The sequence below is a fragment of the Nerophis lumbriciformis genome, linkage group LG20 (genome assembly GCF_033978685.3).
Source record: "Nerophis lumbriciformis linkage group LG20, RoL_Nlum_v2.1, whole genome shotgun sequence".
Classification (NCBI taxonomy): Eukaryota; Metazoa; Chordata; class Actinopteri; order Syngnathiformes; family Syngnathidae; genus Nerophis; species Nerophis lumbriciformis.
Window position 1 is genome coordinate 27825406 of NC_084567.2, and position 288358 is coordinate 28113763.

The window sequence follows — 288358 nt, forward strand, 5'->3', positions numbered from 1 at the left end:
AGCAGTATGATGATTCTATGTGTCTACATTAAAACATTCTTGTTCATACTGCATTAATATATGCTCATTTTAAAGGCCTACTGAAATGTGATTTTCTTATTTAAACGGGGCTAGCAGGTCCATTCTATGTGTCATACTTGATCATTTCACGATATTGCCATATTTTTGCTGAAAGAATTTAGTAGAGAACATCGACGATAAAGTTTGCAACTTTTGGTCGCTGATAAAAAAGCTTTGCCCCTACCGGAAGTAGCAGACGATATGCGCGTGACGTCACAGGTTGTGGAGCTCCTCACATCCGCACATTGTTTACAATCATGGCCACCAGCAGCGAGAGCGATTCGGACCGAGAAAGCGACGATTTCCCCATTAATTTGAGCCAGGATGAAAGATTTGTGGATGAGGAAAGTGAGAGTGAAGGACTAGAGGGCAGTGGGAGCGATTCAGATAGGGAAGATGCTGTGAGAGGCGGGTGGGACCTGATATTCAGCTGGGAATGACTAAAACAGTAAATAAACACAAGACATATATATATATACTCTATTAACCACAACACAACCAGGCTTATATTTAATATGCCACAAATTAATCCCGCATAACAAACACACCCCCCCCTCCCGTCCATATAACCCGCCAATACAACTCAAACACCTGCACAACACACTCAATCCCACAGCCCAAAGTACCGTTCACCTCCCCAAAGTTCATATAGCACATCCATCCATCCATTTTCTACCGCTTATTCCCTTTGGGGTCGCGGGGGGCGCTGGAGCCTATCTCAGCTACAATCGGGCGGAAGGCGGGGTACACCCTGGACAAGTCTCCACCTCATCGCAGGGCCAACACAGATAGACAGACAACATTCACACTCACATCCACACACTAGGGCCAATTTAGTGTATATTTCCCCAAAGTCTCCAAAGTTATGTACGTGACATGCACATAGTGGCACGCACGTACGGGCAAGCGATCAAATGTTTGGAAGCCGCAGCTGCATGCGTACTCACGGTACCGCGTCTGCGCATCCAACTCAAAGTCCTCTTGGTAAGAGTCTCTATTGTCCCAGTTCTCCACAGGCCAATGGTAAAGCTTGACTGTCATCTTTCAGGAATATAAATAATGAAACACCGGCTGTGTTATCCGGCACAACAGTCAGGGGGTGCATTCTACGGCGGGGGTGCGTTATCCGGCACAACACCTGCCGCAATACACCGCTTCCCACCTACAGCTTTCTTCTTTGCTGTCTCCATTGTTCATTGAACAAATTGCAAAAGATTCACCAACACAGATGTCCAGAATACTGTGGAATTTTGCGATGAAAACAGACGACTTAATAGCTGGCCACCATGCTGTCCCAAAATGTCCTCTACAATCCGTGACGTCACGCGCAGGCGTCATCATACCGAGACGTTTTCAGCAGGATATTTCGCGCGAAATTTAAAATTGCACTTTAGTAAGCCGTATTGGCATGTGTTGCAATGTTAAGATTTCATCATTGATATATAAACTATCAGACTGCGTGGTCGGTAGTAGTGGGTTTCAGTAGGCCTTTAAACTTTCATGCAGAGAGGGAAATCACAATTAAGTAAATTTACCAAAACTGTATTTATTAAACAGTTATTAAGCAGTGGCACAAACATTTATGTCATTTCCAAAACAGAAAGTGCAAGATTGTCAGATACATTTTAAAACAAGCTATTAGTGCACTTTTGTGCATGGTGTCACAAAGAGGACTTATCAAAACAACACTAAATTAAAGTGCACTTTTTGTACAGAACGCCACTACAATAGTTTAAAACATGATGTCACACAAGATATTTCAATACTTGTCACATAAAAATGAGCTGCATATCAAATAGTATATGTCCTACGGTGTTGATGTGGAAATAGTTGCTTCGGCATTTAGTTGGTGTGGCACCGAACGGAGATGTTGACATGTAAAGACATATTCCCGCTTGAAGCCAAACCACCGTCAGACAATGGACCCCGTGCTGTTTTTCTTGGGAATTAATTATTCCTTCATTTGTTACCAGATTCGCACCTTCTTTCTCTCGTATTACCACTCAAATCACACCGTTAGCTGTTAGCATCACAGCTAACGTTACCATGTCGCTACCTGTCTGCTCCGCCGGAGCATGCGGCGTTGCTCATGTGACAGTATGTGACGTATGTAAGAAGGTGCGCTTGTTTTAAATCTCTGTGAGAAGGAGAGACAGAAAAGAGTGAGATACGCATGCAGTTTAATGCCCCGCAACTAAAAGCAACTGTGTGAGAACATATACTCGAATATCACGATATAGTCATTTTCTATATCGCACAGAGACAAACCCGCGATATATCGAGTATATCGATATATCGCCTAGCCCTACTTAGGGGTCCGCAGAAGTGCTACAGTTCTTGGTTGGTTAGACTTTTTTTAACATGCATTTTATTTCCATCCATCTTCCGCTTATCCGAGGCCGGGTCGCGGGGGCAGCAGCCTAAGCAGGGAAGCCCAGACTTCCCTCTCCCCAGCCACTTCGTCCAGCTCCTCCCTGGGGAGCCCGAGGCGTTCCCAGGGGAGCCCGAGGCGTTCCCAGGCCAGCCGGAAGACATAGTTTTCCCAGCGTGTCCTGGGTCTTCCCCGTGGCCTCCTACCGGTCGGACATGCCCTAAACACCTCCCTCGGGAGGCGTTCGGGTGGCATCCTGATCAGATGCCCGAACCACCTCATCTGGCGCCTCTCGGTGTGGAGGAGCAGCGGCTTTACTTTGAGCTCCTCCCGGATGACAGAGCTTCTCACCCTATCTCTAAGGGAGAACCGGCGGAGGAAACTCATTTCGGCCGCTTGTACCCGTGATCTTGTCCTTTTGGTCGTAACCCAAAGCTCGTGACCATAGGTGAAGATGGGAGCATAGATAGACCAGTAAATTGAGAGCTTTGCCTTCCGGCTCAGCTCCTTCTTCACCACAACGGATCGATACAGCGTCCGCATAACTGAAGATGCCGCACCGATCCGCCTGTCGATCTCACAATCCACTCTTACCCCACTCGTGAACAAGACTCTGAGGTACTTGAACTCCTCCACTTTCCCGCAACAATTTTTTCATAAAAATTAAATGTCTTTGAATACACACCGTAGTGTAATTAATGAATCAATGTACTTTGCAGGTTCTAAATAGAACATGAACACATCATTTTGATAATTATATTCATGTTGGCATGTAAGAGAGCTGGTGATTGGCACTCTAGTTGCCTACCTAGTGCCTAAGTGTCAAAGTCAAGGCCCGATGCCAGATCCGGCCCGCGAATGAATTATCTATGGTCCCCCGGGATGATATTTGATTAGTATTAAAAAAAGGCCCGCAGGCCACAGCCGCCTGCTGCTGTTTTGCACGCACCAATACTCCGTCAGTGTTGGTGCTAGGAATTTTTAAAATGGGGTCCCAGGGACCCCATCAAGTCATAAAAATGGGGTTCCCCAGTATATTTTTGGGGTCCCACTTTTTTGTAACCGTTTTGAAAACAATGATAAATGTATGCATTATCCTGTTATATCTCACGTTCTATATTGTGTTTTGAAAAAAGGTTTACATAAACGTTACTTAATTCATAAAAAACATAATACAAAAGTAAACAACATTTTTATGCATATGTAAATTTATTCAGTTATAAACATTCATTTACTTTAGAGATGTCCGATAATGTTTTTTTTGCCGATATCCGTTATTCTGATATTGTCCAACTCTTAATTACCGATACCAATACCGATATATACAGTCGTGGAATTAACACATTATTATGACAAATTTTGTTGTGATTCCCCGCTGGATGCATTTAACAATGTAACAAGGTTTTCCAAAATATATCAACTCAAGTTATGAAAAAAAATGCCAACAGGGTACTGCCATATTTATTATTGAAGTCACAAAGTGCATTGTTTTTTTTAACATGCCTCAAAACAGCAGCTTGGAATTTGGGACATGCTGAGAGAGAGAGCATAAGGAGGTTGAGGTGGGCGGGGTTGGGAGGGGGGGAGTTAGTGCTTCAAGGGGTTCTGGGTATTTTTTCTGTTGTGTTTATGTTGTGTTACGGTGCGGATGTTCTCCTGAAATGTGTTTGTCATTCTTATTTGGTGTGGGTTCACAGTGTGGCGCATATTTGTATCAGTGTTAAAGTTGTTTATACGGCCACCCTCAGTGTGACCTGTATGGCTGTTGACCAAGTATGGGTTGTATTCACTTGTGTGTGTGTGAAAAGCCGTAGATATTATGTAATTGGGCCGGCACTCAAAGGAAGTGCCTTTAAGGTTTAGTGGCGCTCTATACTTATCTCTACGTCCGTGTACACAGCGGTGTTTTAAAAAGTCCAAAATTTTACTTTTTGAAACCGGTACCGATAATGTTGAAACCGATACCTATAATTTCCGATATTACATTTTAAAGCATTTATCGGCCGATAATATCAGCAGTCCGATATTATTGGACTGACCATTGTTCCGTTGGAGTAATTTCACTTGATCAAAACTTTTATAACATTCCACAATACAAAATAATAAAAGCATGTTTGATTTAGACCCATATTTATATCGAAAGTGAAAAAGTTGTATCAAGGCGATTTATCTATGTTAAGATCCAAGTATGTTTAGATTGTTAGTTTTCTTTTTACATTTTAATCCCCAAAATACTACTTTACACTTAAAATGCCCCAAAATGTGTCCTTTGCAGATTTGTGCTTGACTTAAACTCATTATGTCACTCAAGTGATTTACAAAATAGTGATGGGGATTAAAGTCAATAGTGCACTCTAGCTTCCTAGAGGGAGAGAGTGCGTAAAAACATTTTTTTTTTTTTGCTAGCATTCTGTCCTCACGGCCACATATTTGATCCCAGTGTCATGTGTTTTGGTGAAAACATAGACACACATGTCCTCGCTCAGAAAATGACAGTTTTATAGACGTTTTGTCCCATTTCGCTTCTGTTAGCCCATTGACTCCGCTGTTAAATGTCAGACCTCAAAACCCCAAAAACACAAAAATTCACGTTGTCTAACTGTCTTCAACTCGGCCATTTGTCCACTTATTGGAAATCTAAGAACATTGGAATGTCCCCAAAGCCTTGAGGCGCTCACGGTGTGTTCGAAAAGTCGATATCTCGAAGCGTTTGGACACAATCTGACTTCATTCGACATTAAGTTTTTCAACAAATCATACAAAAAATTCTGTGTCATTGTGTAATGGTCGCAACTGCATTTAATTACATGAAGTATTTTGCAGTCACGTGACAACCCCTCCCCTCAGGTGTCTGAGTCTGGTATTTGTACTGTGGCGTACTTTAAATTCTTCAACAGCTTCAGAACTATCCATAGATACAGTCGTGGTTAAAAGTTTACATACACTTGGAAAGAACATAATGTCATAGCTGTCTTGAGTTTCCAATAATTTCTACAACTCTTATTTTTTTGTGATAGAGTGATTGGAGCACATACTTGTTGGTCACAAAAAACGTTCATGAAGTTTGGTTCTTTTATGAATTTATTATGGGTTTACTGAAAATGTGACTAAATCTGCTGGGTCAAAAGTATACATACAGCAATGTTAATATTTGGTTGCATGTCTCTTGGCAACTTTCACTGCAATAGGGCGCTCTTGGTAGTCATTTACAAGCTTCTGGCAAGCTTCTGGTTGAATTTTTGACCACTCCTCTTGACAAAATTGGTGCAGTTCAACTAAATTTGTTGGTTTTCTGACATGGACTTGTTTCTTCAGCTTTGTCCACACGTTTAAGTCAGGATTTTGGGAAGGCCATTCTAAAACCTTAATTCTAGCCTGATTTAGCCATTCCTTTACCACTTTTGAGGTGTTTGGGGTCATTGTCCTGTTGGAACACCCAACTGCGCCCAAGACCAAACCTCCGGGCTGATGATTTTAGGTTGTCCTGAAGAATTTGGAGGTAATCTTCCTTTTTCATTGTCCCATTTACTCTCAGTAAAACACCAGTTCCATTGGCAGCAAAACAGGCCCAGAGCATAATACTACCACCACCATGCTGGACGGTAGGTTTGGTGTTCCTGGGACTAAAGGCCTCACCTTTTCTCCTCCAAACAGATTGCTGGGTATTGTGGCCAAACAGCTAAACATTTTTTCATCTGATCACAGAACGTTCCTCCAGAAGGTCCTATCTTTGTCCATGTGATGTCAGATGAAACAAAAATTGAGCTGTTTGGCCACAATACCCAGCAATATGTTTCCATGTCAGAAAACCAACAAATTTAGCTGACCTGCACCAATGTTGTCAAGAGGAGTGGTCAAAAATTCAACCAGAAGCTTGTGGATGGCTACCAAAAGCGCCTTATTGCAGTGAAACTTGCCAAGGTCTGTATGTATACTTTTGACCCAGCAGATTTGGTCACATTTTCAGTAGACCCATAATCAATTCATAAAAGAACCAAACTTAATGAATGTTTTTTGTGACCAACACGTATGTGCTCCAATCACTCTATCACAAAAAAAAATAAGAGTTGTAGAAATTATTGGAAGCTCAAGACCGCCATGACATTATGTTCTTTACAAGTGTATGTAAACTTTTGACCACGACTGTATAAAGGTTTTTTTTATATATGTGTAATGTTTTTTTGTTTTGTGCTCTTTTTGTTAAAAAATATATATTTTATTATGGTAAAAAACGAAATATGTATATTTTCCAAAAACGATTTGCCAAGTAGAATACTATAAATGAGGTCATTACAGTCTTTAATAAGTCAATAATTCATAACACTGATTTTGATGCCTTATTGTTTTTGGAACCCTTTTTTCCAAAAAATCATACTATCCCTCCTTAGTCAAAAAACAGAGATGCTCAAAAAAGTGTTACATTATTTTTGGACTATAAGGCGCACCTAAAACCTTTCATTTTCTCAGAAATCGACAGCGCGCCTAATGTGCGGACTCATTTTGGTTGTGCTTACTGACCACGCACAGGACACATTATTTTCCAAACAAATATTCCTTCTCCTCACAATGACAATAGTTCACTTACATTTAACAATTTCCCTGATATTTTGCGTTTAACAGCAGATTCTGTTTTATTGGCCAATTATGTGCCTCAGTCGGAGGTTGCGTGAACGTGTAAATCCATCCATCCATCCATCCATCTTCTTCCGCTTATCCGAGGTCGGGTCGCGGGGGCAGCAGCTTAAGCAGGGAAGCCCAGACTTCCCTCTCCCCAGCCACTTCGTCCAGCTCCTCCCGGGGGATCCCGAGGCGTTCCCAGGCCAGCCGGGAGAGATAGTCTTCCCAGCGTGTCCTGGGTCTTCCCCGTGGCCTCCTACCGGTCGGACGTGCCCGAAACACCTTCCTAGGGAGTGTAAATCATATCCTTACTTTTTTTCATTGAGTTTATCGATCATTGATTAGGCCTACTAGTGTTGTGACAAATAAAAATGGCAACTATTGTGACATTCCAAACTTTTAGATGACGTGCTCTGTTTTTCACTCATTCGCCCTCATCTGTTTTACCGTCTCAAGCTCCGGAAGACACCATAATCGAACTTAAAAGAAAAATAATTTGTCCAGCTCTAGTTTTAACTTATATTTTTGTCAGTAAACTCGCTATGGAAGCGTTAAAAATTACCGGTAAAACAAAGATGAAGGGGAGAAGACGCTGTTGAGAAAGCGGCTTGAAGATGGGCTGTAAAACAGTTAATGCAACATTTTTCCCCAAAAAATATTAAATGCCCTGAGATGACAACCTGGATGAATGAGAACCGTCATATATTAATTGCGCTTTACATTTTTCAACAGCTTCAGATATATATATTTAAAGTTTTTATATATTTGAAATGGTTTTTTTTATGTTTTAAAGACATGCCTCCTGGGGATAGGCTGATCGGTGACACTAAATTGGCCCTACAGAGTGTGTGAATGTGAGTGTGAATATTGTCTTGTCTCTCCGTGTTGGCCCTGCGATGAGGTGGCGACTAGTCCAGGGTGTACTCTGCCGTTCGCCCGACTAGTCCAGGGTGTACTCTGCCGTTCGCCCAACTAGTCCAGGGTGTACTCTGCCGTTCGCCCGAGTGCAGCTGGGATAGGCTCACAAAAATGAGCGCTTGTTTTTTTTTAAGTTAAACAATGTTGAAGACTCTATGCATTTGAAGTTACATAATCCAGGGGTCCCCAAACTTTTTGACCCGCGAGCCACATTGGGTTAAAAAAATTTGGCCAGGGGCCGGGCTATACATATACATATACATATACATATACATATATGATCCGTCTCATTGCAGCTTAGACAAACTGTCTTTTCCTTACACTGAACAAAAAAAAAGTCATATGTCCACTGATGTTTAAAAGCTCTATACTCTGAGTCTATTTTACATTTCCCAAACGATTTCGCCATTTTTTTTTTCCCCTCGTGCATTAATTAACTGAAAGAGCGCGCGCTCGCCCGGCGTGAGATTGATGATGTCACGTTATCGATGGGGAAAAGGCATTTTTAGGCAATATGATTTGACTGAGCGGCTGGGAGACCCCGAGAGTAACAAGCAGTAGAAAATGGATTGATGGATGGGCTGGAAAGGACAGATTAAAAAAATTATAATAAAAAAATTTTTTTTGTTGTTGTTGTTGTTGTTTTACTCTGGATTTTGGACGCTAGCCCGCGGGCCGTAGTTTGGAGACCCCTGACATAATCTGTCATCTAGTGGTTTAGAGTTGCCAATGCACATATACATGCTGACAATCGACACAAAATATCTTCAAAACCACATTACCTGTGTATTAACAACCCACTGCCATCTTTGTTTTTTGCATTTAAATCGTTTGTTGGCAGATTTTTCAATTTGATTGCACGACTATGCAAAAACACTGTTTATGAATAAATATGTCAACCAGTGGTTGAAAAATGTAATTACACCCAAAACTTTTTCTTGTGTTTAGAAGGGAGATGTTGGAATCCATTCAGTATTTATGGTGAAAATATTCTAACATGTCAGGATTTCATCCAGCCATCCATTTTCTACCGCTTATTCCCTTCGGGGTCGCGGGGAGCGCTGTAGCCTATCTCAGCTACAATCGGTCGGAAGGCGGGGTACACCCTGGACAAGTCGCCACCTGTCAGGATTTCAGTATACGGAAAAATGTGTTAAATTGGGAGTCAATGGTGACCAAAATGGGCAAAGGGGCTACGTTTGTTGTAAATGTTTATCTCCTATTTGGAATAACTTTGCAAAAAGTGGCATGATGCCATTATAAAGAAAAACTAGTCAAAAACTGTGGCTAAATTTCAGCCCTCTAACTTTTGATTTTTAACGGATCATTTAACGGTCCGTTTTTGCTCAAGACAGACTCAGGGGTTAAGCGTGGACTCAATCGAACAAGACATCAGTAATATAAAATATTTTGAATAAAATAATAAATTATATACAAATAATTTAAGCAAGAGTGATTAAAATGTCGTTAGTAATAAGTAGTAGTAAGTAAACTATAGTATTCTACCGATCTTGATACTTGCCCTTATGTGGGCTCTGTGCCGCGGATGTCGTTGTGGCTTGTGCAGCCCTTTGAGACACTTGTGATTTAAGGCTATATAAATAAACGATTGATTGATTGATCGATTGATTGATTGATACTTTTTCCTTGAGAATGTTCAAATTCTCCAAAGGGACACATTCATATTTTAAGGTTGCAGGCAACAAGCCAATCTAAACAATCAAAGTTTATTCATATTGCTCAGGTTTCTCGAAGTCCACTTTTAAAATAAAATCACCAAACTGCGAGATGTCTATCTCTAGTAAAGTCTTGTGTCTGATCTCTTTTGCATGATCAGGTGACCCGGTGAGAACCATCAAAAGAGAAGTCCCCCAGCGAGCCAATGAAACAACAAAACTTGGATCAATTGTGCATCATGCTGACAGCTGGCACCGCTCTACAGGTAAGGATGGCTATTGTTTACATATTACTCAATACTTGGGCCAAATCGCTACTTTTGAAAAGGTACCGGTGCTTAAATGGTGCCTGAACCGCTACTTAAATGGGTCATATTATGATTTTTTTTTTTTTGCTACATTTAAAACTTATTTTGACCTACATGTAATGGTGGTGCATTGGTCAAAATGTTGCATAAATTATGTTTTACAGACTATCGTCTACTTATTTACGTTCCAAAGTTGTAGTTTTTAGCGCTTACACATCAGTCTACTGACGAATAAGATATTCACCAATACGAAACGAAATTTAATAAAATGAAATGAACATTTACAATATCTACTAAGGTTTTTAGTTTAATTACTAGTGTACTATTGTCATTGTCATAATACCAAGTTTCTGTACACATACCATTCTCTAGCTGCGCTTTTGGTGGGTTTGGGTGAGCAAATCAAGTGCTCCTTTTCACTGCCTTGCTGTGAATCGCTTGTCGTAAACTTCCCCTGAGCTAATTGTAAATAAACATGGTGTCGATCGTGTGGGACTTCTTCACTGTTTCATAGGAGAAAAGGGGAGCCATTTTTTTGAGCGTTTTATATCAGGCATTGTTGCTTTGTTTGTATGGAACATTGCAACTTTACCTCGAGGCAAGCACTGAGTGTTTGACGTCACGTGCAACAAAGGTATGGAAATATGTTAGATTTTACATTAATTGATTGTCTCACTCTCCCACCCCCCACGAAAGTGACAAGCGGTAGAAAATGGATGGATGATAGCTGATAGTACATACGGAATTCCTGTTGTTGTTAATGATAATGATATTTGTATTATTGTTATTTTACTTAACCTTTTATTTAACCAGTAAAAATCCAATTTACAATAAAAACCTTTTCTTCCAGGGTGTCCTGTCTATCCTATAAAAGTACTGAATTCCATACCCATCCCTGGTTAAAGTAAAAATAAAATAAAAAGTCACAAAGTTTCAAATTCTTTGCGTTTGTGGCATGTAAGAATAGGGCTTGGCGATTATTGTAAACGAGATAATCACAATTATTTTGATTGATATTAATATCACGATTTATAACATCTATCCATCCATTTTCTACCGGGGTTGCAGTGGGCATGGAGCCTATCCCAGCTTCACTCGGGTTGCACCTTATCGCAGGGTCAACACAGAAATTATTTTTTGTATCACCAAAACTCAATTTTAAATATAATTTAAAAGAACAATCAAATATACATTTAGTAACAAATAAACATGTACAATTATAATCTTAATAACAATAGCAATATGAATAAACAATAGTTTTATTTTTCTGTAAAAAAAAAAAAAAAAAAAAGGTTTTGAATGCCGCTTTTTACCTCTTAAACGTATTTAAAAGTGTGTGCTCTTTGTGTCATACATAACATTTTATAAAATGTTTGTTGATTAATTGCAAAACTCATCTTTGGACAATTTTGACCAGTATTTTAATTCAACGCATAATCCTTTTGTAAATGTACTGTATCAGTAAGTGCTTTAAGTACTATATGCTTGTTTAAGGTACTTACGTATTTAAAACCTTTATATTGTTGGTATCATCAGACTGGATGTTGCTCACAGCATTATATTGAAGGCTGAGTGAAGTGTGCTGCTGTTCTGACATATACGAGATGACTTGTGCTTGTTTTAAAAAAAACAAAGAGAGAGAGCTTCTTAAGTTGCATCTGCTATCCTGTTTGTACTTACATCGACGATGTCATTCACAACACCAACAGATGAGATGTGTTGTGGGTGTATGGATTGTTCTTGCTAGCTTTAACTTGATTGTTTAGTCGCTCTTTCAAGTGGCGTTGTTTTAGTTCATTTAAGCGGTCCCGGACACATTATTCACAATAAAAGCATTTCAGTCACATTTATGTCAATTTTGATATTCTGCGTTTAACAGCAGTTTTATTTTTTATTGGCCAATTCTATGAATGAGTCTGTTAATGCGGAAATCGAATCGCCTTACTTTTTTTGTTGTTTGATGATTATTGTTAGGTATAGGAGTACTGTGTCAAAAAAGTACCAATCATTGTGATGCCAAACTTCTAGTAGACGTGCTCTTTTTTTTTCACTCATTCATTTAATCATCCATTTCACATGCATTTTAGTTATATATTTATGATCGTGAGGAGCCAAAATTGAAATCGAGATCAAAATTTGATCAATTATCCTGACCTCGGCAGGACGATAAAATAGTAATGTCGTAATGTTTAAAATATGAATTATAACCTGTTCTTCGAAAACACAACCTTTACTCTGGTATTTGGTTTTCACTGGTGGTACTTAACATCCTACTTTTCTTTGGATTAGGCTTTCTACGAACATTTTTCCCAAAAGTTGTTCCTGGTTTAGGTATTCAGTCTGTTATTGTATGTCCAAACGTTCCACATCATTGCACTAGTCAACAGCAAGACAACAATAGTGTTCAATAAAGATAATAATGGTAATTTATTCATATCATTTCATTCATCGTTCATTCTTTTCAGCATGTCAAACTTAATATTCACTAAAAAATGTGGTTGTGTCCATGATTTTGGGTCTCTGGAACAGATTCATTTGATATACTACTTACTTTATCATTTTTAATGGGAACAATTTCTTTGGTTTTCAGTCAGACAGCGCAAGACCAAGGGACCACTGTTTGAATTGAAAAAAAATACCATTGTAACAATATGAACAACAAAACAGATATTTGTGAAAATAAAACTTGGAAAGAACTAAAGATTTACATCTTATGATGTTAGTATCGATCCAATACTAATCACGCTGGTATTTGTCATTTTTGTATTTACCGTATTTTTCGGAGAATAAGTCGCAGCGGCCGAAAATGCATAATAAAGAAGGAAAAAAACATATATAAGTCGCACTGGAGTATAAGTCACATTTTTTGGGGAAATGTATTTGATAAAACCCAACACCAAGAATAGACATTTGAAAGGCAATTTAAAATAAATAAAGAATAGTGAACAACAGGCTGAATAAGTGTACGTTATATGAGGCATAAATAACCAACTGAAAACGTGCCTGGTATGTTAACGTAACATATTATGGTAAGAGTCATTCAAATAACTATAACATATAGAACATGCTATACGTTTACCAAACAATCTGTCACTCCTAATCGCTAAATCCCATGAAATCTTATACGTCTAGTCTCTTACGTGAATGAGCTAAATAATATTATTTGATATTTTACGGTAATGTGTTAATCATTTCACACATAAGTCGCTCCTGAGTATAAGTCGCACTATGAAAAAAACTTCAACTTATAGTCCGAAAAATACGGTACTTACTTATGGTATATTTACTTATTTATTATTTATTTATTCACTGTTCTGGTACAGAGAACAAGGAAATGGGACAAAATTGCTTTGATATGAAAAGGGGTAGGATTAAATAAACTCTGCTTCTTCCTACTCCTTTTCGGACTTGTTGTAATGGGACAACTGGAAATATGTGATGCATTACATTGTATTGTATGCATGTTCAAAATAAACCTTTGACCTATAGGTGGTGTTTGTTGTGATCATCATCAATCTGCTTCAGCTTTCAATGAGGCTTGAGAGATTAACCATAGAATTAAAGGAACTATACAGCTAGAAACTACTGAAATAACCCAAGTAGGGCTGCAACAACTAATCGATTAAAATCGATTATAAAAATAGTTGGTGATTAATTTAGTCATCGATTCGTTGGATCTATGCTATGCGCATGCGCGGAGGCAATTGTTTTTATTTTTTAATATTGTTTTATTTTTTTTACAAACCTTTATTTATAAACTGCAACATGTACAAACAGCTGAGAAACAATAATAAAAATAAGTATGGTGCCAGTATTTTTCCAATAAAATACTGGAAATGATAGAAATGTAGTTTCTCTTTTATCCGATTATTAATCGATTAATCGAAGTAATAATCAACAGATTAATCGATTATCAAATTAATCGTTAGTTGCAGCCCTAAACCCAAGAAATTATTACTTATTGCTCTTTTATCCTACCATGAGCTAATCCAAAAAAATGTTGTTCTTATCTGTACTGTAAAGTTAAAATTTGAATGACAATAAAAGGAATTCTAAGTCTAATGTGTGTAGAATTAGAATAGATAGAATAGAAAGTACTTTATTGATCCCTGGGGGAAATTCAGCACCACAGTTCGCTCACAATAGACAATAAACATGTAGGTATTTTTACATGTGAATAATATAAATACAGTCTATTATACAGCATTATTCACATGTGAATAATATAAATACAGTCTATTATACATTTAAGTACAGTCAAAAAGGAACGTTTGCATTATACAGTCTGATGGCTGTCGGTATGAAGGACTTCCTGTGTCGTTCCGTGTTGCATTTTGGGAGTCTGAGCCTTCCACTGAACGTGCTCATTCTCTCCGCCAGGTCCGAGTGTAGTGGGTGGGAGGTGTTGTCCATAATGGCTAGGAGCTTTGCTAGACTTCTCCTCTCTGACACCACCGCCAGAGAGTCTAGCTCCACTCCCCCCACGTTACTGGCCTTCTTTACCAGTTTGTCCAGCCTGTTTGCGTCCCCCGTTCTCAGTCCACTGCCCCAGCAGGCCACGGCGTACAAGAAGGCGCCCGCCACCACCGACTCGTAGAACATCTATCATCGTAAAACAATGATATATCGTATTGTCTTTTTCACAGGGGATCTTTATGATGACGCCGAGTCAAGTGATGGTTCAGTCTCTTCACCAACATCCCGTCAACGGCCGACACTCTCCAAGCGTGTTCGTAAGCACCTGCAAGGCAGGATGTGCCGCAGCATGGGCGCCGACTTGGACCATCTGATCCAGGAAGAGGCCGCTCGAGGCAGAGCGGGAGGAAATGAAGCGGCGCGACTCAACCGCCTCCATCGCATCTCGTCCTCGTTGAGCCTTCACTACAACCTGTCAACCTCGTCGCTGTCATCCTGCTCGATGCATTCTCGCTGCAACAGTCTCTCTGACTTGGCGGAGGGTGCAGAAGCGGTAATAACCAGTCCTTCGACAGCATCCAGCACTCATCGTTACAGCCCCAGCAAAAAGGTGAGTCCTCATCTGCAATTTGAACTCTTTGGTGTGTGTTGTTGCAAAGATTGTTGTTGGACAAAAAGAAAAAAAGTACTTTTCGAGCATATGTTTCATGTTCCACAAGCATTTAAGGGGTCAGGTTATGATTTTTTTTTTCTTAATTGAATTTTCAATTTAACCGCCATTTAATCAAATGTGGGGGTTTTTAACCGCAAAGACTGCAGTATGATTGGTAATGCAAAGAGTGAGCTGGGCAGTCAGAAAGAGCCAGGTGTCACAGGGGGTCAGTCAACGAAGCAATGTTTTGTGGTTAAATATGGGAGTTTGTCAGTCAACCCTGGGAAAGCAGGAGTCAATGTGTTAAGGTTGCGATCGACACGGCGTTAAAGATAAACAATAAAAAGTTTCAGCGGCTAGCTCTCTCTGCCACTGAGGCGCGCACAGCAGCTAGCACAGTGGTTCTTAACCTGGGTTCGATCGAACCCTAGGGGTTCGGTGAGTCGGCCTCAGGGGTTCGGCAGAGGTCAAAACACACAGACTCATCGTGTAAATAAAAACTTCTCCCTATCGGCGTATTACGGATACGGCAACAGCAGAAGTAAGACTGATTTGCTGGAGTGTAATTGGTTGTGAGTTTATGCACTGTGTTGGTTTTGTTGTTTGAACAAGGTGATGTTCATGCACGGTTCATTTTGTGCACCAGTAAAAATAACATGGTAATTTTTAAGTATGGGGAACATATTCACCATTAATTAGTTGCTTATTAACATGCAAATTAGTAACATATTGGCTCTTAACTAGTCATTATTAAGTACTTATTAATGCCTTATTCGGCATGGCCTTATTATAACCCTAACCCTCTAACCCTGGCCCTAACCCTCTATCCCTAACTCTAACCCAAACCCTAACCCTAACCAAATAACTCTAAATTAAGTCTTTGTTACTTAGAATATGTTCCCCTAGTGTCCAAAAAACTCTAAATTAAATATTTGTTACTTAGAATATGTTCCCCATACTAAAGTGTTACCAAAAACATATAATAACTTTGTCTTGAATTTGAAAAAAAAAAAAGGAGGGTTCGATTAATGCGCATATGAAACTGGTGGGGTTCGGTACCTCCAACAAGGTTAAGAACCACTGAGCTAGCAGGTGTGTTAATGTCTTATAAAGATGATTGCTGATGTTTGGAAAGCTTAAAATGAAGGAAGGAAGACAGCCATGATTTCACTTGAAAGATGAACTGCACTATTTTTGCAATTTTGCCTATCGTTCACAATCATTATGAAAGACATGACGACAGTTTGATTTGTTTTTAAATGCATTCTAAATATTGAATAAACGTAAATAAAAGTCCGCTTACAGCGGAGCCAATGGGAGCTCCTCTATAGCGCCCAAAAAATCTGATAAATAACCATTCAAAAAGCACCAACAGTACTCAATTTACATTTTGTGACTTAAATATTAAACAAATTAACCATTTTGTTAATTTTTAAAGGTATGTTGTAGGTCAATCGGGGAAAAATATTAATATGGCAATACTTTATCAACATAATATCGATTTTTTTAATGGCCAAAATAATTTTTTCCAAATACATTTTTAATGTAAAAAAAAATGTTGTCACGTTTTTGGTTGATTGCAACTGAAGGACGACTTCCGCGCCTCTGCTCCACAGCAGAGGCTGTGTGGGTTAACAAGGCAAAACATGAAATGGATGGTTAAGAAGTACATTTTTTTTTACATTTAAGCGTCAAGGTTGTTCCACTTTCTGTATAATTACAATACATGGAAATGCCTTCCATCCATTTTCTACCACTTGTCCCTTTCTGGGTGCTGGAGCCTATCTCAGCTGCATTTGGGCAGAAGGCGAGGTACACCCTGGACAAGTCGCCACCTCATTGCAGATGGATCATTTGAATTGCATTATTTCAAATATGTTAGAAAAATACAATACACAGAACAAGAAAAACATTTTCTAAACAAAATACAGGAAAAACACACATTCTCCAAAAAACGTAATAAAATAAAGAGGGGCACGGCAAAAAGTGTATCGTGGAGTCCTTGCCAATACCCAGCGCTACTACCCACAATTTGATATTATTGATGTTTAGATGTATCCATCCAACCCAAGTATTAGGTATTTGGTGATATATCAGGGTTTTACCTAGATTGCCAAGATACCTGTGGCGGTGGGGCCGTGGTTAGGGATGTGGTCCCCTTAACTTCGTGTTATGTGCATAATTTGCTATATGATTGTCGTGTAATGTGCATAATTTGCTATATGATTTTCTTTGGGGGGAAAAAAAAGCTACAAAAAATGTATACATACATTTAAAAACAAATGTTATTATTAATAATTATTAATTATCAACATACATTTTTATATTATATTGTTTTGTCATAATTTAACATGTTGCTGCCTAATGTATAATGTACTTTGAGAAATGTTCAATTGTCCTGACAATTATATTGACTTTTTTTTTTTTATTAAAAAAACGACTAGCAACAAATCTAGCATCTTTTTCTGGTGTTATTACAGAACGAACTCTTGAACGCATCATAATTAAATTAAATTATCCCCTCAACTCCCCCCAAAATGGATTAACTCGCTGGAATAAACAAGACAATATAACATACATCCATAAACGTGGACGCATGTGAAAAAGTGCAATATATTTATCTGTACAGTAATCTATTTATTTATATACACAGTATTTATATATATTTATTTATTTTATATATATATATATATATATATATTTATATATTATTTATATATATTTATTATTTATATATGCACCTTATTTCTTTTTTATCCTGCACTACCATGAGCTTATGTAACGAAATTTTGTTCTTATCTGTGCTGTAAAGTTCAAATTTGAATGACAATAAAAAGGAAGTCTATGTCTAATTGAGAGACTATACTTCTCTCCTTTGATGTCTGCGACAAAGAGCCGAGGACTTTCTCTCTTTAAAATCCGCCATTGTCCTCTAAATATTTGAACATTTTGTAGATGGCTGTCCGCGAGTATATCTCGGATATATTAAAGTTATTTCCACATCACAGACACGTCTGTTTATGTCACTACAACATCTGGTTTCGGCAGCATTGTTTACGGTGATCAAAGTCTTATTTGGGCAGCTGAATTTTCGGTGCATCACTTGTCAATAGTGTGCAAATAGGCTATATATCAATTGATACTGTAACAACCTGCAGGTGGTAATGTTTTATGTTCGTGTGGCTTTAATTTGATAATTTTTCCCATGATCTCGAACACACCGTTTGTGCCGGATAGCAGATTGGTGGAGAATGAGTAAGGTTTATGTGTCTGGGGAAGAATTAGGACTGTTTTTGGTATAAGCTTGGCAATAAAAGTCAAAATAGCGTTGGACTTTGGACTTCTTCTACATTATTCATCCATCCATTTTCTACCGTTTGTCCTAACCTTATTTTCAAGATGTGGCGGCTATGATTTTTGTCATGGCGGTGCGCCACCATCAGGTACATAACGAGGAAACCCTGTAGAGATAAATGCCCTATCAATCCATTTTCTACCGCTTGTCCCTCCTCTGGGTCGCGGGGGGTACTGGAGTCTATTTCAGTTGATTTGATTTAATTAGATTTTACAGGTTGTAAACAATAATGGTTATCGTGGAGATGACAGTTTCATAAATACCCTATATACATATATTTTCTAAAAGAGAGCAGAACATTGCACTACCCTCACATTTTTTAATCGAGTTGACCTCGAATGAAAGAATGAATGTCATGTCAGCTCTTCCTCTGCTTGGATTTTTTAAGTGAATTGAATTTGGACTTGTTGGTTTTTGTTTCTGTCAACAGTCGCAGGTTCCACTTGAGCCCAGAGAGCATGACTGGCTGGTAAAAGGGGCATCAGGATCTTGGCCAGACATCTACTCCCTGTTCAGAGAGGACAACAACCTTCTCAACAAACGTGACTTCATTTCTGGCTTGACTGTGCTGCACTGGATCGCCAAACACGGCGACCACCGAGTCCTCAACACTCTCTGGTACCGCTTTGATTAAACTTCTTCACAGCATGCCAACCCTCCCTTAAATTCACCTTTGACAAATGCCAAACACTTCTACAGACTTTACAGCTCAATTCTCTGATTATCATTGCCAGATTAACCAAATTGGACTGAGCAGCCAGGACAGAGACATGTACACCACTTTTCTCATATTCCATTAGGGTCCATTTATGGTCATCGGCACATTTTTTAAAAACGTTTAAATATCAGAAAAAAAGTACTTTTAAAGTCCATTGTGGCCAATTGTCAGGCCCCCCGAGCCTAAATTAGGTCCATAAGTAGAAATATATTTATCTTCTCTTCCATCTCCTCCTCCATAGACACCATAGCCTGTGCTTCCTCATGCTCTTTCTTCAAGCATCTTAAAGAAAACATTGTGGAAGAGGACACAAAATATAATACCAGTGGCAAGGGCTGGGCGATGTACCGAGTTTGTAAGATGTATCGATATATTTTTAAACAAGATATGAATTAAGAAAATATCGTAATATCGATATAAAATATATTTCACGTTAAAATAACCAAACATCGCTTATTTTTTGTTCGTTGATTCTCCCCCGCTCCTCACTCCCTCTCATGGGCTACTAAACCCCTCCCCTTCCTCCTACCAAGACGTGCTTCTCACCAATAAGAACAACCATGATTGGTTGGTTGTTTACTATGATGAGTTACGATTGGTTGAGATTAGGCCAATCAGAGGCAAGATAGGGCGGGTCATGGAATCAGGAAGGGAAATCACAACAGACATCCCAAATGACGACGAGAAAGGGAAGAGGGAATTTTCAAGCGGGCGATTTATATATTAAAAAACTAGTGCAAGATGGCAGAGGGATTCTCTTCTTTAGATTTTTCTTTTAGCGATGTAGATGACGTGCAGAAAACCCACAATGTGTCTACTAGGCCACATTTAGACAAATGTATGCATCTGGATAAAACATTAATTTGCGTTGTTTACCATGTAAGCCCAAATCAAAACTGTTCTCGAGATCAATCAATCAATGTTTATTTATATAGCCCTAAATCACAAGCCTCAACGACATCCTCGATACAGAGCCCACATAAGGGCAAGGAAAAACTCACCCCAGTGGGACGTCCATGTGAATGCCTATGAGAAACCTTGGAGAGGACCGCATATGTGGGTAACCCCCCCCCCCGGGGTAGACCGAAAGCAATGGATGTCGAGTGGGTCTGACATAATATTGTGAAAGTCCAGTCCATAGTGGATCCAACATATCAGCAAAAGTCCAGTCCATAGTGGATCTGACATAATAGTGAGAGTCCAGTCCATAGTGGGGCCAGCAGGAGACCATCCCGAGCGGAGACAGGTCAGCAGCGCAGAGATGTCCCCAACCAATGCTAAGGCTAGCGGTCCACCCCGGGTCCCGACTCTGGACAGCCAGCACTTCATCCATGGTCACCAGACCTGTGTAACTCCCCCTCCACAAGGGAGAGGGGGGCAGAGGAGAAAAGAAACGGCAGATCAACTGGTCTAAAAAAGGGGGTCTATTTAAAGGCTAGAGTATACAAATGAGTTTTAAGATGATACTTAAATGCTTCTACTGAGATAGCATTTCTAACCGTTACGGGGAGGGCATTCCAGAGTACTGGAGCCCGAATAGAAAACGCTCTATAGCCCGCAGACTTTTTTTGGGCTCTGGGAATCACTAATAAGCCGGAGTTCTTTGAACGCAGATTTCTTGCTGGGACATATGGTACAATACAATCGGCAAGATAAGCTGGAGCTAGACCGTGTAGTATTTTATACGTAAGTAGTAAAACCTTAAAGTCACATCTTAAGTGCACAGGAAGCCAGTGCAGGTGAGCCAGTATAGGCGTAATATGATCAAACTTTCTTGTTCTTGTCAAAAGTGTAGCAGCCGCATTTTGTACCAACTGTAATCTTTTAATGCTAGACATAGGGAGACCCGAAAATAATACGTTACAGTAGTCGAGACGAGACGTAACGAACTTATGAATAATGATCTCAGCGTTGCTAGTGGACAAAATGGAACGAATTTTAGCGATATTACGGAGATGAAAGAAGGCCGTTTTAGTAACACTCTTAATGTGTGACTCAAACGAGAGAGTTGGGTCGAAGATAATACCCAGATTCTTTACCGACGCCTTGTGTAATTGTTTGGTTGTCAAATGTTAAGGTGGTATTATTAAATAAATGTCGGTGTCTAGCAGAACCGATAATCAGCATTTCCGTTTTCTTGGCGTTGAGTTGCAAAAAATTAGCGGACATCCATTGTTTAATTTCATTCATTCATCAGAGTTGGCATATTTCGCACAAGAAATGCTGCCAAAAATGTATGCCGAAGTGAGGAAGATCATAGATGGATAATTTTATTTATGTCCTGTAATTCTGTGCTACTTAAACAGTTTATTTTCTGTGCTGTTAATACCCATCTTGACTAACTGGGTTAATAAAATTTTTTACAGTACAGTTGTCATTCACTTCAATTTTAGTTAATCTCGCACAAAAATGAATATCATTATATGTATACTTTCACCGATAAATACATCGAGATATATATCGAATTTCGAGTTTAAGTAAAAATATATCGAGATATACTTTTTCGTCCATATCGCCCAGCCCTACGAGTGGCTTACCTTCTTTTTCTCTTGTTTGTGAGTGCTGGGTTTGCTCTTCTTTTGCCATTTTTCCACAAGTTCTGACTCAGTCTTTCTCACCTCGAGGAAGCTCCTGATTTTTCGTGATCACATTTGGCTTGATTCGTAATTTATTTCCATCTAAACTCCCACCCAAAACCCTTCTTCCTCGAAGTCAGAATCATTAAAATGATCGCTGTAAATGATACTCTTCTTGCTTGGTCTGTCCCATCTTGCTTAGTCAATTTGACTGGAGAGGTCCATACTTTCCTCTTATTCCCATCATTTGGAAATGTATGCAGGCTGACCCCTTCTTTAGTTGTATTGCTACAACCTGCAACATATTGAATCATTCCTTCAACATCTGCGCCAAAATATTGTCACTTGGTATGAAGATGCTACCAAAACACATACTACGCAATATGAAATTGCCTCTAGTCTTCCGTAGGTGACGTCCGCAGGCCTGTCCACATTTTGGAGCTGAAGTGTGTGTTCCAAAATGTGCTGAAACACATTACAAAACAAGCCTAGAATCACAACTGTGTATTTTGGGGGGAATTTTATATATACAAACCCCGTTTCCATATTAGTTGGGAAATTGTGTTAGATGTAAATATAAATGGAATACAATGATTTGCAAATAATTTTCAACCCATATTCAGTTGAATATGCTACAAAGACAATATATTTGATGTTCAAACTGATAAACTTTTTTTTTTTTTTTTTTTGCAAATAATCATTAACTTTTTAGAATTTGATGCCAGCAACACGTGACAAAGAAGTTGGGAAAGGTGGCAATAAATACTGATAAAGTTGAGGAATGCTCATCAAACACTTATTTGGAACATCCCACAGGTGTGCAGGCTAATTGGGAACAGGTGGGTGCCATGATTGGGTATAAAAACAGCTTCCCAAAAAATGCTCAGTCTTTCACAAGAAAGGATGGGGCGAGGTACACCCCTTTGTCCACAACTGCGTGAGCAAATAGTCAAACAGTTTAAGAACAACGTTTCTCAAAGTGCAATTGCAAGACATTTAGGGATTTCAACATCTACGGTCCATAATATCATCAAAAGGTTCAGAGAATCTGGAGAAATCACTGCACGTAAGCAGCATGGCCGGAAACCAACATTGAATGACTGTGACCTTCGATCCCTTAGACGGCACTGTATCAAAAACCGACATCAATCTCTAAAGGATATCACCACATGGGTTCAGGAACACTTCAGAAAACCACTGTCACTAAATACAGTTTGTCGCTACATCTGTAAGTACAAGGTAAAGCTCTACAATGCAAAGCGAAAGCCATTTATCAATAACATCCAGAAACGGCGCCGGCTTCTCTGGGCCCGAGATCATCTAAGATGGACTCATGCAAAGTGGAAAAGTGTTCTGTGGTCTGACGAGTCCACATTTCAAATTGTTTTTGGAAATATTCGACATCGTGTCATCCGGACCAAAGGTGAAGCGAACCATCCAGACTGTTATCGACGCAAAGTTCAAAAGCCAGCATCTGTGATGGTATGGGGGTGCATTAGTGCCCAAGGCATGGGTAACTTACACATCTGTGAAGGCAACATTAATGCTGAAAGGTACATACTGGTTTTGGAACAACATATGCTGCCAAAAAGCGCCGTTTATTATTGCTTATTTCAGCAAGACAATGCCAAGCCACATTCAGCACGTGTTACAACAGTGTGGCTTCGTAAAAAAAGAGTGCGGGTACTTTCCTGGCCCGCCTGCAGTCCAGACCTGTCTCCCATCGAAAATGTGTGGCGCATTATGAAGCGTAAAATACGACAGTGGAGACCCCGGACTGTTGAACGACTGAAGCTCTACATAAAACAAGAATGGGAAAGAATTCCACTTTCAAAGCTTCAACAATTAGTTTCCTCAGTTCCCAATCGTTTATTGAGTGTTGTTAAAAGAAAAGGTGATGTAACACAGTGGTGAACATGCCCTTTCCCAACTACTTTGGGACGTGTTACAGCCATGAAATTCTAAGTTAATTATTTGCAAAAAAAAAAAAAAAAAGTTTATGAGTTTGATCATCAAATATCTTGTCTTTGTAGTGCATTGAATTGAATATGGGTTGAAAAGGATTTGCAAATCATTGTATTCCGTTTATATTTACATCTAACACAATTTCCCGACTCATATGGAAACGGGGTTGGTACACATCATTTTAGGTCCAGAACTAAGAAATAAGTGCCTATGTTGTCAGCAATTAAAGGGGCCCTTTAAATATCATTATCATGTATTTTATCACTAGGGGACGAGGCGAAACTTGTTACACACCAAGAGCAAGCCAGGAGCAGGCTTGCTAATAGCTAAGCTAACAGCTTAGATTGCCTGAACTGAAGAAATAAGTGCTTAGTAAAGTGTAGATGAAAAGATATTACAGCAGAAAGTAAGCAGTTAGTAACAAGTAGATTAATAAGTATTACAGTGAGGATAATATAACAACAAATGTTAATGTGTCAGCATTGTCGCAGTCAGTAAACAACACATAAGAGGAGGGAGGATCGATAAATGAATTGGTGGTGTCGACACCATAATCAGTATCCTTATATGATCAAACCAGAATGATTACGGTAGGTTGATATTTTTTTTCTCAATTTTTTTTTTTAGAGTGTTAATGTTTACAAACTCCAGGAGTAAATCCCTGGACACAGGAGAACTTTGAGGGCAAAATAACTAAGTATTTAATCTAGTAGTAGTAGTAGTTATTGTGTACTATTGACTTTGTTTTGATCAAACAATTGTATGTAATAAATGAATAGTTTCAATATTGTGTTGATATTGTTAAACTGTCAATAGCACTCACCAAGAATACATTAAAAATGTTGGAGTTGAAACGTGATTGGTATCTGTTTTGGTATCAGCTGATAAACTATGAATCGGCAGCATAAAACCCTGATTAGAAAACCCTTCGTTGTCATATTTAGACGACAGAAGGCTGAGTTACTTTTACAGTTAAACTGCACTGTGTTATAAGCTGTACACTGACTACTCTCAGCAAGTTTCTACTCTGAAGTCCTTTAATTCAGTGTTTTTCAACCTTTTTTAAACCAAGGCACATTTTTTTTCATTGAAAAAATCCTGAGGCACACCAAAAGCAGTAATCATTAAAAAATGAAACTCAGTGGCCGATAATGACGATAAAAAGTCGTTCTCGCAATTGTTGGATATGAATTCAACCCATAACCAACCATGCATCACTATAGCTCTTGTCTCAAAGTAGGTCTACTGTCACGACCTGTCACATCACGCCGAGACTTATTTTGAGTTTTTTTGGTGTTTTCCTGTGTAGTGTTTTAGTTCTTGTCTTGCGCTCCTATTTTGGTGTTTTTTCCTGTTTTGTTGGTATTTTCCTGTTGCGGTTTCATGTCTTTCTTAGCGCTATTCTCCGCACCGGACTCTATCCTTCTTTCTGGGGACATTGTTAATTGTCATGTTTGTTTGTGGACGCCGTCTCTGCTCCACACGCTGTAAGTCTTTGCTGTCGTCCAGCATTTTGTGTTTTGTTTACTTTGCAACCAGTTCCGTTTTAGTTTCGTTTTGCATAGGCTTTCATAAGCGTCAATGCCTTTTCTTAGCGTCACTTGTCTTTTGTTTATTTTTGGTTTAAGAATTAGATACCTTTTTACTTGCACGCTGCTTCCCACTGTCGTTTGGATATTGTGATCATGACACGATGTGTTCCCGACATCTACAAAACAATTAGCTACCTGTTGCCACCTACTGACATGGATGAGTATAACATGGTTAGTCTGCCGAGCTGTAGACAGTGCAGACACTCAACAACGGCACATTATTTGCTTAGTATAATTACTTGTGTGCAAAAAATATTTTTAACCCAATTAGGTGAAATGACATAATCTCCCACGATACACCAGACTGTATCTCACGGCACACAAGTTGAAAAACACTGCTTTAAGGACATCAAATGAAATGTGACCTTGGTGACGAGATGAAAAACTCCTCTCTCCCTGCGCTTTCAGGTACGGCGTTGAAAAGGAAGGTTTGACCTTTGACATCAACGCCCGGTCATCGTGCGGCCAAACGCCGCTTCACATCGCCGCCATCCACAGCCACAAGAACATCATTCGCTTGCTGGTGAGCAAGTTCCAGGCCGACGTGCAGCTGAGGGACACCGCGGGGAAGAAGCCCTGGCAGTACCTGGGCCAAAATGCGCCGACAGACATCATGCACATGCTGGGGGCGCCCGCCACCATGCGAGGAGAAGGCGAAGCCGCCAGCGCGGACCACAGCGGTGAGCGCAGGCCTCATCCCCGCCGCCATCGACCGCATCTCCTGTCCTCTGCGTCTCCAGGTGAAAGAACCAGGACCGTTAAGGTGAAAAGGTCGTCGTCAATCGCAGCGTTCCTCAAACATAAATCACTGAGTCGCTTTCACGGTTATAAGTCAGATGGCTGACAATAGTGCTTCTTGGCAGGAAGTACTCCACCAACACAGTACTTACAGCTAATATAAATACACAAACTTGGGGGTGATATTTGGATGCTTTAAAAGAAATGCAATATAACTACTTGACTATTTAGATTCAATTCGATTCTGATTATTCGGTTCGGAATCAAGTGTCTATTCAACACGATTCTCGCGATATATTTTTTGTTATAATAAAAAAATGTTTTTAAAACCTGTTACAAAATCTCCTCTTGGCTGCTGAAGTGAGACGTGTACGTCAAAAGTCTTTAGAAATCAATCGAGTCAGAATCGAAATTATGTGAATCGATTTTTGTCTTCTTTGTTATAGGTGACAAATTATTCCAATTAAAGTATTCTCGCTAATAGACGTTCTTTTCTTATCATTTTTCCTTTTCTTCAAACTAACCTAAATAACAAGCTGCGCACCCGAGCCTCATTGTAAACAAGTTTTTGTATTGATTCTACTGGACAGTATTTTTATTTGTTGTTTATACTTTGACTGTTTATATTAAATCACAACCATATGTTGCTTTTCCTACATTGCAGTGTTTCCATATATTCATTTATTAGCGGCCGACCACAAGAATTTATTCTGGACCGCCACAGAGATTTGGCGTCCATTTTTTAAAAGTAGGACAACCTTGTACAAGACGATGGCATCGTAACTCTGCCTCTCAACACACCTCACATCATTTTTCTATTAATATTTTATGTTTACTGCTTTTTACTTATAAAAAGTGAAGACCTGTCCGAACCTCAGTCTAACACGGGCAACTGAAAATTACAGATTTTGTGCTTCAGTACAACCTGACATGTTATGTTTTTCATTTTGATATAGGGCATTAACACTTTCAGTCTAAAATCACAGAAAATCTTTTGGTGTATAGAATAGAATGCCTTTTATTGTCAATATACACAGGTACAATGAGATTAAAAGCAACTCCAGTATCAGTGTGACAGTCTACAAATATGCAAAATATAGAAAGGAAAGAAAAATAGTGCAAAAGGAGGTATGAATGTCCTGAATGTGTTTAAATATTATACTATGTGCATATATACAGAAGCATTCAGACGTGGGTGGAAAGTAAAAATTGCACACAGAGAGGTGCTAAACTATAAAATCAGTGCCTCTGAGAGTTCACCGTGGTTATGGCTTTAGAGAAAAAAACTGTTCTTGAGTCTGTTTGTCTTAGACTTGATGACCCTGTCAGGTTCAAACACTGATGACATATATTAAACAGACAAAGAAGCAAGGAATTAAACAGAGACAGAATTCAATTTAGCTCAATTGAGGAGAAGCGTCTGGGCTGTCTCCCACCACGCTCTGACGAAAGATTGTACGCCTCCTCTTTTATTTGGACTTTCCCTGATTACATGGCAACAGCTGTTTCTAAAGGAAGGGGGTTGTAAACAGCCGCTGCCTTTGGTCACAAAACAGTTCAAAGAAAAGGTGCCTGGAGGGGGGTCTGGTCCTGCTTCCTCTCCGCTTTGTAGATCTCGGGTCAAGACAAAATCTTCCTGTGGATTACAATACATCAAAGAAACCGACACCTTCATGTCGCTTCCCATCCTGCACAGTGGAGTTTTCCAAGCCTTTTGATTGGTAAGATCAAAGACAGCTTTTGTCCTCTTGCCGGGAACTCTTGGCAACACAAAGTTTTGTGATAACTTAGATACTATTATTCTGACAACCCTGTAGCGCCTTCCTGAGGGCAGCAGGTCAAACAGGTCAAAGCCAGGGTGGGAGCTGTCCTTGATAATGATGGTAGCTCTGCTGAGGCAGCGAGAGCTGTAAATGTCTATCAGGGAGGGGAGAGGGCAGCCGATGATCCGCTGTGCTGGCTTTACCACTCTCTGGAGCCTCTCCCTGTCTGCAGCGGTGCAGCTGCCGTACCATGCTGTGATGCAGTATGTCAGCAGGCTCTCAATGGATGAGCGGTAGAAGGTCAGCAGCAGGTTAGTCCAGGCTGTACTTCTTGAGGATTCTCAGGAAGTGCAGCCGCTGCTGGGCCTTCTTAGTGATAGCAGTAGTGTTATCTGACCAGGAGATGTTGTCAGAGATAAGGACGCCAAGAGACCGGAAGGTGTGGACCCTCTCCACACACTCACCCTTGATGTAGAGGGGGGCTAGAAGTCGACGACGATCTCCTTGGTTTTCTTGGTGTTCAGAGCAAGGTTGTTGTCTGAGCACCAGTCTGCCAACTTCCGGACTATGGCGTCACATTAGTGCCAAAAATCCAAGCGCATAAAAACTGTTATCGCGCGCTGATTCTCCACTTTGTGCGCGCACACGACACCCTTTTGCACGCGCGCGGTGCCTTTTGCACGCGCGCGGTGCCTTTCTGCGCGCGCGCCGTCTCGGTCTGTGCGCTCTCTGTGTACTCCTGTCATCTCTCCTCGCGCTGTCTGTTTCTTTTTGGCACTTTGGGGGCGGGTATGCTTAGACGGCCCCTCCTTTCTGATTGGCTCTGAGCATTTTTCATATGACCAATCATTCTCCAGCGTAGCAACGTTGTAGCCATCTTACCTCGGACATCTAGCCTCAATCATTACATTGATGTAAATATGGTACATGTACTAATTAAATTACCATAACTTGCTCGATTTTCGACCAATTAACAAACGGTTTGCCTTGTTACAAATCTTATTACATGTAGATATGACATAGGATGCTGTACCTGTTGAAATTACCTCTTTCACTTTAAAAAAAAAAAAAAAGACTTAATTGTGCAACATAGTTGTGTAGGGTCAGTGTTAGTCAGTTCTCTGATTATTTTAAACTGTTTCAGAATACATTATTAAAAGCTATTTTTAACATTTTAAAAACAAAATTCAAAGATTATTTCATTAATTTTATGGCTGAATCAAAAGAAATTCCATAAATTAGAAAACAAATGTTCAAGAAGAAGTGAAAATCTAAAATAATGTTATGGTTGGATGTTATTGCTGGTGGACCAGTTCTGGCTGAAAGATGTGATTATGGTGTTTGTTGGCTTATTATTTATTTGGGTCACATTTTGTATTACCCTGTATTGTGTTTATGTGGTATGAAATAACCATCAGCGCACAACATTTTTTTATCCACTTCTTCCTCCGTAAATCTTGATACATATTGACGATGACCCGTCCTGCTACACTTCTGATTGGCTCTGAGCATTTTTCGCCTGACCAATCAGAAAGAAGGGGCCGTCTAAGCATACCCGCCCCCAAAGTGCCAAAACGAAACATGACAGCGCACAGACCGAGACGGCGCGCGCACAGAAAGGCACCGCGCGCGCGCAGAAAGGCACCACGCGCGCGCAAAAGGGTGTCGCGCTCGCGCACGAAGTGGAGAATCAGCGCGCGATAACAGTTTTTATGCGCTTGGATTTTTGGCACTAATGTGACGCCATACGGACCTCCTCTCTGTAGGCTGCCTCGCCCCCCTTCCAGATGAGTCCTACCACCAATTCCGCGAACTTCACCATGAGGTTGTTGTTGTTAAGTTAAGTTAAAGTACCAATGATTGTCACACACACACACACACACACACACTAGGTGGGGCGAAATTATTCTCTGCATTTGACCCATCACCCTTGATCACCCCCTGGGAGGTGAGGGGAGCAGCGGGCAGCAGCGGTGGCCGTGCCCGGGAACCATTTTTGGTGATTCAACCCCCAATTCCAACCGTTGATGCTGAGTGCCAAGCAGGGAGGTAATGGGTCCCATTTTTATAGTCTTTGGTATGACTCGGCCGGGGTTTAAACTCACAACCTACCGATCTCAGGGCGGACACTCTAACCACTATTGGGTCGGACTGCAGTCGTAGGTGTAGAGGCAGTACATTAGAGGCAGTATATTGAACCCTTTAGATTGGATTCAAATGTATTGTCATTGCGCAGCACAAGTACAGTACAGCGAAAAGAAGTTTGGCATCCAACCAGAGTGCAAATAAACGGTAAAGTGCAGCAGTGATATACAATGTACAGGTGATTAAATAGGGTATGTCTACATGAATAGGAGTGAACTGAGTGGTATGCTAAACAAAACTTAAACAGGTATAATTAGTGAGAATAGTAAGAATATGTACACCCAGGATATGCTTAATTCAGGGTGCAGATTGTGCCAACTTTACTTTTAAAACATGAATTAAAATATTGTTTTGCCAGGTGATCGGCACGTTCCACAGCCATTATTATTGACCACATGCGTTACAGACGTTCAGGTTGCACATAGAGTTGCAACATAGTTACTAATTTGGACAACTGTTCCAACTCATGGTCCAATTAATCAAAAAACAAAACAAAACATTAAAATATGTGATACAAAAACACACAATTTGCCCACTGAACTATGTGGACACTAAAAAATGTCTACTAGTACCGTACACAATGTTTTTAAAAACATTATGCAAATCACTTCCCACACTCGAACATGTTTGACGCATTGTAGTTGCTTGAGGGACATCGTTAAAAAGTTAATATTTCTAATTGATTACAAAACTCAAAGGAGGTTGTCAGGGAAATAAACAAGGTAGGAATGGTTGACATACTCTTAATATTCAATGTTTTATCATTTATACTTCATATTGTAGCGGCAGGCAATCGTATCCGGCCAAACTTTTTGACAGGCAATCTTAATCAGCGGATTTGGTCATTTATTTGTTGTGCAAATCCTCTTAAGGGCACACTGTGTAATATTTAAAATTATTCTGTTGCCAGCAATGTAAAGAGTGGATTTGAATGAGGATCTAATCTGAATCTAATCTAAATTTTAGGAAAATGTTACAATTTGACTTTATTAAAGAGGAAATTTGACATGCTGTATTTGTATTTTGTGCCAACTGTTGCAAGTTGTCAGAAGTACTGCATGTCAGGTTCAAACACTGACGACTTCTATTAAACAAGACAAGAAGCAAGGAATTAAACAGAGACAGAATTAAATTTGGCTCAATTGAGGAGAGACGTCTGGACTGTACTCTTGCACAGTGTCACCACGCTCTTACGAAAGATTGTACGCCTCCTCTTTTATTTGGACTTACCCTGACTACATGGCAACAGCTGTAGTCAGGGTAAATTACAAAAAAGGAGGGGGGTCGTAAACAGCCATCGCCTTTGGTTACAAAACAGTTCACAGAAGAGGTCGCCTTGAGGGGAGTCTGGTCCTGCTTCCTCTCCGCTTTGTAGTTCTCAGGTCAAGACAATATCTTTCTGTTGATTACAATACATGAAAGAAACAGAACACCTTCATGTTGCTTCCCATCCTACATAGTGGAGTTTTATTAGCCTTCTGCTTGGTAGGTTCAAAGACAGCTTTTGTCTGCTCGTCGGGAACTCATTGAAACACAAAGTTTTGTGATAACTTAGATACAATTATTCTGACACTGCAACAGCTCAACACTATACAATATTGTCTAATGTTACCTTAGTTGAAGCTAATTACTATTCCAATCTCATCCGCCTCAATAAAAACGATCCTAATTATTTGTTGAGTACAGTAGCATCGCTAACCCAACAAGGGACTCCTCCCAGTAGCTCCACCCACTCGGCAGATGACTTTATGAATTTATTTAATAAGAAAATTGAACTCATTAGAAAGGAGATAAAAGACAACGCGTCCCAGCTCCAACTGGGTTCTATTAACACAGACACGACAGATATTGCCCCCCAAAAGAATCTCTCTCCTTTTTGAAGAAATAACATTAGAGGAATTGCTACGGCGTTTAAGTGGGATAAAACAAACTTGTTTACTTGACCCACTTCCTAGGAAACCTATCAAGGAGCTATTTGTAATATTAGGTCCATCAGTGCTAAATATTATTAACTAATCACTTTCCTCTGGTACTGTTCCCCTAGCATTCAAAAAAGCGATTATTCATCCTCTGCTCAAAAGACCTAACCTCGATCCTGACCTTATGGTAAACTACCGGCCGGTGTCCCACCTTCCCTTTATCTCGAAAATATTGTTGCACGGCAGCTAAATGAACACTTAGCGTCTAACAATCTCTGGGAACCCTTTCAGTCTGGTTACAAAGCAAATCACTCTATGGAGACAGCCCTGTGCTAACTATGGATGCTGATGTGTCATCAGTGTTGTTGCTACTTGATCTTAGCGCTGCTTTTGATACCGTCGATCATAACATTTTATTAGCACTTATCAAAACACGTATTGGTATGTCAGACTCCTTGTCTTGGTTTAACTCTTATCTTACTGACTGGATGCAGTGTGTCTCCCATAACAATGTGACCTCAATGTTTGTTTACATGCTTGTTTTGTTTCTCTTTGCTATTTATTTGGGCTTATTGGACCCTAATTAGAATAAAAACTAAGAATCATCTTTTGATATGATGTACTTAGTCCATAAGTACACAAACGTGCACTTCACGTTTAGGGACATGCTATTTTTTATTTCTACACTTTTTCCCCCCAAATTTCATCGTATGTTCTACTCTTCTGACACCACCAGATGGCAGTATACGTGTCCACATAAGAGGCCATAAGACCCCAATTCAGCAGTGTACACAATTTTGGAAATAAGAGCTAAAAGGTGCTGTCCATGCATGTGGCCACTAAGCCTTTAGAGGATTTATGGTAATGTGCAGAGTTCCACAGGGTTCGGTTCTTGGCCCTGCACTCTTCAGCATCTACATGCTGCCGCTAGGTTATGTCGTCCCCACATCTGCGGTCCCTTCCAAGGTTTCTGATCACGCCCAATGGGTTCAGTTTTTTTCTTGCCCAGATGTGGGATCTGAGCCGAGGATGTCGTTGTGGCTTGTGCAGCCCTTTGAGACACTCGTGATTAAGGGCTACATAAGTCAACTTTGATTGATTGATTGATGTGGTGAATTGTTGTAATTCCTACTTCTACACTGCAAAAAGTCAGTGTTCAAAAACAAGAAGAGAAATACAGAAATTAGGGGTATTTTATTTGAACTAAGCAAAATTATCTGCCAATAGAACAAGATAATTTGGCTTGTCAAGACTTTCCAAAACAAGTAAAATTAGCTAACCTCAACATACACAAAATACCTTAAAATAAGCATATTCTCACTAATAACTGCACTACTATATGAGTACGTATTTTCTATTGTTTCATTGAAAATAAAACCGCAAAGTCCATTTTGCTGTCATCTGTTTTAATATGAGACACAATTGTGTCAAAGTCATGATTTATTTTTTTTACATGCTTGAAATAAGAAATTACTTTTAAAAAGTAGTTTTATACTTGAGTGTTGATGACACAGCTTTGCAACAGTTGATATTCTAGTTTCAAGCATGTTTTACTCAATATAGGTCATCAAATCTCAGCCGTTGAACAATGGTACAGTTCTTGCTTATTCTACGTCCTACTTTCCTTAGGATTCAGTTTTCGACTTCGTATTGTACGGCCAAACACCGTGCATAACAAACTAGTCTGTTTGCCTGCTTGTGTAGGGGGAAAAAAAGAAAGTATCAGTGGTAAATCAGTCTGTGCTTTTCTTTTATTTAGTACAACTGCATAATAATCCACAATGGGGTCAAAAAAAGTTGTGAGTGCCGGCACTTTGGTAAAGGTGAGAAACCTTTTCAATGTACTGGTACTTCCATCAGAAATCCCCCAAACATGATTGTTCTAATCAGAAAGGTCAGACAAAACCACTCCAACACATTTTTTGTTTTTCATGTCTTTATTTGTTTGTGCCACATGGTGGATTCAGGGACCAGGAGCTGCATCCAGCAGGCCCCTCCAGGAAGTAAAACAAGAGCTTTTTGCAGGAATGAAAACATCTAGATCAGGAATATTGTAAGAAGTGACTATTTATCACTCGTTGCTTCATATTGTGTGTTTAAAGCAAGACAGGAGCGCACACATTTCTGTTGTGTGGTGTTAAAATGCCCTTAAGGTTCATTACACAAAGTCCCTCTAGTTCACCACATCCCAAAGAAATCTGATTCGCTTGCTCCAACATACGTTAGAAAACATATGTTAGTAAATATAATTGGCGGGATACATATTTGATACCCTACAGTTTTACTGGCTTACAAAGACATATTCTAACGACAGAATACCGACAACAAAATCCCATCTAAACAGTTATAGATTAATTTGTACATGAGTGAGGTAAATACGTGCATGCAAATTCGGAAGGGTTTTGGGGCTGTTGCTTGGCAATTTACTTTGTACCCCTATTGTCATCAAAAAACCCTAACTAACCAACCCTATGTGGGAAGATTAATCCACAACCAATCTGAGGCCAGGAGGTTTCATTTGCTCAAATACAAATGTATTCTTTAACATTTTCTCTTTTGTTCTCTTCTTTGATATTTTTAAACTTACCATAAAGGTGTTATTTTCCTTCACTAGGTGGCGCTCCAGTGCAGAACTGCTTGATGAACTCAAGTAGTTTGTGCTTAAAGGTGCACTTGGAGGGTTTTTGCAGTGGTTCGGATTAGGACTAAACTATATTATTTGTCCACTTTAAACCTAACAAAAAACCCCTAAAAAAAGTTCGATGAACTTGCTGATGAAGGAAATGTAAGAAGGACCACATCTGAAAGGGAAAAAAAGCAAAAATGCATTTAAATATCCAGCTTGCTATTAAGGAAGAGGAAACAAACGACAATAAATTAACAAATAAAAGTTGACAATATAAAAAAAAGTTCTACTTTTTTTTTTTTTTTGGAGATATTTTTTATGTTTATTTAATTTTTTTGTATTTGTGTCAACTGTAACGCAGAAAGAATAGAAGGTTTTAATTATTTTTGTTGCTCTTGTTTTCTGGCTGAAGGGTCTGATGGACGCTCAGGTCTAAACACAAAACAGATGTGTGCCGACCAAAACCATCCACGTCACATTTTCTATGTCAGAGGTTACATTTGTTGACCATGTCAACGCCCAATGTCTGACAATGTCGACTAACGTGAGCGAGCAGATGGTTAAGACGAGCACGGCCGCTTTAGGAGGCACAGACTGGCTGCAGCGGCGGGCAGGGGGAGGAGCGACCTCCCACTCTTTCACCTGCTGCTGGTGTCGTTGTTGTTGTTGTTGTTGCCCCCCTCACAAATGGCGCCCCCTCCTGGGCAAGGGTGGTGGTGTTGTCTTCGTTGTACAAGCGCTTGATGCCATCATAGAAATCATCCACCTCCATCTCCTCCACCTCAACACACAACAGTAGAAAATATCACTCAATTATGCTTTTGCCTACATACCATATTTTTCGGACTATAAGTCGCAGTTTTTTTCATAGTTTGGCCGGGGGTGCGACTTATACTCAGGAGCGACTTATGTGTGAAATGATTAACACATTACCGTAAAATATCAAATAATATTATTTAGCTCATTCACGTAAGAGACTAGACATATAAGATTTCATGGGATTTAGCGATTAGGAGTGACAGATTGTTTGGTAAACGTATAGCATGTTCTATATGTTATAGTTATTTGAATGACTCTTACCATAATATGTTACGTTAACATACCAGGCACGTTCTCAGTTGGTTATTTATGCCTCATATAACGCACACTTATTCAGCCTGTTGTTCACTATTCTTTATTTATTTTAAATTGCCTTTCAAATGTCTATTCTTGGTGTTGGGTTTTATCAAATTTCCCCCAAAAATGCGACATATGTGTTTTTTTCCTTCTTTATTATGCATTTTCGGCCGGTGTGACTTATACTCAGAAAAATATGGTAGTTGGTTACAATCTGGAAGAATTACCATTAAAAATGTACAAGGGGAAAAGATACTGATTTATGCATTTTTGACATTATTTAAAGAAATTTTTACCATAATTTCCGCACTATAAGGTGCACCTAAAAACCTCCAATTTTCTCGAAAGCTGACAGTGCGCCTTATATATGAACCAATATTGAGCCACAACAGGTCTCGCAACTACGGGATGCATAACGTAACCCCAGCCTCTACTGTAGCGTTTATTCTATGCGCCTTATAATGCTGTGCACCTTATAATGCGGTGCGCCTTATATATGAACAAAGTTTTAAAATAGGCCATTCATTGAAGATGCGCCGTATAATCCAATGTGTCTTATAGTGCGGAAAATACAGTATTATTATTTCAGCCTAAAGTAATGCCCTTTGCTCAATTTTGTTTTATTTTTGCATCTACAATATGCTGCTGCACTGCAGACAACTTTCATAGCAACCACAACTCCTCCACTATTCGGCTTGTAAGCTTCCTGTTGCAACATGACAACCATCAAAAATAGCAAAAAAGTGTTGTCTATGTACAGTTTTTATTGCAAAGTTGATCCGAAATCAGAGGAAAAGGTGTATGGGCACAAAAGGGTGCGGAAATCAACGTACAATTGACTATTTTATGTCTGAGTTTCGGCACCATTTTGTTTCCATACACATTCTCTGACTTTAGATCAACAATTGCAATAAAAACTATTGATACAACTTTTTCACCTCTGATACAATGCTGATATTAGTGCCTGGAGTATTGGCTGATACCGATGTTCATCAAAAAACGTAAATTGCACAAACCATACAGCTATTTTCTAGTTTGGGATGGTAGGAAATGTTTGGTAAAGTGAAATGAGTTAGAGAACAATGACAAGAATGAAGAACACTAACCTATTTATTATTCATTGTCTAGAATGGACTGCTGTCTTTGAGATGAAAAAATTGTAACTTGTTTTTTTGACACCTAGTGTCCACAATCATTTATGAAGTTCAGATTTTGACGCAGTAAGTTGAATTATGTGGACATGTTTGTTACTGGATAAGTAATATGTAACTTCCATTATTTGATACTTGTTTATATTGACAAATGTGCCATTTTAGACTAGAATATCGTCTAGTATGGATGGGAATCTTTCAACAACTCGAGATTCAATTTGATTCCGATTCTTGGGGTGACTATTGGATTTAGAATTCTTGATTCTCGCAATGTATTTAGTATATGGATTTATATCTAGTTATCTATGTTCTTATGTTTTATTATGAATTTGCACTAAACTAGTTTTGCATACAATTTACAATTGTACAATGTACAATGACAATAAAGATATTTTCTATTCTAGTATGAAAAAGATAAAACCTTTTCCAAACATGTTACAAAAGCTCCTCCTGTTTGCAGATGCACAGCAAATAAGCCTGAAAATGGCCTAAAAATATATTTTTAAAACGCGTATTCTTAAAGATTTTTCTTCTCGCAATTCAGATGTGAATGGATTTTTTTAAAGTAACCTCAATGTCTACCTTTTGTGCCATTGTGTGCTCAGCTGTTGTGTAACTGCAAGCTCTTATAACCTATGTTTACCTTTTGTAAATGACTTGACTAAAATAGAAGAAAAGAACAACTTTGTGTGCTTATTGGAGGACATTAAACATGTAAACAGGACTGCTTGTATCAAAGATGATATCATTTACATTTTACATGCAAACCAGTATCATCTGATTGTTTTTTTTCAAACCGGATACCTGATATCAATATCGACAGGGGACACCCCTAATAAAAACTACATACAAAATAATGGTGACACAGAATTAAAATACCACTCTGTTTACAAGCTCACGGTCTCTTTTCTTTTTCTAGACGTGCAGATTTGGAGACTTTTGGTACTCTAGAACACAGGTGTCAAACCCAAGGCCTGGGGGCCAGATATGGCCCGCCACTTCATTTTATTTGGCCCTCGAAATCCTGGAAATATGTATCAATAAAGTACTGTAACTTTTCTTACTAGAGGTAAATATATTATTTATTTCTATTTTGGCAGAAAAAAAGACATTTACTCACTGCAATCACACATTTTGTTAACTTAAATATTGTCTGCAAAATTACATTATCAAACATTCAAACCATTTTTTAAATATAAATAAAAACTAATGATTTCAAAACAAGTTATTCATTTTATATTATTACATTGTGCAATGTAAAAGTAGCAATAGATTTCATGGTAAAATTGTGAAATTTACAGCATTTTTCTCTAAATTAAAAAAACAGTACTTTTTTTTACTGTAATAAACTATGGTGCTGTTTTGGCATTTACAGTAATACACCGAAAAATCTACAGTTGTTGATTTGCGGTAAAAAAAAAAAACTGGCAGAAGTGCCAAAATGTTATTGTAAAAATGCAGTTTTTTTTTAAATTTACAGTTAAAAAAACTAATGCAAATTTTACAGTAAAATTCTGGCAACTGAGCTGCATTTTTTTTAACCATAAAAACAGCAGAACTGTTTTTCCATTTACAGTAATATACACTACATTTTCAGGTGAAATGATTGCAATTTACATTTTAGTTACAAAAAAAAAAATCTACAAATAAAATGCATCAAAAAATTGTGTAATAATAGTGTTCACTGTTAAAAGTAGAGATGTCCGATCGATAAATGCTTTCAAATCTAATATCGGAAATTATCGGTATCATTTTTTTTTATTATCTGTATCGTTTTTTTTATTAAATCAACATAAAAAACACAAGATACACTTACAATTAGTGCACCAACCCAAAAATTCTCCCTCCCCCATTTACACTCATTCACACAAAAGGGTTGTTTCTTTCTGTTATTAATATTGTGGTTCCTACATTATATATCAATATATATCAATACAGTCTGCAAGGGATACAGTCCGTAAGCACACATGATTGTGCGTGCTGCTGGTCCACTAATAGTACTAACCTTTAACAGTTAATTTTACTCATTTTCATCAATTACTAGTTTCTATGTAACTGTTTTTAATATTGTTTTACTTTCTTTTTTATTCAAGAAAATGTTTTTAATTTATTTATCTTATTTTATTTGATAATTTTTTTTAAAAAGGACATTATCTTCACCAGACCTGGTTGTCCATGAAATTAGATTGTTTAAAGGGTTCTTAAAAACAAGGTCCAGTCCAGATTATATTCGGGTCGGGCTCAGCAACACACACCTTCATTTATGTACACTCAATATTTGGGAACTTCAACAACAGATTGCATATAATCTGTAAACAAAATTACATTTTCAAAATAAGCATTTGTATGCAGTCCAGACTATGTCCAGGTCTGTATATATCGGTATCGGTTGATATCGGTATCGGTAATTAAGAGTTGGATAATATCGGAATATCGGCTAAATCCATTATCGGACATTCTTAGTTAAAAGCGTAACAAAACTGCAATGTGGCCCTCAGTGAAAAGGACTTTGACACCTCTGTTCTAGAGGCACATTTAAAAGACAGTCCGCCATCTCCCCTCCTTTCTGACGGGTCACTAAACGTCTATAAAATGCCTGCCCTAAGTGCAAAAAGGGAACTAGGAGTGCAGCATACGTAGAAACAAACAATGCGAGCACACTCACTGGGTGCAGTGACACCATACATATGTCATATGTCAGGTTGTGGAGTACCAGAAATTAGGATAATCCTCATTTCTTCCCTAGTCAATGAGACCCGGCGTTACCTTTCGCTTTGTGGAGCTCTTGCAGCGCAGCGTGAGCCTTTGCAGGTGGTGAAGGTGATAGAAAGGTTTGGGAGGAGCTGGGAGGCTGCTGTGGTTGGAGGAGAGGAGAGAGCCACAGGGCTGCTGGCATCCTCCCTCCTCTCCAGCTGGGGAGGAAGACTGTGTGGAGGTGGCCACGCGCCCTGAAGAGAAGAGAATGTTCCGTTACAGACTTGGCTGATCAGATTTCACATGGAAAACAAGGAAGTCATCTAAGCTGAGCACTTATTTGTGCTGTCAAAGCTCCCACATGTACAAACAGTGACTTGGTATCATTAAAAAGGTGCATTTTCATGGAAATCAAGGAGGGTACCGGTATTCAATTCCCTCTTGGAGTAGTTCATTGAAGTAAAAACACAACTTTCTCCTCTCCAAAAACATGTGAAACTACATCCTCATGTAACTGGGAGTAAGTTTAAATACCCAGAGGGTCCTGGCTGCGATAGGCTTGGTAGATGTAGACGGTGTTTGGAAGCAAGGGCGCTCTCAGTGCAGAAAGACTACAAGCAACAAGCTCTCGACTCCGGATCAACTCAGAAGTGTCGATCTAGGAGGAGGGAAGAAGGGAGAATAGGTGACATCTTGGCATTTATACTTATTTACTGTATGGCTACATTTATAGATCGGCCAATACTGTTCACATGTACCGGTATTAATAAAAAAAGAATGTTTTCATGTATTTATGCGGAATGTAATTTGCAATGTACCGGTAACAATATCAAGACAATATTTAAAAGGAGCCAAATGTAATAATTTAAGTTAAAAAGTTAAAGTACCAACGATTGTCACACACACACTAGGTGTGGTGAAATTATCCTCTGCATTTGACCCATCACCCTTGATCACCCCCTGGGAGGTGAGAGGAGCAGTGAGCAGCAGCGGTGGCCACGCCCGGGAATCATTTTTGGTGATTTAACCCCCAATTCCAACCTTTGATGCTGAGTGCCAAGCAGGGAGGTAATGGGTCCCATTTTTATAGTCTTTGGTATGACTCGGCCGGGGTTTGATCTCACGACCTACTGATCTCAGGGCGGACACTCTAACCACTAGGCCACTGAGCAGGTGTGTGTGTAATAATTTCATGTCAAGTCATCAATAAATGGCCCTGGTATATCAAAAGGCATTAATAAATCATGTTCTTTTCGAATACCTTTATAACTGATAACAGTATATCACATCAGATAGACATTTATATAAATCGTGTACACAGTAATAAATAGTATAAACATTTAAAATATGTTATAATCTACATCGATTAACTACTCTATATTCTAACCAGTTGCCATATTTTAGTGCATTTTGACCAATTTAAGTGTTAATGCAATATTTGTATTATTATCCAAATCCGCCAGAACTCAGATACTTTCCTTCTTTTTTTTTTGATTGACATTTATGAGTCTTATGGGTTTCTAGTTAAAGGTGCCATATGTAGAAATTTCTGGTCAAGTCATCATTAAATGGCCCTGATATGTCAAAAGGCATTAATAAATCATGTTCTTTTCGAATACCTTTATAAATGATAACAGTAGTTTAGCCGGGATATGCTTATTTCAAAATTATATTTACAGCCCCGAAATCTTATTGTTTTCATTTCGATGCCCCGCTCTCTACTGTTTGACCAGTTAGAAAGTCAGTGAGTGTGTCACATCCAGGTTGCCAGTTACACACCGCCCTCTTCGTCAAGCTATTGCCACTGGTAAAGTTACTAAACATGTCAGACCTTAATAAATCTAAAAGGTGTCGTTACGATTCTCAACTTATTCATGACAAAGCCAGGAACAAAACGAGGATTTGTATCGGGGATGCCTTTGAAAGATGGAGAGGATTGAAGGCGGAGAAGATTTTTTCATCCGACACCAAACTTGCTAATTTCCTCCTTGATAGGTAAGTAAGGCATTTACATTTTACTTGTAATAAATGGAAATGGACATTTTGTATGTAAACTATATTGTCCAACATTAAAAACATTCCTCAGCAGGAGGTCGATACACAGTCCCGGCGTCATGCCCGCCCACAGAGTCAGCCGTGCCTGCCCTGGGATAAATTTTGCACTCACATTTTTTCATCAAGTAATTATTTTAAAGACTACTTTATACTTTTACTTGAGTCATATTATTCTGAAATAAAGGTACTCCTACTTGAGTACAATTTTTATCTATTCTACCACCTCTGAAATTAGGTAACCACAATATAGAAACTGCCACTCGGACAGTCATTTAAAATTTAGCAATACAAGTTTGTAAATGGATAACATTCGATGCTGTTATAATTATAATAATATTAAATGATTAGATTTATATACTGTTTTTTTCTAGTGATACATAGCCTAATTTTCCATTCACTCCAAATCCACACCTTGGTGGTGATAATCTAAATGTGTAGTTACAGCTTCCCTGGGGTAGTTATGTGTGTATATTTGCAAATGAGGTAAAGACATCAGAGAGCACTTGAGAAGAGTACCTGTGCCTTCTTTAGCAGCTCGATGGTGAGAGCCAGCCAGTCACGACAGCACGTCTCCAGCTCCAAAGTGAGGATGGCCAAGGCCAGCATGGATCCTCTCAGCTATACAACAAGAGAGGACAAACTTATACAGTACATGCACAAGAAGAAACATATAAAATAAGAGAGAAATACATAAGAAAAATCAATCAGGCAGAATGCTGAAGCAAGTTGAGGGTCAGAGGGATACAATAATGGTGGTATCAGTATTGGATCTATATTTTTCAGTTGTCTTCCATGTTTATTTTTACAAAGATACATTTCAGTTCAAACTATTACAGTTGTGATAGTTGTATTAATATATTGCTTACAAACATATTGAACAAATACAACTGCAAGACAATGTAATAATATCAACAAAATAATACAATTTATTCCCTTTTATTACCACAACCGCAGACCTGCCAACATTGACAAAATCTATGTGTGCTACAAACTCCCATCTTTCTTCCTAGCTATTGAGAACGGTTTGTTTTCCAAACCTTTTTTGAGGCGATTGTTCAGCCATAGCACGTTATACAAGCTTACCTTTGTTTCTGGAATGGATTCAGGGAACGGTTAGCCTACTCCATACTTAACATCCCACACATCAAAAAGATGAATGGGAACTTTAACAAGAGGCAAACAACATCGCAGGTAAACTCAACGTCTAATTTGACCCTTTAAATACCGTTTGCAGGCGGATAGAAGACAAGGGAGCGCTCTGATTGGTCGACAGCTTGTCACTCCACCTCCACGCAAATTGTCATAGCTCAGACTAGCGATGCAACGCTTAACCAGTTTTATTGTTGAAAGTGATTAAACAAAATCAATCCTGAGTGGCACACCATGTTTTGTTGACAAAAATGTTGGTAATGGTGTGTGTTTTCTTCTCTTTTTTTGGTGTAAAGCACTTTCTGTTGCCACTTGCCTGTGCATGAAAAGTGCTATATAAATAAAGTTCGATTGACCAAAAAAAGTCAGTAATTTAATCGCAAAGGCTCCACTACACAATGTGTTTTAGTCCTCCTAACTCAGGCATAAAGCTAGTACATTACTTTTAAAACAACCTGCACAAAATGAAAACAAAGTTACACCAGTGGTGCGTGCGCTTATATGCACCTATATATGCTCGTATGCTACATTACATAACCTAAAAAATGGCAGCATGAGAAAGCAGAGAACTGATCCCACCCAAAACAAGCTGAGGTCGGCAGCATGGGAACATTTTGGGTACTTATAAAATGACCACGGAGTCATTAAAAACAATGGCTCAACTATTTGCAAAACCTGCCAAAAGACAGTTGGGCAAAAGGGTCTAATGCGTCCAATACGGTTAAGCTCTGGCTTTAAACATCAAAGTAAAGGTAAGACATAATACCTAAGTTCAATTGTGTTAGTGACAAGTAACAGTTACTTAATAAAGAATTGAGTTGGTAAAGAGATAAATATAAATGTGCTAGTGTCAGTTTGTGTCATGTGTGTTAGGGTTGAGTCAGTTCAGTGTAAACAGCCACAGGTACTCCTTTCAAGGGCTTTATTCAGTGACTTTTTACTTTCTTCCTGTTGATGTTGAATAAATTATAGGCATGCGTGCAGAATAACAGCACTCATGGGATCTAATTATGTGCAATCCAGTTATTATTAACACCACATGAAATAAATGATAAAAAAATGAATAACTAGACAGGGATAAAAATTGATGACAATACTACTTGAGTTTATACCCACACGAGTAACGTTTTCTCCTAGGGGATAAATAAAATTCATCTTTGTTAATAAAGTTAACAGTAGACAGTGTGCAGCTTCAGTGATTATGGATCTAAGAAAAGCGTTTGACACAATTGGTCATATCTTAATCAATAAATTAGAACGTTACGGCAACAGAGGGTTGGTTTGGAACTGGATAAGAAGCTACTTAACAAATATCTACAATGCTAAATATATTTTGCGACATACCCCAGGGATCAATACTGAGACTAAAATTGTTCAATCTCTATATAAGTGACATTTGTAAAGTTACCTAGGACTTAAAGTTAGTATTGTTTACAGACGATACAACTGTTCTGTTCAGGAGAAAATACACACAAGCTAATACAAAAAACAGAAAAAAATTAACAAATTAAAGAGATGGTCTGACAAAAACAGACTCTGAATCTCAAAAAAACTAAAATAATGCAATTCGGCAGCAGTAGAAGAAAAAGTTAAACACAAATACGAATACACTGAGAAGACAGAAGAGTAAAATAAATCAAATTTTTGGATGTGATGGGCGATGAACTGAAAATGTCATATAAAAATATACAACATAAGGTGGCAAGAAAAACCTCAATAATGCCATCCATCCATCCGTCCATTTTCTACAGCTTGTCTCTTAGGGGGTGAATAAAGCAAAATATGCTCTGGATGAAAAATCACTCAAAATTCTATACTGCTTGCTCGTGTTACCATAATCTGAGTTATTGTGAAGAAATATGGGGAAACAACTACAAAAGTAAACACATTCGCTAAGCATATTGCAAAAGACATCAGTTAGAATAATACATAATATTGGCTATAGAGAACATACAAACCCTTTATTTATTGAATCAAAAATATTGAAACGCAATGATTTGGTTTATTTGCAAACAGCTAAAGTTATGTACAAAGCAAACTATATGTAATCTGCTACCCAAGAATTCTTCTCAGCAAAAAAGGAGAAATATAACCTTAGAGAAAAAAGTAACTTAATACATTTGCATGCACGCACAACATTTACAACCTTTAGCATATCAGTATGTGGAATTAAATTATGGAGTGGATTAAGAAAATAAATCAAACCATGTACTAAAATGATCCAATTTAAGAAACTGTTCAAAAACCAAAGGAGAATCCTAAAAAACCTTTTTTTAAACTTTATTTAAAAAAAAATTATAATATTACTATGTGAATTACAACTTCTTTAAATACTAATTGATGACATTACTTTTATGGATTCAAATTGTCTACAAATTGAGAACAGACCGGGAACATATGTGTTAGTAATTGCTATGACATGGAAAAGGGATATGAATAAATAAGATCTGCTTCTTCCTACTTGTTTTCGGACATGTTGTAATTGAGAAACTGGAAAAATGTGCTGCATCACAACATGCATGTTCGAAATTAACTTAAACCATAATCTTAGTATCATATCAATAATACAATTAAACTAATGTATTTTTTTTAATTAATAATATGTTGTATTTATTATATTGTACTGTTATCATAATATTATTTGATTACTATCATAAAAAATAAGCTTGCATGTTGGCAGGTCTGCAATTTTTTTAACATAATAAAGTCAATAGTGCAAAAGAAGTATATAAAAAAAAAAAATAATAAAATTTAAAAAAAAAAGCTAAATCTAATATTGGCTCTTTTGCCCCAAAAACCCTCCTGCATACAATAACTTATTCCTTGAGTTTGTCACAAAAACAAATATTTGTACAAGCAAACATAGAAGAGGACTAAAAAATATCAGTTTTGTTATGAAGTCATTGATCCAATACTAGTACCACCCTTGGTATCAATAATATTGATATGGATCCGCCCAACCTTAGATAATACCTTTCAATAATTGTTTTAAAATCAAACAAGTGCAACATATTACAACACCTACCTTGATGAGTTTGTGATCCGCCAAGCAGTGGTAGAGTCGGCGCGTGAGGAGGGCGAGGTGCTGAGATCGCTTCAGTCCCATCAAGGTGTCCAAAAGCCCAGAAGAACATGACAACACCATTGCATGGAACTATGGAAGATAAAGGAGAGTGAATAGGAAAAATAAATTTAAAAAAATAATCCTAAAGTAAACTGACAACTAAAAATTAAAGTAAACATGGAACCATGGCTATTTTAATAGCAAACACCGCTGATCTCGTCTTTGCAAAACCAGATCTTTTTCCTACAAGGCGTCAATATTTGTTTTTCTCAATTCTCGCTGCATAAGTATAATCAAGTCAAATCTACCAAGTTTAGGTTGCTACAGTCCTGTGAGCCTTATAATGACGCATGTGCATCTGTACAATTACGTACTATGTGCAGAAAGTGCAGCGACGTGGCATTGTGCAGATCCCAGTTCAGTTTGTCAAGAATAATTCTTTCCATCCTCAGGATCTCTGATGGGGAACAGCCACAGTTGCAGGAAGAAACCAACTTGCTCAGAGAGGGCACACACTGGGAGGCAGACAGTACCTGATCAGCATTGGTTCTGGACAGTAACTGATCATGTTCCATACGTTTTGGTTGTGTGGTGTGTTTACCTCATCCTCCTCACAGGTCTTCATAGCCAGAAAAAAGGAGGCAATGGCAATGCAGCGCAGATACTTTGGACGGGCCTGAAGACAAACAAGACATCCTTAGCTTTCACAGTAGAACCAGTCCTTGGAGTGGCTAACTCACGTCAACATAAACGGTTGTCTACATCAGTGTTTTTCAACCTTTTTTGAGCCAAGGCACATTTTTAGAGTTGAAAAAATCTGGAGGCACACCACCAGCAGAAATCATTAAAAAACGAATCTCAGTTGACGGTAAAAAGTCGTTGTCGCAATTGTTGGATATGAATTTAAACCATAACCAACCATGCATCACTATAGCTCTTGTCTCAAAGTAGGTGTACTGTCACCACCTGTCACATCACACCCTGACTTATTTAGAGTTGTTTGCTGTTTTCCCTTGTGTAGTCTTTTAGTTCTTGTCTTGCGCTCTATTTTGGTGGCTTTTTCTTTTTTTTTTGGTATTTCCCTGTAGCAGTTTCATGTCTTCCTTTGAGCGATATTTCCCGCATCTACTTTGTTTTAGCAATCAAGAATATTTCAGTTGTTTGTATCCGTCTTTGTGGAGACATTGTCGATTGTCATGTCATGTTCGGATGTACATTGTCTTTGCTCCACAGTAAGTCTTTGCTGTCGTCCAGCATTCTGTTTTTGCTTACTTTGTAGCCGGTTCAGTTTTAATTTCGATCTGTATAGCCTTCCCTAAGCTTCAATGCCTTTTCTTAGGGGCGCTCACCTTTTGTTCATTTTTGGTTTAAGCATTAGACACCTTTTTACCTGCACGCTGCCTCCCGCTGTTTCCGACATCTACAAAGCAATTAGCTACCGGCTGCCACCTACTGATATGGAAGAGTATTACACGGTTACTCCGCCGAGCTCTAGACAGCACTGACACTCTGGTTTGCAAAGAATATTTTTAACCCAAATAGGTGAAATTAGATCATCTCCCACGGCACACCAGAATGTATCCCACGGCACACTAGTGGTTGAAAAACACTGGTCTACATAACCAAACATAGCTTTGACCAAGCATGCACAAATATTTCTTCTAGTGGCAAACAGTCTAAACAAAAAAAAAATGTGTTAATTTACTTAGTTGCGGTGATAGATTCTAAGATAACACTTCCATGCTTTTTTTTTTAAAACTTACTTTCGATTAAAAACCACTAGCCATTGAGCTAAAAGCCCAAGGCTGTCAATTCATTGTCCATCACAGGTCTTATAACGACAGTTTCAATTCACTGACAGTAAGTCAGTCACCTAATACAATATTTCATTACCGGTACCTTGATGGAAGAAAGGAAACGGTCCAGTATGCTAACAGCTAACACCAATGTTTCTGGGTACAGCTGCAGTCTACTGTGGAGCTCCGTAAGCCAGTACACAGCCTCGTCCCGCTGAGTAGGAGAGATATCTGTATCCTGAAATAACACATTAACAACTGTCAGAACCTGCACAGGGTATGATTTATTTTTAGACAAAGAGATAATTTGAGGATGAAACACCTCGTCCTGTATTCTGGGGAATAAGAATATGTTCACAAAGATAAAAATTAGTTTTTTAATTTTGGCTAATCATTATCACCAATGATACTATTCCTAATTCTTACATGTTGTCAGTGTGTCTGAAAACCATCAACTATTGGTATACAATAAGAAAATATTGAGACCAAAAACACGAATGCACGGGAAAACCGTGTAAACTACCCAAACACACATTCCAACCCTCTGTCTTCTGAATGTGAGAACAACATGGTAACAACTAAGACAAAGTGAGCCCTCAAATGTGATATTATCATAGACAAACTCAATGAATTTGTAGACTACACCCATTCAAAAATGCTAGCAAAGCAATGTTCACGCAAGTCCTCTAATACATTTTTGCCAGGCATATGTCAGGCCTGCTACTGACAGTTTGGTCATGTTTGTTTTATTATTATTATAGTTTCAAGACACTAGATGGCAGTAGTGTATAAGCTATTGAACACAACACAGAGTAGTTTGGGAAGCTGCTCATTAAACCCACACATCGGAAGTGTCCGAATGTAGCCGCACCAACAAAATTAAAGACAAGTTTCTGTTATTGAGTTGATGTGTCAAGATGTCGGTTTCTCTCCTCACTACATGCAGAGAATACACAGTGAGACAGAAAGACGGCGCAACCAAACTTTGTAGTTGATAATGTTACCTGATTGGCGTGTCACTCCCATCGCTCAGTGACACTTCCTGTTTCCTGTTTAGCTGGGTTCCCAGAGCGCGAGTGACTTCATGCAACAAATCGCGCTTCATAATTTCTTGTTTCTTCCAACCAAAAAATATAAATATATATTGAATGTTTTATCGAACGCATTTTATGTTGATATCAATTATGTGTCTATCGCGTACATATGGATATTGTTTTATTGGCCCAGGCCCAATATATACACTATATCAGTGGTTCTTAACCTGGGTTCGATCGAACCCTAGGGGTTCAGGTGTCGGCCTCAGGGGTTCGGCGGAGCCTCCGCCACGGAGGTGAAAACACATCCGACTTATCGTGTAAATAATAACTTCTCCCTATCAGCGTATTATGGATACCCCCAAACAATGTTCCCTCTAATTTTCCATCTGATTTGCAGGTTGTTTGATTGATCGATTGAAACTTTTACTAGCAGATTGCAAAGGAAGAGACTACATTATATATGCATATATATATAATATATTCACATATACATACACACATATATATATATACATAAATATATATATATATATATATATACATATATATATACATACATACATATATACATATACACATATGCACACATATACATATATATATATATATATATATATATACACACACACATACATATATATACATATGCACACATGTGTATACATATATATATACACATATATATATATATACATATATATATATATATATATATATATACACACACATATATATATATATATATATACACATACGTATATATATATAATACAATGTAAACAATACACATATATACATATGTGTATGTATATATATACATATAAACATATACGCAGATATACATACATATATATATACACATATACAAATGTACATATACACATTTATTACACATATATAAGCACACACGCAGAGACAAAGACAAACACAGGCACACAAAAAAACTCTTGATACACTTCATCTTCATACACTTCATCTTCAACTCCTGCCATCAACCTTGTATTGCACAAGTTTCTTTTTAAACTGTAAATTCTATAATCCCTGCCTTGCCTGCCCTAAACTGCTAAGATGTAGCCCCTTATGATTGCCATAATAACCCCGTATGTCAGTCAAAAGCGCAGATTCCAACCATTGGAATATTTTCTCGAGTTCAAAACTTACGGTAATTTAAAAACAGCACTGCACATCATATTGGCGGCTACAGTTTGGAAAGGTTTAAAAAGATAAATTGGAAATGTCCGGTGTGGCGGCTTGAGAAGCTTAACACAGCAGACCTGGGCCGTGTTACACTTACCGGTACTTGAAATGAGTGAAAAGAGATATTGTCACAATATTGTGATTTTCGGAATGTACCAGCCTGTACATCTGATTGGACAGGGTTCCTGTCTTTCCAGTCTGATGTAAACAAACTCTAACTATGTCAGAAATGCTGCAGTTGTTTACACGGCACTGAGGTGACTCACCTGTGTCCTTGACCTCCTACATCAGTTTATGAGACCACTGGCAGAGAAGTGTTAGATGTGCGTCATTTACAGCCTTACAGCCTTTTATTGACCTGTTTTTGTCGGCATTAAATACCAGTAGCAACTTGAACTTTCTGAATTGTATAATATAAATTGAACTACAGTATAAGCAGCATGAGAGCTTACAATCTTTTTTTTTTACTGTTAAATGTATTGAACCTAGATTTTTAAAAATGTCATATTTTAAACTCTGACCATATGGGTGGCTAATAACAACACAAACAATAACATCACATACACTTGATTTAAGAAGAATGTTAGTACCACTAGAAAAAGTTGATCAGGATAACGTAGCAGAAACATTGACTGCAGTGACTCAGCAGCAGCTGTGCTCAAAAACAGATTAGTCACATGACATGTGACAAAAGGAATAGACCAGGGAGGTCAAACTCATTTTATCGAAGGGGACGCATGGAGGGAAATATTTTCCCACGCGGGCCGAACTGGTAAAATCATGGCATAATATTTGAAAAATAAAGACAACTTCAAAATTGTTTTCTTTGTCTTATTTTGGCCAAAAATAGAACATGCACATTCTGAAAATGCACACATTACAAATAATCCTCTTGGCAAAACACTTCAAGTTAGTTGAAAATTCTGAGTAAACAATTGGTGCAGTTTCAAACTACCATGACGAACACAAGGAACTTAGACTTTGTTCCAGTGTATTCACAAAGCCATTAAGCTTTAAGCACTTTCTGTTTAGCATTTCCATGTTGGCAGTTCACCATTAAAGGCGTGTTTGGAAAAACAGCCGAGTACTTCCTCAAACCGCTGCATTGGTGAAATCCACATGCTGCCACAACACATTTATTCATCATCAAATATTCAAATATTACAATTATAATATAACCAAAACAATTGTCGAAATGACACCATAATAGCCAAATTAAAGGTAACATAACTACAAACTTAACCAATGTGAACATGGTAGATTTACGCATTAAAATAAAATAGAACAAACAACAAATACTGAAAAATAAATTTTTACAATGGAGTTCAGAGTGCACACCGTGCCGTCAACAAATTTGCCAACGCTGCACGGAATTCTAACTACGCAGATGATGGTCGTGTTGACTTAAGTCTTTGCACCTTCCCGTTTCATTATTTTATTCATTGAGTGGATGATTTACAATAAAAATAGGTATTGGGCGTCGCTACAGCACTAGTCTGCCGCCAGCCACGACAGGAGCGGCTGATTGCTTGCACCTGCGCTGATTGGAGTAGCGGTTAAAGGGGAACATTATCACCAGACCTATGTAAGCGTCAATATATACCTTGATGTTGCAGAAAAAAGACCATATATTTTTTTAACCGATTTCCGAACTCTAAATGGGTGAATTTTGGCGAATTAAACGCCTTTCTATTATTCGCTCTCGGAGTGATGATGTCACAAAGTGACGTCACATCGGGAGTCAAATCCGAGTCAAATCAGCTCTGTTATTTTCCGTTTTTCGACTGTTTTCCGTATCTTGGAGACATCATACCTCGTCGGTGTGTTGTCGGAGGGTGTAACAACACGAACAGGGACGGATTCAAGTTGCACCAGTGGCCCAAAGATGCAAAAGTGGCAAGAAATTGGACGTTTGTACCGCACACTTTACCGACGAAAGCTATGCTACGACAGAGATGGCAAGAATGTGTGGATATCCTGCGACACTCAAAGCAGATGCATTTCCAACGATAAAGTCAAAGAAATCTGCCGCCAGACCCCCAGGAAAAGAGTGCGGATGAGGGTATGTCTACAGAATATATTAATTGATGAAAACTGGGCTGTCTGCACTCTCAAAGTGCATGTTGTTGCCAAATGTATTTCATATGCTGTAAACCTAGTTCATAGTTGTTAGTTTCCTTTAATGCCAAACAAACACATACCAATCGTTGGTTAGAAGGCGATCGCCGAATTCGTCCTCGCTTTCTCCCGTGTCGCTGGCTGTCGTGTCGTTTTCGTCGGTTTCGCTTGCATACGGTTCAAACCGATATGGCTCAATAGCTTCAGTTTCTTCTTCAATTTCGTTTTCGCTACCTGCCTCCACACTACAACCATCCGTTTCAATACATGCGTAATCTGTTGAATTGCTTAAGCCGCTGAAATCTGAGTCTGAATCCGAGCTAATGTCGCTATAAACTTGCTGTTCTATCCGCCATGTTTGCTTGTATCGGCATCACTATGTGACATCACAGGAAAATGGACGGGTGTATATAACGATGGTTAAAATCAGGCACTTTGAAGCTTTTTTTTTTAGGGATATTGCGTGATGGGTATAATTTTGAAAAAAACTTCGAAAAATAAAATAAGCCACTGGGAACTGATTTTTAATGGTTTTAACCCTTCTGAAATTGTGATAATATTCCCCTTTAAAGTCAGCTGAGATGTCATGTTTAAACAGTGTGAAGTGGGTTAAACTGGAATTGTTATTGCGGCATGCAGTGGACACATTTAGAACAGAAGTTTCTTTCATTAAAAAATTACAGCTCATTTTTCTACTTAGCAAACTCATTTTGTGGGCCACGGTCCGGATTAAGCCAGATATGGCCCGCGGGCCATACGTTTGACACCCCCGGAATACACAATCAACAGTATGGATGGTAGTTTGTCACTATTTTCGATCACAATCATGTAATCACCCAGCCCTAGTACAAACCCCGTTCAAGAGCCAATTAAGTTCGTAAATCAAGGTTTTACTGTACCGCCTTTCTCACTACTTGGTTTTGAATTGATACTTGAATTTGTAACATCACCCATAACTAATAATGTAAAGCAGGGGTGTCAAACGTACGGCCCGCGGGCGAACAGGTTTTATCCGCCCCGCGGGATGAGTTTACTAAGTATAAAAATGAGCCGAAATTTTTGAATGAAAGAAACTGCTGTTCTAAATGTGTCCACTAGATGTCACAATAGCAATTATTTTCATATTTGTAGATTATGCTACATACTTAAAAAAAATAAACCACATGTTAGTGCACCAGTCGAGGAAAATGAGAAAACTACATAAATAACATCCTGTAATTTGATTTTGATATTTTTTTATCTTGATGGATTGAAAATTAACACCAATGAGTTCTCTGATTAACTTTGTCGCATAATTTATTCAGAAAGTATAAATAACGACAAATAAAGATAGAATACTATTAACCGCAACATGTAATTGTAAAAAAAAAACAGCAACATTATGATCTGTACATTTTCAGAATGTGCTTGTTCCATTTTTAAACAAAGAAAACAATCTGAAGTTGTCTTTAATTTTAAAATTATCGTGCCGTGATTTTACCATTTTACCTGGGAGTAGATTTTTCTCTATGTGGCCCCCGATCTAAAATGAGTTTGACACCCCTGGTGTAAAGTATCAAACAACAGAAGAAAATGTGTTACATTTGAACAGAAATGTAGATAAAAGCATGTTACAGAAAGCAACCAATACTAACCGGAAATTATCAAATCGAATAATAGTTTTGATAAAAATAATACAACTGGAAATGACACAATACGTTACCGCATACGTCAGCAGCCAAATTAGGCGCCTTTTAAACCAATTTTGAAATGTTTCTATCATCATTTATATACCAAATAAAATATTGTGATATATATCGTTACGAGGTACCACTGTATGGTTCCTTTGTTTTGATAGTTTTGCAATGCACCCTCACCTGTGAGGAGGGCTTCTTTGGCAAGTCGCCCTTCCACATCTTGGCTTCCCTCGACATGGCCTTTTCTAGAAGAAAAGCCAGCCTGTGGACTCCCCAGGGTTCGGTGAACTTCATTCTTTCTCCCCCAGGTTAAGCCTTCCTCCCCACTGGATACAGATACCTGTCCACAGCCACACAGGCAAGGCATTACATTCAACTGGATTGGGGGGAAAATAACAATGAACACTGCCATTGTGGGGTGAACCATACAATATTCAGTATATAAATATTATTTAAAGCATTTACTTTGAACAAAGAGTCTGGAGTTGACTGGGAATTTAGCAAATGCTCCTGTCAATTATTACAGATTGTATACATTTGTCTTGTGAAGAAATCTCTTATGGAAATATCCAGCAAGCGAAACTAAATTACATTTGTATGCTCGTACAACACTTAAAACCTTGAGTATATCAGTAAGTGGAATTAAATTATAGAACGGATTAATCAAAGAAATCAAACAAAGCACCAATATGATTCAGTTTAAGAGACGGTTCTAACTACAAGTGTTCACAAAGTACACAGAACAAGAATTATGATGAACATCTTGAAGCCTTTTTTTATTTTTTTAATTGAGACAAAGATTATTTATTAGGGCTGTGAATCTTTGGGTGTCCCACGATTTGATTCAATATCGATTCTTGGGGTCACGATTCGATTATAAATCGATTTTTTCGATTCAACACGATTCTCGATTCAAAAACGATATCTTTCCTATTCAAAAGGATTCTCTATTCATTCAATACATAAGATTTCAGTAAGATCTACCCCAGTCTGCTGACATGCAAGCAGAGTAGTAGATTTTTGTAAAAAGCTTTTATAATTGTAAAGGACAATGTTTTATCAACCGATTGCAATAATGTCAATTTGTTTTAACTATTAAATGAACCAAAAATATGACTTATTTTATCTTTGTGAAAATATTGCACAGAATGTGCAATGATGCAAGTGTAAGCCACTGTGACACTGTTTTTTTTTTATAAATGTCTAATGATAATGTCAATGAGGGATTTTTAATCTCTGCTATGTTGAAATTGTTACTAATATTGATACTGTTGTTGATCATATTCATTTTTGTTTCACTACTTTTGGTTTGTTCTGTGTCGTGTTTGTGTCTCGTCTCAATTGCTCTGTTTATTGTTGTTCTGAGTGTTGCTGTGTCGGGTTTGGTTTTGGAATTGGATTGCATTGTTATGGTTTTGCTGTTTTTGATTGATTGATTGAAACTTTTATTAGTAGATTGCACAGTGAAGTACATATTCCGCACAATTGACCACTAAATGGTAACACCCGAATAAGTTTTTCAACTTGTTTAAGTCGGGGTCCACTTAAATTGATTCATGATACAGATATATACTATTTTCACAATACAGTCATCACTGTGTATTGTTTTGTTGGATTGATTAATAAAAAATGTTTTACAAAATAAATAAATAAAATAAAAAATCGATTTAAAAAAAATTAGAATGATACTGAATCGTACAACGTGAGAATGGCGATTTGAATTCGAATCGATTTTTTCCCACACCCCTATTATTTATGTATTAAACATTTGTATGCTTACTATGGTATATTGTGTATTTATTTGTTCACTGTTCTGTTACAGAGAACAAGGACATTGGATAAAATTGCTATGGTACGAAAAGGGGTAGGATTAAATAATTTCTGCTTCTTCCTACTCCTTTTCGGCCGTGATGTAATGAAACAACTGGAATTGTGTGATGCATTACACTGTATCGTATACATGTTCGAAATAAACTGAACTGAACTAAATTAGTTTCTGTGAAATGTACTTTAGTACCTTGGAATAGACGACACCAGCTCTAACGTTCATACAGCTAGCTTGTTGACCTGACGTCGCGGTTTAACTACAACATCCCTTTGAAATAAATTCATGTTTCAGGGGTGAATTCAATAGACGAAACCACATACACGGGTTGTATTGTATAAAAAGAAAACATAGTTGGCTACTACAACTGTGGTAAGCGAGTCAGTCTGAATGTAGCTGAATCCAGCACATAGACGGAGCCCCGAGCCTTACCTCCCCTGCAAAGCGGAGAAAACCCCAGTTGGATTTCATCCGGTCCTCTCAGTTCATCGACAAATGAAGGGTGAAATCAGGGGGACCACGTTCGGCTTAATCGTCCATCTTGCCTTCCATTGGGGGATTTCGCTGCGAAATATGAAAAATTAAATAAGGGGAATGTAGACAGCGAGTGTCCACTTCCGAGGAGGGGGCGAGGGCAGGACGCAGACTCCGCCCACCTCCAGGCTGACTGGGAGCAGCAGCGTTGCCAGACGTACACATTTTACGATCATTTCACCCTCTAATACTAATCTTGGAAAATTAAGGCCCGGGGGCCACATGCGGCCCGTTAAACGTTTCAATCTGGCCCTCCGGACATTCCCTAATCATTTTTTTAGATCTTCAAGATGGAAACTGTAGCCGCCATTATAAATGATAAATGATAAATGGGTTGTACTTGTATAGCGCTTTTCTACCTTCATGAAGAAAATCTTATATTTCCTGCCCCCTTCAACATAATAAGTAGTTAATGGATAGCCCAGATTCACAAGCATACAAACCAAACAAATGCATTCAAATATAATGAAAACAAACAAAAAACACACAAAAAAAGTGCAAAAACTTCATGAAGTACAAACCGAACAAAAAATAATGTACACTTCACGGGATGATACAAAACAAATACAAAACCAGACAAAAAATAAGTAAAATAATAAATATAAAGCAAAATGTAAACACTTACGGCTGTCCATATGATCTTATTGTTCTGTCTTTATATATATTTTTTCAATTGGAATATATTTCTACAATCTTTTATCTCATTGTAAAGAGAATTCCATAGTTTAACCCCCACCACTGATATACACATTTGTTTTAAAGTTGTCCTTGAATACTGATGTTGGAAATTACCTTTTCTTCTATGCTCTTCATTCTCAGACATGATGACAACCATTTTTTGTAAATTTGCTGGTAATGTTTTACTTTTAGCCTTAAACATAACACATAATGTCTGTAACCTTACTAGCTCCTGTAGTTTCAATAAACCAGAATTAATAAATAGTATATTAGTGTGTTCAATTAACTCTGCTTTATGAATAATCTTTTCTGTAGTTGACACAATGCCTTTATATGTGTTCCCCCACACTTCCACACAGTAGCTGATATATGGCAATATAAGTGCACAATACAATATACGCATTGCCCTATAATCTAACACATATTTTACCTTAATTAATATAAAAACACTCTTAGACATCTTTTTCTATACATGTGCAATATGAGATTTCCATGTCAGACCGTCATCCAGTATCACTCCTAAAAATCTAAGTTCAGAAACCCTTTCAATATCAATTCCATATATTGACAGTTTGATCGTTTCCTCCCTTTTCCTCTTACAAAAAAGAATCATAAACTTTGTTTTTTTCATTTATGTACACTCAAATTAGGGAACACAACAAAAGATTGCATACAATCTATAAACAAAATTACATTTTCAAAATAAGAATTTGAGGACTTCCCATCTATTTTTATTAGGGATGTCCGATAATGGCTTTTTGCCGATATCCGATATTGTCCAACTCTTTAATTACCGATACCGATATCAACAGATACCGATATCAACCGATATATACAGTCGTGGAATTAACACATTATTATGCCTAATTTGGACAGCCAGGTATGGTGAAGATAAGGTACTTTAAAAAAAAATAAAAAAAAAATAAAATAAGATAAATAAATTAAAAACATTTTCTTGAATAAAAAAGAAAGTAAAACAATATAAAAACAGTTAAATAGAAACTAGTAATTAATGAAAATGAGTAAAATTAACTGTTAAAGGTTAGTACTATTAGTGGACCAGCAGCATGCACAATCATGTGTGCTTACGGACTGTATCCCTGCAGACTGTATTGATATATATTGATATATAATGTAGGAACCAGAATATTAATAACAGAAAGAAACAACCCTTTTGTGTGAATGAGTGTAAATGGGGAAGGAAGATTTTTTGGGTTGGTGCACTAATTGTAAGTGTATCTTGTGTTTTTTATGTTGATTTAATTAAAAAAAAAACAAAAAAAAACAAAAAAACGATACCGATCATAAAAAAAACATACCGATAATTTTTGATATTACATTTTAACGCATTTATCGGCCGATAATATCTCTAATTTTTATGTTTTTGGCATCATTATCGATTTCAACCATATAACTTTCTAAAGTTAAAAAATTCTGAATAAATGTTTCAAATAAAGTAATACTAAATGAATATCTATTTTTGGCCTTAAAAATAAACCTTTTACCGAGTACTATAAGTATAAGGACTGATGTGACTTTATTTGAAGGTAAACCTGATTCGTAAAATAAATCATATTCAGTATTTTTTTTCAACTGTAGCAGATTTAGTCCGAACAACGTCAAATTTGGGTATGTCCCATCATTTCCCTCAAAATACGATTTTGATTGATTGATTGAAACTTTTATTAATAGATTGCACAGTACAGTACATATTCCGTACAATTGACCACTAAATGGTAGCACCCAAATAAGTTTTTCAACTTTTTAAATCGGGGTCCACGTAAATCAATTCATGGTAATACTAATTAGTGAATATCTATGTTTGGCCTTAAAAATAAACCTTTTACCGAGTACTTTAAGTATAAGTACTGATGTTGCTTTATTTGAAGGTAAACCTGATTCGTAAAATAAACCATATGCAGTATTTTTTTTCCACTGTAGCAGATTTGGTCATGCCCATAATTTCCTTCAAAATACAATAATGTTAAGATGCTGTTACGACATTTTGTCTTTGCTCATTTGGCAAGGCAACTGACAGGGACTGTAAAGTACCGAGAATACCCTCTTTAAAAGTGAGGTATGTTTTATTCTGTGTATCTTATTTTGTTTCGTTGAATGTTTGTGTTAGCGTTTGAAAGATACATCCGCTTTTATCGCTTATAATACATGCGCATGCGCGCAGGCTCGAGCGAAAAACAACGGAGTCATTACGCAAAAATGGGTGCGCTTTCTCAGCGTAAAATATACGTTAAAATGTTGTATTTTGTTATTATTTTCACGTATGTATCAATCCTATATATTCCATCAACCATCCCAATTATGAACTGAAAACGTAATAACAGCGTAGAGCAGCTTTTCATTTGTGATCAAACAACACTCATTTACGTAATGTCATATTTGCGTAAGGTAATACGTCACCGGACAAGAGCCAATCAAATAAGCCCATTTTGGGCGGACAATTTGAACCGTGCAAAATCCCTCCATCTGATTGGTTAAAAGAAACGTCCATTGAAGGAGTCGTTTTTTTATTCCCTCAAGGTCGGTTGAATTTCGAATCCAATGGCAGATTTCGTTATGTTTCGTAAGAAAATATTACCTTAAAGCAATAATCCACCAGATGGGTTTGTGTACATAAATAAAAACGGTAGGCATTTGGCTTGTTGAGCAGAAGCGAATTCTAATCTTACACCATATTCGTCCTCCGGTGACGTCACTAAGTGGGCGTATGTGTTAGCAACATCAACAAAAGAGCAAAAGGAGAAAGGAGAGTAGAACCTCAGAAGGAATACAAGACAGATATGTGGATCTAATTTGCCCTAACAGGTAAGAATCACTTCTAACAATTTATAGGGATGCAATGCGCGGATTTTCCCTGTAATTTGACGTAGAGGAAAAAAGTCAGAAAAAAAACAGACAATAATGGTATGATTTTGCAAAGATTTCACGTTGGGTTACGTTCTTCTAGGATAATAATAGTCATTTTCCATCAGTTTGCATGAATTACTAGCGTCTATATGTGTTTTCTTGTCTAGTTGTTGGTATCCTTGGCACCCTGCACCTACCTAGGTAAAAAAACAAACAAACAAAACATTTTTATATATACAAAAACAAATTGTATACGATATGGTGTGTAAATTCGTTTTCATTTCGATATTAACCGTGCAGAATAGTCCAATGTTGTGCGTTTGGGGAATAAGGTAAATAACAACCCATCCCCCGCTCCGAGGAGAGGATTTAAACGCGACTTCGCTGGCTAGCTGCAGTCGACGCTAGTTAGCTTGTTTACCGTCATTAAAATGAAACAAATGTATGACTGAAGTGTGTTAAATGTTTTTGTGTGGTCCAAAAAAACCTTAGTAGGTCATCAAAACAAGCAGTTGTTGTCGGCCAGGGGCCACCGAAGGCGTTTACCAGGGAAATTTGACACCGGAGTGGAACTGAGGGGAAGTGGGCCGGGCTGTGAGACTCCCCTTTAAAAAGAGGGTCACTAGTGCTATCTTGTATTAAATTACACCGTATTGGTTTAATCTCTACTTTAAATGTACGATTATACGAGGCCTGGGCAATTATTTTGACTCGAAAAAAATGTGTCTGGGGGCCGGTATATCTATTTTTAGGAACACTAATACAAAACCTCACAATAATGTCTGATTGAATGCTAAAAACGTTATGACAGACCGCCTTAAACGTAATGGAATTTTACATTTTTCTATGAACGATAAAACACTGAATATTGACGAAATATGAATGTCGATCGACATATTTTACAATCAAGTGAAAACGCAACAAAAATGCAACAAACAGTGAAATATGAACGTGAAGGGTACAAAATAAACCCACCTACAATCTGATATATCTGATATTTGCTGAATTTCCCCCAGGGAGCAATAAAGTACTTTCTATTCTATTCTATATATCACTAAGCTTTAGAACTTTGTTGTGAAATTCTGTGGAAACGCTTCCCACCCACACTGCTTGGTGCCTAGTCTGAGCTGCTGTGACGTAGATTACCATAGTAACGACCGTATTTTTCGGACTATAAGTCGCAGTTTTTTCATAGTTTGGCCTGGGTGCGACTTATACTCAGGAGCGACTTATGTGTGAAATTATTAACACATTACCGTAAAATATCAAATAATATTATTTAGCTCATTCACGTAAGAGACTAGACGTATAAGATTTCATGGGATTTAGCGATTAGGAGTGACAGATTGTTTGGTAAACGTATAGCATGTTCTATATGTTGTAGTTATTTGAATGACTCTTACCATAATATGTTACGTTAACATACCAGGCACGTTCTCAGTTGGTTATTTATGCGTCATATAACGTACACTTATTCAGCCTGTTGTTCACTATTCTTTATTTATTTTAAATTGCCTTTCAAATGTTTATTCTTGGTGTTGGGTTTTATCAAATACATTTCCCCCAAAAATGCGACTTGTATATGTTTTTTTCCTTCTTTATTATGCATTTTCGGCCGGTGCGACTTATACTCCAGAGCGATTTATACTCCGAAAAATATGGTAATTAGATTACCATAGTAACTGGTATATCATCCATAAGTGCAGATTCCAACCATTGAAATACTTAGTATAGTTGAAGACTTACGGTCGTTAGAAAACATCACTGCACATCATAATGGCAGCTACACTTTCCATCTTAAAGATCTAAAAAAAATTATTTGGGAATGTCCGGCGGGCCAGATTGAAAAGCTTAACGGGCCGCATGTGGCCCCCGGGCCTTAATTTGCCCAGGTCTGGATTATACCATATCTGAGTTATTGTGCAGAAATATGGGGAAATAACTACAAAAGTACACTTCATTCATTAACTACAAATGTGCGCTACATTCGTTAACGGTGTTACAAAAAAAGATCAATTAGACTGATACATATTGTTGGATATAGAGAACATACAAACCCTTTATTTATCGAGTCAAAAATATTAAAGTTCGATGATTTTGTAAAATTGCAAACAGCTAAAATGATGTACAAAGCTAACTATAACCTGCTACCAAACCACACTAAAACAACACCTCCAGACAACTTCAAGCCTAGACTAACACCCTCCCACCTCCCCGGATTGTAAATAATCAAATGTATATACTTGTTCTTATGCTATCTGAACTCACTATGTTCTCTGCTCGCTGTGCATATCCTACCAAGTCAGACCTACACTGTTTCAATGCCCATTTCTCTGATGATGCAATTGTTGATGACAGAAGTGCTGTTATCCACCAAACCCTCCTCATCCCACCCCTCGGATTGTAAATAATGTAAATAATTCAATGTATATACTCTGATGATTAACTTGTGTGATGACTGTATTATGATGATAGTATATATTTGTACCATGAATTGATTTACGTGGACCCCGACTTAAAACAAGTTGAAAAACTTATTCGGGTGTTACCATTTAGTGGTCAATTGTACGGAATATGTACTGTACTGTGCAATCTACTAATAAAAACTTTGAATCAATCAAAGAATGTACAACAATTCTTTTCTACTAAAGAGGAGAAATATAACCTTAGAGAAAAATCTAATTTAAAACATTTGTATGCTCGTACAACACTTAGAACCTTTAGCATATCAGTAAATGGAATTAAATTATGGAATGGATTAAGTAAAGAAGTTAAACATTGCACTGATATGATCCAGGTTAAGAGGTTGCTCAAATTAATAGTGCTTACAAATGACAAAGAAGAAGAACTATGAGAAATACTTTCAACCTTATTAAAAAATAAGATATTCTTCATCTCAGTATGTTTATAATGACTGACTTAACTAATTAATTACATATTACAAAACTGTTGAATTGCTCATTCACGGATGTCATTTTACTATGAAAAGGTCAGTAAATCAATGTATATATTTAAACGCTTTGAAGTGGGAAAGGGGTAGGATTAAATACGCTTTGCTTCTTCCTACTCCTTTTCGGACATGATGTAAACAGAAAAGATATGAAATTGTGTGATGTGTTATGCTGCAAGTGTGTTCATGTTCGAAATAAACTAAAAGAAAGAAAGAAAGAACCGTGTTACAAAAAAAATCGGTTAGAATAATACATAATGTTGGATATAGAGAACGTACAGTCACGGTCAAAAGTTTACATACACTTAATGCGTGTTTTAGGAAAAATATTTGAAGAAACAAAACAATTTCTGATTATCTTTATTTTTTTATTATAAATGCAGAAAAAAATGTAATTGCACTCTTATATTGGGAGCATCACTATACAGTGAAACCTCGATTTACTGGTTCTCGAACATGGTTCGTAAACTGAAAAGTTTGTATAGTGAAGCAGAGTGCCTCATAAAAATCAATGTCAACATGAATAATTGTCTCGAGCCTTGACAAAGGTCCTTATTGTAGTAGAAAACTGCACACTTTTAAGACACTATGATGGATGATATATAAATATACATACAGTCGTGGTCAAAAGTTTACATAAAGAACATAATGTCATGGCGGTCTTGAGTTTCCAGTAATTTCTACAACTCTATGTTTTTTTGTGATAGAGTGATTGGAGCACATACTTGTTGGTCACAAAAAACATTCATGAAGTTTGGTTCTTTTATGAATTTATTATGGGTCTACTGAAAATGTGACCAAATCTGCTGGGTCAAAAGTATACATACAGCAATGTTAATATTTGGTTACATGTCCCTTGGCAAGTTTCACTGCAATATGGCGCTTTTTGGAATCAAATAACCCTGTTTTCTACATCATCTTTTCAACCAAAAATGGTTACTTCAATGGGAGAAAAAAAACCAGGGAACCACTGACATACAGCATAATGATTTATCTCATCAATCATTTTCTTGTTTTTGTGGTAGTAAAAAGACGTGAGTGGCAGCGGAGACATGGATGCCTTCAAACTGATGAAGGAGCTGAGGGTGAATTATGACCAGGAGGTAGACTACCTCCCTAAGGAGACTGGCCTGAGTCTTATCGAGTCCACGAACCAGGTGAGTCACTCCATATAGTCACTTGTGGATTATTTTGTTCCAGACAAGTTACATCTATTACATGTCTCAAAATGTGTAGGAAGAAACAGATCCTTTTTATCCTACCCCTTAGCAATTATTTGTTCTCTTTCGGTTGAACATGTTCACACTTACAACTTACGTGTTATGTGTTTCATAAAAAAAGGTCGCTTCACTTTCAGTTTGTCCCCATATTTTTTAATCTGGTGATAAGAATACATTATGGATAAGATATGCTGTGCTAAAACACCAATAGTCTCAGGTTTCGGAACCATAACTCGCTGTTGTAAAGTTGGTAGTAAAGTGTGTAAAAATGGCACCGTATTTTTCGGACTATAAGTCGCAGTTTTTGTCATAGTTTGGCCGGGGGTGCGATTTATACTCAGGAGCGACTTATGTGTGAAATTATTAACATATTACCGTAAAATATCAAATAATATTATTTAGCTCATTCACGTAAGAGACTCGACGTATAAGATTTCATGGGATTTAGTGATTAGGAGTGACAGATTGTTTGGTACCGGTAAACGTATAGCATGTTCTATATGTTATAGTTATTTGAATGACTCTTACCATAATATGTTACGTTAACATACCAGGCACATTCGCAGTTGGTTATTTATGCCTCATATAACGTACACTTATTCAGCCTGTTGTTCACTATTCTTTATTTATTTTAAATTGCCTTTCAAATGTCTATTCTTGGTGTTGGGTTTTATCAAATAAATTTCCCCAAAAAATGCGACTTATACTCCAGTGCGCCTTATATATGTTTTTTTCCTTCTTTATTGTGCATTTTCGGCCGGAGCAACTTATACTCCGAAAAATACGGTAATTGCCAGCTCGGATGTCACCTGATTTACTGCAATGACAAGGAAACGGTCAAACTAATAAGACATTTTGAAACCGTACATTTACCTCACGTTACAGTAGAGAAACACAGTATAGAGCAGGGGTGTCAAACTCATTTTAGATCGGGGGCCACATGGAGAAAAATCTACTCCCAAATAGGCCGGACTGGTAAAATCACGGCACGGTAACTTAAAAATAAAGACAACTTCAGATTGTTTTCTTTGTTTGAAAACAGAACAAGCACATTCTGAAAATGTACAAATTATAATGTTGTGGTTTTTTTACACTTACATGTTGCGGTTAATATTATTCTATCTTTATTTGTCGTTAATTATATAATTATATTTTCTGAATAAATTATGTGATAATGTTCATTGGTGTTCATTTTCAATCGATCAAGATAAGAAAATTATATCAAAATCAAATTACAGTATGTTATTTATGTAGTTTGATCATTTTCCTCGACTGATGTACTAACATCATGTGGTTTATTTTGTACATATATGCAGCATCATCTACAAAGATACAAAAAATTGCTATTGCGACATCCAGTGGACACATTTAGAACAGCAGTTTCTTTCATGAAAAAAACTCAGGTTAATTTTTATACTCAAACTCATCCCGCAGGCCGGATAAAGCCTCGGGGCGTACGTTTGACACCCCTGGTATAGTGAAAGGGTGTGGAATATAATTAATTTATGGGATTATGTCCTCATTATCATGCGCTAGGCACATCTTCAGTTCGGTTAAATAGAGCATAACCGAGAATAGAGGAACAGGGGTTAGAGCACAGCATATGTACTAATACTAGCTGAATTATTCTGGAAAAAATATAAACACAATTGAAATAAGTGGACAATATTTTATGTAAGGCCGCTGATTGAGAGCGACGGTGTGTGGGTGCTGTGATCTGTAGCAGTGAACAGCGAAGAGTTTATTTTTAGTGTTGATAATGTGTATTTATTAGGAAAAAAGGATGATAGTTATGACAAGCAGTTTTTTTTTTTTTTTTCAACTATTTTCCTGATCGTTGTGGTATTTCTGGGACCTTGGGACTAAATTTCATGTCATATCATGTGCTAGTGTGTTAAGGTTCCTTAAATCCCGAGTGTGCTTGATCCAAATAATAGATTACCGTATTTTTCGGACTATAAGTCGCAGTTTTTTTCATAGTTTGGCCGGGCTCCAGTGCGACTTATATATGTTTTTTTCCTTTTTTTATTATGCATTTTCGGCAGGTGCGACTTATACTCCGAAAAATACGGTAATCGACAGTAGTCGATTACAAAAATAATCGTTAGCTGCAGCCTAAATTATCATCAGGTCTTTAAAGAAACATCCAATGGCCTTTCTGCCATGCTTAATGGGAAGTCCTGGAAGGACTGTTGACTTTCTTGATAAGACAAATTAATCAGTTCGTTATTACAATTCGCTCCCCCTGTGAGTTGATAAATGACCAGCGAGTCTGGTCATGGCCATCAGTGGATAGAACTAGGGCATCAAGTGTCACGCCAACGCCAAACATCTCAAGTCCTTGAGTAAAATGGCAGCTCTTGTTTATGATTCAGTTTGTTCAGCACAATCAAAAAAGCATGTTAGTGTGACCCAGATAACAATTTTTTTTGTGCAGCCCTATCGTACTAGTAACCAGTCACAATAGATTTTTTTCCAAAAAGAGGGGTCATCTTATATTCATATAATTAAATAATTGGTAGAAATGTCCGATGATAATGGACTGCCGATTATATCGGCCGATAAATGCTTTAAAAAATGTAATATCGGAAATTATCGGTGTCGGTTTCAAAAAGTAAAATGTATGACTTTTTAAAACGCCGCTGTACGGAGTGATACACGGACGTAGTACAGAGCACCAATAAACCTTAAAAGTAGGGCTGCAACAACTAATCGATTATAAAAATAGTTGACGATTAATTTAGTCATCGATTCGTTGGATCTATGCGCATGTGCAGAAGCAATTTAAAAACATTTTTTTAAAATTTTTATTATTAATTTTTTTATTAACTCCAACATTTACAAACAGCTGAGAAACAATCAAATTACCGGTAAGTATGGTGCCAGTATGCTGGTTTTTTCTCCAATAAAATACTGGAAAGGATAGAAATGTAGTTTGTCTCTTTTATCCGATTATTAATCGAAGTAATAATCGACAGATTAATCGATGATCAAATTAATCGTTAGTTGCAGCCCTACTTAAAAGCACTGCCTTTGCCTGCCGGCCCAATCACATAATATTTACGGCTTTTCACACACACAAGTGAATGCAAAGCATAATTGGTCAACAGCCATAGGGTGGCCGTATAAACAACTTTAACACTGTTACAAATATGCGCCACACTGTGAACCCACACCAAACAAGAATGACAAACACATTTCTCGGGAGAACATCCGCACTGTAACACAACAGAACAAATACCCAGAACCCCTTGCAGCACTAACTCTTCCGGGACGCTACAATATACACCCAACCCCGCCCACCTCAACCTCCTCATGCTCTGTCAGGGAGAGCATGTCCCAAATTCCAAGCTGTGACTTCAATAATAAATATGGCAGTGCCATGTGGGCATTTTTTCCCCATAACTTGAGTTGATTTATTTTGGAAAACCTCTTTACATTGTTTAATGCATCCAGCGGGGCATCAAAACAAAATTAGGCATAATAATGTGAAGGGCTGCAACTAACGATTAATTTGATAATCGATTAATCTGTCGATTATTACTTCGATTAATCGATTAATAATCAGATAAAAGAGACAAACTACATTTCTATTCTTTCCAGTATTTTATTGAAAAAAAACAGCATACTGGCACCATACTGATTTTGATTATTGTTTCTCAGCTGTTTGTACATGTTGCAGTTTATAAATAAAGGTTTATAAAAAAAATAGCCTCTGCGCATGCGCATAGCATAGATCCAACAAATCGATGACCAAATGAATCGCCAAGTATTTTTATAATCGATTTTAATCGATTAGTTGTTGCAGCCCTAATAATGTGTTAATTCTACGACTGTATATATCGGTATCGGTTGATATCGGAATCGGTAATTAAGACTTGGACAATATCGGAATATCGTCAAAAAGCCATTATCTGACATCTCTAATAATTGGTGTTTTTTTTTTCTTCTTTCCTAGAACGATGGACGAATCTCAGCCAAGTGCAGAGATGCCAAAGTGGAAGACCTGTGGAGCCTGACCAGCTTCTTTGGCTACACCACACAGACCTTCGTCCTGGCTGTAAACCTGCTGGACAGATTCTTAGCCATGATGAGGGTACGCGACGCTTTCAATTTATATTTCTGCTGTCAAAACCCCCCCAACTTGATGTTTAATAACTTAATAAAATGTCGTCCTATTCCAGATCCAACCAAAACACTTGTCCTGCGTCAGCCTCAGCTGCCTCCACATGGCGGCAAAAGTGACGGAGGAGGAGCGCAACCTCGCGCCCACGGGCGAGCTCATCCGCATCGGACAGTGCAGGTTCACCGTGTCCGACCTCGGCCGCATGGAGAAGATCATCGCCGAGAAGCTGGGCTTCAAGTCCAAATCCGTTACTGCCTTAACCTTCCTGCAGTTGTACCATCAGATCACCTTGTCCCACTCCACACACCGGTGAGAATGGCCGCCACTCTGCAACACATACATTGAGCTTGTTTTTCTTGGTTAGAGCAAGCTTGAAACGGTGACACATCTGAAATAAAAGAAACAGACACACCTTGGGAGTCACTACACACACGCACGTCATGAGGAAATATATGAAAACAACAAGCACCACCCCACACTAACCACAATGAGATCACCCTCAATTAGCCCTAAAATAAACAGAAAGTAAACAGTCATTAATGTCATTTGTAAAAGTGAAATAAGGAAGCATTTACATTTTTAACATACTTTTCGGGCTTTATTGTGGCAGACATGTCATCTGCAAATTCAAGTCAGCCAACGTTGTTTTTGCAGCCAGCTTGTACACAATCTCTTTGTTTTTGTGCTCGCTGGTGCTTTTCCACCGCACTCTGGGTTTGTTTGTGTACGCCGTTTTGGGCCGGCGGCCAAACTATCAGACAGCTGCGTCTGGCTGAAGTGGGCTGATAAGATTTGTTGCTTACGGCTGCTTGAACTTGCGTAACCGGTTGTGATCAATGTGGGCTTTGCTGAATATTTGCGTGGGCTGCTGTGTGTCAACCGCTCAAAACTGTAACATGTTCAACTATGCGGCTATCTTATCGGCCACCAATCGGTATCAGCCGATTGCCGTGGAAAAAAACAATGCAGCCGGCAGCTAACTTTATGTCCGTACAGTATGGAGCCGCTACCCTAAGTTAATAATCCAAGTAAACTAGGGCTGCAGCTAACGATTATTTTTCTATCGATTAATCTATAGATTATTTTTCCGATTAATCGGTTAATCTATAGATTATTTTTTCGATTAATCTATAGATTATTTTTCCTTTTACCGATTATTTTTTTTATTTAAAATGAAGATGAAAAAAAAAAATGTAGGCCAGTTTTTTCAAAAGGCATGGCTTTTATTTACAAAAAAAAAAAGTATGGCCACTCAGTCAACATTGACAACAACATGACAAAATATTCTGTAACAATGTAAACATTTAAAACTTTTAACATTTAACAAAATTAAAAGTAGCTTATTTGCTTTTTAATGTGCAAATATAAAAGTAAACATCCAGTGCAAATCTTAATATTCTGGAATAGTATAAGCAAAGTAAAAGTATTGCTTATTTTGCTTTAAAATGTGCAAAAATAAAGATAAACATCCAATACAAAAAAGTGCAAAACAGAAATATTCTGTAACAAGTGTAAACATTTCAACAAAAGTAAAAGTATTGCTTATTTGCTAAAATGTGCAAAAATAAAGCTAAACATCCAATACAAAAAAATGTACAGTGTAAACATTTCAACAAAAGTAAAAGTATTGCTTATTTTGCTTAATAACACAACAATGATAGTATGATTAAAGTGAAAGTTAATTGTTGGTTTGTACATAGTATATGTAACTGTTAATGTTGTAAAAGGTATTTGCACAACTAATTAACGTTAGCGTTTGTGACACGTCTTGTGCCGTGGGGTTCTTTCAGGACCGACAGACGGCTTTGCCAGGTTTACAATCTTTTAATTTTACACAAAGTCTTTTCTCTTCCAACTCTTTTCTCTTTCTTTCCTCGCTTTTCAGCTCCTCTTCCTCGCTCGCTCGTCGTCCCGTCTATTGCGGCGTCGCTCCCGGCGCGCCCCGCCTCGTCGCTCGCTCGCCGCCGCCGCCTCTCCACAGCGTTAAAGAGGAGCGCGTCTTTGTAAACACTGAACAGGCACGCCAAACGCGCCTCTCAGAGCAAACGGTGCTTTAGTTTATGAATTTACAACGCAGATACAAATGACACATTCATGTTTTTGTGTAATATTGACAACGTATACGCACGCGGACGATTGACTTGTTGATGGTGATGGCAAGAACGCTGTCGGGGGTTTTCTTTTCAAATGTTCGTTCATAGCCGTTGTGCTGCTATGATAGGCCATTTCCGCTCGACACAGTGTGCATACAACAACATTATTAGGCCGTTTATTGAAATACTCCGACACTTTTGACGACTTTTGGCGTGCTTTTTTCCCCTCGCTCGCATCGTCTGCTTTGCGCTCCGCCATGACAGTAGTGTGACGTAAATATGCGACGCGCCGACACACAAAAACGGCGTCGACGTATTTACGTAACCGATGACGTCGACTACGTCGACACGTCGTTTCAGCCTTAAAGTAAACACAATCAACAGCATTCTGAATTGATTCAATTTTTTTTTTTAAATATATTTTTAGGCCAGTTCCGCACTTACTCTCTATCCATATATGTTGTACAGCCAAAAGGAGCTTGTTTTGAAAATGTTTTATTATCATTTAGAGATGTCCGATATTGGCTTTTTTGCCGATATCGTCCAACTCTTAATTACCGATATCAACCGATACCGATATATACAGTCGTGGAATTAACACATTATTATGCCTAATTTTGTTGTGATGCCCCGCTGGATGCATTAAACAATGTAACAAGGTTTTCCAAAATAAATCAACTCAAGTTATGGAAAAAAATGCCAACATGGCACTGCCATATTTATTATTGAAGTCACAAAGTGCATTATTTTTTTTAACATGCCTCACAACAGCAGCTTGGAATTTGGGACATGCTCTCCCTGAGAGAGCAAGAGGAGGTTGAGGTGGGCAGGGGGTGGGGGTTTGGGGCTAGCGGGGGGTGTATATTGTAGCGTCCGGGAAAAGTTAGTGCTGCAAGGGGTTCTGGGTATTTGTTCTGTTGTGTTTATGTTGTGTTAAGGTGCGGATGTTCTCCCGAAATGTGTTTGTCATTCTTGTTTGGTGTGGGTTCACAGTGTGGCGCATATTTGTAACAGTGTTAAAGTTGTTTATACGGCCACCCTCAGTGTTACCTGTATGGCTGTTGACCAAGTATGATTTATATTCACTTGTGTGTGTGAAAAGCCGTAGATATTATGTAATTGGGCCGGCACGCAAAGGCAGTGCCTTTAAGGTTTATTGGCGCTCTGTACTTCTCCCTACGTCCGTGTACCACTCCGTACAGCGGCGTTTTAAAAAGTCATACATTTTACTTTTTTAAACCGATACCGATAATTTCCGATATTACATTTTAAAGCATTTATCGGCCGATAATATAGGCAGTCCGATATTATCGGACATCTCTATTATCATTTCTACACCAAATAATTTTATTGCGAGAGTCTGTTTCAATTAAGAATTGTGTTGAATCAAGAATCGATTCTGAATAGAATTGTTATCCCAGGAATCGGACTCGAATTGAATCATGAGTTGTTGCAAAACTATTAACATTCCTAACAGATAGTAGTTTGAGCTCTTTAGTTGTTGTGTAATATTGACTTTTGTTGCAATCAAACACTTGTTCGTAATTAGAGATGTCCGATAATATCGGCCGATAAATGCTTTAAAATGTAATATCGGAAATTATCGGTATCGGTTTCAAAAAGTAAAATGTATGACTTTTTAAAACGCCGCTGTACGGAGTGGTACACGGACGTAGGGAGAAGTAGAGAGCGCCAATAAACCTTAAAGGCACTGCCTTTGCGTGCCAGCCCAATCACATAATATCTACGGCTTTTCATACACACAAGTGAATGCAAGGCATATATGGTCAACAGCCATACAGGTCACACTGAGGGTGGCCGTATAAACAACTTTAACACTGTTACAAATATGCGCCACACTGTGAACCCACACCAAACAAGAATGACAAACACATTTAGGGAGAACATCCGCACCGTAACACAACATAAACACAACAGAACAAATACCCAGAACCCCTTGCAGCACTAACTCTTCTGGGACACTACAATATACGCCCCCGCTACCCCCCCCAACCTCAACCCCGCCCACCTCAACCTCCTTATGCTCTCTCAGGGAGAGCATGTCCCAAATTCCAAGCTGCTGTTTTGAGGCAATTTAAAAAAAATAATGCACTTTGTGACTTCAATAATAAATATGGCAGTGCCATGTTGGCATTTTTTCCATAACTTGAGTTGATTTATTTTGGAAAACCTTGTTTGACTTTTTTTTTATATATATAAAGAAATACAATCATGTGTGCTTACGGACTGTATCCCTGCAGACTGTATTGATATACATTGATATAAAGTGTATATATTGTGTTTTTATGTTGATTTAATTTAAAAAAAAAAGTTTTTCTTTTTTTTTCTTGTGCGGCCCGGTACCAACCGGTGGTTGGGGACCACTGCATTAAACAATGTAACTTTACCATAAATTGATTAACGTGGACCCCGACTTAAACAAGTTGAAAAACTTATTCGGGTGTTACCATTTAGTGGTCAATTGTACGGAATATGTACTGTACTGTGCAATCTACTAATACAAGTTTCAATCAATCAATCAAAAACAAGGTTTTCCAAAATAAGAGAACAACTTCAACTCCAGTTATAGAGTTTGGTGGTAGCAGGGGGTGTATATTGTAACGTCCCGGAAGAGTTAGTGCTGCAAGGGATTCTGGGTATTTGTTCGGTTGTGTTTATGTTGTGTTACGGTGCGGATGTTCTCCCGAAATGTGTTTGTCATTCTTGTTTGGTGTGGGTTCACAGTGTGGCGCATATTTGTAACAGTGTTAAAGTTGTTTATACGGCCATCCTCAGTGTGACCTGTATGGCTGTTGATCAAGTATGCCTTGCATTCACTTGTGTGTGTGTAAAAGCCGCATATATTATGTGACTGGGCCGGCACGCCGTTTGTATGGAGGATAAGCGTACGTGACGACGGTTGTAGAGGACGCTAAAGGCAGTGCCTTTAAGACACGCCCCCAATAATGTTGTCCGGGTGGAAATCGGGAGAATGGTTGCCCCGGGAGATTTTCGGGAGGGGCACTGAAATTCGGGAGTCTCACGGGAATATCGGGAGGTTGAAACCGATACCGATCATTTCCGATATTACATTTTAAAGCATTTATCGGATGATATTATCGGACATCTCTAATGTGTACATATAATTTATACACATACACATTGGCAGACACATTTTTTTCTCTAAATGTGGCCCCCCCGAGTCAAAATATTTGTCCAGCTCTGTAATAGGCTATACAGTCAATGATAGCTCGCGATAAGCTATACTTGGCCAAATCGCTATTATAGGGGACAACAAACACAACTAATACGTGTTAACTACGTTGTTACCTCGTGACATTAAATACAATTTTCATCAGCAATTACTCGTTGTCTGCATATACATGTAGGAAACAAAATACATTTCCTGTTGTGATCATGGCTTCAGCTTGAAAAAACTGGACTGACATTTGTGTGTCCGTGTGAACAGGAAGGAGACTCTGAGCTTGGAGAAGCTGGAAGCTCAGCTTAAAGCCTGCCTGTGTCGCATATCCTTCTCCAAAGCCAAGGTAGGAATTCATGGCAGGGTTCAAATGTCATCGTGAATACAGCAAGCTTGAGGACATGTTTAAACTTACTGAATTCTTATTTGTTTTGTCCATCCAGCCCTCCGTTCTAGCATTCGCTCTCTTGAGACTGGAGATCGAGGCCTTTCACTCGGAGGACATGCTGGAAATAGCTCATCACATCCAGAGACACCTGAAGGTAAACCACAACAAGGAACAGCACAATTTAACGTCACAAGTCTTTAAAAATGGGGAAAATGGATCAAGTGAGACCAGATTTCATTGTGTCATCACATTATTTATCATTTGAAAGCACAGCAAGACAGCCGCTGTCAAAGTTAAAGTTAAAGTAAGCACAAACATGACATTGTTTTCCTATTGGTGGAAAAAAACAAACATGTAGTCAAAGTAGAGATGTCCGATAATGGCTTTTTGCTGATATCCGATATTGTCCAACTCTTAATTACCGATATCAACCGATACTGATGTATACAGTCGTGGAATTAACACATTATTATGCCTAATTTTGTTGTGATGCCCCACTGGATGCATTAAACAATGTAACAAGGTTTTCAAAATAAATCAACTCCAGTTATGGAAAAAAGTGTCAACATGCCACTGCCATATTTATTATTGAAGTCACAAAGTGCATTGTTTTTTTTAAAATGCCTCAAAACAGCAGCTTGGAATTTGGGACATGCTCTCCCTGAGAGAGCATGTGGATGTTGAGGTGGGCGGGGTTGAGGTGGTAGGGGGTAGCGGGGGGTGTATATTGTAGCGTCCCGGGAGAGTTAGTGCTGCAAGGGGTTCTGGGTATTTGTTCTGTTGTGTTTATGTTGTGTTACGGTGCGGATGTTCTCCCGAAATGTGTTTGTAACTGTGTTAAAGTTGTTTATACGGCCACCCTCAGTGTGACCTGTATGGCTGTTGACCAAGTATGCATGGCATTCACTTGTGTGTGTGAAAGGCCGTAGATATTATGTGATTGGGCAGTGCCTTTAAGGTTTATTGGCGCTCTGTACTTCTCCCTACGTCCGTGTACCACTCCGTACAGCGGCGTTTTAAAAAAGTCATAAATTGTACTTTTTGAAACCAATACCGATAATTTCCGATATTACATTTTAAAGCATTTATCGGCCGATAATATTGGACATCTCCAAGTCAAAGCATGAGCAGCCGTTTGGTTGCAGAGGCAACTATTTGACACCATTTTTGTTTTTTGCTAAATGTGTACAAAACAATAACTATACTTTTGCATTCTAAGGTATAAGAAAGGTTTTATACACTTGTTGACATTTTACAATTTGTCGAAAAAGGTTTGAGGTATTTGGCCGATTTTACACTATGAGCTGGTTACGCAATATAGACAATATATGTTTATATTATATATATACAGTACAGGCCAAAAGTTTGGACACACCTTCTCATTCAATGGGTTTTCTTTATTTTCATGACTATTTACATTGTAGATTGTCACTGAAGGCATCAAAACTATGAATGAACACATGTGGAGTTATGTACTTAACAAAAAAAGGTGAAATAACTGAAAACATGTTTTATATTCTAGTTTCTTCAAAATAGCCACCCTTTGCTCTGATTACTTTTTTTTTGCACACTCTTGGCATTCTCTCGATGAGCTTCAAGAGGTGGTCACCTGAAATGGTTTTCACTTCACAGGTGGGCTTGAAGCTCATCGAGAGAATGCCAAGAGTGTGCAAAAAAAGTAATCAGAGCAAAGGGTGGCTATTTTGAAGAAACTAGAATATAAAACACGTTTTTTAGTTTTTCAGTTATTTCACCTTTTTTTTGTTAAGTACATAACTCCACATGTGTTCATTCATAGTTTTGATGCCCTCAGTGACAATCTACAATGTAAATAGTCATGAAAATAAAGAAACCACATTGAATGAGGAGAAGGTGTGTCCAAACTTTTGGCCTGTACTGTACATTTGACTGGCGATAGAGATTTGAATTCTATCACAATATAATGATAACATTCTATTGTAGTTTTGTCCCGCAAATTACAACTAAGTTGCCCTCCTCAACGCAATGTAGTCACCTCACCTCCCACCACAGTGCGAAGCAGCTTCTATATTACTAATCCTCACCTCCATGGCAGCAAGTACCATTATCACTGGAGAACTAGACAAGGAACAGTTAAACATGCTCCACTAGTAGGTGGATAAAAGAAGCCATGTTTTGACCGCTAAAATAGAGCTCTTAATGTAAACCGGGGTGGGTGGATCGATGCAAATATCAACAGTAACGATGCCAATAATATGATTAAGATTGATATTTTTTCATCATCATAAAATAATTCCCCGGACACAGGAGGACTTTAAGATTAAAAACCAAAGGATTTAAATCAGAGCCAATGGTAGTTTTTGCTCATGTTTTTACATAAAAAGGGTTAAGATCACAATCGCTTACCAGTGAAGAGTAGGGATGTTCGATAATATCGGACTGCCGATATTATCGGCCGATAAATGCTTTAAAATGTAATATCGGAAATGATAGGTATCGGTTTCAAAATTATCGGTATCTGTTTGAAAAAGCAAAAATTTATGACGGACGTAGGGAGAAGTACAGAGCGCCAATAAACCTTAAAGGCATTTCCTTTGCGTGCCGGCCCAATCACATAATATCTACAGCTTTTCACACACACAAGTGAATGCGAGGCATATTGGTCAACAGCCCTCACGCTGAGGGTGGCCGTATAAACAACTTTAACACTGTGAACCCACACCAAACAAGAATGACAAACACATTTCGGGAGAACATCCGCACCGTAACACAACGGAACAAATACCCAGAATCCCTTGCAGCACTAGCTCTTCCGGGACGCTACAATACACACCCCTCGTTACCCCCCCCAACCCCACCCACCTCAACCTCCTCATGCTCTCTCAGGGAGAGCATGTTCCACATTCCAAGCTGCTGTTTTGAAGCATGTTAAAAAAAACAATGCACTTTGTGACTTCAATAATAAATATGGCATTTTTTTCCATAACTTGAGTTGATTTATTTTGGAAAACCTTGTTACATTGTTTAATGCATCCAGCGGGGCATCACAACAAAAGTAGGCATAATAATGTGTTAATTCCACGACTGTATATATCGGTTGATATCGGAATCGGTAATTAAGAGTTGGACAATATCGGAATATCGGCAAAAAAGCCATTATCGGACATCTCTAGTGAAGAGTATGAAATGAGGTGAAAACATAATGAAATTATGAATGTATTATTGTCAAATTTAACATGCAATTTTGTCCTAAAGGTTAACACAATTATCATATTTATTGTTCAGTTGCATCATCACCGCCTATATAGATCTATAAGGAATTACGCAGATATTCGATCAGGTTTCCAATCTAAAGAAGTGGGGTTTTTTTGTGTATCCTGGTTCCTTTTTATCTTCTACAAAGAAACCAGCTCGTGCACGCAGTTGCTCACACAAGACAGCAATATGCACGTTTTACTGACGTCAGAACGGCCAAAGAGCTCAACGATCCGGTGTCTTTATTTGGTTTCAGATTGCGGATGCTGAACTCCTGCTTTGGCGCTCTCAAGTAGCTCAGTGTTTGTCAGCCTACGCTTCGCCAGAGTGCAGCAAACCCAATCACAGGAAACTGCAGTGGGTCGTGTCTCGCCGCACCGCCCAGAACCTCCAGAGCAGCTACCGCAGCGTACCCGAACTGCCTACCATCCCTGAGGGCTGCTGGGACGAGAGCGAGAGGTGAGAATTTTGAGTTTTGACGCTTGATCCAAGTCTCTCGTTCACGCCATGAAAATATTAAGTTATTTTAAATCTGAACATTTTACATACAGTACAGGCCAAAAGTTTGGACACACCTTCTCATTCAATGCGTTTTCTTTATTTTCATGACTATTTACATTGTAGATTATCACTGAAGGGATCAAAACTATGAATGAACACATATGGAGTTATGTACTTAACAAAAAAGGTGAAATAACTGAAAACATGTTTTATATTCTAGCCACCTTTTGCTTTGCACACTCTTGGCATTCTCTAGATGAGCTTTAAGAGGTGGTCACCTGAAATGGTTTTCACTTCACAGGTGTGCCTTATCAGGGTTGATTAGTGGAATTTCTTGCTTTATCAATGGTGTTGGGACCATCACTTGTGTTGTGAATGAGAAGGTGTGTCCAAACGTTTGGCCTGTACTGTATATTATCCAAAAAAACAAAAACTAAATATAAATAAAATATATGCATTATTTGAAAAAATATATATTTTTGTTTTATATTATAACAAATATATTTTAATATACTAAGCACATTTTCTTAATATTGCATAACATTTTCCAGGGTCCAGAATTTTAGGGACATTGACGTCGAGAAAAAAATGGCTTCAAATAATTAGTTATTGCAAATAGTAAAATCCGACTTATGTTTGTTTATGTTGCGTTTGTGGGGTAAAAAATAGTTTTTGCTGTTACAGTTTTTAAGTAATTCGAAAATAATTTTTTTGACCAATGACGTCACTCAGCCCCCCCTTACACACACCAATGTCCCCAAACTTGTCCCAAACGTTACAACAAACATTTGTGCCATTGATGTTTCAGTATCGATCTGCACAGCACTACAAGTATGAATACTTATACAACTTTAACATTAGAGATGTCAATCGGCCGATAAATGCTTTAAAATGTAATATTGGAAATTATCGGTATCGGTTTCAAAAAGTAAAATTTATGACTTTTTAAAACGCCGCTGTGTACACGGACGTAGGGAGAAGTACAGAGCGCCAATAAACGTTAAAGGCACTGCCTTTGCGTGCCGGCCCAATCACATAATATCTACGGCTTTTCACACACACAAGTGAATGCAATGTATACTTGGTCAACAGCCATACAGGTCACACTGAGGGTAGCCGTATAAACAACTTTAACACTGTTACAAATATGCGCCACACTGTGAACCCACACCAAACAAGAATGACAAACCCATTTCGGGAGAACATCCGCACCGTAACACAACATAAACACAACAGAACAAATACCCAGAACCCCTTGCAGCACTAACTCTTCCGGGACGCTACAATATACACCCCACCCCCAACCCCGCCCACCTCAACCTCCTCATGCTCTCTCAGGGAGAGCATGTCCCAAATTCCAAGCTGCTGTTTTGAGGCATGTTGAAAAAAATAATGCACTTTGTGACTTCAATAATAAATATGGCAGTGCCATGTTGGCATTTTTTTTCCATAACTTGAGTTGATTTATTTTGGAAAACCTTGTTACATTGTTTAATGCATCCAGCGGGGCATCACAACAAAATTAGGCATAATAATGTGTAAATTCCACGACTGTATATATCGGTATCGGTTGATATCAGAATCTGTAATTAAGAGTTGGACAATATTGGAATATCGGCAAAAAAGCCATTATCAGACATCTCTAGTTAATATTAAAACCAAAGTCGCATAAATGTTTATTTTGATAAAACAAACTTTTGGGACAAGTTTGTAAACAATTGAACAAGGTTCAGTGGCTGTGTGTGAATAATAAAACCTAAATAGCATTAAAACTATAGTAGCACAAATGTGTTTTACAGCACAAATGTTGCACAAACTGATGGGAAAAGTTTAGCGAGATTTGGAGTTTCGGGGAGGTTGGGTGACGTCACTGATCAAAAAATATAATTTAGAAAGCTTTAAAACATAATTTGCATGACAAGATACACTACATTGCCAAAAGTATTTGGCCACCCATCCAAATGATGAGAATCAGGTGTCCTAATCAGTTGGCCCGGTGTATAAAAACAAGCACTTAGGCATGGAGACTGTTTCTACAAACATTTGTGAAAGAATGGGCCGCTCTCAGCGTGGAACTGTCATAGGATGCCACCAGTGCAACAAATCCAGTTGTGAAATTTCCTCGCTCCTAAATATTCCAAAGTTAACTTTATTATAAGAAAATGGAAGAGTTTGGGAACAACAGCAAGTCAGCCACCAAGTGGTAGGCCACGTAAACTGACAGAGGGGTCAGCATAGTGCAAAGACTTTCTGCACAGTCAGTTGCTACAGAGCTCCAAACTTCCTGTGACCTTCCAATTAGCCCACGTACAGTACGCAGAGAAATTCATGGAATGGGTTTCCATGGCCGGGCTGCTGCATCTAAGCCATACCATACGTCACCAAGTCCTATGTAAAGCGTTGGATTCACTGGTGTAAAGCACGTCGCCACTGGACTCTAGAGCAGCGGAGACGCCTTCTCTGGACTGATGAATCACGCTTTTCCATCTGGCAACCTGATGGACCAGTCTGGGTTTGGAAGTTGCCAGGAGAACGCTACATTTCGGACTGCATTGTGCCGAGTGTGAAATTTTATGTAGGAGGAATTATGGTGTGGGGTTGTTTTTCAGGAGTTGGGCTTGGCCCCTTAGTTCCAGTGAAAGGAACTTTGAATGCTCCAGGATACCAAAACATTTTGGACAATTCCATGGGATGGCACTTCAAGTTCATATGTGAGTCAAGGCAGGTGGCCAAATACTTTTGGCAATATAGTGTATTTTACAATAGCTATTTATGGTCTCATAAAAAGTCATTTTTTGGAAACCTCTATGAAGAATAACTCCATCAGTGTAATACAAGCGGGTGCCAAAGTGTACAGACAACACAAGAGTAGTAAAGCTGAAGTATTTAAAAGTGTCTGGCACTCTGCTTGTGTCACCGTGACGTGTCCTGGGCAACAAGGCGCTAAACAAACACTCGCATGATATCAGTAGTCATGTAACGACACGTACTGTCAGCAGGAAAATACCCAACACTCCTCATGGAAAGCGAAAGAGAAGCAGACTCAAATTGGACTTTGAGGTGTAAACTCAAACTGAACTGAACTTTAAAGGAATAATAGTTTTTTTCCCCGCACTGTTTTGTTTTGTGGTCGTTTTCCAAGGCAAAGGGTACGACACACACACCGCGTCACACACACACGTCACAGAGGAGTGCCTCACGTATCTCCCAATGTTGCGTGACAGCAATCACGTCCCACTCAGACCAGTTTCCATGACATCACACTTGTTTTGAAATATGTTGAAAGTCAGGAAAAAACAGGAAGTTATGGAAATAATGTATACTTTGAATGACTCATTTAAAAATGAGATGACCAAACTCTTTGCAACACAATCATGATGTCTGATTTAAAGTTAAAGTTAAAGTACCAATGATTGTCACACACACACTAAATGTGGTGAAATGATTCTCTGCATTTGACCCATCACCCTTGATCACAAGCCTTGATGCTGAGTGCCAAGCAGGGAGGTCATGGGTCCCATTTTTAGAGTCTTTGGTATGACTCGGCCGGGGTTTGAAGTCCCAAATTTGCTGCACGTTTACGTCATTTTATCAGTTAAAAAAAAAAAGTATAACCATGTTTTAACCTGCTCGGTCACGTGATCAAACCTTTGCCAACATTCCACACTACAAAACAATACAAGTACAAACCCCCGTTTCCATATGAGTTGGGAAATTGTGTTAGATGTAAATATAAACGGAATACAATGATTTGCAAATCATTTTCAACCCATATTTAGTTGAATGCACTACAAAAACAACATATTTGATGTTCAAACTCATAAACTATTTTTTTTTTGCAAATAATAATTAACTTAGAATTTCATGGCTGCAACACGTGACAAAGTAGTTGGGAAAGGGCATGTTCACCACTGTGTTACATAGCCTTTCCTTTTAACAACACTCAGTAAACGTTTGGGAACTGAGGAGACACATTTTTTAAGCTTCTCAGGTGGAATTCTTTCCCATTCTTGCTTGATGTACAGCTTAAGTTGTTCAACAGTCCGGGGGTCTCCGTTGTGGTATTTTAGGCTTCATAATGCACCACACATTTTCAATGGGGGACAGGTCTGGACTACAGGCAGGCCAGTCTAGTACCCGCACTCTTTTACTATGAAGCCACGTTGATGTAACACGTGGCTTGGCATTGTCTTGCTGAAATAAGCAGGGGCGTCCATGGTAATGTTGCTTGGATGGCAACATATGTTGCTCCAAAACCTGTATGTACCTTTCAGCATTAATGGCGCCTTCACAGATGTGTAAGTTACCCATGTCTTGGGCACTAATACACCCCCATACCATCACAGATGCTGTTTGAAATGTGGACTCGTCAGACCACAGAACACTTTTCCACTTTGTATCAGTCCATCTTAGATGAGCTCAGGCCCAGCGAAGCCGACAACGTTTCTGGGTGTTGTTGATTAACGGTTTTCGCCTTGCATAGGAGAGTTTTAACTTGCACTTACAGATGTAGCGACCAACTGTAGTTACTGACAGTGGGTTTCTGAAGTGTTCCTGAGCCCATGTGGTGATATCCTTTACACACGGATGTCGCTTGTTGATGCAGTACAGCCTGAGGGATCGAAGGTCACGGGCTTAGCTGCTTACGTGCAGTGATTTCTCCAGATTCTCTGAACCCTTTGATGATATTACGGACCGTAGATGGCGAAATCCCTAAATTCCTTGCAATAGCTGGTTGAGAAAGGTTTTTCTTAAACTGTTCAACAATTTGCTCACGCATTTGTTGACAAAGTGGTGACCCTCGCCCCATCCTTGTTTGTGAATGACTGAGCATTTTTTGGGAAGCTGTTTTTATACCCAATCATGGCACCCACCTGTTCCCAATTAGCCTGCACACCTGTGGGATGTTCCAAATAAGTGTTTGATGAGCATTCCTCAACTTTATCAGTATTTATTGCCACCTTTCCCAACTTCTTTCTCACGTGTTGCTGGCATCAAATTCTAAAGTTAATGATTATTTGCAAAAAAAAAAAAAAAAAGTTTATCAGTTTGAACATCAAATATGTTGTCTTTGTGGCATATTAACCTGAATATGGGTTGAAAAGGATTTGCAAATCATTTTATTCCGTTTATATTTACATCTAACACAATTTCCCAACTCATATGGAAACGGGGTTTGTATGTTTGATTCCTGCTGATATCGTTTTGTATCGGCCAATACCCGAGGCTCCAAAAAAAGGGAAAACAAGTAGCGACCTGAACATGAATATAAGGGAAACACGAGGATGTTTGTTGGTTTTCAAACAGAAAGTCAGCTGATTACCAGACTTTCCGATATGTCACCATCAGCTGGTGGATAAAGAGGATGTTTGTTTTTGTTGATGCAATGATAATGACGGTGTGCTTTTTTTTTCTTTTCTACAGTGAGGACTCGTGTGAGGACATAATGAGTTCAGGCGAGGAGTCCCTCAGCAGCTCCCTGGGCAGCGACGCCGAGGGACCCTTCTTCCCGAAACACCTCCTACGCCACCACAAACGCCGCCAATACCTCAACGCCTAGATGCCTCCGCCTTTTTTTATTTATTGTCCACTAAGCTCCTGTGCTGGAAGTGAACTGCACAACAACTTGTTTTTGTTGACTATTTTAGTTTGTAGATGTGCCGTTGCTGCATGGTGAGAAGTCACATTCCAAGACCAAGAACGTGCAAACAGACCAGAGCAAAAAAAAAAAAAAAAAGTTGCAGTTGAGTTTGCCAAAAAAGTGGCATTTATTGAAAGTTGTGTTGACTGTTATTAATCAAATATGAAATTAGTTTACTAATCCACAGAAGTTGAAGGCAGCCACAGACTCCGTGATCTGGATCGAGTCTACTTTTATGTTGTCGTGGTAACCGCTATGCTCGTACGAATATACACGTAACCCGGAGACGATTCAAACCGCAAGCACTTCAACGAGGCAACGGATAGAAACGAAAAAGCGCACGACGAATCGTTTCATCAAATTGAGGAAGTGATATGATTGATTATTCAGAAACTGCAGCTGCTCTCATCTTCTGACTTTGTTTATTTGCACACTTCCGAATTCAAGTGTTGAAACTGAAAGCATGACTTTGTGACTGACGTGGGGAAAAAAAGTGTTGTTGTTTTTATCTTCTTGCTGAACATTACTCAAAGCAGGGTAAAAAAAAAACAAAAAAAGAAGTGAAATCATCTGGTGAGCATGTTGTTTATGGTAGTGTGTGTGTGTGTGTGTGTGTGTTTGACCCTGAGTTTAAAGTTGCCAATGTTAGGATGTAGCTAAAGAATTGTTTTGACCTTGTCCAAAAAGAATGTAAAAAAAAAAAAAAAAGTTGAAAATATTTGACAAAATGCACACAAAAATGTAAATTATGTATAAAAAAAAAAAAAAATGTTAATAGTTCTTTGTAGATATTAAGTTATTATTTTGTCACATGTACTGAAAAAAAAAACTCTTATAAAAAGATTATTTTCAAACTGTTGTCTTTCCTTTTTTTTTTTTTTTTTTTTTTTAAATTTAGAACAGTACCTGCAGCAAACAACCTCATTAGATCATTGTGTGATTCTGAATACATGGAATATAAAAAATACTAGAGATGTCCGATAATGGGTTTATTTGCTGATATCCGATATTGTCCAACTCTTAATTACCGATTCCGATATCAACCGATACCGATATATACAGTCGTGGAATTAACACATTATTATGCCTAATTTTGTTGTGATGCGTTAAACAATGTAACAAGGTTTTCCAAAATAAATCAACTCAAGTTATGGAAAAAAAATGCCAACATGGCACTGCCATATTTATTATTGAAGTCACAAAGTGCATTCTTTTTTTTAACATGCCTCAAAACAGCAGCTTGGAATTTGGGAGGTTGAGGTGGGGGGGTGTATATTGTAGAGTCGGGGAAGAGTTGGTGCTGCAAGGGGTTCTGGGTATTTGTTATGTTGTGTTTATGTTGTGTTACGGTGCGGATGTTTTCCCGAAATGTGTTTGTCATTCTTGTTTGGTGTGGGTTCACAGTGTGGCGCATATTTGTAACAGTGTTAAAATGGTTTATACGGCCAACCTCAGTGTTACCTGTATGGCTGTTGACCAAGTATGCGTTGTATTCACTTGTGTGTGTGAAAAGCCGTAGATATTATGTGACTGGGCTGGCACGCATAGGCAGTGCCTTTAAGGTTTATTGGCGCTCTGTACTTCTCCGTACGCCCGTGTACACAGTGACGTTTTAAAAAGTCATACATTTTACTTTTTGAAACCAATACCGATAATTTCCGATATTACATTTTAAAGCATTTATCGGCCGATAATATCGGACGGACATCTCTAAAAAATACAGCAGATTAACGTGCTTGCAGAATTTAACATCGAGACATGCTTGCACTTGTATTAAGCCGTGGGTGTCCAAAATCAAACGGGTCCATTTGTAGCGAGGGTGCACGATAATTATCGGACCGAGGGAAAAGACGTGTCTGCCAAGCAGGCTGAACTGTAAATCACAGCCAAATTAGTGGTAGACTTGATGGCAACGATATACTAGCGGACCTCTCAGCAGCACATCTTCTCCTTGAAAACAGGAGACATTAACACATTTTCCTATCAAAAAAACAACATACCCCAATCTAAACTTACATAAACACATTTCTGTCTGAGCAACTAAGCCAGGGGTGGCTTTCAAAAGAAAGACTTGAAGGTAAACTAAGGCACTAATAGAGTTGTTACACCTTTCCTGCTTCCGGCTCCCAGACCGTAGTCGAGGAGCGCAGGGGAGGCGTTCCTCCAGGGCAAAATCATCATTAGAAACAAGAAGATGCATCTTTTTTTTATTTTGTATTTTTATTTTAAAGATGATAAACGCATGCAAGATGCATGTTAATGAATGTTCTCATTCATCCAGGTCATTGTAATCTCAGGGCATTCAATTGAGCGCAACATGACTGTTTGGTTTGTCTTAGAAAACATTTCGCCTCTCATTCGAGTAGGTTTCATCAGTTCATGCTCATAGACTTAGATTGGTCAGATGTACCGTAGTCTAATTGGTCAGACTCGATCTAACCAATCTAAGTCTATGAGCATGAACTGATGAAGCCTATTTGGACGAGAGGCGAAAAACGTCTTCTAAGAGAAACCAAACAGTCATGTTGCGATCGATTGAATGCCCTGAGATTACAATGACCTGGATGAACGAGAACATTAATTGACATGCATCTCGCAAGCGTTTATCATCTTTAAAATAAAAATAAAAAAAAGACGCATGTTCTTGTCTCTCATGTTGATTTTTGAACGACAGGCAAAATTCCAAAAAAAGTGCAGTACCCCTTTAATGTTAGCACTAATAATAACAATATCACTAAGATTTGGGTAATATTCAGGTCACGAAATGTAAGTGAATTATTTTTGGTGCTTTTTGGGTGCTTATTTATTGGGTGTTATGGTCGAAACAGACACGATCACGTCATGACTTCATGGCTCTTATTTACGCAGACTATTATTTACCGTATTTTTCGGATTATAAATAGGGATGATGTTTGATAAGAAATTATTGAGTTCGAGCCCATTATCGAATCCTCTTATCGAACCGATTCCTTATCGATCCTCTTATCGAATCCAGATAGGTTGTTTTATATGGACAAAAACACTATTTGGTTTAACAAAAGCTCACTTTTATTTTATAAGAAAAAAATAAAATAAAATAAATAAATAAATATTGACTGTTACCACCCTAAAAAATAAAATAAATACATATTGACTGTTGTTACCCAAAGTATATTAAGTGGGATTTTTCAGAAAAACAAATATATACAGTAACACAAAAACAACCTGTCTCTGTGATCACTATAGGTGTATAAATAATAATATAGTGTTAAATAAAATCAGTCCATTGGGCACAAAACTGAAAATAATACAGCTCTCCAAAAAGTGCACTTCTGCTGCTATTGGAACACACTAACTACACACACAGGCAGACAGCTAACAAACAATCCAAGACGTCTAATAAAGTTCCAAAGCAGATTAATCCATTTAGGCTATTTATTGTTGTTAATCTTGCTCTGTCTTTTCCTATCTTTACTTTTGTCTTGCACTGGACTGTTATTGAAATGTAATACACAATATGTAAATATTAGCTTCACACAAATATACAGTACTATCATCAAACAAATACTTCTGAGTGTTGAAACTATTTTGATGGTGGAAATACACGACTGGCAGCCAATTTAAGTCCTCAAAACATCCATTAAAACAGTGCACAAAAATCGTTTTTCAGTAAACATCTTACTATCAAATTTAACCACTTTCCACCTTAATATTGAGTTACATAAACAAGTTAAACAGTTTACTGACAGACTTATCTTTTCCAAGGCTTGTAGGAGCTAACACAACTTGTCTACTTCTCAATTGTCTAACATAGTCAACCCGGAAGTGCCCAAAGTATTAACGCGTAGTATTTTCATATGGCCACAAGGTGTCAGTAAGAGTCTACAATCAAATGGGCATAACATTGCCCATTTGGGATTCGTTCCCAGGGATTCGACTAAAGAACCAACTCTTTTTCTTTACTATAGTGGCCTTGATAACGGGAACCGGTTCTCAAAAAGGGATTTGAGTCCATGGAATCGGTTCTTTACTTATCGATCAACCGGGAGAATCGGTTTCGAACATCATCCCTAAATATAAGTCGCAGTTTTTTTTCATAGTTTGGCCGAGGGTGCGACTTATACTCAGGAGCGACTTATGTGTGAAATTATTAACACATTACCGTAAAATATCAAATAAGATAGAAGAGGAAGCGGCGCTTTGTCTACCTTTGGAGTTGGCAGAGCTGTTTAGAAGCGACACCGAGGAAGAAGATTTCATCGGATTTAGCGATTAGGAGTGACAGATTGTTTGGTAAACGTATAGCATGTTCTATATGTCAGTGTTTTTCAACCTTTTTTGAGCCAAGGCACATTTTTTGCGTTGAAAAAATGCGGAGGCACACCACCAGCAGAAATCATTAAAAAAACGAAACTCAGTTGACAGTAAAAAGTCGTCGTCGCAATTGTTGGATATGACTTTAAAGCATAACCAAGCATGCATCAATATAGCTCTTGTCTCAAAGTAGGTGTACTGTCACCACCTGTCACATCACACCCTGACTTATTTTGAGTTTATTGCTGTTTTCCTGTGTGTAGTGTTTTAGTTCTTGTCTTGCACTCCTATTTTGGTGTTTTTTTTTCTCTTCTTTTGGTATTTTCCTGTAGCAGTTTCATGTCTTCCTTTGAGCGATATGTCCCGCTTTGTTTTAGCAATCAAGAATATTTCAGTTTTTATCCTTCTTTGTGGGGACATTGTTGATTGTCATGTCATGTTCGGATGTACTTTGTGAACGCCGTCTTTGCTCCACAGTAAGTCTTTGCTGTCGTCCAGCATTCTGTTTTTGTTTACTTTGTAGCCAGTTCAGTTTTAGTTTCGTTCTGCATAGCCTTCCCTAAGCTTCAATGCCTTTTCTTAGGGCCACTCACCTTTTGTTTATTTATGGTTTAAGCATTAAACACCTTTTTACCTTCACCCTGCCTCCCGCTGTTTCCCACATCTACAAAGCAAATAGCTACCGGCTGCCACCTACTGATATGGAAGAGTATTACACGGTTACTCTGCCGAGCTCTAGACAGCACCGACACTCAACAACAACACATCATTTGCAGACTATAATTACTGGTTTGCAAACAATATTTTTAACCCAAATAGGTGAAACTAGATAATCTCCCACGGCACACCAGACTGTATCTCACGGCACACTAGTGTGCCACGGCACAGTGGTTGAAAAACACTGCTATATGTTATAGTTATTTGAATGACTCTTACCATAATATGTTACGGTAACATACCAGGCAAGTTCTCAGTTGGTTATTTATGACTCATATAACGTACACTTATTCAGCCTGTTGTTCACTATTCTTTATTTATTTTAAAATTGCCTTTCAAATGTCTATTCTTGGTGTTGGATTTTATCAAATAAATTTCCCCCAAAAAAGCGACATATATGTTTTTTTCCTTCTTTATTATGCATTTTCGGCCGGTGCGACTTATACTCCGGTGCGACTTATCTGAAAAATACGGTAGTTAGAATGCATTAAAAAAAAATAAGACGTGTTTTTGTCTTTCATAAGAATTGTGAATTGTAGGCAAACTTCCAGAAACAAGTGCAGTTCCTCTTTGAGCGGGTATCACTGGTGGTGTAATGGTAAACACTTCTGCCTTTCATAACAGAGAGCATGGTTCCATTCCAAGTTACATCAGAAAGGGCAGTCGGTGTGAAAACTAAGACAGAGTCTTCTCCCTGAAGGACACATTTGACACTGCTGTATATCATACTGTATGACATGCAGGAATGTAAGGAGACGTCAAAGCAAGGGGCCCTCGTCTTCGGTGACTGCACCTCACCTCACCTCAAGTCTGGAGACAGACTTGTATTTCTCCAACCACCAGTTGATACTAACAACATGGATTTGCCTTTCAATATACAGTATGTATACATTTTTTTGCCTTTTAAAAAAAAAAAATTCATGCGTCATAGCCCCTAAAATACACGCTCCACTCCCAAAATAGATTGCTAAGCTGTGGGAAACATGGTGTAGTTGTAAACTACTAACACAGTGGTACCTCGGGATACAAAGTTGAATTGGTTCAATGACACAGCTGGTACCTTGGAAAACATGTTAAACTGCATCGCCCATTGAAATGAACTAAAAGTAATGTAATCAATGTTTAGTCCCACAAAAAAAACGCATTTGACCATGTAACATGCCTTTTGAAAAGAAAAACTAGCTTTTATATAATAAATATTGTATAAAAAAACAATACAGAGAATATAGTACAAACAAGTAATGTACCGTATTTTCCGGACCATAAGGCGCACTGCCGATGAATGGTCTATTTTGGATTTATTTTCATATATAAGGCGCACCGGATTAAAGGGCGCATTAAAAGGAGTCATATTATTATTTTTTTCTAAATGGAAAACACTTTCATGTGGTCTACATAACATGTAATGGTGGTTCTTTGGTCAAAATGTTGCATAGATTATGTTTTACAGATCATCTTCAAGCCGCTTTCTGACAGTCGCTTCCGGATGCACCGTTTTGTGGGCGGTCTTATTTACGTGGCTAACAGCGTCTTCTCCCCGTCATCTTTGTTGTAGCGGTGTAGCGTGCAAGGACGGGGGTGGAAGAAGTGTCAAAAGATGGAGCTAACTGTTTTATTCAGACTTTACTTAACTTAACTGAGCAGCATCTCCTCATCCGGAAACAACAAAACCAGAAACGTGTCCCGTGAAAAACCGTCCGACCGGAACTCTAATAACTAAAGTTCCTTGGGTGAATAATGTAAACTCACTACACCGGTATGTTTTAGAGCTTTCATGGCGAGTTTACTGACAGACATAAGTAAAAACTTTACGCTACTTTATATTAGAAATGGCAACAGCGGAGGATGAATGTCCCATAACAAGAAGATAAAGAAAAAGAAGAAACTTATCGACTGAAGTGTCGGCACGGACTACAAAGGCGGATGCGCGCAATTTTTCAGGATTCATGCAGCTCCCAAATACAGATCAGCAGGTAAGAAAAGTTTATTTTGCATAATATTGCGACACAAAAATCCAGATATGTCTTACCTTATACACACACCATAATAATACTCATATGTTGAAGCACATCAAGCGGTGCGGCTTCATAGTTTACCAAAGTCTCACTAAAACGTTTTGATAGATTTTTGAGCGCTGTGTGTAATGTTCTATATTTTCATTGGAACATATAAAATGTTGGTGTTGTTTACTTGAGTCATATTGCCATCATAGTGCAGTCCACATATATTTCTTATGTTTGACTGCCATCAGTACAGGCCAAAAGTTTGGACACACCTTCTCATTCAATGGGTTTTCTTTATTTTCATGACTATTTACATTGTAGATTTTTACTGAAGGTATCAAAACTATGAATGAACACATGTAGAGTTATGTACTTAACAAAAGAAGCTGAAATAACTGAAAACATGTTTTACATTCTAGTTTCTTCAAAATAGCCACCCTTTGCTCTGATTACTGCTTTGCACACTCTTGGCATTCTCTCGATGAGCTTCAAAAGATAGTCACCTGAAATGGTTTTCCCTTCACAGGTGTCATAGTTTTGATGCCTTCAGTGACAATCTACAATGTAAATCGTCATGAAAATAAAGTAAACCCATTGAGATGAGAAGGTGTGTCCAAACGTTTGGCCTGTACTGTACATCAATTCCTGAATGAAATGGAAAAAAACTATTACTTGGTCCTACCAAACTGTAGCACTCGGTCCTCTTCCGCCATGTGATGACCTCAAGCTCAAACATGATTGATTCTTCTCCCAGAAGAAATCCACTTGTGTCATATGTTCATTTAAAAAATACAAAAATAAAATCCTTGCTGATTGCATATTTAGATCCTTCATTGAATATTTAGAGTCGCATGTCTTGAGGTCAGCAGTCAAGATGAGCATCCATGAAGACTTGTTTGTCCTTTGTCAAACTGAACATAATCCAACTTTTTCTCTTAAAACATTCCCCGAAAATGCAAAGGCTGTACTTTGATCCATTCCGTGGACAACATCAAAATCCCATCTGCGACTTCTTTTTCTTCGGTTGTGACAACTGCGACCCCGGCCGCCGCAGTGAGTTCTGTGAGATGGACGTAGACTGGGAACTGTGGAGCTGGGATGAGTAGGTCATAGGTGGACGTGAGTCCTGCTCCTGGCCACATTCATCTAGGAAGTAGTTGTCATGCTGCGAGGGACCATCCTGCACACAACCCAAGGAGGATTATAACATGCGGCATATCTTGTGGTCACATTTGTCCAGCTATTTTTTTTATTGTTATCAGATTTATCTGGATAATGTAAGGCTGGGCAATATGGCAAAACAAAGATCACAATCAGTTTCAGCAAATCAATTAATATCACAATTTTTATATTGATTTTAACCTGCCAGTTTTGAAGTATTTGACCTAAAAACTAAAGAAACAAGAGATTTTATTTTATTTTATTTTTTTAAATAACATACGGAGTATAAATAAGGCAAATTATTTAAGTTAAAGTACCAATGATTGTCACGCACACACGAGGTGTGGCGAAATTATTCTCTGCATTTGACCCATCACCCTTGATCACCCCCTGGGAGATGAGGGGAGCAGTGGGCAGCAGCGGTGCCGCGCCCGGGAATGATTTTTGGTGATTTAACCCCCAATTCCAACCCTTGATGCTGAGTGCCAAGCAGGGAGGTAATGGGTCCCATTTTTATAGTCTTTGGTATGACTCGTCAAGGATAACATAGAAAATAGTAAAACAGTAAAACTAATATAAAAAAAACAGATTGCATGGTTGGTTATAATAGACGTTTTAAAATGAAAACTAGAGATGTCCGATAATGGCTTTTTTGCCGATATCCGGTATTCCGCTATTGTCCAACTCTTAGTTACCGATTCCGATATCAACCGATACCGATATATACAGTCGTGGAATTAACACATTATTATGCCTAATTTTGTTAGGCATAATGCTGGATGCATTAAACAATGTAACAAGGTTTTCCAAAATTAATCAACTCAAGTTATGGAAAAAAAACATGGCACTGCCATATTTATTATTGAAGTCACAAAGTGCATTATGTTTTTAAACATGCCTCAAAACAACAGCTTGGAATTTGGGACATGTTCTCCTTGAGAGAGCACGAGGAGATTGAGGTGGGCGGGGTTGGGAGGGGGGGGGGTTTAGGGGGGTACCAGGGGGTGTATATTGTAGCGTCCCGGAAGAGTTAGTGCTGCAAGAGGTTCTGGCTATTTGTTTTGTTGTGTTTATGTTGTATTACGGTGCGGAAGTTCTCCCGAAATGTGTTTGTCATTCTTGTTTGGTGTGGGTTCACAGTGTGGCGCATATTTGTAACAGTGTTAAAGTTGTTTATACGGCCACCCTCAGTGTGACTTGTATGGCTGTTGACCAAGTATGCGTGGCCTTCACTTGTGTGTGTGAAAAGCCGTAGATATTACGTGACTGGGCCGGCACGTAAATGCAGTGTCTTTAAGGTTTATTGGTGCTCTGTACTTCCCCCTACGTCTGTGTACACAGCGGCGTTTTAAGAAGTCATAAATTGTGCTTTTTGAAACCCATCCATCCATCCATTTTCTACCGCTTATTCCCTTTGGGGTCGCGGGGGGCGCTGGAGCCTATCTCAGCTACAATCGGGCGGAAAAACCGATACCGATAATTTGAAACCGATACAGATAATTTCTGATATTACATTTTAAAGCATTTATCGGCCAATAATATCGGCAGTCCGATATTATCGGACATCTCTAATGAAAACATTACACTTTATGATGCTACATAGGCCGTCACCATCATTGCTACTTGCAAATGTGCATCATCTTTAGTAATCATACAGACAGATGAAATAGTACAGTAGTACAATGATCCAGGGACACTAACTCACTGGTCATTGAGGCGCCAAGTCAGGAAAGAATGATTGAAAATGGAATTTGCGTTTTTGTGAGCCTGTTGTATTCTGTTAGGTCTACAACTTCTCTGTGTGTGGCTGGGTCAAGGAAATCTCAGGGATAAATACGCATCGTTTTTGGTCGGGTAAGGTTGCATTTCATGATTTAACTTAGCATCTACAGCCATGTTTGTTGCACGTGCCGTTTACAATTGTGCATGTTTTTCTCCGTCTTTATCAAAATACAACTGTGGATGTCAACATTTTGTATGTGCTGAAAGTTTTATTTAGGATTGCTGCCTTTGGTAAAAGCTTAACTCTTTGAGGTTTTGCTTAAATTTACTTAATTTTATTTAGAATCCCTGAGTTGGTGCTTTACGAAACACTCGTAGTAAAAATGCGTTTTCAGAAATACAAATACAAAACCAGTGAAGTTGGCACATTGTGTAATTCGTAAATAATTATTCTTGCTTGATGTACATCTTAAAATGTTCAACAGTCTCCATTGTGGTATTTTAGGCTTCATATTGCGCCACACATTTTCAATGGGAGACAGGTCTGGACTACAAGCAGGCCAGACTACTACCCGCACTCTTTTACTATGAAGCCACGCTGTTGTAACACGTGGCTTGGCATTGTCTTGCTGAAATAAGCAGGGGCGTCCATGATAACGTTGCTTGGATGGCAACATATGTTGCTCCAAAACCTGTATGTACCTTTCAGCATTAATGGTGCCTTCACAGATGTGTAAGTTACCCATGCCTTGGGCACTAATACACCCCCATACCATCACAGATGCTGGCTTTTCAACTTTGCGCCTATAACAATCCGGATGGTTCTTTATCTCTTTGTTCCGGAGGACAAGACATCCACAGTTTCAAAAAACAATTTGAAATGTGGACTCGTCAGATCACAGAACACTTTTCCATCAGTCCATCTTAGATGAGCGCCGCGAAACCGGCGGCGTTTCTGGGTGTTGTTGATAAATGGCTTTAACTTGCACTTACAGATGTAGCGACCAACTGTAGTTACTGACAGTGGTTTTCTGAAGTGCTCCTGAGCCCATGTGTTGATATCCTTTACACACTGATGTCGCTTTTTGATGCACTACCGCCTGAGGGATCTAAGGTCCGTAATATCATTGCTTACGTGCAGTGATTTCTCCACATTCTCTGAACCTTTTGATGATATTACTGACCGTAGATGGTGCAATCCCTAAATTCCTTGCAATAGCTCGTTGAGAAATGTTGTTCTTAAACTGTTCGACAATTTACTCACGCATTTGTTCACAAAATGGTGACCCTCGCCCCATCCTTGTTTGTGAATGACTGAGCATTTCATGGAAGCCGCTTTTATACCCAATCATGGCACCCACCTGTTCCCAATTAGCCTGTTCACCTAAGGCAGGGGTCACCAACCTTTTTGAAACCAAGAGCTACTTCTTGGGTACTGATTAATGCGAAGGGCTACCAGTTTGATACACACTTAAATAAATTGCCAGAAATAGCCAATTTGCTCAATTTACCTTTAACTCTATGTTATTATCAATAATTAATGATATTTATCTTTGTGGAAACACTGATCATCTTAATGATTTCTCACAATAAATATATATAGATTCAGATAAATATCAATATGCAACACTTTATTATTATATTTTCTCTAAGTGCACATTAAAAAAATAAGAATCATTAGTATTTTTTCCTGATTAAGATTAATTTTAGAATTTTGATGACATGTTTTAATAGGTTAAAATCCAATCTGCACTTTGTTAGAATATATAACAAATTGGACCAAGCTATATTTCTAACAAAGACAAATCATTATTTCTTCTAGATTTTCCAGAACAAAATTTTCAAAAGAAATTCAAAAGACTTTGAAATAAGATTTAAATTTGATTCTACAGATTTTCTAGATTTGCCAGAATAATTGTTTTTGAATTTTAATCATAATAAATTAGAAGAAATATTTCACAAATATTCTTCGTCGAAAAAACAGAAGCTAAAATGAAGAATTAAATTAAAATGTATTTATTATTCTTTACAATAATTTTTTTTTTTAACTTGAACATTGATTTAAATTGTCAGGAAAGAAGAGGAAGGAATTTAAAAGGTAAAAAGGTATATGTGTTTAAAAATCCTAAAATCATTTTTAAGGTTGTATTTTTTCTCTAAAATTGTCTTTCTGAAAGTTATAAGAAGCAAAGTAAAATAATAAATGAATTTATTTAAACAAGTGAAGACCAAGTCTTTAAAATATTTTCTTGGATTTTCAAATTCTATTTGAGTTTTGTCTCTCTTAGAATTAAAAATGTTGAGCAAAGCGAGACCAGCTTGCTAGTTAGTAAATAAATAAAATTTAAAAAATAGAGGCAGCTCACTGGTAAGTGCTGCTATTTGAGATATTTTTAGAACAAGCCAGCGGGCGACTCATCTGGTCCTTACAGGCGACCTGGTGCCCGCGGGCACCGCGTTGGTGACCCCTGACCTAAAGGATGTTCTAAATAAGTCTTTGATGAGAATTCCTTTTTTGACACTTATGCCAGCTTTTTTGAAACATGTTGCAGGCATCAAATTCCAAATTAGCTAATATTTGCAAAAAATTAAATTTTCCAATTCGAACGTTAAGTATCTTGTCTTTGCAGTCTATTCAATTGAATATAGGTTGAAAAGGATTTGCAAATCATTATATTCTGTTTTTATTTACGATTTTTACAACGTGCCAACTTCACTGGTTTTGGACTTTGTAATATCAAGCTAATACTTACTTGGGAAGCACTAAATGTTAAAAGTATATCGAACAAGCCTTTAACAAAGTGATCTCTGCAAACTAGTGCGTTCTTCGACTCTACTCGCTTGGACTGGAGTGTGTGCTACTTTACTTGTCGTCGTTTTGGTAAATCATTCAGTCTTATGCCCTTCTTGATTACCTCTAAAGGAACTCCGAAGAAAAGTCTATCCTTTTCGCGATGTGAACGGTTCTTATAAAACAACGCAATCATAGGGTATTTGTCTTCTAAATGGCACCTAGTACCCATTGAGAACAGACGCTGGCTTGACCACCGTATTCAATGAGCCGGATGTGACATCATATGCAACCCAGCAATAGATACTTGTATTTATCCCACAATGGTGATATAGCAATCTGATTCAACTTGCATTAATATTATTGGCACCTGCACGGCAGAGAGAGAGAGACATGAGTGGTTGGAAAAAACTACAACTTAACGTTAACTGTTGCGACTGTGGATATAATTAACTGAATAAAGGCTGCAGTTTATCCGAACAAAGTGAACTTATTTTTAACTTTTATCACAATTGTAAACTAAATACTGTTACTTCTAAATGTATGCAGCATTAACTTTTGCGGGTGTTATCAAATGTGACTACTTAATACATATGTGAGAGTCCCAATGCATGCACCTTGTGACAGTTGATGGTGAGACTTGTGCAGTCGCCAATCATGTGCAACGTTCTACACATGCGCTCTGTGCTGAGTGAATCAAGTGAATCCTGTGTGACGTTCTGTGCTGAGGGAATCAAGTGAATCGTGTGTGTGTGAGGTTCTGCACACGGGCTCTGTGCTGAGTAAATCAAGTGAATTGAGTGGGGCAGAGTCTTACCATGCTGTAATGAGTGACTCAAGTGAATTGATTCATTATGGTGTTTGAGTCGCAGGAAACCAAGTCAGTAAAAATAATCACATTTACTATCACTAATGAGCACCATATTACCTGTGATCCAAACAGAGAGGCGAGGTAGTCATCCGCACGGCGTTTTATTCTCCTCCTCTGACTGGATGGGGTGGACTCAAGTTGGGTAGTTTGTGACTGGGTGAGGACTTTTGAGTTGCTAAGCGTGGTTGCCGTAGGAAATCCAGATTGCGTGAACTCAGTGGTGAGTGTCTTGGCTTTGAATGTGCTGGACACACACATACCATCTTGAGTATCTTTTCCATATCGAGGGGTGGTGGTTGGCGTAGGGCATGTGGATTCTGTGAGCATAGTGGTCTGAGCTCTTGGCCTTCCGCTCTCCACCAAGTCCCCCGACTGCGATAACGACTCAACCCTTTCTGTATCCGACCACGCCCCCTGGCTCGCTGCAGAAGACCAGCCCGTGAAGTCAGAGAAACTGTCCATCCCTGACTGGTAGCTGACGGATGAAGTGAAACTTCCGGTGAGGTTGAGTCGTCGTCCAGCTGACCTTTTTACATCTCTCTCCCTCCTCCTCTTTCTCCTGAGAGCATCCATCTTCTCGTCCTTGTTCAGGCCCAACTGATCATGCCACCAAGCTCGCCATAGTTCCTCGCTCTGCCAGGAGGCTGTCAGACGCTGACTGAGTGGATCCATCCAAGATGATGTGTCTACTTGGTCTGGAATTGGCACTATATCCGCAGAGTCAGCACTTCTCACTAGCAGTGAATGGTTTGACATGCAAACTCTCATTTGGTTTCTCGTGCTCTTGACATGCTCTTCTTCTGATAACCCTTTCATTTTGTCACGAGACAGGCGGAGGAGGCCACCTGAGTTCAATGTGAGATGATGCAAGCGCGGCTTATTTTTGAGGCTAAGGTGCGTCAGTTTTTGGAGCCAGTGTTTCCACACGGAGACAGCAGACTCACTGAGCTTTACTGCAGTCTGCTGTGTAGGTGAAAGAGTAGAAGTCAAGGTGCTGGTTGTCTCTTGACTACCGTCTGGCTGCTGTGGATCATCAGCTTTATTGCTCGTCTCTTTCCCATCCTCACCATCTGTATCTAGTCCATGATCCTGCACTGGGTCATCATTGACGAGCACCTGGAGGTTCAACTTCTTTAGGTTTGGTCCTTTCCCTCGTGTCTGAAACTCCTCTGAACCAGTTTCAGAAGAAGCATCATCTTGTAATTTCCACTGTGGTATTTCATCAATGAATGTATGAGGAGGTGTACCCTGAGTTGGCCCTAGCATGTCCTCATCACTGGATGTGTCAGGCACAAACAACTGAGAGTCCGTCTGTGCCAAACATTGAGGTAAGATTTTGGCAGTTTGTTGAGGCTGGGGTTCATCTTCCTTAGCTGGGGGTGAAGAGGTCTCTGACCCCTCAGGTTCAAGGGTCTGGTAGAAAATATCCCCTGCCACTGTCAGCTGAAGCACACTGAAGCAATCCTTTCTACGTCCACCAATGCAGTTACTCTTCTGGATACATGTCAGACCTAAAAACAAATGTGAAAGTAGAAAATCAGCACAGGAAATGTATCTACAGTGCTGCTCATCAAGTCCTGGTCCAACATTTTCTTTTTAATCAAAAAGTGTCCATCTAGCGGGGAACTGCACTTTTTTTGAAATTTTTCCTATCATTCACAATTAAGACAGTCATGACGGATGTCATTTTTACTTTATGCATTCTAACTATTAAATACATTTATTCAAAAGTCCACTTACAGAGGAGCCCAAGGGAGCCGCTCTAATCGACCTATAAATCCCCTAAAAAAAACATTTAAACAACTCCATTAAGGTTTTATACACACACTGTAAATATGCAATGTAGTAATGGCCGCAATCATAACAATTAATTTTTACGCATTTTGATCATTTTAGGCCAAGCGTCTTTTAGTGTCGTTCTCGCCATTTCTGTGTCTGCATCGGATGTCAAAGTGTACGAATTTGTCGGAATACCTACTCAGACGTCTTCTGTCCAGGTGAGAGGCATGATTTCTGATCTACAATAAACTTCCAAAGAGCAGGGAAGCAAGGAAACAGCAGACCACTCCATGATGTAAACATAGGGACACACAGTAGTCATCACGTCGCCGCTATAAATAGTTTGTCTGCATTAGCGTTTATAATAACAATATCACTTATACTTGGTTAGTATTCAAATCACAAAATGTAAATGGAGTATTGTTGGCGGTTTTTGGATGTTTTTTTTATTGGGTTTATGGGCGTAATAAAGGACCTCCAATTGGCTCCGCTGTAAGCGGACTTGCATTTAGCGTTTACATGTGTTGAAGAAAGCTTATTTCAAAACAACAAATTATTTTAAAAAATCTGACTAATTTAGTGTATGGAGATGTTCTGTGGTGTATGGTGATGCCTGTGGTCCATACCTGCTGCAGGTGAAGACAGCCTGTTAGTAGTTGTGTCCATGCGGTGCGGGATCTGGACAGGAAGGTGTTTGAGGCTATCACAAGGCCTTAGTAGAGCTTGAGGAGGGCCAAGACTTACGCATGGATCTGCTTTTCCTCCTGCAGATGTAAACAAAGGCACACAGATTATTGAGCAGGAAAATTCGTACCTAATTAATACACTTGAAAGCTCCAACTAAATTATATGTCAATAAGTTTAAGATAAAAATAATATAATAGTCTACTAACTTCATATTGTAAACAAACCTGAGTACTGTAGCATTGTGATTTCCTGAGAACTCTGGGAACACAGAAGGACCTTTTTGGTTGCGGTTGGAGCAGATGAGGATACACCAGGAAGGATATGACAAAACATGGGTGGAAACTCCATCATGTGATCCATCTTTAGCATGTGCAGGCTAGGGAATCGCTCATCCATGATATAGGCCGAGTACTAGAAGAAAAAAGGGGTGAATGGGCTTTTACAAACGCATGCACAAACACAGCTTTCCTGCATTGCAGAGTGCTACCTCACTGGGTCGGGTGGGGTGGGACTGGGGGCATTTTGTTTCCTTACAGTTCGGAAAAAAATTAACTCAACACGTAATGTAACAGGTAAAGTATGTAACTTACAGTTATGTCAGGGAGAGGTAATTATAGGGCCATCTTTGACTACAGATTTTCATTGTCGAATCTGATTCGTCATATTTGGCTCATAAGCAAAAAATTGTTTTTGTATGCTAGCCTGTATGCGACATGTAACAGGAGCACAGCTAATGAGGATAACCACAAATAAACAGATCTTATTTGTCAAATCCCGCTTTATTTATATAGCACTTTTCATTCACAGGCAAGGGGCAGACAAAGTGGAGTACAAAAAAACACCCCAAACAAACATACATACACATTCACACACACATTCACACGGGCACGCGAACACAAATAACAAAAAACAACACAATTAAATTATTTAAAAAAAACAAAAACATAAGAGTTTAAGATGATCAGTAAATAGCCTAATTAAAAAGGTGTGTCATTAGCCTTTTTTTTTAATTTTTTTTTTATAAATGTCAACGCTCTGCAGTCCTGAGGCTCTCTGGCAGGCTGTTCCACAAGTGGGGGCCATAGTGGCTAAATGGTGCCTATTCCGTTTTCCCCATGGAAAGGGTTGACGGTGTGTATGGGAATTACTCAGCTCACAATTTTCCACCTTTTTCCCTTTTTTATTTGACTCTTGGCATTCAGGGGTACAACTGCAGTAGATGCAGTAGTGAAGTAACATTGAGCAGTAGATGATGAGTGGATAAACAGTTGAAAGAGCAGGTCAGTAACAGGTATCAAATAAACACTGGATGCATTTAAAGACAGTTACTTATTCTCCCACTCACCACAGTATTTTAACACTGGCATAATATACATCACATAAAACGACAATTACCAAGCACAGCACCAATATAAACTACACATAATTGCATCTGAGTATGAATTAATATATGTATTAGAGATGCGCGGATAGGCAATTATTTCATCCGCAACCGCATCACAAAAGTCGTCAACCATCCGCCATCCACCCGATCTAACATTTAATCAAAACCGCACCCGCCCGCACCCGCCCGTTGTTATATATCTAATATAGACGATGCAAGGCATTAGTGAGGTTATAAAGCTTTTGCCTGTTAAAGAAAGGAGACTGATCCAATGCAGCAGAGACATTCGCGTGCCACGCTGTCACGGCCCAGACGCACACCAGTGCGCAATCATCTGGGAGCCGCGCTGAGCGCACCTCCAAGCGCGTGGAGGTGCGATGTCCCTCGCACCCGCGGCGGCTCCACCCAGGCTCGCGCCCGAGGCTTCAGCGCGCATCGCGGCGGCCATCCTACTCGTCGCGGCCTAGCCCTCGCGGCTCTCGCTGCCGGCAACGGCCGGGTATGGGCCCGGCGCTCCAGCGCCATCCATTTTCAGGGCTAGTTGATTCGGCAGGTGGGTTGTTACACACTCCTTAGCGGGTTCCGACTTCCATGGCCACCGTCCTGCTGTCTATATCAACCAACACCTTTTCTGGGGTCTGATGAGCGTCGGCATCGGGCGCCTTAACCCGGCGTTGTTCGGTTCATCCCGCAGCGCCAGTTCTGCTTACCAAAAGTGGCCCACTCGGCTCACCAGCGTGAGCCCCACCCCTTTCGTGAGCGCACTGCGCGCGGAGTGACCCCTGTTACGAGCCCCCGGCCACGGGGGTGGCGGGCAGGTAAGCTGCTTACCTGCTGCGCGTGACGCCGGCCGCGGCGAAGGCGGACGAGGCGGGGTGTCGGTGCGGTGGGCGCGGTGGTGACCCTGGACGTGCGTCGGGCCCTTCTCGCGGATCACCTCAGCTACGGCTCCCGGTGGGGCCCTCTCGGGGAAAGGGGCCTCGGTCCCGGACCCCGGCGAGGCGTCCCTTCTCCGCTCCGTAAAAGTGTCCATCTCTTTTTTTTTCTTCTTCTGTTGTGGCATATGCAGCAGGTGCCTGCTCGTTTTTCGTATGTGGGTAACAACATTTAACTATGTATATATATTTCCGAATTGGTTTAACTGCCACCCGCCTGAATCTATTTAAAATCTAATTTTTTTAAATTTCAACCGCCCGACCCGACCCGCGGATAAAATCTAATTTTTTTAAATTTCAACCGCCCGATCCGCAGATAATCCGCGGACTCCGCGGTTGTGTCCGCAAACCGCGCATCTCTAATATGTATGCAATGAGTAGACCATAAATTAATTCATAAATTATCACTATTATCACCAGTGTTAACATTAATACACATCAACAACATCAATGTACCAATATCAATAGATCAATACTAATAATATACAATCTGCACTCAGGAGTCTTATGTTTAGGTTTCAGTTGTACAAACGTATTCACAGATCTCGTACAAACAAACGCGTACTATCCAATCAATTGACCAGACCGTTGACAAGTTTGTACAAACACTATGCAGTTCGCCATAATTCAACAACATTTCCCATAATGCTCGCGGTATTAGGAAGTCACTCGCCAGCTGATTTAAAATCCACCCTTAAACAACATACACTTAACCAAACAAATGTAAGATTCAAAGCACACGGTACACCCGCAAACCAACTAACACAATGGCAAAGTAACACAGCTTTAATCTGCACGTTATCGTGGCACTTTTGTAACATTGCAAACAATTGCTAAGAAGTATAGGACAACAGTTTAGAACCGCATGCAAGAGAGCGTTTACCAGTAAAACCCGACAATATGGAATAGAAAACTTTGCAAACGCAACACAGTTAAAGCAGACAACATAAAACGCTTTACCATTAAGATGTTGCGACATGAGTACTCTGCATAGGCGGCATTTGCCTTTCAAACAAATTCCGGTCACGTGAGCCTACGCGCTGACCTGACATTTAAAAAAGACCGTTTCGCTAAGAAGTACTACCTGTCAAACGAAATCTGAGAAAACACAAGAGTGCCTCACCGTGGGTCTCTGTTCTGGTATTTGGTAAAGCCAAAAGGACATTGCCAAAAGAAGGGTTGATACGGTAAAAGCAGGTGAGATAGATAAGAAGCCGCAAGGCCATTAAAGGGGAACATTATCACCAGACCTATGTAAGCGTCAATATATACCTTGATGTTGCAGAAAAAAGACCATATATTTTTTTAACCGATTTCAGAACTCTAAATGGGTGAATTTTGGAGAATGAAACGCCTTTCTATTATTCGCTCTCGGAGTGATGAAGCAATCCGCCATTTTCTCACTTTCGTCGGTGTGTTGTCGGAGGGTGTAACAACACGAACAGGGACGGATTCAAGTTGCACCAGTGGCCCAAAGATGCGAAAGAGGCAAGAAATTGGACGAAATTTGTTCAAAATACGAGGGTGTGGGGAAAGCCGACAAAATGGTCAGTCGTTTGTTCCGCACACTTTACCGACGAAAGCTATGCTACGACAGAGATGGCAAGAATGTGTGGATATCCTGCGACACTCAAAGCAGATGCGTTTCCAACGATTAAGTCAAAGAAATCTGCCGCCAGACCCCCATTGAATCTGCCGGAGTGTGTGAGCTATTCAGGGACAATGGACCTCGGTAGCACGGCAAGCAATGGCGGCAGTTTGTTCCCGCAGACGAGCGAGCTAAACCCCCTGGATGTCTTGGCTCACACCGTCCCTTATGCCACCGAAGATGATCAAGAGAAGAATATCGACCCAAGCTTCCCTGGCCTGCTGACATCAACTCCAAAACTGGACAGATCAGCTTTCAGGAAAAGAGAGCGGATGAGGGTATGTCTACAGAATATATTAATTGATGAAAACTTTATTCATTACTCGCGGTTTTACGTAAATTATTATACATAAACTGTGTTTACCAATAATTTATCTTAAAACATTTATTTTTTTCAATCATTCGAGTACATTCGGGTAGTCTTGTTTAATGCAGTATTTTGTGTCTATTTAGGTATGGTTAACCTGAGTGCTGAAATCGTGAAAAAAGATATGTTCTTAGCGCGCCTGAAATGGGCTGTCTACACTCTTTAAGTGCATGTTGTTGCCAAATGTATTTCATATGCTGTAAACCTAGTTCATAGTTGTTAGTAATTATCTTATCAGACAGTGTTAAGCCGCTGAAATCCGAGTCTGAATCCGAGCTAATGTCGCTATACCTTGCTGTTTGTTTGTATTGGCATCACTGTGTGACGTCACAGGAAAATGGACGGGTGTATATAACGATGGTTAAAATCAGGCACTTTGAAGCTTTTTTTAGGGGTATTGCGTGATGGGTAAAATTTTGAAAAAAACTTCGAAAAATAAAATAAGCCACTGGGAACTGATTTTTAATGGTTTTAACCCTTCTGAAATTGTGATAATGTTCCCCTTTAAGACATTTAAAAACTGATAATAGAACTTTAAAATCGACCCTGAAGTGGACAGGGAGCCAATGCAGCGACTTTAAAACTGGTGTAATGTGCTCCCGCCGTCTGGTTCTCGTCAGCACGCGTGCTGCTGAGTTTTGTAATAGTGGTAGGATTCTGATTTTTTGGGGGGGAAGGCCAGAAAGCAGGGCATTACAGGCATAGATTAGCACCTCCGTGTTGGCCCGAGAGAGAAACGGGCGAACTCTGGCTATGTTCTTAAGATGATAAAAACCTATTTTTGTAATATTTTTAATATGTGGGATTAAAAATCAGCTCAGCGTCACAAATCCCGCACATCGAGAGGAGCCAGATGAGGTGGTTCGGGCATCTGGCCAGGATGCCACCCGAACGCCTCCCTAGGAAGGTGTTTCGGGCACGTCCGACCGGTAGGAGGCCACGGGGAAGACCCAGGACACGCTGGGAAGACTGTCTCCCGGCTGGCCTGGGAACGCCTCGGGATCCCCCGGGAGGAGCTGGACCAAGTGGCTGGGGAGAGGGAAGTCTGGGCTTCCCTGCTTAAGCTGCTGCCCCCGCGACCCGACCTCGGATAAGCGGAAGAAGATGGATGGATGGATGGATGGTTTAAAATCTTGTAATTCTGGTAAAAATTTCTTTTTTATGACTTTTTAAACCTTAAAAAGCTAAAACACGAAGATTAACAAACAGCAGTGTTTGGATAGTTAAGTGAGGTTGTCGGATCGGCCCCGCAGTGAGGGAGACTTTCTGCCTGAGCAAACTGGTTAAAGCTACACCCCTGGGCCCAAATTTTGTGTCCCCGAATGTGCATCCCCCATTACTCAACATCCTTCCCACACCGTCTGTACACGGGGGGCCTCGAGTACTCAACTCGCCTGCCTCCCACGGAGGAAGTTTTAATGTCTGACGATTCGACTGCGAGGTTGATAGTAGACAATAATGTGTCGACATGTTGCTTGTTTGTATCTTCTAGCAGATGTTTGAGGATCAAACTTATGATACATTGGATATCTTAGTGATACTTTGAAGTCCATGTGACTTTAGATGAAGGATTTAAATTTTCCATCCTTTTGGCTTAGACATGTCAATTATCCATCCATCTTCTACCACTTGTCCCTCTCTGGGTCGCAGGGGGGCTGGAGCCTATTCCAGCTGCACTCGGGCAGAAGGCAGGGTAAACCCTAGACAAGTCTCCACCTCATCGCAGGGCTAACACAGATAGACAAACAAACATTCACGCTCACATTCTCACACTAGGGCCAGTTTAGTGTTGCCAAATGCATCATAAATACTATGAACTGAAAAAAGAGCTTATCTGAAATGCTGGAAACTTTTTGGATCTGCTAACATTGCCTGATGTACCTGGGTTGTGAAGAGATGGTGAAAGGAGTGGGTGTCTCCCAGGTATTTACTTAAGATGAGCCTCTCCCCACTGCGACATTCTGTGGTTCTGCCGATGCGAAACAGAGTATGATTGGAGGCCGGGCTCACCTGTGGGGACAAAACAACAGTAATGAGAGTACCAATACATTTTTTTAAAGATACATTTAAGGATGGCGGAAGCCACGCTGCCCCAATACACGATTCTGACTCATTGAGGTGTTATTTACCCATCTCTAGCAATTACTAATTACTAAGTGGTCTAGTGGTTAGAGTGTCCGCCCTGAGATCGGTAGGTTGTGAGTTCAAACCCTGGCCGAGTCATCCCAAAGACTATAAAAATGGGACCCATTACCTCGCTGCTTGGCACTCAGCATCAAAGGTTGGAATTGGGGATTAAATCACCAAAAATTATTCCCGGGCGCGGCCACCGCTGCTGCTCACTGCTCCGCTCACCTCCCAGGGGGTGAGGGTGATGGGTCAAATGCAGAGGATAATCTCATCACACCTAATGTGTGTGACAATCATTGGTATTTTAACTTTAACTTTATTAGATAGATAGATAGATAGATAGATAGATAGATCTTTATTGATTCCTTCAGGAGAGTTCCCTCAGGAAAATTAAAATTCCAGCAGTGGTGTACAGAATTGAGATCGAATTTAAAAAGTAAAAAGTAAATAACAGAAACTAGGCAGTAGTGACCATGTTATGAAAAAGTATTGCACTGTTATTGTTTTGCATCCCCTGTCATCCTAGTACCCCCTTAACCCCCAGAGAGGAGTTGTACAGTCTAATGACGTGTGGGACAAAGGAGTTTTTTAGTCTATTAGTCCTGCACTTGGGATGAAGCAGTCTAGCACTGAACAGGCTCCTCTGGCTACTGATAACAGTATGCAGAGGGTGACTGGCATCATCCAGGATGCTCACTAGTTTTTCCACAGTACTCTTCTCTGCCACCGTCACCAATGAGTCCAGTTTTATTCCCATCGTAGAACCGGCCCGCCTGATCAGTTTCTACAGTCTGGAGCTGTCCTTCTTACCGGTAGATGTACTGCCCCCCCAGCACACTACGATGTAGTACAGAACACTTGCAACCACAGACTGGTAGTACATCCACAAGAGTTTTTTTTACAGATACAGATGTTATACACTGTGTAGACAGTATATCAGAAAAAAAAAATCCAATTATCTTACTCACACTTGCAATAAAACATTCATGAAAATGTAAGTAATACTAAATTGCAGTTTAAGTACCTTGAAGGTAGAAAAGCGCTATACAAGTATAACCCTTTAAAAAAAAAAATTGTATATTATTAATTTGGTCTCACCCTGATATCGCAGAGTTCAGCACCAGTCCTGTCAGCGTACAACATGACTCGAGGGTGAGCAGAGAACTCACACCATCGCCATGACGATTTGGCATTGAAGTAAAGGTTGCTGTCATCTTCACGAACTTTCTGGATCCTGACAGAGCGGGGAAACATTTTTTTTTTATCTGATGAATTAAAACATTACAACCCAACTACCGGTAATCTTTTTGTTGATGTAGATGGACTAACCGTAAACGTTTCCTCACCCTTTCCCAACAGTCCACAAACTTGCTGTTCCACTTTCACTCGCTACCAGAACTTCACCTAAAACGTGAGGACTGATGACAAAGCAGAAAGGTATTTTTCTTAGAGCCCAAAGTCTTTACGGCGTCACAATCTTACCTGACACTGACACAGGTAGCAGCCTCTCTGCTCTTAATGACTTGCAGCAAACGCGGTTCTTCTTGCTCGCTGCATTTCCAAACGCCATACAGGTGATCAGACCTCACCGCCACACAACCTGCAGACCGAGACGAATCCAAGCAAATATACAGCCATGCCATGTGTCCTGATGATATTTTTGGCAATAATTTCTATTACTTACAATTGTTGAACAAAGATGCAGAGCTGATCTGTCTGATTGGTCCTTTCAGTTGGAAGCTGAATGGTTTGCTAATGCTGGAGTTCATAGAGACACCTTCGTCTCCGTGGTGCTCCAGGGCCACCGTGTGGAAGTCTGATGTACTGCATTAAGGATCCTCTGAGATGCAATCAACAGACCTTTTTGCTTTAGTTTTCTTCGGATTACTACTGTACTAACAAATACTGAGGCACCACTAAACTATAATATAATACTAAAGGTAGGATACTGAGGCGGTCTAGTCCTTGGTTTCCAGGGTAGATGAGACAGCCCCGCTGAGAGCTTCCGCTCTCAGAAAATGGAATAAAGTCAAGAGCGCCCCCTGTGGCTTCTTCGGAAAAAAGCAGACTGTCCCTCTGCTTCGTCAGCTCCTCATACAACAGAGAGCCCAGCAGCTCTGACGGCACATTTGGCAAGACGTCTGACAGCAGGGCACTGTACGCCTGCACTGCTGTGGAGGAATACGTCTTGTGGCATCTGAAAGAGTGACGTCATTAAACCGTCAGATGTTTGTTTTTATTCCAAAACACTTTGTGCAGGCACTCACATTGGAAAATCCAGCATGTCGATGAAGCGCTTTATCTTCCCTGTGTTTACGGCATGTCTTGGTTGACACTGCACATACACAACACAACTTTGTGTAAATTCTTAGCCTCCAACACACATTGGGCTTAGCCTCCCATGTGTTCTGTGGAGTCATCATGTACGGTCTACATTCCATGACACAGTACATGTACATTGACATAATCAGAATTAGGGATGTCCCGATCCGATATTAATATCGGAAATCAGTCCTATATTAGCCAAAAAAGTGAATATCGGATTTTATCGGACTGAATCTAAAAACTCCGATATAAGCGCTCCGATATAAGCTGTCCATTTACCGCTGCAGCACGTCTATAATAGGTGACTATGGTTTGATCACACTCCAACACAGTTGGTGGCGGCAATGCCCCTTAATTAACGTTGGGGCCGGCCGCGGAAGAAGAGCGTCTCTGATCCAGCATGCACAGCCCACGTGATCACAACAACGACAACGCGTGTGCTTTCAGCAAAGTGTAGTGATGTCGGCTGTGTGGAAGTATTTTAACCTAAACTCGGACAAAGACGTTGCCGCTAAATGCAACATTTGTCAGGCGCAAGTGTCCCGTGGAGGGACAGAACCGGGAAGGTTCAATACAAGCAAACTCATCGGCGTCATCGCACATTTGAAAAAACACCACAAAAAAGAACATGAGGATTTTCGCGAGAGCAGCAAGGCGAAGCAACAAACCTCCGGCTCGCTTCAGCAACCCACGCTGGCCGAAAGCTTTGCAAGACGTGACAAACTACCACGGGACAGCAAAATGGCAATGGCCATAACAGAAAAGATAACCCAGTTTATTGTGCTTGATGACCAGCCTCCGTCGGTGGTGAGTAATGTCGGGTTTAAACGCTTAATGGAGCACCTCGAACCTCGCTACATTATTCCTAGCCGCCACTACATTGTAGACAAAACTATAATATCCAACATATGCTGACAGTAAAAAAATAACTGAAGTGAACTTGAATTGTTTGCACTTTAAAACATTTTTTTTTTTTAATTGGATTTATTTAGGTCATTTTTCAGGGTCTTCTAATTTATTTTTAATATGTTCTATTCAATTGTATAATTAAGTTGGTGTTAGTGGTTATTTTGCACTTTAAATATAACATTTTGTTTTTATTGGATTTGTTGAGGTAATACTCTTATGTTGAAGGTTAAAATGTATGTAACCAATTGGTTAATAATAAATGGGTCAGTTTTTCCTATACCTACTCTTGCTGACTATTGTTTTCTGTTTTAACACTACAACATCAGTAACAGTAACATCACTTTATCAAGCCTTTTCTAACATTCCACACAACAAAATAAGGAATAAATATATGTATGATTCGTGCCTATATCGTATCGTATTGATATCGGTATCGGCCAATACTCAAGGCTACAATATCGGTATCGTATCGGAAGTGAAAAAGTTGTATCGGGACATCCCTAATCAGAATGTTCACTAGTCACCATAAATTTGTGGCTTAAGGAAGTGTGTTGTCTATCTGCGTCATCATATTGTAACATTCCAAGGAATGATGGCTCAAGCAGATTTCCAGTGTATCTTATTCAGAAAATGCAGCGCGCCCCAACAGCAAGCTCAATCTATGTGTCTTGCTATCCCCGCGTAAACTCCCACAACCTTTCACCCCCACAACCCACATCACTTCCCACCCTTGTACCGGAAGTTCCACCCCCAAGGCCAAACTAGAAGCTGTAGCCAGCTGTACGTACTGTGTGGATAATATTGTATCTCCTGATTTTTTTTATCTAACGTATTTTCCGGACCATAGGGCGCACCGGAATATAAGGCGCACTGCCAATGAGCGGGTCTAGTCAGGTCTATTTTCATACAAAAGGCACATTAAAGAGGTCATATTAATACTTTATTCTAAATGGAAAACACTTCCTTGTGGTCTACATAACATGTAATGGTGGTTCTTTGGTCAAAATATTGCTCAGAATATGTTTTACAGATCTACTTCAAGCTGCTTTCTGACCGTCGCTACAGGATGCGCCGTTTTGTGGGCGGTCTTATTTACGTGGCGCACCTTCAGCAGCGTCTTTTCTCCGTCATCTTTGTTTGTAGGGGTGTAGCGTGCAAGGACGGGTGTGGAAGAAGTGTCAAAAGATGGAGCTAACTGTTTTAATGACATTCAGACTTTACTTAAATCAATAACGGAGCAGCAGCTCCTCATCTATAGCTCACCAGTGCAATTACAACGCCGGAAATGGTGTCCCGTGAAAAAACGTCAGACCGAAACTCTCTAATAACTAAAGTTCCTTGGGTGAATAATGTATACTCACTACACCGCTTTATTTTAGCGCTTTCATGGCAAGTTTACATGACAGATATAAGTAAGAACTTTACACTACTTTATATTAGAAATGACAACAGCGAAGGATGAATGTCCCATAACAAAAAGATAAAGAAAAAGAAGCTTATAGACTAGTGTCGGCACAGACTTGCACACATTTTAAGGACTTATGCAGATCTCAAATACAGATCAGCAGGTACCAAAAGGCAAAAATAGTTGCTTTTGCATAATATTGCGAAACATAACGCCAGATAATGTTTTACCTTATACACACACCATATTAATACGAGTATGTTGGAGCACAGTACAATCCATCAAGCGGTGCGGCTTCATAGCTTACCAAAGTCGTACTAAAACATTTTGATAGATTTTTGAGCGCCGTGTGTAATGTTCTATATTTTCTATGGAACAAATAACATGTTGGTGTTGTTTACTTGAGTCATATTGCCATCATAGTGCACTCTACACGTATCTCTTATGTTTGACTGCCATCTACTGGTAACACTTATCATTACACCATGTACCAAATAAAAACTGCTTTGAGGTCGGTAAGCAAAACCAGAATTATTCCGTACATTAGGCGCATCGGGTTATAAGGCGCACTGCCGAGTTTTGAGAAAAAAAAGAAGGGATTTTAAGTGTGCCTTACAGTCCGGAAAATACGGTAATCATGATGCATCGGAGAATCTATTATTTTTTTCCCACCTCTATTAACTTTGACCAAAACTGTAATTAGTTATTTTTATCTGACTAGTGTTAAATCCAACTAACGCGGAGGCAAAACTTACCTTTTTCGATCCCTTCTTGAAATACAAATCGTTCCCCAGAATTTCACTCATGCACCCAAAAGCGTCTTGGCAATGATCAAAGAAGAAGTTCTGCATCTGCACACACATCAGGTTGTTGGAGACGATCAAAGAGGAAAAATGTTGGCACGAAGTAGCGCAGCTCGATCTAGGAACGGACTCACATGCTCCGTGAAGTCCAGCGGATCCGGAGGAGATGAAGACCAAAGGAAGGCTGAAAGTTTAAAATGGAAAATAGAAATAAATTAAACTCTTGGAAAACTATAATCTAGATAAAATAATATTATACATTAAGCACAACGCAGTTATGAATTTAAGAAAAAAAAAACCCAAAAAAAACATTAAATCTAATTTGTTTGAATATTAAACCTTAAAAAAGCCGATCCCTTCTGACCAACGCTGTTAGCAGCTAAATGTGTTTGTTCATACACAGTGTGGAGCGCCTTCCATAAATTAATAATTATCACCTCCATTGCAGCAAATAAATACAATTTCTACTACCTACTCAGTGGCTTAGTGGTTAGTGTCCTCCCTGAGATTGGTAGGTTGTGAGTTCAAACCCCGGCCGAGTCATACCAAAGACTATAAAAATGGGACCCATTACCTCCCTGCTTGGCACTCAGCATCAAGAGTTGGAATTGGGGGTTAAATCCCCAAAAATAATTCCCGGGCGCGGCCACCGCTGCTGCCCACTGCTTCCCTCACCTCCCAGGGGGTGAACAAGGGGATGGGTCAAATGCAGAGGACACATTTCACCACACCTAGTGTGTGTGACAATCATTGGTACTTTAACTTAACTTAACTTAACAACGGGCCTTATACCAACAAGTATTTCCTTCGTGCCCACCGTGTTTCACTCCTAAACACACACTTCCTCATTCTCTGCTGACACTGTGTGTTCACAGACCATGGGAAAAAATTAACATCATATCACACTAATAACATCAGCAGGTAGTTACAGTATAAAAACAGACTTTTTTAAAAATATTTAAGTAACAGTTTGTCTTTTCTGTGGATAGATTCTTCTCTGCTCTTTGTATCACAGAGAGAGAAGTAATCACATTAATTCAATGACACCTCTTTCAGCTGCTTACATTTTTTGGGGCTGAAGAGCGGAACTGGTATTGGCTCTGTGTGACACCATACCTCCCCTCTAACCTGATGTCTGGATGTGAAAGTCCAGTTGCTGGGAGTTGCAGAACTGCCCTGCAACCCAGAAAGGAAACAAAGACATTCTTACGAACACAACCAACAAAACAGTAGACAAACTAGACTTTTTGTAGGGCGCTCTCTCCCACTATTTGAGAAGCATTCATCTGTCAATGTATGATGCAATACATGTACCATATGTTTCGGACTATAAGTCGCTCCGGAGTATAAGTCGCACCGGCCGAAAATGCACAATAAAGAAGGAAAAAAACATATATAAATCGCACTGGAGTATAAGTCGCATTTTTGGGGGAAATGTATTTGATAAAACCCAACACCAAGAATAGACATTTGAAAGGCAATTTAAAATAAATAAAGAATAGTGAACAACAGAGCAAGGCCGAGACCCGCCTTACCTTGTTTCTGATTGTTTTAAATTGCGTAGTGTCTTTCGTGGTTGGTTAAAGGGGAACGTTATCACCAGACCTATGTAAGCGTCAATATATACCTTGATGTTTCAGAAAAAAGACCATATATTTTTTTAACCCATTTCCGAACTCTAAATGGGTGAATTTTGGCGAATTAAACGCCTTTCTATTATTCGCTCTGGGAGCGATGACGTCACATAGTGACGTCACATCGGGAAGCCACATCGGGAAGCAATCCGCCATTTTTTCACTTTCTTTGGTGTGTTGTCGGAGGGTGTAACAACACGAACAGGGACGGATTCAAGTTGCACCAGTGGCCCAAAGATGCGAAAGTGGCAAGAAATTGGACGAAATTTGTTCAAAATACGAGGCTGTGGGGAAAGCCGACGAAATGGTCAGTCGTTTGTTCCGCACACTTTACCGACGAAAGCTATGCTACGACAGAGATGGCAAGAATGTGTGGATATCCTGCGACACTCAAAGCAGATTCTGACAACTCCAAAACTGGACAGATCAGCTTTCAGGAAAAGAGAGCGGATGAAGGTATGTCTACAGAATATATTAATTGATGAAAACGTTATTCATTACTCGCGGTTTTACGTAAATTATTATACATAAACTGTGTTTACCAATAATTTAGCTTAAAAACATTTATTTTTTTCAATCATTCGAGTACATTCGGGTAGTCTTGTGTAATGCAGTATTTTGTGTCTATTTAGGTATGGTTAACCTCAGTGCTGAAATCGTGGAAAAATATATGTTCTTAGCGCGCCTGAAATGAGCTGTCTGCACTCTCAAAGTGCATGTTGTTGCCAAATGTATTTCATATGCTGTAAACCTAGTTCAAAGTTGTTAGTTTCCTTTAATGCCAAACAAACACATACCAATCGTTGGTTAGAAGGCGATCGCCGAATTCGTCCTCGCTTTCTCCCGTGTCGCTGGCTGTCGTGTCGTTTTCGTCGGTTTCGCTTGCATACGGTTCAAACCGATATGGCTCAATAGCTTCAGTTTCTTCTTCAATTTCGGTTTCGCTACCTGCCTCCACACTACAACCATCCGTTTCAATACATGCGTAATCTGTTGAATCGCTTAAGCCGCTGAAATCCGAGTCTGAATCCGAGCTAATGTCGCTATTCCTTGCTGTTCTATCCGCCATGTTTGTTTGTATTGGCATCACTGTGTGACGTCACAGGAAAATGGACGGGTGTATACAGGTAAAAGCCAGTAAATTAGAATATTTTGAAAAACTTGATTTATTTCAGCAATTGCATTCAAAAGGTGTAACTTGTACATTATATTTATTCATTGCACACAGACTGATGCATTCAAATGTTTATTTCATTTAATTTTGATGATTTGAAGTGGCAACAAATGAAAATCCAAAATTCCGTGTGTCACAAAATTAGAATATTACTTAAGGCTAATACAAAAAAGGGATTTTTAGAAATGTTGGCCAACTGAAAAGTATGAAAATGAAAAATACGAGCATGTACAATACTCAATACTTGGTTGGAGCTCCTTTTGCCTCAATTACTGCGTTAATGCGACGTGGCATGGAGTCGATGAGTTTCTGGCACTGCTCAGGTGTTATGAGAGCCCAGGTTGCTCTGATAGTGGCCTTCAACTCTTCTGCGTTTTTGGGTCTGGCATTCTGCATCTTCCTTTTCACAATACCCCACAGATTTTCTATGGGGCTAAGGTCAGGGGAGTTGGCGGGCCAATTTAGAACAGAAATACCATGGTCCGTAAACCAGGCACGGGTAGATTTTGCGCTGTGTGCAGGCGCCAAGTCCTGTTGGAACTTGAAATCTCCATCTCCATAGAGCAGGTCAGCAGCAGGAAGCATGAAGTGCTCTAAAACTTGCTGGTAGACGGCTGCGTTGACCCTGGATCTCAGGAAACAGAGTGGACCGACACCAGCAGATGACATGGCACCCCAAACCATCACTGATGGTGGAAACTTTACACTAGACTTCAGGCAACGTGGATCCTGTGCCTCTCCTGTCTTCCTCCAGACTCTGGGACCTCGATTTCCAAAGGAAATGCAAAATTTGCATGGTTGGGTGATGGTTTGGGGTGCCATGTCATCTGCTGGTGTCGGTCCACTCTGTTTCCTGAGATCCAGGGTCAACGCAGCCGTCTACCAGCAAGTTTTGGAGCACTTCATGCTTCCTGCTGCTGACCTGCTCTATGGAGATGGAGATTTCAAGTTCCAACAGGACTTGGCGCCTGCACACAGCGCAAAATCTACCCGTGCCTGGTTTACGGACCATGGTATTTCTGTTCTAAATTGGCCCGCCAACTCCCCTGACCTTAGCCCCATAGAAAATCTGTGGGGTATTGTGAAAAGGAAGATGCAGAATGCCAGACCCAAAAACGCAGAAAAGTTGAAGGCCACTATCAGAGCAACCTGGGCTCTCATAACACCTGAGCATTGCCAGAAACTCATCGACTCCATGCCACGTCGCATTAACGCAGTAATTGAGGCAAAAGGAGCTCCAACCAAGTATTGAGTATTGTACATGCTCATATTTTTCATTTTCATACTTTTCAGTTGGCCAACATTTCTAAAAATCCCTTTTTTGTATTAGCCTTAAGTAATATTCTAATTTTGTGACACACGGAATTTTGGATTTTCATTTGTTGCCACTTCAAATCATCAAAATTAAATGAAATAAACATTTGAATGCATCAGTCTGTTTGCAATGAATAAATATAATGTACAAGTTACACCTTTTGAATGCAATTACTGAAATAAATCAAGTTTTTCAAAATATTCTAATTTACTGGCTTTTACCTGTATAACGATGGTTAAAATCAGGCACTTTGAACCTTTTTTTAGGGATATTGCGTGATGGGTAACATTTTGAAAAAAACTTCGAAAAATAAAATAAGCCACTGGGAACTGATTTTTAATGGTTTTAACCCTTCTGAAATTGTGATAATGTTCCCCTTTAAATGTAGGTACTGTGGATTGATGGCTTGGTCTAGAATTGGTTACTTCGATCTGTCTGTACAGCGATTTGACCGTGTAAAAAGAGTTGTCTGTCTGTAACTCCCCATTGCCTTTCCTTATACTCACCACTAGTAGGCCCCTTGCAGCCACTGATCATGCCATTCTGTTGCGATGGACCACTTGCTCAGAGCTGCCACGCAATGTAACATAACACACCACACCTGATATTTCTCACACTTACATTCCCCATTTAATACTCTATATCTTTTTCACAATATTGAACTTTGGTTTTCGCAGGTTGCCGTAGTTTGAGTATCTCTGATTGAGTGATCAAAATAACCAATCCCAGACCAAGTCATCAATCCACTGTGCCTACATTTAACCAACCACAGAAGACTACGCAATTTAAAACAATCAGAAACAAGGTTAGGCGGGTCTCGGCCTTGCTCTTTTACGCACCTCAGCTGCACGTTGTTTCTGATTGGCTTAAATTGCAGTGGTTGGTTAAACGTAAGCACACCTCATACACAGATTATATTACACACATGCACTTCTGAATGCGCATGCATATGTTGTATAACGCGCTCCCAAAACTGGATGTGCTCGCTCAAATCGTACACGGCAGAAGTGTCGCAAAAGTCACGTGTGACAGCCTATCGGGGGCTCTTTCTGATTAGGGACAGACAGACAACTTAAAACACGTACGCAAATATGAATACACACACTCGGATTGATATACAGACACAAATTAGTACACAAATTGGATTAAACGTGTACCGTATTTTTCGGACTATAAGTCGCAGTTTTTTTCATGGTTTGGCCGGAGGTGCGACTTATACTCAGGAGCGACTTATGTGTGAAATTATTAACACATTACCGTAAAATATCAAATATTATTTATCTCATTCACGTAAGAGACTAGACGTATAAGATTTCATGGGATTTAGCGATTAGGAGTAACAGATTGTTTGGTAAACGTATAGCATGTTCTATATGTTATAGTTATTTGAATGACTCTTACCATAATATGTTACGTTAACATACCAGGCACGTTCTCAGTTGGTTATTTATGCCTCATATAACGTACACTTATTCAGCCTGTTGTTCACTATTCTTTATTTATTTTAAATTGCCTTTCAAATGTCTATTCTTGGTGTTGGGTTTTATCAAATAAATTTACCCCAAAAATGCGACTTATAGTCTAGTGCGACTTATATGTTTTTTTCCTGCTTTATTATGCATTTTCGGTCGGTGCGACTTATACTCCGAATAAATAGGTACATTTTGCTAAAATAATACTTTCATATTTTTACCTTTGAGAAATGAGGATGAAGCGATGCTGATAGTCAATACAGCAGACACCAATAGCGCAAAACAACAACAGAAAATAAAAATGTATATAAATGTACAAAAATACATTGTGTAAAGAATTATGACGTTTACAGTTCGGTGAAACTTTTTATCTATTTGTAAAAAAACAACAACCCACTGTTAACCCTTTTTAAGCATGTGGAAGACATTACTCCAGGGCCAGATTAAGCTATGAAATACACACTAGATAACAGACCCTCAATATTGTTAAAACACAGTTTGTGATCTATAAAACCTTTGTTATATTTGTGAAAATGCAAGAATGGCACATTTAACAATTTTGGGCTAATGAGTCACATTAGTCTAGGTCCACATCACAAAACACTGTCCTTACAGTTCTTAAATCTGGCCCGGATTATTGTGTGGAAAATAAACATTCATAAGGTGGCGACTTGTCCAGAGTGTACACCGCCTTCCGCCCGATTGTAGCTGAGATAGGCTCCAGCACCCTCCGCGACCCCAAAAGGGATAAGCGGTAGAAAATTGGTGGATGAATGGAAAAACAAAGTTTTTAATATATTGAAAACCATTTGGTGAATGCAATAAAGGCACATTTAGCCCTTTTTAGGCATGTGGTCCACATAAAACACACTATAACAAGGGTGTCAAACGTACGGCCCGAGGGCCGAATCAGGCCCGCAGACAGGTTTTATCCGGCCCGCGGGATGAGTTTGCTAGTACAAAAATGACCCTGAAATTTTCGAATGAAAGAAACTGCTGTTCTAAATGTGTCCACTAGATGTTGCAATAGCAATTCTTTGTATCTTTGTAGATGATGCTACATATGTACAAAATAAACCACATGATGTTAGTACATCAGTCGAGGAAAATGATCAAACTACATTAATAACATCCTGGAATTTGATTTTGATATAATCCAGCAGCCCCCGCGACCCCAAAAGAGACAAGAGGTAGAAAATGGATGGATGGATAATTTTATCTTGATAGATTGAAAATTAACACCAATGAGTTCACTGATGAACATTATCACATAATTTATTCAGAAAATATAAATAACGACAAATTATAAACCGCAACATGTAAGTGTAAAAAACCCCCAACAACATTATGATTTGTAAATGTGTGCTTGTTCTATTTTTTTATTTAATTTGTCTTTATTTTTTAAGTTATCGTCCCATGAATTTACCAGTTCGGCCCACTTGGGAGTAGATTTTTCTCCATGTGGCCCCCCATCTAAAATTAGTTTGACACCCCTGCACTATAACGTTATCACATATGGACTGGAGTATTTTACGGAACCTAAACATTCATAAAAACGTTTTTGATTCATGAAATATTTATTCAATTTGTGAAAATACAATAAAGGCACATTTCATATTCAATTTCTGAAAATGCAATAACATTTCAACCCCTTTGGGCATGTGGATCAAATTACCGTAGTCTCAGTCCATAATAAAGCAGTGTTTTATGAAGCTTCAGTGTCTGCGGTTATCTAGTCAGGATTAGAGGAATCCATATAGAGTGGTTTTTGATGACAGGCTTACAAAATGTTACATGTGTCTGTGTATTATATTTTCACAATTAGATTTAAAGTTTCACAAATCATGAACTTTGTAATAACGGTTATTTACACAACATGTAACTATATTATTTTTACATTGTTGTTTTTTGTAGTTAATTTGCACTAGTGACAATTATTGAATGGTCATAACATTTCAAGTGAAAGTTATCAGTCTGGTATCGACTGTCAGATCGCGCACTATTCGAATGGGAAGCTAACGACATGAAGTAGCAATTAGATTAACAATTATGTCAAATATTTACGGTACATGTTTGAAGGGAAAACATAGTCGTGCTCAAAAGTTTACATACACTTGTAAAGGACATAATGTCACGGCTGTCTTGAGTTTTACATTGAACTCTTATTTTTTTGTGATAGAGTGATAAGAGGACATACTTTCCTCCAGAAGGTCTTGTCTTTGTCTGTGTGATGTCAGATGAAACAAAAATTGAGCTGTTTGGCCACAATACCCATCAATGTTTGGAGGAGAAAAGGTGAGGTCTGTAATCCCAGGAACACCAGGCCAACCGTCAAGCATGGTGGTGGTAGTATAATGCTTTGGGCCTGTTTTGCTGCCAATGGAACTGGTGCTTTACAGAGAGTAAATGGGACAATGAAAAGGAGCATTACCTCCAAATTCTTCAGGACAACCTAAAAGCATCAGCCCGGAGGTTGGGTCTTGGGGGCAGTTGGGTGTTCCAACAGGACAATGACCCCAAACTAGAGATGTCCGATAATGGCTTTTTTGTCAATATCCGATATGCTGATATTGTCCAACTCTTAATTACCGATTCCGATATCAACCGATACCGATATATACAGTCGTGGAATTAACACATTATTATGCCTAATTTTGTTGTGATGCCCCGCTGGATGCATTAAACAATGTAACAAGGTTTTCCAAAAATAAATCAACTCAAGTTATGGGACAAAAATGCCAACATGGCACTGCCATATTTATTAGTGAAGTCACAAAGTGCATTATTTTTTTTAACATGCCTCAAAACAGCTTGGAATTTGGGACATGCTCTCCCTGAGAGAGCATGAGGAGGTTGAGATGGGCGGCGTTGAGGTAGCGGGGGTTGTATATTGTAGCGTCCCGGAAGAGTTAGTGCTGCAAGGGGTTCTGGGTATTTGTTCTGCTGTGTTTATGTTGTGTTCTCCTGAAATGTGTTTGTCATTCTTGTTTGGTGTGGGTTCACAGTGTGGCGCATATTTGTAACAGTGTTAAAGTTGTTTATACGGCCACCCTCAGAGTGACCTGTATGGCTGTTGACAAAGTAGGCTTTGCATTCACTTGTGTGTGTGAAAGGCCGTAGATATTATGTGACTGGGCCGGCATACAAAAGAAGTGCCTTTAAGGTTTATTGGCGCTCTGTACTTCTCCCTACGTCCGTGTACACAGCGGCGTTTTAAAAAGTCATAAATTTTACTTTTTGAAACAGATACCAATAATTTCCGATATTACATTTTAAAACATTTATCGCCCGATAATATCGGCAGTCCGATATTATCGGACATCTCTACCCCAAACACACGTCAAAAGTGGTAAAGGAATGGCTAAATCAGGCTAGAATTAAAGGCCTACTGAAACCCACTACTACCGACTACGCAGTCTGATAGTTTATATATCAATGATGAAATCTTAACATTGCAACACATGCCAATACGGCCGGGTTAGCTTACTAAAGTGCAATTTTAAATTTCGCGCGAAATATCCTGCTGAAAACGTCTCGGTATGATGACGCCTCCGCGTGACGTCACGGATTGTAGAGGACATTTTGGGACAACATGGTGGCCAGCTATTAAGTCGTCTGTTTTCATCGCAAAATTCCACAGTATTCTGGACATCTGTGTTGGTGAATCTTTTGCAATTTGTTCAATGAACAATGGAAACAGCAAAGAAGAAAGCTGTAGGTGGGAAGCGGTGTATTGCGGCCGACTGCAGCAACACAAACACAGCCGGTGTTTCATTGTTTACATTCCCGGAAGATGACAGTCAAGCTTTACCATTGGCCTGTGGAGAACTGGGACAACAGAGACTCTTACCCGGAGGACTTTGAGTTGGATACGCACAACGCGGTACCGTGAGTACGCATGCAGCTGCGGCTTCCAAACATTTGATCGCTTGCCCGTACGTGCGTGCCGCTATGTGCATGTCACGTATGTAACTTTGGGGACTTTGGGGAAATATATGTGCTGTATGAACTTTGGGGAGGTGAACGGTACTTTGGGCTGTGGGATTGAGTGTGTTGTGCAGGTGTTTGAGTTGTATTGGCGTGTTATATGGATGGGAGGGGGGAGGTGTTTGTTATGCGGGATTAGTTTGTGGCATATTAAATATAAGCCTGGTTGAGTTGTGGCTAATAGAGTATATATATGTATTGTGTTTATTTACTGTTTTAGTCATTCCCAGCTGAATATCAGGTCCCACCCGCCTCTCGCATCTTCCCTATCTGAATCGCTCCCACTGCCCTCTAGTCCTTCACTCTCACTTTCCTCATCCACGAATCTTTCATCCTCGCTCAAATTAATGGGGAAATCGTCGCTTTCTCGGTCCGAATCACTCTCGCTGCTGGTGGCCATGATTGCAAACAATGTGCGGATGTGAGGAGCTCCACAACCTGTGACGTCACGCTACTCGTCTGCTACTTCCGGTACAGGCAAGGCTTTTTTATCAGCAACCAAAAGTTGCGAACTTTATCGTTGATGTTCTCTACTAAATCCTTTCAGCAAAAATATGGCAATATCGCGAAATGATCAAGTATGACACATAGAATGGACCTGCTATCCCCGTTTAAATAAGAAAATCACATGTCAGTAGGCCTTTAAGGTTTTGGAATGGCCTTCCCAAAGTCCTGACTGAAACGTGTGGACAATGCTGAAGAAACAAGTCCATGTGAGAAAACCAACAAATTTAGCTGAACTGCACCAATTTTGTCAAGAGTGGTCAAAAATTCAAGCAGAAGCTTGTGGATGGCTACCAAAAGCGCCTTATTGCAGTGAAACTTGCCAAGGGACATGTAACCAAATATTAACATTGCTGTATGCATACTTTTGACCCAGCAGATTTGGTCACATTTTCAGTAGACCCATAATAAATTCATAAAAGAACCAAACTTCATGAATGTTTTTTTGTGACCAACAAGTACGTGCTCCAATCACTCTATCACAAAAAAATAAGAATTTTAGAAATTATTGGAAACTCAAGACAGCCATGACATTATGTTCTTTACAAGTGTATGTAAACTTTTGACCGCGACTGTCCATCAGAAACCAACCTGAAGTCTGACACGATCGTAGCTGCCCCAATTTCCAGCACAATGTTTCAGCGTCAAGTCCGGTGGTCCACAGTTGTAGTATGAAGAAAAAAGCTGCTGGGGAAACTGGTAATCCATTTTTTTTAAATAAAAAAAAGTTCAACACAAAACATATGGAGGCAGTCCCATAGATTGTGCATGTTGCTGATTAGACTTAACAAAAACTATATCCTATAAACGGGTTTTCTTTTCTTCATATTATCGTGACATTTCATCAACTCGAAATGTAACACAAATAACAAAAACGTCCAGTTTGTGGCTGTTTTCCACCTAAATCCGTAAAGCATGGTCAACACGTGTACGAGTAAGATATATCAGCCTTAATTCTTCTTTTCTTCTTGAGTTATGGTGGCGGCACTCAACCCAAGAGGTGCACTTGCGCCACCTACTGTATTGGAGCGTGAACCAAAGTTCTCTCTCGACTCCCTCGATCATTAGATCTAGATTACAAAACACACACACAAAATAAAAAACAAATATATAGTAAAACAAAAACAAAAAAAATGACTGTCGTGTATTGGTTACTCGGGTCACAGGACAATACCGGCATTATTGTAAGGGAAACTTAAGGGCGGGGGACACAGGATATGAGGACAAGTGTTGTGTGTTGGACACCAGGAAGTGGAAGAAGTAAGAGCGGGAATAAAAGGCAGAACAATACAATACGCTTTATTGGTGTATTATTAAGCTTAGAGTGCACTAACTAACTAGTGACAAGTTGGGCACACAACATCAACATTGTAAACCACAACCCAGTTTTTAAAAACATTTACATCTCAATTCACGCGCTTCCATAGAGAGCGTGTATTTTGTCAGAGAAGTGCTGTCCCAAATCGACTTCCTGTTGTTGCGCACGTACCGGAAGTGACCAGAGAAATATTAGTTGTAAACACCCCATAAATGTCGATTTATTTTCTAATTGGCTTAATGGGTTACAATTATCAATTAAATCTTGGAGAACAATTAAGAGTACGAAAGCCCTTAAATTGATATCCTTGTTAACAAAGTTGTAAACTGTTATTTTTGAATTGTTGCTTTCATTTTACACAAAAAATGATAAAGAGCATACTTGCATAATTTTGTTGATTCTGTTACATTGTCTTATATTGTTGTGTTTTATGAGTGACACATATTACTGATATAATATAATTTTTTACCATGAATTGATTTACGTGTACCCCGACTTAAACAAGTTGAAAAACTCATTGGGGTGTTACCATTTAGTGGTCAATTGTACGGAATATGTTCTGTACTGTGCAATCTACTAATACAAGTTTCAATCAATCAATTTAAAAAATTGCTTGGTTTAAATACCGTAATTATTTAATTCGAACAATGATTTAAAAAATTAAGCTCTAATTATTCCATGATCTTATTTTTTTTTTTTGTAAATAAAAAGTATCGATATGGGCATCAGTTTCCCGTCCACTACCCGTATTTACTTGATAGCACTACGATACCAAAATAGGCAGTATTAAATGAACAATACTGCAATCTAAAACAGCACATTTGTCAATATAAACAAGTATCAAATCATTATAGATACATATTACTTACACATACAAAGTCTCCAAGGCAGAAGCGTATTAGGAAGTATCCAGTAACAAACGTGTCCGCATCACTCAATTTACTGCGTCATGAGCTTAAATTCAATGAATTATGGTGACCACTCGGTGTCGCCAAAAAACAAGCACCACTCTATTTCTTAATTTTTTTTAAATAAAAAGTTTCCACATGGGCATCAGTTATACCCTCCAAATATCCGTATTTACTTGATAGCCCTCCGATACCAAAATATACAGTATTAAATGAGCTATACTGCAGTCTAAACAGCACATTTGTCAATATAAAGAAGTATCAAATAATTATAGATACATATTACTTACACATACAAAGTCTCCAAGGCAGAAGCGAATTAGGATGTATCCAGTAACAAACGTGGCCGCATCATTCAATTTACTGAGTCATGAGCTTAAATTTAATGAATTGTGGTGACCATTAGGTGTCGCCCCCAAAAAATGATCACTCTACTTATTACATTTTTTTAAATAAAAAGTATTGATATGGGCATCAGCTATACCCTCCAATACGTGTATTTACTTGATATCACTCCGATACCAAAATATGCAGTATTAAATGAGCTATACTGCAGTCTAAAACAGCACATTTGTCAATATAAACAAGTATCAAATCATTATAGATACATATTACTTACACATACAAAGTCTCCAAGGCAGAAGCGTATTAGGAAGTATCCATTAACAAACGTGTCTGCATCACTCAATTTACTGCGTCATAAGCTTAAATTTAATGAATTATGGTGACCACTAGGTGTCGCCAAAAACAATTACCACTCTACTTCTTAATTTTTTTAAATAAAAAGTTTCGATATGGGCATCAGCTATACCCGTATTTTCTTGATAGCCCTCCGATACCAAAATATGCACTTTTAAATGAGCTATACTGCAGTCTAAAACAGCACATTTGTCAATATAAAAACGTATCAAATCATTATAGTTGCATATTTCTTACATATACAAAGTCTCCAAGGCAGAAGCGTATTAGGAAATATCCAGTAAAAAACGTGTCCGCATCACTCAAATTACTGTGTCATGAGCTTAAATTTTATGAATTATGGTGACCACTAGGTGTCGCCAAAAACAATTACCACTGTACTCCTTACATTTTTTTAAATAAAAAGTATCGATATGGGCATCAGCTATACCCGTATTTACTTGATAGCACTCCGATACCAAAATATGCAGTATTATATGAGCAATACTGCAGTCTAAAACAGCACATTTGTCAATATAAGCAAGTATCAAATCATCATAGATACATAATACTTACACATACAAAGTCTCCAAGGCAGAAGCGTATTAGGAAGTATTCAGTAACAAACGTGTCCGCATCACTCAATTTACTGCGTCATAAGCTTAAAATTTAATGAATTGTGGTGACCACTAGGTGTCGCCAAAAACAATCACCACTCTACTTCAACTTAATTCTAATTATTCCATGATCTTACATTTTTTAATGAAAAGTATCCATATGGGCATCAGCTATACCCTCCAATCACTCAAAATATTTACTTGATAGCACTCCGATACCAAAATATGCAGTATTAAATTGACAATACTACACATTTGTCAATATAAAGTATCAAATCATTATAGATCAAATCAAATCAACTTTATTTATAAAGCACATTTAAAATTTACCACAGGGGTAGCCAAAGTGCTGTACAATGGGCAGGTTAAAAGATAACAAGAGGAACGAGCAAGCACCACAACACAGAGCACGGGGAAAAAAAAGAAAAAAAGAAACATATTACTTACACATACAAAGTCTCCAAGGCAGAAGCGTATTAAGAAGTATCCAGTAACAAACGTGTCCGCATCACTAAATTTACTGCCTCATGAGCTTAAATTTAATGAATTATGGTGACCACTAGGTGTCACCCAAAACAATTACCACTCTACTTCTTAAATGTTTTTAAATAAAAAGTATCGATATGGGCATCAGCTATACCCGTATTTACTTGATATCACTCCGATACCAAAATATGCGTATTAAATGAACAATACTGCAGTCTAAAACAGCACATTTGTCAATATAAACAAGTATCAAATCATTATAGATACATTTTACTTACATATACAAAGTCTCCAACGCAGAAGCGTATTAGGAAGTATCCAGTAACAAACGTGTCCGCATCACTCAATTTACTGCGTCATGAGCTTAAATTTAATGAATTATGGTGACCACTATGTGTCGCCAAAAACAATTACCACTCCACTTCTTACATTTAAAAAAAATAAAAAAAGTATCGATATGGGCATCAGCTATACCCTCCAATACCCATATTTACTTGATATCACTCTGACACCAAAATATGCAGTATTATATGAGCAATACTGCAGTCTAAAACAGCACATTTGTCAATATAAACAAGTATCAAATCATTATAGTTGCATATTACTTACATATACAAAGTCTCCAAGGCTGAAGCGTATTAGGAAGTATCCAGTAACAAACGTGTCCGCATCATTCAATTTACTGCGTCATAAGCTTAAATTTTATGAACTATGGTGACCACTAGGTGTCGCCAAAAACAATTACCACTCTACTTCAATGTAATGACAGCATAAGTCCATTCACGATTGTTAGTGACAGTTTTGCTTGATCAAACCTTTTCTAATATTCCACACTGCAAAATAATACAAGTAATTATGAGAATTGCTCATACTGTATCGGACTACTTAAGGTTGGAATAGTGGAGTGAATTATATTTAATGGTATCGTATCAGAAATGAAAAAGTTGCATCGGCCCCCTTGGAATGAAAACAAAGGAAAAACGCGATGAAACTATGCAGCACTGATGATGAAATAACTTTATTAATCAATAAATGTTCCATACATATATCGAGATGACATGTCTGTGAAGCACAACCAGGCAGGTATTCAGAATAAATAAATCAGTGAGTGCCTAAAACTGTACGATATTTAGGATAGGATTAAAAAGGCGGTAAAAGTTGAGAAATGTAGCAGATTTCAAAACTAATCAAACATTTCTTTTTAACGTGAAGGATTTGCATATCTCTTCCCCACATTGAAGAAAAAATGACTATAGAAATGGAATATTGGCTCTTCATTGCAATTTTTAAGAGGCCAGACCCTTTTTATTTCTTATTTTTCTTCTTAAAGGTGATAAAAATATCCTCCCTTTTTATGGTGTAAAAAATGTCCCTCAATAACCTGATGTGTGTGTCACTTTATAAGGAAAAAACAAAACATGTGTCCGATACCACTGCTGTGTCATTTTACTGTGAAACATCAAACTGTGTTCATCAGAACATTCCGCTCATGCGTGACAGCTCATATTGAAAGAAGTCGGAGTGCATCAGTTTTTTGTGACTCATTGACTAGTCGTATAAAACTTCCATTTGCAATTAATATCATTTTTAGGTTAAATGTGATGTTTTTAATCCAGCAGATGGCGTCATTATGAAACAGCAACAGTGTCAATACAGCCAGTGAGTGTGCCACACACTCCCCGAGACCTTATTTAACCATCAGACACGCCTGTCATAAGTTAATTAAACATGAGGCTTTTTCTTCAGCCAATCATTGTAAGTTCTGCAAATATTATGGCTCACCGGAACAATTTGAGCTAAGAAAATCATTTCCCCCATAATAAGGAACGTGAAAATACGACAAATATAAAAAGTGACATTTCAACACTATCTGGAGGCCACGAATCTTCACGTTTATGTCGCCTACTTGCGACGATAGGTACACCGATAACTTGTTAAACACACTTAACGTATAAATACAAAGAAACACTTAGAAAAATATATAATCATTTGAAAAAGTGTAGTAGTTAAAAGACATGGATTATAGAATATTGTGGCCCCTGTTGATGGACTAAAAGTAAACCATTCAGTGATACCTCGGTTTTTCCTGCATGTAGGTTTTGGAGGAAAACGTCAAACCCGAGGTACGGCTGGAACTTCCTGGCTTGTTGTTGTGTTTGGAAGAACCCCAGAGAAAGTCCAGATGGTTGTATAAAAGTGTGCGTATAAAAGTGTGGTGCGTTCTGTGTCGTGCCGTAAAATAGGAAGGAAGCTTGCGTGGCGACTATTGAAGAGAGCAAAAAGGAGATAATTGGTCTTCAAGTGTGCAACATCAACAAAGCAATAACAATAAAGTCAACACATTTCCCTCACGTGGTCGTCTTCTTACGCTACGACCGCCTCCACCTCCGCCGTGTCGACGACCGTGTCCTCCCCGTAGGGGATGTTTATGACCGCATCCTCGCCGGAGCTGGTGTGTGTCACTAATGGCAGCTGGGGTGACGACTCAGAAGCGGACTTCGCAGTTTGTTCGCCGCCGCCTTCCTCTGCTGCAAATTCCACCCCCCTTGATGCCGCCTTTATCGGCCCCTTTCTCGGCTTCCTAGTTCTTGGCATCGACGTCGGGTCGCGCCGCATCTAACCGTATCAAGTAATGGAGGAGATCTTTGATTTTCTCCAGATCGTCCATGCTCAGGTGCCGATGAGCGTCCTCCTCCTTTGCGGTTGCCACGGCGGCCTCCTGCGGGATGAGCTTCACCCCTGGAACTGCCACCTTATCGGCTTCCTGGTTCTTGGCATCGGCGCCAGGTAGCGTCGCTTCCAAATTTTCCAAGCGATCGAGGAGATCTTTGAATTTCTTCAGATCGTCCTTGCTCAGGTGCCGATGAGCGTCCTCCTCCTTTGCGGTTGTCACAGCGCCCTTCTGCAGGATGAGCTCCACCCCTGGAACTGCCACCTTATCGGCTTCCTGGTTCTTGGCATCGGCGCCAGGTAGCGCCGCTTCCAAATTTTCCAAGCGATCGAGGAGATCTTTGAATTTCTTCAGATCGTCCTTGCTCAGGTGCCGATGAGCGTTCTTCTCCTTTGCGGTTGCCACAGCGCCCTCCTGCTGGATGAGCTCCACCTCTGGAACTGCCACCTTATCGGCTTCCTGGTTCTTGGCATTGGCGTCGGGTAGCGCCACTTCCAAGTTTATCAAGTGATGGAGGAGATCTTTGATTTTCTTCAGATCGTCCTTGCTCAGGTGCCGATGAGCGTCCACCTCCTCTGCGGTTGACACGGCGCCCTTCTCCGGGATGAGCTCCACCCCTGGAACTGCCACCTTATCGGCTTCCTGGTTCTTGTTTTTTACCAGCTGCTGGAGGATCGAGCGCGGAGACCTCTTGTCTTGCGGGTTAGAGACGTCCTCCACGACGGAGGTGACCCGGCTCACCTCCTCCTGCACGCCGTCCTCCAGGGTGATCGTCCCGTTGGCATCAGCGTTGGGTAGCGCCACTTCCAACTTTATCACGCGATCGAGAATATCTTTGATTTTCTCTAGATCGTCCTTGCTCAGGTGCCGATGAGCGTCCTCCTTTGCAGTTGCCACGGCGCCCTCCTGCGGGATGAGCTCCACCCCTGGAACTGCCACCTTATCGGCTTCCTGGTTCTTGGCATCGGCGTCAGGTAGCGCCGCTTGAAACTTTATCAAGTGATGGAGGAGATCTTCGATTTTCTCCAGATCGTCCTTGCTCAGGTGCCGATAAGCGTCCTCCTCCTTTTTGGTTGTCATGGCGCCCTCCTGCTGGATGAGCTTCACCCTTGGAACTGCCACCTTATCGCCTTCCTGGTTCTTGGCTTCTGCGTCAGGTAGCGCCACTTGCAAGTTTACCAAGTGATCGAGGAGATCTTTGATTTTCTCCAGATCATCCTTGCTCAGGTGCCGATGAGCGTCCTCCTCCTTTGCGGTTGCCACGGCGCCCTCCTGCTGGATGAGCTTCACCCCTGGAACTGCCACCTTATCACCTTCCTGGTTCTTGGCATCTGCGTCAGGTAGCGCCACCTGCAAGTTTATCAAGTGATCGAGGAGATCTTTGATTTTCTCCAGATCGTCCTTGCTCAGGTGCCGATGAGCGTCGTCCTCCTTTGCGGTTGCCACGGCGCCCTCCTTCGGGATGAGCTCCACCCCTGGAACTACCACCTTATCGGCTTCCTGGTTCTTGTTTTCTACCAGCTGCTGGAGGATCGAGCGCGGAGACCTATTGTCTTGCGGGTTAGAGACGTCCTCCACGACGGAGGTGACCCGGCTCACTTCCTCCTGCACACCGTCCTCCAGGGTGATCGTCCCGTTGGCGGTGGTGTCGGGTAGCGCCACATCCAACTCTACCACGCGATCGAGGAGATCTTTGATGTCATCCAGATTGTCCTCGCTCAGGTGAGCGTCCTCCTCCTCTGCGGTTGCCACGACGTCCTCCTCCGGGATTAGCTCCACCCCTGGAACTTCCAAACACGACTCGTAGGGCAGAGGTACTCCATCCATCTGGATCATGGACACCACCTGCTTGCGTCTGTTGCCAGAACACCCGTCCTCGCCACCACTGTTCACAGCTTCCGGATCCTCGCTAGGAAATTTGGTGGCCCAGTCCACAGGGGAGCTTTCTCCAAGCAGGTGGAGGTTGGGGTCACTGTTGGTCATCACAATGCTGTCCCTGTAGAGATTGTGCCTCCTCTGAACGGCAGCCTCCTTCACAGCTACACACACACACACACACACACACACACACACACACACCCACACACATTTTAGTCATGTGATAATCGGTTGCTTCAACGTCTCAGTGCATCTTGACCCTCACCCATCATGATGTCCTTGGTGACGGACTGCAGCACCACCTCTTCAAACATATTTTCCACAAGCAGGAAGCGAGAAAAGTCCTCAAAGATGAGCTCTTTAAAATGTGGCAGCTCCTGGAGGGGGAGAAGAACGTAAAAAAATATCATCTTTTAGTAATACATCACATATTTACCCCTTCATTCTGCATCACTTTTGTAACTAAGCAAAGTTGAATGGAATTCAAAACAAGGATAGGAGTAACAACTGCTATGGGAATAAAATACAATAAAATATATAAATGAGCTGTAAAATATACCGTACAGGCCAAAAGGCAGTGGGCAGGTCTACATGGACCTGCACAGGCAGAGAGACGTCCCCGCCCTCCACGAGTCTCCCGCTGCCTTGCGGGCAGGTTTTGGATAACCAAAGGCTAAGGGAAGTCAACCCTGACATCAAATCCGGAGCCGGAGTCCCTAAGGCGGTCTGACCTTGTCTTCATAGTCATTCCGGCAACTCCAGCGTTGCCGCTGGTGCCAAGATGTATCGGTTTTACCTTTCTCTTAGATCCATCATTTGCATGGAGAGGGGGGATCTGCTTCATGGGCAACAGCTTATTCTCCATACCACCTTGCCCAGGCTAGCGCCCTGGAGAGGACACTCCAGCTTCGCTGCAAAGCGTCGAAACAACACGGGAAGCAACAGTTACCGGTTATAGGCCATCCGCTTGATTGCCGTAAAGCTGGCGCCAGGGGTTGCTTTCGTCGGTGGGAGAGAACACCACGTCTCATTGGACAACTACCGCCCCCCTCAAGCTGGGCAGCCCCCAGCCAAATAGATGTTGTCCCGGTATAGCTCGGTTGGTAGAGCGGCCGTGCCAGCAACTTGAGGGTTGCAGGTTCGATCCCCGTTTCCGCCATCCTAGTCACTGCCGTTGTGTCCTTGGGCAAGACACTTTACCCACCAGCTCCCAGTGCCACCCACACTGGTTTAAATGTAACTTAGATATTGGGTTTTACAATGTAAAGCGCTTTGAGTCACTTGAGAAAAAGCACTATTTAATGTAATTCACTTCACTTCACTTCACAGTCCGCCTGCCTTACTTGGTGCGTAGGGTACGAGTATCCGACAAGTGGACTGCGATTGCTGCACCAGGCAACAACACAAGAAATTCAAATTCAACAATGAAAACTTCTCCCCTCAAGCTGGGCACATGGAATGTCAGAACAATGACACCAGGACTGTCCGACGACCTCCAGGCCATCAGCGATGCCCGGAAGACCTGTCATCAACGATCAACTTGTGAAACTGCAGGTTGACATTGCCGCACTGCAGGAGACGCGGCTTGTCGACTCTGGAACTCTCAGAGAAAATAACTTTACATTCTTCTGGCAAGGGAAGAGTGCCAAGGAAACCAGAGAGTATGGCGTTGAATTTGCTGTCCGGAACTCTCTACTGGGAATGATAGACCCCTGTCAACAAGGCACAGAAAGACTGCTATCACTCCGTCTCCACACCACCACTGGGCCCGTCAACCTGATCAGTGTATATGCACCAACACTCAGCGCCACCAGGGATACTAAGGACGAGTTCTACAGCCAGTTAGACTCTCTTATCGACAGGATCTCAAAAGAACAGCACCTGATACTGCTGGGTGACTTCAACGCCAGAGTGGGCGCTGACCATGACTCTATGCACTCCTGTCTTGGAAAGTTTGGTGTTGGAAAGATGAATGAGAATGGGCAACGACTTCTGGAGTTGTGCTCATACCATGACCTCAGCATCACCAACTCCTTCTTCCAGACAAAGCCTCAGCACAAAGTGTCTTGGAGACACCCTCGCTCCAAACACTGGCACCAGCTAGACCTGATCATCACCAGGCGATCTCCGTTGAAGTGCGTCCTCCTTACCCCGCACCTTTTACAGCGCTGACTGCGATACTGATCACTCGCTGGTGTACTCCAAGATTAGACTTCTGCCTAAGAAGATCCATCGCTCCAGGCCCCAGGGCAAACCCCGCATAGATGTGAGCAAGACCGCACATCCTGACAAGGTAGCGGAATTCACCCAATCTCTCTCCGAGGTGCTTGACTCAGAGCTTCCTGGTGGCTCAGCCACAGAGAGATGGGACCGCATTAGAGAGTCAGTAGACAGCACTGCCATGATGGTCTTTGGAAAGAAGCAGACATAGAACAACGACTGGTTTGAGGCCAACTCCTCTATACTCACTCCAGCCGTAGAAGAACGCCGCAGAGCTCACCTGGAATACAAGCGATCCCCCAGCCAGAGGACCCTGCAGGTGTACAGATCTGCCAAGAGCAAAGTACAGAGACTAGCAAGGCAATGTGCTAACGAATACTGGCATCCAGTTAGCGGCTGATATTGGAAACATCAGGGGCTTGTACAAAGGCATCAAGAAAGCCATGGGCCCCACCAAGAAGGTTACAGCACCACTGAAGTCTGCCACGGGCGAGACCATCCAGGACAAAGGCAAGCAGATAGAGAGATGGGTGGAACACTATTCCGAACTGTACTACAGACAGAATCAAGTCACATACGATGCCCTTGCAGTCATTGAAAGCCTCCCTCTCATGGCTGAACTGGACGAGAAACCCGCTGTGGCTGAACTGAAGAAGGCCATTGAGAACCTGTCCTCAGGGAAAGCGCCTGGGAAGGATGGCATACCACCAGAAGTCATCAAGTGCGGTGACAGCACACAGAGGGAACATCTTTACGACCTCCTCTGTCAGTGCTGGGAGGAAGGAGCAGTACCTCAGGACATGAGAGACGCGAACATCGTTACCCTGTACAAGGACAAGGGTGATAGAAGCGATTGTAACAACCACAGAGGAATATCTCTCCTAAGCATCGTAGGCAAAGTCTTCGCACGCGTCCTCCTGAACAGACTGCAGAAGCTTGCTGATAGAGTATACCCAGAGTCACAGTGCGGGTTCCGCTCGGAAAGATGGTCTTTACCATCAGGCAACTGCAAGAAAAGTGCAGAGAGCAGCACAAGCCCCTCTTTCTGGCCTTCATAGACCTGACCAAAGTGTTCGACCTTGTCAGCAGGGATGGGCTCTTCATAGTCCTAGCGAAGATTGGCTGCCCACCAAGACTCCTGAGCATGATCAAGTCGTTCCATGACGACATGAAAGGCACAGTTCAATATGACGGCTCGACGTCAGATGCTTTCTAAATCCGCAGTGGCGTCAAGCAGGGCTGTGTCCTCGCTCCTACTCTCTTCGGCATCTTCTTTGCCGTTCTGCTGAAGCACGCTTTTGGATCATCGACCGAGGGTGTTTACCTCCACACTCGGTCAGACGGCCAACTGTTCAACCTGGCTCGCCTAAAAGCAAAGAGCAAGGTCCGGGAGGTAACCATCAGAGACATGCTGTTTGCAGATGACGCTGCTCTGGCCAGCCACACAGAAGACGAGCTACAGAGCCTGATGGACTGCTTTGCAAAGGCATGCGACGATTTCAGCCTGACTATCAGTCTGAAGAAGACAAATGTGATGGCCCAAGATGCTGAACCACTCTGTATCACCATCAACGACTATGAACTAGAGGTCGTCAGCCAGTTCACATACCTTGGCTCCACCATCACTGACAACCTCTCACTGAAAGCAGAGATCAACAAGAGGATCGGCAAGGCATCCACAACCTTGGCCAGGTTGTCGCAAAGAGTGTGGAACAGCATGCTGACAATAAACACCAAGATCGCTGTGTATCGTGCCTACGTGCTAAGCACTCTCTTGTACGCCAGCGAATCCTGGACTCTGTACTCCTCACAGGAGAAGAGGCTAAGTGCCTTTCACATGTGCTGCCTCCGTCGCATACTCAGGATTATATGGAGCGATCGTGTGACAAACAACGAGGTGCTGAAGCAAGCCAAGATTCCCAGCATGGTCACTCTCCTCTGTCAGAGTCGCTTTCGATAGCTGGACCATGTGCGTCGAATGGACAATGGCCGGATCCCCAAAGACATCCTCTGCGCAGAGCTTGCTTCTGGCAAGAGGACAACGGGACGGCCAATTCTCCGCTTCAAGGATGTCTGCAAGCGTGACCTGAAAGCGCTCAACATGGACCTGAACACCTGGGAAGAGCTTGCTCAGGACAGTTCCAGCTGGAGACACACCGTGAACACTGGACTGAAAGCTGGCGTGGCAAAACTCCGCCAGCTTGCAGATGAGAAGCGAGCTCAGAGAAAGAGCAAGCAACTACATCCTGTAGCTGACTCGACCTACAAATGTACCAAGTGCAACAGAGTCTGTCACTCCTGTGTGGGTCTGTACAGTCACAGCAGACGCTGCATGACCAACTAAATCATATCCAAGGGGCGCCAATCCATTGTCTTCCGAGACTTACGGATGCCAACAACAGGCCAAAAGTTTGGACACATCTTCTTATTCAATGGGTTTTCTTTATTTTCATGACTATTTACATTGTAGATTGTCTGAAGGCATCAAAACTATGAATGAACATGTGGAGATATGTACTTAACAAAAAAAAAGGTGAAATAACTGACAACATGGTTTATATTCTAGTTTCTTCAAAATAGCCACCCTTTGCGTTGATTACTGCTTTGCACACTCTTGGCATTCTCTCGATGAGCTTCAAGAAGAACCGTATTTTTCGGACTATAAGTCGCAGTTTTTTTCATAGTTTGGCTGGGGGTGCGACTTATACTCAGGAGCGACTTATGTGTGATATTATTAACACATTACCGTAAAATATCAAATAATATTATTTAGCTCATTCACGTAAGAGACTAGACGTATAAGATTTCATGGGAATTTTTATGGGATTTAGCGATTAGGAGTGACAGATTGTTTGGTAAACGTATAGCATGTTCTATATGTTATAGTTATTTGAATGACTCTTACCATAATATGTTACGTTAACATACCAGGCACGTTCTCAGTTGGTTATGTATGCGTCATATAACGTACACTTATTCAGCCTGTTGTTCACTATTCTTTATTTATTTTAAATTACCTTTCAAATGTCTATTCTTGGTGTTGGGTTTTATCAAATAAATTTTTTTCCTTCTTTATTATGCATTTTCGGCCGGTGCGACTTATACTCCGGAGCGACTTATACTTAAAAAAATACGGTAGTCACCTGAAATGGTTTTCACTTCACAATGTGCTGCTGCAGTGTTTATGGATTTAACAAAGGCCAAGGCATGACGCTACCTTCAAGAATGCATCGGGTCGGATGCAATGAAAGACTGGCGGAAGAGTTTTTTCTACGGAATTTTCGGACCAAAATCATGGAAACAAAACTTTTGAATGTCTTAAAGCAGGGGTCCCCAAACTTTTTGACTCGGGGGCCGCATTGGATTAAAAAAAATTGGCCCGTGCTGTGTGTGTGTGTATGTATATATATATATTTCTCACGCACTAATTGATTAAAAGAGTGTGAACTTGCCGCACGCTCGTATAACACTGCGGCGCAAGCGCGATGATGTCACGTTAGCGATGGGAAAATGCATTTTTAGACAATATGATTTGCCTGAGCAGCTAGGAGACCCCAAGAGTAACAAGCGGTATAAAAAGAAATTAGAAAGGACAAATAAAAAAAACTAAAACATGAGACTTCCCGCGGCCGGATTTTGGATGCTGGCAGGCCGTATTTGGCCCGCGTGCCATAGTTTCGGGACAACTGATCTAAACTTTACCGCTGCCGGGTGTTTTTTTCTATACTTTTATTGTAATATTTTCAGAATGTGTTTGTTCTTTTTTTGGCCAAAGTAAGACAAAGAAAACAATCTGAAGTTGTTTTTATTTTTTATTTTTAATGCCATGATTTTAATAGTCCGGCCCGCATGTGCGCAGATTTCCCTCCATGCGGCCCCTGAGCTAAAATGAGTTGGACACCCTTGGTGTACAATATTACAGTATATGTAACAGCTGCAGCAAAAAAAAAGGGCAGCATAAAACAGAGATTAGATCCAGCAGAAAATAGACATTATAAACAAAGAGATGTCGCTAACATGGAAGCGGTGGGACAAATTTAAAAAAAATGTGAGACTTCTCGCGGGCTGGATTTTGGATGCTGGCAGGCCGTATACGGCCCGCGGGCTGTAGTTTGGGGACCCCTGTCTTAAAATTTAATCCAAAAGGCTCAGTGGATTAATAGAAGGAGTTTTAAATCCGAAAGAAAAGACTGTTCGTGCCCTGACTGATATCCAGTTTTAGTTCAGTTCAGTTCAGTTTATTTATATAGCACATTTAAAAACAACCCTAGTTGGCCAAAGTGCTGTACAGACTAGGGATGTCCCGATCCGATATTTGGATCGGATCGGCTGCCGATATTTGGATCGGATCGGCTGCCGATATTTGCCAAAAAATGCGTATCGGCAAGGTATGGGAAAATGCCGATCCAGATCCAGTTAAAAAAAAAAACTCCGCTCCGTGTTTTCCAACGCACCGATTTAAATAATACATTCCACTTTTCTGCTGCTCCCTAATTTCCGTTCCGCATTTTCCAGCACACCTTCAACACATCCACAGGTCTGTGGATTCTCACGCAGTTGCTTTTAGCTGCTGGCATTACACGACAGGCTCTTCTCACTCTTTCCTGTGTCTCCCTCTCACAGACAGCAAGTGCACCTTCTTACACACGTCACATACTGTCACGTCATACGTCACATACTGTCACGTCATACGTCACATACGCATACGTCCTCTCCCAGCAGAGAGGTAGCAGCATGGCTAACGTTAGCTGTGATGCTAGCGCAGCCGTGTGACCAACGTTCTCTCTAAGGTGCGCGCCTGTGCAATTGCGCACTGCTCAAACATCCTCTGCGCATAGCAATTATATGCCACGCACAAAATCAAATAAAAAAATAAGCGCGTAACAATTTTCGACACACGGACACGACAGAGAAAACAGTTTTCGTCATCATTGTTCAAATATTGTAACGTCTGTCGAGACGCTTATCTCCGTTCGGTGCCACACGCCCACACCATCAAAATGCCGAGGCAAAAATGTCCAGATCAACACCGTATGAAAAAATTAGTGATTTATTTAGTTGTGATTTCCTTCTCTGCATGAAAGTTTAAAAGTAGCATATATTAATGCAGTATGAAGAAGAATGTTTTAATGTAGACATGCAAGCCTTGAAAGAAAATGTTGAAAATCAAGACTACATTTCCTGCAAATGGGTACATTTCTACCCTATATTTTAACTTTAGATTTATTCTCATATCAAACTCTTTTGGCTGTCTTTTTGACACTTACATCCGGCGCCCCCCTCCACACCCTGGATTATAAATAATGTAAATAATTCAATGTGATTATCTTGTGTGATGACTGTATTATGATGATAGTATATATCTGATAGTATATATCTGTATCATGAATCAATTTAAGTGGACCCCGACTTAAACAAGTGTAAAAACTTATTGGGGTGTTACCATTTAGTGGTCAATTGTACGGAATATGTACTTCACTGTGCAACCTACTAATAAAAGTCTCAATCAATCAATCAAAACACATAGAATCATCATACTGATGTGATTATATGCATCAAGTGTTCATTCAAGGCTGAGGCAAAATATTGAGATATATATCGTGTATCGCAATATGGCCTTAAAATATCGCAATATTTAAAAAAGGCCATATCGCCCAGCCCTAGTTTCAATGATGCCATTTCTGTTTGTCATGTATAATTTTGTCTATTTTGTGTTTATCCTTGAATAAACAGGTCACTTTCTTGTTACCAACCATTGTGTATTATTCAAACTCCCCTAAATCAGCTGACTAGTTGTTATCAAGAGTACTAAAACCCTTTTCAACATGATTCTGACAACTAAGTAGGCTCAATAACTTTAAACTTTAATACATGCTCGGATAGGCCAGTATCGGTCAGTATCGGTATCGGATCAGAAGTGCAAAAATAATATCGGTATCGGATTGGAAGTGCAAAAACCTGGATCGGGACATCCCTAGTACAGACATAAGAAAAAGGGTACATAGTGTCACATTTACATCGTAACACGGAAGGATGAATAAAATACTGTCGTAAAATATACCTTCAAAGAAGTGCAGAATATATCACCTAAAATACTAAAATGTAATAAATAAATAAAAAGGATAAAACAAGAAATAAAAACAACCAAGATATCCTGTCTAACTGGATTTGAATGCCAGGGAGTAAAAATATGTTTTAAGCCTAGATTTAAATTGGCTCAGAGACTGGGGGGACTTAATAGGTTGTTCCATTGTCTTGGCCCTGCCACTGAAAAGGCTCTATCTCCTCACGTTTTTTCTCCTCACGAGGAAGGTTGCTATTGTTCTGGACTATCTTTCCAGTTGTGCGGAAAGTGAATCAGTTGTCTTGCACAAAAGCAGCGGGAATAGGTTTGTGCTGCATTATTCGCCTTTAATACACCAGATTCATTCTATTTAATCTCATTCGCATTTTGTTCGAGAGTCCAAATTAAGCCGGCATTCCACAGTCTATAGGAAGTTCATTTAAAGACAAACTATTTGAGAAGTCGAATTAATTTAGTTCATGGTAAAATTTAGTACTGACTGGTGATAGTGTTGGGCAGTTGCTCTCCAACTCCACAAGGGGGAAACAAAGCGACACAACTTATTTACATTAAAACAAAGTCTTACAGCTCATTTGTTTACAGGCCTGAAACGTATTTAAAAAAATGTCAATTCAAATATCAGTTATCAGTAAAGTTACGCCCCCATTAAGGTCATCTTTTCCATGTTATTGTTTGTGCTATGCTGCAATCTTTTGGACGAATTTGCTCACTGCAGGTGCTACAGGTTTAAAGTGTATTTCCTTAAGTGGAGTGCGATACCGCTGATTTTCTTTCCGATCCGTGTGAAATTGAGGCTGGTATCGGCAGTACCGATCCGACACTGATACCTTGTGCAAATATACCTAATGTGTCTACTAAAATTCAAAAAGTTGTGTTTTCAAATAACATTTCTATTTAAAAAACAACAATACAAATGTAAGAAGAGCAAAAAATTGGTATGTAATGAGAAAAAGCTGCCATTTTTAAACAAGTACTCAATAATATTGATACAATTAGTCACCTATAACACAAGGAGTTGTATTTAAATGTATATAATATGTTTTCAGCATTTTTTTTAATAAATAAAAAGAATAATAATAAAATGGCCCACCCATACTTGACTTTCCAGTAAGCTGCCCTTGGTGGAAAAAGTTTAAGCACCCCAGATATACAATATTAGAAGCTCTCAAAATAAAAATATAATATCCTTAAAAATAAACAAAGTTGAGATAGTGAGTTAATTAAAAAATAAAATACCAACCTATGAATTCTTTAATTTGAAAAATTACAATGATATATAGTTTAATATGTATGTAACTGAACATTAATATTTTCATACAGGCAGAATTTTTGACAGTATGTTATGCAGTTATGCAGTTACACAATCATATTATTATTATAATTAAATTCTTACATGGGAATAAAACAACAGTAAAAATGTAAGAAAAATGAGCAAAAAAATCGGTATGTATTAAGAAAAAGCTGAAATGTTGTAACTCAGTGGTCCCCAACCTTTTTGGAGGAGGGAGTGTTTATTTATTTATTTATTTTTTCATAAAGAAATACATTAATGTGTGCTTACGGACTGTATCCCTGTAGACTGTATTGATCTATATTGATATATAATGTATATGCTGTGTTTTTTATGTTGATTTAATAAAAAAAAATAAAGTAAAAAAAAATAAAAATAAAATAAAATAAAATAAATAAATAAATATATATATATATATTTTTTTTTCTCTTTCTTTCTTGTGCGGCCCGGTACCAATCGGTGGTCGGGGACCACTGTTCTAACTAACAATAACAATTAAGTTAGTCACTTATAATACAACCACACTATTTGTTTTGAGGTTGTTGTTTTTTTTTAAAATAAAATAATATCAATATGGCCTCCTCATACTTTGACTTTTCAGTATGCGGCCCTTGGTGGGAAACGTTTGGACACCCCCTGAACTAAAGTATCAAAAGTATCGATATTTTGATTTCAGATTCGATATTAGAGCATAAAGATTTGGTATTGGCGATATCCATATTTCAGTATCGATCCGCACATCACTAATTTCCTTCCGTCTCGTCCTTTAAACCAGAAGTGTATGTACCGTTTGTCTTCTGGTTTGCAGTATGTAGCGTTCCTGCTCGCATCGCTCCAAGCAATGTTTGAAAGTTTCGCAATGAAACTAGAACACTTTTTACCCTGTCTAAACCACCACATGTTTGATGTGTGTGGTAGTGTTTTAGTGCGTATTTGTACGTGCTATTGCTCTGTAATCAGGCAAGTGTCGTTAGCATTTCAAATGTCTGTTTCAATTTTATTGACTTATAATGGCATTCTTTTTGTATTGTTTCAGTTTCACAAAATTGCTCAATAAGTGTACCAAACATCACAGTGGAGTCACTCAGTTTGTTTAGCTGATTGGAGCGCACGCTTCAGCAGCGAGTGGGTCCAAGACAGGTAACAAGATAATATTTATGAGAAAGGTCAATTATACTACTACCGTATTTTCCGAACCATAGGGCACACCGGATTATAAAGCGCACTGCCGATGAGCGGGCCTAGCCAGGACTATTTTCATACAAAAGGCGCACCGGACTATAGGGCGCATTAAAGGGGTCATATTATTATTATTTTTTCTAAATTGAAAACACTTCCTTGTGGTCTACATAACATGTAATGGTGGTTCTTTGGTCAAAATGTTGCATGGATTATGTTTTACAGATCATCTTCAAGCCGCTTTCTGACAGTCGCTTCAGGATGCGCCGTTTTGTGGGCGGTCTTATTTACGTGGCTCACCTTCGGCAGCGTCTTTTATCCGTCATCTTTGTTGTAGCGGTGTAGCGCGCAAGAAGTGTCAATAGATGGAGCTAACTGTTTTAATGACATTCAGACTTTACTTAAATCAATAACGGAGCAGCATCTCTTCATCTATGGCTTACTAGTGCAATAACAACGCCGGAAATGTGTCCCGTGAAAAACCGTCCGACCGGAACTCTCTAATAACTAAAGTTCCTAGGATGAATAATGTAAACTCACTACATCGGTATGTTTTAGCGCTTTCATGGCAAGTTTACTGATAGATATAACGAGAAGATAGAGAAAAAGAAGAAGCCTATCGACTACGGTGTCGGCACGGATTACAATGGCGGGTACGCGCACATTTTCAGGACTTATGCAGATCCCAAATACAGATCAGCAGGTACCACAAGGTAAGAAAAGTTTATTTTGCATAATATTGCGAAACAAAACACCAGATAATATGTCTTACCTTATACACACACAATAATACCCGTATTTTGAAGCACAGTACAATCCATCAAGCGGTGCGGCTTCATAGCTTACAAAAGTCGTACTAAAACATTTTGATAGATTTTTGAGCGCCGTGTGTAATGTTCTGTATTTTTTATGTAAAATATAACATTTTGGTGTTGTTTACTTGAGTCATATTGCAGTCTACACATATCTCTTATGTGTGACTGCCATCTACTGGTTACATTTATCATTTCACCATGTACCAAATAAAATAGCTGCGAGGTCGGTAAGCACAACCAAAATTATTCCGTACATTAGGTGCACCGGGTTATAAGGCGCACTGTCGAGCTTTGAGAAAATTAAATGATTTTAAGTGGGCCTTATAGTCCGAAATGTACTCTAAGTGTATTTTAGTGTAAATACAGCAAGACACACATAACAATGGAGTTACTCACAGGTGTGCAAGAAGGTGAAAGCTGCTGCAGCATGTACGGGATGATAATCTGCAGCAGAGCCTCTCTGAAGAACTTCTTGCGTATTGTGCTGCTGTCATAATCATATTTCTGGAGCAAGAGAGACAGTAACACAGAGAGACCAGATCACTGACGCATGATGGCCTTTTCTTATGCAAACATGACAACATTGTTATATGGTTTGAATGTTGTGTTTACCTTGAGAACTCTGTCCTGACACCCTTGAATGGTTTTGCACAAGTCATTGTCTCCCTGTGCAGTCAAAGACTGCTGCAGTAGCTGCTCAAAGGTGTGTACTGCGTTGTCCATTTGCTGCCAGAATAACAATAACAACACTTTTACATGTTATTGAAAATGTATGTATTAGGCTTGGGGGGATCCAGCCATTTAGTAATGCTTTCAAGACCAAAACACATTATACATATTTTTTTTGGTAAAATTAAAAAATGTCAATGTCCAATTCTTTCACAGGTGTACGACACACTGGCAGGTAGTCGACAACCCACCAAAGCCAAACAGGACATGTAAGTACTTTTTTTCAAAGGGCATAAAAATATGTATTTTTTACTTTTTTTGTTCAATTCTTTCAATTAACAATGTGTTGCATTTCTTGTATATTTCGAATTCTGATTATGATCATGATATAAATGGTTTTAAAGCAAAATGAAAAAATATGTAACAAATGATTATTGTTTAACATTCAGAGGACAAAGAGTGGCTTTTTTGTCCTTTCAATAAATCGTTGCTGTATTTTGGCGATAATTGTTGTATTACTCTATTACACATAATGTTAAATTTTAAAGTTTCAATGTCAAGTTCTTTCACAGGTGCACAATGCACTGGCAGTTATTCAATAATACCCCAAAGCCAAACAGGACATAAGTCTTTTTTATTTATTTAAAAAAACCCAAAAACATGTTGGATTAATTTTTATATTTATTTATTTTTGCTAATTTTTTTCAATAAATATTAGACCCAAACAAAACACAAACATGTATTTTTAAATTTTAATTTAAATTTGAACCATTAAAACGCCCTTTGTTAAATTATGTCACAGTTTTCCATTCATCCATCCATCCATTTTCTAGTGCTTGTCTCTCTCGGTGTTGCGGGGGGGCTGGAGCCTATCCCAGCTGCACTCGGCCGGAAGGCAGGGTACACCCTGGACAAATCGCCACCTCATCGTACGGCCAACACAGATAGGCAGATAACATTTACACTCTCGGCCCAATTTAGTGTTGCCAATCAAACTATCCCCAGGTGCATGTCTTTGGAGGTGGGAGGAAGCCTGGGGGAACCCATGCAGTAACGGGGAGAATATGCAAACTCCACACAGAAAGACCCCGAGCCCAGGAATCGAACCCAGGACCTTCTTGCTGTGAGGCACAAGCGCTAACCACAGATCCCACGTGCTGCCCGTCAGAGTTTTCAATTAGTATAAATGTGCATAAAATGAGTTATTTGACTAATTTAAACCTGTGACATAATCTGATATTTTAGTTTTTTAATAAACCTGAGCAAAAAAAGGAAAAAATTATCTTTTTTAGGCCCTTCAAAACCTTAAAGATCTTTATATGCTGTTTGTCTTTGAATATGACAAACAGCCCGGATAATCACCAGAACCCCGTCAATCCAGCACATCACCCCTGTTCTGCAGCAACTCCACTGGCTACCCATCAAACATCGTATCCACTTTAAAATAATTCTCCTCACTTTCAAAGCCATCCATAACCTCTCTCCATCATATCTCTCTGACCTGATCCATGTCGCCACGCCCTCACGTTCCCTAAGATCCTCTTCATCCATTCATCTCACTGTCCCTTTATTTAAACTGTCCACCATGGGTGCCCGAGCTTTCAGCCGCTCTGCCCCACATCTTTAGAGCTCTTTGCCACCAGACCTTCGTTACTTAGACTCAATATCCCTCTTCAAATCAAGACTCAAAACACACCTATTCCTGACTGCCTGTTCATTGTAATCATCTTTTCTTCTCTATCTTTGTTGTTGTTATTATTGTTGTTTTTATCCAATTTGATTTTATTGTTTTGATTTTGTACGGTGTCCTTGAGTGCCCAGAAAGGTGCCTTATAAATAAAATGTATTATTATTATTATTATGATTACAATTGAAAAGTAGTAAAACATGTTAATATCAACTGTACTGGTCCTGTGTCTACATGGTATTGGATCCATTGCAGTATCGCACACCTCTATTGCACAGTGCTGGTGATATGTTTAATACTGACATGATGACTCAAAATGAAGTGTTTTGAGACAGACAGCAGGTTTACTGTCTGCCACACTGGTCCTGCTTTCTGACTCTGAGGATGGTGTGTAAACATTCCAGCGACCTCTCACCTCCCCCATGAGGATCTGAGCCCTGCTGACAAACACAGAGGGGCTGGACACGTCGAACCTTTGCTGTAGCCCCTCCAGATTCAGCTCCTCCACCTTTTCGTAGCAACTCTGCATTTTGACAGGGTGGAAGGCGAGCATAGAGAGCCTCTCCATGTGCTGAGAGAAAACAAACGTGACATGACTGTGAGCACGGCGAAACAACAAATAAACACAATATGACTTACTTCTCCCATTTTGTCTTTGCCTCCTCCGTTTATCAAGTTCTTGCTAATCTCCACCACCTCCCTGAAGAAAACATCTCTGACTTCGGCGAAACCTCGGCTTGTGGGCTCCATCAAGGCCTCTAAGATGGAACTGATGTAAGTTTGGACGCTCCTCCTCAGGAGAGCCTCTGCTTTGGGCAACACCAGGGCTGCAAACACATATATAAATAGAGAACAATATTAATACATATTATAAAAATGAAAACATCTTTTCAAGGACTCAAGTGAGAATTTTTTTTTTTTATGGAAGGTATTATGTAAAAGAAGAAGGCAGAACACAAAAAAAATAAGAATTGTAGAAATTATTGGAAACTCAACACAGCCATGACATTATGCTCTTTACAAGTATGTAAATACCTCACAAACTGATGTTTGGCTGGACAGACTCCAGACCCCCCCGTGACATTGAGAGAAACAAGCAGTGTAAAATTTGATGGATGGGTTCGATCCTGCGCTCGGGATCTTTCTCCCACCTCCAAAAACATGCACCTGGGGATAGGTTGATTGGCAACTCTAATTTGGCCCTAGTGTGTGAATGTTGTCTGTCTATCTGTGTTGGCCCTGTGATGAGGTGGCGACTTGTCCAGGGTGTACCCCGCCTTCTGCCCGAATGCAGCTGAGATAGGCTCCAGCACCCCCCACGACCCCAAAAGGGACAAGCGGTAGAAAATGGATGGATGGATGGATTGAGGATTTATCAAGTAGTTTTTCAGTTTCCTCATATTTCCTTTGCCCTGTGCTGTGCAGAGGATTTGGGGAAATGTAGTTTACTTTCAGACCCCGCCAACACTAAAGCGCCGGAAAATACTACACACCAAGTTTTTGTTTGGTACCATTAAGCATCACTGTGTTATTGTGAAGACTGAAACCGAAATACCACGGTATTTACAATACTATTACACCCCTGATATATACAGATGATTAAGTGATTACTTTTTGTGATTAATCGCATAATATATTAACTTTACCTATTATCTACATTTGTTCACAACATCTTTTAAATAATTCCCTGAGAGTTGTACACAAACGCTTAACTAAAAACAACAAACTTGTGTCACTTATTAATACAATTCATAACCACAAAAGGTGCCTTTTATGATGTAACTGCAAAGTAATCAAATATATTTTAGCTGACGAAGAGTTTGTTTTTCAGTGAACAAGGTTACCTCGAATCTTGCTGCTGACATGCTCTTTGGATGCAATGATTTGGTCCATGTTGGTTCTTAGCCGAGAATCCAGTTCAATCTTCTGAGTCTCACAGGCTTCAAGCAGAGCATCATACTGACTGCTGGTCTGGGCCAAAACCTGCCTGTACACAGCATCCGATATCTAGAAAAAGCCAAGCATAAATGTCACTATCATTGCAGTGTGTTAATACAACATTGAAAATTACACGTGGTCCAGTCCCACGGAAACTCACAAACATCCAATTCCTCTGCCTCTGCTGCGTCTTCCCCTTTAGACGAGGTCCAATCAAATTCCTCAGCTCAGGATGGAGGCTCTCCAACACCAGGTTGGTCAGAATCTGGACACATATGCAAGTAAGTAAGTAAGTAAGTAAGCAAATTAATTTTATTTACAATGCGCTTTCACAGATAGAAATCACAAAGTTGAGTTGAGTTGAGTTTGTGTTCATTTCGAACACGCATGCATACAACATGATACATCACAATTTCCAGTTTCTCTATTCAACATGTTCGAAGGAAGAAGCATAGCTTATTTAATTCTACACCTTTTCCTTTACATAGGAGTTGCTAAAACTTTTGTTCACTTCCTGTTCTCAATGTATTCACAATATACTCCATAAGTAATAACAATACAAATAAATAAATAATAATTAGTGAAGTAAGTTATATTTCATATGGTGAGATAAGTAAGATTATCTAGAAAATGAACGGATGGATGAAATTAATTCAGAATGCTTATCATGGCTCTTCTTCTTTGTACTTTGTAAACATTTTAAGTTTCAAGAGTTTCTTGAAGTGGATCATATTAGTACATTGTTTGATTTCTTTGCTTAATCCATTCCATAATTTTTAACTCCACATATTCCAAGGTCTTAAGTGTTGTACGTGCATACAAATGTTTTAAATAACATTTTTCTCTAAGATTATATTTCTCCTCTTTTGTTGAGAAGAATTGTTGTGTATTATTGGGTAGCAGATTGTAATGTGCCTTGTGTATAATTTTAGCTGTTTGCAAATTCACTATGTCGTGAAATTACAGTATTTTTGATTCAATGAATAAGGGGTTTGTATGTTCTCTACATCCAACATTATGTATGATTCTAACAAAGTGCTGTACAAAACATAGGTGAATTAAAACAACAATTACATTTAAACAACAGGGCAACATTATAAATAAAATACAAAAGGATAAAAAAATGGATTAAAAACAAAAGTTAAGTCCATTAACTAAAAGCTTTACTAAAAAGCAAAGTCTTCAAATGTTTTAAAAAAAGGCAACACAGTCTCAAGCTCACAAAGGGACTGGTGCAAGTAATTCCAGAGCCTGGGGGCTACAGTCTGGAATGCCAGGTATCCACAAGTCTTAAAATCAGTTTTTGGGATCATTAGGGAGACCCTGGCCTGAAGACCGAAAGCAGCGCCCTGAAGTGTAAGGGCACAACAAATCAGTGATATACATAGGGGCCCCACCATGCAACAAACGGAAAATCAGGACTAAAATCTTAAAACTCTATGCGGCATTTGACTGGAAGCCAATGAAAACTGGATAGAATTGGGATAATGTAGGATGTTCTGTGTGCACCGGTCATAAGTCTGGCAGCCGGATACTGTGCAGTCTGAAGTCTCTTTAAAGTTGACTTGTTGAAACAAGTTAAAACAGAATTACAATAGTCAATGCGAGAATAGATGAAAGCGTAAATGAGCAAGCATTTGGAGAGTATGTTAGCAAAGCATTCATTCATCTGCTTATGTATACAAAAATGGAACTCACGCCAGACTTTTATTTGTCGACATTTCATCAGCTTTTAACACGATCCAGCCGCATATTCTGATTAGCAGGTTGACTGAGCACTTTAGCCTGACTAATAACTTGATGGGCTGGATCAGGGGTGTCAAACTCAAATACAGAGTGGGCCAAAATTTTAAACTGAACAAAGCCGCGGGCCAAAGTTGAAAAAATTAACCTTTTAATAGGGACCCAAACAAGTTTTGCATTGAATATTGAACAAGCAAGGCTTATATAACTTTACAGTGACATGCAAAATCCAGTTTCAAATAATAATAATAATAATAATTAAAAAATATCAATGGCATATCAAATACAATTTAAAAAAAATATTGAATGCCTCTTGTCTATTTGCAGCCTTCTGAGGTAAATATCAACATTAACTTTTTCCATAGGGTAATCAATTTGAAAATAAAATAACAATGAATAAACCAACCATTCAGGACTTTAAACTGCTCAGTTTGCAACACACTGATCTAATCTGATGTGCCCAAGCCAGATACCTGCCATCTTTTCTTGGATGCTAGTTCATTAATGTCGGGGCTCAGGATTTGAGCTGAGGCAACCTTCTTTATCGAATGAAGGTGTTCATCAGTCATTATATCTCGTAGTCCACCCGGACCACAGTCTTGGGGGCGTGCCTTAAATGCACTGCCTTTAACGTCCTCTACGAGCTGTCGTCACGTCCGCTTTTCATCCATTCTAACAACGTGCCGGCCCAGTCTCAAGATATGTGCGGTTTCATAACGCACACATACGTGAATGCAAGGCATACTTGATCAACAGCGATACAGGTTACACTGAGGGTGGCCGTATAAACATCTTTAACACTGTTAGAAATATACGCCACACTGTGAATCCACACCAAACAAAAATTTCGGGAGAACATCCACACCGTAATACAACATAAACACACCAGAACAAATACCCAGAACCCTTTGCAGTACTACTCTTCCAGGACGCTACAAAATACACCCCCGCTACCACCAAACCCCGCCCCCCAAACACACCTTGTAGCGTCCCGGAAGAGTTAGTGCTGCAAAGGGTTCTGGGTATTTGTTCTGTTGTGTTTATGTTGGTGCGGATGTTCTCCCGAAATGTGTTTGTCATTCTTGTTTGGTGTGGTTTCACAGTGTGGCGCATATTTGTAACAGTGTTAAAGTTGTTTATACGGCCACCCTCAGTGTAACCTGTATCGCTGTTGATCAAGTATGCCTTGCATTCACATGTGTGTGCGTTCAAAAGCCGCATATATTATGTGACTGGGCCGGCACGTTGTTAGAATGGATGCAAAGCGGACGTGACGATTTCCGGGAGGGGCACTGACATTTGGGAGTCTCCCGGGAGGGTTGGCAAGTATGAGAATTAGCGGTGAATGTGGTGTTACCACGGCACCGCCGCTGTATATAATCGGCGGGCCAGCTCTAGTGTTAATTTGATATCGCCTCAAGGGCCAAAGTCAAATTTGGCCCGCGGGCCAGAGTTTGACACCCATTGGCTAGATCCTTAACTTTTTAACGAACAGAACGCAGAAAGTCAGAATCAATTGTACTTTGTCTGTCAGGAAGGGTACTTCTACCGGCTCACCACAAGGTTGTGTGTTGTCTCCCCTGTTATTTATTTTGTACACAAACATGTGTCGGAGTAAATATGACAAGAAAACAATAATCAAATATGCTGATGATTCAGTAATTGTTAGTTTGCTAAATGGAGATGAAAGCAGCCAAAGCCCCATTATTGACGACTTTGGTGTGATGAGTCTTACCTCCAGCTCAACTTATCAAAAGCAAAAGACATGCTGATCGACTTTAGGAAAACACCCCATGTGAACCAGCCAACTGTGAATAAAAACCAGGTCATTGAATATGTGCACAGGTATAAATACCTTGGAACTATAATTGACCAACAACTGAAATTTGATGCTAACTGTGATGCGGTGTGTAAACAGGCTCAACAACGTTTGTACTGTCTGAGAAAACTGTCTCATTTTAATGTTGACAAGACAATCATGATCAGGTTTTACCATGCTTTTATATAATCTGTTTTGTCCTTCTCCCTGGTCTCATGGTTCAGTCACCTGTCACTAAAGGACAATAATTCCCTAAACCAAATTGTTAAAGAGTCAGGTAAATTAATTGGTGAGTCTCAGTTGTCTCCAGCCACCCTCCACAACAGTGTTTTTCAACCACTGTGCAAATTATGCAACTTCACCTAATTGGTCCAAAAATATTTTTTGCAAATCAATAATTTTAATCTGCAAATAATGTGCCGTTGCTTAGTGTCTGTGCTGTGTAAAACTCGGCAGGGTAACTACGTAATACTCCATGTCAGTAGGTGGCAACAGGTAGTTAACTGCTTTGTAAAAGTCGGAATGTGTCGGGTGAGACTAGGATGATTTTGTGGTGATCCCAATATGCAGACCACAGCGGGAGGCAGCATGCAGGTAAAAACGTATGTAATGCTTAAACCAAAAATGAACAAAAGGGAAAGGGAAAGGGAAAGGCAATGGCTATGCAAAACGAAAGTACAACTGAACTGGCTACAAAGTAAACAGAATGCTGGACGACAGCAAAATCTTACGGTGTCCACAAAGTACATCCGTACATGACATGACAATTAACAATGTTCACACAAAGAAGGATAGCAACAACGTAAATATCCTTGCTTGCTAACACAAAGCAGGTGCGCGGAATAGCGCTCAAAGGAAGACATGAAACTGCTACAGGAAAGCATCAACAAAACAGGAAGGGCCTCCAAAATAACAGCGCAAGACAAGAACTAAAGCACTACACACAGGAAAACACCAACAAACTCAAAATAAGGCACGACGAACTGGTGGAGTTTAATTTTTTAACGTTTTCTGCTGATGTGCCTCCCGATTTTTTTATGAAAAAAATGTGCCTTGCCTCAAAAAAGGTTGAAAAACACTGCTCTACAACAACCAGGTAGTGACGATAGCTTCCTCCATTTTAACTGATGTATCTCACTACCTAGACAGTTATTTTCAGCTTCTCCCATCTGGAGGTTTTTAGTCCCAAGAGGCAAAACAAAACGGTACAGATGTAGTTTTGGCCCAGCTGCCATCACAGAACTAAATAAGCTGTTGTACCTATTTTTTTGTCTATATTGGTTTATTCTGGCTTGTCTCAAATCTTATCTGATTGGGATTTTATATGTTTTATCTAGAGATGTCCGATAACATCGAACTGCCGATATTATCGGCCGATAAATGCTTTAAAATGTAACATCGGAAATTATCGATATCGGTTTCAAAAAGTAAAATTTATGACTTTTTAAAACGCCGCTGTACGGAGTGGTACACGGACGTAGGGAGAAATACAGAGCGCCAATAAACCTTAAAAGCACCGCCTTTGCGTGCCAGTCCAATCACATAATATCTACGGCTTTTCACACACACACACACGCACACACGCCCACACACACACACACACACACACACACACACACACACACACACACACACACACACACACACACACACACACACACACACACACACTCACACGTGAATGCCACGCATACTTGGTCAACAGCCATACAGGTCACACTGAGGGTGGCCGTATAAACAACTTTAACACTGTTACAAATATGCGCCACACTGTGACCCCACACCAAACAAGAATGACAAACACATTTCGGGAGAACATCCGCACCGTAACACAACATAAACACAACAGAACAAATACCCAGAACCCCTTGCAGCACTAACTCTTCCGGGACGCTACAATATACACCCCCCGCTACCACCTACCTCTTCACCTCAACCCCGCCCCAACAAGGCCCACCTCAACCTCCTCATGCACTCTCAGGGAGAGCATGTCCCAAATTCCAAGCTGCTGTTTTGAGGCATGTTAAAAAAAAAAAATAGCACTTTGTGACTTCAATAATAAATATGGCTGTGCCATGTTGGCATTTTTTTCCATAACTTGAGTTGATTTATTTTTGGAAAACCTTGTTACATTGTTTAATGCATCCAGCGGGGCATCACCACAAAATTAGGCATAATAATGTGTGAATTCCTTAACTGTATATATCGGTATCGGTTGATATCGGAATCGGTAATTAAGAGTTGGACAATATCGGGATATCGGCAAAAAAGCCATTATCGGACATCTTTAGTTTTATCCTTTTTATGGGGAACTTTGAGTACATGTACTAGTTAGTGATCTTGGCAATGTTTGTGATGCTTGTTATGTGGTAGGTCTTTGTATTGCATATCTAAGATGTTACTTCCTCTGTATGTTTAAATGGATGTCCTCATCTTGCTGGCTGCAAAACAACTTTACCTTCGGGTACTAATAAAGTAACCTAACCTATTTTGTTCAGCTGGAGCCTATTCCAGGTGGCGGCTGTGCCAGAAACCTGAGGGTTCCTGGTACAATCCCTGGCTTATGCCGTCCTAGTCACGTCCGTTGTGTCATTGAGCAAACCACTTCACCCTTGTTCCTGATGGGTCATGGTTACAGCCATCAGTGTGTGAGTGGGTGAATGTGGAAATAGTGTCACAGCGCTTTGAGTACCTTGAAGGTAAAAAAGCGCTATACATGTAGGTGCTGTCTTACTTTTCATTTTCTTCTGTGTTAATTTTATTGTATTGTTTATGTCTGATGTTGGTGCTGCCTTACTTTGCTGTTCTTTACAGACTTTGTGTATGCTATCAACCTGCCGGAGCCTACAGATGGAAATGAGCTTTTGGCTACAATCTGGCACGTTTACATTGTATATGTTCATTAATGTGCATTGTCCCATATAACAAAGTATCAGTTTCAGATATAACTAAAGTAAAATATGTCACTAAAGTTTCAAATTCCAAACTGCTCGTTTGGAGCAAGTTTGGTAGAAGGCAAGAATGTTTTATAAATATCTCCGCCATGGTTTGAATTCACATTTTCGGTACTAGTGAGGATCCTAAAAACAGGTACCAACAGGTAGGAAAAGTTGATTTGGGGTAATAGGACCCCTTTAAGAGCCAATGTGTTAATGCACTATGTCAAAATGAAGAAAATAATTGTCCAGTCACACATGTGCGCAGCAGAGGCAAGATATACAGTAGAGCAGTGGTTCTCAAATAGGGGTACGCGTACCCCTGGGGGTACTTGAAGGTATGCCAAGGGGTACGTGATATATATTTTTTAAATATTCTAAAAATAGCAACAATTCAAAAATCCTTTATAAATATAAATAAAAACCTATCTTTTTTTCCAAATAGTTCAAGAAAGACCACTACAAATGAGCAATATTTTGCACTGTTATACAATTTAATAAATCAGAAACTGATGACATAGTGCTGTATTTTACTTCTTTATCTCTTTTTTTCAACCAAAAATGCTTTGCTCTGATTAGGGGGTACTTGAATTAAAAAAATGTTCACAGGGGGTACATCACTGAAAAAAGGTTGAGAACCACTGCAGTAGAGGTAAGCACAAACGTCTGTAAAAGCGCTAAAACTAAATTGGACTCCTAACAGGTTAAAGCTGTTTAGACTGGTTGAAGTGTATTAAACATCAGAATTAGGAGGGATAAAGTTGTTTCCTGTAATTCAATACATTGGGACCTACAGCATACGAGTTTAATTGGTTCTGTCACGCGGCTGGCTCGTAACTCGAAAAACTTGTATTGTGCAACTGCATCAGCCATTGAAATACATTTTTATCAATATATGCTTGCACCCCCAAAACATAAACATTTAAAAAAGGCCTTTTAAAAATGCGAACAAGCTTTAAGATTATATTGCATGTCAAATAATACATTAGAATGTACTACAAAAAACTGCAGTAACTTTATGAAGACAAACAGCTTCTGTAGTGTTATGAAGCGATGTAATAATAAAATACAGCTTTTGCCTTGGAGAGTGGACAGTAGCTTCTCCATATTTTTATTGATCTGCCAATTAGATACTACTTTAAAAGGGGAACTGCGCTTGTTTTGCCTATCGTTCACAATCATTATAAAAGACATGACTACGGGTGGATATTTTTTTTTAATGCATTCTAAATATTAAATAAACGCAAATTAAAAGTCCACTTACAGCGGAGCCAATTGATGATCCATTATTCCGCCCATAAAATCCGATAAATAACCATTCAAAAAGCGCTAACAATAATCAATTTACATTTTGTGACTTGCGATGAGGTGGCGACTTGTCCAGGGTGTACCCCGCCTTCCGCCCGATTGTAGCTGAGATAGGCTCCAGCGCCCCCCGCGACCCCAAAGGGAATAAGCGGTAGAAAATGGATGGATGGATGGACTTGAATATTACCCAAGTATTAGTGATATTGTAATTATAAAGGCTAACACAGACAAATTATTTATAGTGGCGCCGTGATCACTACTATGTGTCCCCATGTTTACATCATCGAGTGGTGTTTGGATGTTTTTTTTAAAGACTGGATAGGCAGAATTGAACGGCTCCCATGGGCTCCATTGTAAGCGGACTTTTGATCTAATTTATTTAATATTTAGAATGCATTAAAAAAAAAATCCATCCACCGTCATGTCTTTTATAATGATTGTGAACAAGAGGCAAAATTCCTCCAAAAAAGTGCAGTTCCCCTTTAACATCCTTTGCTGGAGTTATTGACTCATTATGCTTTGGTATGGTCAAGACTAGCAGTGCTACACTCCAACTGCTTCACTAAGATAGCTGATAACTACACGCTCTGTCATGTTTCTGATGATTTATTTCTTTAATTCAATAATTACAATATATTGCCAAAAGTATTTGGCTACCTGCCTTGACTCACATATGAACTTAAAATGCCATCCCATTCCTAACCCACAGGGTTCAATATGATGTGGGTCCACCTTTTGCAGCTATTACGGCTTCAACTCTTCTGGAAAGGCTGTCCACAAGGTTGCGGAGTGTGTTTATAGGAATTTAAGACCATTCTTCCAAAAGTGCATTGGTGAGGTCACACACTGATGTTGGTCGAGAAGGCCTGGCTTTCAGTCTCCGTTCTAATTCATCCCAAAGGTGTTCTATCGGATTCAGGTCAGGACTCTGTGCAGGCCAGTCAAGTTCATCCACACCAGACTCTGTCATCCATGTCTTTATGGACCTTGCTTTGTGCATGTTGGAAGAGGAAGGGGTCCGCTCCAAACTGTTCCCACAAGGTTGGGAGCTTGGAATTGTCCAAAATGTTTTGGTATCCTGGAGCATTTAAAGTTCCTTTCACTGGAACTAAGGGGCCAAGCCTGAAAAACAACCCCACACCATAATTCCTCCTCCACCAAATTTTACACTCGGCACAATGCAGTCCGAAATGTACCATTCTCCTGGCAACCTCCAAACCCAGACTCGTCCATCAGATTGCCAGATGGAAAAACGTGATTCATCACTCCAGAGAAGACTGCTCTAGAGTCCAGTGGCGACGTGCTTTACACCACTGCATCCAACGCTTTGCATTGGACTTGGTTATGTATGGCTTAGATAAAGCTGCTCGGCCATGGAAACCCATTCCATGAAGCTCTCTGGGTACTGTACGTGGGCTAATTGGAAGGTCACATGAAGTTTGGAGCTCTGTAGCAACTGACTGTGCAGAAAGTCGGCGACCTCTTTGCACTATGCGCTTCAGCATCCGCTGACCCCTCTCTGTCAGTTTACGTGGCCTACCACTTGGTGGCTGAGTTGCTGTTGTTCCCAAACACAGTTGACTTTGGAATATTTAGGAGCGAAGACATTTCACGACTGGATTTGTTGCACAGGTGGCCGGTGATTAGGACACCTGATTCTGATCATTTAGATGGGTGGCCAAATACTTTTGGCAATATAGTGTATATCATCCACTTCATCTTCTCAGCACTGTTCTTTGCACTCACTTTCATCCTTTTCACACTCACGCAAAATACAAAGTTGTATCAGTCTCTAGATATAAGCTAATGATAGCTAGTAAGACCCGATGTTTTGTGAGGATCATAAGGGGTTCACTTTGACATTTGCTACACCAACTAGCAGTATTCCTGAGGTATCTCTGTACTTTGAAAAAGTTTTTTCTAAAAAAAAAAAAATGTCTCACATTGTTACTTAAAATAATCTAATTACTAGAGATGTCCGATAATGGCTTTTTTGCCGATATCCGATATTGTCCTACTCTTAATTACTGATTCTGATATCAACCAATACCGATATATACGGTCGTGGAATTAACACATTATTATGCCTAATTTTGTTGTGATGCCCCGCTGGATGCATTAAACAATGTAACAAGGTTTTCCAAAGTAAATCAACTCAAGTTATGGAAAAAATGCCAACATGGCACTGCCATATTTATTATTGAAGTCACAAAGTGCATTATTTTTTTTAACATGCCTCAAAACAGCAGCTTGGAATTTGGGACATGCTCTCCCTGAGAGAGCATGAGGAGGTTGAGGTGGGCGGGGTTGGGGGGAGGGTTTGAGGTGGGGGATAGGGGTAGCGGGGGGTGTATATTGTAGCGTCCCGGAAGAGTTAGTGCTGCAAGGGGTTCTGGGTATTTGTTCTGTTGTGTTTATGTTGTGTTACGGTGCGGATGTTCTCCCGAAATGTGTTTGTCATTCTTGTTTGGTGTGAGTTCACAGTGTGGCGCATATTTGTAACAGTGTTAAAGTTGTTTATACGGCCACCCTCAGTGTGACCTGTATGGCTGTTGACCAAGTATGCTTGCATTCACTTGTGTGTGTGAAAAGCCGTAGATATTATGTGATTGGGCCGGCACGCAAAGGCAGTGTCTTTAAAGGGAACATTATCACCAGACCTATGTAAGCGTCAATATATACCTTGATGTTGCAGAAAAAAGACCATATATTTTTTTAACCGATTTCCGAACTCTAAATGGGTGAATTTTGGCGAATTAAACGCCTTTCTATTATTCGCTCTCGGAGCGATGACGTCACAACGTGACGTCACATCGGGAAGCAATCCGCCATTTTCTCACTTTCGTCGGTGTGTTGTCGGAGGGTGTAACAACACCAACAGGGACGGATTCAAGTTGCACCAGTGGCCCAAAGATGCGAAAGTGGCAAGAAATTGGACAAAATTTGTTCAAAATACGAGGCTGTGGGGAAAGCCGACGAAATGGTCAGTCGTTTGTTCCGCACACTTTACCGACGAAAACTACGCTACGACAGAGATGGCAAGAATGTGTGGATATCCTGCGACACTCAAAGCAGATGCTGACATCAACTCCAAAACTGGACAGATCAGCTTTCAGGAAAAGAGAGCGGATGAGGGTATGTCTACAGAATATATTAATTGATGAAAACTTTATTCATTACTCGCGGTTTTACGTAAATTATTATACATAAACTGTGTTTACCAATAATTTAGCTAAAAAACTTTTTTTTTTTTCAATCATTCGAGTAGTCTTGTGTAATGCAGTATTTTGTGTCTATTTAGGTATGGTTAACCTGAGTGCTGAAATCGTGGAAAAATATATGTTCTTAGGTCGCCTGAAATGGGCTGTCTGCACTCTCAAAGTGCATGTTGTTGCCAAATGTATTTCATATGCTGTAAACCTAGTTCATAGTTGTTAGTTTCCGTTAATGCCAAACAAACACATACCAATCGTTGGTTAGAAGGCGATCGCCGATTTCGTCCTCGCTTTCTCCCGTGTCGCTGGCTGTCGTGTTGTTTTCGTCGGTTTCGCTTGCATACGGTTCAAACCGATATGGCTCAATAGCTTCATTTTCTTCTTCAATTTCATTTTTGCTACCTGCCTCCACACTACAACCATCCGTTTCAATACATGCGTAATCTTTTGAATCGCTTAAGCCGCTGAAATCCGAGTCTGAATCCGAGCTAATGTCGCTACACCCTGCTGTTCTATCCGCCATGTTTGTTTGTATTGGCATCACTGTGTGACGTCACAGGAAAATGGACGGGTGTGTATATAATAAAGTTGATTTGATTGATTTGATTTGATAACGATGGTTAAAATCAGGCACTTTGAAGCTTCTTTTTTTTTTAGGGATATTGCGTGATGGGTAAAATTTTGAAAAAAACTTCGAAAAATAAAATAACTGGGAACTGATTTTTAATGGTTTTAACCCTTCTGAAATTGTGATAATGTTGCCCTTTAAGGCACGCCTCCAATATTATTGTCTGGGAGAAATTCGAGGGAATGGTTGCCCCGGGAGATTTACAGGAGTGGCACTGAAATTTGTGAGTCTCCCGGGAAAATAGTTTTAAAAAGTCATACATTTTACTTTTTGAAACCGATACCGATAATTTCCGATAATACATTTTAAAGCATTTATCGGCCGATAATATCGGCAGTCCGATATTATCGGACATCTCTACTAAATACTAATACTGTCATCTGCAAGGAATGGATTCATGCGATAAATTTTTGACACATTACATCCAAACTGCTACATAGACGTAAGTACAAAAATGTCACTGTGAATAGCACATTTTGTCAGACACGTTAATGTATTCTTTCATTTACAAATCATATTGTGTATTAATATTTACAGTTAATCTGTGCCAGATTGGGATATATGTTCTCTGAGTGAGGTGAAGCGTGCAGACAAAACACATAAAAATCAGCACTAAGCAGTGTGAATGTTACACAGATGAACACAAGTGATTTAGGAGCCCAAAAAATGAAAGTGACTCATTCAGAGGAGAGAGCTAAATGGTATGTGTTTGTGTGACCTATTGCATGCCGTTCATGCTGAAGGTGGAGCAGCACTGGCATTTTTGACACGTGTTGATGCATTCTTCTTTGTTGTGTGTGAACTACGCGTGTTCAGCTAATTGGTCTCCTAACATAGGTTTATTGAGGAGAACACCTTGTTTCTTGTTGTTTCCCCCCTACCAATTCATCGGTCACGTGGCATCTTAAGAGGGAAACTTAACAAGTACACAAGCCAAGACTTTGGTTCGTACTGTTAAGACTTGGTACATGGAAGTTTGCTACAAATAATACATTCTTTATGAAGTACTGGGGCACCACTTTTACAACTTACAAGGCCCTAAATGAAAGAAACCATTGAAGTCGGTCTCCTATTTGCTCACACTTTTTTGAGAGGACTTTATACAGCACAGGTGTCAAACTCTCGACCCACGGACCATGACCTTCCCAGGAATGTATTTCATCCAGTCCACTGGACCATTTAAAAATCAAAATACAACCGACCCGCATGGTGAACTTCTACAGATAAGGAGATTGATCTAACATCAACAGTACCCAGTACCCATGTATACGTCATATACAGTACAGGCCAAAGGTTTGGACACACCATCTCATTCAATGCGTTTTCTTTATTTTCATGACTATTTACATTATAGATTGTCACTGAAAGCCTCAAAACTATGAATGAACACACGTGGAGTTATGTACTTAACAAAAAAAGGTGAAATAACTGAAAACATGTTTTATATTCTAGTTTCTTCAAAATAGCCACCCTTTGCTCTGATTACTTTTTTGCACATTCTTGGCATTCTCTCAATGAGCTTCAAGAGGTAGTCACCTGAAATGGTTTTCACTTCCCAGGTGTCATAGTTTTTGATGCCTTCCGTGACAATCTACAATGTAAATAGTCATGAAAATAAAGAAAACCCATTGATATGAGAAGGTGTGCCCAAACTTTTGGCCTGCTCTGTATATACTGTATATTGTTGGAGTGCGATTGATTGTGAGAGCTCACAGTGGTATTAATACGATGCATTGCACTGACCATTCTTACTAAGGGTGTCAGGTTACCACCAAAAGTCCCAAAATTTTAACTGTAGAGACACACAACACCACCAATTTACCTAGTAAACCCAGTCTGTCCACTGGCAGCCATTTTGTGCTTGCTCGTATTGAAGAGAATAAGGAAGCTGGCTTTGTACCAGAGCAAGTTTTTAATTGTGATAAGAACAGACATTAAGACATAAGCGTAATATCGCTAAAATTCGTTCCATTTTGTCCACTATTATTCATTATTCATGCGTTCGTTACGTCTCGTCTCGATTACTGTAACGTATTATTTACAGGTCTCCCTATGTCTAGCATTAAAAGATTACAGTTGGTACAAAATGCGGCTGCTAGACTTTTGACAAGAACAAGAAAGTTTGATCATGTTACGCCTATACTGGCTCACCTGCACTGGCTTCCTGTGCACTTAAGATGTGACTTTAAGGTTTTACTACGTACGTATAAAATACTACACGGTCTAGCTCCATCCTATCTTGCCGATTGTATTGTACCCTATGTCCCGGCAAGAAATCTGCGTTCAAAGAACTCTGGCTTATTAGTGATTCCCAGAGCCCAAAAAAAGTCTGCGGGCTATAGAGCGTTTTCTATTCGGGCTCCAGTACTATGGAATGCCCTCCCGGTAACAATTAGAGATGCTACCTCAGTAGAAGCATTTAAGTCCCATCTTAAAACTCATTTGTATACTCTAGCCTTTAAATAGACCCCCTTTTTAGACCAGTTGATCTGCCGTTTCTTTTCCTTTCTCCTCTGCTCCCCCTATCCCTTGTGGAGGGGGAGACACACAGGTCCGGTGGCCATGGATGAAGTGCTGGCTGTCCAGAGTTGGGACCCGGGGTGGACCGCTCGCCTGTGTGTCGGTTGGGAACATCTCTGCGCTGCTGACCCGTCTCCGCTCGGGATGGTCTCCTGGTGACCCCACTATGGACTGGACTCTTACTATTATGTTGGATCCACTATGGACTGTACTCTCACAATATTATGTCAGACCCACTCGACATCCATTGCATTCGGTCTCCCCTAGAGGGGCGGGGTGTTACCCACATATGCGGTCCTCTCCAAGGTTTCTCATAGTCATTCACATCGACGTCCCACTGGGGTGAGTTTTTCCTTGCCCTTATGTGGGCTCTGTACCGAGGATGTCGTTGTGGCTTGTGCAGCCCTTTGAGACACTTGTGATTTAGGGCTATATAAATAAACATTGATTGATTGATAAGAACAGAAAAAATATGCCAAAGCATACTTATACGACAGCGGAGGAAGAGACACTACTTCTTGTTCAGCAGGGTATCTTCCAAGAGCACACAAACACACATGCGAACCCACCCACACAACACACGCACACACACCTACCCCTCCTTTATCTCCTCTCATCAGCTGCTCATTTACGGATGTTATTGTGCATATGCCCTAAAAAATTAAATCTCCGATTTTTTGGTTTTTATTTTTACAAAAAAATTTATTTCTGATTTTTTATGATTTTCCCCCCCTACTTTTTAAAGAAACTAATGAATACAAATGACCAATGAATACAAATGATGAAATGATACTGCATAAATGGCGTCTTACTTACACTTAGCAAAATAATTTTCTTATAATGTGGTTTGTTTTTAGAACAAATATAAATTGGACTTTGTAGAAAATTATTTTCAAAAAAATAAAAAGATGAAACCGATTAATTTAGCTGTTGTAGCTAAATATAGCATATTTACAGTGAGGCTTTTGCTCATATGTGGATGAATTGCAATATCCTAATCTAATAAAATTATCTAATATAGAGTTAAAGTTAAGGATTTTTGTGATTTATGAGTTGGCAGAACAGCAGCTTGTTGTTGTTTAGGCTTTTTAATAAAGAGATAGTTGATCCATCACCCCCTTGTTATGTTTGTTTGATATATAGTACTTTATAGCACTTGTGTTTAAAGAGTACAAACCTTCAGTAAAATATGGACTTCTGTTGAGGTTAGAACCTATTATTCATATTTACATTGTTTATGGAAATATTTGCTTCACTATACAAAAGTAATTTTTCGAACCCTGCTCAAGAAACAATTAAGCTCGTAAATCAAATGAAAAATCCGCTTCACTATACAAACTTTTTTTTTGCCATGTTCAAGAAATAATTAAGTTCGTAAATCAAATGGAAAATCCGCTTCACTATACAAACTTTTTTTTAATTATAGCCATGTTCAAGAAACAATTGAGTTCGTAAATCAAATGGAAAATTTACTTCATTACACAAACTTTATATTTTGAACCCAGTTCAAGAAATAATTAAGTTCGTAAATGAAGGTTCTACTGTAACACATTAAAGATGCATGATAACACAGTGAAAAGTAAATATTATAACTACAACAAAGTATGCTGGGAAATGCCTTGCCAACTTTTCCGGATTCTGCAGAAAACTAAAAAAATTGTCCTTGTCTACAGACATCCCAATTGAAAATACATATCTCAGATTCAGATTTTTTTGCGTGAATTTAAATATTGTTGATTTTGTCTGGATGTTAAATAGAAAATACGAGAAAATGGTCAATCACGCAAAACAACATCCATTACTGTCTTCCATAGCAACTTGTTGCTCCCTCCCTTTTCCTTGTCTTCCCTAAACTCATCTAATCTCCAGTCAGGTCACGCTTACAGACTTTCAGGCTGCCAAAAAATAGAACTCTTCAAAAGTAGGAACTAACGAAAAGGAACATAGATCTTGAAAATTAGAGTCCAGGAGACAACGTGTTTTTTATTGTGCATGCTTCAGTGCAAATCCTCCAAATAATATGGCTAACGCGAAGTATTGAAAGACATTGCCTGTTGATCCTGATTCTGTCCTCCTGTGCTTGTCCGGTGGTTTTTTGTGTTATGGCGCCATCTTTTGGACGAGTTGGCTCACTGCAGGTGTTGCGGGTTGAAAATGTAATTACTGTATTAATGCCTTGAACCGGAAGTAAAACCGTCCATAGTGTTTCTGCTCGAAAGGATTATCACTCCAAGCAACGTTAGTAAGTTTTACAATCCAACTAAAACAATTCATACTAACTAAACCATCCCATGTGTGATGTCTGTAGGAGTGTTTTCATGAATATTTGTACGTGCTATCGTAATGTAATCAAGCTAGCGTCATTAGCATTACCGAATCTGCTAACACGTTCAAAAGTGTCTGTATTATTAATTACCATGAATTGATTTACGTGGAACAAGTTGAAAAACTTATTCGGGTGTTACCATTTAGTGGTCAATTGTACGGAATATGTACTGAACTGTGCAACCTACTAATAAAAGTTTCAATCAATCAATCAATCAATCAAAAAAACTTACAATGGCATTCTTTTTGTATTGTTTCAGTTTCGTAAATGCAGCAAAGCCTTACTACCGTGGAGTTATTGAGTCTGTTTAGCTGATTGGAGAGCTAGCTTCCACAGCTAGTGGGTCTATGACAATGACTTCGGTTTTGTTTGATCAGTCGTTTTACTGCCGTGCGAAAGTCCTTCGTACTGGTATAAATCTGTGACTTATGGTTCAGTGTGGCTAATACATGTAAAAATATTTATTTTTATGAATTTTATTTATGCTTTTTTATTGCCCCGTGGAAACCCTGTGCTCATGCAGACTTTGTGAAAGCCAACAACGGTTACTTTGGGAAAAATGATGATCCAGAACCGTATAGTTTTTAGTAATAATGAGTAACAGGTTTTAGAAGCTGTGTTCTAAACAGATGCATCTTAAGCGGAACACTAAGAATCATGTAGCGGTATTACTAAATGCTAAATAAGTAATACAAACAACGAACAAAATAAAACGATCGCTTACTGTGCAATGTCTGCTCTCACTGCTATGATGACTGATAGAATGTTTACATCGTCACGTTTAGATGAAGATTTAATCATAATCCACACGAAGGGTTGCAGACACCGTCTCCGGTTGTCTTGTCTTTGTCTCCAATACATCTCCGGATATAGATTGAATGTCACCGATGAAAAACTTCTAGATTTACTGCTTAATTCCCCTAGTTTTCAGATGAGGCATGATTTATAATGTAAAATAACTTTGACGAGCTGAGAAGCAACGCAGCAGCAGGACACCGGTCGGCTCACAGTACAATAGCATAAGCTTAAGCACTTAGCTTGCCGCTATAAAATAGTTTGGCTGCGTGAACATAACAATAACATAACAATATCGCTAATATTTGGTTAATATTCAGGTCATGATATGTGAATAGAGTACTGTTGGCGGGTAGTGGATAGTTATTTAGAGGGTTTTGAAGACGCAATAGAGAGTCCCCATTGACTCAATTGTTAACAGACTTTTTATTCATTTATTTACGACTTAGAATGCATTAAAAAAAGAAAAACATATGTGTTCATGTCTTACATAGGGATTTTGAATGATAGACAGCACATCTCGTTCTAATGTTTGCATATTTCCAGTATGAATGATCTGATGATATGGTCATAGTGCAGAAGCGTTCCCATTGTGATGTCATCCGACTCCGAATCAAAGGAAATTTCCGCAGACATTTGAAGCGGAATATTCAATAATTGTGGTATTTTGTGATGTTAAGACAGTATTTTCACATACTTTATGGATTGGAAATACAATTGGATATGGGTTTAACCATGGATACAATGAAACACAAGCATATAAAGTCAACTTGTTTTTCCATTGTACTGATTTTCCGTTCTTCTATTTTCCTAAAAAACTGTTTAGGTTTAGCGTTGAGAAGACAGGGGGTGCCCGCACCACTATTTGAAAAAGACTAATATAGACAATGTGCACGACACAACCCAGCACAACACTGAGGTTTTAAAATGTCAGTAAGACTTAAGAATGTCCAACCTGTGGGGGAGTTCCACACATCATATCCCAGGTTCCATAGTGTCCCTTGGCTTGTCTGTACAGTCTCACAGTGTCAGTGAATGCTGGTGTCTGAACAGTACAGTCCTCTGGCAGACCTGAAGGGAAGAGGATGGTCATGTTAGTGAAGTATTTATGGATGAATAGTACACAAGAAGACATAATTAATAAAACTATCTCTGCAACAAAATGTTGACATTCATTTTTGGGGAATTAGAGGTAGTTTGATCCAAATACTGATAGCGATACCGATAGTAGACTGAGTATCAAATTAGGGTTGCACGATATACAAACCCCGTTTCCATATGAGTTGGGAAATTGTGTTAGATGTAAATATAAACGGAATACAATGATTTGCAAATAATTTTCAACCCATATTCAATTAAATGCACTACAAAGACAAGATATTTGATGTTCAAACTCATAAACTTAATTTTTTTTTGCAAATAATAATTAACTTAGAATTTCATAGCTGCAACACGTACCAGGAAAGTACCCGCACTCTTTATTTTACGAAGCCGCGCTGTTGTAACACGTGCTGAATGTGGCTTGGCATTGTCTTGCTGAAATAAGCAGGGGCGTCCATGAAAAAGACGGCGCTTAGATGGCAGCATATGTTGTTCCAAAACCTGTATGTACCTTTCAGCATTAATGGTGCCTTCACAGATGTGTAAGTTACCCATGCTTTGGGCACTAAAGCACCCTCATACCATCACAGATGCTGGCTTTTGAACTTTGCGTCGATAACAGTCTGGATGGTTCGCTTCCCCTTTGGTCCGGATGACACGATGTCGAATATTTCAAAAAAAATTTGAAATGTGGACTCGTCAGACCACAGAACACTTTTCCAATTTGCATCAGTCCATCTTAGATGATCTCGGGCCCAGAGAAGCCGGCAGTATTTCTGGATGTTGTTGATAAATGGCTTTCGCTTTGCATAGTAGAGCTTTAACTTGCACTTACAGATGTAGCGACGAACTGTATTTAGTGACAGTGGTTTTCTGAAGTGTTCCTGAGCCCATGTGGTGATATCCTTTAGAGATTGATGTCGGTTTTTGATACAGTGCCGTCTGAGGGATCGAAGGTCACGGTCATTCAATGTTGGTTTCCGGCCATGCCGCTTACGTGGAGTGATTTCTCCAGATTCTCTGAACCTTTTGATGATATTATGGACCGTAGATGGTGAAATCCCTAAATTCCTTGCAATAGCTGGTTGAGAAAGGTTTTTCTTAAACTGTTCAACAATTTGCTCACGCATTTGTTGACAAAGTGGTGACCCTCGCCCCATCCTGGTTTGTGAATGACTGAGCATTTCATGGAATCTACTTTTATACCCAATCATGGCACCCACCTGTTCCCAATTTGCCTGTTCACCTGTGGGATGTTCCAAATAAGTGTTTGATGAGCATTTCTCAACTTTATCAGTATTTATTGCCACCTTTCCCAACTTCTTTGTCACGTGTTGCTGGCATAAAATTCTAAAGTTAATGATTATTTGCAAAAAAAAAATGTTAATCAGTTTGAACATCAAATATGTTGTCTTTGTAGCATATTCAACTGAATATGGGTTGAAAATGATTTGCAAATGATTGTATTCCGTTTATATTTACATCTAACACAATTTCCCAACTCATATGGAAACGGGGTTTGTACATTCATTTGGCTGACAATTTATGTTTTAATACTATTGTTATATCCTAGGCATGTTGATGACACATTCTAGCTGTATCCTGCAAATTTGACAGTGACAAGCGAACAACCGCGTCCTCAATGCAATGTCGTGTCCTCGCTGGTAGCGAACGCTCCTTCACAGTGCGAAGTCACTTCTAAGTCAGTAATCTTTGCCTCCCTGACGATAAATGAGCTGCGTTTCCTACAAGTAGTATTATCACTGGAGGATGAATGATAGCTAAACATGCTAAACTATACACTGTAGTAGGATATGTTAACTGCTAAGCTAGAGCTCTAGAACGTAAACAGGAGTAGGCGGATCGATATGTCAACAGTATTGATACCATAGTAGCCAACTATGGTATCAGTTTATGGTCAATACCACAGTGATAAAATATATTTTTTTGTCATTATCACAAAAACGTTTTTGTTATTGTTTAAACTCTTGAGAAATAAGTCACTGAACAAAGAAGGACTTGAAGGGCCAAAACCTAAAGATGTATATCAGTTGCTTTTGCTTCTGTTTACGTATTTTGCATTTTGCTCAAAATGTTGTATTGAATAAAAGAGAATTACGGAACAATTTAATGATTCACTTGATTTTGTTCAACACCCTTCTGTGTTTTTATCTGATTACAACATTTTAAGTATCAGCATTGGTATGATCAATACTGCCCCTGTAACTACTTAGTATTGGATCAATACCCAAATTTGTAGTATCGCCCAAAACTAAGTATTAGAATACATGCTTACCGGTATTACATTTTAACCGAAGTGTAGATAGAAACATATTGCAGTAGAAAGTAACCAGATATTAACAGTAAATGAACAAGTAGATTAATAATAGTTTTGACACAATTCTACAACTGGAAATGACTGAATATGTTACGGCATACGTCAGGAGCCAAATTAGGATCTTTTGTAACCCGTTTTGAAATAGTTCTATAATCATTTATATGCCAAATAATATATTGTGTTATATATTGTTAAAAAAAATTGGATGGATTGATGGATTACAGGAGGCTGCATTATAGATGTTAGGTCATATTGCCCATCATATATCGGATCCATATTAGGGTAGCGAGATTAATATTTTCCAGTTCTCTTCTATGTTAATTCTGGGGTTACATTTCAGAATGAAGCTAAAATACACTAATAACTAAAATTCTAGCACTGTAATTGATTGAGATCTGATCTGTACTCAAATGTACTGGACTTATTTTGGGACATTTTTGAGAATTTATGTTTTGTAAGAACTGAACTAAACGTAAAGCATAACTGATGACAAAGATGAGCGAGTGCCAGTCCTGAGTCTAAATCAGAGCAGCGTAACTCAACAGTCACAAAATAGCAACGTGTGTAATCCCTTAAAAGAGGAAGGTGTTTTTGTTGGTAGACAAAATTCATACGGTTGCTATAGCTACTGACACACCCAAGTGACAGGAAACTCCAATCTGCTCTTAAAAGCAACTTTGTGTTTTTAGGAAGTGACTGTCATGTGGTTGTATTGATATTTAAAAGTGCACTTTAAAAAATTCAGCACACAAGATACTGAATAATAATCTATACTGTATGTGTAAGATACTAATATGATACTATACCGTTAGTGAAAGATACTGATATGCGACTGTACTGTATGTGAAATATACTGAAACTATAAAGTACTTATGGGATACTGTACTGCACATAAAATATACTGATAAGATACTGTACTGTATGTAAAATATACTAAATTCTCGGACACCGTACTGTATGTGAAATAGATTTTACTGTACGTAAAAGATACTGATAGGATACTGTACTGTATGTGAAAGATACTGATAGGATACTGTACTGTCTGTAAAATAGACTGATAGGATACTGTACTGCATGTGAAAGATACTGATAGGACACCGTACTGTCTGAAAAAGATACTGATAGGATACTGTACTGCATGTGAAAGATACTGATGGGACACTGTACTGTCTGAAAAAGATACTGATAGGAAACTGCACTTTATATACACTAAGACATCACAGTTATTAGTTTGCTTAGTTTGAGAACTTTATCCTTTTCTATCAAATTACCTTCAGCTACATTTACACAAATAAAATCACAATGCTTCAGCCCTGATTGATTATATTATTTAATCTTCATTTATCAGTAATTCAAAGCTATTGTATATTACAGATCTACGGAATGAATGTTTAAATAGTTCAACTTGTATTTTTATTTCACAGGGGTATAATAAATATTCAACTCATGCATTTATAGTTGTTATTTTTATATTTATTTGACAACTTCTTAACAAAACGTTACTGGGCTTACTACTGTCGACACTAATACTCAGTAGTGTTAAAATTTCTCCCTAATCTCCAAATGTGATTCCAGGTCAGTGACTCAGAGTACGCTGTCAAAGTCAGGAAGTGAGCAAAGGAATTGTGGGTGGGAGGGGGCAGGGTGAGCCAGACAGGAAGCCGCCACTCCCCACTAACTTTTGCAGTGATGGGTGTAAAAGGCCGGTGGGAAAGTGTACATTAAAGTAGCATGGATATCAGCACATGCAAATCAGGTGAACAGTCGTTTACTGTCCCCATACATGTGAAAACAGTAGCATTATCCATCTCCACTTGCTTATGAATATACTTAGTTATCCTGAATCAACATCACTAATTAGCCTGCCTTTCAGATACATGAGGAAAAAACAAGTGTCTAATGTTGCACTACCTGTCCGTCCACCCTAGAATCCTCCAAATCAATTGCACTGCAACATTCCCAACAGCTGAACTGCCACCCAGTGTACTTTGAAACAAACTTTCCCTTACCTGGCATACTGAATTTGGGTGTGCATAATGTGGGAAGATAAGGCAGGGAGAGAGCTTGCAGAAACCATTCAAGTCTATTTAAAAGGGCCCCTCTAAGGCTTACAACATTGGCACTTACACTATAATGCCAAAATTATTTGGTCACCCATCCAAATGATCAGAATCAGGTGTCTTAATCACTTGGCCCGGCCACAGGTGTATAAAGTCAAACACTTGGGCATGGAGACTGTTTCTACAAACATTTGTGAAAGAATGGGCCGCTCTCAGGAGCTCAGTGATTTCCAGCGTGGAACTGTCATAGGATGCCACCTGTGCAACAAATCCAGTCGTGAAATTTCCTCGCTCCTAAATAGTCCAAAGTCTGCTTTATTATAAGAAAATGGAAGAGTTTGGGAACAACAGCAACTCAGCCATTGAAGTGGTAGGCCACATAAACTGACAGAGAGGGGTCAGCATAGTGCAAAGACTTTCTGCACAGTCAGTTGCTACAGAGCTCCAAACTTCATGTGACCTTCCAATTAGCCCCCGTACAGTATGCAAAGAGCTTCATGGAATGGGTTTCCATGGCCGAGCAGCTGCATCTAAGCCATGCATCACCAAGTCCTATGCAAAGCGTTGGATGCAGTGGTGTAAAGCAAGTCGCCACTGGACTCTAGAGCAGTGGAGACGCCTTCTCTGGAGTGATGAATCACGCTTTTCCATCTGGCAATTTGATATAAGAGTCTGGGTTTGGAGGTTGCCAGGAGAACGCTACATTTCGGGCTGCATTGTGCCGAGTGTGAAATTTGGTGGAGGAGGAATTATGGTGTGGGGTTGTTTTTCAGGAGTTGGGCTTGGCCCCTTAGTTCCAGTGAAAGGAAATATAAATGCTCCAGGATACCAAAACATTTTGGACAATTCCAAGCTCCCAACCTTGTGAAGTGAAGTGAAGTGAATTATATTTATATAGCGCTTTTTCTCTAGTGACTCAAAGCGCTTTACATAGTGAAACCCAATATCTAAGTTACATTTAAACCAGTGTGGGTGGCACTGGGAGCAGGTGGGTAAAGTGACTTGCCCAAGGACACAATGACAGTGACTAGGATGGCAGAAGCGGGGATCGAACCTGCAACCCTCAAGTTGCTGGCACGGCCGCTCCACCAACCGAGCTATACCGCCCCTTCTTTCCTTGTGGGAACAGTTTGGAGCGGGCCCCTTCCTCTTCCAAAATGACTGTGCACCAGTGTACAAAGCAAGGTCCATAAAGACATGGATGACAGAGTCTAGTGTGGATGAACTTGACTGGCCTGCACAGAGTCCTAACCTGAACCCAATAGAACACCTTTGGGATGAATCAGAACAGAGACTGAGAGCCAGGCCTTCTCGACCAACATCAGTGTGTGACCTCACCAATGCGCTTTAGGAAGAATGGTCGAAAATTCCTATAAACACACTCCGCAACCTTGTGGACAGCCTTCCCAGAAGAGTTGAAGCTGTAATAGCTGCAAAAGGTGGACCGACATCATATTGAACCCTATGGGTTAGGAATGGGATGGCACTTCAGGTTTATATGTGAGTCAAGGCAGGTGGCCAAATACTTTCGGCAATATAGTGTATTTAATAGTTCTGGACCTAAAAATTATGTCCCAACGTAAAATTCCCCCCCAAAATAGACACAGTGCTGGCTGTCCAGAGTCGGGTGTGCATCGGTTGGGAACATCTCTGCGCTGCTGACCCGTCTCTGCTCGAGATGGTCTCCTGCTGGCCCCACTATGGACTGGACTCTCACTATTATGTTAGATCTACTATGGACTGGACTTTCACAATATTATGTCAGACCCACTCGACGTCCATTGCATCCGGTCTTCCCTTTTTTTTACGTCCCATTGGGGTTGTGAGTTTTTCCTTGCCCTTATGTGGGCTCTGTACCGCGGATGTGACACTTGTGATTTAGGGCTATAAAAATAAACATTGATTGATTGATTGACAGTAGTCATGATTTTAGGCTTGTTTTTTAACGAATTCAGCACATTTGAAAACGCACACTTTTAGCTCCAAAACATGGAAGACAGGACAGGCCTCCATATTGTGTAGTATGTGTTTTGGTAGCATCTTCATCCCAAATTTTGGCAAAGAATTTTAAGAACTTATGTGTTACAGTTATGTTGCAGTTTGTAGCAAATACAACTAAAGAAGACGTCAGCATGCATTCATTTTCAAATGATGGGAATAAGAGTACCGTATTTTTCGGACTATAAGTCGCAGTTTTTTTCATAGTTTGGCCGGGCTCCAGTGCGACTTATATACGTTTTTTTCCTTCTTTATTATGCATTTTCGGCAGGTGCGACTTATACTCCGGTGCGACTTATACTCCGAAAAATACGGTATATAGAATGAAGTATTGACCGCTCCAGTCAAATTGACTCACAAAAAATAGGACAGACTAAGGGAGAGGAGTGTAACTTGCAGTCATCATTTTATTGATTCTGACTTCAAAGAAGAAAGGTTTTGGTTGGAAACAAATGTTAAAGACTCAAGCCAAATGTGATCCCAAAAATCAGGAGCACCCTTGAGCGGAGAAAGAAGACGACAAGCGGCGCTCAAAGATGAGAGATTTTAAAAGAAGGTAAGCTAAAATGATTCTACTGATATTTTCCTCAAAATGCTTTAGGAAATGCTAGAAGACCATGAAGAAACACAAACTACAGTGTCTACGGGAGAGGAGATGGAAGAGCATGGAAGAGCATGGAAGACCATGGAAGATCGGAAATTGTCTTTTTTTTCTTCTTCTTCATTATGTTAACCATATCAGTTTTTGAAGTAATCATGGGCTAGGGCAACAAAAACATACAATTAAGTGATCAAAAAAATTGTTTTACAGTGCACCTGGAAAATATTCACAGCGCTTCACTTTTTCCACATTTTGTCACGTTTCATAATTTGTTACAGCCTTATTCCAAAATGGAATTAATTTAATGTTGTCCTCAAAATCCTATACCCCATAATGACAATGCAACAATTTTTTTTAGAGCCTTTTGCAAATGTATAAAAAATAACTAAGAGATAACATATACAAAAGTATTCACAGCCTTTGCTCAATACATTGTTGATGCACCTTTGGCAGCCTCATGTCTTTTTGAATACAGTGCCACATAATGTGTAAAGGCCTAATCATCTGCAATGAACTTGACAGTCCAATAATACAGTTTACTTCATTGATAACATTTTTAAAAACTCTTAAAACACAAATTATTGCTAAATTATGCAACACCATGAATTCCGAAGGTTGAAAAACAATACCAATCATACAAAGCAAGATATGTATTATTGTTTGTTTTTGTAACATTAATTATAGAACATTTATTATTGTAATATGCATACTGAAACATATATGCATAATATTGGCAAATTACACCGTGCAATACTACCAACTACCAGAAAAAGAATTCAAGAGTACAAATTGAAACTGTAAGGATGTGTGAGTGTGTGAAATGATTTAGGAATTGATTGAGGATGTAAGCATGTGAAAATGTTATTAATGTTGCACCTTATTACATGTACTGAAGCTATTACAGGTTCCTGGAAGTTTGCCTTTTACAAAGCACTTATAAATCATATAAAATTGTTAAGTGTATGGATTTTTCTAATATATTTTGTAAATAAACGAAAGCATTGGTAAGCAGCCTTTTTCATATCTCTCTAGAGATGTTTAATCGGATTTGAGTCTAGGCTCTGGCTGGGTCACTCAATGACATTTACAGAGTTGTCTTGAAGCCATTACTTTAATCTTGGCTGTGTGCTTAGGGTCGTTGTCCTCCTGAAAGATGAACCTTCGCCCCAGTCAAGAGCGCACTGGAGCAGGTTTTTATCCAGGATGTGTCTGTACATTGCTGTATTTATTTTTCCCTCCATCCTGACTTGTCTCCCAAAAAAACATCCCCACAGCATGATGCTGCCACCACTATAGGGAAGGTATTGCCTGGTTTCCTCCAAACATGATGCCTGGCAATCATACCAAAGAGTTCAATCTTTGTCTTATCAGACCAGAGAATTAATTTTATTTCTCAAGGTCTGAGAGTCTTTCTGGTGCATTTTAGCAAACTTTTTTTTTTTACTAAGGCTTCTAATGGCTTCTGTCTGACCACTCTACCACACAGGCCTGATTGGTTGATTGCTGCAGAGATGGTTGTCCTTCTGAAAGGCTCTCCTCTCTCCACAGAGGAAAGCTGTAGCTCTGACCGAGCGGGTTCTTGGTCACCACCCTTCACTTTAGACGGCCGGCCAGCTCTAGGAAGAGTCCTGGTGGTTCCAAACTTCTTCCATTTACGGATGATGGGGGCCACTGTGCTCATGAGGCCCTTTAAGGCAGCAGATATTTTTCTGTACCCTTCCCCAGATTTGTACCTCCAGACAATTTTGTCTACAAATTATTCCGAATTCATTCTTGGTTTGTGCTCTGCCCTGCACTGTCAAAGTGTGGCACCTTAAATATAGAAATGTGAGTGCCTTTTCAAATCATATCTAATCAACTGAATTTACCACAGATTAACTCCAAATATGCCGTAGGAACATCTCAAGAATAATCAGTTGAAAAAGGCTACACCTGAGCTCACTTTTGAGCTTCATGGCAAAGGCTATGAATACTTATGAATAGAGATGTCTGATAATGGCTTTTTTGCCGATATCGGATATTACGATATTGTCCAACTCTTAATTACCGATTCCGATATCAACCGATACCGATATTAATTAACACATTATTATGCCTAATTTTGTTGTGGTGCCCCGCTAGATGCATTAAACAATGTAACAAGGTTTTCCAAAATAGATCAACTCAAGTTATGGAAAAAAATGCCAACATGGCACTGCCATATTTATTATTGAAGTCACAAAGTGCATTATTTTTTTTAACAAGCCTCAAAACAGCAGCTTGGAATTTGGGACATACATGAGAGAGCATGAGGAGGTTGAGGTGGGCGGGGTTGGGGGGGTGGAGTTTGGTAGAGAGTAGCGGGGGGTGTATATTGTAGCGTCCCGGAAGAGTTAGTGCTGCAAGGGGTTCTGGGTATTTGTTCTGTTGTGTTTATGTTGTGTTACGGTGCGGATGTTCTCCCGAAATGTGTTTGTCATTCTTGTTTGGTGTGGGTTCACAGTGTGGCGCATATTTGTAACAGTGTTAAAGTTGTTTATACGGCCACCCTCAGTGTGACCTGTATGGCTGTTGACCAAGTATGCATTGCATTCACTTGTGTGTGTGTGTGAAAAGCCGTAGGTATTATGTGATTGGGCCGGCACACAAAGGCAGTGCCTTTAAAGTTTATTGGTGCTCTGTACTTCTCCCTACGTCCGTGTACCACTCCGTACAGCGGCATTTTCATAAATTTTACTTTTTGAAACCGATACCGATAATTTCCGATATTACTTTTTAAAGCATTTATCGGCCGATAATATCGGCAGTCCGATATTATCGGACATCTCTCCTTATTAACATTATTTTTAATACATTTGCAACAAGCTCTAACAAAAACCTTTTCACATTGTCATTATGGGGTATTGTGTGTAGAATTTTGAGGACAAAAATGACTTTGTTCCATTTTGGAATAAGGCTCTAACATAATGTGGGAAAAAGTATTAGTTATCTACCAATCTCTCACAAACTCATTGACATTATGGGAAATGACTGCAAGATTTATTTTCAGCAGCAAAAAATTAATTTTTTCACTTTTTAGTGAAATGTCGGTCATCTGGACGCCATAAGTCCATTAAGGAAATTTGCATATTTGGTTCATTCCGAATGCACTGAGATAGGCTCCAGCACCCCCGCGATCTCCAGCACCCCCGCGATCCCCATAAGAGACAAGCGGTAGAAAATGGATGGATGGATGGATGGTCTACAGTATCTGTTAATGGTGACTGGATGTTGGTCTGTATTTAACTTTCTTCTTTCGGAGAATATTAATTCTTTGTTTTCATCTTTGTTCGAACATGTATATATTCTAGGTCTGTCTGCCAGGCAGTTGAACCACGAGGCTAAAGTCCCTTTGCTGTGTTTATAAATAGAACATGTGGCAGCACTTACCACGGTCTCTCTTTTTTTGAGGAATTTCCCTTCTTTTCAGGCTCACTGCACACTGTTTGGTGGGAATTTTCGCAACAATCCCAAATAAAAAAAATAAAAAAAGTTATCAAGCTTTCAAGGCCAACATTTTGCACTGTGCTTATCAGTTGAGGCTTCAAGCTGTTGCTAAACCAAATTGACAATTGCCTTTAAAACACTGTTGCTTCTTCTATGGACACTTTGGAGACGATTTACCATACTCTAAAGCAGTGCTCCTCAATTATTTTCTGTCACCCTTCCCTTAGGAAGAAGATTACATTTCGCACCATTCTGCACCACGACTACAAATAGTATCATTTGTCTATAAATTATTTTAAGTACACCTCTGCAGAATGTTGTAACCTTATGAATATTATAGAAAAAAGAAAGAAACATAACAACTTTATTAACCTTGTTTTTTAGTCTCTAACATTAAACATCTAAAAAAATTTTTTTAATCTTAATTAATATGAAAACATTTTTTGACCGACTTGAACCATTTATTACTGAAAAATACAGTTAAATAAACTCAAATAATACATTCAAATTGATCAGCAACATTAACTCGAGAGCACAATATGTAAAACACTTTAACCTACAAAACACTAATGAATAAAAAAATATGTGCTGACTTTTTTTTTTAAATCAAAATGAGGAAGTAAGGATTCAGGGCTGCAATACGATGAGCATGTTTTGCAGTGCACAGCTTTTCAAAAGCGTCGTTTAAAGCAGTGTTTTTCAACCACTGTGCCGTGGCACACTAGTGTGCCGTGAGATACAGTCTGGTGTGCCGTGGGAGATTATCTAATTTCACCTATTTGGGTTGAAAACATTTTTGCAAACCAGTAATTATAATTTACAAATGATGTGTTGTTGTTGAGTGTCGGTGCTGTCTAGAGCTCAACAGAGTAACCGTGTAATACTCTTCCATATCAGTAGGTGGCAGCCAGTAGCTAATTGCTTTGTAAATGTCGGAAACAGCGGGAGGCAGCGTGCAGGTAAAAAGGTGTCTTATGCTTAAACCAAAAATAAACAAAAGGTGAGTGCCCCTAAGAAAAGTAATTGAAGCTTACGGAAGGCTATGCAGAACGAAACCAAAACTGAACTGGCTACAAAGTAAACAAAAACAGAATGCTGGGCGACAGCAAAGACTTACTGCGGAGCAAAGACGGCGTCCACAATGTACATCCGAACATGACATGACAATCAACAATGTCCCCACAAGGAAGGACGAAAACAACTGAAATATAAACAAAAACAAAATAGATGCAGGAAATATCGCTCAAAGGAAAACATGAAACTGCGACAGGAAAATACCAAAAAAAGAGAAAAAGCCACCAAAATAGGAGCGCAAGACAAGAACTAAAACACTACACACAGGAAAACAGCAAAAAAGTCCAAATAAGTCAGGGTGTGATGTGACAGATGAGACAAGAGCTATATTGATGCATGCTTGGTTATGCTTTAAAGTCATATCCAACAATTGCGACAATGATTTTTTACTGTCAACCGAGTTTATGATTTCTGCTGGTGGCGTGCCTCCGGATTTTTTCAACGCAAAAAATGTGCCTTGCCTCAAAAAAGGTTGAAAAACACTGGTTTAAAGCAGGACTCTGCATGATACTGATAAATGAATGATGGGTTCTCACTTCTCTGTGAAGCGCTTTGAGTGTCGAGAAAAGTAAATCTAATCCATTATTATTATTATTATTATTATCATTATCATTAACTATATCCACTCTGCATCCACTGCACCAGTCACCCAAGGGACCAGGGTCCCCACATCTGCTGTCCCTTCCAAGGCTTCCCTATGTCCCCATTGGGTTGAGTTTTTTCCTTGCCCTGATTTGGGATCTGAGTTGAGGATGTCGTTGTGGCTTGTGGCTATATAAGTAAACACTGATTGATTGATGAACTAAGGAACTAGTTTAAATACCCGGTAGTGCTGATATTGTTAAACTGCCAAAAGCACTTAGAATAAATACTTTGAAAAATATACAGTTGATGCATGTGATCATATCGGTATCGGCTGATCTCAGTCATGGATGATCGGTATGGGAATCGGCAGCACAAATCCTTGATTAATAATAAGAACTCGTGTATGTCCATGCCCCTTGGACTAGTTATGCCACTGCTTGGCAGTAATAATGAAGTAACAATACTACAAGTAGTACATGTCAATACAAAGCGGTCGACCATGTATGTCAACGTGTTGGACCAGGACTTGGTGGGTTGTAGATGAAAGCGCTACCATGAATAGTTGTTTTTTTCATTCTTTTAAGGAGACAGACAAATCAAACTTTCTCTATTTGCTTCAGTTGTGTGTAAATTAGGAGGAGCTACAACTAAGTTCAATGTACAGTACTTTTATTGTACTTGAATGTTCTTTTATCTATAGGCGACATGAAGTGTGCACATTTAGGTCAGCCAGTGAATTTCCTTTTCAGCAGGATAAATGCCTGCTTTTGTTGAATTTTTGTGGGACACACTCACACTGACAGGTTGACAAATTGTATACAGTAGGCTCCAGCTTCCTGGTTGATGAGGTCATTGTTTACCAGAAATGATTAACAGTGCAAAGCCATACTTAAGTCCAAAGGTTTTGGTAGAGCCGTTTAGCAGATTGCCTGTTTTGGTCATATCCATCTTCTTCTTCACCTTCTTCCTAATGTAGTACAACTTATTTCTTATTTGTTTGTGTGCTGTTCTCAGACTTCACAGCATTGATAGCCTCGCACACTTTATCCTACTCAACCCTCTTTTGTTCACTGGAAACGTGCCAAAGAGTCTATTTTGGCGCTCTTTCACTTCAGCAAGAAGCACCCCCAGCTGCTTGTTGGTGAATTCCTTAATTTTTGCCATCTTGCGAGCGCATTATCTATGTTTGCTTCTGATTGTGTAGAGTGTGGGATCTCAGGCGCATGACTGACTCAAATATGATTTGCGTATTCAAATAAGGGCGTAGACAGGGAGTGGCCAGCCACTCCGACATGTGGGCTCAATAGCACGTTGATTTGGATCTACGAAAAAAATGTGCTTAAGACAAAGTGCTGGAGAGTTCTGAAGTGGCCGTCAATGAGTCCAGATCTAAATCCTATAAAACATCTGTGGAGAGATCTAAAAACAGCAGTTGGGAGAAGGCACCCTTCAAATCTGAGAAACCTGAAGCAGTTTGCAAAAGAAGAGTGGTCCAAAATTCCAGTAGCAAAGGAAGCGATTGATTTTAGTTATTTTTTCCGAAGAGTGTGCTACCAAATATTAAGTTAAGGGTGCCAATACTTTTGTCCAGTCCATTTTTGGAGTTCTCTGTAAAATAATATCAGATTTGGCTTTTCTTGTGTGTGTTGTTCCAATGCAAACAAAAGAAAATAAACATGAATAGCAAAGCATTTGTAATTTCAACAATTTTCTGTGAGAAGTGGTGCATTATCTGACAGAAAGTTAAAGTTAAAGTACCAATGATTTTCACACACACACTAGGTGTGGTGAAATTTCTCTTCTGCATTTGACCCATCCCCTTGTTCACCCCCTGGGAGGTGAGGGGAGCAGTGGGCAGCAGCGGTGGCTGCGCCCGGGAATCATTTTTGGTGATTTAACCCCCAATTCCAACCCTTGATGCTGAGTGCCAAGGGAGGTAATAGGTCCCATTTTTATAGTCTTTGGTATGACTCGGCCGGGGTTTGAACTCACAACCTACCGATCTCAGGGCGGACACTCTAACCACTAGGCCACTGAGTAGGTGCAGAAATGCAGGGGTGCCAATATATTTGGCCATGACTATGTATCTGATCGTGGCGCAGAATTTTTTTCAAACGTTTCAAATATTTTCTGGATTTAAACATAAGAAATCCACACAATTTGTAATACATGAGGCCCCAGCTCGCTCCAGTCCAGTTTGGATCAGTAAACCCTGATCGGTCTGTGTGCTAATAGAACTGAGAAAGAACGGTTGTACGTGAGCTGTACATGAGCTGTGCTGCTGTAAACGACCATACTAATTTGCTACTTTTGTGTTTTTTAAAAATGTTTTAAGTGGTTTTTAGTAGAGATGTCTGATAATGGCTTTTTTGCCGATATCCGATATTCTGATATTGTCCAACTCTTAATTAACGATTCCGATAGCAACCGATACCGATATATACAGACGTGGAGTTAACACATTATTATGCCTAATTTTGTTGTGATGCCCTGCTGGATGCATTGAACAATGTAACAAGGTTTTCCAAATTAAATCAACTCAAGTTATGGGAAAAAAATGCCAACATGGCACTGCCATATTTACTATTAAAATCACAAAGTGCATTTTTTTTTTTAACATGCCTCAAATCAGCAGATTGGAATTTGGGATATGCTCTCCCTGAGAGAGCATGAGGAGGTTGAGGTGGGTGGGGTTTTAGGAGTAGGGGGCAACAGGGGGTGTATATTGTAGCGTCCCGGAAGAGTTAGTGCTGCAAGGGGTTCTGGGTATTTGTTCTGTTGTGTTTATGTTGTGTTACGGTGCGGATGTTCTCCCGAAATGTGTTTGTCATTCTTGTTTGGTGTGGGTTCACAGTGTGGCGCATATTTGTAACAGTGTTAAAGTTGTTTATACGGCCACCCTCAGTGTGACCTGTAAGTATGCATTGCTTTCACTTGTGTGTGTGAAAAGCCGTAGATATTATGTGATTGGGCCGGGACGCAAAGCCAGTGCCTTTAAGGGTTATTGGCGCTCTGTATTTCTCCCTACGTCCGTGTACCAATCCGTACAGCGGTGTTTCAATAAAGTCATAAATTTTACTTTTTCAAACCGATACCGATAATTTCCGATATCACATTTTAAAGCATTTATCGGCCGATAATATCGGCAGTCCGATATTATCGGACATCCCTAGTTTTTAGTCTTTATAAACCGCTTTAGTCTTTTCGCACCATTTATTTATATGTTTTTATTGTTTCATTCTGAGTCCATAGCACAAAGTAAGCTCACGTCCCTCACAATGCTAAGCTAACGATCAGTTTACGGCGAGTGATGAGAGTCATGCCTCCACTCAACTCCACATCCAGTTGCAAAAACTCTTTATGTCTCAGCCAGAAAGTGATCGAGCTCAAAAGGAATCATTTTGGCGCTATATACCTTTCACAAAGCCGAAAAGCAACACGATTATCCTCGGCATAATGCAGGCCATTGCCACCAGTGCCCAGTGAGCAGACACACCGATCCTACAAGATGAGGCTGCAGCTGCATCCTGGGCCTCTTCTCCTACTGCAGCAGGCGCTGCCTGTGTTCCATGCGCTCCCGCCGCTGGCGGCAGTCCCTGGCTTCACCTCGGGGCTAGGCTGAAAGCACCGGTCAGCTCCAATCTATCGCAGCCGGAGAAGTGGACCTTGGTCGGCCGACATATACCCCGCCCTTCCGTGTTAACGTCGGAAAGCGGATCTAAACCCCTGCTGAGTTTCCTCCTCTTACTGGCGGGTGTGATCACCCTACAGTGTCGCTTGTCCCCACACAGTCCACACCACAATCCTCTACTGTCACGCATCATCGTCCCGCTAAATCCTACCCAGGGAAGATTAACTCCACGGAAGAACAAACCTGCGGTGCAGGCCTCCCCTCGCTTGAGCAACCCTCATGGTCCTGTATCAAGGTCTGGATCACGACCCCCGCACCGCTGGAGCCATGATGTGGGAACCACTGCTCACCATCCACACCGGGAGGCCCCCCTTAAACCCCTCCAACCACCCTCCGCCCTATTCATCGGGGACTCTATAGTGAGGAACGTGCGTGTGAGAGAAGTTCTCACGCTGTCATTCCCAGGTGCCACTTTTTCTGACATATCAGGACAAATCCAAGACATCCTCAACTCACACCCAGAGGTCAGCAAGATACCGTATTTTCCGGACTATAAGGCGCTCTTAAAATCCTTTTTTTCTCCTCAAAACTCGACAGTGCGCCTAATGTACGGAATAATTCTGGTTTTGCTTACCGACCTCGAAGCAATTTTATTTGGTGCACGGTGTAATGATAAGTGTGACCAGTATATGTCAGTCAAACATAAGAGATACGTGTAGACTGCAATATAATGGCAATATGACTCAAGTAAACAACACCAACATTTTATATGTTCCATTGAAAATATAGAACATTACACACGGCGCTCAAAAATCTATCAAAATGTTTTAGTACGACTTTGGTAAGCTATGAAACCGCACCGCTTGATGGATTGTACTGTGCTTCAACATACAATCATTATTATGATGTCTGTATAAGTAAGACATATCTGGTGTTTTGTTTCGCAATATTATGCAAACGCAACTTTTCTTACCTTCTAGTACCTGCTGATCTGTATTTGGGATCTGCATAAATCCTGACAAATTGCGCAGGTCCACCTTTGTACTCTGTGCCGACACCGTAGTCGATAAGCTTCTTCTTTTTCTCTATCTTCTTGTTATGGGACATTCATCCTCCACTGTTGCCATTTCTAATATAAAGTAGTGTAAAATGCTTACTTATATCTGTCTGTAAACTCACCATGAAAGAGCTAAAACATACCGGTGTAGTGAGTTTACATTATTCACCCAAGGAATTTTAGTTATTAGAGAGTTCTAGTCAGACGGTTTTTTGTTGTTGTTTCCGGATGAGGAGATGCTGTTCCGTTATTGATTTAAGTAAAGTCTTTAAGTAAAGCCCGATACACCGCTACAACAAAGATGACGGGGAGAAGACGCAAAACGGCGCATCTGGAAGCGACTGTCAGAAAGCGGCTTGAAGATGATCTGTAAAACATAATCTATGCGACATTTTGACCAAAGAACCACCATTAAATGTGATGTAGACCACAAGGAAGTGTTTTCAATTTAGAAAAAAAAAAAAGACTCCTTTAATGCGCCTTATAATCCGGTGCACCTAATATATGAAAAAAGATCAAAAATAGACCATTCATCGGCAGGTCGCCTTATAATCCGGTGCGCCCTATGGTCTGGAAAATACAGTTATCAATCACGCAGGTACCAATGACACTCGCAACAGTCGGAGCTGCTCAAGCATGATATTATTGCTCTTTTTAACTCTTTTATACATACAGGTTTGAGTGTTTCTATCTCTGGCTCCACCCTTACTTGCAGCAGAGGAATAGGTCGCTTCACTAGACTATTTAGCCTGAATACTTGGCTTGCATCCACTTGTGCCTCCCGCAACAAGGCTTTTATTGACAATTTTGATGCATTCTGAGAGAGGAGACATCATTTTGGGAATGATGGGCTTCACTTTCACATGCAGGGCAGCCGACTCTTATCTGCCAACCTGGCGTATGGCTTGCAGCATGCCCCCATATCCTGATGTCCCCCGAGTCCTAGCTTCTATGGTTTTATTTTTAACAGCAATATACACAATACTGGACTTGGACTCTTATTTTTCAACAAGCAATTGATTAAATCCCACCATCACCACTAGTAGAGAACAATACAGATCACATTCACACAACAATGTTAATATCAATAACCTTAAACAACTTCCAAAACATCACTGCCCATTAGTTACAGTCACAAATACATCGATCACTACATGGCACTTTTAAATATTCGTTCTCTGGTCAACAAGTCCATCCATCCATCCGTTTTCTACCGCTTGTACCTCTCAAGAGTCACGGGGGGTTTTGGAACCTATCTCAGCTACATTCGGATAGAAGGTGTTGCATTTATTTTACGTATGAAAAGCTCTTTAAAAATTAAGATTGATTGATTGATTTACCTAGAGCATGGGTTGGCAACTCAAAATGTTGAAAGAGCCATATTGGACCAAAAATACAAAAAACTAATCTATCTGGAGCCGCAAAAAATTAAAAGCCGTATATAAGCGTTATAATGAAGGCAACACATGACGTAAGTGTCTACATTAGCTATATTAGCCTACTATCAAAATGACTATGTGTCGCAGGCTGAAGCAAATCTTTGTTGGCAGAAATGTTGAAACTTTATATTTATTCTACACATTTTTACAACATTGGAAACCATTAGTAAATCAGAGGCTACTCAGAAGGTGAGCTAACTCCTGTAAATTACTGGCTTTTAATGGCCAAAGGTATAGATGTGTGTGTCCAAATTAAAGGAAATGGCAGGCTGTCTTCTTTTAATAGATTTATTAAAATTTTTGGCAAGCTAGGTAATGTTTGCTGTGGTATGGAACAACATGGCACATAAAATGCCATGCCAATCAGAAATGCAGCTAATGTTACATACAGATAATGTGTCATGAGACATGCAAATATAAATTATATACAAAGAGGATAAAAGTAAAGGATATTAAATTAGCTCAAATATACCTACAAACAAGGCATAATGATGCAATATGTACATACAGCTAACCTAAATAGTATGTTAGCATTGATTAGCTTGCTGTCATACACTGACCAAATATGTCTGATTAGCACTCCAACAAGTCAATAACATCAACAATGCGCACCTTTGTGCATTCACGCACAGCATAAAACGTTTGGTGGACAAAATGAGACAAAGAAGGAGTGGAAGATTTTACATGTAAACAAACTGTTAAGTTAAAGTACCAATGATTGTCACACACACACTAGGTGTGGTGAAATTTGTCCTTTGCATTTGACCCATGACCCTTGTTCAGGGAGGTAAGGGGAGCAGTGGGCAGCAGTGGGCAGCAGTGGGCAGCAGCAGTGGGCAGCAGCAGTGGCCGCGCCAGGGATTTTTTTGCCCATATGTGACATGTCAATGTGACCAGTACAATACAGATTTTTTTCAGATCGGACCGAGTCCTCTTTTAAAATGTATCAAAAAATCCGAATTACGCATCATACCCTGCAGTGTGTATGTAGCCTAAGTAAAACTAGGCTTACAAATCTGTTTAAAGATGGATTTACTTTGGAATTGGGTCTACTGTATGTCAAGTTATGTCAGGTGTCATAAGTTATGCACCATGCACAAAGAGGAATGACAAAATTGTCAGCTTCCAACCAGGTATTGAAAGAAGTTACTGGAATGTCAGAAATGTGCTTTGCTATGACAATGATCTCAAACAGTTGAAGTTATGAACAAATTTGCTAAACTCAGTATTTCCTCTCATACAGCATGAGCAAAGTAGAGCACAACTCATGTTAAAGGCCTACTGAAACCCACTACTACCGACCACGCAGTCTGATAGTTTATATATCAATGATGAAATCTTAACATTGCAACACATGCCAATACGGCCGGGTTAGCTTACTAAAGTGCAATTTTAAATTCCGCGCCTAATATCCTGCTGAAAACGTCACGGTATGATGACATCTGCGCGTGACGTCACGGATTGTAGAGGACATTTTGGGACAGCATGGTGGGCAGCTATTAAGTCGTCTGTTTTCATCGCAAAATTCCACAGTATTCTAGACATCTGTGTTGGTGAATCTTTTGCAATTTGTTCAATGAACAATGGAGACCGCAAAGAAGAAAGCTGTAGGTGGGAAGCGTGTATTGTGGGCGGCTGCAGCAACACAAACACAGCCGGTGTTTCATTGTTTACATTACCGGAAGATGACAATGAAGCTTTACCATTGGCCTGTGGAGAACTGGGACAACAGAGACTCTTACCAGGAGGACTTTGAGTTGGATACGCAGACACGGTACCGTGAGTACGCATGCAGCTGCGGCTTCCAAACATTTGATCACTTGCCCGTACGTGCGTGCCGCTATGTGCATGTCACGTACGTAACTTTGGGGACTTTGGGGAAATATATGTGCTGTATGAACTTTGGGGAGGTGAACGGTACTTTGGGCTGTGGGATTGAGTGTGTTGTGCAGGTGTTTGAGTTGTATTGGCGGGTTATATGGACGGGAGGGGGGAGGTGTTTGTTATGCGGGATTAATTTGTGGCATATTAAATATAAGCCTGGTTGTGTTGTGGCTAATAGAGTATATATATGTCTTGTGTTTATTTACTGTTTTAGTCAGTCCCAGCTGAATATCAGGTCCCACCGGCCTGTCACAGCATCTTCCCTATCTGAATCGCTCCCACTGTCCTCTAGTCCTTCACTCTCACTTTCCTCATCCACAAATCTTTCATCCTCGCTCAAATTAATGGGGAAATCGTCGCTTTCTCGGTCCGAATCGCTTTCGCTGCTGGTGGCCATGATTTTAAACAATGTGCGGATGTGAGGAGCTCCACAACCTGTGACGTCACGCGCATATCGTCTGCTACTTCCAGTACAGGCAAGGCTTTTTTATCAGCGACCAAAAGTTGCGAACTTTATCGTCGATGTTCTCTACTAAATCCTTTCAGCAAAAATATGGCAATATCGCGAAATGATCAAGTATGACACACAGAATGGACCTGCTATCCCCGTTTAAATAAGAAAATCGCATTTCAGTAGGCCTTTAAGTGGAACCCTGTTTCTGGTGACAACCAGTCAATGTCGAACTACTCATCCAGTTTTTTCTTGCCCTGATGTGGGATCTGAGCCGAGGATGTCGTTGTGGCTTGTGCAGCCCTTTGAGACACTAGTGATTTAGGGCTATATAAGTAAACATTAATTGATTGATTGATTGATTGTTTCACTACGTTTTTTTTATTTAAAAAAAGTATCAACATCAGCACACTTTTGTCAACCTAAATCTGACACCTAAAGGGACCATTTTATAAAAAAATGTGTCTGTTTATGAGTTGTAGTATTGCTAACTACTGTCTAATTATGCAGCATTTAAATATGCACACAGTGACTTTCTGGTCAGTGCAAAGTTAAATTAATTCAAAATAAAAGGCTCCTTGTTAACCTGTATTGCAGCACGCAACTAAAAAAATTCATCCGTTTACTTATTTTTTTTCCAAATTGTTAGGCACCGGAAGAAAGATGTGCACATGTAAGAAAACGTTATCGTCATTGTAGTCAAAACATGCAATGAAAGTACCGGAGTACCCGGAGAAAACCCACGCAGTCACGGGGAGAACATGCAAACTCCACACAGAAAAACCCACCACCCGGGAATCAAACACAATACCTTCTTGTTTTGAGGCATGAGCGCTAACCACTGCACTTTTTTATGTTACAATTTTTATGTTAGCTGCCCATGTCGCAAAATATGTCTTTAGATTTTCTGTGGATTATGACATAACAGTGCCACCACTTTACATGAGAACGCCCTCACATGATGTTATGCTGCCATGTCAAGTTCCTTGGCTGAAGATCCACCATTGCCCTCAGTCACTCGCTTGATTCAAGGGCCTGTACATCATGTCTGACAATAGGTTGTATTCAATCAAGTGACTTTTGAGTGGAAGAGAGGAAGTGGTAGGCCACCAAACCAACATGGCTGGCCACTGTGCCGCAAACAGTGTGCAAACTATCTGGGAACGCAAGGGGCCTAGATCTTACCACTAAAAGCAGACACAAGCAAAAAATGCGAACTATGTAATGAAATCTATCGCTATATCTTATCAAAAAACTATTTGTCAAGTGATCAAGGATTATCCGTTGGTCGCGTTCCCAGACATGTCAAACTATCTGGTGCTCTAGAAGTCGTTCAGCACGAGAAAGAACAGCTTTTTAAACAAGATTTTTCTACAAACCATGTTCAAGAACCAATTAAATCAGTAAATCCAGATTCCACTGTACATTTTCTTAAGCTCATTCAAAAAACTTTTAATCTGTGAAATACTCTTATAATATCTCCTTTAAAAGGACTGCACCTAGTGCATGTGTGGTGTCGGTCAAGCCATGTAATGACCCTAGGATGTAAGCATTCGCTGGGTCTGGTTTTACTCAAAAAGCCACAGGACAGAAGTGACACTGGGCGTGTTCGACAAAAACCAAAAACATGAATGTCATTAGTTCACCATGATGCAATTAACCTCTGCATGCCACAGTCGCAGCAAAACACAAACACAGCCTCGATTCCTTGTAACATGTTCTTGAAGCCCAACCTTGAAGATGGAATGTACAGCATGGACTACTAACTAAGCGTGCTCGAACAGGTCATGTTGAAAAGTAAAAGGCAAACAAAGCTGGATACAAGCAGGGGCTGGTCTTGTTTTATAGCCAAAATGTAAGCCTGACTTGTTCTTCCAACTGATTTACCCCCTGGGTCTGGTCTTGGCAAATTATATGCACCTTCAGTGGAAACTTGTTTTGTAATGCTTTCGGACGGATTTTAAACATAAACACTTCAAACACTGCAGCTTTACTAGATCACAGATTTAAAACATATTTTTCAAAGCATATGCAATATGCATTTTTGGCCTAAATTAAGCATTTTCAAGCACGAAAATGGTTAAATAAACTAAAAATATCAACAGTAGTATAGGCCAGCAGATGAGATCACACCAATCAGACCTCTTCAGTATCGTGGCCAATAATTGGCTCAGTTTCAGGCAACATTACTATATTGGAATAAAGGATTGTAAAGGTGACTTAATGCATGTTATTTCATGTCTAGAGGGCTCTCATAATACTAGAAACAGTATTTAGAACATCATAAGCAGTTTTTTTTTTGCTCCAGCTGTGAAAATATTAGATTTATAGTGAATAATTCCTATTTCGCGGGTATTCATTTACCTGGTCAGGCCGAGAACCAATTAATGACGATAAACAAGGAGCTACTTAACATATGTTAAAAAGTTTGGGATCACTTGCAGAGTTTGTCCCCCCCATAGTCACAAACCAATAAAAAATAATCTGATTATTTTAAAGAATTGATCCACAGATTTTAAATGACCTATATTTTTTGCTTATTAAGACTGCAGCTATCAGTTTGTTGTAGTAATCGAATAACGTGATCGTTTGATGAATCGAGGAATCGGATAAAACACACTTTATAGCCTCAATGCGTATTTTAGGGAAAATAGTTGAAATAAACAACACATTTTCTGCTTGCCATAACCCTGATTATTATTTTTCAATTACATGCGCATCAACTTTTAACATGTGTGCATTAAAAAAAAAAAAAAGTTTGTCGCCACACAGATCACTGTACCCACACACCACTGCTCTCATGTGTACTCTATTGCAGCAGCGGTGCCGAAACTATGTCCACATATTTAAAGTTGTGGACACTCTCTGCGGCCCAAATTTGATACATTTTTATTAACAGCACTAATAAAACAATTAATCGAAGCAAAATAATATAGATTGAAGCTTTAATCGACTGATTAGTTGCAGCCCTACCATCAGCAACTTTTGGCTTTCTAAATTAATCTCATGGTTATTACCGACATGTCTTTACTGACATGCTGCTAATTCAGGTCAAGGATTTTATAAATTGGTAATTCAAACATTTTGTGTTCGTTCAAGAATAATTTGTTGTTGTGTTATGACAGAATGGCTAATCAAAGCGACAAAAATTGCAAAGTAGCTTAAAGTCTATTTTGACATTGATAAAAAATATGTAGTGTATGTAAAGTTGTTTAAAAGTTGACATATATTCATCCTGGGCTCAAATGTCAAGTAATTTTGAAGACCTCTTTGAATGATCATACAACTTGAATCTACAGTGATTTACAAAACCCAAAAGCAGTGAAGTAGGCATGTTGTGTAAATCGTAAATAAAAACCAAAAACAATGATTTTCAAATCCTTAATCAGTAAATGTTTGGGAACTGAGACCAATTTTTTAAGCTTTTCAGGGCCCAGCGAAGCCGGCGGCATTTCTTGGTGTTGTTGATAAATGGCTTTTGCTTTTGCTTTGTATAGTAGAGTTTTAACTTGCACTTACAGATGTAGAGACAGACTGTAGTTACTGACAGTGGTTTTCTGAAGTGTTCCTGAGTCCATGTGGTGATATCCTTTACACACGGATGTCGGTTTTTGATGCAGTACTGCCTGAGGGATCGTATTGCCGCTTGCGTGCAGTGATTTTTCCAGATTCTCTGAACCTTTTGATGATATTACAGACCGTAGATGGTGAAATCCCTAAATTCCTTGCAATAGCTGGTTGGGAAACGTTGTTCTTAAACTGTTGGACAATTTGCTAACGCATTTGTTCACAAAGTGGTGAACCTCACCCCATCCTTGTTTGTGAATGACTGAGCATTTCATGGAAGCTGCTTTTATACCCAATCATGGCACCCACCTGTTCCCAATTAGCCTGTTCATCTATGGGATGTTCCAAATAAGTGTTTGATGAGCATTCCTCAACTTTTTCAGTCTTGTTTGCCACTTGTGCCAGCTTTTTAGAAACATGTTGCAGGCATCAATTTCCAAATAAGCTAATATTTGTAAAAACAATTACGTTTACCCATTCGAACGTTAAGTATCTTGTCTTTGCAGTGTATTAGATTGAATATAGGTTGAAAAGGATTTGCAAATCATTGTATTCTGTTTTTATTTACGAATTACACAACGTGCCAACTTCACTGGTTTTGGGTTTTGTGAAACATAATACGAATTTATTTTGGATTTTTCTCTAACTCACACGATCACAGTGATGCCTTCATGGTTAAAATATATAGTTACCTAAATCTTATATTAAGTGGTGCGGGAGGTTATAGAATGTCTTAACTTGACAAGCCCTATTAAATTCTTGTTAATGATGACTGACTGCAACTGATACTGTCTCTTAAGTATATTTGATATCACTCATTTGATCGACCAATAACTCAGAACAATAAGTTACATAAGTTGGAAGCCTCTTTTAAATCAATTCGGATTCCAAGATCATCTGTTAAATCAATTGTCTGTCAGATGTAGTGGTGGTAAGGCCAGACTGAGATTGAGCTCTTTGGCCATAATGACAAAGAAGAATGTTGGAGGAGTCAGTTGTACAGTTTCTAACCTAAGAACACTGTAGAAATGTGGTAAATTGTAGCATTATGCTCAGGGGCTTTTTTGTCCAGCCATGCATCTTCTAGGATTTGTGCATCCCCTTCTACTGCACATGAATGTTCATAAAGAGCCCAACACACATCAAAACTGGTTTTGGGACGGATAAAATGTATCAATTTGTGCTATGAAATGATTTCCCCAAATTCCTGACTTTAACCATTTTGAACATTTGTGGACTAAAACCCAAGTAAGTTGTTTTAATGATTGGTCTGCAGTTGCCAAAATTAGCTAAACAATTGGGAGTGTGACAAAGTTGGTCTTCAAAATAAAAGGACTAACAGCATTTTGATTTATTTTAACATATACAGTTACTCCCCCCAAAATGGATTAACTCGCTGGAATAAAAAAGACAATATAACATACATCCATGAACATGGATGTATATGGAAAAGTGCAATATATTTATCTGTACAGTAACCTATTTATTTATTTATTTATATATGCACCTTATTGCTTTTTTATCCTGCACTACCATGAGCTAATGAAACGAAATTTCGTTCTTATCTGTACTGTAAAGTTCAAATTTCAATGACAATAAAAAAGGAAGTCTAAGTCTAAGTCTACAGCTTATGAGTTTTTCAGGACACGAGCTGGAAGGCAGCGTACACACTGGACAAGTCGCCACTTCATCGCAGGGCCAACACAGATAGACAGACAAGCATTCACACTCACATTCACACGCTGGGGCCATTATTTCACTAAATAAAAACAAATAATTTTGACTAAATTTTCAACAAGGGTATGAATAAAAAGACAAGTGTGCATGATATAAACATAATTAAACACAATTCAAAAGCCATTACAAACAATTTGGTCTTATAACAGCTCAGATTAAGGAAGTCAAGAACAATTAGTGTTTCTGCACAGCTATATTTACAGTTGCACTCAAAATGATTTAACCCTCATTGTACACTTAATTTGCCAAATTGATAAAAGTGCAGTCATTGCAATAAACCAACAAAACAAACACAATGTCAATAGCTCAACACATCAGTACAGTAACATATTATAGTCATTTATAATGTAGACGAATGAACAATGTTCATGGGTATGTTTATGTAGGCGGTAATAAACACAGACGAACCAGACTGAAGAAGTTTATGTAAACATCACTAACCCAAATAGACTAAGTAATAACTGCAGTAAAACATGCAGTTGCCTGATCATAATCTCATTACAGCATTTTCACACTTTGTAAGGCAGAACATAAGGCTTTCCCTTCGCGGCACGTTTCCCATTTTTCATTACTGATTTGTTGTTAACCAAATATTTGAAAGGGATGACAAAAAAAAGAACTTAAGACTTTTCAGATGACCTAAGATTTGAACCAGAGACAGGGAGAAAGGGCAATAATCAAAGCATTTTTGAAGTGACGTAAAATGCTACTGCAATGTAGGATTGTTGTTACATTAGCTGCAGCCCAGATGTTAAAATTACTATCTGAACCAGTGTTTTTCAACCTTTTCTGAGCCAAGGCACATTTATTTCATAGAAAAAATTCTGAGGCACACCACCAGCAGAAAACATAAAAAAATGAAACTCAGTAGCCGATATTGACAATAAAAAGTTGTTCTCGCAGTTGTTGGATATGAATTCAAAGCATAACCAACCATCACTATAGCTCTTGTCTCAAAGTAGGTGTACTGTCACGACCTGTCACATCACGCCGTGACTTATTTTGTTTTTTTGGTGTTTTCCTGTGTGCAGTGTTTTAGTTATTGTCTTGAGCTCCTATTTTGGTGGCTTTTCCTCTTTTGTTGGTATTTTCCTGTCGCGGTTTCATGTCTTCCTTGAATGCTATTCCCCGCACCTGCTTTGTTTTCACAATCAATTAAGTTGTGCGGGCGCTATCTGTCTTTGTGGGGACATTGTTGAGTGTCATGTCATGTATGGATGTACTTTGTGGACGCCGTCTGCTCCACACGCTGTAAGTCTTTGCTGTCATCCAGCATTCTGTATTTGTTTACTTTGCAGCCAGGTCAGTTTTAGTTTCGTTTTGCATAGCCATCCCTAAGCTTCAATGCCATTTTTTAGGGGCACTTGCCTTTTGGTTATTTTTGATTTAAGTGTTAGATACCTGCACACTGCCTCCCGCATATTGTGATCACAACAAACCATGTTCCCGACATCTACAAAGCAATTAGCTAACTGCTGTCACCTACTGATATGGAAGAGTATTACACAGTTACTCTGCAGAGCGTTAGACTGTACAAACACTCAATAACGGCACATTTGCAGATTATAATTACTGGTTTGCAAAAATTTTTTTTAACCCAATTAGGTGAAATTACATAATCTTCCACGGCACACCAGACTGTATACCTCACGGCACAGTGGTTGAAAAACACTGATCTAAATAGAGAGTTATATAGTAATATAGATATTTTTATGTCTTAGTACGATATACATTGTTCAATCGCAAAGCAATATTTTTTTTTTCTTCTTAAAACTGCTCTTTATATGAGCGAGCAGCTGTAGCTAAAGTAAACTATGGCGTCCGACTAGCAGCAAACAGACTTCACTACAATTTTCTACATGAATGACTGGACAGCTAATCTACTTTCAAAATGTACTTTAACCATGTTTAGAATGATTTTATTGTCATTTATTTTGAAATCGCATCATGTCGACCTAACTAACCCAACTATTATACATATTGTAGCTTCCGAATACTGTAACGCTAGCTTTTTATAGCGTATTATCTGTAATAATTGTAACGTAGTGCATTGTAGTATAATGACTTAGCTTGAAACGAGTTAGGTCCTGAATTCTACCTCTACCTCTTGGCCTTCTGTCTCAAGGGATGAGGGCTAATCGTAAAGGGGGAAGGGGAAAGTCAAGGTTGCAAATTGGATTTCATTTTAACACTATTTGTTGAATATGGGAAAAAAATATTCTACAGTTTAGATAAATGCCACAACACAATGTAGAACGGAATCAATTCCACAGTTAGCCATTGTCAAAATTTCCTGGTTTCCATTTCGCCAGAAAAAGTGTGTTTTACTTTAAAAAGGTTTTTTTATGTCATTATTAGAGAGTTTATTTACACCATGTCAATATTTTGGTAAATGCTAACTAACATGTTCATAAACACTAACTTTGAACTGGCTCTTACTCCATAAAATTAACATTTCATTGAACTCATTGAACTACTGTAATAAACTGTCAACACTTTGCGCAGGGTATGAAGGTCTGGAAGCAAGCCAACAATGCACATCAATGGATCATTCAGCAGACAGCTTTGGGTGTCACCCAAATTTAAGTTGCTCAGCAAAAATGACAGCGTGACGTTAAAAACACAGTAGTATTCTCCGAAACTTGATCCAGACAGTATGATTTATATGAAGCAAATTAACAAAAGTTAAATTACCAAAAGCTACAGCATCTCAAGACACTTTTGAAATTAATTAGAAATCATAATTGTGAATCACAATTGAAGCTTTAATTTTAAATTGCAAAATACATTTTGCAACCTCTTTCAATAATGATATAGATCACGATATATTATTTGGTATATAAACGATAATAGAACCATTTCGAAACGGGTAATAAAGGCTTCTAATTTGGCATAATTTTCGGTTGCATTATTTTCTCAAAACTATTATTAATCCACTTGGTAATAGTTGGTTACTTTGTTGTTAAATGGTTCTATCTTCAATTCTGTAAAATGTAATGAACACGTATTCTTCTGTTTTTTCAAAAAGTTACATTAGTTTTGTGTGATATACATTGGTAAATTGGGTAACGGTTCAATAAAAAGTTGCTACTGTGGCAATACCAATGCTATTACCAATACTTAAAATTTCACTGAATATTACAAAAAATGTTGTCAATTATAATTACACAGAAACACAAGATGACGTAACAATATCAATTAAATTGAGTCATATCCAAATCGTGATTACAATTCTGAATAGATTCAAAAAAATTCTAAAATCTATTTTTTTAAATACGATTTTCAGGCCATCTCCACGTCAAACTAAAAGGAACCCTTGCAACCTTTAACCTGTTTTGAAAAGGTTATAATTTACACACCAAATAATACATATATTGCGAGGATCCAGAATTGTGTTAAATTGAAACGTCATCCCAAGAATTGGAATCAATTTGAATTCTGAGTTGTTGTAGGATTCACATTCCTTTTATTACATTCAATAATTTGAGCAAAATAAAGTCAGTACTAGAGTGCAAAATAAATACATAAGCAAAAACTACTTGGCTCTAAATTTTCCCCAGCCCTCTAGCTCTAGCTTAGCGGTTAGCATAGCTGTTACCCTCCTACGGTACCCCCTACGGTGTGTAGTGTAGCATGTTAAGCTATTCATTGAGTCCTCCAGTGACTTGTGAGAAACATACTTTATTTGTCGCAATGTAGTCGAGAATTAGCGACTTAGAAGAAGTATGTGGAGGGACATGAGCAGCACTCAATAGCGAGCTAGCGAGGATGTTACATTTGATTGATTGAAACTTTTATTAGTAGATTGCACAGTACAGTACATATTCCATACAATTGACCACTAAATTGTAACACCCAAATAAGTTTTTCAACTTGTTTAAGTCGGGGTCCACGTTAATCAATTCATTGAGGACCCTTAATGCTTTTTGCTAAAAAAAAATATGCGTGACAGAGACAGAATGTGTCATCAACATGCATTATAATGACAAATCCCTGGTGGTCTAGTGGTTAGGATTCGGCGCTCTCACCGCCGCAGCCCGGGTTCGATTCTCGATCAGGGAATTAAGTTTACCTGCTCAGTGCCATTGTGGATAGAGTGTCCGCCCTGAGATCGGTAGGTCGTGAGCAATGTTCCTTTTAATTTTTCATGTGTGTGAGCAAAGGCACAAACACCCTGAGCATTCAGTGGAATACAGACGTACACACTGTGGTCATACCAGCAGCACATTTGTCTCAAACCTGACATAACAATTTAAATGTCTTATTATTATAATCAAGTGACTAGTCAATTTCAAGAAATTATTTTCTAATAGATGTGATTTGGCCCAATTAGATATTGTTTTTTTTTTTAATCAGCTATGCACTATAGTATTTTATGCCTGGGTGGGGGTCCTGCTTTGGAAAGATTGTGTACCCCTTTCAGAGATCACATTTAGTTCCCCTTAAAATATTCACATGTTGCATGAGATGAAGTGTTTATTAACTTTCTGTCCGTAAAATAAATATTTTTAATAGCAATTATGTAGTCCTGTAACATCATTTCATGATTAATATCCAAAAAATAACATTCTTAACATATGACAGTAGAATAAGCACACTGATTGAAGAGTCATAGTAAAACGACCTGAAATTTACACTTTATGTGTAGTGTTGGAGTTGTCAAACTTTTTGTGTGGCCATAAACGCACCAGTGGCTAATTGCCATAGTGTATGTGTTGGTGCAGGTGAGAGAGAGAGCAAGCAGCTGCTGTTGATATAACAAATGACAAAGAGTTGCTTTTGGCTTGGTTTGTACGGTAGACAACGACCAGTTTTGCTAGATAAAAGTATTTTACACATTGTTTTGATGTGGTTATGGCCGAGAAACAATTTCACTAAATAAAAGGACCGATGGAATTCCTGTCCTCCTTTAAGTGTCTCCACAGACGTTACAATAATTTAAGTGTTGACAAACATTGTTTTATCTGTTGTGGCCGCCTTTCGTCACCTGTTACTCACAGTTGCATTGCAAAATCATACAAAACAAACGATTTGTTTATTTTGTTTAGAGTGGGATTTGATTTTCTGCGCGGCATAGATTTGCTGTGCGCAGAGGACGCGTGAGCAGTGCGCAATTGCGCAGGTGCGCACCTTAGAGGGAACGTTGGTCGTGAGTTCAAACCCCGGCCGAGTCATACCAAAGATTATAAAAATGGGACCCGTTACCTCCCTGCTTGGCATAAAGGGTTGGAATTGGGGGTTAAATCACCAAAATGATTCCCGAGCGCGGCCACCACTGCTGCTGCTCACTGCTCCCCTCACCTCCCAGGGGGTGGAACAAGGGGATGGGTAATTTCACCACACCTAGTGTGTGTGACTATCAGTGGTACTTTAACTTTAACTTTAAATAACATCTCTATCGTCCACCAAATGTATAAAATATCTATACCGCACAGCCTGAAATTAAGCACAGTTTTAAACTAGAATGGCACACCTCAGAATAGGTAGAAATATTTAAATTTTACATATTTGCAGGCTGTGCATTTAAAAATCTAAATTCTGTGTATTCTGTTTCTGAAGCAGTCTTTTTCATATTCATGCACTAATGTTAGATCATGTTAAACGATCACAGCACACTTCTTAGAACTAATGAAATGCTGTCTATCAAGTATTCTGAACTTGAGCTGACCCGACTCTACGCTCTGCTGATGTCCAGCTGATGATTCATGACATTACCTAATTACCAAACATCTCAGTACCCCCATTGTGTGCTTTCTTTTCACTCTTCTTTTCTACAGAAGTTATAGCTCTGAGTCTAGACCCCGCCATTGAAACTTTCTTTACGACAACAATGTCACAGGCAGCTTGAGATTCCTTCTTGGCCAAGAATGCACCAGAAACTGATTGTAAACTATTTTATTCAATCCAAGCAGCCCAAACAAAAACAAGCTACTTATAATATGGTTCAGCAGAGACATCGGCTAACTTTGTTATCTAGTTGGCAGACAAAGTTACAATTATAATGTCAAAGTATGGCCGTTCGGTCCAAAACAAATGGCTTCTTTTACACATAGTGGCCAAAGACGGAGCCACAGACTCAAATCTTTCAAATCACCCAAGTCACGTGTTGTGTTCACACAAGCATGGCACAAGCACACAACATGAAGAAAGATCAAAGACATTCTTTCTGCCGAGCACCTCAACCTACACACTCTTCTCACACTACACACCCTTTCTTGTGTTCATTAGTTCAGCTTACAACACGTTTGCTTATTACTGCACTTGCTTATATACAGTAAGTATTCCATGATGAGCATTTATTTTGTTGTTTTAATAGGTGTATTTATTGTACAGGACTTTTGGGCAAGTACAGTATAGTACCAATTTTTCACGATGTACACTTTAAAAGCGAGGGACAGGAAGTGTGCCTCGCCGTTACCTGGCTACTAAGTAAACAAAGACAGTGCAGCCCGGCCTTTGGCTAGCAGGAGTCATAGCTGGCGATTGTGCCAAAAAGAATTCAAAGCCCAGGGACTCTCTCAAAAGTCTCCTATTTGGGAATAGTCTCTCTTCCTGGTGAAATATACTGAACAAAAATATTAAACTTTTGTTTTTGCTCCCATTTTTCATGAGTTTAACTCAAATATCTAAAATGTTTACTATATCCACAAAATACCTATTTCTCTTCACAAATCTGTCTAAATCTGTGATAGTGAAGTGAAGTGAATTACATTTATATAGCGCTTTTTCTCAAGTGACTCAAAGCGCTTTACATTGTGAAACCCAATATCTAAGTTACATTTAAACCAGTGTGGGTGGCACTGGGAGCAGGTGGGTAAAGTGTCTTGCCCAAGGACACAACGGCAGTGACGAGGATGGCGGAAGCGGGGATCGAACCTGCAACCCTCAAGTTGCTGGCACGGCCGCTCTACCAACCGAGCTATACCGCCCCCTTAGTGAGCATTTCTTTTTTGCCAACATAATCCATCCCACATAATCCCATAATCCATCTTCAGCTCTCACTGGATCGGTTCGCAGCCAAGTGTGAAGCGACTGGGCTCTGAGAATCAGCACCTCCAAGTCCGAGTCCATGGTTCTCGCCCGGAAAAGGGTGGAGTGCCATCTCCGGGTTGGGGAAGAGATCTTGCCCCACGTGAAGGAGTTCAAGTACCTCGGAGTCTTGTTCACGAGTGAGGGAAGAGTGGATCGTGAGATTGACAGCCGTCTTTAGTCTCTCATGGATACACACCTGTTGTTGTTGACTTTGGACTTATCGGCTGCACAAGATCAAGGCCGCGGAACAGAGACACACTGTGGGCTTACACACACACATGCATCCAAAAAAAATATACGCCACACATACACCCCCCCCCCCCCCCCCAACCCAACGCCCTCGACGCAAATCCCATAGGGGTGATGAAAGGATGGTCGGCGCCGAGAGCTGCGGCCTACCACCATTACCCCGCACTCCCTTCCCTCTGTTGCTAGATATCTCGAGATGTACGTTGTAATATGTGTATGTGATTTGCTATGGAGGTTTTTTCCCCACTCCAGACTGGGCCCCCTTAGGAGCCCAGTCTAGATTGTATTTTTTTACTCATCCTTCCCCAGCGTTTTACCTTTTTCCTCATCTTTTACGGGGCGCCTTGTGGCGACCCATCAGCATTCCTGTTCTGTAACCCTGTACACTGTTTGTTTGTCTAATCTTTAACGGGTTTGTCCTGAAAACAAAGTTTTGTTGTACTTGTGCAATGACAATAAAGACCTATCTATCTAATGCGGGCGCTGTATCAATCCGTTGTGGTGAAGAAGGAGCTGAGCCGGAAGGCAAAGCTCTCAATTTACCGGTCGATCTACGTTCCCATCTTCACCTATGGTCATGAGCTTTGGGTTATCACCGAAAGGACAAGATCACGGTTACAAGCGGCCGAAATAAGTTTCCTCCGGCGGAGATAGGGTGAGAAGCTCTGTCATCCGGTAGGAGCTCAAAGTAAAGCCGCTGCTCCTCCACATCGAGAGGAGCCAGATGAGGTGGTTCGGGCATCTGGTCAGAACGCAACCCGAACGACTCCTTAGGGAGGTGTTTAGGGCACGTCCGACCGGTAGGAGGCCACGGGGAAGACCCAGGACACATTGGGAAGACTATGCCTCCCGGCTGGCCTGGGAATGCCTCGGGATCCCCCGGGAGGAGCTGGACGAAGGGGCTGGGGAGAGGGAAGTCTGGGCTTCTCCGCGACCCGACCTCCGATAAGCGGAGAAAAATGGATGGATGGATGGATGCAATCCATCCCACCTCACAGGTGTGGCATATCAAGATGGAGATTAAACAGCATGATTATGGCACAGTTGTGCTTTAAGTTGCCCACAATAAAATGCCGCTCTGAAATGTGCAGTTTTGCTTTATTGGGGTTTGGAGGGTCAGAAAAGCAGTCAGTATCTGGTGTGACCACCATTTGCCTCACGCAGTTCAATACATCACCTTCGCGTAGAGTTGACCAGGTTCTTGATTGTGACCTGTGGAATGTTGGTCCACTCCTCTTCAATGGCTGTGCGAAGTTGCTGGATATTGGCAAGAACTGGAACGCGCTGTCGTATATGCCGTTCCACAGCATCTCAAACATGCTCAATGTCTGGTGAAAATGCTGGCCATGCAAGAACTGGGAGGTTTTCATCTTACAGGAATTGTGTACAGATCCTTGCAACATGGGACTGTGCATTGTCATGCTGCAACATGAGGTGATGGTCTCGGGTGAATGGCACAACGATGGGACTCAGGATCTCGTCACGGTATCTCTGTGCATTCAAAATGCCATCAATAAAATGCACTAGCGTTCGTCGTTCATAACAGTGTTTTTCAACCTTTTTTGAGGCAAGGCACATTTATCTCATTAAAAAATCCGGAGACACACCACCAGCAGAAAACGTTAAAAAATGAAACTCCACCAGGTCGTCGTGCCTTATTTTGAGTTTGTTGGTGTTTTCCTGTGTGCAGTGTTTTAGTTCTTGTCTTGCGCTGTTAATTTGGTGGCCCTTCCTGTTTTGTTGGTGTTTTCCTGTAGCAGTTTCATGTCTTCCTTTGAGCGCTATTCCGCACAACTGGTTTGTGTTAGCAAGCAAGACTATTTACATTGTTGCTATCCTTCTTTGTGTGGACATTGTTGATTGTCATGTCAAGAACGGATGTACTTTGTGGACGATGTAAGTTTTTGCTGTCGTCCAGCATTCTGTTTCTGTTTACTTTGTAGCCAGTGCAGTTTTACTTTCGTTTTGCATAGCCATTGCCTTTCCCTTTCGTTAATTTTTGGTTAAAGCATTACATACCTTTTTACCTGCACACTGCTTCCAGATGTGGTCTGCATATTGGGATCACAACAAACCATCCTTGTCTCACCCGACACATTCCGACTTTTACAAAGCAATTAACTACCTGCTGCCACCTACTGACATGGAGTATTATGTGGTTACCCTGCTGAGTTTTACACAGCACAGACACTAAGCAACGGCACATTATTTGCAGATTATAATTATTGATTTGCAAAAAATATTTTTTGGACCAATTAGGTGAAGTTGCATAATTTCTCACGGCACACTAGTGTGCCGCGGCACAGTGGTTGAAAAGCACTGGTTCATAACATACACCTGCCCATACCATAACCCTATCCCCTCCTTGGGCGACTCGATTCACAACGTTGACATCAGCAAACCGCTCTCCCACACGACAGCACCCATGCTGTCTGCCATCTGCCCTGAACAGTAAAAACCGGGATTCATCCGTGAAGAGAACACCTCTTCAGCATGCCAGACGCCATCGAATGTGAGCATTTACCCACTCAAGTGAGTTACGACGACGAACAGTAGCAGTCAGGTCGAGACCCCGATGAAGATGGCGAGCATGCAGATGAGCTTCCCTGAGACGGTTTCTCAGATTTTATGCAGAAATTATTTGGTTATGCAAACCAATTGCTGCAGCAACTGTCCGGGTGGATGGTCTCAGACGCTCATGGAGGTGCACCTGCTGGATGCGGAGGTCCTGGGCTGGTGTGGTTACACGTGGTCTGCGGTTTTGAGGCCGATTGGATGTAATGCCAAATTCTCTGAAACGCCTTTGGAAGCGGCTTATGGTAAAGAAATTCATATTCAGTTCACGAGCAACAGCTCTGGTGGACATTTCTGTAGTCAGCATGCCAACTGAACGCTCCCTCAAAACTTGCGACATCTGTGGAATTGTGCTGTGTAATAAAACTGCACATTTCAGAGTGGCCTTTTATTGTGGGCAGCCGAAGGCATACCAGTGCAATAATCATGCTGTTTAATCAGCATCTTGATATATGGGGGCGGCATGGCGTAGTGGGTAGAGCAACCGTGCCAGAAACCTGAGGGTTGCAGGTTCGCTCCCCGCCTCTTACCATCCAAAAAAATCGCTGCTGTTGTGTCCTTGGGCAGGACACTTCACCCTTTGCCCCCGGTGCCACTCACACCGGTGAATTGAATGATGAATGATAGGTGGTGGTCGGAGGGGCCGTTGGCGCAAATTGCAGCCACGCTTCCGTCAGTCTACCCCAGGGCAGCTGTGGCTATGAAAGTAACTTACCACCACCACGTGTGAATGAATGATGGGTTCTACATGTAAAGCGACTTTGGGTACTTAGAAAAGCGCTATATAAATCCCAGGTATTATTATTATTATTATTATGCCACATCTGTGAGGTGGGATGGATTATCTTGGCAAAAAAGAAATGCTCACTAACACAGATTTAGACAGATTTGTGAACAATATTTGAGAGGAATATGCCCAAGAGCTAGCGGGCTAAGACCGATGAGAAAGAGTGGCAGAAAAAGAGTCGTGAGGAGCCTGACTTTCGCGACAATGGAACGGGAGGTCACGCGCACACATGGACACAAACACACGCAAACGTACACAAACAAACAAACCCCTCCCCCACACACACACACACAGGATTACGGTCGATAAAGGTGGATTGTTCCGTGCATATTTATACCAACAATCGTTGCTTCCCTACTATTTACTACTGCGGTAACTTCTAACAGACTTTTCCGTCATGTTTGATCGAGGTAAAAATGCTAACAGCTGATAAATGCTTTGAATTGTAATATCGGAAATTATCGGTATCGGTTTCAAAAAGTAAAATTAATGACTTTTTAAAACGCCGCTGTACGGAGTGGTACATATCCGGTAAAACACGGACGTAGGCCATACTTGCTAACCCTCCCGATTTTCCAGGGAGACTCCCGAATTTCAGTGCCCCTCCCGAAAATCTCCCGGGGCAACCATTCTCCCGAATTTTTCCCGATTTCCACCCGGACAACAATATTGGGGACGTGCCTTAAAGGCACTGCCTTTAGCGTCCTCTACAACCTGTCTTCACGTCCAGTTTTCCTCCATAAAAACAGCGTGCCGGCCCAGTCACATAGTATATGCGGCTTTTACACACACATAAGTGAATGCAATGCATACTTGATCAACAGCCATACAGGTCACACTGAGGGTGGCCGTATAAACAACTTTAACACTGTTACAAATATGCGCCACACTGTGAACCCACACCAAACAAGAATGACAAACACATTTCGGGAGAACATCCGCACCGTAACACAACATAAACACAACAGAACAAATACCCAGAACCCCTTGCAGCACTAAGTCTTCCGGGATGCTACAATATACAACCCCCGCTACCCCCAAACCCCGCCCACCTCAACTGTTTAATGCATCCAGCGGGGCATCACAACAAAATTAGGCATAATAATGTGTTAATTCCCCGACTCTATATATCAGTATCGGTTGATATCGGAATCGGTAATTAAGAGTTGGACAATATCGGAATATCGGCAAAAAAGCCATTATTGGACATCTCTACTAACAGCTGATCTCCGTGATCGAACTCAAATTAACCGCGATAAACTATCACGATCATATAATTGCCCAGCTCAAGAATATCAATACACTATCAGACTAGTCGAATCAGACTCCTCCAAATTGAATCGTCGACTCCAACTATTTGAAGAAAGCCCTGCTGGTAAGGAATTACATTTATGAAAGAGTACGTTTCTTTAGAAATAAATCACTCTTTTGGTAAAGTAACTAGTAAATGCAACTTATTAATTCTTTTTTGAATACTTTGCTCAACACTGTTACATTTCTAAACCTCCCCCCTAAATATTTCTGCCACTTACCATAATAAAAAAAAAAAAAAGTGTGGATTTATTTGTGGGTTTTTGCATACTCTGTAATTACTGACAAATACAACAGAGAAAACAGTGAAGCAGTAGCTAGAGAAAGTTTGTTTTGTTTGGCAAAGTGACGATACAAATAAAGTAAGTTGTTGTTCAAGTATGGACTGCAGATTGACACCACCTAGAAGTCTTCAAAGCAAAGATGTTGAGCATTTTGATCCCAACAACTGTGTTTATGTTGACAGTCCCTTTGGGAACAGGACAACTTTCTAGTTGACTTGCGCCGAGTCTCCCGAGCCGATGCAGTCTAAGACAAGAGATCTCAAACACCAGAAATGACATGAAACGGCTCAGACAATAACCTGTCCAATCATTAAACCTTACAAGTCTAACACTTCCAATACATGTATAGGAGTTTAAAGCATGCATTCCAACAGGGCAAAAATTGACCATAATTAGAGGGAAATTCCCTTTACCAGGCTAAGTTCTTACGAGCATAACTTACACCCATGCATGATAAACACTGCTCTCACACACATTTGGTCCCTACAGATCAGATCCACTTGGAACTGGCAATCTGCCGTACAGATAATTATACTTTAAAAAGGGTAAGGTTTGAATTTGTATGATTCCGTTTCAGCATCTGGTTCCTCGTTTCGATTCCGGTTCCCAACAATTCTCGATTTAGATTATATTAAGAGACAGGGTGAGAAATTTCGTCATGTCTTTCATAATGAACTGTAGGCAAAATCCCCCCAAAAAGTGCAGTTCCCCTTTAAGGAGCTGCTAGCAGGTAATTCTACAATAAATATAATTATCAAATTTAAAAAAAAATCATTTTTAAAACGTTTCTGACCGTTTTTTTCTTATATATTTGTAATTTCAACACTAGCCTGTAACTTTGATCCATTTAGGTAATGTTCGATTGTGCGCAGCAATGGTGCTCTTTCAAAAAAAGATTTAGAAGCAAGTAAAAATAGAAGTTTCTAAAAATAACCAATGCATAAACCAGTTGACAGCATTATGTTTTGGAACATCCGAGTTCTGTCACGTGGAGTAAGTTCTGAAACCTGCCCAATCATGCCCTTAATTTATCAACTGTTCCATGGAACTTTGCTCTGTGACTACTGCGCCTTGTGTAGTGTGCATTGTACAAAAAAAGTATACTTCATATTCTTACCATTGTTACAGTGTCGGACACAGTCCTGCAAAACAGCGTGCCATTTCTGCTGCTCCTTCTCAGTCAGCACACAGAAGTAATGATGACGAGCATACGGGTGCCACAGGATCAGAGGGAACTGAGTCGCACACTTGATGAAGGGACTGCTTCCCACATTTGATTTGATACCTGAAACAACAGCAGATAAGATTTAAAAAAACTATGCGTTAAAGACTTGCAGGAACAAGATATATACAAATGTTAATGAATATATAGGTCAGAGAAAAAATATAGCTAGAAAAAATCTTTTTTTACTATACTTAACACAAAAAAAAATTACTAAACAAGAACGTGCATATATGCAACTTAGTTCATCTTTATAGTTTACTGGAGTTCACTTCAATTATCCACTACACAATACCTTCATCATCATGAGGGTTGCATAATGTATGATTACTTAGATTCAATATTTGTGCATTTATCTTAATCTAAGCTGATTTAGGGATGTCAGTATACCAGAATTTCAGAAGTCAATATCGATACCTATGAATTTCCCTGATTCATGATACTTATTGGATACCACGACAAAAATAAACCCTGTACTTTTAAATTCACTACTCATTGAAAAGTGTTTCAAAGTGTCAAGTATTTAAGATGACTGTGCTTTAACATCTTTTTGCACAGAATTTAAATTGTCAAACGGTAACTATACATTAAAATTAATCATCAGTGTTTTTTAACATCCATGTATATATATAAAAAAAAAAGACTACTGTGCTTACACTGTAAAGATGGAAATTAATTAACAACAATAGTCAGCTATTTGTACATTTTAAAAAGAAGAGCAAAGAGGCGTGAAGCCTTCAGATATATAAAGCAAACAGTATTGTTAATAATATTATTTCAATATAGTGGTAGTTTGACATTATCATGTCATTTGTAATGAAATAGGCTTATAAGAAGACAAAAATATTTTCAAGGACAAAGGTGTTTTTATTCATTATCAGTGTCAACATTTTAGCCTTTTCACTCTACTATGTTACAGTTTTTCTTTATTTTATTTCCAGAATGTACCCAAAAAAAAGCTGAGTTCAACAACAGCACGTTGCCTTTCTGGGGAAATAAGTAAACCAGTGGTATTCAACTTGTTGCCAAGTGTCTATATATATATTTTCTTAGCACTTATGGAAGTGATAAAGGTTGGCTTGCACACTTCTGGAGGTTTTCTGCATGAGGATTACTATTGCAACAACACATCATCAGTAGGGTAAAACTAACCTGTCTAACCACGGGGCTTGTGGTGGCGGATCTCTGCTCGTACTCGAGCGATATATTGTAACATTATTTGATATAAAAATTATAATTAAATATTTTCAAAACAGGCTACAGGGCTATAAGCTATTTTGGCTGCTTACACATAGCAGCTATGACCTAAAAAACAAAAAATCTATTCTTAAATTTTTTTTTGATAACAATCACATTTCACTTTTGAATACATTTTTTCTGCACCCCTAGTATTTAACCTAGCAGACATAATTTTTTTTGCTCATATTTGAGTAGCGTAATATATCATGAACGCTGCAGTGTCCTTAATTTATGCACGTTTTTATTAAGGGTGTTCCGATTAAGGGTTTTATGCTGCCAATTTCGATCATTCCTGACTAAGACATGTTAATTTTTTGCTAATATCTGCTCAATTTCTGCTGTAACACGCTACCATCTCCACCATAGTTGTCAAACTCAAGGCCCGGGGGCCAGATCTGGCCCGCGACATAATTGTATCTGGCCCGCAAACACCTGGAAATGATATGTGTCAATACAGTACTTAATATTTTCTCACTAAATGTAATGGATTTTTTTCATTTAGACAGAAAAAATGTATGTACTGCTTGAAATTGCATACCTATTACACTTTAATAGTATATTATAATGCAACAAATATTACAGGATATTATCATACTTTCCAAACATGTTTTTGTCTAAAAATAAATAAAAAATACTTAACTTTACAGCAAACTACCCATCAAATTAATAAAAATGACAATAAATTTTACGTTGTTCTTTGCAGCATATTGCTGTAAATTGAAAATAACTACTACTGTTTTTTGCGTTTTGCTGCCAATTTTTGACTGTAAAATCTACGGTTGTTGTTTTTAACGGTGTATTACTGTAAATGGAAAGACGGTACATTTGTTTTTACGGTAGAAAAACTGCTAAGTTGCCAGAATAAAAAAATAACTTGTACTGTTTTTCCATTAACAATATAATGTTGTAAAAACCAATGTACATTTAACACAAAAATTCTGGCAACTAAGCTGCCAGCTTTTTCCGTAAACCACTACCATCCCCCCCCCACCCCCCCCAAAATAAACCCCAGTGGTAGTTTTTATATTTACCGTAAAATGTTGTTAAAAAACAACAACAAAACACTATGTTTTACAGTAAAATTTTGTAAATGTAAAGTTTTTACTACTTAAAACAATTCAAATAATTAATAATGAAATCCAGAGGCAAATGCATACATTATTCGCTGTTACAAGCGACCCTCTGATGGCAGCCATAACTGAGAAAACGAGTTTGACATCCCTGATCTACACTTCTTAAACTTTACTCAGCACTTGTTTCTTGTGTTGTTTCAAGCTAGATCAGCAGCTAGCTTAGCAATTAGCAAGCCTTCTTGTCTGCTCCTGCTTGTTTTTACTTGGTGTGTAACATGTTTATCTTCGTCCTCCAGTGATAATATACTTGTAAGAAATGTTGTTTATTCTCCGCAATGGAGGCGATGATGATTAACTTAGGGGAGCGGCTCCACATTGTCAGCTAGCCGCCTCTGTCAGTCGGGAGACAAAAAATAAATCAAGTATCAGCCAGAGGGGATTGATTTTTGTGATCCTAACATACTTTTTCACAGAAATGGTCCGATATTGATTGGTAGCCGATCGATAGGCGCATGTCTAGTTTTTACTGCACTGCTTTTGGTCCAATGTCAAAAATACCAGTGTGAACGATAAGCTGACTGCACAACATAATGTACCACGTATTTTTTTCAGAATTGTAGTCTGGACCAGCGTACCAAGAGTGTGAGCACAGCTTTAGCAACTACACAAACACACACACTGTACTTTTAATCAATAGTCTGAAAATATTATGCGGATATTAGAATTTTGAGTATATGGCTTATTGTGCTACCTGGAAGGCTGCTGTTAATCAGTTCCATGTACTCTTCCATAGAGGTCAAGGCTTTGTAGCCAGCACAGTTGATGGTTACTTTAGGATGCAGTCCGCGCTCCTGTGCCTGTTAGATAAAAAAATTAAAAAAACAGGTTTCAGTATTCAAGGTGAACAGAGCTGAAAACAAAGTCTACCCACTGTTTTGCTCTCATGGAGGTTGATGGCGTAGTTGTTTGGCACAAAAACGAAGCGATTTCTCCACTTGCGATTCTCCTCTAGGTACTGAAACATACATCCTGAAAAGATTGTTCGGCCAGCCAAAGGGTCCTGGAAATAAGCACATATACAACATTCACTGATTTCATTCATTGATCTTGTACTCCAGATTTTCAGAGTTTCATTAGTTTTCTTTCAAACAGAACAAAAATCACAGTCCATTCTATGCGTTGTCTCAGAGGGGCATGCACAAACATGCAGCTGTCCTCATATGTTGTGAAGACTGATGAGCTGACGCTGGGAATTCATAGAACAACAACTCTGTTCATGTGTGAAATGTGCTCTACTTTCCTTCCAGTGATTGAGAAACAGACCTAGCGACATCGTAATGGGCATAGAAGACAGCTTGTTATTTAGGTATGACTGACAGATACACAGAAGAAAAATGGGGACAACTTCCAATTTGCTTACCTTCAGAATCATTGTCAATTGTATTAAAACAGTTCAACATATGTTGTTAAAGCTGTGGCGAATGCAGCGTTTCCCACTGCAATCTACAAAACCCAAAACCAGTGAAGTTGGCATGTTGTGTAAATGGTAAATAAAAACAGAATACGATGATTTGCAAATCCTTTTCAACTTATATTCAAATGAATACACTGCAAAGACAAGATATTCAATGTTCGAACTGAGAAACTTATTTTTGTTTGTAAAAAATCAGTAACTTTTAGAATATGATGGCAGCAACACATTGCCAAAAAGTTGGCACAGGGGCATTTTTACCACTGTGTTACATGGTCTTTCCTTTTAACAAGACTCAGTAAACATTTGGGAACTGAGGAGACCAATTTTTGAAGCTTTTCAGGTGGAATTCTTTCCCATTCTTGTTTGATGTACAGCTTAAGTTGTTCAACAGTCCAGGGTCTCCGTTGTGGTATTTTAGGCTTCATAATGCGCCACACATTTTCAATGGGAGACAGGTCTGGACTACAGGCAGGTCAGTCTAGTACCCACATTCTTTTACTATGAATGCCTTGGCATTGTCTTGCTTAAATAAGCAGGGGCCTCCATGATAACGTTGCTTGGATGGCAACATATGTTGCTCCAAAACCTGTATGTACCTTTCAGCATTAATGGTGCCTTCACAGATGTGTAAGTTACCCATGCCTTGGGCACTAATACACCCCTATACCATCACAGATGCTGGCTTTTGAACTTTGTGCCTATCACAATCCGGATGGTTCTTTTCCTCTTTGGTCCGGAGGACACGACGTCCACAGTTTCCAAAAACAATTTGAAATGTGGAATCGTCAGATGCTTGATGAACATTCCTCGACTTTCTCAGTCTTTTTTGCCACGTGTGCCAGCTTTTTTGAAACATGTTGAAGGCATCAAATTCCAAATGAGCTAATATTTGCAAAAAAAAAACAAAGTTCGAACATTAATACATCTTATATCTTATATTATTAATACATCTTGTCTTTGCAGTGTATTCAATTCAATATAAGTTGAAAAAGAGTTGCAAATTATTCTATTATGTTTTTATTTACGATTTACACAACGTGCCAACTTCACTGGTTTTGGGTTTTGTATTTGTGGTGTTTTAACTTGCACAATTGGCCGTGACACATGAGTATGTAATCTTTTAAAAAGACTAAAACAAATGTTTCTACATACATTTAAAGGCAAATCTTTGTGTTATTATTGTATCAACATTTCAGCTTTTTTGCTCTATTTTTCAATTTATTTCTATATTTTATATTCCTTTTTATTGTTGCCATTTACTTTAAAAAATGGTTACATTTCTTCAATGTGTCACGATCAATAAAAGCCCGCATGGGTTCTATAAGTTCTTGATTTGATATCCAACGGATCCTACTTTTTAAATGTTAATATTGCAGACGATAACTTTCATTTAATCGTGGCAGCCAAAATTGTGATCGTGATTAAAATGCAATTAATTTTGCAGCCCTACTCCAGGCTTTGTCAACGTAACATAGTCATGACTTTAGCCTGTCAAACATAGGCTGGACTGCAGACGGGAGTTGTTCCTCACTGCACCTTTCACACCGATAGTAATACATACTCCACAGGCTTGTGGAGGTGCCCTGCATGTCCTGCAGCGAATACTTCACCATTGTGACTGCATGTATTTGATTACAGTATAACTGAATGATGCCAGAAACTCTTACAGTCTTTCACTTTTAATGCCTGGGAATTCGGAGCAGAGTTATGGCGTGCTACCTAACTAGTCTACTGTGGTGGTCCAAATGTATTTGTGGCAACCAATACATGTATGGTAAACACTGCGTATGAACTTAGCTTAAATTTTTGACTTCCGGGTAGAGGAGCAATTTTTTATTCAATAAAATTAGTAATTGTGAAAAACACAGACATTTTTAATTTAAATATGATCTGTTAAACCACTAATGACGACATAAACTAGTCAGGGGAATTATTGTTATATTTTCTGGTTTGAAAAATGTAACTTTGAGCAAGTTGCTAAAAGTTCAGTTGTATTTCCTTTATCTAAATTTAATACATAGTTTTGAATTGGCTTGTAGAAATAACGCGTTACTTTACTTTACTTGCCTATAAAGAGTTAATTATCTCTGTAGTGAAGGTATAATAAATGAACTTTGGCTAATTTGGCCCTGATGTATAATTTGATGCGTACGTGCATGTGTGTGATTATGGTCCACGTGTTGAAAAATGGCTCTGATCAAAGAGGTTAAATTTGTATTCCCATTGTCTGACATACAAAAATATTTTACTGGTTGACTGAGGTTAAAAGTACATGGGTGAACTCGCCTTTCTGTGCAGCATCTGTGACTGTGGCCCAGCTCCTCCTTCAATCTCGTAGCGGACGCTGTTGAAGAGAGCAACAGCGTACTGCTGTTCATACACGTCACTGAAGTTTCGCATCACATCTTTGGTCTTCACTGCAAAAGGGAACAAAGGCACACACTTAAAATTGGGGCGTCAAAATGATGCGATACAGCAACGTTTGAGCCCCAAAGCAATATTGTTTATGACTAAGGAGTGAAATGACACAACATTTATTGTTACCCGACATTCAGTATTGGGAATGCAGCAATTATTTACAGGGTGAAATCAATCTTTTACATGTATTTTGTTTGTGCTTTGTACTTACATTTTTTGCCAGACATACAATAGCTGACAAAAATGAGTACAGCTCTTAAATTTCAGCAACCCTTTTCATTACAGTATATTGTCAAGGGACAATATTTTAGCAATGAAACCTGGATATACAAAACCCAAAACCAGTGAAGTTGGCACGTTGTGTAAATGGTAAATAAAAACAGAATACAATGATTTGCAAATCCTTTTCAACTTATATTCAATTGAATAGACTGCAAAGACAAGATATTTAATGTTCGAACTGAGAAACACATTTTTTTGTTTGCAAATAATCATTAACTCAGAATTTAATGCCAGCAACATTGCAAAAAAAGTTTGCACAGGGGCATTTTTACCACTGTGTTACATGGCCATTCCTTTTAACTCAGTTAACATTTGGGAACTAAGGAGACCATTTTTTGAAGCTTTTCAGGTGGAATTCGTTCCCATTCTTGCTTGATATATATCTTAAGTTGTTCAACAGTCCGGGGTCTTCGTTGTCAAATTTTACGCTTCATAATGAGCCACACATTTTCAATGGGAGACAGGTCTGGACTACAGGCAGGCCAGTCTAGTACCCGCACTCTTTTACTATGAAGCCACGCCGTTGTTACACATGGCTTGGCATTGTCTTGCTGAAATAAGCAGGGGCGTCCGTGATAACGTTGCTTGGATGGCAACATAAGTTGCTCCAAAACCTGTATGTACCTTTCAGCATTAATGGTGCCTTCACAGATGTGTAAGTTACCCATGCCTTGGGCACTAATACACCCCCATACCATCACAGATGCTGGCTTTTGAACTTTGCGCCTATAACAATCCGGATGGTTCTTTTCCTCTTTGTTACAGAGGACACGACATCCACGGTTTCCAAAAAACAATTTGAAATGTGGACTCGTCAGACCACAGAACATTTTTCCACTTTGCATCAGTCCATCTTAGATGAACTCGGGCCCAGCAAAGCCGACGGCGTTTCTGGGTCTTGTTGATAAATGGCTTTGGCTTTGCATAGTAGAGTTTTAACTTGCACTTACAGATGTATTGTAAGAGAGTGGTGAGGAGGGCGGAAAAGATCATCAGGACTCCTCTTCCTCCTATCCAAGAGATCGCAAAAAGCCGCTGCCTGACCAGGGCTCAGAAAATCTGCAAAGACTCCTCCCACCCCCACCAAGGACTGTTTTCACTGCTGGACTCTAGAAAGAGGTTCCGCAGCCTCCGAAGCAGAACCTCCAGGTTCTGTAACAGCTTCTTGCCTCAAGCCGTAAGACTCTTGAATGCATCATAATTAAATTATCCCCTCAACTCCCCCCAAAACGGATTAACTCGCTGGAATAAAAAAGACAATATAACATACATCCATAAACGTGGACGCATGTGAAAAAGTGCAATATATTTATCTGTACAGTAATCTATTTATTTATTTATATATATTTATATATATTTATTTTATATATATATATATATATATATATATATATATATATATATATATAATTTATATATATTTATTTATTTATATATGCACCTTATTGCTTTTTTATCCTGCACTACCATGAGCTTATGTAATGAAATTTTGTTCTTATCTGTGCTGTAAAGTTCAAATTTGAATGACAATAAAAAGGAAGTCTAAGTCTAAGTATTGACCAACTGTAGTTACTGACAGTGTTTTTCTGAAGTGTTCCTGAGCCCATGTGGTGATATCCTTTACACACTGATGTCGCTTTTTGATGCAGTACCGCCTGAGAGATCCAAGGTCACGGGCATTCAATGTTATGTGCAGTGATTTCTCCAGATTCTCTGAATCTTTTGATGATATTACGGACTGTAGATGGTGAAATCCCTAAATTGCTTGCAATAGCTCGTTGAGAAATGTTGTTCTTAAGCTGTTCGACAATTTGCTCACGCATTTGTTCACAAAGTGGTGACCCTCGCCCCATCCTTGTTTGTGAATGACTGAGCATTTCATGCAAGCTGCTTTTATACCCAATCATGGCACCCACCTGTTCCCAATTAGCCTGTTCACCTGTGGGATGTTCCAAATAAGTGTTTGATGAGCATTCCTCAACTTTATCAGTCTTTTTTGCCACTTGTGCCAGCTTTTTTTAAACATGTTGCAGGCATCAAATTCCAAATGAGCTAATATTTGCAAAAAATAAAGTTTTCCAGTTCGGACGTTAAGTATCTTGTCTTTGCAGTCTATTCAATTGAATATAGGTTGAAAAGGATTCGCAAATCATTGTATTCTGTTTTTATTTACGATTTACACAGCGTGCCAACTTCACTGGTTTTGGGGTTTGTACTTATTTAAGAATCATCAGCTTGTGCAGCCTTTATACAGCTGAATGAATGTATGCTATCCAATGGATAGAACATTTAGCAGATTTACTAAAAAAAATCTAAACACAGCTCGTTAATCGACCACATCCTCGTCATCCTTTTAACCAAAGCTACAATATTTACATACACAAAAACATCTAGGTGTTTGTAACAGGACTCATCTCTTTCATACGGAGGAAGGAGGGGGGTTCAATGTTTGATGATCTAACTGTGGTTGATAGTCAAATCGGACTACTATTCTAAGACAACCCTTACAATTAGAGGGACATTTATTATGCTTCATTGCAGGAGGTAGCGGGGCATCAAAAGTAAGAGTCCCATGCTGACCAAAAAATCTCGCAAAACATTGCCGCTCATATTTTTTACCCAGACGGGGAGGCAAGGCTACGAAATTCTTCCTCACAACCTTGACTCTCCCAGCCTTGCACCCTCCGACTTTGACAGCTTTCCAACCATAAAATGAAACACGGAATGCAAGAAATAACTGGAAAACATGTGTCAGCATTGGTGGGACCAATAGTGTGTGGACCAATAGTATGTGAGGAAAGGTTAATAACTTAAATTTCATTTCTTTTAACTGATCAATTAATCAGAGTTTCCATTCTCCCAGGACGCGTCACCAGTGCTTGACCCAGTTTTACAGCTGCATCATCCCTCAACAGTCTGCCCAAGGAACCAATGGAAGCGAACTGTGTCTTTCCCACGTTCCAACCGTGGAAAAAAGAGCCAATCAATGTGTTTGGCGCAGTCAGCAGCAGACAGCGTAGACTGTGATCCGTTTATGGAAGGGACAACAGGAAATAGGGAGGCAGACAAAGTGGGAAAGCAGGAAGACTAGCGCTGACAAAGCAGGACTGAGTAAAAAGAATGCAGTGACAACTAAACTAAATAAAAGCATACTCTACTAGAAAGAGTGGACATTTTAAATAAGGAAGATAATTGACAAATGTACAAAAATATATTTTCATGCAATTTTATTTTTGTTCTGGGTCTGTCTGGGAGATTATTGCAAGATACACTGAAAAGAAAATCTTCGTTTCGAAACATTTACTGTGGTTACGCTTGATCTAATTTCCACATTTAATCCATCATCCATTTTCTATAACCGCTTGTCAATTACAGAGAGCATACAAAGAAAAATTCTACTAAGGGATGTTCCAATGGACTCAGATCTTCAGACTGCAAGGCAGACATCCCAACCACCGCCTCACTGTGATGCCACGTTTCATCAATCTAATAAAAGTTGACAAACACAGACACACACATAAACATACACAAGCACACAGAGGAGATTGCTTCTCGGCAGCTATGCTTAACAACCGCCTCCTTCTGTAGTAGAAATTACAGTATATATATATATATATATAATATATATATATATATATATATATATATATATATATATATATATATATATATATATATATAGAAAGACTCCAAAATAATCCATAAAGTCAAAACTACTGTTACACCTGCTGCTTCAACGATAAATAATAATCCACCCTCTTGCTGGTCCAGCCAATCAAGATACAAAACACTTCTCTAAAACAAAAAAATGGAAGTTTAACAGCTTACGAACTACCAGTGCGGACATATGACCACTATGTGACTCAACATTCCCAAATGTGACCATGCGATGAACAAAACTCCAGGGGCCGCAAAGAGCTGGCCTCTACACTGAGGCACTGCAGAACCAAAAATAAAACAAAATGTAAATGTACTGAACAAAAAATGAATGCACGGTAATCATTTCCTGAGCTGCTGCACTCCATATTTGTCAATATTCATATGACTCTGGTCAAATTACCAGAGTCATATGACCGTATAATTTTTTTGCAGATTTTAACACTCTAATAATAGACTCAATGTGTAAAATTGTATCTTTGATTAATTCTTAAAATGTTGGCTATTTAATAGATTGTATGTTTAATCTTATGATACGTCTGCATTGGTGCATATCTGTCTCTGTGCGCGTGTGTGTGTGTGTGTGTGTGTGTGTGTGTGTGTGTGTGTGTGTGTGTGTGTGTGTGTGTGTGTGTGTGTGTGTGTGCACTGCCAAAAGTCAGTGTTTAAAAACAAGAAAAAAAATATACAAAAGTTAGGGGCATTTTACTTGAACTAAGCAAAATTATCTGCCAATAGAACAAGAAAATTCGGCTTGTCAAGACTTTCCAAAACAAGTAAAATTAGCTAACCTCAACGAACCCAAAAATTACCTTAAAATAAGTATTTTCTCACTAATAACAAGTGCACTTTTTTTAATAGAAAAAACAATTATGAGACCTTTTTTGTCAATATGTTGAAAAATATTCTTAAATTAAGTAAATGCTTGTGCCATTATCTTGACATAATGATATGCGCTCGGCATTACATTTCTTGCATTTTCCCATCGATAACATGACATCATCGCGCCAAGTGCGTGCTCTTTCAGTCAATTAGTGCGCAAGGAATATATATATATATATATATATATATATATATATATATATATGTATATATATATATATATATATTTACAGCCCGGCCCTCGACCAAATTTGTTTTTATTGTAATTTTGAAGAATTTATCTGAATGTGCATGAACTATTTCTGTTCAAAATAGTTTGAAATGTCACATGTTAAATGTTTAAATATTAACTGTCAGTTTACTGTACTGTGCCCACTGTACTACTATATGAGTACGTATTTTCTATTGCTTCATTGAAAATAAAACAGCAAAGTCCATTTGGCTGTCATCTGTTTTAAAATTATGAGACACAATTGTATCAAAGTCCTGATTTTTTATTTCATGCTTGAAATAAAAAAATTTTACTTTGAAAAAGCAGTTTTATACTTGTGAGTGTTGATGACACAGCTTTGCAACAGTTGCTATTCTAGTTTCAAGCATGTTTTACTCAATATAGGTCATCAAATCTCAGCAACAAGCTGTAATATCTTACTGAGATCATTTAGGACCAAAACCCTTAAAACAAGTAAAACACTAACATAAAATCTGCTTATTGAGAAGAATTATCTTATCAGACAGAAAGTAAGCAAATATCACCCTTATTTGAGATATTTAATCTTACTTAGATTACAGTTTTTGCAGTGTGTGTGTGGTTCGCGTTTGTTATTGTGCCCTTTTTTTTTTTTTTAAAGGCATTGTAAATTGACGCTGCTTTAATACGTACTTGAATTGATGTCGACCAAGTTCAGCTGGCTGACTTTGGCTGAAATGATAGTTAATTATTTTTCACACAACTTCTTCTCACACGTTAGCTAGCTAGAAAGGCATAAGCTAACACTTTTACCGAGACTCAGACCGCATCCTCCCTCTTGATGTCCGACATTATGCCTCTGCATTAAATGCCTGCAGAGTTTCCCCTAATGTAAGTAAATGTGGCGCGCTGCAACTGCATTTTTATAACCGTCACACCTTGAACATACTTTTTTTTTTAACTTGAAAACAAATGAAATATAATGTATATTGTAGCCCCCAGAAGAAATCACACAAAGTCCGACGCTTTTTACTTTTATTACCAATCTTATGATAACAAACGGCACAATGAATTTCCCCAAGGGGACCAATAAAACTAAATCTAATCTAAAATCTAATCTAATTCTAACAGGTTTTACCTGCCGTGCAAACACTTTCAACACACACAACAACACTTCCTCATTCTCCGCCAATTACCGGTAGCTTTCAGGCACGGACGGTGTGTTTGTAAACATCGGAAAAACTAACATCAAATTCAAACCAAACGAACATAAAACATTAACATTAGCTGGTCATTACAGTATGAATTGATACATAGCCTATTACCGGTATGTGTGCACTATTGAGAAGTGATGTACCGAAAACTAGATCACCGAAAACCGCTCTACCAAAACCGGATGTAAACAAAACGCACACCATTGTCTGGAGCGTTGTCAGTATGGGTGGGGGAAATAATCGATTTTTAGATCTGTCGCAATTTGGACATGGACGATGATAAAATCGATTAGTAAACGTCAATTATCGATAATCGATTTCATTTATTGTAAATAATGTAATGCAGATCAATTCTAAAATTTGGCTGGATGCAGCAAGTCACCTCAGAGAGCGATCCGATCAGCTCCTTTATTATAGTGCACTTATGTTCTAGTTAATACAACATAATTAATGTAATGGTAATTAATTAACTGTTTCTTATTACAAATGCACTGTTTTTTAAATGTTGCAAGTTATAAACTCTGGGGAGAGGGAAGTCTGGGCTTCCCTGCTTAGGCTGCTGCCCCCGCGACCCGACCTCGGATAAGCGGAAGAAGATGGATGGATGGATGGATGGAAAATAAATGTATAACTGCATCTATATATAAATTATAGATGCATTAATAATTCATTTTTAATCGAATCGTAGCTCCTGAATAGTAAATCGTAATCAAATCGTGAGGAGCTTAAAGATTCCCAACCTGTAGTTGTCAGCATGTCTGTGATGTGGATGTGATCTTTTATATATACAGTACAGGCTAAAAGTTTGGACACACCTTCTCATTCAATGCATTTTCTTTATTTTCATGACTATTTACATTGTAGATTGTCACTGAAGGCATCACAACTATGAATGAACACGTGGAGTTATGTACTTAACAAAAAAAGTGAAATAACTGAAAACATGTTTTATATTTTAGTTTCTTCAAAATAGCCACCCTTTGCTGTGATTACTGTTTTGCACATTCTTGGCATTCTCTCGATGAACTTCAAGAGGTAGTCACCTGAAAGGGTTTTCACCTCCCAGGTGTCAGTTTTGATGCATTTAGTGACAATCTACAATGTAAATAGTCATGAAAATAAAGAAAACGCATTGAAATGAGAAGGTGTGTCCAAACTTTTGGCCTGTACTGTATATATTGCAGATATACCAAAATGTGCCAATTTCGAGAGGACAGTAGCGACTTTTAAGAAGAGAATGTCCAACTCGAGCAAGTGTGACGTCATGTTCTCTGCAGCTAATAGGGAACGTGAACTTTGTTTAGACCGTCGTGAGACAAGTTAGTTTTACCCTACTGATGATGTGTTGTTGCAATAGTAGAGTCTCTAAACAGAAGTAGAGTCTATAAACACGACTACATCCTATAATAACACCAGAAGATGATGCTAGATTTGTTGCTCGTTGTTTTTAATTTTAAAAAAGCCATTAAAAGTCTGTCAACACTTGAAAACATCTCAACAAAGTACACTGTACGAAATGGAGCAACAATTGAAAATATGGCAAAGCGATAAAAAAAAATCTTAGGCCTAATTAATAATAACAGATTTGTTTTAAATGTATATATACATTTTTAGCGTTTTTTAAGAAAAAAATATCCATCCATCCATCCATTTCCTACCGCTTGTCCTGTTCGGGGTCGCAGGGGGTGCTGGAGCCTATCATTATAGCAAATTATGCAAATTATCCAATGTCATTCTGACCCCGCTAATAACCACACCCCCCACCGCCACAGGTATCTTAGCAGTTTCGGGGGAAACCCGGGCTTGCGTATCACATAAAAACAAAGTCCGCTTTGCAAAATGAGCAAGGTATTCATGTTTTTAACAAGACTAAGAGGAAATGTTCTCACACATTACATGTTATCACTGCCGATGTTTTAGTGCGTGGCGATGCGGACCTGCTTCCGCCTGGAAAAACCGCAATGATGACGTCACAACCATTGTCGACAATTATAATTGTGGGCCACAAATTTTATTGTCGACATTTGTCGACGATATCAACTAATCGTTTTACCCCTATCGTTCACAATCATTATGAAAGACATGACAACGGACGTTTTTTTTAAAAATTGTATTATAAATAGTAAATAAATGCGATCAAAAGTCCGCTGACAATGGAGCCTATGGGAAATGCTCTTTTCTGCCTATAAAGCCCTTCAAAAACGTCCAAAAACCTCCATTAAGGTTTTAGATATATAATGTAAGTATATATGCAATGTAGTAACAACATTTATTATTTTAGTACCGTATTTTCCGGACTATAAGGCGCACTTAAAATCCTTTTTTTTACCTCAAAACCGGACAGTGCGCCTTATAACCCGGTGCGCCAAATGTACAGAATAATTCTGGTTTTGCTTACTGACCTCAAAGCAATTTGGTTTGGTACATGGTGTAATGATAAGTGTGACCAGTTGATGGACTGCAATATGACTCAAGTAAACAACAACAACATTTTATATGTTCCATTGAAAATACAGACCATTACACACGGCGCTCAAAAATCTATCAAAATGTTTTAATACGACTTGGGTAAGCTATGAAGCCGCACCACTTGATGGATTGTACTGTGCTTCAACATACGAGTATTATTATGGTGTGTGTATAAGGTGAGACATTATCTGCCGTTTTGTTTCGCAAAATTTAGCAAAACCAACTTTTCTTACCTTCTGGTACCTGCCGATCTGTATTTGGGAACTGCATAAGTCCTGAAAATTTGCACGTGTCCGCCTTGTAGTCAGTGCCAACACCGTAGTCAATAAGCTTCTTCTTTTTCTCTATCTTCTTGTTACGTGACATTAATCCTCCGCTGTTGCCATTTCTAATATAAAGTAGTGTAAAGTTCCTACTTATATCTGTCAGTAAACTCGCCATGTAAGCGCTAAAACATACCGGTGTAGTGAGTTTACATTATTCACCCAAGGAACTTTAGTTATTAGAGAGTTCCAGTCGGACGGTTTTTCACGGGACACATTTCCGGCGTTGTTGCACTAGTGAGCCACGGATGAGGAGATGCTGCTGCGTTATTGATTTAATAAAGTCTGAATGTCATTAAAACAGTTAGCTCCATCTTTTGACACTTCTTCAACTCCCGTTCTTGCACGCTACACCGCTACAACAAAGATGACGAGGAGAAGACGCTGCCGAAGGTGAGCCACGTAAATAAGACCGCCAACAAAACGGCGCATCCTAAAGCGACTGTCAGAAAGCAGCTTTAAAATGATCTGTAAAACATAATTTATGCAACATTTTGACCAAATTACCACTATTTCATGTTATGTAGACCACAGGGAAGTGTTTTCAATTTAGAAAAAAAAAAAAAAGACTCCTTTAATGCGCCCTAAAATCCGGTGCGCCTTATATATGAAAAAAGATCGAAAATAGACCATTCATTGGCAGTGCGCCTTACAATTCGGTGCGCCCTATGTTCCGGAAAATACGCTATTTTGATTATTTTAAGCATATGAGGCGCATTAATTAAAAAAATGCATCACAACGTCCGTTTCCCCCACGACATCTACGACATCAACAACATAAATAAAATCAGCTCTTTTTAGGATAACGACTCAGCTCATAAATCCCATCAACTCAGAAATAAAGGTATTGTATAGACAAGGTCACAAAAACAAAGTCTCTGATGAGATAACTAAACAGAAACGTATTCGATCCACCTGAGAAAAGCATCATCCAACGTTTTTGAGACGACACCATTGTCATCGACAACAACAAACATCAAGTGAGGTCACCAGACAGATCAATTCACCAGTAGGAATGTAAATGAAAGCTGAGAGAAACCAAGTGGAGCTACAAGATTTTAACGACATTAAGACATCTCAAACCTCCCAAAGTCAATAATAATAGATTAGATTTTATATCGCGCTTTTTTATTGTTAAATACTCAAAGCGCTCACAGAGAAGTGGGAACCCATCATTCATTCACACCTGGTGGTGGTAAGCTACATTTGTAGCCACAGCTGCCCTGGGGTAGACTGACGGGGAGGCAAGGCTGCCAGTTTGCGCCTACGGCCCCTCCAACCACCACCTATCATTCATTCATCATTCATTCACCAGTGTGGGCGGCACCGAGGGCAAGGGTGAGGTGTCCTGCCCAAGGACACAACGGCAGCGATTTGGATGTCAAAAGGCGGGGAGCGAACCTGCAACCCTCAGGTTTCTGGCACGGCCGCTCTACCCACTACGCCATACCGCCCCCCAGAAGTCAAGATTGAGCTTTCACCATCTGAAACTGTTTGGATCAGTGTAAATAAAAGAGGCTGTGATTTTTCAACAAGACCTCCTTAAAAAACAGTGGCTGTGGAATGGATGACGTCAAATGCTACAAAAGGGGACGCCGTGGCGAAGTCGGGAGAGTGGCCGTGCCAGCAATCTGAGGGTTACTGGTTCAATCCCCACCTTCTACCATCCTAGTCACGTCCGTTGTGTCCTTGAGCAAGACACTTCACCCTTGCTCCTGATGGGCCTGGTTAGCGCCGTGCATGGCAGCTCCCGCCATCAGTGTGTGAATGTGTGAGTGTGTGAATGGGTGAATGTGGAAATAGTGTCAAAGCGCTTTGAGTTCCTTAAAAAAAGGTAGAAATGTGCTATACAAGTACAACCCATTTACCATTTACCAAAAGCAGTACACCGCGTAAGTATTTAATATTGAATATAGTGTGTATAACTGTATAAGGGACGTGTTCCTGACATCTCTCTGTCCAGGGGTGCAGCATACAAAGCCCTATCCACCCATTTACCACTTACTTGTTGCTGTTGCTGTTTAAGTTCATCTACTTGCAAAAGCAGGTATGCCCATGTACAACTTATAGTACTGTGGGTAACAGGGCTTCCAAGCGTGCCCAGCAAATAGGGCCTGGCACAAACACTCTATACGGTTGTTTCGGGCCAAAATCCCTGGAGGGAATTTGGGCACATGATCAGGCCAGATTCAAATTGAATTTAAAAGCTCATGATCAGACCAGATTCAAGTTGAATTAAAAAGCTTCATGTTTTTTATCTTCAAAATCAAATTTAGATGCGCACGGCTTATCATTTAAAAAATTAATTTAGATGCACATGTTTTATATTCTTAAAGGGGAACATTATCACAATTTCAGAATGGTTAAAACCATTAAAAATCAGTTCCCAGTGGCTTATTATATTTTTCGAAGTTTTTTTCAAAATTTTACCCATCACACAATATCCCTAAAAAAAGCTTCAAAGTGCCTGATTTTAACCATCGTTATAAACACCCGTCCATTTTCCTGTGACGTCACATAGTGAAGCCAACACAAACAAACATGGCGGAAAGAACAGCAAGCTATAGCGACATTAGCTCGGATTCAGACTCGGATTTCAGCGGCTTAAGCTATTCAACAGATTACGAATGTATTGAAACGGATGGTTGTAGTGTGGAGGCAGGCAGCGAAAACGAAATTGAAGAAGAAACTGAAGCTATTGAGCCATATCGGTTTGAACCGTATGCAAGCGAAACCGACGAAAACGACACGACAGCCAGCGACACGGGAGAAAGCGAGGACGAATTCGGTGATCGCCTTCTAACCAACGATTGGTATGTGTTTGTTTGGCATTAAAGGAAACTAACAACTATGAACTAGGTTTACAGCATATGAAATACATTTGGCAACAACATGCACTTTGAGAGTGCAGACAGCCCAATTTTCATCAATTAATATATTCTGTAGACATACCCTCATCCGCGCTCTTTTCCTGAAAGCTGATCTGTCCAGTTTTGGAGTTGATGTCAGCAGGCCAGGGAATCTTGATCATCTTCGGTGGCCAAAGGGACGGTGTGAGCCAAGACATCCAGGGGGTTTAGCTCGCTCGTCTGCGGGAACAAACTGTCCTTTGTCCCTGAATTGCTCACACACTCCGGCAGATTCAATGGGGGTCTGGCGGCAGATTTCTTTGACTTTATCGTTGGAAATGCATTTGCTTTGAGTGTCGCAGGATATCCACACATTCTTGCCATCTCTGTCGTAGCATAGCTTTCGTCGGTATAGTGTGCGGAACAAACGTCCAATTTCTTGCCACTTTCGCATCTTTGGGCCACTGGTGCAACTTGAATCCGTCCCTGTTTGTGTTGTTACACCCTCCGACAACACACCGACGAGACATGATGTCTCCAAGGTACGGAAAACAGTCGAAAAAACGGAAAATAACAGAGCTGATTTGACTCGGTGTTTGAGAAAATGGCGGATTGCTTCCCGATGTGACGTCACGTTGTGAAAATATATGGTCTTTTTTCTGCAACATCAAGGTATATATTGACGCTTACATAGGTCTGGTGATAATGTTCCCCTTTAAAACTACATTTAGATGCGCACAGTTTAGATTTTCAAAATGAATTTAGATTTGCACAGATTATTCAAGATTCAAGAATCTTTATTGTAAATTTGCCATGTGACCAAGGCACAGAGAGCATTTTCAGTTTTAAAAATAAATTAAAATGTTTCTAAATTAAATTTACATGCACACAGTGTATATCATGGGTCCCCAAACTTTTTGACTAGTGGGCCGCACTGCATTAGGTTAAAACAATTTGGCAAGAGAGTAACAAGTGGTAGAAAATGGATTAGAAAGGACAGATTTAAAAAAATTATAGCAATAAAAAAAAAAAAAAAAATTTTTTAACTTGGGACTTCCCGCGGGCCGGATTCTGGACGCTGGCGGCACACGATATATATTTTTAGAATGACATTTAGATGCGTTTGAATTTTCTAAATTAAATTTGGATTTCCATGGTTTATATTTTCTACCGTATTTTCCGGTCTATAAGTCGCAGTTTTTTTCATAGTTTGGTCGGGGGTGCGACTTATACTCAGGAGAGACTTATGTGTGAAATTATTAACACATTACCGTAAAATATCAAATAATATTATTTAGCTCATTCACATAAGAGACTATACGTATAAGATTTCATGGGATTTAGCGATTAGGAGTGACAGATTGTTTGGTAAACGTATAGCATGTTCTGTATGTTATAGTTATTTGAATGACTCTTACCATAATATGTTACGTTAACATACCAGGCACGTTCTCAGTTGGTTATTTATGCCTCATATAACGTACACTTATTCAGCCTGTTGTTCACTATTCTTTATTTATTTTAAATTGCCTTTCAAATGTCTATTCTTGGTGTTGGGTTTTATCAAATAAATTTCCCCAAAAAATGTGACTTATACTCCAGTGTAGTGATGTCCCAATCCAGGTTTTTGCACTTCCGATCCGATACCGATGTTGTTTTTGCACTTCCGATCCGATACTGATACTGGCCTATCCGAGCATGTATTAAAGTTTAAAGTTATTTAGCCTACTTAGTTGTCAGATTCATGTTGAAAAGGGTTTTAGTACTCTTGATAAGAACTAGCCAGCTGAATTAGGTGAGTTTGAATAATACACAATGGTTGGTAACAAGAACTGACCTGTTTATTCAAGGATAAACACAAAATAGACAAAATGATACATGACAAACAGAAATGGCATCATTGAACTAGGGCTGGGCGATATGGCCTTTTTTTAATATCGCGATATTTTAAGGCCATATCGCGATACACGATATATATCTCGATATTTTGCCTTAGCCTTGAATGAACACTTGATGCATATAATCATAGCAGTATGATGATTCTATGTGTCTACGTTAAAACATTCTTCTTCATACTGCATTAATATGTGCTATTTTTAAACTTTCATGCAGAGAAGGAAATCACAACTAAAATACGGTGTTGATCTGGAAATGTTTGCCTCGGCATTTTGATGGTGTGGGCGTGTGGCACCGAATGGAGATGTTGACGTGCGGAGTTTCAAACACTCTTCATCCTCTAGCAGGGGACTTTTCAAAAGATGCTACATATTAGCAGTAATGCTACTTTTTATAGCAACGCTTTTGCTCCACACTTGACAAATTACAGTTGTCTGTTTGACATATTCCCACTTGAAGCCAAACCACCGCCAGACGATGGACACCCTGCTGTTTTTTGGGGGAATTAATTAATTCTTCCTTCATTCGTATTACCACTCGCACGGCTGCGCTAGCATCACAGCTAACGTTAGCCATGCTGCTACCTCTTTCTGAGGGCGTATACGTATGTGACGTATGACGCGACAGTATGTGACGTATGTAGAAGCTGCGCTTGTTGTCTGTGACAGCTGACATTTTTACCGGTAACTTTTAATTCACATGGCCGTCTTAACGGTTAGGACACAGACCTGTGGATGTGTTGAAGGTGTGCTGGAAAATGCGGAACGGAAATTAGGGAGCAGCAGAAAAGTGGAATGTATTATTTAAATCGGTGCGTTGGAAAACACGGACCGGATTTTTTTTTTTTAACTGGATCTGGATCGGCATTTTCCCATGCCTTGCCGATACGCATTTTTTGGCAAACATTGGCGGCCGATCCGATCCAAATATCGGATCGGGACAACCCTACTCCTGTGCGACTTATATATGTTTTTTTCCTTTTTTATTATGCATTTTCGGCCGGTGCGACTTATACTCCGGAGTGACTTATACTCCGAAAAATACGGTAAATAAAATTTTAATGCGCACCATATTTTCTAAATGGCAATTTATATGCGCATGTTTTCTATTTTCAAAATTGAATTGCATTTCAATTCAGGACTGTTTGTATCTGAGTTTGTATCACACATTTTACTTTCAAGTGCCTTAATCCAATACTTGTAATTTTAACTGATATCAGACTGATATCCAATATGAATAGAGCAGAGGGAGCCAAGAACACGGTGAACCAAAAAGACAACTCAATCCAACAGTTTAAAAGCATGAGTCAACATCATATTTATATGTCATTCCGCCTTTATGTCCAAACTGTAAACTTCTACCACAATCCTAAAAGATTTGGCTTACTTATTTTAATCTTTTTACAGCCAGCCTCCCTCTTGCATGCATGGAAGAGTGTCATGACATGGGTCAAGACTAAAAGTGTTCCACACTGCTCCTCGCTTTCACTCTGCTTCCAGGCCTGCTTGGAATAAATCCCACCACAGAATTTACAATCCACAGTGAGAGGTCGGAGCAATCTGAGACTTAAATAGCAGCCACTACCAATTTATAAAAACATGCTCTTCTTTGGGAAACCTACTTATTATGTCTGGGAAGAAGGCCCACAGCGGACTGGGGAAGCAGTGAAATAGTCTTGGATAAGAGTCAAATACGCTAATATTACATGTGACTCTTTTGTGTACTGAAACGACCGGGGCAAAGTTAACGGATTGCGTGTTCAAAGTGCGGCCCAGGTGAGATCTTTGCCGGCTGCTATTTTATTAATTATCCTTCAACATGTTCTATAAAATAAAACTACACCAGTACCTCGGTTTTTGGACAACATTTTGCCACTTTTTTTTTTATTTTGACTGTCTATAAGATTAAAAATTAAACCATGGGGCCCAGATCTGGGTAGTATTGATCTACATTTACAAAACCCAAAACCAGTGAAGTTGGCATGTTGTGTAAATTGTAACTACAAAAAACCCTAGAATACAATGATTCGCAAATCCTTTTCAACCTATATTCAATTGAATAGACTGCAAAGACAAGATACTTAATGTTCAAACTGGAAAGCTTTGTTATTTTTTGCAAATATTTTAAATACTTTGTGAACAAATGCGTGAGCAAATTGTCGAACGGCTTAAGAACAACATTTCTCAACGAGCTATTGCAAGTAATTTAGGGATTTCACCATCTAAGGTCTGTAATATAATCAAAAGGTTCAGAGAATCTGGAGAAATCACTGCACGTAACATTGAATGCCCGTGACCTTGGATCCCTCAGGCGGTACTGCATCAAAAGGCGACATCAGTGTGTAAAGGATATCACCACATGGGCTCAGGAACACATCAGAAACCCACTGTCAGTAACTACAGTTAGTCGCTACATCTGTAAGTGCAAGTTTCTCTATTATGCAAAGCGAAAGCCATTTATCAACAACACCCAGAAACGCTGCCGGCTTCGCTGGGCCCGAGCTCATATAAAATGGACTGATGCAAAGTGGAAAAGTGTTCTGTGGTCTGACGAGTCCACATTTCGAATTGTTTTTGGAAACTGTGGACGTCGTGTCCTCCGGACCAAATAGGAAAAGTACCATCCGGATTGTTCTATGCGCAAAGTTCAAAAGCCAGCATCTGTGATGGTATGGGGGTGTATTAGTGCCCAAGGCATGGGTAACTTACACATCTGTGAAGGCACCATTAATGCTGAAAGGTACATACAGGTTTTGGAGCAACATATGTTGCCATCCAAGCAATGTTATCATGGACGCCCCTGCTTATTTCAGCAAGACAATGCCAGGCCACGTGTTATAACAGCGTGGCTTCATAGTAAAAGAGTGCGGGTACTCGACTGGCCTGCCTGTAGTCCAGACCTGTCTCCCATTGAAAATGTGTGGCGCATTATGAAGCCTAAAATTTGACAACGGAGACCCCGGACTGTTGAACAACTTAAGCTGTACATTAAGCAAGAATGGGAAAAAAATCCACCTGAAAAGCTTCAAAAATTGGTCTCCTTAGTTCCCAAAAGTTTACTGAGTGTTGTTAAAAGGAAAGGCCATGTAACACTGTGGTAAAAATGCCCCTGTACCAACTTTTTTGCAATGTGTTGTTGCCATTAAATTCTAAGTTAATGATTATTTGCCCCAAAAAATTACGTTACTCAGTTCAGACATCAAATATCTTGTCTTTGCAGTCCATTCAATTGAATATAATTTATAATTTATTTATATATAATTTGCAAATCATTGTATTCTGTTTTTATTTACGATTTACACAACGTGCCAACTTCACTGGTTTTGTATTTTGTAAATAACTTGGTCAAAATATTTCAGTGTGTATAAGTACTTTTTGAGCGTTCAACAGTACTGCGATAATAATGCTGAACGTTATAATTTTAGGAACAAGAACCGTTATAAGAAATTGTTACATCCCGAGTGGTGAGCAAGGCAGTAGAGGAAGTGGACAGTTAAGAATTAAAATATATGTTTTTTTTACATTTAAAAACTTGATCCACCTTTGTGAAAATGCAATAAATTAAAATGTATCATTTGAATTACATTGTTTTTCAACTCAGTTTGTCCAATGAAATATTACTGTCACATAGTGTACATATATACAACTTGTACATCAGTGAACTATTTCGAGTATCATAATATACAGTACAGGCCAAACGTTTTGACACACCTTCTCATTCAATGCGTTTTCTTTATTTTCATGACTATTTACATTGTAGATGGTCACTGAAGGCATCAAAACTATGAATGAACACATGTGGAGTTATGTACTTAAAAAAAAAGGTGAAATAACTGAAAAAATGTTTTAATTTCTAGTTTCTTCAAAATAACAAACCTTTGCTCTGATTACTGTTTTGCACACTCTTGGCATTCTCTCAATGAGCTTCAAGAGGTAGTCACCTGAAATAGTTTTCACTTCACAGGTGTCATATTTGTGATGCCTTCAGTGACAATCTACAAAGTAAATAGTCATGAAAATGAAGAAAACGCATTGAAATGAGAAAGTGTGTCCAAACTTTTGGCCTGTACTGTATATCGCAATACTGTATTGTATTGTGACTCAATTATCGTAATATGTGTCATATCTGAAGTCCTTGCCAAAAACCCAGCCCAAAACATTGATTTCTGCTTGCAAGTATGTATGTTTTTTTTATACTTTTACATTTCTTTCACCAATCCAACCTATACACTAGTGAAGTTTGACTCAATTTGACAAATGTAAACAGAGCCTGACAGTCACATGACTGCACAAAAAACTATTGGTGTGTAAAGTGATATATTACACCATTTTGGGCCTGCAGTAATGAAGAAAACGACAGCGACTCGCAGTCAAACGAGGCAGCACAATTCTTCAATGTTTACTTGCAAACTATAGAAAAGAGCAGTTAAATCAAGCGCTCTCATCTGTGTTAGTAAATGTTCACATTTCAGCCTACAATAATTCCACTTCAAACTAGAGAAAACATGTTGCAGTAAGTTATAGATGTTTTGTATGTTTTAGCTGCACATATGCTAACATTAGCCCTGTTATAATGTCATAGGTGACTGTAAAATGTGCATATTTTGCAGTTTTCTCACGGTCTCTCACACAGACACACGCCAACTAGCGAGTAACATGCCATTTGCCAGTTAGTGATTGGCGCGCTAGTTGCCAACTTGCTATTTGCCAACTAGCTCGGGGGTCGGCAACACGCGGCTCTAAAGCCGCATGAGCTCGCCGAGAGGCTCTCTGGAGCTTTTTCAAAAATGTATGAAAAATGGATAAAAATTAGGGAAAAATATATTTTTTGTTCCCAAAAGGGAATAAGCGGTAGAAAATGGATGGATGGAATATGGTTTCTGTAGGAGGACAAACATGACACAAACCTCCCTAATTGTTAGAAATCACACTGTTTATATTAAACCTGCTTCAGTGATTAGAGACTATTTGGCGAGCGCCGTTTTGTCCTGCTAATTTTGGCGGTCCTTGAACTCACCGTAGTTTGTTTACATGTACAACTTTTTCTGACTTTCTAAGACGTGTTTTATGCCACTCCTTCTTTGTCTAATTTTGTCCACCAAACTTTGTATGCTGAGCGTGAATGCACAAAGGTGAGCTTTGTTGATGTTATTGACTTGTTGGAGTGCTAACCAGGCATATTTGATCACTGCATTACTGCAAGCAAATCGATGATAACATGCTATTTAGGATAGCTGTATGTACATATTTCATCATTATGCCTCGTTTGTAGGTATATTTGAGCTCATTTCATTTCCTTTAAATCCTCTTAATTAAATTTATATTTGCAGGTCCCATAACACATTATCTGTATGTAATATTGGCTGCATTTCTGATAGTTGTTTGTGTGCCGTTATAGACCACAGCAAACGTTACCCACCTTGCAAAGATTGTAATAAATCCATTAGAAGAAGACAGTCTGCCGTTTCATTTAACTTGGACACACATATCTATACCTTTGACATTTCTAAGCCAGTAATTTCCACAAATTATCTCATCCTCTGAGAAGCCTCCATTTTACTAATGATTTCGAATGTTGCAAAAATGTGTAGAATAAATACAAAATTTCAATATTTCTCTCAACAAAGATTTGCGTCAGCCTGCGACACAGTCATTTTGATAGTAGGCTAATATAGCTAATATAGACACTTACATCATGTGCTGCCTTCATTATAACACTTATATAAGGCTTTTAATTTTTCACGGCTCCAGACAGATTTTCTTTTTGTATTTTGGGTCCAATATGGCTCTTTCAACATTTTGGGTTGCCGACCCCTGAACTAGCTAGTTCAGATCAAAAACTTGTGAAACTCAAGTTTTTTTCAGCAGATTCTTAAAAGCACTAGAGCAGGGTTAGGCAACCCAAAACGTTGAAACAGCCGAATTGGACCAAAAATACAAAAAAGTAATCTGTTTTGATCCGTAAAACAGATTACGGCTCAAAATGTTTTTTTTGAGCCGCGGCTCTAGAGCCGTAGGTTGCTGACCCCGCACTAGAGTATTGTCTGTCATTAAATATATTTGACTATTTTTTTCGTTGTTGTTGCAGAAGGTCCTTAAACTACTACTACTTTGCTCTGTTGTCGTTAAGAGTGTTCGCCCTGAGACTGGAAGATCGTCAGTTCAAACCCCGGCCGAGTCATACCAAAGACTATAAAAATGGTACCTATTACCTCCCTGCTTGGCACTCAGCATCAAGGGTTGGAATTGGGGGTTAAATCACCAAATGATTCCCGAGCGCGGCCAACGCTGTTGCTCACTGCTCCCCTCACCTCCCAGGCGGTGAACATGGGGATCGGTCAAATGCAGAGGATAATTTCACACACACACACACACACACACACCAGGTGTGTGTGTGTGTGTGTGTGTGTGTGTGTGTGTGTGTGTGTGTGTGTGTGTGTGAGACTATCAGTGGTACTTTAACTTTTAACTTTATAAAACACATATTTCTGTGGCAGTGTTGGAGAAAGTCATACATGTAAACAAACTGTTGAGTCACAGTCCCCACAACGGTGAGTTCAAGGGCTGTTGAAATTAGTAGGACAAAACGGCGCTCGCCAAATACTCTCATCATCCATCCATCCATTTTCTACCGCTTGTCCCTTTCGGGGTCGCGGGGGTGCTGGAGCCTATCTCAGCTGCATTCGGGCGGAAGGCGGTGTACACCCTGGACAAGTCGCCACCGCATCACAGGGCCAAATGAAACATATTACAGTGGGCTTTCTAACAGTTTGTGTTGGGTTTGTCCTCGTACAGAAACCATATTACAACGAAAAATATATTTTTCACCCCATTTTTTTTTCCATTTCCATACATTTTTGAAAAAGTTCCATGAAAACCACCACGGCGTCGCTCAAGAACCCCGCACTAGAGTATTGTCTGTCATTAAATATATTTGACTATTTTTTGTTGTTGTTGTTGCAGAAGGTCCTTAAAAAACAACAGAGCACTCCTCTAATAAAATAATATAAAATACAAATGTATTTCAGTTTTAGGAGTTAAATGGTGGAACAAGCTCAGTGATGAGTTGAAAACATGCGGTTCTTTGTTAAGGTTTAAGAAAGCCTTGAAAGGTGAAATAATGGAAAAGTATAAAATATAGCAACTATTACTTTCATACCATTGATTTTTTTGAACGTTGATGTTCCAAGCAATCTAATTTTTAGTGAATGTATAGGATAGGCAAATATAAGCCTTGGTTTCAGCCTATTCCTTTTTCGGTCATTTTTTTTTGTGTGTGTGTGTGTATGTGTGTGATTGACAAAAAAGCGTCATCACCTAAACTTGAATAACTTTTGAAATAATTAATCAATTCTTTTTATTTTTCAGATTTACCAAGAAGAATTAATGTTCTAAAAGTTTAGAAAATTTCAACTTCGAGATGCCATGGACTACTGAACAAAAGACATTTTCGGCTGAATTCTATCCACGCGGCTCAATTGCAATTCAAAGAACGGTTTGGATGTCGTGAATTTCCTGCCCACACAATGATCTACATACAGATGGGTCAACAAGTTCCGAACCCATGGGACTGTTAATAACCTCAATCGTAAAGATACTAACAGACAATCACACTCTGGACGACCGAAATCATCAAGAACACCACAGAACGTTGATGCAGTCAGAGACTCTGTTGTTCGCAGCCCACGCAAGTCTGTGCGTCGACGAAGTCAGGAGCTTGGAATGAACCGGGAGTCTGTGCGGAGAATTTTGATCGCAGATCGCGACCTCTATCCTTACAGGATACTGATTAAACAAAAGCTTACACCTGCCGACATGAGGAAACAAGTGATCATGTGCCAGTGGTTTTGCGATAAGATTGACGCTGCGCCAGACTTCCTTGACAGCACATTTTCTGCTGTCAGGTCATGTGAACTGTAAGAACAACATCTTCTGGGGTAGCACACCCCCTGAGTACTGTCTGCAAAGGCCATTACACTCTGTCAAGTGCACTGCATGGGTCGCCATCTCCAAACATGGCATCATTGGACCATTCTGGTTTGAGGACGACAACGAGCGGTTTGTGACAATCAACACTGAGCGATATGTTCAGGTGCTTGGCAAATTCTGGACAGCACTTGGTCGACGAAGAGGGGTCGTCAGGGACCTCCAGTGGTTCCGGCAGGATGGTGCCACCCCCCACACCTCAAACGAATCATTGGTATGGCTACAGCATCGTTTCCCTGACCGACTGATCAGTCGCAAGTGTGACCCGAAGTGGTCGCCGCACACACCAGGCTTGAACGCCCAAGATTTTTATCTGTGGGGATACCTTAAGGACAGGGTGTATGGCAAAAACCCCCAGACTATCCCTGATCTGAAGGCAGCAATCACAGCAGCAATAAGAGCGATCCCAAGGGAAGAATGTGGGAGGGTCATCGAGAACTTTGCCCGCCGGATCCAAATGTGCTTGCAGCAACGGGGAGCTCATTTAGAGCACATTTTTTGAGCGCCAGTTAAACAGAGAGTTTTTGTGGTACAGACTTGAAACTTTAGAGATGTCTGCTACTTACACTTAACCTAATGTAGCTGATTTTTTGTGTTAATCTAGATAACATTTTGGAAGTTATTCGATTTTTATTGATGAACGTTTTTTTTTGTCACCCTGTATAAGCTGTGCTGTTAAATTGATCACACAAAATGGTTGATTATATCAGTGTTTTTCAACCTTTTTTGAGCCAAGGCACATTTTTTGCATTGAAAAAATCCAGAGGCACACCACCAGCCGAAATCATAAACTCAGTTGACAGTAAAAAGTCGTTGTCGCATTTGTTGGATATGACTTTAAACCATAACCAAGCATGCATCAATATAGCTCTTGTCTCAAAGTAGGTGTACTGTCACCACCTGTCACATCACCCCCTGACTTAGTTTGAGTTTTTTGCTGTTCTCCTGTGTGTAGTGTTTTAGTTCTTGTCTTGCGCTCCTATTTTGGTGGCTTTTTCTCTTTTGAGTTTCATGTCTTATATTTCCCGCATCTACTTTGTTTTAGCAATCAAGAATATTACAGTTGTTTTTATCCTTCTTTATAGGGACATTGTTCAGCATTCTGTTTTTGTTTACTTTGTAGCCAGTTCAGTTTTACTTTCGTTCTGCATAGCCTTCCCTAAGCTTCAATACCTTTTCTTAAGGGCACTCACCTTTTGTTTAATTTTGGTTTAAGCATAAGACACCTTTTTACCTGCATTTACAAAGCAATTAGCTACCGGCTGCCACCTACTAATATGGAAGAGTATTACACGGTTACTCTGCCGAGCTCTAGACACTCAACAACAACACATCATTTGCAGACTATATTTACTGGTTTGCAAAAAATTTTTTAACCCAAATATGTGATATTAGTAGGGGTGTAACGGTACGTGTATTTGTATTGAACCGTTTCGGTACGGGGGTTCCGGTTCGGTTCGTAGCTGTACCGAACGAGTTTCCACACGGACATATTAAGTAGCGTAACGCACGTTGTGTAAACAATCCACACCGAGGCACAACACACGGCATGCTAGCAGCGACCGGGCTACGACAACATGTAAAATCCAGAGCTGGAAGACCCTCCTGCCTCGTTAAGATCTCCCGTTTGGGAACACTTTGGCTGCGCGATACAACAATGGAGGACGGAGGTTTGCAGACATTGTTCAGCAGCTGCTTCTGACAACACATCAAACATGCTAACCCATTTTAAGCGTCACCACCGCATTCAAGCAGCCTCTCCTCAGCGAGTCAGGCAGGGCTAAAGCAATAACAAATGTTTTTATAGCAGCAAATTTAAGACCATATTGTTTTAAAAACTAGATTTTGACCCACTTCTATGGTGACAGAACAATGAGCCCATATATCCTCTTACTGCCAAGTTAGCCAGGCTGGGGGGCGGGGGGAAGAAACGTTAATCTGAGGCTGAGTTGACTTGAAACTGTTTACTATTGCACTTTTTATATGTAGAAGAAAATTTTTGTCATTTTATTTAATCTGAGCAACAACTTGAGGCAGTTTAATGTTGATTAACATGGACCCCGACTTAAACAAGTTGAAAAACTTATTCGGGTGTTACCAGTTAGTGGTCAATTGTACGGAATATGTACTGTACTGTGCTATCTACTAATAAAAGTCTCAATCAATCAATCAAAAAAAGCACTTTATATGTAGAAAGGTTTTGTTAAGAAACCATTCTGAGCCTTATCTTATTTAGTTTTTATTTTATATATGTTGACCACATTAACCCTGGCAATGGACCCTGTGTGCATATCAAGGTTCAAGGGTTTTATTCGTCACATGCAGAGTACACCACAATGAAATGCTTTTTTCCATGCTCTTCAGATATTGCGTACAGTGGGATCCAAACACTAGTTGCTGAATCTAATACACTAAATAAAAAATAAAAAAACAATTTCAATAGCTCTGATGTACATTAATTACACGACAATAAGTTGCACAATAAGTCCCAGTAGTTATGGTAGAAGTATCAGTACAAGTAAAAGTACTGTAGTCACGTACAGTACCAGTGCAATATAAAATAGTATGTATGTTATGCCATTGATTACAAATTTGGTAAATAAATAACCAAAAATATATTGTTTTTTTCTTACTGTACCGAAAATGAACCGAACCGTGACCTCTAAACAGAGGTACGTACCAAACCTACATTTTTATGTACCGTTACACCCCTAGATATTAGATAATCTCCCACGGCACACCAGACTGTATCTCACGGCACACTAGTGTGCCGCGGCACATTGGTTGAAAAACAGTGGATTATACGACCGAAATAAAGTAATTTCATTTATTCATAATAAAATAAATATACCGAAAGCAAACGTCGCCTGTAGAGAACACTGGTTCTCTGGAAACTGCAAAATAAGACTAATAGTGGCCCCTAAAACAATTTAGTTGCATATCTGACGTGATATCTAACTGACTGATAACTGACAATATAACCTGGTCCCTACACACCGGAGCTCTTGTAAAAAGAGCTCAGCAGCGCATGCACTTTTTGCGTCGGATGAAAAGAGCACAGCTCCCTCCCCCCATTCTCACCACGTTCTACAGAGGCACTATAGAGCCTGCTGACCAACAGCATCTCTGTCTGGACTGGAGCCTGCAATGCCTCAGACTGGAAGTCTCTCCAGAGCAGAGGTAGGGAACCTATGGCTCTCGAGCCAGATGTGGCTCTTTTGATGACTGCATCTGGCTCTCAGATAAATCTTAGCTGACATTGCTTAACACGATAAGTAATGAATAATTCCGCTGGAGTTAAAAATAACGTTCAAAATATAAAACATTCTCATGTATTTTAATCCATCCATCCGTTTTCTACCCCACCTGTTCGAGAAGTCGCATTAATGGTAAGAAGTATTTTACCGTATTTTTCGGACTATAAGTCACAGTTTTTTTCATAGTTTGGCCGGGCTCCAGTGCGATTTATATATGTTTTTTCCTTCTTTATTATGCATTTTCGGCAGGTGCGACTTATACTCCGGTGCGACTTATACTCCAAAAAATACGGTACTTATTATTGAACGGGACAAGCGGTAGAAAATGGATGGATGGATGGTTAGCTTCAGAATAACAATGTTATTCTGAGACGTATTAAACTCTAAAAATGTTGGTCTTACTTAAAAATGCAGGCATTTAATTGTATTCAGTGTTAAAAAAATATTATACGGCTCTCACGGAAATACATTTTAAAATAATTGGCTTTCATGGCTCTCTCGGCCAAAAAAGTTCCCGACCCCTGCTCCAGAGAGTGGTGAGGACGGCGGAAAAGATCACCAGGACTCCTCTTCCTCCTATCCAGGAGATCGCAAAAAGCCGCTGCCTGACCAGGGCTCAGAAAATCTGCAAAGACTCCTCCCACACCCATCAAGGACTGTTTTCACTGCTGGACTCTAGAAAGAGGTTCCGCAGCCTCCAAAGCAGAACCTCCAGGTTCTGTAACAGCTTCTTCCCTCAGGCCGTAAGGCTCTTGAACGCATCATAATTAAATTGTACCCTCAACTCCCCCCAAAATGGATTAACTCGCTGGAATAAAAAAGACAATATAACATACATCCATAAACGTGGACGCATGTGAAAAAGTGATTTGTACAGTAATCTATTTATTTATTTATATATGCACCTTATTGCTTTCTTATCCTGCACTACCATGAGCTTATGTAACGAAATGTCATTCTTATTTGTACTGTAAAGTTCAAATTTGAATGACAAAAAAAAGGAAGTCTAAGTCTAAATATTGCTCTGCTTTGTCGCCTATAAACACACAGCTATGATGTCCATGTTTGGTTAAACTAGCTTACATAACATGGGATTGGATCTTTAATGGACAAAAATGTATCAAAGTGACCCTCACGACCTTTTATTTTTGTGGAAAAGTTTGGGCTCCCCTGAGTTATGAATGATGGCATCCTTCTTGATGTTAGCGATATCATTCATCATATTTAGATAACCGCAGTAAGGAAACAGTAGCATGGTTGATTTCGCAACGCGAAAATAACACAAAGGCGTGTTGGATATAAACAATATTAATCATTTACCTGTAATCATCTCCCGCTTGCTTTCATCCAGGTGAGATGACACAACGTCCCCCATGGCTGCTACAGAACCTCCGACGTCTCGGGGTCAGGATCCGGAAGGGTTTCGGGCGAGTATTTCCACTCGGAACGCAATGAACTATACGAGCTAAAAAAAATAAAATTATATAAAAAAAACTACCGGCGACGAGCGAGGGAATGAATGGTTTGTGTCACCCCCGGAGAGTTGCGAGGTCTCGGCGCTGAAGTGTCGTCTCTGCTCGGGGTTTTGTTCCTCCGTGACAACACCCTGGCGGGGAGGAGGAGGAGGAGGAGGTGAACACACTCGCTGGTTCTGCTTCAGAGAGGCGGGGCACACCTTGTGGACGCCATCACTGGTCCAACGTGTTAAGGCGGCCCTGCGTAGTTAGGGTGTGTCTTCTTTCTTCCCCGCTGCTCGGTTTCACTACTTTCGGTATTTTCACCCCCGCTCTTGTTGCTGGAAGGACACACGCGTTGACATCTTGTTGAAAAATACTATATGACGTTTAACGTACGTCACATAGTATGTCGTGTCTGACTCGATACACGCTTTACGTTAAGTGATTTACACATATTCATTATTATTTGCGGGATTTAATTTGAATAATAATAATATTATTCCTAATGTTCGGTTTTGCTGTGAAATATCTCGGTGGTCTTTCTTCTTTTATTCTTTCTGATGCCGTTCTACTGACTGACGATAGATGCCGCCATCAAGTGGACACTTTTATACTACATCAACACGTCAGCAATTTTATTTAATTTTTATTTTATAAACCTTTATTTATAAACTGTAACATTTACAAACAATCGAGAAATAATAATAATCAAAATAAGTACAAAAACAGTAAAACAAAAAAAAAACAGCTCCAGGGGGTTGTAAACTCAATAAAGTAACTCAAATAGAATGCATCCATCCATCCATCCATCTTCTTCCGCTTATCCGAGTCGGGTCGCGGGGGCAGCAGCCTAAGCAGGGAAGCCCAGACTTCCCTCTCCCCAGCCACTTCGTCCAGCTCCTCTCGGGGGATCCCGAGGCGTTCCTAGGCCAGCCGGGAGACATAGTCTTCCCAACGTGTCCTGGGTCTTCCCTGTGGCCTCCTACCGGCCGGACGTGCCCTAAACACCTCCCGAGGGAGGCGATCGGGTGGCATCCTGACCAGATGCCCGAACCACCTCATCTGGCTCCTCTCGATGTGGAGGAGCAGCGGCTGTACTTTGAGCTCCCCCCGGATGACAGAGCTTCTCACCCTATCTCTAAGGGAGAGCCCTGCCACCCGGCGGAGGAAACTCATTTCGGCCGCTTGTACCCGTGATCTTGTCCGTTCGGTCATAACCCAAAGCTCATGACCATAGGTGAGGATGGGAACGTAGATCGACCGGTAAATTGAGAGCTTTGCCTTCCGGCTCAGCTCCTTCTTCACCACAACGGATCGTCCGCATTACTGAAGATGCCGCACCGATCCGCCTGTCGATCTCACGATCCACTCTTCCCTCGCTCGTGTATATATATATATATATATATATATATATATATATATATATATATATATATATATATATATATATATATATATATATATATATATATATGTGATGAGGTGGCGACTTGTCCAGGGTGTACCCCGCCTTCCGCCCGATTGTAGCTGAGATAGGCTCCAGCACCACCGCGACCCCGAAGGGATTAAGCGGTAGAAAATGGATGGATGGATGGATATATATATATATATATATATATATATATATATATATATATATATATATATATATATATATATATATATATATATATATCCATCCATATATGTATATATATATCCATCCATCCATCCATTTTCTACCGCTTAATCCCTTCGGGGTCGCGGTGGTGCTGGAGCCTATCTCAGGCTTCACGGTGGCAGAGGGGTTAGTGCATCTGCCTCACAATACGAAGGTCCTGAGTAGTCTTGGGTTCAATCCTGGGCTCGGGATCTTTCTGTGTGGAGTTTGCATGTTCTCCCCGTGACTGCGTGGGTTCCCTCCGGGTACTCCGGCTTCCTCCCACTTCCAAAGACATGCACCTGGGGATAAGTTGATTGGCAACACTAAAATTGGCCCTAGTGTGTGGATGTGAGTGTGAATGTTGTCTGTCTATCTGTGTTGGCCCTGCGATGAGGTGGCGACTTGTCCAGGGTGTACCCCGCCTTCCGCCCGATTGTAGCTGAGATAGGCTCCAGCGCCCCCCGCGACCCCAAAGGGAATAAGCGGTAGAAAATGGATGGATATATATATATATATATATATATATTTATACATATATATATATATATATATATATATTCCTCAACTTTCTCAGTCTTTTTTGCCACTTGTGCCAGCTTTGTTGAAACATGTTGCAGGCATCAAATTCCAAATGAGCTAATATTTGCAAAAAATAACAAAGTTTTCTATTTCCAACGTTAAGTATCTTGTCTTTGCAATCTATTCAATTGAATATAGGTTGAAAAGGATTTGCAAATCATTGTATTCTGTTTTCATTTACCATTTACACAGCGTGCCAACAAAATTTGACTTTTTCAGCACAACATTTTTTATACACTGTATTTGTTTTACCCTGAATTTTCATACACTGAATTTTAAAACAATGACATTTTATACACTGAATTTTTATATATTGAATTTTTAAAGACTAAATTTGTATACACTGAATTTTTAAACACTTAATTTTAAAACACTGAACACACTCTTTTTTTTTTCCAATGAAATAATGTTTGCCTTGGTGCCCTAAAATATGAGCCATCCTTTACGGCAACACTTGCCTTGACCTTAAGTTAAAATTCGAGGCCTGTAACAGGACAGGATAAGTGTGTGAATGTGAGTGTGAAAGTTGTTATATATATATATATATATATATATATATATATATATATATATATATATATATATATATATATATATATATAAATCATTTTGAAAGATGGCACCTAAAGGCCATAAGACGCAGTTGCACTTTTTGTCCATATAAATAAAAACAGTGTTCATGTATGAAATCTAGGGCTGCTAATTATGGCTAAAGTAATAATTAAGATTAATGTTATCAATATTGAAATCATGATTACTGATTGTTAGGTAAAGCAGTGTTGGTTGTGTGAACGTAATACCATCATATCATTTGTAATGTCTAATAAAAAGGCTATAGATAAACGTTATCCATATATCTACAGACAAATATTAGTTGTTTTTTTTATTCTTTAATAATATCAACTTGTCAGCTTTTTGTCATTACATGATGCCTTTATCTCTATTTCTACATTTTGATAGAGGGAGGTATTTTATTATTATTATTATTATTATTATGTGTTTTTTAAGTTATGTACAAACGTTTGTACATCTACATGTAGATGCTGTATCGGGACAGATCCATTAAGAGTTTGAGCAGAAATATGTTGATTAGGAATTAACTATGCACAATAAAACATTAACAAAATGCTGTGTAACATGAATGGTTTTTGAAGTAATAACTTTGTGAATAGAAAAAAACACAAGTAATGTAAAAAAAAAACAAAAAACATGGTGTTTACTTTTTGATATCAATATCAAACTCAAAGCAGTTTGGCTAATGAAGATGAATAAGATGTTACATTGAATGAGTTTAAAGCTTCTGTGAAAGGACTGCAGTCTACCTTGTCTGTATGCACATGTGTTATGTGAGCAAGATTTAATGTTGTAAATTTGGTGTTTTATGTGTTGTTTACTGTTTTTAATGTAACCTTGCTGCTGCCTTCTTGGCCAGGTCTCCCTTGGAAAAGAGATCTTTGATCTCAATGGGATTTTACCTGGTTAAATAAAGGCTAAATATATATATATATATTTTTTAAATGAAGATGAAGTCTTATAAACAAGCTTTGTTCTTCTCCAACGCCTCCTTGTAGTTCAGTACAACAGTTTGGCCTACAAAAAAAACCCAGGAGTAACACCTCACACATGGAATACACAATCTTCACTGCCTGCGTTCAGTTCGATTAAGATGACAAAACATTTGAGCTAGTTCTGATGTTATTTGAACACTGATACATTTTGCAGTTAAAAAAAAGGACAAGTGAACATCCCAGTCAACAAACTAAAGACTTTTTAAACAAGTTGTGACAACGTTCACGACACATCACCTGCTGCATGTTTCCTCACATTAACTCCCAGTCACAGCAGCTGACGAACGCTGTATTGAGAAAATAAAAGCAACATGAAATAGTTTTTCTCCTTTGCTGTGTACTTTTAGTGTGGGGACAAGTGCGTCTGTCTCCAATATTGTTCACACCTGTCTCCATCTAAACACAGCAGTGCGCTCTTAAAAGGGAAACATGACGTTAAACTAAACGCTTGGCTCCGTTTACTCCGAGGGGGAAATCTCGTCCGCCATGATTATCAAGCCAAACGACACTAGCGCGCATGCGCCTGACTTCGTGTTGCCTAAAATTCATACTTGCCAACCCTCCTTGATTTTCCGGGAGACTCCCGAAATTCAGCGCCTCTCCTGAAAACCTCCCGGGACAAATTTTCTCCCGAAAATCTCCCGAAATTCAGGCCGAGCTGGAGGCCATGCCCCCTCCAGCTCCATGCGGACCTGACCTGTTTTCATGTCCGCTTTCCCACAATATAAACAGCGTGCTTGCCCAATCACGTTATAACTGTAGAATGATCGAGGGTGAGTTCTTGGTTTCTTATGTGGGTTTATTGTTAGGCAGTTTCATTAACGTCCTCCCAGTGCGGCAACAACACACAACAACAGTAGTCACATTTTCGTCTACCGTAAAGCAGTTCATCTGCTGTAAACAGCAATGTTGTGACACTCTTAAACAGGACAATACTGCCATCTACTGTACATGCATATGTGACAATAACATCTAGGGCTTTTAGAGAGTGCAGTGCACAACTGCGCACACAACAAGGAGACGAAGCAGAAGAACGAGGAAGATACAGCCGTGGCGACGAGTAAGATGAAGAAATACACTTGTAAGTTCCAAGCCGCAGCTGCGATTGGACCTGGATAGCCTCCGGGAAGAAGTAGTGGACTACCAAGTGCTTGGCAGTGAAAATCTTATTCAGGAAGCAAAGATTGACCGGTTTTGGGCCATGCTAGGGAGAGATGGAAGATTCCAGACTCTAGCGCATTTGATGAAAGCACTTTTGTGCGTGCCACACAGCAATGCATCATCAGAGAGGGTGTTCAGCATGGTTAGAAACATAGTGACAGAGAATAGAACAAGGATGGACAATTCAACCTTTAACTCAACAATGAGTAGATGAGTGTTATGTGTGTGTATATGTGTAAATAAATGAACACTGAAATTCAAGTATTTCTTTTATTTATATATATAAATATATATATATATATATATATATATATATATATATATATATATATATATATATATATATATATATATATATATATATATATATAAAAAATAAAATAAATATATATATATATATAGCTACAATTCACTGAAAGCCAAGTATTTAAATGATAAATGGGTTGTACTTGTATAGCACTTTTCTACCTTCAAGGTACTCAAAGCGCTTTGACACTACTTCCACATTTACCCATTCACACACACGTTCACACACTGATGGAGGGAGCTGCCATGCAAGGCGCTACCAGCACCCATCAGGAGCAAGGATGAAGTGTCTTGCTCAGGACACAACGGACATGACGAGGTTGGTACTAGGTGGGGATTGAACCAGGGACCCTCGGGTCACGCACGGCCACTCTCCCACTGCGCCACGCCGTCAATATATATTTCTTATATATATATATATATATATATATATATATATATGTATATATGAATATATATGTATATATATATATATATATATATATATATATATACATATATATATATATATATATATATATATATATATATATATATATATATATATATATATATATATGAAATACCTGACTTGGTGAATTCTAGCTGGAAATATACTCCTCCCCTCTTAACCACGCCCCCAACCACGCGCCCTGCCCCACCCCGACCACGCCCCCTTAGCCCCACCCCCCCACCTCCCGAAATCGGAGGTCTCAAGGTTGGCAAGTATGCCTAAAATGCCTTAATAAATGACGGTTTCTCTGTAGTTAAAAAATTAGACGGTATTAATAACCGTCAGGAATTTTATAGCTTCTGTATGTCATAGTTAGGTCCATAATTGCGTTCGATTGCGCAAGTGTTTTACAAAGTTGAACTTTCAATTGTGACAAATATAGACATGTGTTTATTAAATACGTTCTGTTGAACTACTAATGGTAGGATAAACTATCCGGTGGTGTCCTGTTCTACAAAACCCAAAACCAGTGAAAGTTGGCACGTTGTCTAATTCGTAAATAAAATTAGAATACATCCATCCATCCATTTTCTAACCGCTTGTCCCTTTCGGGGTCGTGGGGGTTCGCTGGAGCCTATCTTAGCTGCATTCGGGCGGAAGGCGGGTACACCCTGGACAAGTCACCGGCTACAATGATTTGCAAATTCTTTTCAGATTATATTTAATTGAATAGACTGCAAAGACAAGATATTTTAATGTTCGAACTGAGAAACTTAATATTTTTTTGTAAATAATCATTATCTTAGAATTTAATGGCAGCAACACATTGCAAAAAAGTTGGCACACGGGCATTTTTACCACTGTATTACATGGCTTTTCCTTTTAACAACAGTCAGTAAACTTTTGGGAATTGAGGAGACCAATTTTTGAAACTTTTCAGGTGGAATTATTTCCCATTCTTGCTTGATGTACTGCTTAAGTTGTTCAACAGTCCGTGGTCTCCATTGTGCTATTTTAGGCTTCATATTGCGCCACGGAGGAAGAGGGGTTAGTGTGTCTCTGCCTCTCAATACGAAGGTCCTGGGTTCGATCCTGCGCTCGGGATCTTTCTGTGTGGAGTTTGCATGTTCTCCCTGTGACTGCGTGGGTTCTCTCCGGGTACTTCGGCTTCTTCCCACCTCCAAAGACATATACCTGGGGGTGGCTGTTTACGACCCCTCTCCCTTAGAAACAGCTGTTGCCATGTAATCAGGGAAAGTCCAAATAAAAGAGGAGGTGTACAATCTTTTGTCAGAGTGTGGGACGACACGGTACAAGGGTACACTGTCTTCGCGTTTCTCCTCATTGAGCCAAATTGAATTCTGTCTCTGTTTGATTCCTTGCTTCTTGTCTTGTTTAATAGATGTCATCAGTGTTTGAACCTGACAGTAGGGATCCCATTTCTTCCTATATTCTGTTTTATTTATTTTTATTCATACTATTTTTGTACATAAAACAACACATTCTTCCCCCCTTTTCTTGTACACAGCAAAAATATGGGGTGTTATTTCAACTCAAATCGAGTTCAAATCAACACTTTTCCTGAGTTTATATAATTCTCACGAATTTTTAGTTAAAATAACACTTTGAATAGTGTTATTTTTTAACTCATTAATTGTGTTAATATTTGACACTTTGTGTTTTTTATGACACACACAAGTGTATTTTTAACCCTGAATTATGTTATTCCTTTTCACTATTAAGTGTTAATTTTTAACACCAACTTATTTTGTTGATTGACACACGTGTTTATTTAACACTGAATTGTGTTATTCCTTTTCACTATTAAGTGTTAATTTTTAACACCAATTCATTTTGTTTAATGACACAATTGTATTTTTAACACTGAAATGTGTTATTCCTTTTCACTATTAAGTGTTAATTTTTAACACCAACTTATTTTGTTGATTGACACACGTGTTTATTTAACACTGAATTGTGTTATTCCTTTTCACTATCAAGTGTTAATTTTCAACACCAATTCATTTTGTTTAATGACACAAGTGTCTATTTAACACTAATTCATGTTATTCCTTTCACTATTAAGTGTTCATTTTTAACACCAATTGTTTTCGTTTAATGACACAAAAGTGTCTTTTTAGCACTAAATTCTGTCATTCCTTTTCACTCTGAATGTCACAAATTGACTCTACTACAAGGAATAACAGTGAAAAAACACACTTTAATGTATCGTATAACATTAAAAGTGATATTTGACATCAAAATAAAAGTATAAAAAGGATTTGACTAAATATGAAAATATTAAAATTGGGTACAACTGTGTTGACACGTTTACATTGTAAATAATAGAACAGAATAGAATATAGTAGAATAGAATGGACGTCATTGTCATTATATTTGCATATAACGAGATTAAGGACTCCAATTTAAGGTGTGGTAGTGGGAACAAATATGGGATAAAAAATAAATTACACAAGTAATAAAGATAAAACTAAGAATTTTTAAATTTCAAATTTAAATTTCAAATTTAAAAATAATGGTACAATATAGAGATTTTTAGAATAATAATGTATATAATAAGAATAATGTATACATTATTTTTCCTCTATCACTGTTTAGAATCCCTCTTCTGCAAATATGCACGAAATAAAGCAAATACAATATAAGCATTCAAGTTTGATTAAAAACGTATTAAAATTGTTTCATATTAATAAAAAAGTGTGGAATTTGTTTTTAATGACTCAAAAAAAAAAATCTGCTCAGGGCCCTATTTTAGCCAGGGACCACTCCTACTTCCCAGTCTATATGTGCCATCATGTAAAACACAGTGAACCTCAGCACATGTCATATTATATAAATATCGTTATTATATTACATTTATCTCTCCCGGCTGGCCTGGGAACGCCTCGGGATCCCCCGGGAGGAGCTGGGCGAAGTGGCTGGGGAGAGGGAAGTCTGGTTTACCCTGCTTAGGCTGCTGCCCCCGCGACCCGACCTCGGATAAGCGGAAGAAGCTGGATGTATGGATATTACATTTATGGACTATTCCAAGAAAGTTAAGCGTGGCTAAAAAAAAACGCCGATCCCGTGGGTGCTTCAGCCGAGCACCCACGGAAAATACCGAGCACCCACGTGGGATTGATGGCAACTTTCAATCTTTTAAAATAATTTTTGAAAAATCAATCTTGTTGTAATTAATTTTGTGGCGAGTTTGGTCCGTTTTAGAAAATAATAAAGCCACAAATCATATGGGATATTAACTTCGCTGAACGTATTTTTTCTTTTTGCACCCACTGGCAGAAATGTAGATCGGCGCCTATGACACACCAATGGCTGTGCGCACGACGCGGAAGGATACATGTGGACAGCGCCTTCCCAAGACTCCTCCGCGGTGCTGAGAGGCGAACAGGAGCAGGAAGAAAGCAGTCCAGCATACACTCCCCACCATCATGGCACCTATCGGATTAAAGGCGGTGGTCGGCGAAAGTAAGAACCTTTTATTTTCCTCACTTGTAATTAGCTTTAATGGTCGGAGTGCGAATACGCGTGTGGCGTGTTATAGTGGTTCATGTGATAGTGGAAGTGATGGAGGGAACCCGCAGAGGCTCCTGCGGCGCCAATGCGCAAATGTAAATTTATAGGGTCAGAAATATAAACATCCCTCCACGCCATTTTAGCGTCAATCTGCTTTAATCAGCAGTTTATAAGAATATAAGAACATAGTGGAATGGCCTCACCTTAAATACTGAGCAAATTGGTTGATTAGCTAATTATTTTTTTTTAAATATATTCCATTGCTATTGATGATGATGATGATGACGTAATTGGAGGTTACTGCTGGATGCTTAGATTTTGCAGTTTTCTGCAGAGCCTCACCCCTCTGGTGGATGCGTAAAACGCACGTTAGCCTCTCTTGTGCAGCACGTTAATGGCGGATCGTATCAGGAGCATTAAATTGGCTTTAAAGGCCGCAGTGCGAAACATCCACAACAGCATCCACACCTTCTGTGCGTGTACGTCATCTATGTTTACTGCACCATCAGCACAGTGACGTTTAAGGGTTTGATTCCATCAGTGACGGTGTCCATGCACCGGCTATGAAGGTGCAGATTTATTCAATCAATCAATCATTAACTTTATTTATAAAGCGCTTTTCATAAATCAATCATTAATCAATCAAAGTTGATTTATATAGCCCTAAATCAGGAGTGTCTCAAAGGGCTGCACAAGCCACGACGACACCCTCGGCTCAGGGCAAGGAAAAACTCAACCCAATGGGCTACAATGAGCATACTTGCCAACCTTGAGACCTCCAAATTCGGGAGATTTGGAGGGGAGGGGGGAGGTGGGCGGGGCCAGGGGGCGGGATTAACGGGGAGGAGTATATTTATAGCTAGAATTAACTTAAATTCAAGTATTTCTTATATATATATGTATATAAATAAAATAAATACTTGACTTTCAGTGAATTCTAGCTATATATAAATATGTATTTTATAATATATATAAATATACATATAAATAAAATAAATACTTGAATTTTAGTGTTAATTTATTTACACATATACACTAGGGCTGCAACAACTAATCGATTAAAATCGACTATAAAAATAGTTGGCGATTAATTTAGTCATCGATTCGTTGGATCTATACTATGCGCATGCGCTGAGGCTACCTTTTTTTAATTTAATTTAATTTAATTTTTTTTAACCTTTATTTATAAACTGCAACATTTACAAACAGCTGAGAAACAATAATCAAAATAATAGGGGTGTAACGGTACGTCTATTTCAGGGGTGCTCACACTTTTTCTGCAGGCGAGCTACTTTTCAATTGATCAAGTCGTGGGGATCTACCTCATTCATATATATAATTTATATTTACTTATTTATGAAATATATGTTTTTGTTAACAAGTTAAAGGTGTTTAATGATAATGCAAGCATGTTTAACACATATAGTTAATATTGTTAAAAAAATTAAAGGCGTTTAATGATAATACAAGTATGTTTAATACATATAGTTAATATTGTTAACAAGTTAAAGGTGTTTAAAGATAATGCAAGCATGTTTAACACATATAGTTAATATTGTTAACAAGTTAAAGGTGTTTAATGATAATACAAGCATGTTTAACACAGTTAATATTAAATAAATGATAAATGGGTTGTACTTGTATAGCGCTTTTCTACCTTCAAGGTACTCAAAGCGCTTTGACACTACTTCCACATTTACCCATTCACACACACATTCACACACTGATGGAGGGAGCTGCCATGCAAGGCGCTAACCAGCACCCATCAGGAGCAAGGGTGAAGTGTCTTGCTCAGGACACAACGGACATGACGAGGTTGGTACTAGGTGGGGATTGAACCAGGGACCCTCGGGTTGCGCACGGCCACTCTTCCACTGCGCCAATAAATTAAAAGTGTTTAATGATAATACAATAATGTTTAATACATATAGTTAATATTGTTAACAAGTTAAAGGTGTTTAAAGATAATACAAGCATGTTTAACACATATAGTTAATATTGTTAACAAGTTAAAGGTGTTTAAAGATAATACAAGCATGTTTAACACATATAGTTAATATTGTTAACAAGTTAAAGGTGTTTAATGATAATACAAGCATGTTTAACACATATAGTTAATATTGTTAACAAGTTAAAGGTGTTTAAAGATAATACAAGCATGTTTAACACATATAGTTAATATTGTTAATAAGTTAAAGGTGTTTAAAGATTATACAAGCATGTTTAACACATATAGTTAATATTGTTAATAAGTTAAAGGTGTTTAAAGATAATACAAGCATGTTTAACACATATAGATTCCTTTCTTTCATGAAGACAAGAATATAAGTTGGTGTATTACCTGATTCTGATGACTTGTATTGATTGGAATCAGACAGTGGTGCTGATAACGCCCGCATTTTCGAATGGAGGAGAAAAAAAGTCCTCCTTTCTGTCCAATACCACATGAAAGTGGTTGGTTTTTGGCATCTTATTTGTCCAGCTTCCGTACTCCTTTGTATACACTTTACAAGAAATACATTGTCGGCAAACTCCGTAGCTTGCTAGCTTGTGCACACCAGAAAAGAGACGGCAGATCAACTGGTCTAAAAGGGTGGTCTATTTAAAGGCTAGAGTATACAAATGAGTTTTAAAATGGGACTTAAATGCAGTTGTTCATTTCCTTCTCTTGCCAAACAATTAAGATTATAATGTGATTTTCAAGGCCTACTGAAATGCGATTTTCTTATTTAAACGGGGATAGCAGGTCCATTCTATGTGTCATACTTGATCATTTCGCGATATTGACATATTTTTGCTGAAAAGATTTAGTAGAGAACATCGACGATAAAGTTCGCAACTTTTGGTCGCTGATAAAAAAGCCTTGCCTGTACCGGAAGTAGCAGACGAGTAGCGTGACGTCACAGGTTGTGGAGCTCCTCACATCTGCACATTGTTTACAATCATGGCCACCAGCAGCGAGAGCGATTCGGACCGAGAAAGCGACGATTTCCCCATTAATTTGAGCGAGGATGAAAGATTCGTGGATGAGGAAAGTGAGAGTGAAGGACTAGAGGGCAGTGGGAGCGATTCAGATAGGGAAGATGCTGTGAGAGGCGGGTGGGACCTGATATTCAGCTGGGAATGACTAAAACAGTAAATAAACACAAGACATATATATACTCTATTAGCCACAACACAACCAGGCTTGTATTTAATATGCCACAAATTAATCCCGCATAACAAACACCTCCCCCCTCCCGTCCATATAACCCGCCAATACAACTCAAACACCTGCACAACACACTCAATCCCACAGCCCAAAGTACCGTTCACCTCCCCAAAGTTCATACAGCACATATATTTCCTCAAAGTCCCCAAAGTTACATGCACGTAGCGGCACGCACGTACGGGCAAGCGATCAAATGTTTGGAAGCCGCAGCTGCATGCGTACTCACGGTACCGTGTCTGCGTATCCAACTCAAAGTCCTCCTGGTAAGAGTCTCTGTTGTCCCAGTTCTCCACAGGCCAATGGTAAAGCTTGACTGTCATCTTCCGGGAATGTAAACAATGAAACACCGGCTGTGTTTGTGTTGCTGCAGTCGGCCGCAATACACCGCTTCCCACCTACAGCTTTTTTCTTTGCTGTCTCCATTGTTCATTGAACAAATTGCAAAAGATTCACCAACACAGATGTCCAGAATACTGTGGAATTTTACGATGAAAACAGACGACTTAATAGCTGGCCACCATGGTGTCTCAAAATGTCCTCCACAATCCGTGACGTCACGCGCAGGCGTCATCATACCGAGACGTTTTCAGCAGGATATTTCGCGCGAAATTTAAAATTGCACTTTAGTATTGGCATGTGTTGCAATGTTAAGATTTCATCATTGATATATAAACTATCAGACTGTGTGGTCGGTAGTAGTGGGTTTCAGTAGGCCTTTAAAAGACAGGTAAAGACAGGAAACTACGCAAAATAGCGTGCTCATACAGGAAGTCTGGCTCACTACATCGCCAAAAACAGGCTGCCATTTAATACTGTTGAAAAAAACAGCATTTCCAAAAAAGATGCAAAAGTTTGTCGGACATTTGTCATGTTCCTCACTTGGAATCTGCCAGACTTAAGTTTTTTGCATACGGCCTGGTAATAAATCTGCGTATACTGTAGTGTTTATAGAGTTACTATGCACTTTACAAACAACTCTACCTCTGCCTACATGTTCAATATTGAAGTGTCACTTTGTTTGTCAATACTATATTTAGCCATATTATTTACGTTTTGGTTGTGTATATTTGAGGGTTGCCCACCCACTTATTAACAGAGACAGAATCTGTTTTATTGCAAAATGTAAATTTTATTGTTATTATTTGTTTGTTTTATTTAGCCTGGAGATTTGAACGTTTACATTCCAATTACAATTAGAGATGTCCGATAATATCAGACTGCCTATATTATCGGCCGATAAATGCTTTAAAATGTAATCTCGGAAATTATCGGTATCGGTTTCAAAAAGTAAAATTTATGACTTTTTAAAACGTCGCTGTGTACACGGACGTAGGGAGAAGTACAGAGTGCCAATAAACCTTAAAGGCACTGCCTTTGCGTGCCGGCCCAATCACATAATATATACGGCTTTTCACACACACAAGTGAATGCCAGGCATATTTGGTCAACAGCCATACAGGTCACACTGAGGGTGGCAGTATAAACAACTTTAACACTGTTACAAACATCCGCACCGTAACACAACATAAACACAACAGAACAAATACCCAGAACCCCTTGCAGCACTAACTCTTCCGGGACGCTACAATATACAACCCCCCATCTCCCCAACCCTGCCCACCTCAACCTCCTCATGCTCTCTCAGGGAGAGCATGTCCCAAATTTCAAGCTGCTGTTTTTAGGCATGTTAAAAAAAATAATGCACTTTGTGACTTCAATAATAAATATGGCAGTGCCATGTAGGCATTTTTTTCCATAACTTGAGTTTATTTATTTTGGAAAACCTTGTTACATTGTTTAATGCATCCAGCGGGGCATCACAACAAAATTAGGCATAATAATGTGTTAATTCCACGACTATATATCGGTATCGGTTGATATCAGAATCGGTAATTAAGAGTTGAACAATATCGGATATTGGCAAAAAGTCTTTATCGGACATCTGTAATTACAATGTTAAAATATATGAAAAATACAAGTTTATTGTATTTGAAAGGGTATCCTTGAATTATTATTATGTATTATCATCACATCAGTGGTTAACTTGGTCTCAAAAAATTAATGTCGTCCATTTTTATGTAACAAATACTGGTTTAATTTTGTTGTCTGTTTTGACTACAATATCAGCAGAGGTGGGTAGTAACGCGCTACATTTACTCCGTTACATCTACTTGAGTAACTTTTGGGATAAATTGTACTTCTAAGAGTAGTTTTATTGCAACATACTTTTACTTTACTTAAGTATATTTATAGAGAAGGAACGCTACTTTTACTCCGCTACTTTTATCTACATTCAGCTCGCTACTCGCTACTAATTTTTATCGATCTGTTAATGCACGCTTTGTTTGTTTTGGTCTGTCAGACAGACCTTCAAAGTGCCTGCCTTACTGGTGACGTTTCACTTCGTTCCACCAATCAGATGCAGTCACTGGTGACGTTGGACCAATCAAACAGAGCCAGGTGGTCACATGACCTGACTTAAACAAGTTGAAAAACGTATTCGGGTGTTACCATTTAGTGGTCAATTGTACGGAATGTGTACTGTACTGTGCAATCTAATAATACAAGTTCCAATCAATCAATCAAAAGTGTGAAGGAAAAAAGATACTTTTTTATTTCAACCGCACGAGGACGTTCTTGTCTTCACAATAAAAGTGCCGCTCCATCGCGCCTGCGCTTTCAAAACAAGAGTCTCCGAAAGCCAGCGCAAACAAGCTAGCAAGCTACGGAGTTTGACGCCAATACATTTCTTGTAAAGTGTATAAAAACGAATATGGAAGCTGGACAAATAAGATGCCAAAAACCCACCACTTTCATGTGGTATTAGACAGAAAGGAGGAACTTTTCTTCTCCTCCATTTGAAAACGTGGACGTTATCACAACTGTCTGATTACAATCAACGCAAGTCATCAGAATCAGGTAATACACCAACTTATATTCTTGTTTTCATGAAAGAAAGGAATCTATATGTTAAACATGCATGTATATTCATTAAAACACCTTTAACATGTAAACAAAAACAGAAAAATAAATACATATAAATTATATACTGTATATATCAATGTATATGTATGTATGTATGTATGTATATATATATATATATATATATATATATATGTATGTATGTATGTATATATATATATATATATATATATATATATATATATATATATATATATATATATATATATATATATATATATATATATATATATATATATGATATGATATGAGTGTGTATGTTACTCATCAGTTACTCAGTACTTGAGTAGTTTTTTCACAACATACTTTTTGCTTTTACTGAAGTAAATATTTGGGTGACTACTCCTTACTTTTACTTGAGTAATAAATCTCTAAAGTAACAGTACTCTTACTTGAGTACAATTTCTGGCTACTCTACCCACCTCTGAATATCAGTAAAGCTTTGTTATGCGCACAAATCTTTCTTCAAATGGGCAACAATCTACGAATAAGTTGTCTTTGTTGCTGTGGTAGAATTCAGGGTAATGCTGCTATGCTTTTGTTTTGAAGCTCACTTTGCACCAAACAGGAAGTCACTGTGAGCATACTTCACAGTAGTTATGTTGCTGTTGCGGTGATAACGATGAAATTAACAAATAAACGGACCGATTTTTTTTAGAAATTACTCTAATTTTATGTTGACAAAAGAGGCCTTGTATGTTTTTTTTGTAAACACTTCTATTTTAACATGAAAGCTTCAATGTGTACTCAAATATCAATGTACTCAATGGTACTTAAAAAATCTGCAATGCACTGAGACTGCAGGAAGTGAACCGTAAATTGGCGAGGGAATATATATATTGGGATATACTACACTGTATATTGTTATATAACTAAAGCTGTGCAATCAGCCATCTTGGATCACACATGCAACAAGTCAAACAAGCACATTACAGCACCCTATAAGAAACATTAATTTTTCTCCTCGCATGAGCCACAGTAATAAACAAAGGCAATACAATATACAAAATGAGTTGCAAATACGCTAAATGTATGCTTTAAAATATATGTTTTTTTTAATTTTTTTTGGCGCATCGACATATGGAGATATTATCGTTATTGTGAACCAAATGTTGCATACAGTATCACATATTCTATTGCATCGTGAGGCTCTATTGGCGGGTTGTCCACATAAACAGACTGATTTTGCATAGAATTAACTCAAATGTTGTTTTGACAACAGCGGTTTACTGTGTATGTGGGTGTCAACTAGAGATGTCCGATAATATCGGCAGGCCGATAAAGGCTTTAAAATGTAATATCGGAAATTATAGGTATCGGTTTCAACCTCCCGATTTTCCCGGGAGACTCCTGAATTTCAGTGGCCCTGAAAATCTCGCGGGGCAACCATTCTCCCGATTTCCACCCAGACTACATTATTGGGGACGTGCTTTAAAGGCACTGCCTTTAGAGTCCTCTACAACCTGTCGTCACGTCCGCTTTTCCTCCATACAAACAGCGTGCCGGCCCAGTCACATAATATATGCGGCTTCTACACACACAAAAGGGAATGCCATGCATACTTGGTCAACAGCCATACGGGTCACACTGAGGATGGCCGTATAAACAACTTTAACACTGTTACAAATATGCGCCACACTGTGAACCCACACCAAACAAGAATGACAAACACATTTCGGGAGAACATCCGCACCGTAACACAACATAAACACAACAGAACAAATACCCAGAACCCCTTGCAGCGCTAAGTCTTCCGGGACGCTACAATATACACCCCTGCTACCACCAAACCCTGCATTCCTCTCCAACCCCGCCCACCTCAACCCCGCCGAAAACCCCGCTACCACCTCAACCCCCCGACCCCCATCTCCCGAATTCGGAGGTCTCAAGGTTGGCAAGTATGCTCTAGCATACTCTGGACCGAAGCTGTGTGCTTTCATTGTTTTTGTAGCTGTTGTTTTGAGGCATGATTACAAAAAAGAATGCACTTTGTGAAAGTCAAAGTATAGTATTTCCCATAGTTGTAGTGGGTATTAGGATTATCTCAGGGAGAGCATGTCCCAAATTCCAAGCTGCTGTTTTGAGGCATGTTAAAAAAAACAATACACTTTGTGGCACTTTTTTCCATAACTGGAGTTGAAGTTGTTCTCTTATTTTGGAAAACCTTGTTTTTGATTGATTGATTGAAACTTGTATTAGTAGATTGCACAGTACGGTACATATTCCGTACAATTGACCACTAAATGGTAACACCCAAATAAGTTTTTCAACTTGTTTAAGTTGGGGTCCACGTTAATCAATTCATGGTAAAGTTACATTGTTTAATGCATCCAGCGGGGCATCACAACAAAATTAGGCATAATAATGTGTTAATTCCACAACTGTATATATCGGTATCGGTTGATATCGGAATCGGTAATTAAGAGTTGGACAATATCGGATATCGGCAAAAAAGCCATTATCGGACATCTCTAGTGTCAACTGAATCGGGCACTTTTTAGTAATAAGAAAAACTTGTTACACAGCCTTATAAGTTGATCGGAATAGATGGGTTGTTGACATAAACGGACTAGAGCTGGGTATTGGCAAAGACTTTACGATACTTATAACAACACCTGAGTCACGATAAGTTAAAGTATTGCTATATAATGCGCTATTCTACATAGTTTACAGAGTAGAAAGAGTTGAGGGCATAACGTCGTCCTTAAGTTACAATTGGACCAAAAATTGACTTAAAAAGATCCATCCATCCATCTTCTTCCACTTATCTGAGGTTGGGTCTCAGGGGCAGCAGCCTAAGCAGAGAAGCCCAGACTTCCCTTTCCCCAGGGAATTGTTTTGTGTTTGTCTATCTTCACGTACTACTTCCTGTTGGTTAAGTAGTTTCTAACCCAGTTCAAGACCAACCCTCTGATTCCATACCTTTCTAATGTGTTTATTAAGATGCTGTGATTAATTGTTAAATTATTAAATCCATAAACACTGCAGCAGCACATTTTTTGCTATCCATTACATTGGTTATCTCCTCCGGTATTTGGATTAATGCCATTGATCTTGAGATGTTGGCTCTGTATCCGCATTGGTTGTCTGTGAGTGTTTAATTTTTATTTATGAATTTGTCTAATCTGTTGTTAAACAGTTTTTCAATAATTTTTGAGAATTGTGGAAGTAGAGAAACAGTTCTGTAGTCTATAAACCGGTGTTTGTCACCAGTCTAATAAATTGGTACGACTTTTGCTTTTTTCATTTTGTTTGGAATTTGCCTGTTTGAAATGATAGGTTGCTGAAATATGTTAAAGGTTCTGAAATCTCTTCAATAACCTTCTTCATCGTTTCCTTATCAAATCTGTTACAATCAGTTGAGGTCTTGGATTTACCTTTTTTCACAATATTGATTATTTCCTCTTTTGTCACTCTTTCAAGGAACGTAGAGTTGTTGTTTCTATCTCTGGTGTCATTCAAGTTAAGATCTGGAATCTTTTCCTCCAGATTTGGTCCAATGTTCACAAAGTACTTATTGAAGCTTTAAACTACTTTGTTCACATTGTCATTTTTTACATTTCCATTTGAGAAGTATTTAGGATAGTCCTTCTTGGCACCATTTTTAGTTAGAGATGTCGATAAATGCGTTAAAATGTAATATCGGAAATTATCGGTATCGTTTTTTTAATTATCGGTATCGTTTATTTTTTATTTTATTTATTAAATCAACATAAAAACACAAGATACACTTACAATTAGTGCGTCAACCCAAAAAAACTCCCTTCCCCATTTACACTCATTCACACAAAAGGGTTGTTTCTTTCTGTTATTAATATTCTGGTTCCTACATTATATATCAATATATATCAATACAGTCTGCAAGGGATACAGTCCGTAAGCACACATGATTGTGCGTGCTGCTGGTCCACTAATAGTACTAACCTTTAACAGTTAATTTTACTAGTTTCTATGTAACTGTTTTTATATTGTTTTACTTTCTTTTTTATTCAAGAAAATGTTTTTCATTTATTTATTTTATTTTATTTTATTATTATTTTTTTTAAATGACCTTATCTTCACCATACCTGGTTGTCCAAATTAGGCATAATAATGTGTTAATTCCACAACTGTATATATCGGTATCGGTTGATATCGGCATCGGTAATTAAAGAGTTGAACAATATCGGAATATCGGATATCGGCAAAAAGCCATTATCGGACATCCCTATTTTTAGTGTTTTTATTGTGTTTAGCTTTGACCCATTTCTACTGCATTTTAGGAATTTCTTTCATTAATACTGAACAACCTACACAAGTGTTCTCAGATTTCCAACATTGTTTCGGCAACAAAGGCGAGTGTTCCTACGTCAAGCAACAAACTTGCGTTTGCTAATCTTTTAGACAAGTGAGGACTCACAACCTTATCTTTTTGAAGCTGAATATACGGAGGACGAACACCCGATGCTAGCATGTCTTGCGAAGCATTATGAGCAAAATGTCATTTACAATAATGACTGTAGGTCATTTCAAGGAATGACTGCCAACAGGTGTGCACTTCAGGCTTCTGCAAAATTCCTAATTGAATTGAGAATGTATCCCTTGCTGGAGACAAGTTTGTCGATAGCGCTCTCTTCGTTATTTCGTAGTATTGACCGACAACGCGTAAGGCCCCGATTTCGATTTAATTTGAAATAATATGTATTATGTATATGTATTGTTAATCCTTGATTATCACTAAACTGAAGTCTCTTAACAGTAGCAGTAATGTTTAAAGTCATATTTGAATGTTTTTAAGTGTCATGGAAGTGTAAAAAATTTCCAAAAATTTAGTTGGACAAAAATGAAAGAAGACATCAAATTAAGTACATCACACCTAAATAATCCATCCATCCATTTTCTACCGCTTGTCCCTTTTTGGGTCGCGGGGGGTGCTGGAGCCTATCTCAGCTGCATTCAGGCGGAAGGCGGGGCACACCCTGGACAAGTCCCTACCTCATCGCAGGGCCAACACAGATAGACAGACAACATTCACACTCACATTCACACACGAGGGCCAATTTAGTGTTGCCAATCAACCTATCCCCAGGTGCATGTCTTTGGAGGTGGGAGGAAGCCGGAGTACCCGGAGGGAACTCACGCAGTCACGGGGAGAAAATGCAAACTCCACACAGAAAGATCCCGAACGCAGGATCAAAATCCAGGACTACTCAGGACCTTCGTATTGTGAGGCACATGCACTAACCCCTGTTGTACCGTGCTGCCCCTTCAGTGACAATCTACAATGTAAATAGTCATGAAAATATAGAAAACTGTCATGTCTGGATCATGTTTTGTTTAAGTTATGTTCTGTTTGGGTTTTGGACTCTTTTTAGTTCCTGCCTTTTCACTTCCTTGTCTTGTTTCCATGGTTACCCATTAGTTTCACCTGTTCCACGTTTGGACTCACACACCTGTCACCAATCATGTCACTGTTATTTAAAGCCTGTCTTTTTCTGTTGGTCGGGCTGGCGACATTCTGTCAAGACTTGGACTTTGGGGTTTGTTTTCTCGGAATGCAAATGAAAGTTGGCGCGGGCAAGGCGTGAAACCCCAAAGTCCAAGTCTTGACAGAATGTCGCCAGCCCGACCAACAGAAAAAGACAGGCTTTAACCCTTGTGTAATGTTCATATTGTTGTTAGTCAGTGTTTGTGGGTCTGATGTACCCGTTGCATTTTGTGTTTTTTAATGCCTCACAATCAAACACTTTTATGTTAAAATACTGAACAGCTGTTACCTTATCCCAGGGATCGGCAACCCGCGGCTCCGGAGCCGCATGCGGCTCTTTGATCACTCTGATGCGGCTCAGCAGCTTACTTGCCGAACCCCCTGATTTTCTCGTGAGACTTCCGGGAATTCAGTGACTCTCGCAGAAAACTCCCGGGATTAATATTCACCGATTTCCACCCTTACATCTATAATAAGGGCGTGTCATGATGGTACAACATTTGACGCCCTCTACAATCTGTATTAATAGTGTGCCTGTCCAACCACTTGTTATACAATATGCATCTTCTGCTTGCACACGTACGTGACAGCAATGCATACTTGGTCAACAGCCACACAGGTTACACTGACGGTGACCATATAAAACAACTTTAACACTCTTACTAATAATGCGCCACACTGTGAACCCACACCAAACAAGAATGACAAACACATTTCGGGAGAACATCTGCACCGTAACACAACATAAACACAACAGGACAAATACCCAGAATCCCATGCAGCCCTGACTCTTCCGGGCTACATTATACACCCCTGCTACCACCAAACCCCGCCCCCACCCCAACCCTGCTCCCTCACACATCAACCCCCCCTCTGTGCGTCGGTTGAGGTGGGCAGGGTTTGGTAGCGGGTGTGTATAATGTATCCCGGAAGAGTTAGGGCTGCATGGGATTCTGGGTATGTGTTCTGTTGTGTTTATGTTGTGTTACGGTGCAGATGTTCTCCCGAAATGTGTTTGTCATTCTTGTTTGGTGTGGGTTCACAGTGTGGCGCATTATTAGTAAGAGTGTTAAAGTTTTTTTTTATACCGCCACCGTCAGTGTAACCTGTGTGGTTGATGACCAAGTATGACTTGCTGTCACTTACGTGAGCAAGCGGAAGCCCACACAACGTGTGGCTGATCAGGCACGCTGGTTGTAGTGGGTGCTATATGCTGTACCATCTCGGCACGCATGACGCTGACAATCGCCATTCATGTAAAACCCTCGTGCCGCACCAGCATTGAAATTCCATATTAAGGTGTGGGAAGCGTGTCTGAGACCCCTGGTTTATACATACAAAAAAAACTTTGTATGCAGTGTTATTTCATTTTAAATTTAAAAAATTTTTTGCGGCTCCCATTGTTTTCTATATTTTGTGAAACTGATCAAAGTGGCTCTTTGACTGGTAAAGGTTGCCGACCCCTGCCTTATCCCAATAAACATCTGTTCAGTATTTTAACATAAAAGTGTTTGATTGTAAGGCATTACAAGCCACAAAATGCAACTGGTCCATCAGACCCACAAATGCTGGCTGAGTAACAACAATATGAACGTTGAACGGAAAATTTCTCTGTCAGTTTCTGCATCCCACAGGGATTCTTCTTTTGTGTTTCTGCACCTGCGGTTCCCACACAAGGTTGCAACATTGTTTGTCAACACTGTCTGCTCTCATTTTCTCGCACATTTGACCCTCTGATGTTCTGTGTACCTACACTCTGTCCTCCTCCTGTCTAGACCTGCTGTGTGTGTGTGTGTGTGTGTGTGTGTGTGTGTGTGTGTGTGTGTGTGTGTGTGTATGTGTGTGTGTGTGTGTGTGTGTGCGGTACACAGAACATCAATTTTCACACTTCTATTAGCCCCGGTCCAGTGGACCCGGACATCTTATATGTAATAGAAATGTGTAGGGGGGGTGTATGGTGTGTGGTCATTAAATATGTATTCTGATATATGTTCTTCACAGAAAATGAGCCAAATTCAGTGAGTCTCAGTCCGAAAAATTAATTAATTGTATCATTTTTATTTTAATAAAAAATGAAAACGGGTCCCACAGACCAGAACACCACACAAGGGTTAAATAACAGTGACATGATTGGTGACAGGTGTGTGAGTCCAAACGTGGAACAGGTGAAACTAATGGGTAACCATGGAAACAAGACAAGGAAGTGAAAAGGCAGGAACTAAAAAGAGTCCAAAACCCAAACAGAACATAACTTAAACAAAACATGATCCAGACATGACAGAAAACACATTGAATGAAAAGGTCTGTCCAAACTTTTGGCCTGTACTGTATATATTAAATATATATATAGATGTAAAAAGTATATTTTTTATATATTTATATACATGATTAATTCAGTAGTCATATATATATATATATATATATATATATATATATATATATATATATATATATATATATATATATAACATTTTACATTAGATAGGCTCAAGCACCCCCTACGACCCGAAAGGGATACGTGGGGGAAAATGGATGGATGGATGGAATTTTACATTAAATTGACACATCTACAGTAAGTAAGTTAGTTCATTCTGTCCAATTTGACCCTCCAAAACTATGTACGTGTTTGTGTTTTGCTGAGACCAAAACTAGCAAAAATATTGCACGCTGGAGATATCCTGCATGCTATTAATAATGTATTGTTACTCGGTACTTACATAACGAGCACAGCCAGTACTGTACATCCTCGCTCTTATAGTGTTTTCCAGAACAGTGCTGGGATGCAACACCTGCGCTCTGTTTGGCTGAGGTGAAGCTGAGTTGGGATTGGTAGAGGTGTAGAAAGGCAGAGAGGAGGAAGGACCCGTGGTGAAGCATCATGGGTCCTCTCCAGTAGGCGTGGAAGGAAAAGGAAGGGGGGGATGGGCGTGCAGTGCTTCAACCTCATCTTTCAAAACCATCACATATGAGAGAGCAGAAGGAAAATGAGGCCAAAGAAGACAATGTCCTTACACGACATGTGCTGTAAGATACACAAATACAGTCATTTCATATTTGCATTTTTAGTTTTACAATCTAAGGACTTACTGCAGCTCTCACTGTTGCTGAACAGCATCCACACACGTTATTCCACACATTCAATACATTTGTTATTACATTTTCACCCGATTAAAACCATTCCGACATCAACATTTTCTGCCCACTCTTGACCCGATTCAGCCCCTCCAGGATTTTGCGGGCCTGTTTTGTGATTGTTGTGGTCTAAAATGCCTGAGGCCGCTTCTACACTAAGGTTATCCAGGGTAAATCCCACCTAACCATATCCTTGTCTACACACACACACAATGGTCGTTTAAAGGGGAACATTATCACCAGACCTATGTAAGCGTCAATACAGGGCCGGCCCGTGGCATAGGCCGTATAGGCAAATGCTAAGGGCGCCGTCCATCAGGGGGCGCCACGCCAGTTCCACAAATGTTGGAGAAAAAAAAAAAAAAAAGTTGATACTATTATTTCTAAATACAAAAATTAATCCCACGTTAATTAAAATGCAAAGTAAAGCCTATTTAATAATAATCAATAAATAGCTAGTTCTGTTTTAACGTCGGGTTAATATTGTGGAGGGGGCTAAATTGTTATGGAAAATAATAATGTAACGTTAGGTAATTACAGTACTCCCACCTTACATTCCTCAGGGACATTTGTATTAGATCTTTTAAGCAGGTGTTTTTTGTTTACACTGTTATTGCCTTCTGGTTAGCTAATGTTTGCCCTGCAGGTAATAGTCACTTCTCCACCCCTTTATATATTAGGTATAGTTGTAAGTAAAAAAAAAAAGGTCAAAGACAAAGCTATTCGGTTTCTTGTGAGTATATACACTTCACTGCCGATGTGGGGGGGGGCGCCACCTAAAATCTTGCCTAGGGCGCCAGATTGGTTAGGGCCGGGCCTGCGTCAATACATACCTTGATGTTGCAGAAAAAAGACCATATATTTTTTTAACGGATTTCCGAACTCTAAATGGGTGAATTTTGGCGAATTAAACGCCTTTCTAATATTCGCTCTCGGAGCAATGACGTCACAACTTGACGTCACATCGGGAAGCAATCCGCCATTTTCTCAAACACCGAGTCAAATCAGCTCTGTTATTTTCAGTTTTTTCGACTGTTTTCCGTACCTTGGAGACATCATGACTCGTCGGTGTGTTGTCGGAGGGTGTAACAACACGAACAGGGACGGATTCAAGTTGCACCAGTGGCCCAAAGATGCGAAAGTGGCAAGAAATTGGACGTTTGTTCCGCACACTTTACAGACGAAAGCTATGCTACGACAGAGATGGCAAGAATGTGTGGATATCCTGCGACACTCAAAGCAGATGCATTTCCAACGATAAAGTCAAAGAAATCTGCCGCCAGACCCCCATTGAATCTGCCAGAGTGTGTGAGCAATTCAGGGACAAAAGACCTCGGTAGCACGGCAAGCAATGGCGGCAGTTTGTTCCCGCAGACGAGCGAGCTAAACCCCCTGGATGTCTTGGCTCACACCGTCCCTTATGCCACCGAAGATGATCAAGAGAAGAATATCGACCCTAGCTTCCCTGGCCTGCTGACATCAACTCCAAAACTGGACAGATCAGCTTTCAGGAAAAGAGCGCGGATGAGGGTATGTCTACAGAATATATTAATTGATGAAAATTGGGCTGTCTGCACTCTCAAAGTGCATGTTGTTGCCAAATGTATTTCATATGCTGAAAACCTAGTTCATAGTTGTTAGTTTTCTTTAATGCCAAACAAACACATACCAATCGTTGGTTAGAAGGCGATCGCCGAATTCGTCCTCGCTTTCTCCCGTGTCGCTGGCTGTCGTGTCGTTTGTCGGTTTCGCTTGCATACGGTTCAAACCGATATGGCTCAATAGCTTCAGTTTCTTCTTCAATTTCGTTTTCGCTACCTGCCTCCACACTACAACCATCCGTTTCAATACATGCGTAATCTGTTGAATCGCTTAAGCCGCTGAAATCCGAGTCTGAATCCGAGCTAATGTCGCTATAGCTTGCTGTTCTATGCGCCATGTTTGTTTGAGTTGGCATCACTATGTGACGTCACAGGAAAATGGACGGGTGTATATAACGATGGTTAAAATCAGGCACTTTGAAGCTTTTTTTAGGGATATTGCGTGATGGGTAAAATTTTGAAAAAAACTTCGAAAAATAAAATAAGCCACTGGGAACTGATTTTTAATGGTTTTAACCCTTCTGAAATTGTGATAATGTTCCCATTTAAGACCCTCTCCTCCCCTCCGTCAGCCGGCGCTACGCGACCTAATACGCTTGCGCGGAAAATGTGCACGTCATAGTCACCTCCAGTGTTGCTTTGTGTGCAAGTTGTGACGACCGGGGCGCATGATGATGCGGGTGTTGTTCTCCCAGGAATGTAGACGGCTTCGGACACAGCGTGCAGGTAGGAAAATGATTTATTCAGTAAATAAATCAGACAGAACAAAGACAAACGTGCTCATAGCACTTAAGACAAAAAACAAAGGGGCTAGGGTGGGAGCTAGCAAGCAAAATAGCCTAGCGGGAAAACTAGCAGGTAAAGAGCAGGAAACAAACGTCGTCGACTGTTGCATCAAGCAAACTAGGAAGCCAGGCCGAGAGAGGCCAGGGCAAAGACTAAATAGCCCTCTGATTAGCGCCCGGGCAACAGGTGCGCATCCCGAACACTAACCAGAGGCAGGTGTAAGCAATCTGCCGTCATGGCAACTGAAACAAACAAAACTCAAAGTGCTGAAAACACACGTGACTCAAACTATGATCCGGGCAGCGGATCATAACACAAGTTCTTAAATTTAACTTATCTGAACAATTTCCAGTGTTGTGGCATTTCAATTAACTGGAATCCAGTGCGCTGTGGGGCCCTATTGGAGTGAATCACACCTCAGCCATCATAAATGAATCACATCTTTATTGGATACGTGAAAGTACACAATGTGACAAAGAACATTTTACAACAATCATTCTTGGGATCTAGATATATCTGGTCAGGACACTCCTCACTCTTTAGCCTTCACCTTCATTGTCCATTCGTTTTTGGTGTCTTTGTATACTCTGGACCTAGACCAGTGGTTCTTAACCTGGGTTTGATCGAAACCTAGGGGTTCGGTGAGTCGGCCTCAGGGGTTCGGCGGAGGTCAAGACACACCCGACTCTTCATGTAAATAAAAACTTCTCCGTATCTGCGTATTACGGATACAGCAACAGCAGAAGTCAGGCTGATTTGCAGGTGTGTAATTTGTAGTGAGTTTATGCACTGTGTTGGTTTTGTTGTTTGAACAAGTTGATGTTCATGCACGGTTCATTTTGTGCACCAGTAAAAAAACATGGTAACACTTTAGTATGGGGAATATATTCACCATTAATTAGTTGCTTATTAACATGCAAATTAGTAACATATTGGCTCTTAACTAGTCATTATTAAGTACTTATTAATGCCTTATTCGGCATGGCCTTAATATAAGCCTAACCCTCTAACCCTGGCCCTAACCCTCTAACCCTAACCAAATAACTCTAAATTAAGTCTTTGTTACTTAGAATATGTTCCCCATACTAAACTGTTACCAAAAACATATAACTTTGTTTTGAATTTGAAAAAATATATATATATATTTTTCACTAAAGAAGGGTTCGGTGAATGCGCATATGAAACTGGTGGGGTTCGGTACCTGCAACAAGGTTAAGAACCACTGACCTAGACGTTGAGTCCGTGACATACATGGCGGACAATAACTGACACAGTAGGCTTTGCCAGTCCAAAAGCATTTGCCGTTTTCCGTAGTCTTCCCTCGACGGCCAGGTAATACAAAGCACACGCTACCTTTTTTTTTATCACATCCACGGGAGCCCGCATTCTCGTTGACCCCCCTTCGACGAAATGGACAAAGTTTTTTGGTAAGTAGAATCACAGCTGACCTCGACATTCGAAAGTTTTCTTGTCATCTGAGAAGTGTTGTATCCCAAATAGCTGCAATCGCTTTCTCTTAAGGTATTCATGTGTGATTTCCACAAGCGTCTGTACAGACGGAAAGAGAAACACGGGCATGTCTGGATGACTCGCCTCCATATTTCCAGTGGTTAGCTCCGACTTACGAAACCGCTTTATTATGAATCTGGCTGTGGCGCGTTCTTTCTGACGTCACGTCCAGTGTGGGGCGCGGTCTTTCTGGCGTCACTTCCTCTCCGAACTCAGTTTGTAAACGATCAATGAGTCCATACAAAGCTAAGAGCTGGAGATTCAAGAAATATACAGCACACTTACCTGTGTAAAAATTTGTCCGAGGAGGGGAACCTTAAACAATAGTTTAGTGTGGCTGAAACGGGGCTTAGGCTAAATAATTATTCGTTTAAGGGGTTATCCGGCTTAGTGTAGATATAGCCTGAGACCAACGTTCCCTCTAATTTTTCATGTGTGTGAGCTAACGCAAAAACTCCCTGAGCATTCAGTGGAGCCCATGTGAGCAACATCAGACGTGCACACTGTGGCTACACCAGCAGCACACCTGTCCCAAACCTGACTAAATAACAAGTTAAATCTCCATCCATTCATCCATTTTCTACCGCTTGTCCCTTTCGGGGTCGCGGGGGTGCTGGAGCCTATCTCAGCTGCATTCGGGCGGAAGGCGGTGTACACCCTGGACAAGTACCCACCTCACCGCAGGGCCAACACAGATAGACAGACAACATTCTCTTATTATTATAATCAAATGACAGCAGTCATTTCCATGAGATGATTTTCTAATATAAGTGTTTAGGCCCACTTACAATGACAATAACAAAAATTATTGTTTTTCATAAACTGTGTACTTGTATTGTTTGTCTGGGTGTAGGTCCTGCTTTGGAAATAATTTGTACCCCTTTCAGACATTGCATTTAGTTCCCATTAAAACATTCACATGTTGCACAATGAGATGTAAGCAGGGGATCATGTGTACATTCCTGCAACTTCCTGTTTGTAAAAAGTATATTTTTATTAGTATTTATTTAATATACTAACAGCATTTCATGATTAATATTTATAAATTAAGATTCCTAATAAATTACACTAGAATAAGCACACATTTGATTGGTAAATCATAGTGTAACGACCTGGAATTACACTTTATGTGTGGTGTTGGAGTTGTCCGACTTTTTGTGTGGCTGTAAACGCATCACTGGCTAAGTGCCATATGTGCATGTGTTGGCGCAAGTGAGAAAGAGCGAGCGGCTGCTGTTGATATAACAAAGTTGATTTTGGTCTGGTTTGAAATGGCCAGTTTTGCTAGATATAATTTTTTTTACTAATGTTTTGGTGATGTGTTTATGGCCGACAATAAAGAGTTTTGCTCAGTAAAGTGATCGATGGAATTCATGTCCTCAAGGCGTCTCGACAGACGTTACAATATTTGAACAATGATGACGAAAACTGTTTTCTCTGTCGTGTCCGTGTCGTGTCGAAAATTGTTATGCGCTTATTTTTTTATTTGATTTTGTGCGTGGCATAGATTTGCCGTGCGCAGAGGACGCTTGAGCAGTGTGCAATTGCACAGGCGTGCACCTTAGAGGGAACATTGCCTGAGACAGCACATAATATGCGGAGATTGGTTGAATTTGCGTGAATTTCCGCAGTCGTAACATCCCAGCAGGCACAAGACATTGATACAACGTTGAATATACATGCATGCTCTTTAAAACGGACTGAAACAATGTTGCAAAATGATTAATGTCCAACGTTGGATCCACGTTGTTGGTTGGGAAATGACCAAATTTCAATGGTCAAATCAACGTCACAACCTGACATTGAATAAACGTTGTCAAAAAGTATGTTGTCTCAACGTTGTATTTGTGTTGTAGAATATTGGTTGGGAAATGACCAAATCAATGTCAGAACCCAACATTGATTAAACGTCGTCAATGTTGTTTTAACGTTATGTTTGAGTTGCTCGACGTCAGGACCTAATTCAACAAGTTCTCTACGTTGTTTTAATGTCTTGTGCCTGCTGGGATCATGAAAGTGTTCAAAGCACTTACCGTATTTTCCAGACTATAAGGCACACTTAAAATCCTTTTTTTTCTCTCAAAACTTGACAGTGTGCCTTATAACCTGGTGCGCCTAATGTACGGAATAATTCTGGTTTTCCTTACCGACCTTGAAGCTATTTTATTTGGTTCATGGTGAAATGATAAGTGTGACCAGGACATGACAAAATTCAAACATAAGAGATACGTGTTGACTGCAATATAATGGCAGTCACACATAAGAGATACGTGTAGACTGCAATATAATGGCAGTCACACACAAGAGATACGTGTAGACTGCAATATAATGGCAGTCACACATAAGAGCTACGTGTAGACTGTTATATAATGGAAGTCACACACAAGAGATATGTGTAGACTGCAATATGACTCAAGTAAACAACACTAACATTTTATATGTTCCATTGAAAATATAGAACATTACACACGGTGCTCAAAAAATTATCAAAATATTTTAGTACGACTTTGGTAAGCTATGAAGCCACACCACTTGATGGATTGTACTGTGCGTCAACATACGAGTTTTATAATGGTGTGTGTATAAGGTAAGACATTATCTGGCGTTTTTTTTTGCAACATTATGCAAAAGCAACTTTTGGTACCTTCTGGTACCTGCTGATCTGTATTTGGGATCTGTGGAAGTCCTGAAAAATTGCGCAGGTCCGCCTTTGTAGTCCGTGCCGACACCATAGCCGATAAGCTTCTTCTTTTTCTCTATCTTCTTGTTATGGGACATTCATCCTCCGCTGTTGTCATTTCTAATATAAAGTAGTGTAAATTTCTTACTTATATCTGCCATGAAAGCGCTAAAACATACCGGTGTAGTGAGTGTATATTATTCACCCAAGGAACTTTAGTTATTAGAGAGTTCCGGTCGGACGGTTTTTCACGGGACACCTTTCCGGCGGATGAGGAGACGCTGCTCCGTTATTGATTGAAGTAGTCTGAATGTCATTAAAACAGTTAGCTTCATCTTTTGACACTATTTCCACCCCCGTCCTTGCACGCTACACCGCTACAACAAAGATGACGGGGAGAAGACGCTGCCGAAGGTGAGCCACGTAAATAAGACAACCCACAAAACGGCGCATCCGGAAGCGACTGTCAGAAAGCCGCTTGAAGATGATCTGTAAAACATAATTTATGCATAATTTTGACCAAAGAACCACCATTACATGTTATGTAGACCACAAGGAAGTGTTTTCTACTTAGAAAAAAAAGACTCCTTTAATGCGCCCTATACTCCGGTGCGCCTTATATATGAAAAAAGATAGAAAATAGACCATTCATCGGCAGTGCGCCTTATAATCCGGTGTGCCCTATGGTCCGGAAAATACGGTATTCTGTTGTTTAGCTACAAGCTAGTTTCTTCTTGTCTCCTCCTGCTCTCTTGCTCGGTGTGTCGCATGTTTAGATATTTCACTAAAACATGTTTTATTTGCCGCCATGGAGGTGACAATTCGTAATTTAGGAGCGTCTCCGCACTGTGTTTGGACATCCCTTAGCCGCGCCAGCTCGCCACCTCTGTCAAGACGCTACATTGCAGTTGTCGCGGCCTGTTGCAGCTTCCATCCATCCATTTTCTACCGCGTGTCCCTTTTTGCTCTCAATTCTCACACAACTAGAATGTGTCATCAACAAGCATTATTATCACGATAAGGCGATAAAATTCAGATCTATACCAAAAACCAAATGTACAGTGTTTATTTTGTATATTGTTTATATTGGGCAACCTATAAAAGCTTTTTAAATGACTTCCATGAACCACAGCATCACACTGGTCTGGCTTTAGTGTCTGCTGCAGCGCCTGCAGCACCTGGGAATCATGCCTGCACACACACACACACACACACACACACACACACACACACACACACACACACACACACACACACACACACACACACACACACACACACACACACACACACACACACACAGTTGTGGTTACAGATCATAAAGAAGGGCGGACTGAAACAGAGCTAGTTGTACATGTACTGTATATATATATATATATATATATATATATATATATATATATATATATATATATATATATATATATATATATTTATATATTGTAGATATAATTAAATTTCTCTCGCTGAAGAAGAACGCTGCGTCAGAGCTGGCGTGCATCCTCCTCCTCTTTCTCCCTCGCTCTCACCATCCCCCCTTACACACACACACACTGTTTATAGCAGCAGACATATTTAACAGTCTACACCAGTGGGCACCCACCTTTTCGAGCCCAAGATCCTTGGTCTCAGCCAAAAACCAATACAAGATCTACCTCTGCGACAACTATGTTTATATATATATATATATATATATATATATATATATATATATATATATATATATATATATATATATATATATATATATATACATATATATATATATATATACACATATATATATATATATATATATATACACACATATATATATATATATATATATATATATATATATATATATATATATATATATATATATATATATATATATATATATATATATATGTGTGTATACAGTATGTATGTGTATATATATATATATACACACATACATACTGTATACACATTATATATATATATATAAACACTAATATTTGTGTATATATACACACTAATATATATATATATACACACACACACACAGTATATTAGGGCTGCAACAACTAATCGATTAAATCGATTATAAAAATAGTTTACGATTAATTTAGTCATCGATTCGTTGGATCTATGCTATGCGCATGCGCAGAGGCTACGTTTTGTTTTTTGTTTTTGTTTTTTTAACCTTTATTTATAAACTGCAACATTTTCAAACAGCTGAGAAACCCATCCATCCATCCATCTTCCTCCGCTTATCCGAGGTCGGGTCGCGGGGGCAGCAGCCTAAGCAGGGAAGCCCAGACTTCCCTCTCCCCAGCCACTTCGTCCAGCTCTTCCTGTGGGACCCCGAGGCGTTCCCAGGCCAGCCGGGAGACATAGTCTTCCCAACGTGTCCTGGGTCTTCCCCGCGGCCTCCTACCGGTCGAACGTGCCCTAAACACCTCCCTAGGGAGGCGTTCGGGTGGCATCCTGACCAGATGCCCGAACCACCTCATCTGGCTCCTCTCGATGTGGAGGAGCAGCGGCTTTACTTTGAGCTCCACCCGGATGGCAGAGCTTCTCACCCATTCTCTAAGGGAGAGCCCCGCCACCCGGCGGAGGAAACTCATTTCGGCCGCTTGTACTCGTGATCTTGTCCTTTCGGTCATGACCCAAAGCTCATGACCATAGGTGAGGATGGGAACGTAGATCGACCGGTAAATTGAGAGCTTTGCCTTCCGGCTCAGCTCCTTCTTCACCACAACGGATCGATACAGCGTCCGCATTACTGAAGACGCCGCACCGATCCACCTGTCGATCTCACGATCCACTCTTCCCTCACTCGTGAACAAGACTCCGAGGTACTTGAACTCCTCCACTTGGGGCAAGATCTCCTCCCCAACCCGGAGATGGCACTCCACCCTTTTCCGGGCGAGAACCATGGACTCGGACTTGGAGGTGCTGATTCTCATCCCAGTCGCTTCACACTCGGCTGCGAACCGATCCAGTGAGAGCTGAAGATCCTGGCCAGATGAAGCCATCAGGACCACATCATCTGCAAAAAGCAGAGACCTAATCCTGCAGCCACCAAACCAGATCCCCTCAACGCCTTGACTGCGCTTAGAAATTCTGTCCATAAAAGTTATGAACAGAATCGGTGACAAAGGGCAACCCTCACTGGAAACGTGTCCGACTTACTGCCGGCAATGCGGACCAAGCTCTGGCACTGATCATACAGGGAGCGGACTGCCACAATCAGACAGTCCGATACCCCATACTCTCTGAGCACTCCCCACAGGACTTCCCGAGGGACACGGTCAAATGCCTTCTCCAAGTCCACAAAACACATGTAGACTGGTTGGGCAAACTCCCATGCACCCTCAAGGACCCTGCCGAGAGTATAGAGCTGGTCCACAGTTCCACGACCAGGACGAAAACCACACTGTTCCTCCTGAATCCGAGGTTCGACTATCCGGCGTAGCCTCCTCTCCAGTACACCTGAATAGACCTTACCGGGAAGGCTGAGGAGTGTGATCCCACGATAGTTAGAGCACACCCTCTGGTTCCCCTTCTTAAAGAGAGGAACCACCACCCCGGTCTGCCAATCCAGAGGTACCGCCCCCTTTATTTATAAACTGCAACATTTTCAAACAGCTGAGAAACAATAATCAAAATAATAGGGGTGTAACGATACGTGTATTTTTATCGAACCGTTTCGGTACGGGGGTTTCGTTTCGGTGCGGAAGTGTGCCGAACAAGTTTCCACACGGACATATTAAGTAGCGTACTGCACGTTGTGTAAACATTACTCAAAATGCCGGACATTTGAGGCATTTAGGAAACCCCGCCCTGACAGCTCCGCAAAAGAGGACTTGTCCGGTGAAAAGAGGACGTATGGTCAGTCAATTCTAGCCCGGTCGTTGCTAGCATGCTAGCAAAAGAGGACTAGCAGCGATCGGTTTCACCGGACGTGAAACCGATCGCTGCTAGCCCTTAATCAAAGTAATAATCGACAGATTAATCGATTATCAAATTAATCGTTAGTTGCAGCCCTAATATATATATATATATATATATATATATATATATATATATATATATATATATATATATATATATATATATATATATATATATATATATATATGTATATATATATATATATATATATATATATATATATATATATGTATATATATATATATATATATATATATATATATATATATATATATATATATATATGTATATAGCAGAACACAGGCTATTTCATCCCTACAAGCCTGTTTCGCAGGTTTCTCTGCTCTTCAGGGGATTTGAGCAGAGACACCTGCGAAACAGGCTTGTAGGGATGAAATAGCCTCTGTGTTTTTTCCTGACCTAACTAGGGCTGCAACTAACGATTAATTTGATAATCGATTAATCTGTCCATTATTGCTTCGATTAATCGATTAATAATCGGATAAAAGAGACAAACTACATTTCTATCCTTTCCAGTATTTTATTGGAAAAAAAACAGCATACTGGCGCCATGTTCTTTCAACTTGCTAAATAAAACAAGGAAAATGTTACAAAAATGCACACTTTTGACACCCCTGCTATAGATAATAACAAATTAAATGTGATAAATCTATGGATAAAAAGCAGAGCCTGGCGACGCATGCGCATTTATCACAACTCTCTCTGTCTCTCCCCCTCCCTCACCAATGCTGCTGCATGCACAATTTGTTGTGTTTTTAACCCCTTCTTAACCTTGAACGTATATTGAAAATACACGCAACCCTAACTCAAAATGCCGGACATTTGAGGCATTTAAGAAACACCGCCCGACAGCCCCGCAAAAGAGGACATGTCCGGTGAAAAGAGGACGCATGGTCAGGACCTAGCCCGGTGAAACCGATCGCTGCTAGTCCTCTTTTGCTAACATGCTAGCAGCTAACGGGCTAGGATAGACTGACCATACGTCCTCTTTTCACCGGACATGTCCTCTTTTGCGGAGCTGTCAGGGCGGAGTTTCATAAATGCCTCAAATGTCCGGCATTTTGAGTATTGTTTACACAATGTGCAGTACACTACTTAAAGGCCTACTGAAACCCACTACTACCGACCACGCAGTCTGATAGTTTATATATCAAACATGAAATCTTAACATTGCAACACATGCCAATACGGCCGGGTTAGCTTACTAAAGTGCAATTTTAAATTTCGCGTGACATATCCTGCTGAAAACGTCTCGGTATGATGACGTCAGCGCGTGACAACGCGGATTGTAGAGGACATTTTGGGACAGCATGGTGGCCAGCTATTAAGTCGTCTGTTTTCATCGCAAAATTCCACAGTATTCTGTGTTGGTGAATCTTTTGAAATTTGTTCAATGAACAATGGAGTCAGCAAAAAAGAAAGCTGTAGGTGGGAAGCGGTGTATTGCGGCAGGTGTTGTGCCGGATAACGCACCCCCTCCGTAGAATGCACCTCCTGACTGCTGTGCCGGATAACACAGCCGGTGTTTCATTGTTTACATTCCCGGAAGATGACAGTCAAGCTTTACCATTGGCCTGTGGAGAACTGGGACAACAGAGACTCTTACCAGGAGGACTTTGAGTTGGACGCGCAGACGCGGTACCATGAGTACGCATGCAGCTGCGGCTTCCAAACATTTGATCGCTTGCCCGTACGTGCGTGCCACTATGTGCATGTCACGTACGTAACTTTGGGGACTTTGGGGAAATACAGTATATGTGCTGTATGAACTTTGGGGAGGTGAACGGTACTTTGGGCTGTGGGATTGAGTGTGTTGTGCAGGTGTTTGAGTTGTATTGGCGGGTTATATGGACGGGAGGGGGGAGGTGTTTGTTATGCGGGATTAATTTGTGGCATATTAAATATAAGCCTGGTTGTGTTGTGGCTAATAGAGTATATATATGTCTTGTGTTTATTTACTGTTTTAGTCATTCCCAGCTGAATATCAGGTCCCACCCGCCTCTCACAGCATCTTCCCTATCTGAATCGCTCCCACTGCCCTTTAGTCCTTCACTCTCACTTTCCTCATCCACAAATCTTTCATCCTGGCTCAAATTAATGGGGAAATCGTCGCTTTCTCGGTCCGAATCGCTCTCGCTGCTGGTGGCCATGATTGTAAACAATGTGCAGATGTGAGGAGCTCCACAACCTGTGACGTCACGCTACTCGTCTGCTACTTCCGGTACAGGCAAGGCTTTTTTATCAGCGACCAAAAGTTGCCAACTTTATCGTCGATACTCTCTACTAAATCCTTTCAGCAAAAATATGGCAATATCGCGAAATGATCAAGTATGACACATAGAATGGACCTGCTATCCCCGTTTAAATAAGAAAATTGCATTTCAGTAGGCCTTTAAAGTTGTTTATATCGCCACCCTCAGTGTAACTTGTATGGCTGTTGACCAAGTATGCCTTGCAGTCACTTATGTGTGCGTACAGAAGCCTCATACAACATGTAACTGGGCTGGCACGCTGTTAGAACAGACTGCAGAGAGCGTTAAAGGCAGTGCCATCACGGCACGCCCTCAATATTGTTGTCCGGGTGAAAGTCGGAGAATGATTGCCCCGGGAGATTTAAGGGAGAGGCACTGAAATGCGGAAGTCTCCCGGAAAAATCGGGAGGGTCGGCAAGTATGCAGCTGAGCCGCATCAGAGTGATCAAAGAGCCACATGCGCCTCCGGAGCCGCGGGTTGCCGACCCCTGCATTAGCTTGTTGTAGTGCAGGATAAAAGAGCAATAAGGTGCAGATATAAATAAATAGATTACTGTACAGATAAATATATTGCACTTTTTCATATGCATCCACGTTTATGGATGTATGTTATATTGTCTTTATATTCCAGCGAGTTAATCCGTCTTTAGGGGGGAATTGAGGTAATTATTTTGATGCGTTCATACCACATCAATCATGCACCTCTAATTTTGAGGGATTTTTCATCATTCACAGGGGGTGAATTACACCCAAAATAGTGATCTACCCTGTGAAAAATATTATTTATGTATCTTAATGTCTCTTAATGCCTTTTTGTGACATCACAATATTATTGTGGCACTTATGTGTTTATTCTAGAAGGTTTCAACCATGAGGATGTAGATCCTGCTAAACTGGACAGGAGAGAGATTGTGCGGCCTTTGTTGGTGTGTGTTTGGGCGTGTGTGTGTGTGTGGGTGTGTGTGTGAGAGAGGGAGAGACCCTATTTGGTTGACACAGCTGTTGCACTGTGTTTGATCAGGTTCCTTCCCTTATGTCAAACTGGTGTTTTTCTGTATTGTTCTTCAAGACACCACTTGTGACAAATAAATCTGCATTATTGTGTCCTAATAAATTATATTTGTCTTCAATTGTCATGAAATAACATACATGTATATCAATGTAGTGAATAGTGTAATAAAATACGAAATTATTTTCAGTTTGTAAACTCTGGAAACACCATAAAACAAGAGATTTGTAAGTATAATGACATGTTATTCTTACGGCTTTTATCTGAACAACTTTATCAGAAAAACGCTGAAATGCAAAGCTTGAGGAAACGAGTGACAGATTTAGGCTTTGTTTGTGGAAGCCGCTTATCCTGTGGCAATGAAGTCACTACTGTTTCCAATTCTTACCACCATTTTTTTTTAACATTCTAAAGGCACAGACCTCGGAAGAACTTGTCTGTATTACCGTATTTTTCAGACTATAAGTCGCAGTTTTTTTTCATAGTTTGGCCAGGGGTGCGACTTATACTCAGGAGCGACTTATGTGTGAAATTATGAACACATTACCGTAAAATATCAAATAATATTATTTAGCTCATTCACGTAAGAGACTAGACGTGTAAGATTTCATGGGATTTAGCGATTAGGAGTGACAGATTGTTTGGTAAACGTATAGCATGTTCTATATGTTATAGTTATTTGAATGACTCTTACCATAATATGTTACGTTAACATACCAGGCACGTTCTCAGTTGGTTATTTATGCGTCATATAACATACACTTATTCAGCCTGTTGTTCACTATTCTTTATTTATTTTAAATTGCCTTTCAAATGTCTATTCTTGGTGTTGGGTTTTATCAAATAAATTTCCCCCAAAAATGCGACTTATACTCCAGTGCGACTTATATATGTTTTTTTCTCCTTCTTTATTATGCAATTTCGGCCAGTGCGACTTATACTCCGGAGCGACTTATACTCCGAAAAATACGATATATATATATATATATATATATATATATATATATATATATATTTGAATTTCAGGTTCAGGTCAGTTTAGAAAGGCTTAGTGATAGAAATAATACTGCATCGTGCTACTAAAGTCACCACTGTAAGATCGATACTGTATGAGCAGATAATAGAACAGTATGTTTGTTTGTAATTCATGATTACTACTGTACTTTCAACCTCATTTTTTTATGTATTCTTATATTTGATTCAAGTAAGTAAGTAAGAGGGTACATTTTATTTATAAAGCGCTTTTCACAGATAAAATCACAAAGCGCTGTACAAAACATAGGTGAAGTAAAACAGCAATTCAATTTAAAACAACAGGGGCAACATCATAAAAAGGATACAAAGTGGATTAAAATGATAGTTAAAAGGTGCATTAACTAAAAGCTTTACTAAAAAGAGAATTTTTCAAATGTTTCTTAAAAGTTTCAACACAGTCAAGATGACGGAGGGACTGGTGCAAATTGTTCCAGAGTCTGGGAGCTATAGCCTGGAATGCCAGGTCTCCACGGGTTTTAAAACAAGTTTTTGGGATCTTTAGAATTTGATTGATTGATTGATTGAAACTTGTATTAGTAGATTGCACAGTACAGTACATATTACGTACAATTGACCACTAAATGGTAACACCCGAATAAGTTTTTCAACTTGTTTAAGTCGGGGTCCACGTAATCAATTCATGGTAAAAATCAGCTCCCCGTCAGGGAATCGAACCCTGGTCTTCCGCGTGACAGGCGGAGATACTGTCCGCTATACTAACGAGGAAAGAAGACCCTGACTTGAAGACCGGAGGCTGCGCTCTGAAGAGTAGGGGCAAGTCAGTGATGTACTTAGGGGGCCCCACCATGCAATGCACAGAATGTCAGGACTAAAATCTTAAACTCAATGCGGAATTTAACTGGAAGCCAATGAAGACTGGATAAAACGTGGGTGATGTGGGCTGTTCTGGGTGCACCGGTCAAAAGTCTGGCAGCCGCATTTTGTACAGTCTGAAGTCTCTTTAGCGTTGACTTGTTGAAGAGAGTGAAAAGAGAATTGCAATAGTCAATGCGAGACGAAATGTACGTGTGAATGATCATTTTGAGTTTCAATTTTGACAACAATTTTCTCAACCTTAGAAATATTTCTGAGATGATAAAAACAGTTTTTGGTCAGTTGATGACAGTGACCCTCCAAAGACGTGGACTGATCAAACACAACCCCAAGGTTTCTGAGGCTGCTTTTAACAGATGCATCCAGACCACCAAGAGAGTTCTGGATCAGGGGGATCTTTTTATCGGGAGCAATTATCGGAGTTTACGTTTTGTTTGAATTTATCTGGAGGAAATTTGAGGACAACCAGTTTTTAATACAGGATACGCACTCCAAGAACTCAGATACAAAGTGAAACTCTGAATCATTGAAGGAGCATAACAGTTGAATATCATCTGCATAGAAATGATAAGAAACATTTTTAAAACTACTGATCAACCTCCCAAGCGGCATCAGTTACAACAAAAATAAAACAGAACAGAACCCTGCGCCACACCACATGACAGGTTGGACACATTGGACATTACATCATTAAAAGTTCTTCCATTTATATAAGAGAAATGCACCAGTGTCAAGTGTGTTTATTTGACATTTTTAATGAGTATTACTGTCAATGGTTGGTAAATGCGGTTTCAATTCACATATTAATAATCTTTGATGTGTCTGTGTTGCAGAGATTATGAATGATGTCATCAAGAAGGTGAAGAAGAAGGGAGAATGGAAGGTATGATGACAAAACAATTCTTGCAATGTCATTGAAATTAAAACATTTCAAAAATACAGATCGTACTGTGAACAAAGGGTTCCGATCAGGGTTCTATGTTGCCGGTTTCGATCATCTGTGACTGAGATTGGCCGATACTGATCACTTGTATTAACTGTAAATTGTTTTATGTATTTATGGTGAGTCCTGTTAGCTGTGTAACAATATCAATGCAATATTCAAACTAGTTCCCTATTATTTTTTTATTACATACAATTGTTTGATCCAAACAAAGTCAATAGTACATAATAGCTAAACAAAATTAAAAACTACTATCTGCTCTTTTAGATACTTTGCAAATCCTCCTGTGTCCAGGGAATTATTCTCTAAATTTGTAAACAAAAACAACCAAAAAATGTAAAATATTGATCTAATCACTATAGTATCAAAAACTGATACTATCCTTGGTATTGACACTACCAATAGATGGATCACACATTGTTGTACTATCCTCTTTAGCTATTATTAATCTCCTTTTCTGTTAATAGCTCCATAATGTGTACCAACTGTGCTGGAACAGACTTTTGTTTGGTTTAGTTTGCTCACATTGTTTTACATTCACATTTGCACTACAGGCTCACAGTCTATTCTATTTTTATTTATTCTATTCTATTGATACTCTATTCATATTCCCTATGCTATTTATGAGCTACTCTACTTATATCCTATTCTATTTAATATATATATTATGTATATACTATCGTTCTTGTGGTACTCATTGGGCTTAATGTGGGATCTCAGGTACTAAATTTCATTCATGTGTAGGGATGATGTTTGATAAGAAATTATCGAGTTCGAGCCCATTATCGAATCCTCTTATCGAACCGATTCCTATCGATTCTCTTATCGATTCCAGATAGGTTGTTGTATATGGGAAAAAACACAATATTTGGTTCAACAAAAGCTCACTTTTATTTTATAAGAAAAAAATAAAATAAAATAAATAAATAATTATTGACTGTTACCCCCCCCTAAAAAAAAAATAAAAAAAATATTGACTGTTGTTACCCAAAGTATATTAAGTGGGATTTTTCAGAAAAACAAATATATACAGTAACACAAAAACAACCTGTCTCTGTGATCACTCTAGGTGTATAAATAATAATATAGAGTTAAATAAAATCAGTCCTTTGGGCACAAAACTGAAAATAATACAGTTCTCCAAAAAGTGCACTTCTGCTGCTATTGGAACATACTAACTACACACACTATGACACTAAGAACACCACAGTCATCAATCAACAATTCTTCTTCCCTTAAATAAGAGCGAAGCCTGGCAATAATTGCATATTACCTGATCTGCCCTCACTATACGTGTTGAGGTTATACAGCTTGGCAGACAGCTAACAAACAATCCAAGACGTCTAATAAAGTTCCAAAACTGATTAATCCATTTAGGCTCTTTATTGTTGTCGATCTTGCTTTGTCTTTTCCTATCTTTACTTTTGTCTTGCACTGGACTGTTATATATTTTTTTTAAACTGAAATACACACAATGACAAATGTATAAGCTATGTGATTCAATTAACATACTGAAATGTAATACACAATATGTAAATATTAGCTTCACACAAATATACAGTACTATCATCAAACAAATACTTCTGAGTGTTGAAACTATTTCAAAGGTGGAAATACAAATCATCCATTGAAACAGTGCACAAAAATCGTTTTTCAATAGACATCTTACATCAAATTGAAACACTTTCCACCTTAATATTGAGTTGTATAACCAAGTTAAACAGTTTACTTACAGACTTATCTTTTCCAAGGCTTGTAGGAGCTAACCCAACTTGTCTACTTCTCAATTGTCTCATGAACTGAACTGACTCGCCAACCCGGAAGTGCCCAAACTAATGACGCGTAGTATTTTCATATTGCCACAAGGTGTCAGTAAGAGTCTACAATCAAATGGGCATAACATTGCGTCTGACAGGGCATTTCCTGTGGGAAGGGATTTGTTCTCAGGGATTCGAATAAAGAACAAACTCTTTTTCTTTACTGTAGTGGTCTCGATACCGGTTCTCAAAAAGGGATTCGAGTCCGAGGACTCGGTTCTTTTCTTATCGAACAACCGGGAAAACCGGTTTCGAGCATCATCCCTACTCATGTGTCTAATTTGTGCTGATATGACAATAAAGTTCTTGAATCCGTTTTGTAATGTGCTTCCATCTACACTTTTTAAACTTTACGAAGCACTTATTTCTTGTGTCATAAAGCTGGCTTAACGATTAGCTTGCATTCTTGTCTGCTCTTGCTTGTTCTTACTCGGTGTGTAACATGTTTAGCCTTGTCCTCCAGTGATAATATTACTTGTAAGAAATGTAATTTATTTGCTGCAATGGAGGTGATGATAAATAACTTAGGGGAGCTGCTAGCCGCCTCTATCAAAATATATGAAGCCCTCTAACAACCAGAGGGCATCAGCTTTTTTGATTGTTATTGAACAGTATTAATCGGCATTGGCCAATCACATACTTTTCAATATTGATCGGGACACTCCTAGTAAACAAAATATGAGTGTGGATGAAAGGACAGACATTTAGCTGGTTGTCATAGGTTTGTGATTGATGTTGAGTTTCCTTTTTATATTTCTACTACAAGTGTGTATGCTGAGCGCACTGGAGAATTGCGTAATTAGACGATAAAAAGTTGGCAGCTATTGAAGGCTCCTTTATGGTCAAGATATAAGGTATGAGGTATTGCCTTGCATGCAATACCTCAATTTCCTGCATAGCAATAAAAATATATATTTTAAGGCTATTTACTTGTTGTAACACAACTCAATATTATTATTTTGAAGCTAATCTAAATGATATATAAATAAGTCTACCCTCAAATTTTCAAAAACTATTGTCTTAATTAAGGTAAAGGGCTATTAACCCCATCATCTATTCTTGACATAGCGATGTGGTTAGTTCAAGTGTCTCTGGTTTCCAGGCCCTGATTGTGGACCAGCTGAGTATGAGGATGCTGTCTTCTTGCTGCAAGATGACAGACATCATGACAGAGGGCATCACCAGTAAGTCTCACCTTTCTAAGTACAAACCCTGTTTCCATATGAGTTGGGAAATTGTGTTAGATGTAAATATAAACGGAATACAATGATTTGCAAATAATTTTCAACCCATATACAGTTGAATATGCTACAAAGACAACATATTTGATGTTCAAACTGATAAACTTTTTTTTTTTGCAAATAATCATTAACTTTAGAATTTGATGCCAGCAACACGTGACAAAGAAGTTGGGAAAGGTGGCAATAAATACTGATAAAGTTGAGGAATGCTCATCAAACACTTATTTGGAACATCCCACAGATGAACAGGCAAATTGGGAACAGGTGGGTGCCATGATTGGGTATAAAAGTAGATTCCATGAAATGCTCAGTCATTCACAAACAAGGATGGGGCGAGGGTCACCACTTTGTCAACAAATGTGTGAGCAAATTTTTGAACAGTTTAAGAAAAACCTTTCTCAACCAACTATTGCAAGGAATTTAGGGATTTCACCATCTCCGGTCCGTAATATCATCAAAGGGTTCAGAGAATCTGGAGAAATCACTGCACGTAAGCAGCTAAGCCCGTGACCTTTGATCCCTCAGGCTGTACTGCATCAACAAGCGACATCAGTGTGTAAAGGATATCACCACATGGGCTCAGGAACACTTCAGAAACCCACTGTCAGTAACTACAGTTGGTCGCTACATCTGTAAGTGCAAGTTAAAACTCTCCTATGCAAGGCGAAAACCGTTTATCAACAACACCCAGAAACGCTGGGCCTGAGCTCATCTAAGATAGACTGATACAAAGTGGAAAAGTGTTCTGTGGTCTGATGAGTCCACATTTCAAATTGTTTTTGGAAACTGTGGACGTCGTGTCGTCCGGACCAAAGAGGAAAAGAACCATCCGGATTGTTATAGGCGCAAAGTTGAAAAGCCAGCATCTGTGATGGTATGGGGGCGTATTAGTGCCCAAGACATCGGTAACTTACACATCTGTGAAGGCGCCATTAATGCTGAAAGGTACATACAGGTTTTGGAGCAACATATGTTGCCATCCAAGCAACGTTACCATGGACGCCCCTGCTTATTTCAGCAAGACAATGCCAAGCCACGTGTTACAACAGCATGGCTTCATAGTAAAAGAGTGCGGGTACTAGACTGGCTTGCCTGTAGTCCAGACCTGTCTCCCATTGAAAATGTGTGGTGCATTATGAAGCCTAAAATACCACAACGGAGACCCCCGGACTGTTGAACAACTTAAGCTGTACATCAAGCAAGAATGGGAAAGAATTCCACCTGAGAAGCTTAAAAAATGTGTCTCTTCAGTTCCCAAACGTTTACTGGGTGTTGTTAAAAGGAAAGGCCATGTAACACAGTGGTGAACATGCCTTTCCCAACTACTTTGGCACGTGTTGCAGCCATGAAATTCTAAGTTAATTATTATTTGCAAAAAAAAAAATCAAGTTTATGAGTTTGAACATCAAATATGTTGTCTTTGTAGTGCATTCAATTGAATATGGGTTGAAAAGGATTTGCAAATCATTGTATTCCGTTTATATTTACATCTAACACAATTTCCCAACTCATATGGAAACGGGATTTGTATGTTAAGCAGTGCTAAGAACAATGTGTTGCACAATAACATAATATAGTAACGTTAGTAACGCCGTTAAAACGTGAATGTAATAAATTACTTTTACATATGTCAGAACGCTGTTTCCGATACGTTTGATGTAAGCTGGCGCGCTACTTTTGAGGTTGTATGTCAACAAAACGGCATCAGAAGAACAGCAACTGCACTGAAGGAAGTATTTATTTACTAATGCAAGCAACAGCCACCACTTCAATCCAAATGAACTTGATATCATATAGGGCACAGGTGTCAAACTCAAGGTCCGGGGGCCAAAACTGGCCCACCACATTATTTTATGTGGTCCGCGAAAGCCTAGAAATAATATGCGTTAATAAAATGCTTAATCTTTTCTTACTAAATATATTTGTTCTTTCCATTTTGACATTAAAAATCATGTACTGCATGCAATTGCATATCGTTTAAAATTCAATATTATCAACATCTAAATATTATATTATGTATTTAAAAAAAAAAAGAAAAATATTTTTTGTTAAAATAAAGATAAATACTGTACTTAAATATCTGCTTGACTTATGATTTCAAAACAAATTATCAATGAAATTGTAGACTGTAAAATTGACAATACATTTTACGGTTAAATTCCACCGACTGAATTTTTTACCGTAAAATCAACTTTGGTACTGTTTTTTTTCCATATACAGTAAGACACTAAAACATTAAAATACAAACAAAAAAAACATTAAAACAACAAGATTTTACGGTAAAACCCCCCCGCTAAAAGCAGTGGTATTTTTTTCCCATTACATTACATTTATTCTATTTTTTTTAATGCTGTATATGCTTTCACTGTAAAAGTCTGGTGACTGAGCTGCCAGTTTTTAAAGTAAAACTTTAATTTTTTTTTTTGCAGCTTATGTAAAAAAAATATATTAATGTATTATATCAGTGGTTCTTAACCTTGTTGGAGGTACCGAACCCCACCAGTTTCATATGCGCATTCACCGAACCCTTCTTTAGTGAAAAATAAAATGTTTATTTTTTCAAATTCAAGACAAAGTTATATGTTTTTGGTAACACTTTAGTATGGGGAACATATTCTAAGTAACAAAGACTTAATTTAGAGTTATTTGGACACTAGGGGAACATATTCTAAGTAATAAAGACTTAATTTAGAGTTATTTGGTTAGGGTTAGGGTCAGGGGTTAAAGGGTTAGGGTTATAATAAGGCCATGCCGAATAAGGCATTAATAAGTACTTAATAATGACGAGTTAAGAGCCAATATGTTACTAATTTGCATGTTAATAAGCAACTAATTAATGGTGAATATGTTCCCCATACTAAAGTGTTACCATGTTTTTTTACTGGTGCATAAAATGAACTGTGCATGAACATCACCTTGTTCAAAGAACAAAACCAACACAGTGCAAAAACTCACAACAAATTACACACCTGCAAATCAGTCAGCTGTATCCGTAATACGCCGATAGGGAGAAGTTTGTATTTACATGATGAGTCGGGTGTGTCTTGACCTCCGCCGAACCCCTGAGGCCGACTCACCGAACCCTTAGGGTTCGATCGGACCCAGGTTAAGAACCACTGTATTATATATATACATGTATATTCATATATTAGTCATTGTTAAAAGCATCCCTCTGAGGTCAACCATAACTGCGATGTGGCCCTCAATGAAAATGAGTTTGACACCCCTGATACTGCATAGAAAACTTAACACAACATTTATGTAGACACACACACACACACACACAACTACTGCTACTATACAGGGAAACAACAATTGAACAACAATAATTAAGTTGCGCTAACAACATGCGGTGAACAGTGACATCACGTCACTTTGCAAGAGTCACTACCTTTCAAAGGCGCACACACACACACACACACACACACACACACACACACACACACACACACACACACACACACACACACACACACACACACTCTGCTCTCATGAAACATCTCTCAACTGCATGTGCCAGATATTTGAAGGTTTATAAAAAAGTGATGCATTATTAAAAAATAATTATGTTAAGTATTTATTTACTTTTTTGGAACGTGACGAGTTATATATTACTTATTTTATAAAAGCAATGTGTCTAACACTAGTGTTGAGTGTACTTACGCAATAAAATCTGCAATGTAATTTTCCTCTAGTTGTGGAAGACATCAACAAGCGACGAGAGCCTCTTCCCACCTTGGAGGCCATTTTCCTGATTACACCAACAGAGAAGGTTAGCATTCATGCGCTCCTCTTCCTTCTTCCTCTCATTAGAGCAAATGTCGGCAATGGCGTCAGCTGCTGCCTGTTCAAAAAGTCATTTTTTAGGTTAAAAATTTTAAACCATTATTCAATTATCAAATGTTTTTTTTTAATGATAATAATAATAGAAAATTCTGCTTTTTAAAATTTACAAAATTAGTATTTCTATAACTCCTTCCTGCTCCGCCAATGATAAGACTATAATGACAAATTATTTAGGGAGACACTGTGTGCCGTCAGAAAAGTGAGGGTTTGATTCTTAGTTGGAGCATTTCTTTATGTAGTGGTGTGTTTGTTGTCCATCCATCCATCCATTTTCTACCGCTTATTCCCTTTGGGGTCGCGGGGGGCGCTGGAGCTTATCTCAGCTACAATCGGGCGGAAGGCGGGGTACACCCTGGACAAGTCGCCACCTCATTGCAGGGCCAACACAGATAGACAGACAACATTCACACTCACATTCACACACTAGGGCCTGTGTGATAGTTTAAGTGTAGACTCCAAATTGTACATACCGTATTTTTCGGAGTATAAGTCGCACCTGCCGAAAATGCATAATAAAGAAGGAAAAAAACAGTTATAAGTCGCACTGGAGCCCGGCCAAACTATGAAAAAAACTGAGACTCATAGTCCGAAAAATTCGGTACATGTATGTGTGAACTGTAAATGGGTATGTCCAAGTCCAGGGTGTACCAGCTGGGATAGGCTCCAGCTGACGCTCAAAAATAATTAAAATGCATCTTTAAATAAGCAAGTGTGATTGTTATTGACATGCTTACGTGACGTGATGTGATTTCTTGTGCTTCTCGTCCTTTTCAGTCTGTCCACACCCTCATTGGAGACTTCAAAGACCCTCACTCAGCAAAATACAAAGCAGCCCATGTTTTCTTCACTGACTGTGAGTACTCTCAAGATCAGGGGTCCCCAAACTTTTTGACTCGTGGGCCGCATTGGGTTAAAAAATTTTGGCCAGGGGCCGGGCTGTGTATATATATATATATATATATATATATATATATATGTATATATATATATATATATATATATATACATATACACATTGTCTTTTTAATCCGTTTTGACATTTAACATTGTCACGTTATCGATGGGAAAATTAATTTTTAGACAATATGATTTGCCTGAGCGGCTAGGAGACACCGAGAGTAACAAGCGGTAGAAAATGGATTAGAAAGGAAAGATTAAAAAAATAATAATAATGATAATAATAATAATAATAATAATAATAATAATAATAATTTAACTTGGGACTTCCCGTGGGCCAGATTTTGGATACTGGGGGGCCGGATCCGGCCCGCGGGCCGTAGTTTGGGGACCCCTGCTCAAGATGGTTGCTTTTTTTTTGCGAGGAATATTGGAGTTTAGTCTTGGACGAAGAAGGAAGATTGGAATGACAATCACAATCAAATGTTAGTGAGTACATGTATATGGAGGGCCAAATATGACAAAACTAAATAAATAAATACCTCTATAAATAATTACTTAAATGTGTCATTAATTAATTATAATTGTAATTAAATACATACATGTGTATTTAAATGTGTCGTTGATTAATTAATTATAATTTGAATTAAATACATAAATGTGTATTTAAATGTGCCATTTTTTATTTAATGTAAAATTACATTTAATTATTTATCATATAATTAATTATTGATTTAATTATTTTATGATTTGAATTAAGTATTTCACAATTGAATTACACAATGACACATTTAGGAATGATTTATTTAATTTTATAGACGTCATACTTAATTAATTTTGTCCCATCAAGTGTAAGGATCTGCCCACTGATTTTGAAGGCTAAGTTTGACAGATAAAATAAAATAAATACAAAATAATTTTGTGAAGCGCTGACACACACATTAATGACATAATGAGATAAATCATTAAATAAATATTTAAATATGTATTTAAATGTGTAATTAATTAAATCAAAAAATAATTATATCAATAATTAATTAGACCATCAAATAATCATAATCATAAGGCAGACTGATTTTTTTATGTTTATCCTGCTCTTTGTTGCGCCAAGCTAGAACCTACACCCTGTACACAGTGTACATACATGTACAGTATACCGTACAAAGCAACCAGTCTGCTTTGTTAAGTGTATTTTTTTTTTTTACAAGTTATAAATGAATGTTTTCTTTAATGATGATTGTGTTTCTTGTCCTACCAGCCTGTCCTGATCCTCTGTTCAATGAGCTGGTAAAGAGCCGTGCTTCCAAAACCATCAAGACTCTAACGGAGATCAATATCGCTTTCTTGCCCTATGAGTCTCAGGTAAACATACTTACTGTGGAGGGTTGTAGTTTGGTCAGAGATTATTGCATACATACCAGGGGTGTAACGGTACACAAAAATTTCGGTTCGGTACATACCTCGGTATAGAGGTCACGGTTCGGTTCATTTTCGGTACAGTAAGAAAACAACAAAATATAAATGTTTTGGTTATTTATTTACCAAATTTGTAATCAATGGCTTTATCCTTTTAACATTGGGAACACTATAATAATTCTGCCCACGTTAATCAACATTAAACTGCCTCAAGTTGTTGCTCAGATTAAATAAAATGACAAAACTTTTCTTCTACATATAAAAAGTGCAACATTAAACAGTTTCAAGTCAGCTCATCATGCTTAATTTATTACAGCATTTGGGAAGCCTGTAGTTGATTTTTATTATGTAAATGTTATATTTTTATCAACATGTGATAGCAGGGACCCTGCCATTCAAAACTAGGCTGCTCCATTACTAATGATTAATGTAACTATAGCTGAAAAAATACTACAATAGCAATAGGAGAGACTATTCATCCCTGAACACAATGGAGTTCATGCAGGCTTAATGATGCAGTAACATTATTATATCAACTATCAGAGACAGAAACTCTTCATTTAACAAAATGTCCTTTTTTGCTGCTTCAACACGGCTCAATCAACACAGAAAAAGGTAAAGTGAAATAACAGACAGACAAGGCTTTGCTGTCCGTAACACACACTCACACACACACACACACCCACACACACAGCAAAATTAGCTAACGTTACGCTAAAAGCTAATTAGCCTTCACCTCAAGCCAGGACTGCGAGCGAGCTGAAGTTTATATTTCTAGAAGGTCAACGGGCTCATAGTGATGTTACTAGTAGTTGACTGGGAGGTGTTTATTATCATTTGGGGAGAGTCCGCAGCCTGATGATTACCTGCTAAACACCTACCTGCTCATAACCACGCTGGAGCACTGACTCCATGCGCTCTGAATACGCACTGCTGATTGGCTGTTACCGCTCTGAATACGCACTGCTGATTGGCTGTTACCGCTCTATGTATAACCAATCAGATGGTTGTGTCGGTGGGACAATGCTGGGTGCTGTGTAGAGTACTGACAGAAACAGGCAGAAGGAAGCATATTAACACTTAATATGTTCGCGTGGAAACTCGTTCGGTACACCTCCGAATAGTACCAAATACACGAACCGTTACACCCCTAATACATACACATTAAGTGTCGGGGTCAACCTTCATAACCTCTTAGCAGGTAAAATTCTACATAGATTATCTTTGTTTAAAAATAACAAGGTTTTTAATCTGAATGTACATTCAAATGTAAATGGTAAATGAGTTATACTTGTATCGCGCTTGCCTTTAAGGTACTCAAAGCGCTTTGACACTATTTCCACATTCACCCATTCACACACTGATGGCGGGAGCTACCATGCAATGCCCTAACCACGACCCATCAAGAGCAAGGGTGAAAGGTCTTGCTCAAGGACACAACGGATGTGACTAGGAGCTGGGGATCGAACCAGGATGTTATTTTAAATCCCTGTCTACATACTCAATAAATTATTAAAACAATATCTGATTGTAAAAACAATAAACCAGAGGGAAGTTATAAAGCTTGTAGTAGAAGTTGTACAGGCGAGTGACATTTTTGACACCCTAGCAACCGTAATTTTTTGGGGTAAATGGTAAATTGGTTGTACTTGTATAGTGCTTTTCTACCTTCAAGGTACCTTATTTTTCGGACTATAAGGCGCACTTAAAATCCTTTAATTTTCTCAAAAATCGACAGTGCGCCTTATATCTCGGTGCGCCTAATGTACGGCATAATTCTGGTTGTGCTTACCGACCTAGAAGCAATTTTTTTTTTTTTTTTTTTTTTGGGTACATGGTGTAATGATAAGTGTGACCAGTAGATGGTAGTCAAACATAAGAGATCTGTGTAAACTGCAAGATGACGCCAGTAAATAGCACCAAAACTTTAAACGATCCATTTGAGAAGACAGAACATTACACACGGCGCTCAAAAATCTGTCAAAATGTTTTTAGTACGACTTCGGTAAGCTATGAAGCCACACCGCTTGATGGATTGTCAGTGCATTAAGCATACGAGTATTATTATGGTGTGTGTGTATAAGGACCGCAAAATGGCACCTATCAGCAGACATATTATCTGGTGTTTTGTTTCGCAATATTATGCAAAACCAACTTTTCTTACCTTCTGGTACCTGCTGAGGTGTATTTGGGATCTGCATGAGTCCTGAAAATGTGGCCGTGTCCGCCTTTGTAGTCCGTGCCGACACCATAGTCATAATCTTCTTCTTTTTCTCTCCCTTCTTATGTGGCATTCATCTTCTGCTGTTGCCATTTCTAATATAAAGTAGCGTAAAGTTCTTACTTATATCTGTCAATAGACTAGCTATCAAAGCGCTAAAAACTGTAGTGGGTTTACATAATTCACCCATGGAACTTTAGTTATTAGAGAGTTCCGGTCGGACGTTTTTTCACGGGACACATTTCCGGCGTTGATATTGCACTAGTGAGCCACGGATGAGGAGATGCTGCTCCGTTATTGATTTAAGTCTGAATGTCATTAAAACAGTTAGTTCCATCTTTTGACACTTCTTCCACTCCCGTCCTTGCACGCTACACCGCTACAACAAAGATGACGGGGAGAAGACGCTGTGAGCCACGTAGATAAGACCGCCCACAAAACAGAAAGCTACTTGAAGATGGTCTGTAAAACATAATCTATGCAACATTTTGACCAAAGAACCACCATCACATGTTATGTAGACCACAAGATAATGTTTTAAATTTAGAAAAAAATCATAATATGACCCCTTTAATGCGCCTTATAATCTGGTGCGCCTTTTGTATGAAAATAGACCCGTTCATCGGCAGTGCGCCTTTAATCCGGTGCGCCCAATGGTCCGACTCCAAGTCTTGATCAAATAAATGACATGCACTCAAGAAAACATTTTAAAAATGTCCCTGTATTACATT

The 288358-nt window shown here is 39.4% G+C and overlaps 6 protein-coding genes and 1 non-coding gene across 10 annotated transcripts in view; 3 read left to right on the forward strand and 4 right to left on the reverse strand.

Moving 5' to 3' along the window:
• LOC133619609 (ankyrin repeat domain-containing protein SOWAHB-like) overlaps nucleotides 1-26620 on the forward strand; it is a 28092-nt gene extending 1472 nt beyond the window's left edge. The window contains exons 2-5 of the mRNA XM_061980739.2: nucleotides 9804-9908; nucleotides 14597-14976; nucleotides 18804-18991; nucleotides 25633-26620. Of these exons, the coding sequence (XP_061836723.2) occupies nucleotides 9804-9908; nucleotides 14597-14976; nucleotides 18804-18991; nucleotides 25633-26068 (1109 nt within the window). The 3' untranslated portion in view covers nucleotides 26069-26620. The remainder of the gene's footprint in view (nucleotides 1-9803; nucleotides 9909-14596; nucleotides 14977-18803; nucleotides 18992-25632) is intronic.
• A 7087-nt stretch (nucleotides 26621-33707) lies between these two features.
• On the reverse strand, nucleotides 33708-55947 carry ccni (cyclin I). The gene is made up of 10 exons (XM_061980740.2): nucleotides 55726-55947; nucleotides 53649-53808; nucleotides 47544-47678; nucleotides 46246-46320; nucleotides 46019-46159; nucleotides 45606-45734; nucleotides 41948-42049; nucleotides 39911-40034; nucleotides 39449-39630; nucleotides 33708-35196 (listed from the first exon to the last, which is right to left on the reverse strand). Exons 2-10 carry the CDS (start codon nucleotides 53760-53762, stop codon nucleotides 34996-34998), a joined length of 1203 nt encoding a protein of 400 aa, XP_061836724.2. The 5' UTR covers nucleotides 53763-53808; nucleotides 55726-55947; the 3' UTR covers nucleotides 33708-34995.
• Nucleotides 55948-59108: 3161 nt separating this feature from the next.
• Nucleotides 59109-83572, forward strand: ccng2 (cyclin G2). Its single transcript, XM_061980742.2, has 8 exons — nucleotides 59109-59328; nucleotides 63346-63477; nucleotides 67499-67636; nucleotides 67725-67975; nucleotides 73229-73307; nucleotides 73405-73503; nucleotides 76840-77042; nucleotides 82509-83572. The coding sequence occupies exons 2-8, from the start codon at nucleotides 63373-63375 to the stop codon at nucleotides 82642-82644; spliced, it is 1011 nt and encodes a 336-aa protein (XP_061836726.2). The 5' UTR covers nucleotides 59109-59328; nucleotides 63346-63372; the 3' UTR covers nucleotides 82645-83572.
• Nucleotides 67630-121717, reverse strand: taf1c (TATA-box binding protein associated factor, RNA polymerase I subunit C). Of its 2 annotated transcripts, XR_009817450.2 has the most exons (17): nucleotides 121333-121717; nucleotides 111720-111831; nucleotides 110790-110839; nucleotides 110608-110703; nucleotides 107481-107548; nucleotides 107163-107410; nucleotides 106898-107029; nucleotides 106696-106813; nucleotides 106560-106631; nucleotides 106312-106447; nucleotides 104965-105093; nucleotides 98974-99160; nucleotides 98689-98826; nucleotides 96341-97794; nucleotides 90421-90918; nucleotides 73377-73497; nucleotides 67630-68054 (listed from the first exon to the last, which is right to left on the reverse strand). XR_009817450.2 is itself a non-coding variant. In XM_061980741.2 (15 exons), exons 1-15 carry the CDS (start codon nucleotides 121447-121449, stop codon nucleotides 90730-90732), a joined length of 3246 nt encoding a protein of 1081 aa, XP_061836725.2. In that variant the 5' UTR covers nucleotides 121450-121717; the 3' UTR covers nucleotides 89702-90729. The 2 variants fall into 2 exon arrangements, 1 of the variants encoding a protein (XP_061836725.2); XM_061980741.2 differs by lacking the exons at nucleotides 67630-68054; nucleotides 73377-73497 and having other exon boundaries at nucleotides 89702-90918.
• A 4033-nt stretch (nucleotides 121718-125750) lies between these two features.
• Nucleotides 125751-236146, reverse strand: niban2a (niban apoptosis regulator 2a). 2 transcript variants are annotated; one of them, XM_061980743.2, is made up of 15 exons: nucleotides 235802-236146; nucleotides 235447-235732; nucleotides 208991-209121; nucleotides 206162-206290; nucleotides 205982-206087; nucleotides 202814-202981; nucleotides 163427-163542; nucleotides 145342-145446; nucleotides 145088-145250; nucleotides 143883-144070; nucleotides 143659-143814; nucleotides 141500-141613; nucleotides 141284-141391; nucleotides 129563-129674; nucleotides 125751-129458 (listed from the first exon to the last, which is right to left on the reverse strand). In XM_061980743.2, exons 2-15 carry the CDS (start codon nucleotides 235499-235501, stop codon nucleotides 127330-127332), a joined length of 3780 nt encoding a protein of 1259 aa, XP_061836727.2. In that variant the 5' UTR covers nucleotides 235502-235732; nucleotides 235802-236146; the 3' UTR covers nucleotides 125751-127329. The 2 variants fall into 2 exon arrangements, with proteins under 2 accessions (XP_061836727.2, XP_061836728.2); XM_061980744.2 differs by having other exon boundaries at nucleotides 235447-235591; nucleotides 235660-236146.
• Nucleotides 236147-244626: 8480 nt separating this feature from the next.
• Nucleotides 244627-288358, forward strand: part of stxbp1a (syntaxin binding protein 1a) — a 99916-nt gene continuing 56184 nt past the window's right edge. For both annotated transcript variants that reach the window (XM_061980749.2, XM_061980750.2), the window contains exons 1-6: nucleotides 244627-244758; nucleotides 276080-276129; nucleotides 279109-279190; nucleotides 282943-283019; nucleotides 283868-283946; nucleotides 285249-285352. In XM_061980749.2, coding sequence (XP_061836733.1) covers nucleotides 244722-244758; nucleotides 276080-276129; nucleotides 279109-279190; nucleotides 282943-283019; nucleotides 283868-283946; nucleotides 285249-285352 — 429 coding nt within the window. In that variant the 5' untranslated portion in view covers nucleotides 244627-244721. The remainder of the gene's footprint in view (nucleotides 244759-276079; nucleotides 276130-279108; nucleotides 279191-282942; nucleotides 283020-283867; nucleotides 283947-285248; nucleotides 285353-288358) is intronic.
• Nucleotides 275067-275138, reverse strand: trnad-guc (transfer RNA aspartic acid (anticodon GUC)). Its single transcript has one exon. It is a non-coding gene; the product is annotated as a tRNA-Asp (tRNA).

Coding starts and splice junctions, on each gene's coding strand:
- niban2a (XM_061980743.2), bottom strand. CDS start 235,501: ATGGGGGACGTTGTGTCATCTCACCTGGATGAAAGCAAGCGGGAGATG. Junction 202,982..205,981: donor GATTAACAGCAGCCTTCCAG/GTAGCACAATAA, acceptor CTGTTGTTTCAG/GTATCAAATCAAATGTGGGA. Junction 145,251..145,341: donor GGCAGAGGAATTGGATGTTT/GTGAGTTTCCGT, acceptor GGCTTTTTCTAG/ATATCGGATGCTGTGTACAG.
- ccng2 (XM_061980742.2), top strand. CDS start 63,373: ATGGATGCCTTCAAACTGATGAAGGAGCTGAGGGTGAATTATGACCAG. Junction 73,504..76,839: donor ACATCCAGAGACACCTGAAG/GTAAACCACAAC, acceptor ATTTGGTTTCAG/ATTGCGGATGCTGAACTCCT. Junction 77,043..82,508: donor TGCTGGGACGAGAGCGAGAG/GTGAGAATTTTG, acceptor TCTTTTCTACAG/TGAGGACTCGTGTGAGGACA.
- ccni (XM_061980740.2), bottom strand. CDS start 53,762: ATGAAGTTCACCGAACCCTGGGGAGTCCACAGGCTGGCTTTTCTTCTA. Junction 47,679..53,648: donor CAAAGAAGCCCTCCTCACAG/GTGAGGGTGCAT, acceptor GTGTTATTTCAG/GATACAGATATCTCTCCTAC. Junction 39,631..39,910: donor TCGCAGCCAGGACCCTCTGG/GTATTTAAACTT, acceptor TCTTCTCTTCAG/GGCGCGTGGCCACCTCCACA.
- taf1c (XM_061980741.2), bottom strand. CDS start 121,449: ATGGATTACCAGTTTCCCCAGCAGCTTTTTTCTTCATACTACAACTGT. Junction 107,549..110,607: donor TCAAGAAGGGATCGAAAAAG/GTAAGTTTTGCC, acceptor GTGTATGTGCAG/TGTCAACCAAGACATGCCGT. Junction 107,411..107,480: donor GACATGCTGGATTTTCCAAT/GTGAGTGCCTGC, acceptor TCACTCTTTCAG/ATGCCACAAGACGTATTCCT.